Here is a 212088-nt window from a genome sequence, read left to right as displayed (position 1 = left end):
CATTTCACCTTAAAAATGATATCGTCATCATATGTAAATACGCGCTTTATAAAGTGGCCCAGGTTGTGAGATATTATAACTGTAGTGCAAGTTTACAGTGGGGTGATTGTACTTATAAGTACAAACAGTTCTACAAGGAGCAATTGATTGAGTGCATTTAAAGTTCTTGGGATTAAACTGTTTCTGAACCGCGAGGTCCGTACAGGAAAGGCTTTAAAACATTTTGCAGTGGCTGAGGTAGCGTGTCCTTAATGCTGTATACTGATAATTCTCTTTCCGATCAGCTGCTGCTGTGATTCACACTCAGATACAGTGATATAAATACTCCGAGTCGTGCAGTGAGAGTAATATGGAAAAAGATGATCCGCTGTGGCAACTCCTAACGGGAGGAGCTGAAAGAAGAAGAAGGTGCAGTTAGAGTAACAACGCTAAAGCAGTTACGGTATTTGGAATACTATGGCTGTTCCCTGGACCATTATATTGTTACAAGTTAATTACAATCAGATGCATTACACTAATAAATATGTGGTTAGTTTCTGTGTATTTATAAAGCCGCGTCATGAAAATAATGAGTAATCACACAAGAACAGTAGCACTGCTTTGACGCTGGGTGCCGCCAGTTTGCAAAACCGAGCGGAGAACTTGCGTACGACAAGGCATGAGGTACCGTGGAAAAGTGCGTGGCTTTACGCCAAGTGTAGGTTTTATACATCACGATTTGAACGTGGAAAAGTTCTTACGCAACATTTCTGTGCGTACGCACCGTTTATACATGAGGCCCCAGGACTGTAGGGGATGAGTGAATAGGAAAGACTCAAGCAGTTCCTTGTTCAGTTTAAGCAAATGAAGATTTAGAGGTTACCTGATCAACGTGTTTAGAGTTATGAAAGGAATTAGAACAGTGAATACAGGCTGTTACTTTAAAATCAGTTCAACAAGAACACAGGGACATGGTTGGAAACTTGTTAGAAAGTATTTCTTTACACACATGGCACATGGAATAAGTTTAGTGTGGTAGTGAGTAAGACTTTAGGGACCTTCAAAACTTGACTTGATGTTGTATGAGGAATTGAGTGGCTAGAACCAGCTAGCTTTGTGGGGCCGAATGTCCTGTTCTTGTCAAAAATCCGTCATGTTTTAATATAATTTAGCCAATCCACCTAACCTTAAATTGGTTTATTCTTTGAGCTTGGAGTCTCACCACAGAGCAACAAACCCAACTTTTGTCCTTGCTGGTACATTTACTTGGTGTGCATGGATGTCAACATCTCCCTTTAAGCATGTCTAACCGTTCGGTCATGTAAAGGTGTATGATGTTTCAACTTGTACAGTTTAATTTTAAGGCTATGAAAAGTAGCACAGTAGTTTAATGGTTCATGCTGTCACTTCATGTGCTTGAATCCTGTAGCCAGACATAATGCTTACGAACTTGATACTTCCTACATGGGCTATCCTTAAAGATGTTTAGCTCAGGGTAATTGGTGGTACAAATTGGCCCTGTGTGGATTTATGCTGGTGGGCCAGGACGGGACTCTGCACCCTCAGGCTCAGGTTTCCTCACGATCTTGATCTGGATTAAGCAAACTTCCATCTCTCCACCAAAGGCAGCTGTAACTACAAGTGTTGACGTCCCCAGACCGGAGATGGTATAGAAGAGTAAGTAAGTGGTATTTGAGTGGACCCATGACAGGATTGTTAGCATCTTGTTTCCTGCTTCTATTTCACCAAAGCAGTCACACCAGCTGACAAATGAAATTAGTAACATTCAGTAAATGAAAAAGGGGAAGAATGCACAGTATTGGGCAGTGGCATAATGTAGGGCATTATGAAAGGATTTATAGGGGGAGAGGCATCAAATAAAAATGATTCAAGAGTGACGGGACATCTGCACATAACTGGTTGCTTCGCACTTGTGTACTTCATGCCACGCTGCATTGTTTTCACGTGTGGGTGCTCACTAGGGGCAGAGGAGGCGACACAAGAAAGAGGATGAACAAGAGAGCCGTGGCTTCTACAATAACCATCCATCTAGGCAGTGTCACTACTCCATAGTAATTCCCCACATTCATCATTTGCTGCCTGAAAGACAACTACAGGTATTGAGAGTTTTTACTTAATCAATCCACTTTCAGAAACTGCAATGTACAATGCAGGATCAAACTCCAGACAGTGTGCCAGTACGTTACGAGGCCCGCTTATGCACGCACCTGTACAAACGTGGCCAATTTAAATTTGTTAATTATGCCAAACCAGTATGTATTTGGGATGCAGGAGGAAAACCAACGGACCCAGAGAAAGAAATGGATATCACACAAATCTTTCAAACTGCTACACGGATGAACGGTTTATTTTTTGAGGTAAGGTTCGATTTTCCAATTTAACCTAATATTAAAGACAGCCTTGTGCTCCACAATAGCTAGATTGGCTCTGGAAACTGCCTATTGAACAGTTCTTTGATTTATACAGCACCTTTTGAACTGAAGGCCAACTGCTGGAGTTACTCAGGGTTCCCATCACCAAAAACACAAACCATAACCGTTGGCCAATGAATTTGAACTTGCATGTGCTCACGAAAGGGAGGAGCTGTGAAGTGCAGCAATTGTAATTCAATTTGGAACTATTTTTTAATAATCTAGTTGTATGTAATGCACTAATTAAAAAGGTACATAGTCAAGCACACCATGCAATTTTTTTTTTTTTTTACTTTCAATCATTGCCAACATGCAGCATCTGTCCATCCTCCTGAATGAATACACTGTATATAAAAAAAAGAGCATTGAGTGAAGATACTTTCAAAAATGATTAAATGAAAAGCCTCTCAATGTCAAAAACTTAGTATAACAAGTTAACAAATGCTGTCATGGTGTAACATCCAGGTGCATTTGGGGACTTATTTATTGGATATGAAAGTTTGAGCATTTTCCATTTTTTTGTCAACTGTATCCTAGAGTCAGTTATCACATTTTTATCAAGTATTTTTGTAACAATGTCATATTCAAAATAACAGGCTTAATAGAAAAGCAATTACATACGATAGTAGACTACATTAAAAACTCCATTTCTTTTAAAGCACTTGTCATGCAGTTCAAGTTAATGCCTGTTCAATCTGTTATTTATTATACCACTAAGTGACTCTTCAGCACGTGTTAACTGGAATCCTGCTCATTCCTTGCTGTCTGTGGCACAATCAGCTTCTCCATTCATTGTATAAGCCAGCGCCGTCTTATTTGCATACCCAGTCTGATGCCCACATTATCAACCGCAGTGTCCTTTCCAGACTCTTCTGTTTAGATCACTTAGGGGAGCTGCAACGTTCTCATGTAATTAATTAGTTCCTTAACAATGATAATCTGTAGATATTAGTTCAGTCGATTCGGTCTTTCCTCTTCCAGAGAAGTGACTTTTTTTTTGTACTTCTATGGTAAACTTACATGAAGCAGCAGAAGAAGGGTGCTGCTGTAAGAGCTGCTTTCACATGTGCCATTTCCCTGGCACTGAACTGGGGATTAGAGTGGCTGTTGGAAGATAAAAAGGGGGGAAATATACAAAATACACAAGTCGTTATACCTGCTTATCAAGGTAAAGTTGAACCAGTAAACTAATCTGTAGTTGAAGTTGCACAAAAGGTTTCTTCTCTTCGTTAAGACAGACAAGTCTGCAGATTCGCCAGTGCTTTCCAATGGGATATTTGGAAATTCTAAAACTTTTAACAGTGTGATCTGCTCAAGATATCTCAACAAAAATGGAACTGTCTTGACAAAGAATAAGTAAGCCAAACTTCAGCAAAAGTGTTGCACAAACGGCTGCGTTATTTCATGCAGACATACAGACAGACATGGCTATCACAACAGTTGTTTCTCGCCTTGTATATGAATGCACCAAAAAGTAATAAATGGAGAGAAAACAACAATTTAAATCGGTACTTTGTGGGAGCAACGTTTGCCTTTAAAACTGCATTAAGATTTTTTTTGTCCCAAGCATCTTGGAGAATGTGCCCCAGTTCCAGCTCTTCTGTGGACTTTGGCTTTTTTACTTTGTTTGTGTCTCTCATGGTAGTCCAAGACAGAATGATTTTACTCCTTTTTTGTTTTTACTTCAATCTTAACAGCAGGACTAAACTGTGGTTTCACAAACTCCATTTTAAGTCTTCAGCAGAAGACAAACTCCTCAAAGTTTGAGTTATGAGTTCCTGATGGTTTCTCCTTACTTATAACCAGTGTTAACATATACACTGTAACTCTGAAGGTACTTACCTTGTATTTTATTCTATATACAGTACAAGAAAAATAGAACTAATTAACAGCAGAAATAAGTAGTAAGACAACTGACACTGTGACTATTTTCTGATTTCTTTATTTTTGAAGTACCTTTTAAAAGATTACTGTACAAGTCAGCACCCTAACATATTAGCTAGGTACTAAAATGATCAGTGGTGCTGCTGGTTGGAGACACGTGAAAATGTACATATTTACACACAATAAAAGGGCAAAAATCTGTGAAAGTCACTTAAGGATTAAAATTCCATAAATCACTAAGGTTGGCAAAGAAAAAAATAATGAAATGGCAGATATGAAAAGAAATTGAACTTTAAAGGCACTCTGTGATCTATTTACACATCATCTAAATTATGATGAAACTCAGTGAGGCATTTGCAGGTTTTCATTTAAAAACTGGAAAACAATCCAAAAAAAGCATAAAAAAATAATTTCTTGCTTTATAATTTAAAGCATCTTTAATGAAAGGAGTAAGGGGGAAAGTGTTTTAACAGATCTTGCAACTAAAACGTTATACAGTATGAAGACCGATACCATACCATACTGGTTTACAGAAGGTAAACCAGTTCTTATTTGAGCAACGTGGGCGTTCCCCTGACCACTCCCATCATTTTTAAACATCCTTTTCATAAGAATCTAGTTTATATAATTAGGTTAAAATATGCAACACAGGTTTTACAACAAATCCAAAACTATTTGCTCTTATGCTTATTACATTAGTTTGTGTAATATTGGTTTTTATTTTTAAAGAAAATCCAAAAGGAGAAAAAATACATCTGGCCAAATAAATAAGTAAGAAATGCAATTTATAAAATAAGGGTGTCATCATATATTCAAAAGGTTTATGAAATGTAATTTATACAGACTCACCAAACTCTCATTGTCATTCATACATCCAAATGAATTTTTCCCTTTAAAAAAGTCTACTTAGTTACAGTAGAAAACAAAATGATGATTGCTAGATATTCCCTGCAACATAAATGTATGTTTCATAAAGAGGTACAAAACACAGATAAGATCAGTTGAAAAGTTTAGACTATACTGTTTAGTGGTACAAGATGAAAAAGAACAGACACATCGAATGCAGTTAACATTACTTTCATCATGTATATGTTCTTTGGTTGTATAAAAATAATAATTAAAAATACTACACAGCCACCAACAGCAATTGAATGCTTTCCTAAAGTACCTCATACGACTTCTAATACTTAATGCATTAGGTTACATGTAAACATTATGTTGGATAATTTCTTTCATAGAGCATAATTATGTATTTGCTAAATAAGCACACTAAGTGCTTCTTATGCTCTTTTCATTTCAGGCTTGAGGAAACTTTGGAACCTGCCAATAGGGAAGTGTCTCTTTTTTCTTTCCCAAAGGGATTTTCTTTGACAGTGATGAGTTGAGGCAGGTGGCACTAAGCTGAACACTTTTTATTTAATCACTTTATTCTACCTTGGCTAGTACTCACGGAGATCTTGGAACTGCCAACATATAATTTTACATGAATTCATGATAACACATAAAACCAAACAATGTTTTGGACTTTTGGCATATAGTAGAATTAGGAAACAATAACTACTGTTACTTTATCACTGATTTTCTTAACAGTAATTAACAAATAATTATAAGTCAAAAAATATGCCAGTCAATAGTTTAGGTCTATAAGAACACATAAGAGATGCTTTGCTTTTAGAAACGAAGCAGCTTGTTTCTCATTACATGCGCAAGTATACCTGGATAATGTACCTTGAACAAGCATGTTAATGTGATAAACACCCGTTTCACAAAGAGCAGACGCGTATTTTAATGTGATGAAATCACTAAACAAACAATTTAGCAAAAATGACAATAATATTTACCTAATATTAAAACATAAGCATACCAAAGAAAACACGATTATATGGGAGTGGAAAAGTTCAAAGTCTAGTAATTGCTTACCTTGTTTTAAATTACGGAGAATGAAATTGTACTAGTACTGGCAATTATTTACATTAATACTCATTGACCAGTTTTGGTAAACTATGAGAGACGCCACTCAAGTTTTCACATGTAGCACATTCTACTAAAAATATCTACATTGTTGTCTCTGAGTGAAGTCCCATACGTAGTTACCAGAGTGAAATCAGTAATTCAGTATTAGATAGGCCAGAATTATTCAAGTTAGGGACAAGAAAAAAAAAAATCTAGTAACAGCAGGTAGTGTTTTCAGTTTATAATACAAAAATAAATAAATAAAAATCTGTGGCAATATTACTGCCATCATAGTTTAAACATACAAGATGTACTTCAAAACTAAATATAGAAAGTTCTGAAGTAGCAAATGTTATAAGTGGTAAAACAAAAATATGTTCAAAAGGGGAGAGAATGAGGGAGCCTGATAAGTGAAATACTACACTGTTAAAAGGATTCATCCTGCATCAGGACTTTTGTAATTTTGTTTTTAAAAAAACAATGAGGAAAAAAAAAAAACCACACGCACACCCACATACATGACCATCTATTGCATTAGTAGGAGAACAGCTTTTTTTTTTTTTTTTTTTACGATCTTCCCTACCCCAAACAGATGGAATTTGTGCATCTGGTAAGTTCTGAAGTACCTGTACATATCAAAATTAAAAGAGCATTGTTACATTACAAAAGGCTACTTCCTTCTATTCCTTTATATCAAAAATATGCAGTTTTAGTAAACAGATTCATAGTACAATTTCTAGTTCAACTTTACAATGCTACATTACACTTAAGAGTTAGAAATATACTGAAGAAAAGTAATGCTGCACCCTTTCATTTTTGTCTGCTGAAGCAAATTCTGCTGTTAAAGCACCATGTTATTCTTCCAATACTGAGCAGCCGGTGTGCATCTCTGTAGAAATGTGGAAGATTGTAAGTTAATATACTATATGTATTTCTCCACAGAGAATCCTGGACACCTTTATTTGTTGAATGCTCCTATAGACTGATAAAGCATCTCCGGTACCATGAAATGTCACTTTTCAGATACTTTCCCTTTTTGATATATAGTTTATATATATATAAAATTTTCTTTAAATAACTTCTTTTGTTCAACATTTGCCTTCTCCTTTGGCTCAGTCTATCTTTTCCACTTTTCCAATTATCTTCTCCTCAAAGATGGGTAAGACTGCTTCATCCTCTCGTACCTCTTCAAAGACGACACCACAGTCAAACTCGTCACTTACCTTCTTGAAGTAATACCTTTAAAAGGAAACAAGAACCATATATGAAAGGCTTGCAGCTGACTGTTTACTCTGGGCTTAGGGGGGAATCAAACTCTGAGCAACACACTTACCTGCTGTTTAAAAGTTATAATCAATCCAGAAATTGAGTTTTAAAGCATGTATTCCTAAACACATTCTTTAAAGTTTGCATCCATCTATTTAGCTTTCATTTTCCTTTAACTTCAAATAAAATATATTAACTCAGTTATTTTTAGCTATAATCTAGATGGTAATGACAGTAACAACATCACAAAAGCAGCCATCTGCAGTATTACAAGACGTTAAAAACCATTTAAACTATAAGCAGTAAAAAAAAAAAAAAAGTCAGGTCAGCTGGTTATAAGAGATTTATGCCAACCAGTAATAAAAGGCTAGACAATACGGTATTTTATACTAGGTTTACCATCAGAAATGTCACATTTGTTTTAAAAAAAAGGGTACTGGAGAAACAAATAGCGGCAAACAATTATTTCAAGCGTGTGATATTTGCATTCACACAGTGTATTTACATACCTATAAGCCCCTTTCTTGGTCAACAGTTCCTTGAACTGCCCCAGTGTAACCACACGTCCCTTGACAGATGTCCTGTAAGGGATTGGCTCACCACAAAAGTAATACGCCACAACAATGTTTTCACACGGCTGCTGCTGCTTCTTCTGTGTTTTATGCCTAAGAGAACAAAAAAACAATGAAATTATTAAACAGTAATTCTTAATCTCAGTAAGTCATTAGGTCCAGAAAGGCTGCAGTCAGAAAAGCAAGGTGGTATTTTTAATTACTGAAACTGAAATGCTCCTTTTTTAGGTGGTTTCTGTTAGGCATTTCACTGGTTCATTTACTTAAAAGTAAAACGTAATTATTACTCACAAAACCCTACACCTAGGAAACCAACTAAGCAAAACTGAAAAAATGGAAAACTACCGAAGATGAGCCCAGCTATAAAACTAAGCAAAAATCGTTTAAAAGATGAGTAATACAGAAAGTGAAGCGTTTTTTTTTTTACTTATAGATCTCACATACTACTTATGGAAATACAAATTCTGCGATCAGAACAGAGCTTTAAGACTCTGATAACCAAAGTAAACACATACTGCTTGTTTAAATATTATTACATCCCAAAATCTGTTAATTTTACAATTTAATAATATAAAGGTATGATTTTTGATTCATATATAAAAACTTAGAATTGGATGCCAATAGGTCATTATATAGTCGTGTTTAAGCTAAAATGTTTCTTATGCATTGTTGAGTTTAGTTTCTTGCTCATTATGTGACGCACTGGCCTGAATGTTCTTATGAAGACAAATTTCCCTCTTGTGATAGAAGGGTCTGAAATGAATCAAATTAGCCACTTAATACCACCTTATTTTTATATGTAATACATGAAAAACTAGAATACAAAAATTAAGCAGGCAGGATTATTAAGACAGATGAAGCGGAAAAAATTGTCAGCATTAACTTTTAATAGAAAATAAATTCACCAAAGCAATGACCTGCAAAAGCTTATTTCTACCAAATTACTTTTGATCCAGTATATTTTTTACGGTGGACATATGCTCTAGTCATAACTCAGTGTTATTACTCCTGTGCTTTAATTTTAAAAAGACATTAAATGCACACTTGCATAGCTTTTCTCCTTGTCAATGAAATCCAAGTCTCTGCCATCTTTGTACATTTTAACTTATTTTTTGGGAGTGAAGACAGAGCACAGCCAAATTTATTAAAACTTTGGAGCTCACTTGGATCTATTCCAAAACCAAAGGAAAACAAAATGTTCTAACTGCACTAGTAAACCTGCACAAGTTACAACATACAGATTCTCAGTAACAAACTAAGCCATATAATAAATTTACAACATTAGCTTTTACAAATATTTTGATTGCATTTGTTTTCATTCTGTGTTTGGAATGGTAAACCATCTGCACTGAATGTATAATACAACACTGAACGCTGTGGACTGCTTTGTTAGAGCACATGGGAAGGTAGTTTGGGTTAAAATAAATAAATAAATAAAAAAATCCGTTAATGTTTACATAGATTATTTTTAATAGTCTTCTCAGTTGTTATCCTATCCTTAAATAAATACATTATGAAACGTTCAAGCATTGCTCAGTGTTTAATACCTGTATGTAAACAATACTGAAAGGACAGATCATGTGATACAATGAATTTAACAAAAAAATTAGTAAATCAGATTGCATATCTTAATCATATTAAGTGGGCAACCACAGATAAGTTATTAGAAATGTCATACAAAGTATAAATGTATCTGTCATTTTTTGATCTGCAGCCTACCCTTGTGTATGGGAAAAGATTGTTTGATTCTAACTACATAACTCATCATTAATTAACCCAACTAAATGGCCAATACCACAGCAATTGGCAACTCTCCATCCAGGGAACAGTGGTTCTACTACAAGGCCTTACCATATTGCTGAGATTCTCACCCTAACATGGAGGGTGAGCCCAGCAACCCTGAACATGGAAACACAAAAAATTATAGTGCTTCAATTCTGACAAAACAAAAAAAAAATTCCTAATGCAATTACACATACAAATGTATAAGTACAAATAAATTCTAAATTTCTACAATATGAATGATTGGAAGGAAAACAAATATTGAAACATATGTGCATATAAGATGCCAGGAGTTGGTATACCTCACCGAATTTTATATATGTATAGGGTGGTCCAGATCTAATTATGCAATTTTCATTACGCTATTTCTTTAAGTTTATTACGTAGAAAAATCACCCGAAAAATCCCGGACCATCAAGAAGTGTGCGTACTGACGACATGAAGAATCGTCTTTTCGCCAAACAGGAATCGTCCCTGCATAAATCAAAGTCATCCAGACAATCTGGATCTGCATAATTAGATCTGGACCACCCTGTAGAGTGCCACTTTTGTATCATCAAAAAATAGTGCTAGAACATCGAAATAAGAAAATATACTTGAAATTTACCACTAGGATATAATTCTACTATCTACAGTATGAAAAATTTAGAAAATAAAAGCAACCACAAAACATGCATCCCTAATGAAGTGTGTCAGTATACAAAGGAAAAAGAGGACATGAATAGAAACCACATTCTACTATAAAAGTGTTCAAGGAAAAATAGTGTTAAAATTTAACAAATTTTCAAATGTTTACCATAAAATCATTTATGATATGAAAAACTAAAGGAAACTATCAAACTAACAATACTGACCTAACTAGTAATCAAGGAAATCAAATATACCGAATTAGAAAATTTTTTTACCGTACTGTGTTAGTTAAAGCATTGATTAAAATATTAGTACAGTATATATTTAAATATATGTACACACGTCATAAATGTATCAGTAAAAAAAGGCCACACACACACAAATTCAATTAAATTACATGAAGTTAAGCTATCATGGTAGTATACTATGCCTACTCATTCTGGAACTAAATTACGGGAAGAGCAGCTGCACATACTCAGACTCGGAGAGATCAATGTCGGAGACGGCTGGTACCACATTCGGCACTGGAATACAAGCTGGCCTGGCAGCAGTGCGACCTCGGTGGATCACCTCTTGAACATACCTAAAAATAATCCCCGGCATTAGGCTTAAGGAACAAATCTTCTGTTTTGATCACAGTGCTAGCATTCAGTGCATATTATCTTTAAAAGTTCTATCAAACTTTGATTTATGCATTTTTATTTTATGAACTGCCAAAAAGTGAAATTGCAGTGCATATAATTAACTATAAAATAATGCATCCATCCTCTTCTGAACCTGTTTTTTCCATAACAGGGTCACAGATAGTTACAACATATTTTTGCCACACTGGAAAGGAGCAAGGCACGAACCAGTGCTGGATGTGATGCACACATTGTTACTGTGAGTCAGGTTAGCATCGGCAAGTAACTAGTAACAGAATGAAAAATGTAGGTTTTAGCTAATTGCACTACAGACATAAAAAGATATAAAATGCAGAGAAAAACACCAAGAACAATGGTGATGCAGTTAGGGCTGCTGCCTCTTAGCTATATGGGTCTTGGTTAGATTTCTGTTCACAGGATGGAGTTTATAGTTTTTTCCCTTTGTAAATTGTGAGTACTAAATGTACTCCGGCTTCCTCCCACATCCAAAAGATGTGCATATTAAGTTAACTAAGAACTCTTCAGTGCTTGCTCTAAATAGGTGTTCTGCCTGGTCCAGTATTGCCAGGACAGACCACTTTCTCTGACCCAGTTTGATGGTGAATATTTTGAGAGTAGACTGTAAACATCACTCAGAATTATTACTGGGAAGTGGAAATCTAAATTCTAAGACACCAAACCCTTGCATACAATGGTAAAACAATGTATTCAGGCGATTATTATGAATTAATTAATTTTTTGTGACTGTATTCATACTTTTTAAGGTGCAGGTTGCTTAGATGTACACCAGAATGTAACTCTTCAACAGAATTTTGAGCACATTTTTTCAAAAAATGACCCAAATTAACAATCTTATCACTGAGTATTTAAATTTAAAAATGACTCACTTAACTCTAATGGCTACTGAAGTTGCATCATCATGATTCGGATACCTGAGTGTACAGGAAGCACTAATAATCACAAAACAACAATACTCACAACTCACCATTTAAAATACCATATTTATACTTTAAGGACAGACTGTATACTTTACAATAGCAGCTACTTCTTGGCATAGGTTCGCCATCAAATAACTAATGAATTAGCTACAGTAAATATTTACATTTCCCTTTAGCTTTCTTTACATTTCATATCTGGAATTGTAACACCAGTGCTCAAATTTGCACTAATTTCTACAATGGCATAACCATCCTACACTCGAACTCCTCTGTCCAAGAACACTGTTTAAGCCCTAAAAATAACATATGTTACACTTGTTAACAAAGTACTTTCTACTGTTTTAATTTGTTGCCCTATTGTTATGTGGGGAAAAAAAAACTTTACTGGTCAAATATTGCCTGAAATTAAGCAATTTTCACTTTTCCCATGATAATCTTAAAATATTAGCAGAAATGATGGAGCATAACAGAAGCTGTAGCTTGAAATGAACATGATCACAGACGATGGAGGTGGCTGACTAACTCTGCCAAAGTGGCACAGAGCAGCGAGAAGAAAATACACCACACACTTGTAAGGTTACAGCCAAGGGACAGTGTGGCAGAGGAGCTGGCCATTGGGTTGCAAGGTGCAAAAGGGAAATTCTTGTTAGAAGATGGCATTGGAAATGCAGAAGCAAAAATCATTGGCTATCAAAAAGAAATCTCAAATACTGTTTGTTTTAGAAAGGGTAAAATGGAGAAGCAGCTGGATTCAAATATTCAAATCTTCACTTGTGAATAGTACAAAAGTGGGTCGAAAGAAAGTATACCAACCAATACGAAAAACAATGCACGGAAACACAGATGCTGCAAAGTACAAAGAACTTGCAGCAAATAAAGGTAAATTACAATAATCCTTCCACAACAAAGCAAATAAATGGTAGTCTATCACAATCAGGAAGAAGCTATAAAGAAACATCACCACGTAAATGACGCAGCTGGTCTGGTTTGTCATTTTCAGACCTTAGCTCTTTAAAATGGCCCTAAATAAGAGACTGAGTTTTTGGATCCCTCCTTTGAGACTTCTGCTTAGCTAGCAAAAATGCACTTAAGCTCTAAATGGGAAAAATCACTATATTAATTCTATGAAAAATTATATTCCTTTAATTTTTGGACTAGTTTATTAACAAACATAAATCGATCATTCAGTAAATTCACTATGAGTTTAACTCGTATTGCACATTATTCCATGAATGTACTTTTTTAAAATCATTTTAAAAAAAAAAAAAAAACACTACATGTATGCCTTAGGAAAATGATATCCCATTAAACAGACACAATATAAGGATGCATATATATTTAATGAAGTGTAAATTAAGACTTTAATCATTCTAGGTAGCTAACCTAAGAGTATTTATTTTTCAAGATGAAAGTATCAATATAATTTGCCAGCTAAGTTAAAATTCTAAAAATTGTCTAACATTTCCACATAATATTCAGCACTGCAGAGGTCTAAATATTTCTCTTCACAGCAAAAAGGCGAGATCAAACTTACCTTTGCTTTGTCTGCATTGTCCCAGGTTTCTTTTTCTCCTCTTCAAGGCGACGCCGTGCTTCTTCCAGTTGTGTGAGTGGATTAGGAGCTGGGTTAGGGGGCATGGTGGGATCTTGAATAAATGGGTGGGATGGTTGAACATTGTTGCGAAGTTGAGCAGTTACCCATGGGTGCACTGATCCAAGACGCTCGATTGAACTTGGCCTTGTTGGCTCATGACTTGCCACCTTTTTATTTCCAGCAGCAGATCTATGCAGCATAGAATACAACAGAATACAAGTTAACAAAAACAGGCAAGTGCATTTTTTTTAATTAGAACTACTGAGATGTCAACTTCACGTACTCTCAAAATAAAAAATGTGTAGAACTGAGGCAGATGTAAAGAAAGAAAAAACACGCCACCAAGTAATCAGCACTATGTAACAAGCCTTAAACATAATGTAAGGTGATTACCAACATTCTTTAAAATTGAATACTTGCATATCTGGCTATTAACATTCTTCAAGTTTGGAAGAATGTTTACTTTTATTATATTAGCTCCTGTTTGGAATATAAACACCACAGGGTACACTGTAGCTTTGTTATCCAGTGTTAGAAGAATCTAACAGACTAAACACTTTATGTCGAACATTTATATAATTTATATCAATGTGAAATTTAATTTTAAACCAGGTAGTTTAAGGTGAAAGTTTTATTTATTAAGAGAGCAAGATTAAGTAAAGTGTCTGGTTTAGGACCTTAAAATGTACAACACACACTAAAAGATGTCTATATTACTTCAGCAAAGAAACCTACTATATCCTAATACTGCTCAAGTAACTATATGGTTAGGTTTTGTTTTAAAAAATATAAATACTGTATTAACAGGTTGCTTTTTGAAGTAGAGTTGATCCATTAAGAAGTCATAGCTTGGCTTACACCCACATTTTAAACATTTAAATGCCAATAGTGCTTCAGCCTTTTTTCTATATAACAAAAATGGCATTATGCCAGAGTATATAAAAAAAAACAAAAATACAACTATCACACAACATTTTCTCTTCCCTTGGGATAATTCAGCATTATGAACAGATTGTGCCCCAAGACAGTGTTTCTTAACATTTGCTACTTTAATTAAGGAGACTATGTACTCTTTAAATGCTATGTTTAAACTGAAGCAATTACAGCCTACAGTTCAAAAAGATCTTGCACAATCCATTTTTCTCCAAACAACTCATTCCTTTCAAACTGAGGGGAAAAAAGGGAGGATCATGGAAAATGGTATGCAAACATCCCAGCAATTATTATTTAGAGAAGTCTGCACTCACCCATAAGGATTTTTTTTATGTCGAACTTCTTTTTCTCCTTCCATCATCCACTGCATGATTTTCTGGTTCCTTTCCATGTCCTCTGTAGGCACTGGTAACTCAAAATTCCTGACATCTTCCCCTTTTCCAGGTTCTTGCTTTTTCGAATTCCTCTTGGATAATGTGTTTCCTTTGCTACTGTATTTTCAACATTAAAATATAATATTTAAGATTTTTTTTCAGAAGGGATTAACTATAAAAACATTTAGCATCCCCATATCAATGATTAATTTCAGTATTCAAGATTTTTTTCCCCAGTTAGACTTTCACTTCTGATAAGGGGTCGGGTCTATCTAGTTACAAAATCTGCTTAATCCAGTTTTACAGACATGAAGCATAATTCAGGAGCCAAACCTGCATGCAGAAACAAAGGCAGGGCTACTTTAGAGTTTCCATAAAACAAATATGTGATGAGGGAGGAAAATCAGAGTAGCCAGAGAGTAACCTAAGCAGACATGGGAAGTACAAGCTGCACAAATGTACTTGTCTGGAGTTGAAGCAGCTCTACCTAACACGCCATTGCGCTTTCTTGAAGATGCACATGTAGCTATAAATAATACAAAAGTAATACCATTTTACATACCCAAGAGCTGTGGTGTTATGAATGTTTATACATAATTTAAAACCTGAATTGGGGTAGGTACTTGTATCCATTTAACTGAAGTATCTCAAGTATTTTTCGTTAAGCAGGAACTGTGTCTCTGTTCATCAACTTGCTCTAAGCTCACTGTGTATACTGCCTATATCACTCATTAAAAATAAAGAATTCATTTTGTAACAATATAAAGTATAATATTACATTTTACTTTGACTGCTAGCGTCCTGATGTTTGCCACTTTTTTCCTGACAGAATTTATGGTACTACCTTGCACTGCTCCTTTCGTCAAAAAAACGTTTATTTCGTAATTATGTAAACAATCTAATACGTGATTTAATGATAAACCACAAACTAGCACAATCCAAGACATGCCTTTCAACAAAACACTAGGATTTCATAATCAGTCCTGAGATAATGGCTATGGAAGCAACTTTCAGATATTAGGCATCAAGTGTATAACAGTATTAAGACTAAGCTTTAAGTGGTTTTGTAGAATGTTTCTCCCATGTGTCATATGTTTAATAAAATTAATAATTTGGTATATTTTACCCAAAAAAATCTGATAAATTTACCATATTCACTAACCTTCAACTAGTATAGTACCACCCTCCTGGCTTACTACTATTACACTTCATGCTTGTATTTTAGTGCATTATTGATTTTAAACAACAATATGTATGGCAATAATCGGATATTGTGAGGTGGTCTGAACAAGGAGTAAGCAAGGCCATCACAACACACCCTGGAATTTCAACAAACAACATTGTGAAAGCATGCTTAGAAACACCAATGTGACAGCTTTACGTTCTTACAAATGTTGTGCATATAACATACTGTATAACCTAGATAAAAAAAAAAAATCACTGGAAAAGAAAAACCTTTAAATGTAAAAACTAATAGTGGAGCTCTCATTGTTTACTATAAAATCTCACTTGCTCTCCTTTTATTCAGTCACAGTTTTATCAGCCATCTTGTGACAGTTGCACTGAAAGATAAAACACTTTGGATCTTGCCTAGAGCAGCCCTAACAATGCCAAAGTAGCATACAGACAACTGTTTTTTAATTTTTTTTTTTTTTAAACATCATCTTCTGGAAAACAAAACAGAAGTAATAAGAACTGGAGTAAACAGTTAAGTATAGGAATTTAGACAAGTGCTCAGGAACAATACCAGCAGTGTAACTGTTCTCAGATACATACCCTTGCCCCACGGAATCAAGGGGGTTCGTTGTCATTCCCATGCTGTCTGCATAATTCCGAGACTTTGTTGCATAGTGATGTGAATCTACATTCCAGGTAAAGTTAGTCTGTACTCGTTGAGTGGCTTCCACTTCTAACTGCTCTTTTGGTTTCATTATGTTGTGGTGATGGATGTGATGGTACACATGTTTGTAGTGATGCATGTTGGAGCTCTCCAGTTTCATTCCTTGTTTGGCTTGGTGCTTTCCATGTCCAGAAGGCAATGCCCCTATTAACCCTGGCATCTTACTGGCATGCAGTCCATCTGGAGAGCGGGACTTTGGAGAGTGCCGTCCAGGACCGGGTGACTGGCACCCAGGGGTTTTCATGACTCGCTGAACATGTTCATCTAAGATAGATTCTGGGTTTTCCTCATGGGCATCACGAAGCTGCATGCCATTGTAAGCGGTTTCAGAGTATCGAGAGCCAAAGTGAGGCTGCTGGCCAAGAGGCAGTTTATGGCTAACCATTGAGGGTGCAGCAGAGATGTCTGCATCATCACCTTCTTCTTCCTGTAAAAATTAAGGAAAAAAGTAGTTTATCAAATTCAGATTTTCAGTGTAATTAAAAAAATTGTAATAAAATGTTGATAATTCTTTAATTTTTATGTTTTGGCATATGCTGACAAGGTAAAAATTGCATCTCCAGATGCAATAATATTGTGATGATGCCAACTTCTCAAGAATCCAGATTTTTAAAAATATCTCTTCTTTTGCTTTATTACACAATTGGGTTCAGTATAGCATTGTACCCATTCCATGCATGCTCTTAAGAAACACTTGATAAATATTTACAGCAAATATCCAATTAGGCCAATTTGTTGCATTTGAGAAGAATACTGAAAATGGAAAGTTATTTTGACAGCCTTTCATTAGATGTGCTTCAATTAATTACAGTGTCACATACGCCCCCTCTACACTATTCTCATAACCATTCCTGACAGCAGATGGCAACCATGTACATGTTTCTCAACAGTGGCTAGCCAAATTGCTCAGATTCCAAGGTTACTTAATTTTTACTGTCATGTCCTTAAAGCAAAATTGCATTCTAAACAAAAAACTGCACATCTGCAAAAGAAGAGACATTTTAGTGGTAAACTATTAAGCAAATAAGATGCAGTTACAACTGCACTTGCATGACCCAAAGCATATTATTCTAATCAGACTTTAAAATCATTTTCTATACTTATTGCTTTTGTTTACTTTTACTTGAGCTGCTAAAATACTTTGATAAAGTCATTTTTTTTGTTTTTATATTTAAAATGGTACACATGGAGACCATTCAAATGTCACTCATATGATGCCTGGTTAAACTACAGTATTTCCACTTTGCAATTATGAAATCACATTCAACAAGTATGTGAGTGTTTTACTATAAGTCAGTCATGACTATTTTGCCACTTACTTAGACTGCACAATATTCAAGACTGGGAATTTAATATATTTGCTAGTAAAGTATTAAAAACTATTCAGGGTCAGATTAGATATTCTTGCTGATAATCTCTAAAATAAAGACAACAGAGAGAACGCATGGGTTTGACTTAAATTCGTCAAAACACAATTTATATATCAACAAATATTTGATTTCTTGGCAGTAGAAAGGACTGAACTGTAGAGCAGTAGTTAGTCCAGCTTCTCCCCATATGTGCATTCTCCCAAACCAATCTGACCAAACAGAAGCTTTAATTGTATTTCAGTCATTTTCTGTACGAATTCTGTACATGTTTTTCCCCCTCAAAGTACCTCAGTTTTCACCCCAAAGCACAAACACATAAGACGTTTAGGCCCCATCCATGTATTTATGGTCACATGTGCTTTCCCAAGTACAGTGTTTTTATACAGTAGGTTTAATTAGGTTTTGACATTGACCATTAAAAAAAGAATTAAATGTCAAAGTGAAAGAAAATATATCTAGAAATTGATCTACTATTAAACACAAAATAACAGTTTGCCTAAACATTCCCTTAACTATGACAAGCTAAGTCATCACTAGTGCCTGTTATACGTTCATGCTTCATGCCTGCACATTTGAAGTATGAACATATGACTGTACGTTACATAAAGAACTAATAAAATAAAATCAAAGAAATATGATATAAAAATCTTACGTAAGAACTTTTTTTATATTGTTTCACTTTCTGTGTATTGCTTTTAATTTTACTAAAACCTTTCAAACAATGATTCTTAAACTGTCAAATGTTTTGCATATGTGTCAACGAGTCCCACTCATTGCCATGAGAAATTAGAAGCTGTGGAATTATTGGAAACCAGACAAACACAGTTATACTTTTAGATTTTAATTTAACTGATTATGTGAATGGAGGTCACCTGTGTGCAGTCAAGGAATGTAGTGTAAATATACCTGCAACTGGAAGGTTCAGCCTGTGGTTAGTCAGTATTGTGATCTAACATACACAAAGACAAAAGAACACTCCCAAGTACCAGTTGGGATAGATACAGAAAATTTTCCCAATTCATTGAATATCCCTTAGACTACAGTTATGTCCATCATTAAAAAATGTAAGAAGAGTATGACAGAGCTGTAAATCTCACAAGAGCAAATTGTCTTCAATAACTGAGTGACTGTGCAAGACAGGACAAGTGAAGGAGACTACCAAGAAACCTATGACAGCTCTGAGGGAGTTGCATGCTTCTCTGCCTCAAATGGGAGACATTGTGCCTACAATATCTGTTGCTTGGGTGCTTCACCATTCACAACCAGATTTTGCAAGAAGGTATATTGCAACAATTGGAATTGAGGAAACACACCAATCATCATAAATCACAAATGTTCACGTCGGTGTGGTCAGTGTAGTCAATTAATTACTTTCAGTTTTCTCTGTCCAGCAGCCTTTGTAACTGTTTCGCCATAGTTCCTATGACCATGGCTAAACAAAATGTGAAGAGAATTCTAAGCATGGTTTGGATATTGAGAGGGAAACTATACTATATATAAAATTTACTTGTAGTTTTAATTTCTGCATGCTTCTTAAAACCAGCCTGATCATAAAGTTAAGGAATCAGATTGTTCTTGCCAGAAATATAAATCGTACATATTTCTCTTACTGTGAAATAATTAATGGCAATTACTTAATTTTACATTTTTGGAAAAATTATCATATGATCTGATGCTCATCTGAGTAATAGGAAATTAAATACAAATAAATTGCACATCTATCCAAGTGATTTTTGAAGCAGAGTTTGAAATGAAAACATTAACCACTGACCATTCACTGCCATAATTATCTTTTTGATGACTGCATGTAGGACTGACTGCTCCTTACCACAGGGACGACGTAAGATAGAAAATCTCTTTTATATCTATTTTTCATTAGCTGTATTTAATACATATTGAAAACACTGACATGTGATGACACATTGTGTATGTATGAATATTGAAGTAGGAAAGATTTAAAATAAAAAAAAAACGACGGCAAAAAGTATAATTAGCATCACTATAGGTCCCTCCATATCTTGTTTGGGAACTGGTATGCAAATATTAGACATTAGCATTTGATGTCATTACAGCTCAAGTATCACTTTCTCCAGAGTTCTCCCAGGTAATGGTAAATACCTGTAGCCAGACAGTTGCTACCGTTCTGATGCCTTCTTGATGTCAGTAAAAAGAGGCATAAAACTAAGAATCATTTAATAAACATTTGTAAATTCAGAACATTTATGAAAACTTAGAGTAAGAACTAGCAGTTTAGGAAAATAAATATCTATAAATAATGGATTTACTCTATATTAACTCTTTGAGGGCTGAATATTTTTTCCAAGCAATGGCTTCACACAGAAATCAACATAAAACATGTGTTGCTGCATGCTGTGGTTGCCAGTTTGCCAAGAAGTTGCAGCAGGCTTGCCGCCAGGCTGTCTTTGTGTAGCTGGGACATGGTCGCAGTGCATTACAATCTGGTTTCTACCTCTTATCATTGTTAAGTGGCAATCCTCCCTGGCGAACATTGTCAGTACAACCATTAGCTGGAGGACCAATCAGCTGAAGCTGGAACCTCACATTTGTTTTCAGTCACTTGTTTCAAAATCTGACAAGACATAGTCCAGTTCGGAGATAATAAGAGACAAAACATCGTCCACAAAGTATTTTGCTTTATACATTCGCTTTGATCTCTCTCCAGATGTCAGTGCCATTTTTGCCATTGTTTGCGCCTTGCTACTCACGCGAGTGCAGGAAATCTCTGTCAAACCAATGAATCTAACTTTCCTTCTAGCATGCATAGACAGACAGACAGACAGACAGACAGACAGACAGACAGATAGATGAGAGTCCAACTAAAACATAACGGTGGGTTTTGTCACAGTTTACAGTCAATTATCATCGTCAACTCCTCTTTTGGACAAAGGTCGACATTAGCCCTGAAAGAGTTAAGCTGTTACTCATTCTTCGATGTTCCGTCTAATGATTTAAATTCAAAAACCAAGGTTAGAAATCCTACTTTACCTTAATTGGGTACAACTTCAGCCACACTACTAAAACTTGACTACATGTAAACTGTGTCATATTGCCATTAACCTGAAGCTGTAGGATTTGCTATGTTGGCTTTTGACCCCCGATTTGCATTAATTTACTTACCAATCTTACACGCTTTAATCGCTCTTCAAGCTTTTCTTGTGCTTCCCGCTCCCTTAGAACACCTTCTAGTCGACTGATCAGCTCTGCTGCAAATTTACCTGGATCAACATGGATATCCTTTGGCATCCGGTATGTGCGCTGAATAGAAAATGACAAAAAAACAGGAAACAAAATTATTAATTACTTAGAAAAATGGTGAATAAACTAAACATTTTTTTTTTAATTAGGCACTGTTTCAGATAAGTACATTACAGAATAAATTAAACAATATGACAGCCTGCAATTATGTGAAGAATTGTATTATCTTTTATGAATATGTATTACAGTATTTATAAATATTTTCTGTATGTATCTTAAAAAGTATATATTTCAGGGGAATTTTATTTGATTTTGTATTTTATGGTCACAAAACAATAAGCCTGCAGAATTTCATTTCATCAATTAAAAATGAACAGATAACTGATCTATACGTTATTAAAACACCAATGTTAACACTTACTACAGAAACATTAGACTTCTACCCATCTGGTTAATGTAAAAAGTTTTTTAAAGAAATAAATAAAAAAGGAAAATATGAATTGGAATCATCCAGTTCAGCAACATTAAATCAGTGACCAGTATTTACTCCAAAAAACCTAACTGCCGCAACCCTATAAGAAACACAGACACAAACACAGTTATTAATCAATTGCTGTTATTCCCAGCAAAGTTTGTGTTGGCACCGAGAGGCCAGAAAACATCATGCCTCTCATATCATCTCTCTCGAATAGACTGTGACACAAAGAATATACGTATTCCACAAATTAAACTGATTGTACTAAATTTTGCATTTTAATAACCCATTTCCTCCGTATTATAATTATTAATTTAGTATTCCTGTTTACGCATAGCAGTTTAGGAAAATCTTGTAAGAATTATTATCACATTAATTAACCAGTAAGTTACTAAAATAAATATCACAGAGTAAAACCTTAAAGCGCAATAGGCAATGATGATAAATTGGGGGTACATTTAGAGTAAAAAACTTAAAGCACAAGAAGCCTAGGCAGTAGCTCAGGTGTGCAGAACCTAACTTAATAATTTGTAAAATAGAATGCCAGTTGAATGCTGCAAAGTTACAGAAACACCACATAGCATAAAGCTTTTTTTCCCCCTTTTCCATTGCAAAAAGAAATCATATATATGTCATCTGTTTTACACGTCTATTTAAATTATACATCAATTTAAGCAATGTGTAAAGTGAGCAGCCAACTAATAAACAGACTACATGTGAAACATGTTCGCTGATGTAGATTATAAGCAAAATAAGCATTACTCATTTCAAAAGAGCCTGAAAAGTTATTATAATAAAAGGAAAATCAGAAATATAGTAGTTATTTACCATTGTTATTATTAACAAAGGAAATGAGCTTATGTGATGGATGCTTAACAACTCTAACATAAAACAAGAGTATGTTAACAAGGATCATCTTGTGATCTCTTTTCATGTCCCGAAGATTTGCATTTTTGAATATTAGCAAGTCTGTATTGGCCCCATTAAAATGACTGTGTTCATGAATGGGTCTAGAAAGAAACTGGAAATGTCCAGGTTTATTTCTTGTCTGGTGCCTAGCAAAGATAGAATAACACCTGAACCCTGTTAACATGGATTAAATTACGCAGGTATAAATATGAACTGATGGATCAGTTAGTTTAGAAATAACCAAATAACTACAGGTTAATCATCCATCACAGAGAGGGCATTTTATTGGAATTACGTTAAGAATGATGTCAGAAATGAAAAAGGTTCCCAATTAAGATGATTACCTACGTTTACATCAGTAAACTCAACTGTACACAGAAAATAAAACTTGCGTAATTTTTTTAAGCAAGAAGTTGCAAAACATTTTTCACTACAGAATAAATCCGTCTATGAGACAGTCAGGGCAGAATTCACTAAAGACTAGTTTTTCCATTTTTTGCCCCAAACTTCCTTCAAAATTAAAATAGAGTGCAACAAACAAACACTTTAGTCTGAAGTGTTTAAGCAGCACACTTTACCTATAATATGTAGAAACATCAGGTTTCAATTTCATGGTAACTGTTAAGGAATATTAATGAATGGAAAATGGAATGGTACCCTGAAGGACAATGTAGACATTCACTAAGAAACAATTCATGTTAAAAAAAAAACAAAAAAAAAAAAAACTAATTCAAGCAAGGAAGCAAAGCATCCCTAGTTTTAAAATACTATTCTCCAAAACAGGATTAAAGCACAGGCACTATTGGTCCACTTGCTTACTTTTGAAACTCTATTGTCCAAAATAGGATTAAACAACAGGTGCTATTGGTCTATATTTTAACAGTATTAAATACATTTACTTTCAAAGCATTGATAAAATGAACTGCCTTAACAGGATTACACAAATGTTGGATTTGATTGTGCTACACAGTTATGGGATAGCAAAGAAACAAGTTATGGTAAGGCTGACAAAGATAAAACAATTTTACACATTTCTTATACATATGCATTTCAATTAAAGCTCTCTGACAGAATCCCATTTAAACGTGTGTACCAGTAGTTTTGTTTTTGGTATGAACCAAACCCTTATCAATATACTTCCATTGCTTGTTCCAAAAATGTAATAAACTGATGTTCAAAGCAGATACGGCATTTAATCAGATGTACTCACAGGAATATGAGGTAGTGGCACTCGTCCGTTTGCTTTGGCACTTTCCTGCATCTCTCGTCGCTGATGTTTTCTAAATTTGTATGGTGGAATACCATCTCTGTATAAATGAAAAAATGAAATTTGTGTTTAGGTCAAAAAACAAAAACCAAAAAAAAAAACTATTCTGCCACTATTATCTGACACACAGTAATACTGGAAGATAAAACACTAATTCTTTTTCTTCTTTCAGCTACTCCAGTTAGGGGTCGCCACAGCGGATCATCTTCTTCCATATCTTTCTATTCTCTGTATCTTGTTCTGTTACACCCATCACCTGCATGTCCTCTCTCACCACATTCATAAACCTTCTCTTAGGCCATCCTCTTTTCCTCTTCCCTGGCAGCTCTATCCTTAGCATCCTTCTCCCAATATACCCAGCATCTCTCCTCTGCACATGTCCAAACCAACACAATCTCACCTCTCTGACTTTGTCTCCCAACATTCCAATTTGAGCTGGCCCTTTATGTACTCATTCTTAATCCTGTCCATCCTTGTCACGCCCAGTGCAAATCTTAGCATCTTAAACTCTGCTAACCTCCAGCTCTGTCTCCTGCTTTCTGGTCAGTGCCACCGTCCCCCAACCCATAACACATAGCTGGTCTCTCTACTGTCCTGTAGACCTTCCCTTTCACTCTTGTGGATACCAGTCTGTCACAAATTAATCCCGACACTCTTCTCCACCCATTCCACCCTGCCTGCACTCTTTTTCACCTCTCTTCCACAATGTCCATTACTTTGTACTGTTGATCCCAGGTATTTATACTCATCACCAACTGTACTCCTTGCATCCTAACCATTCCACTAACCTCCTTCTCATTTACACACATGTATTCTGTCTTGTTCCTACTGACCTTCATTCCTCTCCTCAACCTGCTCTCTACTCTCACTACAGATCACAATGTCATCAGCAAACATTGTAGCCCACGGGAACTCCTGTCTAATCTCATCTGTTAACCTGTCCATCACCATTGCAAATAAGAAAGGGCTTACAGCGGATCCCTGATGTAATCCCACCTCCACCTTGAATGCATCCGTCACTCCTACCGCAGACTTCACCACTGTCACACTTCCCTTGTACATATCCTGTACATCTCTTACGTACTTCTCTGCCATTCCCAACTTCTTCATACAATACCACAGCTCCTCTCAAGGCACCCTGTCATATGCTTTCTCCAGGTCCACAAAGATGCAATGCAACTCCTTCTGGCCTTCTCTAAACTTCTCCATCAACATCCTCAGAGCAAACATTGCATCTGTGGTGCTCTTTCTTGGCATGAAACCATACTGCTGCTCACTAATCATCACCTCACTTCTTAACCTAGCTTCCACTACTCTTGCCCATAACTTCATGCTGTGGCTCATCAATTTTATCCCCCTTATTCTTAAATATCGGCACCATTACTCTTCTCCACTCCTCAGGCATCCTCTCACTTTCCATGATTCTATTAAACAATCTGGTTAAAAACTCCACTGCCATCTCTCCTAAACACCTCCATGTATCCATAGGTATGTAATCTGGACCAATGGCCCTTACATTTTTCATCCTCTTCATAGCTGTCCTTACTTCCTCCTTGCTAATCTGTTGCACTTTCTGATTCACTATCTCCACATAATCCAACCTCTTATCTCTCTCATTCTCTTCCTTCATCAGCCTCTCAAAGTACTCTTTCCATCTGCTCAACATTCTCCTCGCTTGTATGTTTCCATCTTTATCCTTTATCACCCTAACCTGCTGCACATTTTTCCCAGCTTGGTCCCTCTGTCTAGCCAATCAGTACAAGTCCCTTTCTCCCTCCTTCGTGTCCAACCTTTAATACAACTCATCATATACCTTTTTTTTAGCTTTCACCATCTCTCTCTTCACCTTGCGCCTTATCTCCTTGTACTCGTCTACTTTCTGCATCTCTCGGACTATCCCACTTCTTTGCCATCTTTTTCCTCTATATTCTCTCCTGTACTTCCCCATTCCACCACCATGTTTCCTTTTCCTCCTTCCTCTGTCCAGATGTCACACCAAACACCCTTCTTGCTGTCAATCTTACTACATCTGCTGTAAATTCCCCAACTGTCTGGAAACTCTTCAATACCACCAAGTGCCTAACTCAACCTTGCAGTCTTCCTTTTTCAAATTCCACCATTTGATCCTTGGCTCTGCCCTCACCCTCTTCCTCTTCTTGATCTCCAACGTCATCCTACAGACCACCATCCTATGCTGCTTAACTGTACTTTCCCCTGCCACCACTTTGCAGTCTCCAATCTCCTTCAGATGGACTCTTCTGCATAGGATGTAATCCGCCATAAAATACTAATCTACAAAATAGAATTAACCCATAAATGGCTTAGGTCTTGTTCAAAATACCACATTCCATATTACAAGTTCAAAATACCACATTCCATATTACAAATATATTCTGACTAGCATTTCTGTGGAGTAATTCTGATTTTTCACACATATTCATTAATAAGATTTACATTCATTTCTAATTCTCTATCAACATGCCTGTATAAAACCAATTTTGTTTATTACACATGCCATTTCTGCAAGACATACTTGTGCAGTGTGTGTGACCAGTTTGTCAAAAAATCATAAGGACAAACACTATAAGGTAATATTGCTCACAAGAAATCTTGAATTAAATGAAGTCTATAGTCTAGCATGAAAACATGCAATTATCATTATTAAAACATTTGAAGATAAACACCAAAACCACTTCTCATACCTTTCAGTTACTAAAATGATGAAGACAATTTATTTCATTACTCAATGACAAAGAAAGGAAGAGATATTTCAATTTCAAGATGGCAGCCAATAACACTGTAGCATTATAAAGTTTTGCATAAACTCTTTGCCCCATTATGTGTGTATTTGTAAATATTTTGATATTTCAAAGATAGTGCAACATCATCAAAAAATATTAATTCCCAAACATGAAAGGAAGACCAAATATGGAAAAGTAAAAAATATTATTAAAAGTAAAATATTACCTTGGAATAAAAATAAGATTTAATTTTGCAACTTGCTTTTTAACACAAGTATTGTAGCTTACTTATTCAGTTTACAATTATCACTGAACAGGGAATAAGTGTACAGATTTATTGATCTTCTATTAAAATATGGCTGTCAGTTTGACATTTCTTAATTAGAAAAAGAAAAAAGGCTAAGCAAATGTTATAGCTAATAAAGTTATTACAAAAAAAAAAAAAACACAAAAAAACATTCTGTATTCAGAAATGCAGTAAACAAACAGGAAGGAAGGCTTCATGGAATTTAAAGAAGTGCCATATTACAAGCAGCTATCCATGTGTGTTATTCATAAGTCTTTAGTTTGGTTAGAACATCTAACACAAAACAGGAAAAAGTGATGTCAAAAAAGAAGGTCTTTGTGACTCAAATCCTCTGTTGGGCATACTTCAAATGCAACTTTCCTCACAGAGCTCAAATGATTTGTGGAGTCATAATTTTTTCCAGAGCTGTGAATTCATGGTGGTCTGAAGTTAGACAACATTCCACTGTGATCTTATCATGTCACATGTTGTACTGAGTGGACATTTTAAGGGCAGTGAGGCTAGGCAAAAGGGAAAGCCAGTAACACCACCACAGTACTTACCTGGAAGATCAGTGTTCTTCCTGGTTAATATCCTACTAAGAAATGTGCACATAAGGTCTGCACAGTTTAATGTTACTGCCAATTTCTAATTCAACTACTAAAAGATGTTCTCTATTGTTAAAATAATGTTCATTTATTGACTATCAAATCTTCATTCTAATGCAGCTTCACAAGAGATGTATACTTTCAAACAACAAGGACAAAATAAAAAACTGGTCAACCTTCTCCAGATTCTTCTGTACTAAGTTGGAGAGGCCAGTGCCTTTCCCAGCAGCACTGGGTTCAAGGACACCATTTTGATAGGACACACCCCGATATACCCACATATAGATGCAGAAAGAGCCACAAGTATACAGGAAATAAAAATCATAGTCAGGATAGGACACATCCACATTTCAGGAAGCACTAAGAATATTTACAAAAAAAGTGGTCCACTTGTTTGCATTTGGATATATTTTCCAAACTGTTAAACTAAAAAAAAAGTCATGTTGAATTTCTAAAAAAATAAATAAATAAAAAGGCCTTTACACCAATGGGCTAACTCTTCTTAAACTGTAATTGTGCTGGGTAAGGAAGAGTATGCCAACAGGGTGCCGAGAGTCTGCTTTATTCTTTGCAGCCTCAGTCCCAAAGGATAAACTTGCCTTTGTTGAAAACACTGCCGCAAATGGCTGATAATGGCCTCTAATCTATCCAGCTTCAAACACATGTTCTGTCCTGCTGCGCGGCCTTTGATGTTCCTTTAACTTAATTCCCTTGTGTCACCTCTAAACTTACAGCACTCTCTTTTTCTGAATTCTCTGTGCCAGCTCAACCAGTGTAAACAGTTTCAATGAATAAAGGGTGTAAGGAGACAAAAAGGATTTGTACAGCTACTGTCCACCTTTTTATTTAAATACAGAACCATGAGATTGGAATAAACATTTTCTCAAGACTATATGCAAAAGAATTGCATGCAGTCATAATTAGGAGACAATTTAAAAAAACATGACTTAATTAAAAATGAGATATTAAAAAAAAGACCAGACCAGATTGTTACACAAAAAATAAGGATGAGAATTTAAAGCTATTAATTAAAGTTTGCAATCATTTTACTACAACAGTTGAAAACTGCTTAGGAGGATATGCACTATTGTGCACAGGAACCAGTAATATGGTCTCCTACACTCAGTAGTGTATTTTTATCAATTTCACCAAGGCACTAATGTTCAAGGATTAATATAAATGTCTTTGTGTCGTATCTTATCAGACTGAAAACTTTAAAGGTCTACTTTATGAATGGAGTGGAAAGTGCTTCGACTCTAGTCATACTGAAACAGAAGGTCAAGGTTCAATTTTGCAAACAATCAAGCTCAAAGAAGATAAAATGAAAGAAGGAAACAGAATTACTCTTCAGATCTATTCTATCAAAAATTTAAAAAAACATACACAATTAATATGAAAAACACAGTCATTTTTGCTTATGGACTCCTTAAAATCAATCTTGTTGTAACAATGATAGATAATGAAGAAATGGAAAGCACCTTGTTTAAAAGGGCTAGGGACCTTATTGTAAAACAGAGCAGCATTTCAAAGAGCAATATTTCTATATTAAAAACTCCTACATCGTCTACGGTGGTGGAGGTTGCTGAAATGTAAAGTGGCTTACAGTGATAAACATCTGACCTTAAGGAGAGCTATAAAATACCCAAATCTAACCGTGATAACACTGCAGTCACAAATTGTACAAACCTTGTACTTGAAACTATTTGCAAGTGCCCCTACAGTATTAAACACTTCCTTCATCTGTGTGAATTTGTTCACAGGTTTACTATAAAACGGTGAAGGCAAGCCAATAATTTAGATACAGGGATTAGGGAATATCTATTACAGGAGTTTGGGTAAGCTAAGTTGTGAAACTTTGAGGAAATGAACACTGATGTCCTATTAAAAAAGAAAATATATTTGGTATATGGCAATGCCTGAGAGAGAGGCACTGCGCAAATGTTTTGTTTGAGTGCAAGCAAAGTTAATGCTGCTAATAGGCCTAACACACTACACAATTTACCTCTGTGATTACTTTATTTATATATTCTTTAAATATTCAAGCCAGGAGTAGTCACAGTGCATTCTCATGAATGCCAGTCATGTAGTTTGACCTTCCCATTAACTCAGTGAGACTGATAAGCTAAATCAAAAAGGTTGAATTTTGTCTTAAATCCCTGGAATGTGTACAAGAATTCATAGACGAGTGCTCACCCAGAAGTACAATGCACATAAGGCAGCTGTGAGAAATAGGGAACATGGGTATTTAGGACCTCAAAACACAAGAGATTTTCATCACAGAATAGAAAGGGTAAATAAATAAAAAAAAATAAAAAAGGGGGTGATAAGATGGGGCAGAACTTGCTATACTGGGAAAGCATTCATCCAGGCATTCGCACTAATTGTCAGCATGCTAATTTGCAGTTAACATGTGATAAGCAGGCAATACGATGGAAATTAGAAACTGCGCGGGAAAATCGTCAGGGAATTGTGTGATCTCATCCCCTGCGACAACTAGTCATGTAATTTGACATCCTTATACAAGACCCAGCAACTGTTTCATGTGCCTTCAGTTTAAGTAGCCCAAGTACACAAGACCAAGCCAGTATACTTGTGAGTCTAACAATGCATAATTCAACAATGGTTTTATAAGCCATTATACCTCAAATTGCCACTTCATAATTGAGGCAATCCATTGATGGATTCTACTGTTTTCTTAATTCTGTCAACATTTATTGTTATGTACACATTAGTTACGTTTGTTAAAATCATATTATGTACAGTTATTTTAAATATTATGAATATAACCTTTTTTAAATGTAAACAAGTCACTTTACTAGTGTAGTGCATTGGTCAGTCAGCACAAAGTACATTCTAGCAAACTCTTTATATGCAACTATTTAAAACATAGTTCTAATTTCCACAAAAAACATGTGTTAACCAAACTGTGTAACTACAACATTAATTCTGTTTTACTAAAGACAATGAGGAATTAAAAGAAGTATATCACAATAGCGTAACTGAAAACATTTGCACTTTACTGTTTTACTTCATTAAACATTTTCCACACATCTCATGCATTAATTTAATTCTTGTGGAAGTCTCCTGGCTCAGGTCCATTAACTTTGCTCTTGGATACTTCTGGTTAAATGTGGCTACAATGAAGTGCAACTCTGGAGTAATATTTCAAAATGCTTGGTTTTCAGTTGTTCTAAATGAGAAAGTGGTGGATTGCATACTACTGCTTTAAAATATTTTTATTTTTAAATTTATCAAAATTACCAAATATTTTTTGGCAGCTATCTTATATACATGAGGTCAAGCAAAAGCATAATACTATAAGTTTCAAGAAGGTAAAAGTGCAATTATTGCAAATTGTCAAATGTAATTGACACAAATTACGTGAAACCCATCCCCAAATGTGAATTTGAATCACAATACTGGAAATTTGGTGTGATGTGTGTCATAATTTAATAAAACTGTAGTACAAGAAAACAAAGAATTAGCATCTGCACTTTAACTTTAAATGTATCTAACATAGAGGCAGAATGAATCCTTGATGTGGAACCAGTATATACTGTAATTTTTATTTCCATGTAAGGTTATATGCACATGTACACCAAAAATTAAATAAACACATTTACTCTATAATTATGCTTGCAGCTGAAATGAAAAAACCAATGCACATTTCATCAACGTCCAGAGCCAAATAAAGTCTTAAGCTAAAGCAACACCTGCACACTACTAAATGAAATTCACTCATTTCAGTTCACCTAATTAATGACACTTATGACTGAAAATAAGTGCAAATGATTTCTAGTGCTTAAGTATTTCCATTCACATTTCAGTTTGTAAAAACACTAATTATAAAATGCAAGTGAAATTAAACCTTTCTTCTTATTTTGGCCTTTACTCCAGACGATTATAAAAATGCAGTATAGCAGTGCTAATTCTAAGTTCATTATACACTAAGTAAGTTCCAATATTCATACATGTGTTTGCAAGTTCAAAAATGAGGGAATGTTAGCATGGGTCTTAGTATTTAGAAAGCAAATCTAATGCTTGTCACATGAAATTACAGCACAAAAGAGTACTTAGTGGGGCTCTACTGTATTCTATTATGCTAATAGTAGTAACACTTTATATATGATCATAAGTACTATATTTGTCACATTCTAACTCCACGCCCTAAATATATAAAAATATTTTAAAAGGTGTGCAGAAAATAAAAACATGACATAGAAACTATTATTTAAAGCTTCTGCATGCTGTGAGAATTTTAGAACAACAGGGTATAGGACTTATAAAATATCCTTGCTTCATAGTTCTAGAAAGCAAATGCTCAGAAGACAGCTCTCTTGACAAATGAATGAAAGAGAGAGGCATATCCTCAATTCAAAATCGCATCATTATCGGACTGTCTTTCCTGTTTGTGTTGTACAGGGATTCTTCATAAAGTATGAATATTTTAACAATAAAATTCATGCATTTTGCTGATTTTGAGCATACGACTGTATAACGGGTATGCAAATTATGCAACATGAATAACTTTTTTCCAGTGGTCACCATTGGGTTCTATTATATCAAACATTTTATCTTCACTTTGCATGATTACATTAAAACTATTTTCTCGGTCAATCAGTACAGAGTACATGGGGTAAGTTAAATATCATTAGAATATTATATCATTATTGAAACTATAATTCCTGGTTTAATCTTTATTAGCCAACATTGAAATTAAAATTGATAACCTACAACAAATCTTCCATATAAATCAATTTAAAGGATTATCCCTTTAAAAAAAAAAAAAAAACGGGCACATTCTGAAGTAGGTTGTTCACCCTAGACATCCAGCAAATCTGGAGAAGGTGAAACACTTTGTAAAGAAAGAAAGAAAAAAAGTCCTCAAAGGCACTGCAAAACTGATTCGTAGCTCCATGAAATAAACACAGCTACAAAATCATGAGCCACTGGAATCTACATTAAAAGAATTACAAAGTGTTGAATGGACAGTCTAATTTCATAAATAATGAAACAGCGCATACATATTTATAGGCATGTCCACTAATGAAGTTATGGTTACATACAGACTTTCACATAAAGGATTTTCTTTTTCATTTGCCTTAGACCAAAACAATGTGGGTCATGCATAATTTCAAGCAGCATTTTGTTTATATGCATTATTGGCTTTAAAGTTGGTCTAAGGTCACAGCTTCAATTTCTACAGACCACATACACTGTGAACCTTAGCCAATTACTTCATCTGCCTTGCTCTGTTCATATGGAGTTGTTTTAAAGTATTTATAAAATTCTTCTAAGAAGCATTATAATTTCAAATAATAAAAAAACAGATTCAATATCTGGCAAAAATATAGTTTAACTTGATAACATTTGTTTTCAACGTGGCCAATGTATACTTAAGCAAATTTACAATCATTAAAGAAATACATACACACTGCTGTCCGTCAAGGAAATGGTGTCAGCATCACTAGACATACTCTGCTGCTCACTGTCATTGGCACTGGTAGCAGGGGCAAGGGCATATCCGGTGTTGACATAGTAAGGGTTGATTGGTTCCCTCCATGTTCCATGTCTGAAAAAGGAGAAAATAAAATATCAGTAAATTGGGTCCCCAAGGCCAAGAGAGGTGAGATGAAGTCCAAAACTAGCCTTTCATGCATCTCATCAAAAACAACGATGACAACAATTTAATCAGCAGATACACATTTTTCATCTTGCTTCTAAAGTACAAGCATGCATCCATTTCACAACTGGTTTATCAATTTAAAGGTAGCAGGAGTAAATAACTATGTCGACAGCATTAAAGTTTTGCAAATCACACTTCTACTTCTTACAAAAATGGTAAAATTTAAGAATTTAGATTTATATAGAACTGTAACCTAAAATGTTAAAGGAAAGGTGGTACTGCATTTATAGCCCTTCTCACCATTTAGTGTTAATGTTGGAATCCAATGCCCTGTTCTTTTGTGGCATTTTCGCAGATGTACATTTTATATAAGCTTGCAACTAAATTGTGTACTATGTGAGGAAGCACAACTGTGTACCTGTGTGTTTTGTGAAGGACTGGACCCCAGCATGGTTTCTCACTCTGCATGCAGTGCTGCAAGGTTAGGCACCTGTGACCTTAACATAGGTTTGATAATGTATATGTAATTTTTTTAAACATATTTTAGTTGTACTATGATACAAATTTGGTGAGATTAAAATATTAATGGAAAAGAAAGTAAGGACAAAATGTTTTATCAGAAGAAAATAATAAAATCATTTAAGATTATACTAGCAGGTATATTTTTCACTTAGGCTTTATAGTGGTCAGAACTGCTGCTTTCCAGCTCCAGTTTATGGCACTTGTACATTTTTCCAAATGTCTCATGAGTTTTTTTCTAAGAAGTCTGTTTTTTGTTCCTTTACACAAATAAACATGCATACATTCTAGTTAAACTAGCATCTCTAAAAGTGGCCAAATATGAGTGAGCACAAGAATATCCTGTGAAGGAGTTTTACAATGTTCAGGTTTGATTCCTGCTATGTGCACAATACTGCTATGATGCTGAAATGACTCACACATGTTTTAAAACAGTTAAAAGGATTTACATTTTCCATCACAAATTAAAAACCTTTAAGTAACATGTATTTAAATTCTCCAGAGTATTTATTGCCCACTGATGTCAGATTAATTATTAATCTATATTATCTGTTAAATGCTGTGTATTCCTTTAGTGTATTCATTGTACCTCCTCTAAAGATTGTGACTATTGGTTCATCTTTGATGAAACTAACAAAAGATATGAATAGACTATTTCCAAGTGCAGTAAAATATTGCATGTTTAAAAAAAAAAACAAAACAAATTGTGTAAAATATCTATTACTATACTCACTTTATAAAACAATACATGAATTTTAATCCAAACAAAATGACCCTCAGAAGAAATGCAAATTGTTGACAGAAAAAAAAATCTGATGCAGCACAACTTTCTCAATATTTACAACAAAAGTATAGTATACAATGTGAATTTGCCAAAATATATGCAAGATGCCACACTACTCGAGTGTACCTTTCACATTTGAATCTGAAAAAATGGATTCCTAATTTAATGTAATTAATAGGGATGCTTTAATGAGGTTTTTGCGATCACTGATTTCATGTTACTGGATTGGCCAATTTGGTTTTATTTTTTATTTTTTTTTACACTAAACTCCTGTATAACCAGATGCACAACAGGTTTGTGTTCTATAGTTAACTGTGGCATTTTTATAATTAAAATATGGAACATAGGTGTTTCATTAACAAAAGGCAACTATGTAGGCTTATTATTCAGGGGAAAAAAATGACTATGTTAAAAAAATCCTTAAAATACATACTTTATCCATAAGTACAGAAGATATTTATCCATAACACACACTGCATAACAGAAAAATAAATACTTATAATTAGTTATAAGTTGTTAGATTGTTTAATTTCTTTTGTATGGATTTACCCGAGACAAATGTTTAATTTAAAAAAGTAGTTTTCACCATTTATCTAACAAATCTATAAATTCATTCAATTGATACTGTCAGTTAAACAATGCTCAAAACGTAAAAATATATACTTAGAGGTTTTAATCATTTTTAGTCATTAACTGCACAACAGCTTTTACTTTTAAAATATACATTTACTAAACCTTTTTTTTTTTTTTTTTACTAACTAGGTATTCCTAATTCTACAAGTGTAATTATAAATATAATTTAATTTATAATAATTTTGCCATTTCTTTTGCTTTAACAAAACTACTGTTATGAAACACACAAATAACAAAGCTAACGTGCTTAACAAGTTTACAAGTAGAAGAGACAAATTTTGCTGTTTAAAACAGCAATCCTATTTTTAATAAGCATCAATTCCAAATCCTGCTCTCTGTTCACAGGAAGCTCACAGCAAACAAAAAAAAAAAAAAAAGATATGAGCTAGCTCAACACCACCTCACACAAAGCAGCACAAAAAATAAATTACCCTAAAAATTAATTAGCAGGGGCTGAAAAAAATTTTTTATGATCAGCCAATCAACAGAGTGCTTGATAGAGTCTTTTGCAGGAAAAACTGGCCAGTTTCGATCATTGGCCAATCAAAGAATCACTAGTGACTAAAACACATACAAAATAGAGACTTGGGTATAAATCCTAACAATTAATGAATCAAGGCAACTATAAATGTGAATTTTCACATGTTCCTATGACTACCAGCCATGTAGTCTGACATCCTGCATGACTTTTTGACCCTGACAAATGCAAACCTGCAAGATTTTGATAACAGTCATAGGGACAGGCTTGAGTGTATGTGAGAGTTGACAACCAATGATCATTCACCCTGAACCACAATACATATAATGCAGCTACAAACTTGGCACTAAAGAGACAGAAATACCTGAAAACCTAAAAAGCTATAATGCATGGTGTTTACAAAATCTCTTAAGAATCAGTCCACTCATTCTCTAATATTTATTTAGCCACAAAAACATTGACATGACCTTCGTAAAAATGTCTAAAACCACTCTAGGGGCATCAAAATGTCTACATAGCCCTGGAGAACTGAAACAAAAAATATGATACATTTAAAAGCAAACTATAATTAAGTAAAGCCTCTAGAATCAAAAAAAGCCTTCACCTTGATTCATCTATGGAAGGAGTTTTTCCCCAAAATTTCTTAAAGCATGTTGCAAAAAATGAAAGTAGAAAGAGCATAGTCAACAAGGTTGTTTCTTTACTGCCATTGAAGACATTCAGTAAGACAGGGTCTTTTATACTGTAAACCTGAAAGGTGAAACACTTCAATATTGCCCTGATTAAATGTTTTAATTCAAGAGTCAAGTATAGCGTAAAGAGATGGTAAACAATTATCCTTTTGCATAAAACTGTCAAAATTATTTGTTCTTTACTTTTTATTGAAAATCATACCTTACAACACAATTACAATTGTGTTAGATGAATGTAGTTCCATTTAATACAAGAATGGTGCGTTTTGGTGTTACAGAAGGAAGTCATGACCTTAATTTATAAAATGAAACTTACTGCCTATGCTTTAGACCCAGTTTGACCAAAACTGGTGAAAAAGCTCAATGGCTTTTCTGGCAGCACCCAAGCTTAATATTATCAATAGTTCACTAATAATTGACACAAGTTCACAACTGCAACAACTGTATTAGTTATCAGACCATTACAATGACAAAAAAAAGTGCTAGACCCAAATGTACTTATTCACCTTTTCCAATTTATGAATGATAATTTGAGAAATTCCAGTCTGGCACCTGCGCTGGTCACAGTACAGAAGACTTACTGCTTTATTTTAAAATATCTGGATTAGAATTTCCAAATAGTTGTGCATGTTGCACCTGTTCATTAGTCATTTACATAAAAACAGACTATACTGCTGAATGCACAGGAGGTTGCAGGGGGCAAGCTGACCAAGGTCTCCGGGACTGGGACTGTGTCAGAGGCCCTCTGATTTTTTTTTTTTTTCTGTAATAACTGACTCTATGATCCCACCGCACAGAGGTTTATTTTTGTAAAGGATGCTGATGACTGTAGTTTTTGCTTTCATCTCCTGCACTGTCAACTGGCCATAGTTCAACAATTAATTAATCGACAGATATTGCTGGGCTCCATGTATGTTAACCTGTTTCGAACCATTTTGTTTTCTTATCGGTTTAAACAAATCAATGTCTTTAAGTGAACTCTTTATGTAATTAATAATGTTTAAAGTTTGTATTTGTATCTATCTGTGAGTATGTCACAGCGCTCTACACCTGCACTTAGTGAAGGAACTACTTGTATTAAAAAAAAAATAAACTGAATTGAATACTGTGACAAACAAAATTACTTGACACAGGAGATTTTGCAAAATTCTGTCAAGTACCATTTATAAAATTGCAAGCTTTGGACAGCTTCAACGTAAAAAAAGCAGGAAAATTAGTTTTGGCATTGGGCAAATTTTAAAGAAAGCAAGCAAATGAAGGCATGTGTCTATTATCTGTAAACGGGCACATTCTGCAAAAGGCGTAAGGGCATTAATAAGGTGCCTCACTCCAAGTTAACTGAAGTTTGCAAATGCAATTACAAGACTATGGTACAAAACCATTGAGAAACCTCAAAAATATATTTTGGAAGAGTCAGAACAAGTCAAAACAGAAATGAAATATGTGCATGTAATTACCATATATCTAACCAAGCAAGTATTAGGCCTAAATTTTTCATAAAACAAAAACCCAGAAATGAATTTCCTAGCTGATACAGAATTAAGCACAGGGGGTGACACATTGAAACATACTGCTTTAAAAAATATTCACTTGCATTTAGTAGGTGAGAAGTCTAGAATATAATGGAGCCTAAATGGAGAAAAACTTCAGAAGGAAAAGTGATTGTAAGTATGAAGGTGGACATCACGATAGGGTGCATTTAGAGATTAGGCTTTCTGCCCCTTTAATATATATATAAGCTTATTATTTAATGCCATTGGGCTTTAAAAAGGAATGCCAGCAGTGATGCATTCTAAAAATAAGACAGCATGCTGTTTCAGGGAGGCAGAAAGTTTAATTACTGGGAAGTTGAAATCCCTGCATCTCTGGAAAATGTGTACCTATCAGGAATGTTGCTTAAAAACTTTGGGAACTCCTTTTCATTTCGTACCATTTATTAGAATATTCCAAAGAGACAAATCAAATTCCGTGAAGTCAGAGTTAAGAACTCAATAGTACCATTTCAATGTTTTTTGCTTTTCACAATACAGTACAATCCCTCTTATCTGGCCTCACATTAACTGGCAGACGGATTAACTGGCCTGTTAAAATAAAATAAAAAAAATAAAAAAGTTTTTAATCCTGAGTTCTTCTTTATATGTATGCACTTCCTTCTTTCCAGGAAGGTGAGAGGTATTTTAAAACCAGCAAACAACAAAACAGTGTTCAAATTAAATAAAGTGCAGTGTATCAAAAGTCTTCTTTAAATAAATAATCCATTAAAATGAGTGAATTAGTGGAGGTTAAAATCCATTAGTAAAAAAACAAGTCCTTTAAAAACAACGCAAATGAGGTTAAAACAATGGCTGGAAGTAGTCTCTTAAAATCCAAAGCATGGTGCCTTGTTCTTTCTACCTGTTGGCTCCCCTGCTTCTCCCATCGGGCTCCGCAACAGGGGAGTTGCCCTTCCTGCAGGTGCAGCTGCCTTCCACACTGGTCCGGTAGCCCATTGATCCCTGGCTACGTCTGGCTCCATCCAGACCGAGACTTGGGTTCTTTCCCCAGAAGCCAGTGCGCTCACGCTAGGTCTAAACCAGCCCAAAGCCTCCACGATCGCCGCTGCCTTTCGACAGCCAGTCGTCTTTAATACCAGTCACTCCAGCTCCATGATCGCTCAACTGGAGTGACTGCTTTTTTCAGCCCCACCAAGTGTCAACCAAACACTCCTCTGCAGGGGTTCACCTCCCAGCTTCTGCCTTTGCTCCATTGAATCTCCTCTCTCACGGGGACGTGGATCAGATGTGGCAATTAGCAGTTCCTGGGAACAATTACGGATGCGGATGACTCCTCACCTGTGCACTTAAGCTAGGATTGCCCACATCACGAATTCCCCGGGAACTGATCGGCCACACATACTTACACCCCCTCGCTATGCCACGAGTGCAGCGATTATTTAAAAAGTGGCCTTTTTGACTTGAGCTGTGGACCCGCTACACCACACTGTCCAGTCGTTGTAAGAGAAAAAAACTCGTGGATGAAGCCTTGTGGATAAGGTTTCTTCAGGAACATCAAATAGGTACAGTACATACCTTAGAAATATTTTTCTACATGAAAATAGGTATGCGTCGGATTAACTGGCCAAAATGGCAACCAGCTATGGGTCTAGTTCCGAGGTGGCCAGTGAAGAGGGATTGTATTGTAGTTTTATTCTGGTCAATTTTTTAAGATTTGGATTAATTTTGGTAAATTCATTTAAGCTCTACTTAAGAAGTACAACTGAAAATATTAAAGGAATGTGTGTATTATTGATAGTAAACCAAAGGACTCCTTAAATAGCATGGAACATCATTTAACTAAACTGTCATTATGTCATAAATCAACCAATTAAAAAGATGAAAATCAAACCAATCAAACATTTGGAAGAATGATCGTTTCCCCTAAAGAAACAGTTTCTGAATATAAAGTTAGTCACACCAAGTAGCGTTTTCTTTTCTTTACTCTTTTCAATATAGTTTTGCTCATATTTACATGTGAACGGAACAGGATATTGATGAAGCAAGTTAAAGGGCATGACTGCTGATAAATTATTTGATAATATCTGGGAGTTTAATATGGAATCAATTTTATCCAGAAATTTGAACTCTGTGAAATGACTCCTCTACTCTGTGCTTCCCCTTGATACTGCACGTCAGAACAACTCTACACTGCTGTTAAATTATGAAAGGTTTTTTTTAAAGGCAGTAACAACAAGCACATTAAACAAATCAAACCATAATAATAAAAAACAATTTAAATATTTTTAAAAATATTGGTTCAAAAAACATCCTCACTCTCTCTCCTTTTCTAATACTAACTACCAAAGAAGATAAACTATACATGTAAACTATGAAGACCACTTAAGTTATCACAAATGAGTAAGGACAGAAAGGCTGGATATCCAACATGAATTTTTGTTTTAATACAAATGGGACTGTCTGTAGAGGTGAAGGATTTCTATTTTTTTTTTCTTTCAACAGTTTGTATCAAAAAGGGATGACATCGGATATCACTTCAATAACATGCATTCAAAAATTAGCTGAGCAGAGGACAAAAGATGAAAATGTATATATAGTGAATTTTAATATATTTGTTGCATTTTTCTTTCTCCACAAAATGGGTAAAACTCCCTAAAAGTAATACATCATTAAATCTGACATGTGGCATCCCCATGTCATTTAACGTCAAAGATTCACATTTCTGCAGCTTGCTCTTAGAAAGAGCAACTGGAAAGGTATGTATTGGTATACAATAGTGATCTGCAAGCCATTAACTTTGGTTTCAGTTACTAGACTTAATATATACAATATATACTGCTCAAAAGAATTAAAGGAACATTTTTTAATCAGAGTATAGCATAAAGTCAATGAAACTTATGGGATATTAATCTGGTCAGTTAAGTAGCAGAGGGGGTTGTTAATCAGTTTCAGCTGCTGTGGTGTTAATGAAATTAACAACAGATGCACTAGAGGGGCAACAATGAGATGACCCCCAAAACAGGAATGGTTTAACAGGTGGAGGCCACTGACATTTTTCCCTCCTCATCTTTTCTGACTGTTTCTTCACTAGTTTTGCATTTGGCTACAGTCAGTGTCACTACTGGTAGCATGAGGCGATACCTGGACCCTACAGAGGTTGCACAGGTAGTCCAACTTCTCCAGGATGGCACATCAATACGTGTCATTGCCAGAAGGTTTGCTGTGTCTCCCTGCACAGTCTCAAGGGCATGGAGGAGATTCTAGGAGACAAGCAGGTACTCTAGGAGAGCTGGAGAGGGCCATAGAAGGTCCATAACCGATCAGCAGGACCTGTATCTGCTCCTTTGGGCAAGGAGGAACAGGATGAGCACTGCCAGAGCCCTACAAAATGACCTCCAGCAGGCCACTGGTGTGAATGTCTCTGACCAAACAACCAGAAAGACTTCATGAGGGTGACTCAAGGGCCCCATGTCCTCTAATGGGCCCTGAGCTCACTGCCCAGCAGCATGCAGCTCGATTGGCATTCGCCATAGAATACCAGAATTGGCAGATGCACCACTGGTGCCCTGTGCTTTTACAGATGAGAGCAGTTCACCCTGAGCATGTGACAGAAGTGAAAGGGTTCTGGAGCAGCCATGGAGAACATTATGCTGCCTGTAACATCATTCAGCATGAGCAGTTTGGTGGTGGGTTAATGATTGTCTGGGGAGGCACATCCATGGAGGGTCACACAGACCACTACAGGCTTGACAAAGGCACCTTGGCTGCCATTAGGTATCAGGATGAAATCCTTGGACCCATTGTCAGACCCTATGCTGGTACAGTGGCTCATGGTGCACGACAATTCCTGGCCTCATGTGGTGAGAGTATGCAGGCAGTTCCTGGAGGATGAAGGAATTGATACCATTGACTGGCCACCAAACTTTCCTGACCTAAATCCAATAGAACACCTCTGGGACATTATGTTTTGGTCCATCCAATGCCACCAGGTTGCACCTCAGACTGTCCAGGAGCTCAGTGATGCCCTGGTCCAGATCTGGGAGGAGATCCCCCACAACACCATCTGTCATCTCATTAGAAGCATGCACCGATGTTGTCAGGCATGTATACAAGAACACAGGGGCCATACAAAGTGCTGCGTACAATTTTGAGTTGCTGCAATTAAATTTTGGCAAAATGGACTAGCCTGCCACAATTTTTTCACTCTGATTTTTGGGGCGTCTTTGAATTCAGGGCTCTGTAGGTTGATCATTTTCATTTCCATCAAACGATGTGGCATCCTTTCGTTCCTAACACATTACCCAGTCTATATCAGTATAGATATCCAGGAGGATTTCTTTTTCCCATTGAGATCTGATGTGTTTTCAAAGTGTTCCTTTAATTTTTTTGAGCAGTTTATATTCTGCTGGATGAAAATGTGTGTTAAGAACACACAAACAAACACATACAGAGCAAACCTGAGTGTATGTCGACATCACAATTATTAGCAGACTCAAAGGCTCTCCTCTCTTAGAAAATGTAATATGTCTTTTTTTGTACAAGTTAATTTTTTTCATTTTGTGGTAAGTTAAATAATAATAATTCATTACATTTATGTAGCGCTTTTCACAGTACTCAAAGCGCTCTGTTTTATGCATTAAGACAGGGGTCTGAATTTTTTTTTCCTTTACCTGCAGGCCAGTTTTGTGCTGCGCTGTTCATTCAGGGGCAACTCTGTTCAGCACTACAGCTCCATCATTCCCTCAATTTTTGAACACTAGTTGCAAAGTGTGCTGCTGCAGTGTTTCGTTTATTTCATTACATGGGACTTTCATTTACCATATAATGCACAGTGCTACAATCTTTCGGCACTCAATTTTATAAACAGTGGTGCTGCTCAGTTTGCTCAAACACGGTTTATTATAGTAGAAATTAAACTGTGGGATAGTGACAAAAGCAAAATTTGATTTGATTTGGCTGGATTTGATGACCGCTTCACAGGCTGGATCTGCAGGCTGCTGCTTGGTGCATTTTGCTTTGTATAAAGAAAAGCACTTCTTAGTAAAGCAATGGTTGTGATTTGATGATTTGTTTAAATTTGATGATGGCTCAGTTTTATTGCTGTTTCATCATATTGCTGCAGAAACCAACTCAAAATTAAAATCTGCTCATACAAGACTATGGGTGGATGGGAACTGTAGTTTTTAGGATGGGCAGAAATGCACATTAAGGTCATTACCACAGCTATTAACTATGACTGTATTTATTTGTTTCAATGCTTTAATGACCAACATTTCTATTTTATTTCCTTACTGTAAAGATTTTAATGCGCACAGAATTATTTTAAGTACACTTGTTTATTGAGTTACATTATATAGTGTATTTGGTATCAAAAATGTTATTTCTTAGCATCATATCAAAGTTTGAAATTTTGGTATTGTGACAACCCTTCACTTATGTACTATTTTCATGTATTAAGCTTTAAAAGCTAAATTAATAGTAGGTGGATACAAAAAGGAGGTGGGTTGTGGGCAGTGGCTGGGGACTACAGGACCAGAACAAACTGCTTAAGTATTAATAAAAAAAAAAAAAAAATCTTGCTCTATTCAATGCTAAATGGTTATTATAGTCAAAAATAAGTGTGTTATTTGTGTAATTAATTCAGTCACTTGTAAATACACAGTCTTATATTGAGTGCACATATGGAGATTGCACAATATGCACCTACAATTTATGAAACATAAGAAACGTAAGTTAAAATAAACAACTCAAAATGTGCTTGGAAGAGGAATTAAAAATTCACACAGTATCCAATAGTGGATTTCTGAATGGACCACTACCACACATTTTATTCCATTATTGACATTGTAATTTTGCTAGTGATTTTCATAAAGTGACCTAATTTTGAAAGGCACTGGAAAGCTCTTAAGACTCTCTTATTCACAGCTGGAGACAAATCTAGGCAAGATCAATGAAAACCAGAAGAAAAGAATTTTGAAAAGGCAGCATGAAAAAAAAGGAGAATTTCACTGGAACATGCATAAAGCAAAACAGCAGTTACAAATGAACTAAATCAGCTCTCTTGTACTGTGGGGGATTCATGGCTTCAAACCAAAAGGGCATTTTTTTCCCAAACCATGTTTTTTAATCAGTTTGACAACTCTTTGGTTTCCATTTAAATTAAGCACATTTAAAAATACACATTTGTAACTGATAGAAAATAAGAATTATGTATTATGTGATTAACTGGATGAGGACAAAAATGTAAACACTTTACAAATAAGAGTTTTAGTAACTATTTTAGGAGATTGAAACATAGTTGAGCTGCATATAAAGAGGTTCCAGATTAAAGCATGTATGATGTACTATTATTAACACCATTCCCATGTGGAATTTTATGCCCAAATCCAAAAAGATGCTTTACTATTGTAACTTTTCAGGCCTGTAACAATATATACAGTACTTGTACTATATTCAAAAATTGTTTGGATGAGTCTGTGTTACACTTTCCTCCAGGTACTCCAGTTTCCCACCTTCCTAATTATGTAAATGTTAGAAGAAACGATTCTCAATCGTTGCCGCTGTGATGGAAGGGGAAGACAGAAGTTAAGGAAAATGGCAGTTTCGAAGTAATACTCGTGTATCATGGTGCAGCAAAGTGGTGATGTGTTGCATGTTGATTACCATGTGCAAGAAAGAATTTACCTATACACTTTAAAAGTGACAATATTGACGCTGTGAACCTATGGATTGCACCCTGTCCACTGACTTTGCTCCCACAGCTGTTCGAATAAGCACCACAGACAAAAACACATGCATGTACTGTATATATACTAAGTGTTATTTATACTTTGTGTATGTGCTGCTTGCACTGTAGTATTCACATTGTTCTAAGGAAATATAGGCAGTAATAACTTCACAGTACTATGTACACATGACAATAAACATGAACAAAATCAAATATTCTGTAATGTGGCAGCTCTCTAGGTAACATACTGAAATTTACAGTGAATATCATTTCTAAATGTTAAAATATGGAAAGCTTCCCCAGCACTCAAGCACATTTTAAATCTTGGGATAAGACTAGTGAAACTTGCCTATACATTGTTACACTCACAATTGAATATGATCTTTCAACCAAGTAAGAAGTTTTAATTAAGATAATTTCAATCCTATTCATTATTGTTAAAAAAAAGTCTCTAAGGGTTTAAAAATTAAACAAATAGAAAGAATGCAATAAAAAATTCAACATAAATAATACGCTCTTCAACTATGATTTCAATCCTTGCAATGGATTCACAGAAGTCAGGATGGAGTGGAGTCAGTAAACTACAGCAGCTGCAACCTATACATTTGGCCACTAGGACATTTGAAGCAGAGAAGAGGAACACAGCACCCTGCACTGAATTAGTTCCAAATATTTATCTCTGAGGCACCAAAAGGGAAGCAACAACCTTGTACCTGAACTTTTCACATTCCAAGAAGAGAGATGCCTAATTTTATGAGCCGGGCTGACTACAGAGCAGTGAATCAGCCTCAGGATTGCTGCAGCTTTTCTTGATTATTGGAAACTTTAAACCAGTGAGACTTGTATAATGACTTCAGCAGGGAGGCACACAGCAAGAAAGATTTTCAATCCAGACATAGTTGGACAAATTTAATGCAATCCAGGTTTAAAATAGCGAAAAGGCCTTTAAGTACCACATTAAACAATAGTCCCTTATCCAATAAGGACTTAACTTCGTGAATGGTCCAGGAACTTGAGTTTCTGGTGCCTTTCCTCTTATTAGGCTTAACTTCAGCCCTTCTATACTTATTTTTAAACTAGCAGTGCCACAGCTGTTCCCTTGTATTACATCATATATAATGTGACATTTTTCAGCTCTCCAGGATGAATTCCATTAGAAGCTTGATCACTGGTATGGGAAAAGATAATCTAAACATTTTTACATTTACTTTTATTGTATTGGTTATAATTTGAATAGAGAGACTTGCACTTCCACACTTTGTACTTTCACTCACTTCTAGGAATGTTTAGATGAACAAAGAAAAATGAATGAACACTAAGACGTGACTTGGGTTTTAAATTTTATGTGATTGTTCTAATACTAATAAGCATATAAATTTTTATGGATGTATGTCCTCTACTGAATTAACTCATGTTCCCTTTAGAAGTCTTTGCTCTGTTCTTACACCGATCACTCAGAACATTAAACCCACTGACAGATGAACTGTGAAACATTGATTACCTCATTAAAATGGCACTGTCAAGGGGTAGGATATATTAGGCAACAGGCAAACAGTCAGTTCTTGAAGGTAATGTGTTGGAAGCACAAAAAAAATAGGTAAGAGTAGGGATGTGAGCAACTTTGACAAGGGCAAATTGAGATGGCAAGACAACTGGATCAGAGCATCTCCAAAACACCAGGGGCCTCATGCATAACGCCGTGCGTAGAATTCGCACTATAACATGATGTAAGCACAAAAGCAGAAATGTGCTTACAGACAAAAAAAATCCACATGCATAAATCTGTGCGAATGCCAGCTTCCATGTTCTTCCGCTACATAAATCCCGGTCATTGTGAAAATTAACGCACGCACATGCGCCTGCTGCCCCACCCCAACTCCTCCCAGAATTATGCCTCTTTGAATATGCAAATCAATATAAACAGCCCATTACCTTCAGCGTTTCAGAAAGACAATGGTGAAAGCAAGGCCAAAAAAAAAAAAACATCAGCAAATGCGAAATGGAGGTCCTGCTGGCTGAAGTACAGGCCAGGAAAAATGTTTTATTTGGTAGCTTAGGAAGTGGCATTAGCAACAAAAGGAAACTGATGGAGTGGCATAGCATGACAGACGCAGTCAAGAGTGCTGGAGCAGAAAATCGCACTGTGGCCGAATTAAAAAAAGAAGTGGTCAGACATCAAAGTTGCCATGAAAAGGAGAGTCGCAGCTCATCATCTGCATGTTAACTCTACGGGAGGAGGTACTGAACTCCCAGAGCTCACGCCGTTTGAGCAGCGAGTTGCTGCATATATGGGCAACACATTTATTGTCGCCATTTTACCAGCAGGGGAGGGAGATTCTGACATCACCATAGGTTCTGGTGAGTTTTTATTTCTTTTTCGATTATCATTATCCGTACTCGTGTAAATAAATTGCATGTGTAATAAGACAAACAATCAGGCAGCAGATGCTGTATTAATTACTGTTTATTTACTTCCAGACAACAGTACAAAAGCTGACCCCAATGCTGAGGACATGGCTCTGGGCGATGGTGGTGCTGCTTCTATGCCAATCATATATCTTTGGGTGCTGATTGCTCACACACCCCTACCTCGGAAACTGCTGAGCGATCATCTGGCCGTGTGCTGACTGATGCAGTTCTGGAATCCCAAAATGCATTGATGGATGCGGTGAGAGATGTAGCCAATGCACAACGGAGTGTATCCAAAGAACTACGAAATATCAAGGCAGTATTGTGTGATATTAACCAAAAATTAAATGAATCTGTGAAAAAATAAAATGATGCATCTGCTTACCCGTTTTCACATTCTGTAAATTACATTCATTCGAAATTGTAATGCTGTCCGGTGTGGCTGATCATTTGGTGGTCCAGGGTCAGGTTCATCATGTCGCATCTCTTCAGGTACGGGCAAGTTACTAATGAGTGCCATATCATGTAGAATGCTACATACTTGCACGATGTGACACACATTCTGTGGACTATAGAGCAGAACTCCACCAGTCTTGTTCAGTCAGTGGGTTAGTGAGAGGGGTGAGGAGCCACATCTTCACCGGGTACCCACTGTCACCAAAGTAATCGTGTTATAAGGTTACATTGTACAGATAACGTACAACTGTGACCAAAAAGGTAAATGTCTTGTCTTATTGAGAAGCTAGCCATCACGCAAAGCACCATTTTCAAGTTTGTTCCCCACACTACTATTTCTCAGGATGAATGAATCAGGAGTTGAGCCAGGCCATCTCACAACAGTAGTGATGACTAAGAAATACCGGATCGGTCAGCCAGTTCATGCTGAAAAGCTCCTGTGGCTAAAAACCCAAGAGTGGACAAAACTTGCAAAGGAGCAGGTAGAGCACAATTCCTCAAAGTCTGCCTTTGTAAAGCCGGTGCCAGTTCAGCACACAGCCCCAAGAGGATCGCTCTTGGAAATCTAAACCGACTTAGAAGCCAGTCATCATCATGTGCCAAGAAATCAGTATAATCTCAGAATACGCGTTCTCTTCTAATCCTTCCATTTGCAATGTCCTCTAGCAACGTTAAAGCAGCCATGGCAGTGGAATAGTCTGGTCATTCTGTGCACCATTATATTGTTACAGGTTGATTACAATCAGGTGCTTTAAATTTATGAACGATATGCAGTTAATTTCAAGGTATTTGATAAAACCGCCATCGTGGATGTGGATCTAAGAAAGAAATGGTAGCCACACAGGAACAGTAGCACTGCTTTGACGCTGGGTGCCGCCAGTCTGCAAAACCGAGCACAGAACTTGCGTACGACAGGGTATGAGCTACCATGGAAATGTTTGTGGCTTTACGCCAAGTTAAGGTTTTATACATCGTGATCGGAGCATGGAAACGTTTGCACGTAACATTTTTGTGCATACACACCGTTTATACATGAGGCCCCAGGTCTGTGGCGTGATCCAGGTGTACAGTGGTTAGTACCTACCAAAAGTAGTCTAATTAAGGACAAGTGGCGAACCCATCATTGGCACCCAATGCTAAATGATGTGTGTGGGGAGCAAAGGATAACCCACCTGGTCAGATCTCAAATAAGAGCTACTGTAGCATGAACTGCTGAAAAACTTAATGCTGTGCACAAGAGATAGGTGTTAGAAAACTCAGTGCATTAAAGAATGCTGGATATAGGGCTGTGTAGGTGCAGACTGGTCAGATTACCCATGCTGACCCTTGTCCACAGCTGAAAGCGCCTACAATGAGAATGTGAGCATCAGAACTGATCAATTGGGAAATAGAAGGTAACTTGCTCTGATGAATTACATTTTGTTTTAGATCATGCTGACAGCCAGGTGCACGGGTGTCATTTACCTTGCAAAGAGATGGCAGCAGGATGCAGTATGGGAAGAAGGAAAGCCAATTGAGGCAATGTTATGCTCTGGGCAATATTCTGTTGGGAAACCTTTAGGTTATGGCAATCATGTGGATATTACTTTGACAAGTAAAACCTACCCTAAAGATTACTGCAGACCACATACACCAGTCTTTATGGCAGAGGTATTCCCTGATGGTAAGGAGTGTTTTCAGTAGGATAATATGTCCTGCAACATTGTAAAAATTAGCCAGGAATGGTTTGAGGAATTAAAATGAAAGGTGTTCGCTTAGCCTCCAAATTCCCCAAATTTCAATCTGAACGAAATTTAGAACAATCTAGACGAAAACAGGCCTTTTGGCCCAAAGCAGCTCACCAATCCTATCCACTTAATTCTTCAAAAAAACATCAAGATGAGTTTTGAAAGTCCCCAGACTGATTGTCTACAACTCTACTGAGTATCTTATTCCAAGTGTCTATGGTTCTCTGTGTAAAGAAAACTTCCTAATTTTTTTGTGAAATTTACCCTCAAGTTTCCACCTGTATCCCAGTGTTTTTGGTGATCTCATTTTAAAATAACAGTCTTGATCCACTGTACAAATTTCCTTAATTTTGAACACATCAATCATGCCACCTCTTAATCTTCTTCTGCTTCAATTGAAAAGGCTCAGTTCTTCTAATCTTTCCTCATAAATCATCCCCTGTAGCCCTGGAATGAGCCTAGTTACTCTTCTCTGGAACTTTTCTAGTGTTGCTATGTCAAGTGTTTAGCCTGGAGACCAAAACTGCACACAGTTCTCAGATGAGGATTCACCAGTGCATTATAAAGCTTGAGCATAACCTCCTTGGACTTATACTCAACACATTATGCTATATAACCTAACATTCTGTTTGCTTTCTTAATGGCTTCTGAACACTGCCTGGAAGTTGATAGCGTAGAGTCCATTACGACTCCTAAATCCTTCTAATAAGGTGTACTCTCAAGTTTCAGACCTCCTATTGTGTATTCAAACCTAACATTTTTACTTCTTATGTGTAATACTTTACATTTACTGACATTAAACTTCATCTGCCACAAATCTGCCCAAGCCTATATCCTGTCCAAGTCCTTCTGTAAAGACTTAACAGATTCCAAAATTATCTGCCAATCCACCTATCTTGGTAACATCTGCAAACTTAACCAGCAACAATTGTTATTTATATATTCCTATCTAAGTCATTTATTAAAATAACAGCAGCGGCCCCAGCACTGACACTTGAGGCACACCACTCATATCAGCCAATTCTGATAAGGTTCCTCGCACCATAACCTTCTGCTTCCTGTGTCTGAGTCTATTCTGCACCCATCCACAAACATCGCCCTGAACTCCCATTTCTTTTTAGTTTGATGCCCAATGTCTCATGTGGCACCTTATGAAATAACCTAACCACTTCCAAATTCTTGGTGTGCCCTTACTTTGGCTTTCTCTCTTCGTGACCAACTGAAAGATTTTCCTTCTAAGCTTCACTCACCATGTGCTCATTTTTGCACGCTACTTCCCTTCAAATTTAGAACTAAATAAAAATGAAGCAGACAGACATGTACATGCACCTCAGCTTAACTTGGAGAACTGAAAGCAATTTTCATTATTTGATTCTTTAACAAATTGCATCTATTTTCAAACTAATTATCATGCTTATAGTCTGGCATATTTCCACTTTTTAAAAGCCCATATTTGTACAAAACAGTTTACACTTTCAACATGAAGTTGAGTAAGAACTGTAAAATGACAGTTCTAAAATATGCTAGTGTTAGTGTAAAAAGGTGGCACATCAAGCAATATTTAAACTCTGATAAATATGGCATTTCTAAATAAATTGCATAACAACAAGTATAAAGGAATGATGATTAAATTGGTCTGGTTACCCTTAAAAGTGAGTAAGGATCACATAAAAATGTTTTGTTTGAATTTTGGCCTGCCACCATCTTTCCAATAATACTCATAACCCCACTAGGTCATGGACAATAGAAGCTAGAACTTCTACTGGCAACAACAATCCACTGCATCCACTGAACAGGATCATCTCCAGAGAGAAGAGCAGCTTCAGCAACAGACTGAGGAGATCGTTCCTCCCCCCTCCCCACACACTATGTGACTCTTCAATTCCACCCGGGGGGTAAACGTTAACATTATACAAAATTATTGTCTGTTATACCTGCATTTTTATCACTCTTTAATTTAATAATGTTCTTTAATTGTTCTGGGATTAATAAAGTATCTACCTATCAATTATAAGACAGAAATTCACCTTAAAACAAATGACAGCCTATCGCATCAGTATATCTAAGTTGCCACATCTTCCAGGAAAAACAAATTTCTAAATTTGAGAGGATAAATACAGACAACCATTTTCTTTATCACTGTGATTTTATATGTAGAAAAGCTTCATTTCTGATCATGGGGAGATCTATGTCACCATGTGTTACTTTGCTACAATCTGAGATACAGCAGATATTAAATAAATCTTTAATAATTATTTTAATGTACTGACACAAGTATATCCAGGACAAATAAACACATTATGAAATAAAATCAGTATTCATTACACACTCTTGAATTAAATTAAGTTTTTTTTTCTCTCCTACATGTGTGAATACTTAGACTTGTGTCCCATCATTTATGAAAATAAAAATTCATTGAATCTCTGCAGGACAGACAAAATATGTAAAATATCAATCAGCTTTAATCTATAAATAACGCATACAAAAGTAAAATATACAAAAATCTGGCAGCATATTACATGACTTACAAGGGGCAACAAATTACCTGACTCCATGTAGACTTAACAATACAGTTTTACATTTGCAAAGCATTGGGAGCTAACCGCATTCCGACAGTCAATAACATGATGCCCAACAATGCTAGTATCTGTATGAAGGTTTTCCAAGGTGGAAAGTTCATCTGCAATCGCAGCCCTTTGATTATGCTTTTCCAATTCTGTCATGACATAATGAACATGAGATCTGAGAAGGCTAGTGTCTTTATTTGTGTAGTTCAAAACACTGTCACCCATTCCTTTCACAAGACTAATCTAAAAACCAATCTAAGTAAAAAAAATCAAACTTGCTTAATTTTTGTCAGAGTGTGCCACAGTCTGGTCTGACCCAGGCTACGTTCACATTACCAAGCTGAAGTGACTCAAGTATGATATTATGCCTTAATGTGACACAAAACTGGTGTTTTCAGAGCTGTGTGGACATAGATATCCAATTTGAATCACCTTCTCATGTGGTCCTAGATCAGATATGTATCCAATCCATGGCCATGTAACAAGAATGAGAACAGTCAATTAGAAATTAATACGTTCTCTTGCCTATACGCATGGGCAGGGCACTGGCGTCATCAACCAGCACCAAGACTAAACAACTACATCTGTGATAACAATCACTGTTTCTTCACTGCTGAGTCCTTTTTTGTATTTACACATTTCTTGGTGCTGCTGTGCCAGCAAGAGCTACGAAAATGGCAAAAGCTAGCCTTCTGTCTTTTTTCACCTTCTCGACCTAATCATGTACAGCTAATAAATGGTTTCTGTCCTCCAGAGTAAAATGCATTGCATACACTAGTTACTACTACATTCATTTTGTTGATTTTATGAGTTGTGTCTCAAATATGACTTTTTTTGTTGTTGGTGATGCAGATGTGTGCTTTCATGCTGTTTCACCGGACAGATGCGTTCGCATTACAGTTAGATAGAAGTCACTTGTACTTATGAATGTGAAACATCAACATAGGCAAATCCAATTTCGGCAAAAAATCTAACCGCGCAATGAGGCATGTAATGTGAATGCAGCCCTAGTTGCTGGGGAACGTTAATCTACACAATTAGCAGTCATGAAAGCATGCCACAACTGCCACAACTCGCTATTCCAAATTTTGAATGTTGTTAGTTAGCGCTGACTTTGCTAGGGGATATGTTTTGAGAGTGTCCAAAATTAAAATCCATTTGGGCAAGGGATATTTTTGCAATATTAATTGCACTGTGGGATAAGTGTATTCTTATACTGTACCTACTATAGCCCACTAACTGTTTGTGTATATCTTCTTTTCTGACTATCCATATCACAATCTTTTCAGCACCTTATGAAACCCGGATCAGAATCATGAAACAAACTAAGCTGAACAAACCTTTATTTGACAAAGACGCACAAGATTTGCAAATAAAACAAAATACACTCTACTCCCTCACATCTATAAAGTCAAAGGCCGGTGTGGCTGGAGTACTTTCAGAATGCTGCAGTTCCCTTTTATACTACTGAATTGCAGTTTCTAAATTCTAACACAACTCTTCCGGCTTAAATTAATAATTTTCTCATATGTTTAATAAAAAAAAATGAAATTGTTTTATTCCTTTTGTAGCCCTCAAAACCAGGGTAGTGTTAAACAAAATTCATTAATGCCCAGGGAGCCATAATTACAATTTCTTTAGCTGGGGTCTGTAATTTACTTCAGCCACAGACCTTTTGCTTAACCTTAATACTGTCTCCACTCGCAATTAATAAAAAATGTTTTAATATTAAAATATGGCTGCAGGCATCTCTTGCACACTTTACACTTTTTTATTAAAAAAAAAGCTTCTGCTTAATTTCTTATGAATCCAATTATTTGTATACAAAGACACCCAGTAATAAGAGACCAGCTATACTAAGTATCTAATAAAAACTCCCCAATCTCCATACAATATCTCCTTCTCTCCTTGCAACATGTTAATTACAGAAGAGGCCTGCATTTATCATTCATCAGTTCAGTGTTTGCCTCTTGATGCCCAAATTTCATTTTTTGAGTCCATGTTTAAACTCAAAATCAGCAGGTGCTTATAATGCTTCAGATTGGAGCCAAACAGACAATCTTTATTTGTACAATAAAGTTAAATGAAATTTACACCATTCTTTTCCCTATGGTTCTTCTACCATGAAATTACCATAGTGAAAATGAAAATAACAGAACCAAGAACACTGTTACACTTTAACGTGAAACAGTTTGGCTCAATTTACTGAACAAAGAAAAAGAAAAATGGACACAATTGCAAAGAATGAACCTATAAAACAATATAAACAACAAGTATCCATCCAGAAAGATGCACACAAATACAATATTATATTAGAACACTTTAAATTGTACAGTAAATTGTACAGTTCTAACTGGTATGTGCTCTCAAATATCCTGGGTACTCTTAGCTTAAATGATTACACAAACATTCAGAAGAGAGAGATTGTTGTTGAATTAAAAGTCTTACTGGCTCCTCAGATTGGTACATGGTCAGCATTTTTAAAACAACTGTATAATTACTAAGCTGCTCTAAGAAAATGAATCCACATTTAACAGTGTTCATTTGACACTGCAAACTTACTTCAATCCACATCCAAAAAGAACACTGGTTGGAAAGAAAAAGGTTCCCTTTACTCTGGCAAATGTGAGTGTTTTACTTAGAATGGTCTGCACTGGAATGCATAGTAGCATACTCTGATAGACAGCACAAATACATTAGGCTATGGTTATACGCTGGTTAGATCAGTTTTAATTTGAAGGCACAAGATAAAATAAATATTTTACACTTGATGTAAAAACTAATAAATAGTGTATTACCTAAGAACTCAAAATCGTCGGTCAGTTATGGTATGGTAGCTTGTGGTTCTTCCCTTCAATATGCTCATTCTTGATTTAGCCACACTGTATAGGGTGGTCCAGGTCTAATTATGCAATTTTCATTACGCTGCAACTTACGTTTACTACACAGAAAATCACCCGAAAAATTCCGGACCTTCGAGAAGTGTGCAAACTGGTGACATGAAGAATCGTCTTTGCGCCGAACTGGAATCGTCCTTGCATAAATCAAAGTCATCCAGATGATCTGGACCTGCATAATTATATCTAGACAACCCTGTATTTATTGGTTATCTTAAACAAAATTTATTTTCACTGCAGTGTGTCAGCAATTCCCAGGTTGACAAAATGAATGAAAGATAAATAATCATATGTTTTACAAAACACAACTAAGAAATTCAAGTGGTCATGTTTCAGTGACGACTATGAAAACCTCTATCTACACTGTACTTTGAAGCAAAATACTGTAGACTTTAGTCTGTGAAGCATGAAGGGCTGCGATCCCTGTGGAGGTTGAAAGTTCTGTGGGCTACAAATATTCCACAACCAAGAATGAAACCTATTTCACTATAAACTGTCTTTTGAACTTCCTCACATTCAGGTCACAGAAATAATGTTAAACAATTAATTTCTCAGTTCTGCTGAAAAAAAAAAAGTTAATTATGCATAGGGCTGCACAATTAATTGCATATTAACTGTTATTCGTATATCAAGGCACCTGTAATCGCATTCACAAAAAATGGCAATTGCATAATATTTAGTACTTCCACCCTGCCAGAGATTTGTTTTCAAAAGAAATGATGTTGATCAAAAATACTTACTGTGGAAACTTTTCTTAGGCACTGCACACAAACATTTAAGCAACCATCTAAAATTCAATCTAATAGTCTGATTTGTGTGATTGAGTAGAACTATGGGATCATGCCTTAGTATGATAATTCATACCATTGATAAGGATTTTATGCTGAACAGCAGTTTGCAAAAAGCATACATTCCTTAAGAACAGAGATGCAACAGCTTAACAAAACTAACTGGCTGCATGAAGATTGCAGAAGAAGCAGCAAGTTTGCATGATTGAAGATAACACGCAGAATGTAGTAATGTTATTGCTATCAATGAATGACCCAGATTCCAATTGTTTTGGCCACAGACTATAGTTAAATTAGAGAGTATTTTTTGGTATATTAAAAGTATACACTGCACATACCATGGTGATTGTGCCTTGTGCTGTAGATTGAATCAGGTTATACTGTTGCATTTAATGCTTTTACATACATGCACAACAGAACTATCAGGCTGTGTTTACTGTTTCTTTATCTTCCATTACTGTCATTTAAGATATTATGTGCTTTGATTTTACACAAAAAGCAACTTTTGTTTTCTTAGTAAAAAAGGACCCAAATGCAACAGTACCATATTTAACATTTTCCCACATTTGAAATGTTTAAATGAGGAGTGGTGGTGATGAAAGGTTTTCCAAAAGTGATACATCTTTTTGGGGGAGGAGTAATGTTTATGTTGTTCTATAGTTGTTTTAGTATCAGTCAATTTTTGCATGTGCTCTATTACAAAAACAGTGACAAATATTTAGCAAGTGTACTGTAGCTTTATTGTAAACTTTAAAAAGAATTAAACAAATATAGCAATTAAAATTTTCACTTTTGAAGTAGTTCACTGCTAAGTTCTACTGTACTGTATCCATACAGAATATAGCATATGCAGTTGGCAACACAAAGCACTTATTTCATTGCACTGTTATTATTACTCAGAATAATCACAATTATACTATCAAGGGCAATCATTTTCAATTATGAATTCTGTGGTAATTGTGCACCCCTAATTATGCATTACAAAAACTAATACTCTGTATCTATCCATCCATCTAAAGCACTATTCCTGAACTTATAACTTGCACTGACCCCAACTACAAGCTATGACTGGTAGTTTTCATCTATCCTTGAGGTTAACTTAGCTATAGCTTATCTAGCTCTACTTTAAAATTTAGTAGTCTATCATTTGTTAAATTTGTATTTTGTGCTAATCACTCCAAAATTCAAATTTGACTTTTGTAAGCTGCTCCAAGAATATTTTCTATATAATAAGTATGTTACCAATCACTGATTTCATATTAGAACTGGCCAATTCTGATTTGTTTTCTTTACCCTTTAAAAATGTTTTGAAACCTTACATTCAATATTGAAATAGTGCTATTACAATTAGACTGCACACCATCAAGAAGATACAAGGTTAACATGCTTAACATGTTTAATGTAAACTTGACACATTTAGCTCTTAAACTGTGTGCTAATCAGCAAGGACAAACTGCTTGCTTTTTTCTAATTAAAAATGTGAGCTGTTTTACTAATAACGACTGCGCACTATTCACACTCTGACAAGGAATAAAATTGTTTTAAATAAAAGGACAAAATTAAAAAAAATCTAAAAGGAGCCACTTCTGTCTAAGACGTGTCTCTCTTTCCTTCCAGTCCAAGTTCATACAGACTGCATGTATGTTTGCTGTTCTTATTCAAGGAAAGGATCGCTCCTCAGATTCTCTTTTCTCAGTTTATTATTCCACTTTCTTTCATATAAAAGCCAATATTTTTATTTTCACTCTCTCGTAAAAGTTTTGAGTGTTTACAGGAGGTCCCTTCTGCAAAATGCCACATGTAATTCCTCAAGTATTATAATACTTTATATAAAGGAGCACTACAAAGTCTGGTTGGGAGGATACGCTCATACTGCTTTACCGCACCCACCAAACGACAAACCACCTGGACTGGGACTGTGACACCTCAGTACCACACTGGAACAGTGCAAGGTTTTGAAAAGCAAATTCTGAAGAAAAAAAAAAAAAAAAATTTGATTTTAGATTAGCTAATCCACACAGGTGGCACAGTGGTGCTGCTGCTGCTTTGCAGTAAGGAGATTGTTGGATCACTTCCCAGGTCCTTAGTGCTTGGACAGTGCTTTGAGTAGTGAGAAAAGTACATTTTACTGTTCCATTTATAAAACACAGATTCAAAACAGCAAAATTTAGAGAGAGAGAGAGAGAAAGAAAATGGGTTAAAAAATTAGATTCTACCCAGTTTCCGCACTCAGTTACAAATAGGGTTTCCTCTGTACAAAATACTCTGAACCAATATATGATTATGAATTGATACCACCAAATGAATATAACAGTAGAGACCTACTGAAAAGGGGTATCTTTCGTTGCTTTCATTTTGAGTACCTCAGTTTTTGCTAATGAAATGAGTTTGTTAGACTTCACTTGAGATTATTTTAACACTTACTCCGATTTGAGCTGCAATATTATATACATTTGAGATAAATAGGCAGCATTATAAGACATTTATTATCAAGGCTATAAATACACAATAGCATAACATTTTTTGCCTCCTCATTAAGTACCAAACTAACTGCACTCAGGGGTACAGATTACATAGCCATCATCTGATTGGATCATCTGGCTAGAAAAAAGAATCAAGCAAAGCCATTATTAAATTCCATAGAGTGCATTGCATTTGAAAAAGAAAAGGCTGTAAAAGTCATTGATGACAGCAGCTATACAAACACCAGTGTACTACTTTCACTATTAGTTTAATCCATTGCTATCCCTGTAGCATGTATATCTACAAATTTTTGTAATCATTAATTTAATACATGAAAATTTCCACATCAAAAATGCTTTAGACCTTCATACTTTTTCAAAAAAAATGTTTGAATACCAACACTGCAACTAATTAAGGCAGTGGTTCTAAAAATCACAACTGGGGAAACACCATCAGGCAGAAGGTTTTTGATTCAACCAACTTTGCTTTAATTGGTGAATGCAGAAATTACAAAATTAAGTCTTATGGATATTATTAGAAAGTGACAAGCATTTATGTATGTTACATAAGGAAAAAAACAGCTTTTTAATTTGGACTTTAATATACTCATCATCATCTTGATTTTCATTCTGTTTCTTAGAATTTTCTGGTTATTTAATCCATCATCTACAAATAATTACATTATTGGGTTTGATGCTCAAATATTTGCACCCTTTCAGCAATCAGTGGTGTTTGCCGAGGTATTTCCTTTGCTCATTTGTTGACATTATTAGGAGCAAACTAAACAGAAAAAGGCAAATTAATCTGAACAAAACAAAAGAGAGTAAAACATTTAAAGCTACAGCAAAATATAAATGTTTATAAATGGCAAAAAAGCATGATTTTCTGAATGCAGAATATGAGGAAAAAAGATGACCAGCTAATTAAATGAGATCAGCTTGAAGTAAAAAATAACTCATTGATAAACTGGCTAGAACAAAAACATGCAGCCACAAATAGTCCCACAAGACTGAGTTTAAGAACCACTTAACTAAGGGAGTAGACGGTAAACAAAATATTGGCAGGAGGTTTGTAAACCATGCGTTACTAGTGAACAGAGAAGTCACGGTAGCAGAATATTTTGTATCTGATGCCAATATCAGTGAAATTTCACACTAATCACTACCACATTGATACCATGGAGAAAACAGAAATCCAATTCAATAGTTTTTTTATTCAAATTACCTCCATTATTCAAGCAAACAATATTAGGCCTTTCTCTGTAAATATAAAATATTAATAGGAACAACAGCTTTAATATAGCAATATATCCATCATTACAAATACCAAAATACAATGCAGGGCTTAATTTTTAAAGTGTGATGGACATGGGGATTCCCCCAGTGCCACAGCAAATGGGAGGAATTTTATAACCTTACAGCACAGGGTTTAAAAAGAATGATATCATCATGGACTACCTGATTTATCTTACCATGTGCACATTCCAGATGTATTCTCTGACATGTTCACCCCAGTAACTGAAATATACTGCTTAAAAGTCAATACTAAAATAATAAAACATTGTATCTGTGCTGTTGAATTGTGAATTTCAAGATAATTCAGGATAGACTGGCTTTTTAAATTTGTTTTTATAACATACTTTTAAAACCTGGTTTGTCAAAGAAACCCCTGTTAAGACTGCAACATTTGCTATTTTAAGATTTAAGGTTTATATTTGCATTATTAGCTCTACTAAAGAATAATATTTAACGGATGAGTCAAATTGATTGAATTTTAATATTCAAAATCAGTCACTTTTTAAAAAAAAAACTAATTAAGCAAAATTCCTGCATTCATGCTCTGAAATTCTCCTGCCTCAAACACAAAGCATTTCCAAACACGACTTCTGTTTTTTCTCTGTTTGACTTGTATTGATACTATGCTGAAGCATCACTAGAGTCATTTTCACATGTACTTATTAGTGTATCAATGTGCCTTCCAGATTAATTTTTCTACTTGCAGCCAAACGAGTGGAGTACTGACTTTAATTCAATACTCCTGAAACTGTAAAAAAACAAAAAAAAAACAGAACTTCAGCAACGACTAGGTACCAATGTATCAGTTCTTACGACATTCCTGCTAGTGCATGCACTAAAAATGATAAGTCCTGAATGCAGAAAGAGAAACAAGATAAAAGGACACATTTATTAAATAATTAAAATAAAATGGTGGTCGCAAGAAGATGCTATAAAACATATCCTACTTTTTAAAATGATAGCCCATAACCCAGGAAGAGACTCCTGGCTTGAGCATAAAAGCCCCTCCCAGCCAAAGAGCTTGGAGTTGTGAGGTGATCTGAAGACAGACGTCAAACAGCAGGAGGTGGCAAGCCCTGAAGGGACGTTTGAGGTTAAGAGTTACAGAGAAAGAAATTGGAGTGTTTGCTTTGGTACAGAGATAGGTACTGAACAAGACATTGCACCAAACTGACAGAGAGAGGCAGTATTTTTGCATATTTTTTTTTTTTTTTTAAAAATACAGTAAAACCTTGATTATCTGTCAGTGATCAGGACCATGGCCGTGACAGATGAAAGACTGATAACAGAAAAGCTACTTTAAAAATGTACAGTAGATTAGTTTAGGAAACAAACAGTCTTATTTATTTCTAAAACAAAACTATTCTAAAATATATAGTGGCCTCTGAACAGCAGCAAATTTTGTTTTTTTCTCTCCAGACTCCAGAGTTTTTTTTGTTATCCTACTGACTATCAGACCTTACTTTATTCTTTGTTACTTAGTATTGCCTAATATTTTTCCATTTTTCTTTTTCTTTCTTCATCTTGTAAAGCACTTTGAGCTACATAATTTGTATGATAGTGTGCTATATAAATAAATGTTGTTGTAGTTGCTGTTGTTACATTAACAGAAAACATTACCGTCAGTGGTTTCCATTTTTGACACATTTTTCAGTTTTGTCAGCACCACGCAATACTTGAAACACTTTCACCATTTCATAAATGTTTAATAATTTCAATTTTTATGACAATTCCAAAACCACACACGTTTAATTGCCCATAACAAAGTAAGGTACATTAATTATAACAAAAGAGAAAATTTACTAAATGCTATTAAAACTGAAGGTACGTAACTGACACTGTGGTGTTATGGAAGAGAAAGTTGCTCCAATGTGCATAGTTTGCAGCATACTGCACGGTAGTAGTACTACAGTAATAGGTAGGTGCTGGTGCATGTTTTTTTTTTTGTTGGCCGCGACGGTTAATATAGATTGCTGATCAATTGAGCGATGGATAATCAAGATTTTACTGTATACATTATTGGGTTTAGGGGTGGGTTGGTTGTACTTGTACTGTTCTTTTACCTTGTGCGGTGTACTTCCAGGCAAGACATATATACAGCCATCCCTCACCTACCACAGGGGTTATGTTCCAGAACCCCCCTGTGAAAGGTGAAAATCCGCAAAGTAAAAACCATATGGTTATTTTTATAAATTAAGCCCTTATAAAATCTCCCACACTCTTATAAACATTTCCTGCAGTTATACAGCATAAACCCTTTGTATTCTCTTAGATATTGGGTAAGATTCATTGAAATTATGTATGTAAACACACTGTTTATATACAGTTAAACCTAAATATTATGTGGTGTAGCTGTTCCCTTCCTTCAACATATCCAAAACTTTTATCTTTTCGGCAATCGTTAGCATGTTCCATTGGCATTTGGGCACGGCCCCTGAAGCAGGAGCAGATTGTTTTGGAGCCATAACAAAGGGCTTGACTATGCACAAAGATAAACATAAAAGAGCACAAAAGTTAACTCTTTACACAGAGAAATACATTGATGCTGAATGAGCAACACGAGACTTTCTGGTTAACGCAGCAGAATCAAATTTGGCGCTCCGTCGCTGAGCCAATAAACACACAGGAACTTAACTGCGTGCTCTGATTGGGTAGCTTCTCAGCCATCTGCCAATAGCGTCCCTTGTATGAATTCAACTGGGCAAACAAACTGAGGAAGCATGTACCAGAAGTAAAAAGACCCATTGTACAAACAGAAACCTGCAAAGCAGCAAAAAAATCTGTTATATATTTAGATATGCTTACATTTAAAATCCGCGAAAGTCAAAGAGCGATATACCAAGGGATTACTATATATATATATATATATATATACACACACACACACACATAAGTCTTCTTTCATTGGGAACTTAAAGTGAAGAAAACAAAAATTTATAAGAGTTGACAGTGTAGGAACTGACTATGACAAACGCATTCACACGAATGTGAAGTGAGCGAACCGTAGGCGTGGTTGAAAAATGGTCGAGAGGAGGGCAGGACTTGAAAAAAATCTCTTGGCAAAAGTCTCATCTCAAAATTTTCTTTTATAAAAGAGAAACAACTTTAGACTCCTTGGCTTTCATTCCATGTTTAAGGGCAGCTCAAGAACACCTTACCCACTATAACAAAATGGATGACTAAACAAGCCTAAAACTGTACTTGTAAACTTACTGAAGATTTATATAAATGTAACTGTTAAAGGGGGAGGTGGGGGGGGGGTTACTGTAAATTACACAGGAATTCAATGAATGACTTTAATGTGTTTACTACAGTGGCTGGTATGTGATGCCGCACATGTTACCTACAGAATCAGACTCATTTGCAAGTAGAATGGTTTAACTAACCAAACTAATTAAAAGTAAAGACTAACATATTTTGCTAGACATATTTAAAAGACAAGGTATATAATTATGAATAAAACATTAAAAGGAAAGAAACTGCCATAAAAAGGTCAATAAAGGTAAGAAAGCAAATGAGTTGGTAACAAAAGTGGGAAGTATAGGAATATTCAGAGTGTCCCATTGTTACACTATACTACATTGTCAGTTTCTTTGCTGTTGAGATCTTTTGCCAAAAAAACAGTTAATTTACCACAGTCAAACCAACAATCACAAAATGCCTGCAGCTTTATTTCCTTGCTGAACTTAAGTGCCAAAACAGCAGTTCAAACTTCAGAAATGAACATAGTAACTAAACAGTAGTGCAGCTAGATTTTAAAACTGTACAGCTTATTAGCAAAATAACCCCTTAAAAAGAAACTTTAAAATATTATTCATTGCAGCTGTACATGTGGGTTAGTTTAACAATTTTTAATTAAGAAAAAATATTAAAGCAACAAGAAATGTTCATCAGTACGTTTGATGGCAATCAGTGTAACCTCAGTACTTTAACTACTTATCAAAGGTACTAAATAGGCTGTATGGACATGGTCTGAAATATTTTAAAATAGGCATGTTATTATGGACATATATGTACTAAATTATGTACCAAAAGACAAGCTGGTTAAACAATATAATGTATGCTGTGGTACTTAATACTTTCTAAAATGTTTTAATGAGCGTGATTTGAAAACTCGGATTCTGGGTCAGACTTGAATACTTTCAGGCACACCATAAGAGGACATGATTGTTAAACGATAATCTAAACTATTTGACAAAGACCATCATACCAGGTATTAATAAATGCAAAAATATTTCATATTTACCGTTTTAGACTAAAGCAGTGGACCCAAAACTCAACAATGACAATTTGCACAATGCCTGTAACCTCTGAAGATGGCAATACCTTCTGCAACTTTTTTTTTTCTCGGGGTTAGGTCAAAGGTCACATGCAGAACAAAGAACAAGTCAAAAGGGCCAAAGTTTTATTTCAATTATGTGCTGTAAAACAATTGCTAACCCTGCACAAATCCTCTTTTCCTAATACAATATGGGCATTTTCAACCACTCTTTAAAAAAAAAAAAAATTACTTGATTTATGCAATAATTGTGCCAATCTTCTATTACTTACTTCCTCGTGGGGGTGGATGGTATTGTCTGGAGCAGACATGACTGCTATTGCTAAAAACTGACACACAAGCATCATCTGCCATCAGGAAAAAGGAAATAATAAACCCATATTACGCGACAACTGAATTTACAGGTTATTTCTTCAAGCCAACATTTTAAAAGATCTTTGAAGTCCTACAAGCAGAAAATGTAATGTATATTCTCTGTAACAAAGCTAATTGTCAGTCTATCAAATTCACCAAATCAGCTGTTCTTTCTTCATATGCTCAAACAGTACATAAACAAAACTCTTAACAATTGATTTTGTCTGTAAATGTGCATTTTACTATTACCTCTGCGTTTAAACAGCTTTCAATTGAAAAGCTTCACCTCTTTAAAACAAAAGTATCGCTGTGTTCCAAATACCATAGCAACCTACAACCACAAGGATTCCACGGCAGGATTGAAAATATACAATATTTTTGTACTGAAAGCTACCTCCTTTTTTTCTTTTTCTCTCTTTTTCAGGACCTGACATTACCTAGTACTTAACCAGAATATTCTTAAAAGCATTGATTTTGGAATCTGGCCCTTACAGTACACAGCATTTAGTTACTGAACCATTTTTGACAAAGTTACTCAACTGGAAAGAAAAAAAATGTCTATGAAAAAAGGAGCAGTATGACAAGCTGGTGCCGAGTTGCTCAAAGCACATCTGAACATTAGCACACATGTTCAAGTAAGCCAGATTTTATGAGTATAAACTCCATTACTCATTTGGACAGCAGGACAGAGGACTCAAATTGCTTTAGAATACAAAACTCTCAAGCCTGCACAAGCCAGTTCACGTCTATGAGGAGGCAGACCTATGTTAACGCGACTGGGTGCCATGCAACCACCATCATAAGGAAGGTATTTGTAGAAAGTGCAGTGCTTTTATTGGGAACAGCCATAAATGTTTTAAAGATATTTTTGATCTCAAAATTGACAATGTTCACTTAGAAACTGAATTGTCCTGTTCAACATTAAAGACATTAGAAAGGATGGATAAAAACAAGCAAAAGCAGTTTTACTGTCTTAAAAAGACAGCTTGCATTGTGTTTCCATCCCCCTGTCAATGAGAGAACCTGCAAAGGAGTTTACATAATTTAAGAAACCTTCAATCCAAAGTACCTCTTCTACTTACTCTAATTAATCAAATACAAATCAAAAATAATCATAAAAATATAAGCAAACAAATAAATATAAATATTAGTGCTGGGCGGTATACCGGTTCATACCAAAAATCGTTTTTTATTTTTGTTATGATATGGATTTTTCTTATACCACTACACCGGTTTAAATAGCATAAAAACAATCAGAACGTGGCACAGCGGGAAACTGTTTAAGGGGGGACCTTTTTCACTGCTGCACCTCTAAATGCGCATGCAACGGAGTACATGCGTTAGTGGAGGTATTGAGCGGTGAAAAAAAGAGAACATTCCGAAACTGAAGATACTTTGGTTTTAAAAGGTCAGATGTGGACCATTATGTTCAAATGTCTGAATACTGTTTCTATACTACTGGATAATACTGCAAGCCAAGTTGTACTTGTTTTATTTTTTTCAATACTGCGTAATGTACCTGGGTATTGTGTAATTGTGTGACGACATGTTGAATTTATTCTCAATATTTCTACTTTATTCTCGCCGTTTATGTCGAGATTAAAGTCGAAATGTTAACATGATTCTCATAATTTGCCATTACAGTAATCCCTCCTCGATTGCATTCCAGAACCCCCCGCGATAGGTGAAAATCCGCGAAGTAGAAACCATATGTTTATATGGTTATTTTTATATATTTTAAGCCCTTACAAACTCTCTCACACTGTTAACATTATTAGAGCCCTCTAGACATGAAATAACACCCTTTAGTCAAAAGTTTAAACTGTGCTCCAAGACAAGACAGAGATGACAGTTCTTTCTCTCAATTAAAAGAATGCAAACATATCTTCTCTTCAAAGGAGCGCCGGCAGAGACACAGAGAGAGAGAGAGAGAGAGAGCGCACGTGTGACTGAAAAGCAAACAATCAAAAAATCAATACGTGCTGTTGGGCTTTTAAGTATGCGCACCTCGATAAAGCAGCTGCAAAGAAGGGAGCAATGTGAAGGTAGTCTTTCAGCATTTTTTAGAGTAGCGTCCGTATCTCCTAGGCAAACAGCCTCTGTGCAAACAGCCCCTCTGCTCACACTCCCTCCATCAGGCGCAGAGAAAGTCAGAGAGAGCGAGAGAGAACAAGAAAAGCAAACAATCGAGCACCACTCAGGAAGCACATCGTATATCATTGAGGAGTTTTATTTAATATGTAATACATGCTCCGATTGGGTAGCTTCTAAGCCATCCGCCAATAGCGTCCCTTGTATGAAATCAACCGGGTGGGCAAACAAACTGAGGAAGCATGTACTTTTAATTTTAACCATTGTCCGCAGAAATCCGCGAACCAGCGAAAAATCCGTGATATATATTTAGATATGCTTACATTTAAAATCCGCGATGGAGTGAAGCCGCGAAAGTCAAAGCGCGATATAGCGAGGGATCACTGTAATGTAGAACATCGTAAATAAAACTTCATCTTAAAATGAATATTTAATTTACTAGTTTTTCTCAAACCCCGTCATAAGTTAATGTAGCACATTAAATGCTTTGTATTAAGTGTTCCCCGACCCAGTTGTTAATTGCTACGCGCTTCTTAAACTGACTTCCTCTGCACTAAGAGGAGGTGCAGGCAGCGATCACTACACAGAATACATTCGCTTCATGATATTCCTGCTCTGAGTCATTAATAACTTGGTCAGGGAACACTTAACACAAAGCATTTAATGTGCTACATTAACTTATGACGGGGTTTGAGAAAATCTAGTAAATTAAACATTGATTTTAGGATGAAGTTTAGTTTACGACATTCTACTTTAATGACAAAATAAACTATGAGAATAAAGTGGAAATGTCGACTTTATTCTCTACAGTTTTTTTTTCTTTACCGTGGCCCTAATAAGTTTCCGTAGGGCTATATCACAAATAGCATTATAAATGCAAGTTGCAGCTTTATTATTTATGTATATACAGTGAACCCTCGTTTATCACGGTTAATCCGTTTCAGACTCTACCGTGATAAATGAATTTTCGCGAAGTAGGATTCTTTATTTGTAAATCGAATATTTTCGCAGTTAGAGTATAGAAAACCTGTTTACGACCTTCTAAATACGTTTTTTTAACATTAGAGCCCTCTAGACATGAAATAACACCCTTTAGTCACCATTACACTCATATTACCCAATATATTAAACAAAATACGAGAAAATAAGACATAGACGTTACAAATATCATATTACTATGCGCACTTGCCTTTTAAGGCGACCGATTTTATCCTCAATTTTTGTGCGCTCCATGTGTACATCAGGCATGTAATTATAGGGAATGAGAACATCAAAGTGCCCATTCATAACATCGCCCGAAAACCTAAGTTTTTTTTTTATCTCCTCAAGTGCCTGTCCAAAGTCGTACAATGTCAGCCCAAATCTGTGCCGCTAAAGACGGAGTTTCATGCACTAAATAAGCTATAGATGAGAATAAGCAAGCACCATCTCCCCTGATATTTAATACGCAGTGAGGCATTTGTACTCCATCAACATTAATTATTTCCAGAGACATAATTTTGTCTATTTTTCCAGCGCATCGCGCACAAAAGCAAGGGAACGATGAGAGCACCAGAACTCTGCTCACATCGCGTCGCTTCGTACCTCAAGCTGCAAGTAGTAAGTCTGTAATAAGCGGAATACCGCTACGCTTTGCACTCAAGGGACGGAAGGACAATCCCGAACGCTTTTATATAGTAGATTATTGTACTGTACATTTAATTGCACACAAACACACAAAGTTCTTACACACAACCACTAACCTATGAAGGCATGACCTCAGTAGGAGAGTCTTCAGAGGTTGGTGCAGTATCTTCAGCAGGTGAGTTGTAGTCTTCTTCCGCTGAAGGAGTACTAGAAGTAGGCAGTGGGTGTCTGGGTGCGCGGCTGAAGAACATCTTGATAGGCAGTTGCTGGCGCTGTCTTTTCATATGCGCGAGGAGGCTTTTGTAGGGTATTGCCATCTTTAATCATATCCAAGAGTTTCACCTTCTCCTGGATAGTAAGCATCTTCCTCCGGCGCTTAGTTTTATTGTCAGAAGGCTTACAAAAAGCAGCACGTTTAGGAGCCATCGTAGGGCTTAGATAAAAGTTCTCAGAAAGCGATTGCGTAGTGACGTAAGCGTGTATGAGAAAAAAATCGTGATAGAGTGAAGCTGCGAAAGTCGAAGCGTGATATAGTGAGGGATCACTGCATTAGCTTGAAGCAAGGTCCATATTAATGCAGTTTGCCTTAATGATGGTTCATTTGGTAAAGATGTCATCACCAAGTTGCACTGGTTTTGTACCTGGGCTTGAATTCTTGAAGTAATAGTATTATTACTGGAAGTTGCACTATTATTTATTTCATTGTTATTATTTATTAGTTTAAATATTATGCAGTTTAATGATGGTAAACTTGTTTAAAAAGTCACTTTTAACGTGTCAGTGGGCAAAGATTGTTAACATTAACAGAAAGTGTAGTTGGTTTTGAAAAAAACATTTACTATTTATTTCTTTTCTAAGACATGTTCAGTGCAATACAACTTTTGACAAGCACCTCTGGATATTTTACTAAGTCTAAATGCCTCTTCGGATGGTTGAAAATATGTTGTCAACATTTTAGTTTAAGTTGTTTGCAAAATTTGTTCAATAAAAAAAGCTCTATATTTTGATTGCATCTGTCATGCAATGCGATTCCTTCGCTTCATTAGTGCAACCCCCGTGAAAACTATCACTCTATGGGGCCATGCAAACCTGTATTAATACTTGTGTGCACATTAATATCTTTTTGTACAATTGTAATGACAGTGGAATAGGTTATTCTTAGCCACTCTACTGCAGTAACTGCAGTGGAAAATGTGGTTAACATCCACTCATTCATGGGATTGGTTGATTTGGATTGCATCCTTGATTATTAAAGGGTATGCACACAAATGTAACCAGGTTTATGTAGGATTTTTTCCTTTTTTTTACTAAACAGTTTGTTTTTACCTTCTTTGTATAGATTACAATTTTGCAATAAAGGTGGAACAATTTCTGACAAGATTTATCTGGGTTTAATTTTTTTATTAAACAAAACCTACGATTTTGGCAGGGATGTGTAGACTTTTCATATCCATTGTAAATCTTGACATTCAGGAAGCTAACCAATATGAGATGCAATTTCACAACACGAAAGGCAAGAATCATAAGGCCAGGTTTCTACTTCGCACGACACATGCTCCAGCGGACTCTACTGCTACGTAAGCGTTGAACTGTATATACTTGCGCACGTTCTTTACGTCAATCTCTAAGATTCCACCAGGTGGCAGTGTGAGATATCATCACTGTGAGAACTGGCTCCGATTTGCTGTGTTGTGAATTACCTAAAACATTCATTAAATTCCGAGGACACCTTGCCGCAGTATCTCTGAAAAGGATGTTTAATGATTAATTCCATCAGTCCAGGGATGCACCCATTCCTGCATACAAACATCAGGCTCGAGACCAAAACAATCCCTACACGGGGCATCAGCTCATCGCAAGGTAAACACAAGCACACACATACAATAGCGTCATTTTAGCATCACCAAATCCCCAAACCTTCAATGTCTTTGGAAGGAAACCGGAGCACAGAAACCCACCAGTAAAACATGCAAACTCCAGGCAGGCAACACAAGGGAAGCGACTCCCAGCCAGGCCGACCATAACACCACACCATGTGTAATTGTCAGTATTCATTATTTAAATTAACGACTTCTGTAAAATGTAATATACAAACTTTAATGCATTTCATCATGAAAATGATATCAAGTATAAATATAAGGATTCTAAATGTGCAGAGAGCTGGAATATCATAAATGTAATGTGTTCTATGTGGTGATTGCTGCTGTCAGGTCAGGAGGAAGCGCCAGAAGCGCGTAACAATTAACAACTGGGTCGCTTTGATGTTTACAACAGTCTACTTTAATGATAAAGTAAACTAAGTGGGTAAAGTGGGCATTTTGAGATTAAAGCCGAAATATTTACTTTAAATCACAAAAAACACCTTTTCACCACATCCTCAATTTTTTTCTCTGTGGCTCAAATACGCTGGCTAACATTCTGATGCTGTTGTAAATGTGGGAAAAAAAAAAAGACATCACAGAAAATGGTCTGCATCTTGCCATTACGATGGGGAATATGAAATGCTTCAATATAAAAATGCCACATATGCATTTGTATGTCTGCATTTAGCTTCACCAGATTGAACCATTCAAACACTGAAGCAACTGTCACATGTAAATAGTAAACAGATGATGACTTATCACCCTGCGCCCCCCGACTTTCTGCTGATACTGCAAGCCGCACATGTGTTGGGTTTATTTCCGAGGACATGCTCAGAGAATGCGTAAAATGATTTCTCTGGGATATCCCTAAGTAATTTGGAAAAGCTTTATCTTCGTCAAAATTTTTAGTTCAAAAAGCTTTGATGCTTATGCTTTACTCATACATAATTTTCAGATAATTTTCAATTTAATCTTTTATGCAACCAGATGATAAGGAATTGTAAACATGTGGACTTAAGCTCATTTCACACCAGCACTAAACCAAAAGTTCTAATATGCTTTTGTATCAATCCACATTAGTTTTAAGTTACACGCAACTTTACAAAAATCTAGTAAGAGTGTGTGTACAGGACATGAATGAAATACACAATGGAGGATAAAAATTAATCACCAATTATTACCAAATGTACTTATACTGTGGAAAACGGCATGGCAAGTTCATAATCAATGCCTTTCAACATACACTACATATTCAAACTACATTGTTCAAACTCGACCCTGGGTGCCCACTGCGACTGCAGGATTTTGTTCCAGCCAAATTCATAATCTGTGACAACTGATAACATTGATCACATTTAATTAGCTGATATATTTTTCCTCTTCTCTAATTCTATATTCAGAAAAGCACAGCAGCATGAATTTTATACGTACAAGACATTTAAAAAAATATTCCTATTTTTGCTATAGATTTAATTGCTTAACTCTCATCTGTTAATTTCATTATACAGTACTTTGCAGTTTCTCTTTGCATTTTGCTTACTTCATTGTAATTAAAAATGAACAGAGCAGACACTGAATCATGAAAAGCTGCAACTACTTTAGCATCAGACCCACTAATTAGTAAATAATGGATTAAGCAATTAGAAAACCTGAAAAGTAGAATGAAAATCAAGATGAAAATACTGTAGTTAAAAAGAAAAATATATATTATTCTCAGATAACTGCTTGGTATATTTTAATACACATACACACACATACATACACACACACATACTTTTTTTTTAACCAAACCTAGTTTTCTAATTTCTGTATTGTTCGTAAAACACAGAATCTGGGAAATAACAGTTCACTTAATTAACACTGGAGTCTAATTAAAAACAAAAGCTGGTTAGAACAAAAACCTGTAGCCACAGTTTGAAAACCGCTGCACTACAAGATTGGGCCTAGGTCTAAACACTTTTTCTATTGGGGTGGAGAATACTATCTAGACCGCCTGGAACCATGTATATAAAAGGACACAATGTGCAGGATGTGTTTAGTGATTTGTCTCCAAGTATGTCACTGGAATGAACAAACAAAAAATGAGAAATTTACATTTCGATTACCTTGATTCCCCCCCTTGATTTCAATATCAAAGTATGAGGAAATAGATGTCATGTCATATAAGACATTACCAGTAATAAGTCACAAGAAATCAATGCTACATGCCTCACATTCCCTGATCAATTTTGATCGTAGAGGGGGATTTTTTGCTTATTAATACGAACATACTTAGTTGTGCATATTACATAATGTCACGTCATCTAGTCACATGCTCACAATGTCCCGAACACATGTAATTTTACTAAAATATTGTTAAAACCACCACTTCCAGGAAATACTCGCACAAAAATTTAAAGTGCACAAGGAAAAATAAACATTTAAAGTGTAGATCCACCTCTCAGTTATATTCATTCTTAAATCCACAGCTAGAGTACCTTGGTGTTATTAAGCAGCAGTCTGTAAAACTGTAAAGCAGGTGAATTACCTTTCTGCTTGCTGAATCATTTTGGATATGCACAAGTACTAGTTACATTATCTTTCTGAAACCTTTTAATCTTAAGCTGTAATCAGCCTTCAGCACAATTTGCAATGTTGATACCATTATGTGAAGTGCAACCTTAGCCAAAAAATAAGCTGTTACTAGGCTAGATTCCTGTCCAGTGACGTTCAATTCCAGTGCAAGTCACAACTTAAAACATTCCATTTTTATTCACAAGATCGATTTCCAAGAGTGGTTTATTCTATCAGAACTTGTGCTATCTCCATTCTACTGTACATTAAAATATGAGATTAAAAATGTCTTGGGTATCATTACAAACTATACGGAGCTGCTGCTTCTTCCTCTTTCGACTGCTCAAAATACTTTGGTGCCGTATTCCTTTAAATTCTAAATTTTAAAATACTAAAAAGTTGCATAAAAAGTGTCTTTGGAAAAGTGTGGTGACTACATTTATCACCACATTTGTTAATGCTGTTTTAAAGGTACTACCCCAGAGCCTACTGCCTGCCATGCTCATTTTCAAAAGAAAATATTGGGAGATGGGACAGAGGGGAATTGCATGTTCATTATCGGATATGGAAAGGTGACACAATGTTACAGTGTTCAAAGTGTTTGTAGTTAGTAGAATTATACTGATTACTTAATCCCTACTTACTAGGACTCCACTTGTACAAACTTATTTCTTCCATGACTAGTCCTGGAGTAATTCCAGACTGTACACTGAAGTTTTCTTTCCCTGGACACATGTATTCTATGCGGTGGTGTGCTGGGGTGGCAGCATAAAAATGAAAGACGCCTCACGCCTGGACAAACTTGTTAAGAAGGCAGGCTCTATTGTAGGAGTAATGTTTGACAGATTAACATCTGTGGCAGAGCGACGGGCATTAAGCAAACTCCTGTCAATCATGAATAATCCACTGCATCCACTGAACAGTGTCATCTCCAGACAGAGGAGTAGCTTCAGTGACAGACTTTTGTCACTGTCTTGCTCCACTGACAGACTGAGGAGATCGTTCCTCCACCACACTATGAGACTCTTCAATACCACCCGGGGGAGTAAATGCTAACATTACTCAAAGTTATTGCCTGCTTTTTTTTTTTTTTATTTTTTACTCTTTAATTTAATATTGTTTCTTTGTATCAGTATACTGCTGCTGGATTATGTGAATTTCCCCTTGGGATTAGTAAACTATCTATATGTAGCACTTTAGGTGATTTTCAACCGACAGGAAGTTCAACCTCGCTGCTCTCCTCATCTGATGCATAAACACTGTCACATTCAAATGTCTTGACTGCGTTACAATTAACTTTTTAGTGGTCTTTTCATTTAAAATAACTGTCTCTATCAGTGTTCAAATGTAAATAAAAAACTTCAGCCATCCTTCATTTAAAATAATTTCTGCCTGTAATAATATTCACTAATTTGGATCTTCATTAGCAACTGTCATACTGTCAGTTCAATCCTATGTACACTATTTTTTCATTTACATATGACAATTTTTCTTAATAAATAAAAGCACGTGTTGAATATTTCTGAATGTTACCTGTTTAGTCTGAATTACACTCTATTTTGTGTTAATTGTCTTATTACAGTTTCAAAAAGTGCTTTATTGAGTTGACCGATTACTTGACTTTCTTTCATGTGACAAAAGAACAGTATAAAATGCCAGAACACTTAAAATCTGCATCGCAGTTTTTAGAACTAAACCAACTAGCTTGTAAACTTCATTTCATTGTAGCTGCCAGGGAAAGAGTAGGAAGTAGGAAAGGTCTGCCAAGTGTCATTTCATTTTTCATAATAAATTTTATAATAGCAAAAATGCAGTTTTTTTCCTGTTTTCCTCTTAAGGTTAAGGGATACATTTATATTCTAAACATGTTGTGCTTAAATCATTTATTTGAGCCCATGTATTTATTATTTGCACATTGTTCTATATGTGCATTTTTACATAACTATTTTCATAAATATTTTAAAATCAGTGGAATACTACGGCAATTTAAAAGGTAAGATAATGGAGGTTTTTTTTTTTTAAAAAACGATGAACTACCTCACAGAAAAAAACTTCTGCACCAAAAATACATAAATACCGTATATCTTCTAGTAGTGGCCGGCTTCTTATTGACACCCGTTTCCAATAAATGCCAGGTTTGAAGAGATGTCGCAACAAATAGACGCCGGTCTCTAATAGTAGTCTGTCTCCTTTAAGTGCCGGTCTGTAGTAAACGCCAATCTCCAATGACCCACCGCCTTTTTCGTATGCTAATCCTCTTTTCGTACCACCTGGGCTACCGCCCTCCTGCAGTGAATCATACGGTAAGTACCTTTTCGTGTCAAAAATGTTTTGTCGTCGGATGCTATCAAGGAAGCGAGAAAGTCAAAAAGAAATTTCTGTGTGTACATTTTGCCCTTTCGTCTCCACGTCAATCATAACCCCACAGGGAGGGCAGAGGTGGCGGGAAGAACATGAAAATGCCATCTTCGACACATTAATCCTGATAAAACTGATTACTGCACGACAACAAGTAATGGGAGTACCTGTATTGCCATCACATGAAAAGGAAGATGAAGAACTCTCAAATAACGAAGCAATCATTACCTATTCAGACGACGAGTAGATGGTAAGTAGTGTACTTTATTGTATCTTATCCAGTCTTATGTTGTAATGTATACGTATATGCGCGAGTTTGGAGCTTATTGCATTTCCTTATGTTCCGCAGGGGACTTGTCGGGCTGATGAGCGCTTTCGTGAGAAATTCAGACTGGTGCAGGCCAGTGCTGCTGGCATCATTGGCAAGAAAGTGGACGTCTACTGTACCTGTTTTTCATGCTTATGGTAGTACCGTACTGTATACTGCTTTATTAAGACCGTACTGCTGCACTGATAATTTCATTAAATCCTGAAATGTTCATCCGGTGTTGTTACCCACATTTTGTGACCGTAAATACGGTACCATACCATATTTTACTGCCAAATGAATCCCGTTTACCCATCACCATTCCGTCTGCAAGGCGAATAATAGCCAGTCTCCAACAACCGCCGGTCTCTTTTAAACGCCGTGCCGTCCGAATAATTTTTTGAATAAACGCCGGGGCTACTATTGGAAGATATACGGTATTACAATACAACTTGAAAGTGGTGCTGGGGTAACAACATGTTTTAAGCTGAAAGAAATCATATCACAAGGTAAGATACCTTTTAGACATTTCTTTTTGAACAAACTAATCCTGTTAATCTCCACATTCAAAAATATATCGTAGAATACTGGATCATAAGGCAAACATTCAATTCATTTAAATATACAAGAGAACCATGGAAGACTTTCTTTTCCCAGAGCACCTCCACTAATCCTAAAATGAACAATTGATTTCCAATAACTCTGTTGAAAACTGAAAGTCCTACACACTGCTGTTACAACAGCATCTTTGAACTTAAATGAATTCAGTGTCTGGGGACTAAACTTTTCTGTGCTATCCTTTGTTGTATTTTTTTTCTTTTTTTGCTTTATAAAGCCTTACACTTGAATTTTATCTGAAATGAAAAGTTGGCCAAATATGTCATCTGTGAATTTCTCTTTTCAGACAGGATAAATTTGTGTATTTCAAATCAAGTCACTATTATATCCTTAAGTTAAAGAAAGTACAACATGTCCATCATATTATATAGTACGGCAGCAACACACATAGGGGGTCGGGGATACTGGAACCTAGAAAGTGAATTGTTAAAACAGATTTTTATGTTACAAAGAAAGGACCTTGTAGTTAGACAATTTTATTTCAGCTGTAAATATGAAAAGGTACCTACTAAAATTGTGTATGTTAAAGTTCCTTTACAAGTAAGACTAAATAAAACTTTAGTCAAGGTAAATTGAGCTAAACCGACATTTTGCACTGAAGACACACTCATGCCCTCACATGGTAAATACTTGGTATAGACTAGTATCGACTAGTGGTAAGCAATGAAGTCAAATAATTGCTGATGAAGCTCTTTACTGCGCATTTAATCACACTTTGCATTGCAAGCAAAGGAGAACTTCTGTCAATGCATGATTTCCTGGTACACCGATTACATTGATGTACACATCAGAGCCACAAAAATGTAACAGTCGGAAGAAAGCGCGTTGCTACGACTGATTGGAGTTAAATTTCATTTCAAAAGACTACCCGACGGAAGCCTTGATAAAAGCGTGGTTTTGTGCACACATACTATATATATATACATATACATATATACATACATATATACATACATATACACATATACATACATACTATATATATATACATATACATATATACATACATATATACATACATATACATATATACATATATACATATATACATATATATATATATATATATATATACATATTGTCACAAGAACGAGACATTGACAGATAAAGAGTTGGGGCAGCCACCCGTATATTGTGGTATCCTGGCTGCCAAAGTCGTTTTCTTTAACAAAATACAGAGCACTGAAGTGCACACAACCGAGTCCAAAACAAGACTAAAGAAACAAAGGAAAAGGGGCAGGTTTTAAAGGGGAGACAGGAAGTGAGGTCGTATGGATCTGGCACGTGGTCTTCCACCATTGGCTCGTGCGGAGGTGACATCAGAGGGACTGGAGCTGGTGTGGCCGACTTCCATTGGCTCAGTCCCGGAAGTGATGTCAGGAGATCCAGGTGAAATCCCGGGGATGGTCTACAGGCAAGGGAGAAAAGAGTCAGTGCACTCTGCCACACCCCGGCATGCCTCCGAACTGCCTTCACTCAAGCCCTTTAGCTGCCTCCCATGCGCGTGTGTGACAATATATATATATACACATACATATATATACATATATATACACATACATATATATACATATATATACACATACATATATATACATATATATACACATACATATATATACATATATATACACATACATATATATACATATATATACACATACATATATATACATATATATACACATATATATACATACATATATATACATATATATACACATACATATATATACATATATATATACACATACATATATATACATATATATATACACATACATATATATACACATATATACACATACATATATATACACATACATACACATACATACACATATATATACACATACATACACATACATATATATACATATATATATACACATACATATATATACATATATATATATACATACATATATATACATATATATACATATATATACATATATATATACATACATATATATACATATATATATACATATATATATATATATATATATATATATACATATATATATATATATATATATACATATATATATACACATACATATATATATACATATATATATATATACACATATATATATATACATATATATATATATATACATATATACATACATATATACATACATATATACATATATATATATATACATATATATATACATATATATATATATATAGACACATACATATATATATACATATATACATATACATATATACATATATATATATATATATATATATATATATACATATATACATATATACATATATACATATATACATATATACATATACACATACACATATACACATATACATATATATACATATACATACTGACTCATCACTAATTCTCCAACTTCCCGTGTGGGTGGAAGGCTGTAATTTGGCAGGTTCATTCCTTACAGCTTCCTATCAAAAGTTGGGCAGGTTTTATATCGAAATTCTACGCGTAATGGTCATAACTGGAAGCAGTTTTTCCATTTACTGTAATGGAGATGAGCTTCAACGCCGTGGGGAGTTTCGTGTGACATCATCACGCCTCCCACGTAATCACGCAGTCCATAGAAAACCAGGAAGACCTAAAAAAAGCGCTGAAGAAAACATGCATTATATAATTGAGAAGGCAGCGAAACAATAAGAAGCGAGCGAGTGACATATACAACCATATTCATGAGTTCTGCTACTTCGGAAACAAAGCACGATGTAAACCTACACTTTAAATTAAGTTCATAGACAGGCTGCCACTGGCGCTTGTAATTTAGTGCCTGCCCATATAAGGCCGTCCGTCAGCGGCAATCCAATAGCAAACTGCCACGGGTAAATATTCACGGGTGAAGGACTGTGCTTATGGAGAGGAAGATGAGATGGTCAGGGTGGTGTTTGACACAAACTCAGCAAACTGCGAGAGAAAGTTTTAAGTGCCAGGACTAAGGTAACATTAAATAAAGCTATGGACATAGCACGAGATGGCACCAGCACAGCTGGGAACCTTCGATGCAAGTACACCGAGTGGCTCACGGAACTGACGCAGTGCACAGATAAAAAGCAACAGTTCCAAAGAGCTGAACAAAACCAATTACACAATTGAAAAGGCAGCAAAAATATGAAGAGTCTGATAAGCATATTCATAAATGCAGCTACTGTGGAAACAAAGCACACGGTGGAAAAAGTCAATGTCCCGCTAAAGGAAGACAGTGTAAAAACCTGTGCATGCAGTGTGTCAGGTCTCAGATAAAGAAGAAGACGAGCTGTTTATTGATGCAGTAAGAAACGAATCGATGAATGAAACCTGTCATCTTTACAACGATTGACAAACACGGAATGTAACTTGAACACAACACATCCTACAAATACGAACCTGATTGAAAGAAATAATGATAATCAAATCCTTGATGACAGCAACACTCAGTAACACTCACAAAACAAATACTGTATATTGACAGTCATGTTACGTTATTTTTAAAATGTTCCCTTTTCTTTTCTACCTTTTTAACACACTACTTCTCCGCTATGATACGCTGGTATATATATATGTATATATATATATCCCGCTCTACATACTCGAATAATGGATACTTTATTCGCCATCAATGATTGTTTTGGTAAAGCCATACTCAGTGTATTCATTAGATGAACGGTAAAAAAGTAAGAGCGAGGGGAGGATGACTCATTGAGGCATGCAGGCTGTAGTGCGTCAACTCTATCTGAATTGCGCGATCACATTTGAAAAATATATCTTTTCAAGTTCTATTTAGTCCATATGTGTCAAACTCAAGGGCGCGGGCCACATCCGCCCGGCGTAATTATATCCGGCCCGCGAGATCATTTTATATACTGTATTATTGTTATTAAAGCCCGGATATATGAAGCGCTGGTAACACAAACTACAGATCCCATAATGCAGCGCTTCAGCTGCCTTGCCGAACGCTTACCGCTTACTAGAGTTATTGCGCATTGAGTTTGCACGGCGCTTTGGTGACTTTGAAGAACAAAAAAAGTCCGTCTACATGCGGCTCGAACCTTGTGCATGTTTGGTAGCACATATCTGTGTGAGAAGCTCTTCTCAGTGATAAAGACTAACAAAACAGCACACAGGAGTCGCCTCACTGATGAGCACCTGCAATCCATCCTGAGAATCTCCACAACACAGAACCTCACACCAAACAGAAACGAACTTGTGGCCAAAAAGATGCCAGGCGTCCAGCTCTAAAATGACATATGAGCAAAGACAACTGAATGATTTGATTTGTTATTGCATGAAGAGTGGGAGTCAACCGTTTTAACAAACAGCGTATTGCACTGATACGAAATAGCTGTGTTTGTATATATGTGTGTGTATATATGTAGATATATACTGTATAGATATGTATATATGTTTATGTGTGTAAAAATATTATATATATATATATATATATATATCTCAACAACACTCATCACTCACAACAGTGACAAAACAATTACATTGACAATCAGGTTACGTTATTTTCAAAATGTTTCCTTTTCTTTTCATTGCTTCTTTAACACACTACTTCTCCGCTGCGAAGCGCGGGTATTTTGCTAGTGTACTAATAAAAGGCAAAGCCCTCACTCACTCATCACTAATTCTGCAACTTCCTGTGTAGGTAGAAGGCTGAAATTTGGCAGGCTCATTCCTTACAGCTTACTTACAAAAGTTGGGCAGGTTTCATTTCGAAATTCTACGCATAATGGTCCATATACTATAATAGACTTCTGCTCGATGCCCGTGGGAGGCGGAGTTACGCCTCCCACGTAATTTAGTGCCTGCCCATATAAGGCTGTCTGTCAGCGGCAATCCAATAGAAACACTGCCGCTAAATATTCACGGGTGAAGGACTGTGCTTATGCAGAGGAAGATGAGATGGTCAGGGTGGTGTTTGGCACAAACTCAGCGAAACTGCGAGAGAAACTTTTAAGTGCGGGTTTTAGCTAACATTAAATACAGCCGTGGACATCGCACGAGATGGCACCAGCACAGCTGGGAACCTTCGATGCATGTACACGAAGCGGCTCACGTGAGCTGACGCGTGCACAGACAAAAGCAACAGTTCCAAAGAGCGCTGAACAAAAAACCAATTACACAATTGAGAAGGCAGCAAAAAAATATGAAGCGTGTGATACATACAAGCATATTCATAAGTGCAGCTACTGCGGAAACAAAGCACACGGTGGAAAAAGTCAATGTCCCGCTAAAGGAAGACAGTGTGTAAAAAAAAAACAACACCTGTGCAGGCAGTGTGTCACGTCTCAGATAGAGGAAGACGAGCTGTTTATTGATGCAGCAAGAAACAAATCGATGAATGAAACCTGTTATCTTTACAACGATTGACAAACACAGAATGTAACTTGAACACAACACATCCTACAAATATGAACCTGATTGAAAGAAATAATGATAATCAAATCCTTGATGACAGCAACACTTATAACACTCACAAACCAATTACTGTATATTGACAATCATGTTACGTTATTTTTAAAATGTTCCCTTTTCTTTTTCATAACTTTTTTAACACACTACTTCTCCGCTGCGAAGCGCGGGTGTATTTATATACAGTGGTGTGAAAAACGATTTGCCCCCTTCCTGATTTCTTGTTCTTTTGCATGTTTGTCACACAAAATGTTTCTGATTATCAAACACATTTAACCATTAGTCAAATATAAACACAAGTAAACACAAAATGCAGTTTTTAAATGATGGTTTTTATTATTTAGGGAGAAAAAAATCCAAACCTACATGACCCTGTGTGAAAAAGTAATTGCCCCCTTGTTAAAAAATAACCTAACTGTGGTGTATCACATCCGAGTTCAATTTCCGTAGCCACCCCGAGGCCTGATTACTGCCACACCTGTTTCAATCAAGAAATCATTTAAATAGGAGCTGCCTAACAAAGAGAAGTAGACCAAAAGCACCTCAAAAGCTGGACATCATGCCAAGATCCAAAGAAATTCAGGAACAAATGAGAACAGAAGTAATTGAGATCTATCAGTCTGGTAAAGGTTATAAAGCCATTTCTAAAGCTTTAGGACTCCAGCGAACCACAGTGAGATCAATTATCCACAAATGGCAAAAACATGGAACAGTGGTGAACCATCCCAGGAGTGGCGGCCGACCAAAATTACCCCAAGAGCGCAGAGACGACTCATCCGAGAGGTCACAAAAGACCCCAGGACAACGTCTAAAGAACTGCAGGCCTCACTTGCCTCAATTAAGGTCAGTGTTCACGACTCCACCATAAGAAAGAGACTGGGCAAAAACGGCCTGCATGGCAGATTTCCAAGATGCAAACCACTGTTAAGCAAAAAGAACATTAGGGCTCGTCTCAATTTTACTAAGAAACATCTCAATGATTGCCAAGACTTTTGGGAAAATACCTTGTGGACTGATGAGACAAAAGTTGAACTTTTTGGAAGGCAAATGTCCCGTTACATCTGGCGTAAAAGGAACACAGCATCTCAGAAAAGAACATCATACCAACAGTAAAATATGGTGGTGGTAGTGTGATGGTCTGGGGTTGTTTTGCTGCTTCAGGACCTGGAAGGCTTGCTGTGATAGATGGAACCATGAATTCTACTGTCTACCAAAAAATCCTGAAGGAGAATGTCCGGCCATCTGTTCGTCAACTCAAGCTGAAGCGATCTTGGGTGCTGCAACAGGACAATGACCCAAAACACACCAGCAAATCCACCTCTGAATGGCTGAAGAAAAACAAAATGAAGACTTTGGAGTGGCCTAGTCAAAGTCCTGACCTGTATAATTATCTCCTGTACCGTCATCAGTCCACACCTTGAACCTGTCCCAGTCATTCAATACATAAGACACAATGTTCCTCCGGATATCAAGAGTGAGCCTGATATGGCCGTGCAATATGTAACAAAGAGAATGGAAAAGGTAGGTCCCATGTCCGGGCATGGAAACCACTCAGTAAGTGACAGTTCTTTGATCGATGGTGATCACCTCGATAGACATGTTAATGGGGGTACAGTTGGAATGATAAAGGAAATGGGTACCTGAACAATGTAAAGTAAGTCTAAAATACCTACACAGTAACTATAATCGTAATAAATGAACAATAAAACGGAGGAGAAGCTGTGGATTAAATAAAAAGGCTGTAGTTATCGGCAGGGAGACGTGAATCCCGTGGCGAAGCAAGGAAGAGAATGTAGAGACTGGAGCGACAGACGGCCTTATATAGGCAGGCAGCCAACAACGTGGGAGGCGTTGGGATGGAGGACCCAACGCCGCCGGACACGGTGACCGAGCTGCAGCCTATGAACGTATATATGTACGTAAGTAGGATTCAGTTAGCGTTGGGAACCCGCGTACCAAATTTCTTGAAGATGGGCCCATAAGTAACAAAGACCGTTGAAAAGTTTAATATGGCGGCCAACAGTTTCATCATACCACCGAAATAAGTACGTACATTGGTTTCGGTTAGCGCAGGGAAGCCGCCTACCAAATTTCGTGAAGATGGGGCTATAAATAAGAAAGTTCAACATGGCGGACGTTGTCGACCGTTACGTCTAGAATTTCAAAATGAAACCTGCCCAACTTTTGTAAGTAAGCTGTAAGGAATAAGCCTGCCAAATTTCAGCCTTCTACCTACACGGGAAGCTGGAGAATTAGTGATGAGTGAGTGAGTCAGTCAGTCAGTCAGTCAGGGCTTTGCCTTTTATTAGTATAGATGGCAGGACATGGATGTACTAGAGGCAATCAACAAATCCTTGCAACCTCTAGTTAATTTTACAGATGCACTGTCTGGCAAGAAGTACGTCAGCGTGTCATTTGTTAAGCCAGTTCTTCATCTTTTCAACGCATCATTCTTGAAAGTTAAGGATGATGATACTGACCTGTCAAGAGCAATCAAGTCTAAAATTTTGGAATACCTAAACGAAAAATACAGTGACCCAGACATCCAAGCTCTATTGGACATGGCATCTACGGTGGATCCATGATTTAAGATGAGATACATGGCTGAGCACAACAAAACAACAATTCAATCCAGACTCAAAGCTGAGATGCAGACTTTGGCAATGATGGTAATAAAAATGAGCTGCACTGATATGTATGTATATTAGTGTTTTGAGTCTCAATTAGTTAAATTTGTTCTAAATACCTTTTTGTGTTTAGGTGCCACCCCAAGAAACAGCACAAGAGACCAGCGAGGAGCATGCTGAAGCTGGATGTGCCCCAAAGAAAAAGATGACTTTAGGAAGCTACTTTAAAACTGCTGAACAAGCCTTGCCACCTAACAACCAGAAATCCAGTGTAGCCTGTGAGCTGGAATCATACTTGCAGTCAAGCTACCTGGATAGTGAGGGGGACCCATTAAAATGGCGAAAATAACATGAAAAGATCTACCCAAGGCTTTCAAAAGTGGCAAAAAAATACTTGTGCATACCAGCCACAAGCTCTTCTTCAGAGAGGGTTTTTAGTTCCTGTGGAAATGTAGTTACTTGCTTGCGGTCTTCCCTAAAGCCCGATCAAGTTAACAGGCTTGTGTTCTCAGCCAAAAATCTGTAACGTGTTGTAAAATTTTTTTATTCTTATTTGATTTTATTACAAGTTGATGTAAAAGAGGCAGTTTAATTTTATTTATTTACCACAGCTAAGAAAAAAACTCTCCATCCTAAACATGTTCGGTTTGTTTATTTTTCTTTATTTGTGGCTGTAAAGTGCAATAAGAATACACAAGTGAATAAAAGTTCATTACCAAAGGAATAATCGTCATTATTAATCGTGATAAAAATTATATATAGATTATATATAGACTCAAACCGATTATGACAGCAGCAATCCAAGCTGTGAGAAAACAGTAAAAAGGAGGCGTGTCAGACGTCGTGGTACATTTTCTGATGCAGCTAGACGAAAACAACTTTGTGACGCTGCCACCAAATACACAAAACATTTACTTTGACAATCATGTTACGTTATTTTTAAAATGTTTCCTTCTCTTTTTCATAACTTCTTTAACACACGACTTCGCTCCGAAGCGTGGGTATTTTGCTAGTAATTTTAATACTCCCAGAAAGCTGGGTTTCAGTAAAAAAAAAAAAAGCAAGCAATTTTCTTTTAAAACAGCAAACCCTTTAAGTATAATTTATTTCAGCAAGACCTATTGCAATGCTATGGTTTCTTTAATGTTATTTTACAGTTGATTCTACAAAAAACATCTCTATGCTTGATATTACGAAGGGATACAGAGAGGTACCGCTTGAAGCTTCCAGTTGCCAAAAAAAAAAAAAGAAGAGCATGTCACCCCTGACGGGTTATTCGAATTTACTAGACTCCTGTTTGGTTTGCATGGCACGCCTTTAACTTTCCAACATATGATAGATCACAATTTGCACCCCCATTCCTAATACTCCAGAGCTTATCTTGATGATGTTGTTTTCAGTATGATTGGCAGTCACATTTGGTGCGACTTCAGGCTGTACTTGACAGCTTGAGAAAGGCCACATTGACAGCTAACCCTAAGAAATGTAAACTGGGCATGTCAGTCTCATTACTTGGGTTATTCTATGGGAAAGGGTTTGGTTAGACCACAGTTGAAAAAGATGGGCAAGATGGTGGCTTAGCCTCATCCGGAAACACAGAGGCAGGTTCGTGCCTTCATTGAACTAGCTGGTTATTATAGGAGATTCATCCCTAATTTAGCTGCTCCTCATATTGATCTTACAAAGGGCAAAAAGATCCAGTGTGTTGTCTGGTCTGTTGATTGTGAATGCTCCTTCTGTGATTTAAAGAATCCTGACTTCTCTCAAGAGCTTGTCCTGCAGACAGACGCTAGTGCACTTGGTTTGGGGACTTCCATGTCTCAGGTTTCCAATGGTGTGGAGCATCCCATCACATATTTGTGAAGGAAATTGCTTACCAGGGAGCGTAATTACTCAGCCATTGAGAAAAAATGTTCGGCGATTAAATGGGCAGTGGAATCGCTTCATTATTATTATTTACCTTGGTGACTGATCACACCCCTACAGTGGCTCTACAGACAAAACAATATAAACTCCCAACTCACTAGGTGGTTCATTAGCTTGCAGCCATTTAATTTATTGTCCAAGCCCAGATTGGTAGATTGCTTAGTTCACGAAGGTGTGAACAATGCTGAGGGTGGGGATGTGACCGCGGCCACCCTTCAGAAACTCCCTCTTAAATAGTGTTTTAATGGGAAATAAACAAACTCTTGCACACTCTTCCCCCTCCTCTGTGCGGGATCAGCCGCAAGCTTGCAACACAATGTGCTCCACGCACAGGGCTTCAAACATTTAAAAGACTATGCCGCAGCCATCCTAATGTCTCAGTATACTGTCCTCTCTCTCTCTCTTAGACCCCCTCTGCTCCCGAACCTCTATTACCTGCTTGAAGAGGAAAATTTTGTATTCTTTTGACCAGGAGTCAGAGGGCCAAGCTGTCACATATGACAGCCGTTTCCTGTGAGACTAGATTGCTTCTGCAAGGGACTTGTATTTGTAACTGACAGTACAGCAATAAAGATTTTAGTCCGCAGAAAACCTTCTCTGCTCTCCTATGCAACTTTGTGACCCAAACTTGACAATATCTGGTGGCCATAGCCATTACATGGCTGGGACACCAACTGTAGGGAAGGACCAAGGTAGAGAGCATTGGCAAGGCAATACTTTCCCCAGGACGCAAGAGGGCAGCTCTCCTGGATGGTTGTGGCACCATGGATTCTAGCAGGGAATGCTGGGAGTTGGAGTTTGGCACAGCCGTTGGGTTCCATGGGGGCCGCCATTGGGAGGTTCAGAGCCCTTCATGGGCCTCTCCCCACACCTGGGAGTGATTCCAAGTCAGATTAATGAGCCACCTGGAACACTCCCAGGGCCATCATAATAATGCCTCACTCCATTCTGAGAGCCAGAGTCGGGAGGAATAAGGATTGAGCTTGCGAGGGAGGAGTGGAGGCGGAAGGACTGGGAATTAGCAGCTTAAGGAAAGACTGTGTTGTGGTGCTTTATGTACTATGCTGTTTGGAGCAGAGAAAAGCGCTCCATGTAAATAAAATGTGTGTGCTGGACTGGAACTTGTGTCTTACCTGTCTGTATCGGGTTAAGGTAGCTGTATGCACCCCGATGCGTACACATACACACAAATTAGCTGGTGATCACAATAAATTTGATTCTGCAAGGTAAAGAAATTTATGAGGACACCATCTGCTGTCTCGCTTAACACTACACACTATTTACCGCTCTTCCAAATCTCCGACAGATTTTACTGGCTTTTTATATAGTATATCACTTTTAAACAAAGCATAAATTGTATTACTTGGGTATAAATGTGGTAATTTTATTTGCACTAAAAAATGGAAAGACCAATCAATTTATCCCAGCAAACAAATCAAAACCTAACTTCCAGGAAAAAATCTTTCCAATTTCCTTCAGTAGTAATAGGGTGTTAGCCAATATAGATGCAATGAGAAGTAAAGCAAAATGACACCTTTTATTGGTTAAATAAAAAGATTACAACATGCAAGCTTTCAAGGCAGCCCAGGCCCTTTCTTAAGTCAAGAAGGGGCATGAGATGCCTTGAAAGATTGCATAGTGTAACCTTTTTATTTAGCCAATTAAATGTGTCATTTTGCTTGACTTCTTATAATTTCCTTCAGTTAATACACAATTTTATTTTCATTATAGGTTAATTGAGTCAATATTGTTATTATTGGCACATGTACAGAATAGTAGCAAGCACAGGATTTTAGATATGCAATATAGTAAAAATTAAAAGGCCAAAAAACAGATGTGGAGAGTGGTGCTTTTTCACCTAGATTATTGAAGGGCAGAGGATATTACCTTTATAGATGTTCTCCAAAAATGTTTTACTAATGCCACAGATTCTTCTAACTAAACAATGCTGCTTACCCTGTATGGAATGGCAAGCAGGTCAAAAGTAGCCTGTGTAACAACAGTTATACAGCCTCCTGTTCTAAACCATACATAAAAGTGCTAGAGTGTAAGTATCCGATGCTACTCACTGATATGGATACTTCAAGCAGAATAATGTGCCACATAACAAAGCATGTCTCAACTTAAAGGAATACTACACCCAAAAATGATATATATTTTTAATATGTTACTTACCCCATGTAGATGGCCAAGAAAAAAAAATCTCATCTTTTCATGCAGAATGAGAGGAAAAAAGTTTAATAGAATGGACCACATTGGTGACCCATAAGATACAATGGCAAACAATGTTTTAAAAAAAAACACATCTACGGGGGGAAAAAAAACTCGCATTATTCTTGATTTATAACGTACATATCCAAAATCCAGTCGTAAAGTCAAAATGCAGGCATTTTGTGCTAAAATATTAAGTTACTTCTGGAAAAAGCAGCATACATCGTAAACAAGAAAATGCATTCACATAATTCTATGCTTTTGAATTGAAGCCCACCTTGCCCTTCACACATTGGTCAAGAGACAGGACACATTATGAGCATAAAACTGGAAAACAGACTTGTGGATTATATAACACGAGTAATGAAAGAATTTTCTTTTTCCCATAGACACTTTCACATTGTTTACATTTGTAGATCACAGGTAGCTATTGGGGTCTATCAGACTTTTTTCTCCAATTCTGCATGAGATTAAACATTCATCTTGATCATTACTACAAGCTAAATTGAGTAAGATAAACAGTAACAAAATATGTTTGGGTGTAGCATTCTTTTAAACCGATTCCACAAATATTAAACCGCGTTCAGTTCATTCCAATGGCTTGCACTGTTCCACATCTAAATCTGGTATAGCACAGTAAGAGGAGGAACACTGCCAGGTTCAGAGTATGAATGAGTGGCTGGGGGAAAAAAAAAACAAAAAAACGTAAGTACATAAGGTACAGTATATCTAATATATGTAATCATTGTGTACAAACTTCAAGAATCTCTGAAAAGAAACCATGAAAGATTAAAGTACTCAGTGTGTTGTTCATAAACACATATTATACAAACACATTCAAGTGCAGCAAGCTTTCCATTCCTTCATTTTATACATTCACTTATTTCAGAATTACAGGAACCCACAAAGTAGTATCAAATTATCATCACAGAGACTATCAATAGACAAAGTCAGACTCACTCAAACAGAGTCAGTTTAGAGCTACCAACCAACTTATGTCCATCATTGCCATGCAGGAAGTATTTTGTATTTGATTAGAATCAATATTGTAAGTAAAACCAGTCAAAGTGTACTTTTTGTATTTTTCTTGACAGGCTTTTCAGATCAATATTATAATCAGTTTCCCCAGACAAGTTCTCACAGCAAAGTTTAAAAACAATCAATTGATTGCAGTAAAGGTGCAAACACTCTTATGTACTTAAGAAACAGGTTTTGAGTGAACAAGGACAGATGTGCATTACAGAAAAAGGTCTTACAGCACTATGAGGCAGGACCCGAGCCATTACTGTATGTTAGTGAATGGTTAGATTTAACACGAATAGTTTCGAAAATATTGTACATTTGACACCTCTTTATTATTCAGAGCGAAAAAAAAATCCCTGCAGTAAGTTTGTACTATTTCAATCACAAATCAAAACATCACAGTTTATTGTATATCTGATTTACCTTACAGCTGTACTTTTACAATCCCCCTTTTTGTATATGCTTACAAAATAAAGCCACAATGAAAAACTGTACATTGAGACCCACCATTTCAGGTTAATATTACAAAAGTATCTTTTAAAGCAATTTAAAACCTTAGCTAAGATGACAACAGAAATCTTACTAAAATTCAAAATAAGGTAAATTGGCATGCTCATACTTTACTCATTCTTTTTAATTTAATTCTGTTTTTTTCTGTTTTAACTTGGCTAGAACCTTAAACCAAGCAAAAAGTGTATTATCAACCATACAGTACATCAGACAGCAATGGAATTTAATAAGCTACAAAAAGCAGAAGAACAGTGAACTAGACCTGCAGTTTTCTTGCTGTTAGAAGTGGAGCACCTCTCCTACACCAATATAAAAATACAAACCGGATTCCAAAAAAGTTGGGACACTATACAAACCGTGAATAAAAACTGAATGCAATTATGTGGAGGTGCCAACTTCTAATATTTTATTCAGAATAGAACATAAATCACGGAACAAAAGTTTAAACTGAAAAAATTTATCATTTTAAGAGAAAAATACGTTGATTCAGAATTTCATGGTGTCAACAAATCCCAAAAAAGTTGGGACAAGGCCATTTTCACCACTGTGTGGCATCTCCCCTTCTTACAACACTCAGACGTCTGGGGACCGAGGAGACCAGTTTCTCAAGTTTAGAAATAGGAATGCTCTCCCATTTTTGTCTAATACAGGCCTCTAACTGTTCAATCGTCTTGGGCCTTCTTTGTCGCACCTTTCTCTTTATGATGCGCCAAATGTTCTCTATAGGTGAAAGATCTGGACTGCAGACTGGCCATTTCAGTACCCAGATCCTTCTCCTACGCAGCCATGATGTTGTGATTGATGCAGAATGTGGTCTGGCATTATCTTGTTGAAAAATGCAGGGTCTTCCCTGAAAGAGATGACGTCTGGATGGGAGCATATGTTGTTCTAGAACCTGAATATATTTTTCTGCATTGATGGTGCCTTTCCAGACATGCAAGCTGCCCATGCCACACGCACTCATGCAACCCCATACCATCAGAGATGCAGGCTTCTGAACTGAGCGTTGATAACAACTTGGGTTGTCCTTGTCCTCTTTGGTCCGGATGACATGGCGTCCCAGATTTCCAAAAGAACTTGAATCGTGACTCGTCTGACCACAGAACAGTCTTCCATTTTGCCACACTCCATTTTAAATGATCCCTGGCCCAGTGACAACGCCTGAGCTTGTGGATCTTGCTTAGAAATGGCTTCTTCTTTGCACTGTAGAGTTTCAGCTGGCAACGGCGGATGGCACGGTGGATTGTGTTCACTGACAATGGTTTCTGGAAGTATTCCTGAGCCCATTCTGTGATTTCCTTTACAGTAGCATTCCTGTTTGTGGTGCAGTGTCGTTTAAGGGCCCGGAGATCACGGGCATCCAGTATGGTTTTACGGCCTTGACCCTTACGCACAGAGATTGTTCCAGATACTCTGAATCTTGGGAGTATGCTATGCACAGTTGATGATGATAGATGCAAAGTCTTTGCAATTTTTTGCTGGGTAACACCTTTCTGATATTGCTCCACTATCTTTCTGCGCAACATTGTGGGAATTAGTGATCCTCTACCCATCTTGGCTTCTGAGAGACACTGCCACTCTGAGAAGCTCTTTTTATACCCAATCATGTTGCCAATTGACCTAATTAGTGTTAATTGGTCTTCCAGCTCTTCGTTATGCTCAAATTTACTTTTTCCAGCCTCTTATTGCTACTTGTCCCAACTTTTTTGGGATTTGTTGACACCGTGAAATTTTGAATCAACATATTTTTCCTTTAAAATGATACATTTACTCGGATTAAACGTTTGATCTGTCATCTACGTTCTATTACAAATAAAATATTGACATTTGCCATCTCCACATCATTGCATTCAGTTTTTATTCACAATTTATTTAGTGTCCCAACTTTTTTGGAATCCGGTTTGTAATTAAGGAAGACTGTGGCAACGTACATATTTGATTTTAACTAAAAATGTGCACTGATTTTGCAGAAAATCTTTCATTATTTAAGTAAAATCTTAAATAGCTATAGGAAGAAGCACATCATAACAAACTTTAAGGGTCCATAATTGGAACATCCCAACAATTCCTCTGACATGTTAGAAATTACAGTTGCAGCATATAAAGTACAACAGATTAAGGAATACAGAAAATCTCTGACACACAGTGATACATATCTATTAATCACATGGTGATAAATGATACATCATAAAATGATCCTAAAATACTATTTTCCTTAAATTCCTCCATTAAAAGCTTGGCCTTTTCCACCATGTAAACCAGTCATTCAGAAATATGTTCAGCATTTAACAAAGATCCTAGTTTTAAAAGGAAAAAAAAACACCACACACACAGCACTACTGTTGCTCTTAAATGATATTTTATCAGCCAGAGAGGAATAATAATTTGGAAATGGAGGAAAAAAGCATTTCTACCCCCACCACCATCATACATTTGCATATGCCTCCCACTCTTTATATCTGCTGTTGAAAGAGAGTAAAAATATTAAACTTCAAATTATATGCAGCATTCTGCTGAAGTTATTGTAAAACTGACATTAATTGGCATGAGAAATTATTTACAAAGCATGCCTGAAGTCTCCTAAAGGATGTGGCCTGCAATAGCTGCTATGCAAGATCACAAATTTCAGAATCAGCACATTCAGCTGATATAACCATGCAATTCTTTAGAAGGCTTAACTTAAAAATCCAACATCATAAACATGCATTACAAAAGTGGAAAAAAAAATCAACATCCAATTTAGTGTTCTGTGTTCATGATAAATACCATTGTTAATTAGAAAAATAAAGAAAAAATAAAAAAATAAAAACACACACAAATCAGCATTTCAAAGATTTACTTAAGCGACAATGTACAAAGTAAAGCTGCACCAGAAATCAAAATGATGATGTGGAAGAAACAAAGCAATACATGATGTAGTTTTGCAGTTAAACTATTTGCTATGGCAACAAGAAATGTTACTTTTGTTACTGAGGCACAAAGAATGCTGGGACTGACACTTGCCTACCCTTGAGTTGCCCAAATTGAATGAAGGTAACATTTCTAACAGAATGGAAGCCTATGGTGACCAAAGCTGAAAAACAGCGAGCAATATTAAAAACATCCTTGAGAAAAAAAATCTCATGTTACTAATGTCACATAATCTACATGTCAAGTCATCCAGGCAACATGTACTTTGTCTAAAATACTGTCAAATAGTGCCTCTGGAAAATGAAAGTTGTCCACAATTGGAAGTCCTTCATGAAGAATCATGCTTGTGAATTGAATGCAGGACGTTTGACCAATAAATGAGCGGGTGAGGTGGGTCTTCAGTTCAATTCTGGGCTTAAATGACAAAAGACTGGAGTGAGGCAGAGTTTTAAATCAGTGGTAATCAAACATACATACATTAAAAAAAAAAAAACTATGCAATGGTCTGATGCCTCAGTTAACTGTTGCAGTCAGCTGCCTCAATTAATGATATCATGGAATGCAAGGATATATTCAAGGCTTCTTTAAAGGAATACTCAACAACATATTTTTATGTTACTTCTTACCTCATGTACTTTGTAGTGGTGACAGAAAAATGTCAGTGTTATGTTTTAATGAAGAAAGTACACATGGATTCAAATTCAATGGGACGCAGCAATGACAAACTTGGTATTTTTCAAGTCAGTTAAAATTTTATACAATATATGATTGTAAACAAAATGACACATGTAGCAGTGTTCTAAAGTGAACATATATTTTATCTATAAAAAATACCAAGTCTTTCTTGCTTTATAAAAAGCAAGTCACAGGCCAGTGTTAAAATATGAAAACAAAAGCTGTAAAATTTATCAAATGTGTCCATTTATTTCCAAGCTACACTTGGGTGTGGTTTCACTTTGGAAGAAACAAATCTAAAAAGAGCTTTTAGTGACATTAAATGTAAATGCCCAGATATTAATGGCTGTCTCTGATCTGTATACAACTAGACAATCAGTGGAAAAAAGGCAACACTTACGATCATATACAGTCTTTCACTACTTGTGATAGAAATACTTCAAAGTTTACAAATTACTACTAATTAAGAGTACCTGTAGTCACTCAAACAAGTTTCTAGTCCTTTTCTTAACATATCCTAAAAAGCATGCGCTATAAATTTCTGATCAGTGTTGATTGTTGGCACTGTGAAGTACTGATGTATAGGTGGCCTTGGCTCTTTCAAAGATCTAAGCTTTTTATTAAAAAATTTAATTCTGTGTAATCACTTCAGCTTAGATATGTGTACAAAGTACAATGAAACTCTAATGTGCACTCTTCATCACCAAACTGCCAGTTTTGACTGCAAATCTCTTAAAATCAGAGGATTTCAAGGAATGCTGACAAGTCTGTTGCTATATCAGATACTCTGCACCACTTTTGTGAAGAACATTATTTGTTGGAAGCAGTGGCAAAATATATAACTTACTGAAGAAGCAGAATTGCACAGACAAAGTAAAATCTTCAGCCTGAAAATATTGAAATATACAGAATCTTACACACAGGATAAACGTCACAGAGAGCAGACAAGAAAACATGTATGTAGCATAATCTAACCTCAAGAAAATAGTACCCAAAAAAAAACCTTGTCTCAAGCATGCCTAAGAAACAAAGGGTAACTTTTCTTAAATTGAAACCTTTTTGCTTTCAAGTGTACATATTTTGAAGTACTCTACGTTAGTAGCCCTGCTAAGTGTAGATCTCTACAATTATGCACTATTAACTCACTACAAATTACTTCACTAATGCAATTATAAACCAACCCACCAGTTCTGAAACACTTCTTTATGGCATAGACATATGGAGCAGCTCATTTCATTCCCATTGCTGACAGGCACAGGTAGATAGCCACTTAGCTTGAATCTTGACACAATTTTTTAATTCCTATAACTACAGGGGTGGCGTGTTGCCTGTTTACCACAACTTTAAACTGGATAAGTCAGTTGGAGAACTTATTAAAATTGCTGGATAGACAACTTTATCCATATTCATTATTACATTTAGAGGATAGATTAAAATGTATTCACACTCGCCTCATTTAAATGCTTTACAAAACAAATGAAAATAATTGAAACCTACATCTGACTGAGTGTCAAAACCCACGTGGTCTCAAAGCATGCACAAATCACATGATGTATTTCTGAAGTAATTCTATAATGATAAAATTGGTGACAAGTTATTTTTGCCTTGAAAAATTTTATTACTTAAACCACTCAAAATAATAGGCACAATTCCCATAACCCTGTGCCAGAATTCAATTCCTGTTTAAGGTTCCATTAAGTAAATTCCAATTTGAATTTAAAGCAGATATCATAAAACAGTACACACTATCTTTAGTCAGGACCAATGCTCAAATGTGATCATATACTTGGTTGCATCTTAATATAAACCAAGCACAAGCCAGACACAATGCAAGATTATGCTCCAAAGAGGTGATTGCTCTTTTCACAGGCTACTGCTTGATATAATTTAACAAAACTTTTTACAAGGAAGGAGCATGCACACATCCCAACACAAAAATGAGACTTTACTGCTCAAACATGAATACACAACAATAAAGACTCTCAAACACAGACAGTAAACACATCAATAATCTATTAAGCATACAATTGATGAAAACTGCATTTAAAACATAGCTGAGGTACATGGAAAAATGAAGACTGAACTGCTTCATGATGGCATCACAGAAGTTACAACACAACTGTTAGCATAGGATGATAGAATTGGTGATTCAGTGACCAATCATGATAATTTCAACTTTCGATGGTGCCCAAAGATGAAGTGGAAATGCTAAACACAATGCACAACCTTGTGCTACAAAAAAATCAAAAATGACCAGTTTTCACCAATTACAAATTTATTGCGTCTTCACCATTCAGAAAATATCACTTCAGGCTGAAGTGGGCTGTCATTTGCTGACCAATGGTAGGTGGCATGTGATGACAATGAAAAGAAAGCATCAAGGCAACAGTGCCAAATAATACAGATAATGCATAAATAAGCCCTACATTAATGTTTAATGAATGCAAACTTTCATTGCAAAACATTTTGTGTGCATTCATGTTCAATACCCACTGACATATACTCAACGATATCAGCCCATTGATACACCAATAGTTAAACCACCTAATGTCACAAAATAGGTTTTTACTGTGGACAGAAATCAGTGCAAAGTTCAGAATATGCAACAGAACTTCAAAACCTGTGAAATATATTCCTGGAAGGTAAGTGTTCATATCTCTGATGACTCTTCCTATGAAGTCAGTAGACAGATTGGGAATGCGGTTCATGAGGTCACTGGAAAGAGGTGTGTGGTGCTCCCAATATCTATGCAAAAGGACGAAGGTCCAAGTCTTTACAGTCCTGTGGCCTCATGTATAAATGGTACATACGCACAAAAATGTTACGTACGAACATTTCCACGCTCAGATCGCGATGTATAAAACCTAAACTTGCCGTAAAGCCATGCACATTTCCACTGTAGCTCATACCCTGGCGTACACAAGTTCTGCACTCGGATTTGCAGAATGGTGGCACCCAGCGTCAAAGCAGTGCTACTGTTCCTCTGTGTGTGGTTACACTTTTTTTAGATGCACATCCCTGACACAGCTTTATCATATACACGGAAACTAACTGCATATTGTTTATTAGTTTAAAGCATCGGATTGCAATCAACCTGTAATATTATACAGTAGACACCCACAAAGTCACGGCTCAGGGTTCGCGGACTCAAGTCATTCACGGATTTTTCCTTAGAACCTAACTATTTGTTAGTGGAAAGCGCAAATATCCTCTGCAAATTTTTTTGGCTTTTTTCATGGCAATACGGTGTTGTAGAGAGAACAGGAAGCAACTGGTGAGGGAAACGCGGTTTGGGATGGTTAAAGTAGCCAATCTGAGAGTCTTATTCTGTTCTCCTTGCTGATGATTGGCTGCTGCACTGTGACGCATCTCCAGCTGAGTGTCCTCGTGTTTTCCATTTTATTATTGTATTCATTTTGTTATTCTTAAACGCACAAGATGTTGCCGAAACACCTTGCACCTTCTAAGGCTTCTGGTACTGAGCCTAAGCGCCAGATGCAGTTTAAAACACTCCAGGAGAAGGTTGAACTACTGGATTTGCTCCGGGAACTAAAAAGATATGCTGCATTAGCGCACCACTATGGCATTAATGAAAGCACTGTACGCTACATGAAGAAGAACGAAGCAGCAATCTGGAGTACCGTATCTGTAAGTTTCTGTGATAGTGCCAAAAAGGTAACGACCGTAAGGAATAAAAATATCATCAGGATGGAACTTGCCTTGGCATTGTGGATCACTGACTGCAGGAAGAACATCCCCTTGGACAATGACATTATCCATGACAAAGCATAAAAATTGTACCTGGAGTTCGCTACAGGAGACAATGTAGCAACTTCCCACCACAATGTTCCTGAAACCTATAAAGAAAAGCCAGCACGAAACCCCACCAGATGAAGACCCGTTCAAACATACGACTCCTCCTGAAGCACCTTAAGAGGAGGCTCCACCCAAGGTGTTTTAAATTCTCTGCATCATACTACACAGCTTCTCTCTCTTTATCATCAATAACATTCATCATTGGTGAGTACCCGTACATTTTCCTATATATTAAATGAAATTATTATGTATTTACTCTATTTATAACAAAGAAAAAGACAGCACATACCAAATAAAACGCGCTTGCATGAATTACAGTACGTATAGCGGTAACATCAGTATCAGTGTTCTCCCTAGCGTCTTTCAGCCGGGCGCTCCGCCCGACTTATTTAGTTAAGCGCCCAGCTGCCATTTCGCATGACATTGTGAGATGACAGCCGCAGATCTAATGATCTGCAGAGATGGCAAGGGATGAGTGGGCGGGTGGGCAAATATTTTAGAGGTAGGAACGCAGGTTGCGAGGTGCTAAAGCGAATAGTGGGGACGAGGCAGAGCGTAATTCACAAGCAAAGAGTATGGGAAGGTTGGCTTTCGAGAGGGGGGTGTACATGGTAATAGCAGGGGCGGAGCAGTTTAATTACAGTAGTAAGGAGTATGGAGAGGTTGGCAGGCGAGAGGAGGCTGTACATGCTAATAGCAGGAGCGGAGCAGCACTTCACAAGCAAAGACTGATAAAATAAAAAAAATACTCGTGGAACCAGCCTATCAGATATCAGAAAAAAGAGTGTTCCATTTTTTTTCGATTAGTCACGATTATTTCATGCCCGACTATTTTGATGCCTGCGACCTGTGGTTGCACATCCTGTTCTGGGCTGCAGTGCATGTCTTACCTCATCTGCTCACGTATGTCCACCTGTGAATGTCACCCTGATGTCTCTGCATTAACACGATTAAAATGAATAATAATCAAATTAAAATAACCAGTGAAACATGTATTTGAAAATAACCAATGGTTTATATTAGTGTGACCATCACAATAAAAAGAAATACATTAAACAATACAAATTAAAGTGCACAGTCTTTAATCAAAAAAAGTGCATTTAACTTAAACAAAAATGGCCACTGGTGTGTTTTAAAGTCCAAAAGTTCAAATAAAGCTTCAGTACAAATAAAATAAAACAATAATGTACAGTTTATAAAAGACTAGCAAAATATCCGCGCTTCGCAGCGGAGAAGTAGTGTGTTAAAGAAGCAATGAAAAAGAAAAGGAAACATTTTGAAAATAACGTAACATGATTGTCAATGTAATTGTTTTGTCACTGTTGTGAGTGATGAGTGTTGCTGTCACATATATATATATATATATACATATATATATATATATATATATACACATATATATATTGTGAACGCTGGCCCGGCACAGACAGGCGGACATCATATTTTGCTCCCAACACACTTTATTTAACACTCCAAACAGTCACGTGCACTCACAATAACCCCAGTGCCTTCTGCACCGATTCCCCCAAGTCCAGGGCCCACAGTCCTGTGCCTTGCTTCCTGGCCGTCCTGTCCACGCTCTCCAGCTCAGTCCTTCTTCCTCCCGACTTCCACCAATGACTGGAGGGAGGCGGCCTAAATAATGCCCCGGATGAGCCCCAGGTGCTTCCGCCATCCTTGGCCACGCCCAGCGTGGCGGAAGTGTCGGCTGCCTTCCTGGCAGCTCTCCGGCGCCACACAATGTCTTCCCCGGTACTTCCTGGTGTGGCGGAAGTGTCGGGTTCCCGGATAATCAGGCACCGGCGCGCGCGTGGCGGTGGCCACGGGTCCCTACAGGGCTGGGCTTCAAAGCCCTGTACCTGAGGCCCCGTGCCTAACCAGGACGGACGCCCCCACTCCGTCTGGAGGAGGCACTCGCCCTCCTCCGGTCCTCCAAGCGTCCGGCGGGCTCCAGCCCCAACCGGCAACCGCGGGGATAAACCGGCATCGGGCGCCGCCTGGCGGTGACCACGGGCCCCTACAGGAAGGGCTTCCATGCCCTCAACCCGTGGCCCCAACAGAACCAGGACGGGCGCCCCTCGCGGTCTGGAGGAGGCACAAGCCCTCCTCACGTCCTCCTGGCCGTCCCGGCCGGGCTCCAGCCCCGGCCGGGGCCACAGTGCCCCACCGCTAGCGAGGACACGTGGGTCCGAACGACACAACCCGAAAGGGCAGCACGTCCCCAGCGAGGGTCCTACTATGTCCCCAGGGTCCAACACGGCACCCTGGGACATCTGTCTTCGCACCCTCGCCGGGCGCAACGCCCCTGTGGTCTGCGCCGCTCGCCCCGCTGTTCCCCAGCGGGTCACGTAGTCCTCCCGGCGTGGAGCACTCCAGCGGGCGCCGCTCCAGGCGGGCAGGTCCCGCCGGCGCCGCCTCAGCGCTCGTCGGGCTTCGGGCCTGTAAAATAAAGAAAAAGAGGGCCAGAAGCACAGCGAGGACACTCATCCCGAGCGCCCCGTCGGTCTCCGTATCGACCGTGCTCCTGCCCCCCTCCGACAGCCCCCAACTTGCCTGCTGAAGTCCTCCGCCGCAGGTTCCATGCCCGTCCTCTCGTCCACGGCACCGCACTCGCAGGCGGCTCGCCTAGCCGCCCAGGGGATCTCCTCTGCCCACACAGAGGACGGCCCTTCTCCGGACGCGCGCACCCAGCGCCGCGCCCTCTCCTATCGGAGGAACCGGCATTCACCCTTCGGTTCCTCCTTCTTTTCTTGGACGCACTGACGGTCTGGGTCTGAGCACAGCAAAAGCTCAAATCCAGCCCCGTCTGCGTCCAGGCAGAGCGACAGGAGACAGTTGCAGGCTTGGAGCGCAGGGCGCTAGGACCCAGGGCACTCAGCAGCCCGATCCTACCCGCCTCTGCATATTCGAGCTCCTCGCCTCGCTAGCTGTCTGCACGCGGCGTCTGCTGTCGGGAGGTTGCTTACTTGAGCTGATCGTCCGTAACGGTCACAGCCATGTTCGCAAACCTCCCCGCTTGCTCTACGGAACGGCAACACTTACCACTCCCGCCGTGTTCTGCCTGCCTCCGGTTCCAGCGCCGCGCCGATCCTCCGTCTCACTCGGTGTCTTTCTCGACGCGACCGCCATTTCCATCAGCTGCTCGCACTGAGCGGCGAGAACACGTAGCAGCTCCTCTAAAGACGGCTTGGCGGGCGAAGGGACTCCTCCGACACACGCCGAGCCGCTGGTGGAGAGAGAGAGACAGACGTCGGTGAGCTTACCTGTTGATCGGCTCCACGCGTCGCCTGCCTCCTCTGGGCCACTCCCTCTGGCCCAATCGGGTCCTTCTCCAACACGAGACTGGCATTCCTTGGGCCCGCCTCTATCCAATCATCGGCGGGCACGCAAGACACACCGCCAATCCCGTGCCTGTCAGCGGGCGGGACCTCCGGCCCGCGGCCATCTTGCCTCCCTGCTCCGAGTGCGGAGACGTGCCTCCTCGCCGCGTTGTAACTGCGGCGATCCCTTGAGCCGCAGCGGCTCCGAATCCGCAGCCCTCTTCGCTGCCTCCGTCGCCGCGCTGCCGACAGCCCGTGGCCCGTGCCTCGCCACGGGCGCGATCCGTTCGTCCCTCCCTGCTGAAACAAAGGTAAGTCCGACCCCGAAGGGCCGATGATTGCAGGGCAGGGCACTCACCTCCCGAATCCCGTCATGCCGAGGCCCCGCCTCGTGTGGCCTTCAGTGAAGCAACGCCGCCTGGCTGTCCGTCCTGACAGCGCGAGTGGAGCCCGCTGCGCTCCGGCGATGACGACTTCTCCTCCGCACCCGGGGAAAGCAATCCCGCTGACCGGTGGCGGTTTCTGGGTCGAACGCGCCGCTGGTTGTGCACGGGCGCTCCGCGGCCAGTGTGTGGGGTCCGCTGCTGCGCCGGGCCGTTCACAGAATTATGTTGTTTTAACTCAGGTCCCCGCCTTGAACCAGGCGGAGTATCCTGCCGACTACGCCACTGTGAACGCTGGCCCCGGCACAGACAGACGGACATCATATTTTGCTCCCAACACACTTTATTTAACACTCCAAACAGTCACGTGCACTCACAATAACCCCAGTGCCTTCTGCACCGATTCCCCCAAGTCCAGGGCCCACAGTCCTGTGCCTTGCTTCCTGGCCGCCTCCTGTCCACGCTCTCCAGCTCAGTCCTTCTTCCTCCCGACTTCCACCAATGACTGGAGGGAGGCGGCCCCTTAAATAATGCCCCGGATGAGCCCCAGGTGCTTCCGCCATCCTTGCCACGCCCAGCGTGGCGGAAGTGTCGGCTGCCTTCCTGGCAGCTCTCCGGGCGCCACACAATGTCTTCCCCCCGGTACTTCCTGGTGTGGCGGAAGTGTCGGGTTCCCGGATAATCAGGCACCGGGGCGCCGCCTGGCGGTGGCCACGGGTCCCTACAGGGCTGGGCTTCAAAGCCCTGTACCTGAGGCCCCGTGCCTAACCAGGACGGACGCCCCCACTCCGTCTGGAGGAGGCACTCGCCCTCCTCCGGTCCTCCAAGCGCCCCGGCGGGCTCCAGCCCCAACCGGCAACCGCGACGGGATAAACCGGCATCGGGCGCCGCCTGGCGGTGACCACGGCCCCTACAGGAAGGGCTTCCATGCCCTCAACCCGTGGCCCCAACAGAACCAGGACGGACGCCTCGCGGTCTGGAGGAGGCACAAGCCCTCCTCACGTCCTCCTGCCCCGGCGGGGCCACAATATATATATACATATATATATATATATATACATATACATATATACATATATATATACATATATATACATACATATACATATATATATATATATATATATATATATATATATACACACATATATATATATATATACACATACATACATACATATATACATATACATACATATCTATATCTATATATATCTATATATATATCTATATATATCTATATATATATATATATATATATATATATATATATATATATATACACACAGCTATTTCAGATCAGTGCAATACGCTGCTTGTTAAAACGGATGACTCCGCTCTTACGTGCAAGTCTGTGGATATTATGAACTATCGTATTTGTTCAAGTTCTATTTAAATTTTAAATAGAAGGAATTTTTATTTAGTCGACAGAAATATCTTTGGTAGGAATGGTAAAAACAGACAGGAATATTATTCGTGAATAAATCAACTCAAACCTTAAACAACTTATAATATTTTGCTCTCCATAAAAATATATCCTGTCTAAATTATACAAGTTAGAAATAAAGTAAACGTTAAAAGAACAAACATTCAAATTTCTTTACTCTTATGTAATTTTATATAAAAAATAAACTTAGATTTTAAATATCCCAAAAGATTTTGCACTCCATAAAAATATATCCTGTCAAAATTATACAAATTCAAATATGAACATGCTGCATAACAAAACCTGGAAATATAAATAAAATGTGTTCCTTTCAGCAATAACAAATCAAATCATTCAGTTGTCTTTGCTCATATGTCATTTTAAAGCTGGACGCCTGGCATCTTTTTTTGGCAACAGGTTCGTTTCTGTTTGGTGTGAGGTTCTGTGTTGTGGAGATTCTCAGGATGGACTGCAGGTGCTCATCAGTGAGGCGACTCCTGTGTGCTGTTTTGTTAGTCTTTATCACTGAGAAGAGCTTCTCACACAGATATGTGGTACCAAACATGCACAAGGTTCGAGCTGCATGTAGACGGACTTTTTTTGTTCTTCAAAGTCACCAAAGCGCCGTGTAAACTCAGTGCGCTCAGTTTATCAGCAAAGTGCATATTTGGGAACACCGTAGTGACGACTTGGTTTAACATTACTTGGCAACAGGGAAAGTGGGGCAAGGTGAACTGGTGCATTTGTGTCTCCCATAAAAGCAGCTTCACTTGAAATCACTTTGTGATTGTGCACGGGTTAAAACGTCCGCTAAAGTGTCAGATTCTTATTTAATTCTTCTGCTTTCTGTATCTTCTGCATTGCATTCAGGTTACCCTGATGTTTTGTCTCATAGTGCCGTCTTAGATTAAATTTTGTAATTACAGCCACATTAGCTCCACAAATGAGACACACGGGTTCAGTAAACATATACTCCGCCTCCCATCGGTTTTTAAAGGCTCTATTTTCAGAATCAACTTTTCTCTTCAGCATCGTGTGAGCTAGCTTTGCAATAACTTGCAGTATCATAAGCTAGACTTGATTAACGCGGTAAGTGTTCGGCAAGGCAGTTGACGCGCTGCATTATGGGATCTGTAGTTTATTGTGTTACCAGCGCTTCATATACCCGGGCCATTAATAACAATAATACAGTATATAAAATGATCTCGCTGCCTTTTCAATTGTGTAATTCGGTTTTTGTTCAGCGCTCTTTGGAACTGTTGCTTTTTATCTGTGCACTCGCCAGTTCACGTGAGCGGTCGGTGTACATGCATCGAAGGTTCCCAGCTGTGCTGGTGCCATCTCGTGCTATGTCCATGGCTGTATTTAATGTTACCTTACTCCTGGCACTTAAAAGTTTCTCTCGCAGTTTCGCTGAGTTTGTGTCAAACACCACCCTGACCATCTCATCTTCCTCTCCATAAGCACAGTCCTTCACCCGTGAATATTTAGTGGGAGTTTGCTATTGGATTGCCGCTGACGGACGGCCTTCCACCCACACGGGAAGTTGGAGAATTAGTGATGAGTGAGTGAGTGAGTGAGTGAGTGAGTGAGGGCTTTGCCTTTTATCAGTATAGATTCACTTTATATATTCCTGATTGCAGTGCAGGAACGTGAGCATTTCAACATGCTCTGGTATGAGGCTGGCTCTCTTCTTTGAGACAATGTTCCCAGCTGCTGAGAAGAGACACTCAGAGGGAGTACAGGTAGCAGGAATACACAAGAATGATTTTGCAGACAGAGAAAGATGTTTTAATCATCAAAATCTGAAGGAAAAGTTTTGTAGATTATCACATCATGTACTAGATTATGCCAAAATAAAAAAACAATAGACTAAAATATGTAACAAGCTAATCTTTACTAATAAAAGGCAAAGCCCTCACTGACGGACTGATCACTCACTAATTCTCCAACTTCTCATTAGGTAGAAGGCTGAAATTTGGCAGGCTCATTCCTTACAGCTTACTTACAAAAGTTAGGCAGGTTTCATTTCGAAATTCAACGCGTAACGGTCATAACTGGAAACTACTTATGTACATATATACGACCATAGCCTGCAGCTCGGTCGACGTGTGATGCAGAGTTGCGTCCCTCATCGTCACGCCTCCCACGTAATTAAGTGTCTGCCCATATAAGGCCGTCTGTCGGCAGCAATGCAAAAGACACGTTGCCGCTAAATATTCGCGGGTGAAGGACTGTGCTTATGCAAACGAAGATGAGATAGTCAGGGATAGAATAGTGTTTGGCACAAACTCAGTGAAAGTGTGACAGAAACTTAAGTGCTGGGTCTTAGCTAACATTAATTAAAGCCGTGGACATCACAAGATCACGCAAGATAGCACAAGCTAGCTGAGAACCTTCGACGCATGTACTCCGAGCGGCTCATATGAACTGACTTTGCAAGACTGGGAAAGGTAAACCCGTGCATGCAGTGTGTGATGTCTCAGATAAAGAGGAAGACGAGCTGTTTATTGATGCAGTACGAAAGAAACAACCCTCTGAAGCTGAACAAGCCTTTGCAGACATATCAATAGGAAAGCAAGGTGTAAAGTTTAAATTAAGTTCATAGACACGCTGTCGCTAAATATTTGCAGGCAAATCCACAACTTAATACCGGGAATGCCTGTTAAACATCTTAGATTCATGAGTACTGATTTGGGTAGTGAACACTTCGATGAATGAAACCTGTTATCTGTACAACGGTTGACAAACACGGAATGTAACTTGAACACAACACATCCTCCAAATACGAACCTGATTGAAAGAAATAATGATAATCAAATCCTTGATGACAGCAACATTCATAACAGTGACAAAACAATTACATTGACAATCATGTTATGTTATTTTTAAAATGTTTCCTTTTCTTTTTCATAACTTCTTTAACACACTACTTCTCCGCTGCGAAGCGCGGGTATTTTGCTAGTTACTTATATACTTCAAAACACAAGTTAACTAACGTTAGTTTACTATTCATATGAACTCAAATATTATACGAAGTGTAAAAAAAAAAAAACTAGGATGGCTCAGCTACTCCTATTCACTATTTTACTATAGCTTCAAACATGTTGGCAATCATAACTGAAGTTATATGCACTTAACCCTTAAACCGCCGTAACCAGCTAGAGTCAGTTTCCTGTGCAATTTGGAAGCAAGCCAGAGTTGATCAGTCACTGCGTATATTCGTTGAGCAGCCAGCTCATGAGCATGCAGCCGCACTGTCTGGGATTCAGCTGCTGCACTAGACGAGCCTGCAATCATCAGTGTCTACCCCTGTGTGTTTGCATGAAACCAGTTCAAGCACAGTTGGTTCGGTGATTTACTTAATTTCATCAATGGCTTCAGTTGCACTCTGAACATAATAGATTGTTGCAGTAGTTTTTTTATATATAGTTTTTAGTTCATTTGCAGTGTGTAAAATGATCAGTGTTGCAGTAACTGTGATGCGCTTTGCATGGGAAAAAAAAAAGTGTTCCATTAAAATTTCACATTTTCTTTGCGAATTGTGATGTTTACTTACAAAGCGCAGCTAAAAAGTATTTGGCGTCCAGGGATGCACTATCATTGTCGAAACCTTGATACATACAGAAAAGAAAGCTCCACTTTGCATAATCTGCATTCAACTTTTTTTTTTTTCTTTTTCGGTGAAGTGCTCCAACACTTCAGAAAGTTTCTTTCTTTATTTTTTTTTTCCCCATCTCCTTACCCCTCCTCTATTCGACTTGCCATTGCAACCACGTTTATTTTCCTCTACATTCTTCTTCTCCTCAGACGTTCTTCGTTGGTAGGATTGTGTGCAGTCTTGACAAACAATAACAAACGATACTGCCCCCAGACATTCATGTAGTGCATTGCAGTTACAAAAACCAATGTGGTTCTTTGTGACTGGAGGTTCTATTGAAGGTTCTGTTAATGATGCGTCAACAATAAAAAATCCGCGTCTACGATTTTTTGTAGTCAATGTCGTCGATTACGTCGACTAATCGTTGCAGCCCTACTTGATTAGTAATGAAAAGTTATCAGTATTTGTAAGATGTGGAACAAAATCTCACTGATCGTTTTAAAAAAAAAAAAAAAAAACAAAACAAACACAACCCTTCACAGAACTGCACTCATTCAAAATTCACCATTGTTTAACTTATCGGCACATCAGATTCCACACATATTGTTGGGCTTGGTGCTACTTGTTTTAATATAAAAAAGATGCCATTGCAATGTAAGACATCTATATCATCTTAAGAATAATATAATTAAAAATTGCTTCTTTAATTAATTTAATTTGATTAATAAATGTTATTCAATAACCTGCGAGTGTGTTATGAACTTCCATTTAGACACTCTTTAATTAAACTGTTAGCCAAATTTATTCCCCTTGAACATTTATAATATTGAATTAGTCAAAATTAAAAAGACACAGTGGGAAGACTAGTGCCTTTCTATAATTCTACATGTTACACATATCTTCATTTGCTCATTTGTAGCAGTCAGATTAACCAGTTTCGAAAATGTGTCCTCATATGCCCCAGACAAAAAGGAAGCATTTTAAAACGAGGATCTAGAGCTGATGCTTGTTGACAGCGGCACTGAATGAATGGTACATAAGAAAAAGAACCAGCCATCGTGACTGATAACGCCGATATTATGTATTAATATTAATTCTGTTGCTTTTTTCACACGCTCACTTTTGTATCACAGGCTGCTCTGAAAATTCCAACAGTTGCCTGCTTATTTTGCTGGATGAGGCACGTTGCAAACTTTTTCCACTGTAGCCCTCGTTTTAAACTATGCCGTACAGTCTCTTTCTTTACAGATGAAATCTGCTATAGATTTTTATTTTTTGGGTATGAGGTGAATTACACAGAAGCTTGAAAACTGCCTGCCATCTCTAGTGCAGATTATTTAGACTGTACTTGTTTGGATGTCGCCTGAGATTACATTAATGGGCGACGTTGTGATAAATAACTTCTCATATTTGTTATGTTAAAACATTATTGCACAGCTGCCACATTTTTCGGGTTCTTCCTTACCGATGCACTGTTTGAATCCATAATAAGTCCACACACCTGATTGAAGTGTGGAAGACACCGATTTTAGTTAAAGAGAACACACCATTTTATGCAAGATAGTAGTAATACACACCCAGCCACAGGGGATGCACAAACCAGTGTGTTTCTTTGTGCCAGTCTCAAGCCCAGATAAATGGGGATGGTTGCATCAGGAAGGGCATCCAGTGTAAAATTTTGCCAAATCAATATGCGGACAACAATAGAAATTTTCATACCAGATCGGTCGAGCCCTGGGTTAACAACGACCGCCACCAGTACTGTTAGCCAACTGGGCTACTGTTGGCTGAAGAAGAAGAGGGGGGAGATGTGTCTGGAGGCAGGAGGACAGGAGGAAAGTAAAGAGAGTGGAACTGAGGGTAGGAACTTTGAATGTTGGCAGTATGACTGGTGAGGGGAGAGAGTTAGCAGATATGATGGAGAGAAGGAAGGTTGATACATTGTGCATGTAAGAGACTAAATGGAAGGGGAGTAAGGCCAGGTGGATTGGAGGTGGATTCAAATTGTTCTATCATGGTGTGGATGGGAGGAGAAATGGGGTAGGAGTTATTCTGAAGGAACAGTATGTCAAGAGTGTTTCGGAGGTGAAAAGAGTGTCAGGCAGAGTAATGATTATGAAGCTGGAAATTGGAGGTGTGATGATGAATGTTGTTAGTGCATATGCACAGCAAGTTGGGTATGCAATGGATGAGAAAGAAGAATTTTGGAGTGAGTTGGATGAAGTGATGAATAGTGTACCCAAGGGAAAGAAAGTGGTGATTGGAGCAGATTTCAATGGACAGGTTGGTGAATGGAACAGAGGAGACGAGGAGATGATGGATTTTGCCAAAAGTATGGACATGGCTGAGGTGAATACGTATTTTAAGAAGAGGGAGGAATATAGGGTTACGGACAAGAGTGGAGGAAGAAGCACACAAGTAGATTACATCCTATGCAGAAGAGTTCATCTGAAGGAGATTGAAGACTGCAAAGTGGTGGCAGGGGAAAGTGTAGTTAAGCAGCATAAGATCTGTAGGATGACGGAGATCAAGAAGAGGAAGAGAGTGAGGGCAGAGCCAAGGATAAAATGGTGGGAGTTGAAAAAGGAAGACTGAAAGGTTGAGTTTAGGGAGGAGGCAACACAGGCACTGGGTGGCAGTGAAGATCTACCAGACAGCTGGGAAACAACAGCAGATGTAGCAAGGGGTGACAGCAAGAAGAGTGCTTGGTGTGACATCTGGAAAAAGGAAGGAAGAAAAGGAAACCTGGTGGTGGAATGAGGAAATACAGGAGAGTACATAGAGGAAGAGGATGGCAAAGAAGAAGAGGGATAGTTAGAGAGATGCAGAAAGTAGACAAGAGTACAAGGAGATAAAGCACAAGGTGAAGAGAGAGGTGGCAAAGGCTAAAGAAAAAGCGTTTGATGAGTTGTGCGAGAGGTTGGACACTAAGGAGGGAGAAAAGGACCTGTACCGATTGGCTAGAAAGACAGATCGAGCTGGGAAAGCAGCAGCAGCAGCAGGTTAGGGTAATAAAGGATAAAGATCGAAACGTACTCACAAGCGAGGAGAGTGTGATGAGCAGATGGAAAGAGTACTTTGAGAGGCTGATGAATGAAGAGAACAAGACAGAGAAGAGGTTGGATATGTGGAGATAGTGAATCAGGAAGTGCAACGGATTAGCAAGGAGGAAGTAAGGACAGCTATGAAAAATGAAAAGGCCGTTGGTCCAGATGACATACCTATGGAAGCATGGAGGTGTCTAGGAGAAATGGCAGTGGAGTTTTTAAGCAGATTGTATAATGGAATCTTGGAAAGTGAGAGAATGCCCAAGGAGTGGAGAAGTGTACTGATGCCGATATTTAAGAATAAGGGGGATGTACAGGACTGCAGTAACTACAAGGGAATAAAATTGAGGCACCATAGCATGAAATTATGGGATTGAGTAGTGGAAGCTATGTTAAGAAGTGAGGTGAAGATTAGCGAGCAGCAGTATGGTTTCATGCCAAGAGCGAGCACCACAGATGCAATGTTTGCTCTGAGGATGATGATGAAGGCCAGAAGGAGTTGCATTGCGTTTTTGTGGACCTGGAGAAAGCATGACAGGGTGCCTCAAGAGGAGCTATAGTACTGTATGAGGAAGTCAGGAGTGGCAGAAGTAAGTAAGAGTTGTACAGGATATGTACGAAGGAAGTGTGACAGTGGTGAGGTCCGCGGTAGAAGTGACGGATGCATTCAAGTTGGAGGTGGGATAACATCATGGATTGGCTCGGAGGCCTTTCTTATTTGCAATGGTGATTGACAGGTTGACAGACAAGATTAGACAGGAGACCCATGGACTATGATGTTTGCTGATGTCATTGTGATCTGTAGCAATAGCAGGTGGAGAAGAGACCCTGGAGAGGTGGAGATATGCTCTAGAGAGGAGAGGAATGAAGGTCAGTAGGAACAAGACAGAATACATGTGTGTCAATGAGAGGGAGGTCAGTGGAATGGTGAGGATGCAAGGAGTAGAGTTGGCGAAGGTGGATGAGTTTAAATACCCGAGATCAACAGTACAGAGTAACAGACATTGTGGAAAAGAGGTGAAAAAGGAGTGCAGGCAGGGTGGAATGGGTGGAGAAGAGTGTCAGGACTAATTTGTGACAGACTGGTATCAGCAAGCGTGAAAGGGAAGGTCTACAGGATGGTAGTGAGACCAGCAGTATATGGGTTAGAGACAGTGGCACTGACCAGAAAGCAGGAGACAGAGCTGGAGGTGGCAGAGTTAAAAATGCTAAGATTTGCACTGGGTGTGATGAGGATGGATAGGATTAGAAATCAGTACATTAGAGAGTCAGCTCAAGTTGGACAGTTGGGAGACAAAGTCAAAGAGGCGAGATTGCGTTGGTTTGGACATGTGCAGAGTAGAGATGCTGGGTATACTGGGAGAAGGATGCTAAGGATAGAGCTGCCTGAGAAGAGGAAAAGAGGAAGGCCTAAGCGAAGGTTTATGGATGTGATGAGAGAGAACATGGAGGTGATGGGTGAAACAGAGCAAGATGCAGAGGACAGAAAGATATGGAACATGATCTGCTGTGGCAAACCCTAATGGGAGCAGCCAAAAGAAGAAGTAGAAAGCCATAACAACATGTTACTACTGGATCAGATGCCAAAAATGAAGATAAGCAAAAAATCTACTTATAGTAATTTAGCAGGATAGAGATTCACAAGATGTTGATCAATATTGAATCATTTAAATGAAAAATAACGATTAATTGGGGTAAATACAATCAATATTTTTTTTACCTAGGCCTACTAACGTCATTCAGGATAAAAACCTAACTAGCACCTGTGTAATCAACCAGAAAACCAGGATTGCCACAGTATCAAATTAGTGTCTGCATAATCTGTCTACATTTTTCTCTTTTACAATATTTTACTAAAGCAATACAGCAATATTTTACTAAAGGTGGCCTGAATGTTTTCAATTACACCTCATTGTTTTAGGTATTATGTGTCAAACCAGCAGCCACTTAAGACAGATATTAATTGTGGGACAAGGTGTGTTGGGTGACAAGGCCCTTTAAAGTTGAGAGTTTTAAAGCATTGTAAGAAAAAAAGAATAAAAAAAAAATCAAAAGTATAGCAGGCATTTGCCATTTGAGAAATTCTTATCATTAAACAGTCAGGGATTTTGGGTATAAGAGTAAATGGAACAGAATCAGATGCAAAACAATACTTTTTGGGCACAGGAGAAGTTATTAGAAAAACTACTGGGAGTATATCTGTGGATGGAAAGAGTATAGCAGTTGGACTGGCAAAAACAGTGTGAAGGGGTCTGACTAAGTTTTACAAATAAAGGATAAATTAACTTTTCAAAATTATGAAAAGGCTAATCGTGGAAGTGTAAAAACAGATCAGTAAAACACTGCAGATTTGCACAGTCAGTCTGGAATATCATGATGCCAAAATTAGAGTGCGTAAACAACCAATCATCAACAATCAAATGACAGCTTTCTGATTTCTAAGACCACCTTTTATTTAAATAAATGTAAATTATATTCGAACAGCGAAGTTTGCTCTGATGGCCCTAAAACACATGGATAATGTATCAGAAACCAAAAACCTACAATGTGATAAAGGTGTGTCTTGGTATTTCACTAAACGACTTGTTAATGCTTTCATTCTTCCAAGTTCCAGTCTGCTAGCCCTGGCTTCTACTTGCAAAAATAGTTCGAAAGAAAATCTGCAGCCACTGCTGTCCAACAATTACAGATTTGAGTACCCCTACCCTAGGAAAAGTTACATGGGTGAATATTGTTAAGCATTAACTGTTTAATACAAAAATATTTTCTCTATCAAATTTTCACCAGCTGCTACGTTATATTATCCTGTGGGAACATACAGGCATGATATACTGTTGCTAGAGTATGTTTAAAAAAAACTAAGAATTTTTTACATTTCTTAATGTTACTGTGGCACTGCTCAGTTTCCATCCTAACAGTAAAATACACAGCACAGGTAAAAAATTTAAAATCTTCTTTCATTACTGTGAAGTACCTAAACCTTTATTAGTATATGCAAATGCTTTCAAACTCGTTAGTCATTACAGAAACTTACAGAAATAACAGAATGACAAACATAGGCCTTGGAGGCAGAATATGCTACACTTAGTTAAAATATGTTAGAGAAGTTAACTGTGTCTACACATACATTTGAGGTGAGGAGAAACCCTGATGGAAAAATCTTCACATACTGTATGCACCATCAAGATATTCAAACAAACCTCAATTACATAATAAATACTGATAGAACTCCAAATCTTCTCAACCAGTAACAAACATTTAATATTGTACCAAAAAAATAAATGAATTTATGAAAACTGACATAAATCAAAGAGAGAGGCTACAAGAACTGTCAGGAAAGTAACCAGAATCTGCCAGTACTCAAGCAGATCATCTCCTGGGTTGTTCTGATTTTTCACTTATTAATATTCAGAAGCAAAGAAAGCTACTCTAGACCTCTTTGATAAACCAAACTATATTCACACTTATTTATGATATCACTTGTCAAAACAAAATTATATCCTAACAAGGTTTAATTAATAATAAAAGTAACAAATATTCCTCCTCTATAAACTCCATCCTTTAATAATGACAGTTGGCTGCTCTTTTCTCATCACACTGTTAGGGACTAACTAGTCTTTTTCCCCCCTCTTTCAAACCTGCTCTAATGGGAGTAGTGGGCTCTCCCTACCACAGGCAACAACGGTGCCACATGCAAGCAATATCAGAATATGTGGTCATCATTAACACAGATGCAGACCATATTGTGATATCACTCACTCTTTCAGGTAACTTCATATGTCCACATAAATGTTACCTATTAATTATATACACAGACATCCCATAGAGAACAGAATAATTTAAAAATGTGTAGCTAAGCAATTGCTAAACAAAATGCCATAATCCTTAAAAAGGAAACATGCTGGAAAGATTCATATTTATTTTCTTAAACATTGCAAATGTAATAAATAACTGGCTTCCATCACACATTGAAAGGTACCCACCAGAAAAAGGTTCATAAACATAACATTTGATAAGAGCATTAAAACAAACAATAAATATACACCTCATCAATGACTATGAATCAGTAATTAAATCAGTGATGCCCTGTTCAAATTCAATACATAAAATGAAAAAAGGCGATTACACCTAGTGTTGATGTCTTTGCGATTCCTACAAGGTCGTTTATTCCCTCCTTGCAACAGAATGGTCACATGGGACCCAGCTTGCCCAGTAAATTAAGAATAAAGAAGAAGTAGTAACTGCAATCAAACGTAGGAAAAACATGTTTAACAAGACTATAGTATGCATGGAGCAGATTGTAGCAAATCAAATTTTTGTAAGTAGTCAAAAACAATCACTACCTGCCTCCAGCATAAAGTTAAGAAAGTTGTTAGCTCACCATGCCATAAACTAATCAAACTACTGCAAACATATAATATGCAAAATATTTGAGTTGGGTTTAGTTGTAATAAAGACACAAGAAACTAAACAGCGGGCTGGACAGACAGCCAAATCACGAAATAAATATAAAAAAAAAACACACCACACACCACACACAGTTGTGGCTGAATATTTTTTATATATTACACATCAAAATTTGCTGGTCTAATTATTTAAAGAGAGTGGCAGCTACAGATATTCTTGCATTTCCCAAAAATAAGTTTATATAAAAACAAAACCACAAAATCAGTACATTTACATGCGCACACATAATCGGGTTAAGATGAATAACCTAGTTAAGGGAGAAAACTCGTTTCTCAATCATCTATATTTACATGTGCAAGTAATCTTCTGGAGTTCTCCTTAGTCAAATCGTTTCATCATTACAATGTGCAAAAAAAAGTTACACTTCATCAGCCTGGAAGAACTGACACTTTGCTTATAGGTTTCTGTTGCTTCTTGCCTTACACCTAGAGCTACTGAAATTACAACACAGGAATTTTTACTTCAATAAGATAAGTACTGCATCAGGGTACTAGTTACTTTAAAATGTAATCTGACTACAATAATGCACAACACTTTTAACATGTTACCCTACTGCTCTCAGCATGTACACACAGATCAACACTAATTTACCGATTTATGAAATAAGATTTACTATTTCATCTAGGACAAGGAATAATTGACTCTGTAAATTTAATTTGAAAGTGTGTGCGAAGCAAATACATTTGCAGTGTGAAAGAGTGCAATGGACATGTGGAGACTACAAAATCATTAATGGTACCCCGGTCAAGGGTTTAAGTGGTCACATAATCTGAATATTCAACGAGATACTGTATCTCCCTTTGTTAAATCAAGTTTTTTTTTTTTTAGATGCCAATAACCCGATTCCGCTAATTGGAATAAGGTTTTCTATGCCATTTTAGAAGTTTCTGTGAAATATTTGGGTTATTGACGCACAAGTAAACGTGCTAACTCTGCTTACTTTGTTTGTGTAGTTTTACGGCTTCATCGTGGTTCAGTAAAAATAGAAAAAAAAATTAAATAAAAAACAGTACAGTATACCTCTGTGAAGTCGCGGTTTAGGGTTTGCGGACTCAATCATTCATGGATTTTTCCTTAAAACCTAACTATTAATTGTGAGCGGAAAGAGCAAAGATCCTCCTCAATTTATGGCTTTTTTCGTGGCAATACAGTGCTATAGAGAGAGCAGTAAGCAACCTCTGAGGGAAACACGGTTTGGGATGGTGAAAGTAGCCAATCCAAGAGTGTTATTCATTTCTCCTTGCTGCTGATTGAGTGTTGCCCTGTGACGCGTCTCAAGCCGAGCGCCCTCGTGTTTTCCATTTTATTATTGTTTTCATTTTGTTATTCTTAAAAACGCACAAGATGTCGCTGAAACACCCTGCAACTTCTAAGGCTTCTGGCTCTGAGCCTAAGCCCCAGATGAAGTTTAAAACAAACCAGGAAAAGGCTGAACTACTAGATTTGCTCTGGGAACTAAAGTTATGCTGCAGTAGCGCACCACTATGGCATTAATGAAAGCACTGTACGCTAAATGAAGAAGAACGAAGCCAGTGATCTGGAGTATCGTATCTGTAAGTATCTGCGATAGTGCCAAAAAAGTTAAAAAATATATATATATTTATATATATTGTCAGTATGGAATCTGCCTTGGCATTGTGGATCACTGACTGCAGGAAGAAAAAAATCCCCTTGGACGGAAACATCATCTGTGAGAAAGCACAGAAATTGTACCAGCAGTTGGTACAGGAGACAATGTAGAAGGTACCGAAGAACTGCAACCAGAACCATCAAGAGCACGGCAGCCTGAAGATTTTCAAGCCAGTAAGGGATAGTTTGATCGTTTTCAGAAGTGATTTATAAGGGATGATTGAACCATGGGATCTCTATATGGCTTGGGCTCTCACAGTTAATAATGGCATCGATTCTGCAATTCAGACATATAAAACGCTCCTCGCTACCATGAAGAAACAACTACAGCAACTTCCCATCACTATGTTCCTGAAACCTATAAAGAAATGCCAGCACGAAACCCCACCAGAAGACCCGTCCAAAGATACAACTCCTCCTGAAGAGGCGCCACCCAAGCAGTTTTAAATCCTCTGCATCGTACTGCAAAGCTACTTCAGCTTCATCATCAATATCATTCATCATTGGTGAGTAACTGTACATTTTACTGTATTTTATTTAAATTAAATTATGTATTTACTCTACTTATAACAAAGAAAACGACAGCGCATACCAAAGAAAATGTGCTTTCATGAATTACAATACGTATAGCGGTAACATCAGTATTTTACATTCTAGCACCGCAGGAGACATAGCAGTACAGTACTGTACAGTATATGGGTTTACCTTTAAATTCTGTTTTTAGGTAATGTATCAAGGTCATTTTTTATGTATTAACTAAGCTGACCCACCTTTTAAGTTGACCACTTCTTAAGGCAATTCAATATGTAGATCAATTTGATATTTCATACAAACTCATTAATTTGGTTATATTGCATTTGAGCAGTATTACTTTAATACTTGTAGTTTCTGTTATTTTTGTGATGAAATTTAAACTTTTTTTCTATTTTGAGGTCGCCCTTTTGAACCCCCCTGATATTTACTACGCGGTGAGGCATTTGTACTCCATCAACATTAATTATTTCCAGAGACATAATTTTGTCTATTTTTCCAGCGCATCGCGCACAAAAGCAAGGGAACGATGGGAGCTCCAGAACTCTGCTCACATCATGTCGCTTCGTACCGCAAGCTGCAAGTAGCAAGTCTGTGATAAGAGGAATACCGCTACACTTTCCACTCACGGGACGGAAGGACAATCCCGACCGCTTTTATATAGTAAGAAAGAAGAAGAAGATATTGCACAGTCTGAAGTGGAAAATCATCTTTTACCTGGAAAAACGAAACTACAAATCCCATCGTGCATTGCAAAATGGACGGGGCGTGTGTGAAACTCCACGCCTGCGTAGCACTCACGGGACGGAACGACAATCCCGACCGCTTTTATATTGAAGGATGCATTAAGCTGAGTTTGCAATGAAATTAAAGTGCTTTGGGGGCATACTGTATTTAGGGTTTAAACTATAAAAATTTGCATTTAAAAGGCATTTTTAAACCACATCCAAAAGTCACGGTTTTTCACAATTCGTGGGTCTTCTAGGTACATAACCCCCGCATATTTTGGGGGTGTGCTGTATACCATAATGTGGACAACTGGTTGTAAAACATTTACATTTCAACATATGTATTAATACGGGTTCAAAGTGTTGTCTTAACATTACAAGGTTTTGGGACTCCCTGGTGCAAATGGATACTAAGTTTACATCATGTGTCCATATGTGGATAAACTTGATTATAATTATATACAGGGTGGTCCAGATCTAATTATGCAGATTCAGATCGTCTGGATGACTTTCATTTATGCGGGGACGATTCCAGTTAGGCGCAAAGACAATTCTTCATGTCATCAGTTTGCACACTTCTTGATGGTCCGGGATTTTTCGGGGGATTTTCTATGTAATAAACTTAATAAGCTATAGCGTAATGAAATTTGCTTAATTAGATCTGGACCACCCTATACACTGGGCATACAGCATTATTTCACTTCTACAAGTATTACTAAAAATGTAAAAACTATGTTGTTTTAAGAAAAAACTAAAGTAATTAATGTTAAAGTTTTTTTTACAATGTCCTGCTAAAAGTCATCATTAATGTCACAATTAACTGAATGATTTTAAATTCACAGTTGTCCATGTGAGGTAGGTTTGGTTGAATAATAATCTGAGAGACATAACAGATAACGAGAATATAAAGTTCAGACTGGCAGATGTATTAAAAATATAGACAAGGATAATTTAAAAGCGAGTATAGTACGCAGTATGAATTAACTAGAAATACCACTGCATTTGTGATTTTTTTAACTTTGAAACAGTAGGGTATTGTATCGTGTTAGCCATTATGGATGCAATGAGAAGTCAAGCAAAATTACATGGCTAACGAAAAACATTACAATATGCAAGATTTCGAGGCAATTCAGGCCCCTTCTTCAGGCAAGATGTACATATTGCACTCTTTTTAATTAGCCAATGAAACGCGTCATTTTGTTTGACATCTCATTTAACTTTGAAAGGAAGATGAATTTTGAATTTATTTGCAAAGAATTTCAAAACATGTTCTAGGGACAGCAAAACATCTTTTTGAATTGAAATCCAAAGGTAATTTTATTCCCAAGAAAACATTTATTTTGTGCATATCTTAAACATAGAGAAAGGAAAAAAAGTAACATTGGCATTTGGTTTATTCAGAAACATTTATAATAGATCTAACTTCATCTCAAAATTCTGACTGAAAGTGGCAAAGGAAAAATGACCTTTACTTCTAAGAAGCTGTTGAATATCACAGAACTGTATTTTTTAACTCTTCTATATACTGTACAGGATTAAGTCATCTGTTATATAGCTAAAATACACTCAGATAAATTGCAGATTATAATAATAAGATAAGAAGGGAAAGGTTAAAGTTAACATTTTCTTAACATCAGTGAAACAAGATCCCTAAACAAGCAAATGGTCAATGTGTAATGTAGTTAAGCAAAAAATAGGAAGAGACTTCTTGGGGTGCCTACATAAGAAACCAGTAATTCCTGAAGTGTCCTCTTGGCATGCTTTCTGGCCAATTCTATTCCATAACTACTTACAGGTTTCTTTGTTGAAAATCAACCTTGTCAGAGTAACTAGTAGAATTTAAAAAAAGGCATTCCGAGCAATTTTAGAGCTGTTCTACTACCCTAAAATTGCATCCCATAAGATCCACCCTCCAGTTATTTGCAGAACAAAGAGGTTTACTGTCCCCATCAACCACTTTTACATAAGATAAAGAGTAATAACAGTTGACATTAGATTCACACAAAAACGAAATTTCACACAGAGTTAATGCCAACCACTATAACAAGCAAAAAGTCAGATAGAAATTAACCATTTGCTCTGGATTCATATTTTTTTTTTAGAAATATATAAACACATGGCCACCAGCAAAAATGTAAAAGCCTTAAAATAATTTTGACTTCAGCACTAAAAACAAAATGCATCTAAATATCAAAACCATTAAAGCCACAGCTGTCATAATGTAATCAAAGTAATAGCCACATCTTTATTACCTGTACTCTCGGCTGTCTTGGTATCTCCTGTTTGTGACTGCTCGCTGGGAAGCCGTTTCCATTAGTAGTTTCTGAGTCAGTCTATTTGTCGGAGTAGGATCCCTTTCAGGCTGTTCTTCAGGCTCATGGTCGCATTTCCACTCCTCATCTTCATTTAGTGTTGGTAAATATCCAGGTAAAACCTTCCCCGTCCCAGAGCCTGAGCTCTGGTCACTGTACAACTTTGGACTCTCCCCTCCTGTCCTTGTGTATTCCAAATAAATATCAGATTTTAGAAACACTGGGTAGGTGTTCTCCTCCATCATGGCTTGAATTTCAGTCTGGGCCTGGTCAAACATTGCAGGGTCAATGTGCAGTTTTAACACAGAGTCCTTGATGAAGCTCTTAGTGGCTGGTTTGATTTGCCTTGAAACTATGCCATTATTATCCAAAATGTATTTTCTATAAATGGCTTTTGCTAGTTTAAGCTTTTTCTCCTCATTCCCTTCACTGTTTTCCAACTTTCGAAACCCACTGCAAGCAAACCAAAAGTCTAACAGATCTGCACAGTCCTCCTGTTTAAGGAAAGTTCTGAAAAGATGTATGCCATCCTGGTCATCCAATAGAGAGTGTAAGGATTCTGCCCACTTCAGGTAGGGGGGTGTTGGAGAAGCACTTCCCTCTGGTTCATAACCAAGGTCGAGGTCAGGCCTCCTCGGAGTTGCTGTGGATGGCTCACTTTTAAGAGACTCATTTTTTGAACAGTAAAAGTTGGAATTATATGGCCGGGAATCTGTGGATACAAATTCACCTTCCTCACCTGGCACCGGTGGCCTTGGGGCATCTTCAGTGAAGCTGGCCCCAAGATCCACTGGATACCCCTCTCTCACACTCATTTTTATAATTTTCACTTGTCCAAATCCAGTCCTGTCTAAAGTCCAGAATGCTTAAATCCAGAATACTGAAAGTAGTGCTTCTGAGCAATTCCTCCTGTTAAGTAAACAGAAAGAAAATTGTTTCAATAAAAAAAATTGTTAAACACAATACCTAAAACAACAAAAGGTCACTTAATTCTCTGCTAGTTTTCTAAAGAGTAATATTGGCATGAAGCAGATACCATTACAATCAATCAATTTACTCAAACAGCTATCTTATTACGTTTTATTTGAAAAGTAAATGCACTCAAACAAGATTTGTCAACAATATGCACTATAACATTATGCAATTTGTCAATTGGGCACATGGAGGGAGCTAAAATGTACACACACACACACATATGAGTGTGTAACAGATGACAGATTAAACTTCAAATGTAAAAATTAACCTACTGCTGCTTTCGGCAAAAAACTAAGGTATCTATTCCCACTTTTGATCCTAAACAGGCCAAGGAAAACATTCTACCCCTTAGAGGAGAAATGGTTAAGCAGTGGCTTAAGCACATCCTTGTGTAGGATTCAGTTCAACCTTCCAGAGCAGCCTGGTTCAGATGGTTAACAATACTGTAAGGTAGTGGGGTTTTTATATAGTTTTTTTATATAGCTGGGGGGAAAACAAACTCAACAATTGATTTCATGACTAACATACTTGAAAATATAATAACAGATAAAGCATGTTGTGATCTGTGAAAGAATAAAAAAAAAAAAAAAAAAAAGAGAAACACAAACAGCTGGGTGACGAGAGAAGCTTAAATTTTATATTAGCTGGGAATCATAGTCAAAAGTTAATACTGTCATTCTATTAGACCCTGTGAAAATCCATGTTAAATCTAAAACTAGAAAAGACTTTTTTTTTTTTTTAAATCCTCACTCCACAAGAGTTTTGTATTCAAGAGGAGTTTAAAAAAAAAAAAAAAGGTTCTGTTGCATTCTTTTAAAATGCTGAAATAGGTTAAGGACACACTGATGTGAAAGTGCCTGACCATTTCATAGCATAAAACTTTTCTTTTAAGCTAACTTGATGTTCATATCTATACATCTTGCCTTAAAAATCTTAAATATGTGCCCTTCTAATGAAAGACATAAAATATAAAGAAATAATGTTCCCCCATGCATAATCTTTAGTAGTACAGAACAGTGGTGAACAAAGGACACTTCTACATGCGAGTGTGCATACCAGAATACACAACTGCAGTTAATTCTTCTCATAAAAATAGTATGAAATGAAATTGTTCCCATATAGACCTCCAATGGAGAAACAGCATATTAGTCGCCTGCAACTAGCTAAAGAACAGCATTCCATAACCGTTCACAATTTTAAATGTTTCACCACAAATTTTTACAAATTGATGCCAAAGGGTACAGTGCATACCGAGCCAAGAATTTAGCATGCATGGCTAAATGCTACCTTTGCGCAATTGGTGGGATTTAATTAAGTGCTTAATTGATAGCTGCCCTCAATTGGTTGACACCAAGAAGTGTGTGCATGTGTATTAGTGTTATTTGTACATCATTAATATTTTATGCAGAAATTCATGATTAAAACTGGAGTTTGCCAACAATGACAAAACATGGGTAGTAAGGAAGAGAGTTCAGTGGTTCTTGGATTTTGAGTTGCTGTAATTTTGATTCATTCAAGGGCTCACAGAATCTGCTTTTTCCTCAGTGGCACACTAAACTCCTACCAAACTATTTGCTTATTCATGCTTCTCATTTTCTTACTTCTGTACTTGGTCTATGGTTTGAGAATTAACCTGAATTGAAAATTAACCCGGGGCTAAAAATGCAGGAGAGATGTCTTGATAATACAGATTTACTTCATATGAACATTCTCTTTTAATATCTACTATATTTCTTTTTAAGCCAATTGCTACTCCATGGCAGGGCTAACTATTTATAATGGCCTTAATGCACCGTTTTTCTGGCCTGCTTATTTCAAATTAGGGTTGCTCGGTGTTGATCAAAGAAGTACTAGGCATGACATAGAAACTTACCCTATACTGGGGTGGACAAAACAGTAGTCTGGACACCCATAACTGCAAGTTTTTATTTCCAGACAACCAAACAAACAAACAAATCAGATGCTTTGGATTGTTGGCCAATGCAATATTTTCTTACTGCTATGACACCTTACACTACTGTCTCGAAGGATGAAAGCCATTACCATAGGTGACTTGCTACATCTCTTCATTCAAAACCTACATGACTTCCAAATGGGAAGGATTGCTATAATTTGTATTTATTAAAGACACAGATCTTTTTAATGCACTGTTTATTAAAAAAAAATAGTTGTGGAAGTGAAGAACAGTGAATTCAGACATAAGGGGTTTTGCATTTCCATCATGGAAAGCTTCATTCAGTCATTAAAAGTGAAGAACAATGTCAGTGTAATTGAGAGCGGTAGGCTTCATGTGCGGCAGCCTGAGTTTTATACCATTAACCAGCATACTTGTGCGAACACCCTCTGTTACTTGTAACATGAAAGCCTAAGGCTTCTGCTTCTGTACGCAAAGCACTCTCCCAAACATTTCTGCCAAATTTGGACAATTCATTGAGTATACTGCATGCAGTGCAAAAATGGAAATCTGCAAAGTTGAAGACAGAGAGGGAAAGCTGTGACTCTGACAGGCTTGATCAGGTGTGCCAGTTGTCAGACACCCAGTAGAACTTTCCTCACAAAGCTAGCATGGTTAGGAAATGTGGAAAATCGACTCAGAAAGACTGCTGCCCCAGATGAAAGGCCCAGCAGTTTTCTTTTCATGCATTTATTAACAGAAAGATCAATGCTGGGAACAATGCAGCATGTCTTCAGATAAGCTTTGGAAGGAGGCATGCCCTGCTAAGCAATGGCATTACTTTGTACACCAGTTGGACCAAATGCTTAAAGCATTCTTTTAGGAAGGTCTTGTAGCATTTTCCAAGCATCAGTAGGAGCAAGTAAGGTGAAACACATAGAATGTACACTTAAAGTACAAAGATTTTGTCTATAACTAGAACTCACAGAATGCAAAATTATTTCTCCATGACCATAAAGCCAAACTGTATATTTTAGAACTTAATCTTGCATGTTGAAATTTCATTACTGGGGACTGCAATATGACTGACGGTTAAGCCAAAATAAAAATAATGATCTGAAGGAGAGGTGGTCTTTATATTAAACCATTTGAAAACTAATATTTCATACTAGAATTATGACACAAAGCTCCCAACACATAACGTTAAGCATACTCCATTTTCCTAGGCTGAAATGAAAATGTGACCTGACATGGACCATCTGTCAACTGCTTTATTCCTCAAGGTGTCATATCTGATGTTTTCACCATTTTAAGTCTGTAAATGACAATATGAATTATTTACAATTAAAAAAAAAAATTTAAAAATCACGGAAATCCTGTTTAACTAACCAGAGAACATCCATTTAATGGTTTAGCAAATCACTTTGAGAGGAAAAAAAAAAAAAAGTCTAGAAATATTCTGAAATTAATGTGACACATTTCAATTAAAAGAAATGTTAACATGCATTCCAAACATTTATTGTCAGTTTTTTAAAAACACCAAAATGTTAATTTTATACATTTAAAAATTATCCACCAAATGGATTAGTTTGAACTGTCAAACAAGCATGTGTGTTTTCTGCCTCTGTTGCACATCTGAAAGGGTATTTAAAGCACTACAGGACAATACAAAACAAGAACATGAGGCAGTGGCATGGAACGCTTCCCGGTCAGAATCACTGCCACAGCAAAACTGCACAATAGTTGTAGGTGTGCAAAGCTTTGGCAAGTTCAGTTTAGGAAAAGAAAAGCACTGTACATGTGAAACATCTTACTAAGTCATGAAGAATTTACCAGGCCATAAAAGAGTGTGCACATGGTACACATATGGAAAGCAGATAAAACAAGATACCAAGATGGTCTTATTGTTAATTACAATTTATGCCAAAATAAAAATCCTCCAGCTTTAATAAAACTATCATTTTTATGGTCCTTCATTTACTCATTTTCATCCCACGCGTTAAAACACACACACAAAAATGGCTCTTATTTGCATAAAGCAACATTTTTCCATAAAGAAAATGTAGCAAAAAATAAATAAATAAAACAATTACATTTTTCTCGATTTAATGCCTCAGGCAAAGAATCTTAAGTATCCAACCTACTTCCTAAAAACCATATTTTTTGACGATATCTATACCTGTCAGCTTTTGTGTAGTTATTCTCCTGTTAGAAAGATAGATGACTTCCTGCTGTTATTCATTAAAGGTGCACTGTGGCTGTAATATTAGAAATGTAGGGGAGATTTAAGCAAAACGACACCCACCCTCACAGCTTCAAGCTCAAAACGTCACTCAAAAACAGGCTCCAACATGGGAGCCCTGCATGCAATCTACTGCAGAAGACTATTAATTCTCTGCTCTGCAGTAAGGTATCATATGCTTAGGCTTGGTTTTGACAAAAAAGGCATGTAAATGAATGAAACTAATAAGCAAACTAAAAATGCCCAGGTTAGAAAAGCAGCAAACATAAAAAGGAGAGTGGATTCAGTTTTGTACATCATAAGCTGGTAAGCTAACCAATCACATTTTGATAGTCCACCATGGCTAAAATGTTTTTTACTCAACCAGCCAAGGATATTGGAAGATCTAATTTCATACAGGTCTACTGGTTGCTAAGCAACCTAAAACTGCAGCAGGCATCCACCCAGGAGTTGCTGTGTGGTTTATTATTATAATTAATATACACTAAGAAAAACAGATAAATCATGACTTCTGCCTAAAATTCATATAATGAGGAAAATCCCTTTTCTTCCTGACAGGAAGTTTAAAAAAAAGCAAGACAAGAAACAGTTAAAATTTGACAGACCTTAAATGTGTAAGAGGAGGGAAAAAATGTAGTTTCTAAAGAGATCAAAGGAATCACATGTTTCCTGTTCCAAGAGCAGGCTTTACTTTCTAGTGTATATAAGAGAAAAAAAAGATTTTTCCCCATTCCAGAGGCACTGGTGTAACAGACATGAACACATTATATCCCATTACAACAGTCTGCTGGGTATCAAATCAAAATATAGTTGCTGTGCAGAGTAACTCTGTATTGAATATTGTTGTATGGTTTCATTTCCAAAGGTAAAACAGATAAAACAATTGATTTAAAAATCACTGTAAATGAATAAACACTGGCTATTACAAAAAAACTCAGTATTTATAATAGACTGTCTAAAAATGACAACATATTCTGCAAGTAATTTATTGTCAAAGGAACAAAACTTCAGTGTAAACTCAACAAAACAAAACAAAAGCCTAAGAAACCACAAATGCATACCTACAACACTACAAATTAAAACATATTTCTTGAACCACCTATTCCAATTCAGGGTCATGATCTGATGTAGCCTACCTTGGCAAAACCAAGCACAAGGCAGCTGTGCATTTAAAACTGATGTCAAATGTAAATGACGAAGGCCGGCATATGCACTATTACATTTTTTTTGCTTTCTTTTGTAGTTAACCTCTTGTCACTGCATGCTTTAAATAGACAGCAGTGTTGTTGCATCAGTGAAAAAAGTAATTAAAAAAATTAAACATTCTTGTAAAACAGTAACATCAAAGCACCTTAACAAGGTGAATAAGACGTGCTTATATAAGAGCAACTAACAATAAAAAATACCCAGATCTGTGCAACCAACAGGGAGAGGAGTACACTACATGGCTACCACTACAACTGAAATAATTTGTTACTCTAGGTTATATGGAAACATTTCAGTTGCAGCGAACTTCAAACAAATAAATATGTTTATAGAGTTATTATTGTAAAATACAGACAGTACAGTAAAAGGTACTACTCCATGTGATCATCAAAATGTAACATGTTGCAAGCCTGCAGTGCCATGATTAAGCAGTATAACAACCTTAACTTGTAGATAAATATAAAACAATATCTTATTTAGGTAGCTGAAACACAAATCTAATCCACAAGCTTTCTCCAAACATCAGAAAACCAACCATAAAAAGAAAGGTAAGACAAATTGCTAGATCAGATGATTTCAAAAACATTAAGTGTGGCTGAGGTTTTTTTTTTTTGGTATTTTTTTCCCTATATGAAAGACAACCGACATAAAACAAAACACATAGTACTACATCACAACTTTGCTCAAAACAGTCTGCCTAATTTCACCGAACTGTGTTTTCGTGTAATTTATTGTCAAAAGGCCACAAAAATATTTGCACTGGACATTTGCTTAAATCTAAAAGCAATACTTGCAACTAAAGCTTAATATTCTTAGTTTTCCAAAGCATGATTAAAAAGTGTAATGCAACAATGTGTGATATTTTATCAAAAGCATTAAAACTGATATGCAATTATAGACAAAACATACAGCCGCAGTCAGCACTATTAATTCAGTGGAATGCCATACTAGTTTAAAAGTAAAAATTCTGAACAAGGAAAAAATGAAATCATTGTTCATTTTTATTAGGAATATCTCCTTTTCCCCAAAAATAATGTATCAAAGAAAAAACTTTCTGCAGAAAATTAAGACAACTGGGACCCAGGCGTGGATCAACATTCCTGTTTAAAAAGTCCAATGTGTTACATTATACTCAGCTTGATATGTGACCAAGAAAGAGTTCCTGCTGACTAAAAAAACACAACACTGTCTCTTTCAAGCTGATCCCAACACTCAGCAGATACTGTAAGCTCAGTGGCGATTCCACTGCTTAGATGTTGGGAACCACAGAAATAGAAAAAGAAAAAAAATAAATAAAAATAACCGCCAGCCAGCTTACATTTCAAGTGCTTTTTATTGGGTGCTTTCATCTTTATTTGCAATAATAAGGAGACTTAACCGAGGTTAAGTAATCAATTGTTAATAAATGCCACATACATACAAAACATGATGAAAAAAAGCAAACTAAATTATTTGTATACTTTGCACAATGAAAGACTGCAAATCAAATGGCTCTTCAAACATATATTGTATTTTTTTAGAGACAGATAACAAATCACAAACTAAAGCATAGAAATGTAATCTTAAACCCTTTTATCTGTCAGACAAAGTGAAAACAATGATGGTTTTTTGCAGAATATGAAAAATTACACATTATAAACGTAACCAATGGCTCAGGTGCAAATCTTTAAAAGAAACCACAAAAAATATGACTCAAATGTGAAATGCTATATACAAAGATGCAAAGAAAGATGGCAAACAGTATTTTGGCCATTACAAAAAATAACCAGCTAAAAAATTAAATGTTAAATGAACAGAGACACATAGTGACTTAAAAAAATATCTGAAGAGAAAACAAACACAAATCACCATTAAATCTACATGTCATAAAACAGCTACAACAACCAATACACTATAGAAAGAACAGAAAAAAAGAGAAAAATGTTGTGTGTTTTTTTGGGGGGTAAAAAGCAGTATGTTCTTACTTAGCAACACAGATAAAAAGGTACAAAATATTTCCGAGGGAACTGAAAATAAGAAGCATGATTCGAAACTGTAAAACGTGATTTAAACAAAGCTATAAATTGTTGTAAACTTAAAAAAAACGAAATGACTAGATACATTGGTCATCATATTAAGCTACAGGCATGCAGAAAGCACCCTCTTCCAAACATGAATACTAAAAGAGAATTAAATGTAGTAAGCAAAAGATATAAAAAAAACACAAGACAAAGTATCAGACAACCTTACAGAATAATGTCGGGAACAAAAGTGGGTTCTTTTAAAACATCGCACAAAAATGTAATCGGGAATTGAGTCCCCATCACTTTTCAGAAGAAGCTCCAAAATTTTGAATTTATCAACACAGCAGGAACTAGTGCATGTCTCAAATGTTAGGCCATGGAAGGATACCAAAATTTTAAAACCAACAATATCTGTAAATTACCCTTTGAGTTATACAAGTCATTTGGTTAACAGTGTTTTCCCCTTAAGAAATGATAACGACGACTCACTCGAAAATTAAACAGCCTTGCGTGAAACCCCACACATTTTCTGTCTGTAATAATGACATGCGTGTTGTTATACGAATGTAAAGATAATCATATAGGCATTACGTTATTGTAAACCCTATAGATTAAATAAATGTATAGTTGCCAAAAGACAAAACTAGGATTCAGTGGATAAAAAATAACTGTGCTTCGAAATCATAAATCTAACGGAAATAACGACAAAAACACGCACACGCAAAGGTTCTAATCTACAGGAAATAACCAGTTATCTAGACAAATGAAGGTACATTTAAATGTAAGCAAACTAAGACAGGAGGTTGCCGGAAAAACATGTTTAAGGCTGGTAAAAGGATCCGTTTTTATTTATTTATTTATTTTACACTGGGCAAGAGTAAGAGAAATAAAAAGATACGTGTAATGTAATCACTAATATAAAACATGCTAAACAACCACACGCAGAGTAAGACTTCAGCAGCCTTTCTGTTAAGATCACCAAAGATAAGGCGCTACATATAAAAAAGAATCAATGTCAAAGGCTTCAGAAATGCACAAATAGAAATAGTTAAAAAAAGAATCAGGTAACACGCCTGGATAAAAAGGCATCTTAAAAAAAGAAAGAAAGCGGGTATCAATGCACCCCGACACACGATATAAATCCGTTTTCTTTAAATAAAACACCTTTTTGTTTATGATTGGCACATTAAGGAGAAAGTTTAGGTTTGCCCATGTTAAAATGCGTTGAAATGCACGGCAAAGTGGCCGAGTTCCGGCACACACGCACACTTAAGTAGCTTGCTTAAAAGGCAAAAGAAACGCAATCAAACTTTCTTCCACAAAGAATGGAAGTGGAGGAAGAGAGGGAAGCAGAGAGAGAGAGAGAGAGAGGGGGGCGGGATATTCATCTGCAACTTATAAAATCGTCAGCCAACCAAAAGATCAAAAAAGCGAGCGCCTTCTCCCCAAAAAGAAAAGAAACCTCTCTAGATGCATGAAACGATCTGTGTATTTAATGCTATTTGTAACGGGGGGGGGGAGCTCACACCCAACACTTATTGTATAGTTTGGATTAAAACATGTCAACGTTTACCTACAGATTTCACCATCCATGCTTCAAAATAAAACATTTCAGGAATAAATAAGGGCTGGCCTCGTGCAGGCCGGGCCGTGCCGCGGGACGGGTGTGAAAGGTATGCCGCCGGGTTGGCACCGGCACGATGTTGTGACCCGCGCCCCCGCCTCGCGCTTTGAAGTGAGCCTCACAGCGCATTCATGTCTCGGCCTCTCGGAGACGCGTGTGGGGGAAGGGAAGAGGAGGGAGGCGAGGCAGAAACAAACTCTCGCTCTCCTCGCGGAGCCACAGGCCCTTCCTCAAGCCCGCCGACTAGGACACAACTTTAGGAGCGCCTCTACCGCAGCCGAACAACGCGTCGGGAGCAATTCAAAGCTGCTTGCCTCCGCTCTTCTTCCCCTGCAAGCCCCCGGCTCCGCCGATCGCGCTACACGAGAAACTGAACATATTTACATTCAAGAATATCTATTCAGCTATCGCTGTGCTCAGGGTGATTGACTCTGTTCTCAATTACAATCAAGCACTACCTCCTTCAAAAAGCGACGTTTTTTTCTCTCTCTCTCTCTAATCCTTAGCTACCGCAATCCCGTAAAAAGGGGAAGGGGGGTGTAGAGGAGGAAAAAAAAAAGTTTCGTACCGTACCTGCGAAAGCCTGCTCCCCGTTTTCCAGCACATCGGGAAACCCGGCGTTTACATTTCCTTACGAATCGTGTCATAGATACGGAGTTGTAAGAGTTTAAAAATAACAAAGAAAACAATCCGTCCTCCTCCCCATGGCTGTCTCTCACTCTCTCATTCTGACTCTGTGTGTGCGTGAGTGAGAGAGAGTGTGTCTGTAATGTTTGAGCCTGAAATTGCTCCTCAGCGCCACCCGCGTTTCAGCGCTGCAAGCACAGCACATGACTGGGAGAGGGACGCGACGGGGGCGGGGTTAGGATCGGCAAAAAGTGACACCTGAATGAAAGCTGACTTAAAACTGGAATCACTGCTCTGCTGCTGTATGATTCTTGCGCTGCTAAACGGTGTTAAGCCTCTTTGGAATCACACACTCTTCCCACACAATTGCTTTTAGGGTAATTATCACTTCATTGTGCTCTTCAAGATGTGTTTTTAATAGATAGTATTTTACATGCCCCGTGTTGCTGGTATAGACACCCGCTCTCCGCGAGCCTGAATTGGGTAAGTGTTTAAAATAATGTTACGTTTCAACGGATGTAGCATTTTATATGTTTAATCAGAAGAGTTCGCTATGATCATTGTACACAGATGGCCTAACTATGTTCCGGTAATGTCATTATTTTGGTGCTATTTACAGTTTATTCTTGTCTCTGTTTTCCTTTTATATAGTACACTAGTATGTAGGATGGCACAGCCGTCAAACCTGCAACCTTGCATTTTCATATGACTGGGTGTGTTCATGTGTGCACTTTCCAAACATATGCAACATTGATTAGTTGGCAACTCTGGATAAGGTAAGTGTAGGTGTGTGACTGAGTATCCGGTGTAAGGGTTGGTTTTCTGCTTTTTATGGGGCCCCCATAGCCCTCAACTGGATTAAATGAGTTTTAAAATATTATTTTATATTATATTCTGTGTGGTACTTTTAATGTCTTATAATCTGTTGTATTTTATATAAATATATAGTGTGTGTATATTCATATATGATGTAACATGTGCGAAAAAGTTCACCATAAAAATGACTGTACACACACGTGTATATATATATACAGACAGACTGTGTTTGTACACTTACTGGGCAAATTATTATTAATACCTGCACACTTGCTTATCTAACTTATCCATCTATTTACAGAATCAGCCAATCATGTTCCAGCAGCGCAATGCATATAATCATGCGGATACATGCCAGGAGCTTCAGTTAATCTTCACATCAAACACCACAAAAAGGAAAAATGTGATCATAGTGATTTTGACTGTGGCTTGATTGTTGGTGCCAGGTCTGAATATTTCTGTAACTACTGATCTACTGAGATTTTCACACACAGTAGTTTTTAGAATTTACTCAGAAAGGTCCAAAAACACCTAGTAAGCTTCAGTTGTGTATGGAAATGCTTTGCTGATGATGAGGTCAGAGGAGAATGGCCAGACTAGATCGAGCTGACTGAATGGTTACTGCAACTCAGATGACCACTCTGTACAACTCAGAATGCACAGCATATCAAACCCTGAGGTGGATGGGCTACAACAGCAGATGACCGTGATCACATCAGTTTGCAGTTTTGGTAGCCAAGAGCAGAATGTTAAGACTGCAGAGGGAACAGGCTCACCAAAACTGGACAGCTGAAGACTGGAAAAATATAGCATGGTCTGATGAATCTCAGTTTCTACTGAAACACACAGATGGCAGGGTCAGAATTTGGCTCCAACAGCATGAATCCTTGCACTCAGCCTACCTTGTGCCAACAGTCTAGGTTGGTGGTGTTGGTCTAATGGTGTGAGGAAAGTTGTCTTGGCACACTGTGAGCTCATTAATAACTGACTAATCACCACTTGAATAACACAATCTATTTGAGTATTGTTGTAGATCATGTGAATCTCTTCATGGCAACAATTTACTCATCTTCTAATGGCTACTTCCGGCATGATAACGTACCATGATGTCACAAAGCAAAAGTCATCTCAGACTGGTTTCATGAACATGACAATGAGTTCAGTGATCTACATTGACTTTCCAGGTCACCTGATCTGAGTCCAATAGAACACCTTTGGGATGTGGTAGAATGGGAGATTTGCAAAATGAATGTGCATCTGCCAGATCTACAGAAACTGGGTGATGCCACTATGTCAGCATGGACCAGAATCAGAAAGGACTATTTGCAAAATCTTTTGAAATCCATGCCATGAACAATTGAGACTGTTTTGAAAGCATATGGAGGCTCTATCCTGAAAAACTATGGTGTTTCTAACTATTTTCTCAGTGAGTTTATATATATAAACATATAGTGTATATATATATATATATATATATATATATATATATATATATATATATATATATATATATTCCTTTCTAAATCCTAATTTCTTAATTTAGGTATTATACATTTTTTAAACTGCCATTTATTGTGAACACTGTCATGTGAAAACGTATTTTACCAATTTTTAAAAAATGTTTAATATCCATTTTCACAGTAAACATTATCACAGATTGGTTTACAATAAAGCATCATGGTGAAAATGACCACAAAGTGGTTTGTAATTAGTCATTTTTACAACACATTTCAAATGCCGGGTCAGCTCATATTTGTGTGCAATTTAAGTGTCCTTCCTGTATCTCTGATGTTTTTGTCCTGGCATTCAAGTTTTCCTTCCACATTCCAAAATGAGCATGTGTGTGTGAGTGTGGAATTCACACTCAGTGCCATAGGACTGTAAGGCAGCGATACTAAACACTGCACCACTCTTGTCAGTTTATGTTTATTTTGTAGAAGTAGCTTCTGTGATGATTATTATTACACAGTTCTGTATCATCAAAGTATTTTTATTCTATATTTTTCATATTGTGCACAAATACAATGGTTTATGACTATTCATCTTCTTTGTTTTGTACAGTCCTGCTACAAAAGGTGTCAATAACATTTTTTAGTAAATATGTCACCTTAGAGCTCCAATTAGTTCTCTTTTATTGACATTACATTTTTTATAGTGAGTACAGCCACTAAGTAAGTAATATTTTTATTTTATGTAATTCCTTTTTTAATGAGTATTATTACAATGCACACTGCAATCAATTCACATTTTGTCTCACATTGTGCATTCTGCAGTGAGACCAGTCACTATCCACTTATGTGATGTTAAGCATTTTCATCAAGTCATATAAAAATTTATAAAGTCTCATCAGTATATTGACACATTGAATGTAACTAGAAGCACATTCAACAGTACACTAAGAATGAGTCTGCTATGTGTTGAATTTAATTCTTGGTGAATAGCTGCATTTTGGGCAATCATCTTTTCTATGTTTAGATTTTTGATCATAGCAGATCTGACTCATTTGAATGTGATTTATTATAACAATCTTCGATTAATGGCCAAACATGAACTAAGAAGGCCTTTTTTGTAGGAAATTCATGTTTGGAGTCGATGTCCACTTTTTTCTTTGTTTCTCTTTCTTTATGTTGAGACTTTATGTATGTCATTTTGCTCCCTTGTCTTCAGATATAGATAATTAGTGGCTTACCTTCTGTCAGTAGTGATACTTATTAAAGATACGGATACATGAAGCACAAAAAAGATTAATTTGAGAGCCTGGGAAGAAATGATAAAACGTGGGATGAAGGCATTTACTCAAAATCAATAAGAAGTGATTAGCATTGACCTTGTGTTCTACAGGAATGAGTGAATCTCAGCTAAGTCAGCTATATCCCATACTATTACTGCCATTTCGCTATTAGAACAAAGGTCTTAGGTTTTTGTTGTGTGCTACACATGGAATCATCTATTTGGTGTAATGGCAAAGATACTCAACATTAAACCAGATGGTTGCTACTTAAGTGTCTGCTAATGACTCACAGTGTGACCCAGACAAAGTCAAGTAACCCACATCAGCTCCAGTTTTACATATAAATTTATTTAGCATAACAGGGAGGTATATTCTTATACTTACCCTTTTAACCCAGAATGATACCAAGGAGTTAAATAAACAGTGTGTATATCTGATGCACCACACTAATGTGAGTTATACACAAAAATGAAAACACAAACTCATAAAACAAAAACAGATGAACTGAACCCTTGTACCTCCCTCAGCCTCCCTGAATGGGTGTTAACTCTGTCTACCTCCTGGAATGACAGGTCCGGCTGATAACCGCAAAAGTACTGCAAAGCACTCCATTCTCTAACCTCCCAACTTTATATCCCTACTGACTTTATATTCAAAGACATTTCAACTTGAGCAGGCTTTAATCCTCTTTTTGGGGTCACTTCCCACCCAAAGCCCAGAACTCTTCTTATGTTAGGTACTTTTTTCTACAAGGACACCAGACTAGAAATCTCTATAGTGTTTTTCAGTGTCCCTGTCCTCCTGAAACGTAAGTTTGTTAAAGAAACAGGACATTAAGAAAGCTGTCATGCACATTGCCTTAAAGCAGTGCTTCTCAATTATTTTCTTTCATGCCCCCCCCAGGAAGAAGAAAACATCTCGTGCGACTATAAATAGTATCATTTGTCTATAAAATTGTTATAAGTACACCTCTGCATAACACTGTATCCTTATTAACGTATAAGAGAATAAAAAAAGAAAGAAATATGGACCAATTTACAACAAAGAATAGCTATATTAAATGTAACAGAAAAGATTTAAAGTGCATTCTAAATTCAAAAAAAATTTAAAAGAAAAATAAAAAAGCATGTTCCCCGAGGTCAAACGCGCCCAGGGCACGCCCCACTATTTGAGAAACACTGCCTTAAAGGAATAACCCCATACCACTCATAAGCAAATGACCAAGTGTTCCCATCTGTTGGTTAGGAGGTCTTGCCAGCACTTAACTCCTTTCACTGCCTGTCTCTCTTTCATTCTTCTTCATTCATTCTCTCTCTCTCTCTGTCTCTCACTCACTCACTCTTTGTACAAGGAGGGTCAGACATCCCTGGACTCTACAACAACAACAACAACATTTATATAGCACATTTTCATACAAAAAATGTAGCTGAAAGTGCTTTACAAAATGAAGAATAGAAAAATAGAAGACACAATAAAAAATAAACATAAGTCAACATTAATTAACATAGAATAAGGTCAGATGGCCAGGGTGGACAGAAAAAACAAACAAAAAAAAACTCCAGAGGCTGATTGCTTGGTCTATAGATCTCTATCTCCTATACTTGTGTTCCTGCATATTGCAATTCCTGGACAGCTAGTACATGCAGTTTAGCATTCTTTGTCAGGGTTCAGAAAATGGTTACTCCACTGCCAGATAGCTGAAAACCAGCACCGACTGTGACAGCATTGAACACAAGGAATCAACCCTGTTTTGCTTTTCATGGAATGCCAGCCTATCAAAGAGTACACCAATCATATTAAAGGCAAAAAAATAATAATATTCATATTGTTGGGATGCCCTGCGGTGGGCTTGCGCCCTGCCCGGGGTTTGTTTCCTGCCTTGTGCCCTGTGTTGGCTAGGATTGGCTCCAGCAGACCCCCGTGGCCCTGTAGTTAGGATATAGCGGGTTGGATAATGGATGGATGGATGGATATTCTTGGGATATGGGAAGAAAGCAGATTACCCAGATAAAACTCTCTCAGGGAACATTTAAACTCCTAATAGACACTGGTCAGGTTAGCAATCCAAATCAAGTTAGGCATCATGCTAACACTGTTGTACCCACATCCATTTTTGCTAGTACAAAATCAAGATAAAAGCCTGAAGTAGTGTCAGTTCCCATCATTACTGGACAAAGTCATGTCCATTTTTCCTCTAAAATATAACACTCCAACCTGCCAAGAAGAATTCACAGTTGTGTTGGTGGAATGATGAGCAGGCATCAATTCTACTGCTAAACCCTTTACTGCAGTGAACATGTTTGGTTTGACTCATGAGTCTGGCAAAACATTTTATTCCTACTGCAGTATTTTAAAATGTCATACAGGAAAACCATTTAAAAGAGAATTATTTTAATGAAGGCATAATAGATAAGAACAAGTGAAATAAAGTGCTAGGACACTAGTGAGATGACATAATGCTGTTTTGAGAATGGAAGCAGATCCAGAATAACGGAAGCCACTTCAAAGATTTATTTGTCCTGTCCAGGTTATGTTCTTGACCACATTGCCATCAAAATGCTGAAAACCAATTCAGCACACGGTATGGGACATTTCCTGGATGGGATGCATATTTAAACGAGGACTGAAGGACTTGGCTAGAACAAAAACATATCCTTTAGATAAACAGATAGCAACAGTAAGGCTGATGCTGCCAGGTTTTTATCAACTGTGTGACTACCTCTGGTAGTTGTTCTTGCAAGCAATCCTACTGAAATGAGTCCGTTGAGCCTCTGGAGGGACTACCAAGAATTACTCCCCCATATTTTCCTGCTCCTTTGACTGACCCAGCAGTGCCTCTTGGAGATGTCAGTTTGACACCAAATGTATTCCTGGGTCAGACCTTGAGTGGGCATCAGTCTGAAGGAAACTAGAGCTGGGAATGAACCAAGGGCAAGGGTTCACCTGGCAGAGTGGAGAAAGAGAGAAGGCTAGAATTTAATAAGAGCCATGGAAGACAGGAAGGAATCAATAATGGGAATACCTGGTATGGCAGGCGGCTGGGGTCCATGCCCAGCCGGGACGACCCTGCAAACTATATTAAGGGGAAGCAGCCCTGGACACTGCAATACCTCCTCCTGGACACTAGATGGCCGCCCCCCTGGGTTGGAGCAGTGCCTCAGTTTCCCACAGGGGTCCATGGGAATTGGAGTTGGGTACAGCCCTGTTGGGTCCCACTGGCACCGCCAGGGGGCACTGCGTTTGGGACTCCTGAGCCTGTGTAGGCAGCAGGTTCATTGCACCTGGAAGTGCATCCGGAACTCAGTGATCAAGCACCTGGAGCACTTCCGGGTGAACTATAAGAGGAGCCAGCGACCACCACTCAGTGGCCAGAGTCGGATGGAAGGAGGACAAGGTTGCCTGGGAGAAGTGGTGGTGCCAGAGAGGAAGGAGAAGTGCTTTAGTGTTTCATTGTGTGCTGTTATTTGGGACTGTGTATTGCCTGTGGGACACAGGGAAGACGTGTGCCCACAGGGGAAGAAAATAAATAGTTTATTATTTTACACGTGCCTCCCGTGTCCAGTCTGTGTCGGGTCGGGCACTTTATAGTGCTTATCTTACACTGGTAAGAGCTTGATGGAATAAAGCACAGATTAGAGGGGCATACTGTTTGTTCTTTTCATTTATGCTCATTTTATGTTTAGATCCTTTCATTGCATCTGTTTTTGTATTTCTTATTTGTCTCAAAATAAACATTTTTGTTGAAGCCTTTTTTTGGTAATGTTTTGGGTTTTGGGCTGCTTGCGAGTACATCCTGAAGGTTTAAAACTATACCCAAAGCATTGTGGTGTATATACCCAAACTAGACACAGAAAGCTTTAGGATGATTAGGCAGGATTGAAGATTTAATGACAAAATAACAGATATCAGTACACCTTCTTTGTTAATGGTTATTTGAAAAATGAGGGGGGGGGGCATGCTTCCCCATTTCATATATATATATATACGCAAGTGATGAATGAAACATACTGATTCATTTTATAAATAAAATTCAAAGCACATTATGGGATGTAGAAGCATTATTACTCAGTAAAGATTTTAAAATTGTCCACAATAATTCATGAGTGACTATTCATCCACAAGAACATCTATGATTATATATTTTTAACAATCCAGTCATAAAAAGAAAATGCAATAAGCAATAGTACTCTTGTTACTCTTGCTGAGCTACAGGCAGTGCAAACTTCAAGTTTGATATTGACTCTTGCATGAGAAGACATCGTTTGATGTTCATGAGTGAAACCAAGGATGTCATCTTTTTTTCTTACTAATACATGCATCCACCCACCCATTCAGCCAGCATTCCATCCAGCCAGCCAGCTATTTACTAAATCTGCTTACTGTATACTTTGTTAGGGTAGTGGGCAGCCAAAGTCTTTTCCAAGAGCATTATGCATAAGGTAGAAATCTACCACAATCATGCACACCTGGGCAATGAAGACATAAAATGCATGCTTTTAGGAAACCTCAGTTTCTGGAGGAAACACAAACAGACACAGGAAAAATGCAGCTTCAAACTGATAGTGCCCAGCCTAAGATTTAAACCCTATCTTCTGAAGCAGTTAGGCAGCACTAACCACTCTGCACTGCGTTGCCCTTTCTTCATTGCCTTTTTACTTACTTCAGGAAGAAATTCACCTTATTCTGGGACAGCCATACTAGTAGTTTTGCCTATTGGCTAAAGCATTTTACTGTAAATACGGTCAGTTTAGTGCCCACCAATGACTCATTGTGTAATGTTGAACTAGTTGGTTTACTTGCAACCCATTTCTTTCTGATTTTCTTGCTGTCTCACCTGTGACACCAGAGTTTCACTGGTCCTCTCAGAGGGAAGGAGTAATAAATTGTCTGGTTCAATTAAAGAAAGACTCTTCTTTTTCAAAAGTATATTGTTCTTTTGAAGGTGAATGTGAAAAGACAATATGTAATCAACTGTAATTTAAAATTGTTATGTTTTTGGATTAAAATAATAATAATAACTAAATAAAGGAACGCTGGAACAATCTTTGTATCCTGAACATTGGACAGTCTTTCCCAGGTTTGAAAATAGGACCCTTAATATATTTCTGTTCTTTGCTAAAACTAGTACTTAGATTACAAAAAGTCTTAAGCTTTTTAGTGTGAAATGCACATAATTTACCAATGTACACATTCTACCTAACCTAATATTTCTATTTAATAGATTCCGTGTCCATATTTATTTCCATTATGTGCTATTCTGTTACTCTACAGTTAAGGTTAAAACAACATTCTGCTTTGAAGGAAGGGATTAATAAGTAGATTAAAATTTCTTATTTTATGTAAGAATCTGAGATAGGCAAGACCCTCCAAAATGAAGAAAAATTAGGCAAGTTATAAATCAAAATCTGATATGGCAAGCTTTAAACAGTGATTTCTATGGAAACAGATAGATCATTGGTTTGAATACATATTTGTCTCTGAATGGGTAGTGTGCAGGTAGTTTGGTCTTCAGGTGAACAACATGTAAGGCTTCATGTTTAGTGTACACTTCATTTAGTGTGACACTTTAATGCCTAGGCATACATCATATGGAGACTGATACTGAATAGCTACAAACACAATTATTCTGTTTGTTACAGAATGCTCAGTTTGGCAAGAAGTTGTCAGTGCAGATACCAGCAAGGTGTCGGATAGCCAAAAGTCCCAAAACAGACCTTCACAGAAGAGAGAGATAGAGAGAGGACAGAGTCACCCTGTCCATTTTAGTTTGGAAATGTAGGATCACAAGGGATGTAAGCTCTTTACATGCACTTGGTGCTCCGTAAGTTCAACAGGTAGGAGCTCTTGTACAAGAAGCAAGGACTCAGCAATTGCCAGAAACATATGCCTCTGTATTTACAGAGAGAGTGAAATCAAAGTGGGAGAGTAAGTGTTAAAAAACTTTCTGGCCAACAGGTGACAACATGCACTCTAACAGAGGCTAGGATGACATTCAAGATCAAGCTAAGGGTAAGACCTAATAGGTGATGGGAAATGTGCACCTGTGAAACTGTAAGAACAGCTGAAAACTCTGAGGAGCAGGGCCACTAGGGCCAACTAAAGGTTTGTTCTGACTTTGTTTCCCTCGAACAGAAGTAAGAGATGTTTAATAGAAGTGGTCAAAGTCAATTGTTTAAAGCTGTCTCACCATCAGAGACACATGAAGTGTAGTTTGGGAGGTAAGGTGAGAAAGGAAATGCTTACTGGTGTGTATGAGGTAGATTTGAGGGGGTTCAAAGAATTTGAAGGCAGGCCAAGTGTTTATACAGCCACATCTTTTTATTTGTTGGCCTCCTCGGGGTTATAATGAGTGAGGAGGAATGCCACAAGATACCGCTTTACATCACATGTAAACAAGTTTGGAAAGATTTCTTGACATGCTGTGCATATTCTAGCAAATTGAACTCACCACTAATTAACTGGAATGATGTCACTGGTGATCGGGAAGAAGTATATTTAGGTATGTACATTTGGGTACCACATGTCCTATTTTGCTTTAGATCAGGGAAAAATTGTAAATTCACTGCAGAATGAATTGTTCAAAGTTCTTTAGAATCTGGCAGACATTTACTAATGTTGTCCTTATTTAAGAAAACTTGCTGAACCATTGCTAACATTCCGGATATTTCAGTATAGTTGAGTGATTACTTCATATTAAAACATTTTCCTCTCTGCTCTCTGGATGGGTAGGGGTGGGGGCATCTGACTTATATCATAATCCTTTGTAATTTACTAATTAGGATGCAATGAGTAATATCAATAAAACATAACAAAACTTTCTGTAGTTTTAACTTGAGAAATAAACATTCATGTGTTATGAAATTGAAATGGATTAAACACAATTATTTTATGTAATAAATCATTATTGTCCCAGAAATTCAAAGTGTAACATAACATTTTCAGATGCCTTTAATCCAGTTCAGGTCCACAAGGGGATGGAGCCTAGTCCAGCAGGAAAAGGCAGCAGAAAAGAAGTTACACCCATTCATTCTAGTGCCCACTTACAGATACTGTACACTAGGTCCATTTACAGTAGAACTTCCAATTATCCATCCATCCATCCATTTTCTAACCCGCTGAATCCGAATAGGGTCACGGGGGTCTGCCGGAGCCAATCCCAGCCAACACAGGGCACAAGGCAGGAACCAATCCTGGGCAGGGTGCCAACCCACCGCAGAACTTCCAATTAGTCAAACACATCTTTAGGATTGTCAGAAAAAAAAAAACTGGAGTAGCCTGGAAAAAATCCCAGAAAGACAGGGAGAAGGTATAAACCATGAATGGGAGTGTATTGTGAGCCTAGGACACCTAAACTATAAGGTATCAGTGCCATCATTATTTGTATTTTTCAATGCACAATATCCTGCATGGAGGTATGGTGATACAGTTGGTAGAGCTTTTTTACATTTCCTCCTGAAGACCTGCTTTGAAACCTGTCTAGGGTTCTATGTTTGTGTCATTTGAATATTCTCCCCTTGCCCGTTTTTATTTTCTTTGTATTTTCTCCTACAACCCTAAGACATTCATGTCAGGCTGTTTCTCTAAATTTGTCCTGTGTGAGTGAAATTGATGTGTGTGCCATAGTGTGCCCTGCAGTGACCTAGTGCCTGATCCAGTGTTGGTTTCCTACACCATTTTGTGGCATATGGAAGGCTGGATATATGGATGAAAGAACTGAGCATATCCAATACATCTTCAAACATGTGTGCACTTAAAAAGAAACAACACAAATCCCTTTTTTGTTTAGACTACAAAAACATTGTGCCAGTGTAAAAGTATACCTTTAACATGAATTTGACCTTTAACTCACCATCGCTGCCATTAAATACATCTTTTTGACTACAAATCGTTTTCTTGTTTTTGTTCGAAGCAGATTAAATTAGTGAGGTTGCGGAAGCAGTAACATGTTGAAAATGCAGCTAGCCTATATAAACTCCACTGCATTGCAAACGTGTTGTCACATAGAAGGGGTGGATCACTATTCTGAAATGCTCATTGTGTCAGGATCTGTATAGGTTTGTACTGTTTTTGTATTATTATTATTATTATTATTATTAAGCTAAAATTTGCATTAGGGTGACGAAGATGGACAGGATTAGAAATGAATACATTAGAGGGTTAGCTCAAGTTGGACGGTTGGAAGACAAAGTCAGAGAGGCAAGATTGTGTTGGTTTGGACATGTGCAGAGGAGAGATGCTGGGTATATTGAGAGAAGGATGCTAAGGATAGAGCTGCTGAGGACGAGGAAAAGAGGAAGGCCTAAGCGAAGGTTTATGGATGTGATGAGAGAGGACGGACAAGTGATGGGTGTAACAGAACAAGATGCAGAGGACAGAAAGATAATGGAAGAAGATGATTTGCTGTGGCGAACCCTAACGGGACCAGCTGAAAGAAGAAGAAGATTATTATTAATTTGTGTGTATTCTTTAAAATATACTCATATACTGTAAGTTTCGTTTAGGTATTTCTTATCTATGTAAAGCAAAAAAAAAGTAAGTAATAGCTGTTAGTAGAAAAGCGATTTTCATCTAACACTGCAAGGTCTCATGCGCCAGCACTTTCAGAAAGCTCAGGTCCCACTCATTTTGGTTATTAGTCTTAATGAGATGCAAATGTCCTTCCCATGATGGTCTTCATTTCCTTTTACTCTGCATCAGGGCATGCCCTGTTGAAAGGTTCAGGGCAACTGAAGATTTTGTCTCTCATTTGCGTGAGAATGTATGCCTTGCAGTACTTTACATTGTAGTGTAAGTATTCACTAAAGGTGTGTATGAGGTTCAAGGTATTATCACTTGAAGAATTCATAGGAAACTCAGCAAAACCCTGAATACTGCACACAGCTGCTTTGACTAAGATTGTCCAAAATTTATTCAGGATAAGATTCAAATTGTAAACAATCTCATCAATTAACTGTCTTGCTCAGTTATATGTTTTAGGAACGCTTTCAATCAAATTATTTTGGGAAAAAATCTTTAGTTATTGGTTAGATTTGGTTAGTTTAGTCTCATAATGACTTCAAATTCTATAATGGTATTATTCTAGTTTCATTATTCAAAGATGCATCTGAAGGGACAACATTCTGTTACCAAAAAGTTATTATAATTTATTGTACTAAATTGTACATTTGTCTTATATTACTGAGCTGGAAGAATCAACTCAGCCTCCACAATGCAATTAAAAAACAATTGACCTAAATCTTCAAAATTTTACAATGACTTAGCAATACTGTTCTAAAATAAACAGCCTATTAATGTTTAGGAAGTTGTAGCATCTCCGAAGGATGACTTACTGTATACTGCAGCTCTCCAAACTGTGTAAGGGATGGGTGTTAAGACACATATGAGGTATCAATGCATGATATGTAGGATTGATTGCATCCTTTACTGATTTTATATCACTGTAAAGTCATGTACATGATCAATGGAATTAAAAAAAGAATAATCAAACTTAGACCAAACATTACAGTTTAATGCACACAAATTAATAGTAACAAACACTAAAATGTAGATATCCTGGGACATTATGCTTCATCCTGCATATACGTTTGACTGAATGGAGACATTATGACTCAAAATGCCACTGCATTAAAATAAATTCATTTCCAAATTCCTTGTACCATTCCAGGACTTTCCTGCCTTGTGGCACAGCATACTGTCCAGCAGAAAATGTCCAACAGATGGGGACATTAATGCCGTGAAGTAAAGTACATGATCTGAAAAATGATATGAGCTATCTTGACACATTGAAACATTTGTCTTCTTGAATCAGGGGGCCCAGTGTGTTTCATGAAAGACACCTCACATTTCAATATGCTCAGTCAGTCATTACCATTTCCTGACACTAGTCACTCCACCTTTTTCATAAATTGTATGTTCTTGACCACACGGTTGTTGGTTAGATATTTATTAGGTGGCAACCAACTTTTCCTACACGTATGACAATGACATGTGTGAAAATCCCAGCAATGCCATAATTATTGATACAGTCTTTCTGGTGCCTACTACCATTCCACATTCAAAGCCACCTAAATCTTTAGTCTTGCCTATTCCCTTTTGACCTGCACACATGGATAATCTGCTAATACTAGCTTAAATGCTTTACTGATTAAGTGGTCAGTTACTGGGGAAGAAGAGGTGAGTGTAATGAAGTAAATATTCAGTGAATGGGAAAACTATGGAAATTACAACAACAAAAATTTAACATGCAATATAAGCAAGATGCTTATTTAGTAATGAAAACCTGATCCAGTCTGTTTGGAAAATGAATTGTGATTGGGGGAAGCTCATATATATAAAACAATAGTAGAAACATACAACATGAGACAACATTAATAATCATATCCCAAAACCTACAATTAATTTAAACACATAAAGACCACACCGTGAGATTTGAGTGGATGTTAAAGTTTAGGCATCTTACAGTTTGTGATTAGGTACCTCTTTATGGTAGTACTGGGTGTTTGGGTGGAGTGTTATAGTTCAGAATACTCTGTAATGGATTTATGTTTCATTGAAAAAGACAGTTTTAAGGTGGCAACCAATGAATTTAGAAGCAGGGCACATCACTTTCTAGCTTTTCTCTGTTCATTCCAAGACCTATGGAATAGGGTCATTTCTTCTGGTGACAACTCAGACCTCTTTAACTGTCCCTGAAAGAAGAGACTCCTCTAAGTTTTGTTGATCAGGAACAGATGAGTGCATTAAATCAACTGCTCGAAGAGTGGTGTATCTCACGGCTACAATGGGCATCAAAGGCTCAGTCAGGCATAAATACATAGAATTTTTGCGACAATCACAGTTACAATATAAACTATACTTTATAAGGACTTCTGCATAAACTCGTCACACATATTACATTCTGCAATTGATATTATATTCAAACTATGTGATTGACTTTACTTCCATTTCTTGCTTCTTTATACACATTACCTTTGACTTACTCAACTAAAATTTGTATAACATTGTTCGATATTATCTTTTGCCAGTATTAGCTTTGTAAACATCTTGCTGATAGCTCACAATATGAATGCACTTTATAAAATACTGGCAGCCTTTTCACAAATGGAGGCATATCTCTTTCTTACTTTCACTTTGCTGTCCTTTTTGGTATCTTCACTTCATGACATATACAGTATAATAATATAAAGCAAGCCATATCAGACACATTATTGCTCAATTCATCTTGCAATATTTACTGACATTGTAAATAATTTTTTTTCCTGGTTCTGACTTTGATCAGGGCTGTGCTAAGCAAATATTGGCTCATTGATTAAATTTGAGTAGTATATTAAAAAACGTTTCCTTAACTGTGTTGGTCAGTTATTTGATAAGATCAAGATTGTCACTTTTATTCTACTTAACACATTCCTTTAGTCACTGTCCTGTTATGTGTTAGGTTTACTGTTATGCTTGCTCCTATCTGATTTTATTCACTAATTTTCAGTGTTATACACATTGCAATGCAGTTTTCATTGTAAGGCATTTTGACAGTGTTTTCTGCAAAAGGCCCTAAATAAAATAAATAGTAACCAGTGGTACCATCAGTCCTTCCTTCAGCTAGCCAGTTTAAGGAGCATATGAGCCTTTTCTAACAACAATAAGCACAATGTAGGAAGAAGCTTCAGGCTGAATGCTAATCAATAACAGGAAACAGACAGGTGGCAATTTAGTGTCCCTAACTGAACTAACAGCATTTCTTAAAAATGTGTCACTCTCATGAACACACCCACTCACTCTCTCCCCATTACTGGGTCTATTTACAGTTGACAATTAACTTAATCTACACGTCTTCGGGGTATGAAAGGAAAGCAGTAGGAGGAATCCATGTGCCACCAGGCCATCTTATACTGTATATACTGTATGATACATAAAATTTATAAGAACATTACTATGCCTGCAATTGTGCATTTTAATCCTGAATACAAATGGAAAAATGTACATTGTTATAAAACAACAAAAGTGTAAGCAGAGTAGTCAGATCAGACTGATTCATGGTGTCATTTGAATTCTTCTTTCTCTTTGTTGAAAGAGGTTTGAAAGACAAATCATATAATGGTTGGCAGTTTATCGGCAATCTATTTCATAAACCCTGTGCTCTGCTCATCTAAAAATTGACTAAAAAGCTAATGAGGGTTCTATTAATTTCTAATAGGCATGGCACCAAAATCAGGTACAGTATCCCACTCAGCAACACTTCTATTTCTTGTCTGAGTCAGCTGTTGCTTTCTATTGTTGCATTGTCTTATGTAATAAGAACAAAGTATTTTATGCACCCACATTCTGTTATTACTATTGACATACTTGTTTTTATTTGTTTTCAAGATTCTTAAGAAATATAAATATTGATCCATCTGTAACAAAAATTGAGTTAACCCCAGGGCTACTTTATTGGTCATAGACTCGCCACAGACTTGAACACTAATGACTGAGCTGAATGTGGTTAAAATGTCCTGTTGCCTATGTGCATGAGAGTGTGGAGTTTGGGCCTTTGGTGTTCTAATTGCACTTTAAAAGGCTTTCAAGTCAAATGTCGTTATGCCCTCTACTGTTTAAACATGCCACCCTCCATGAAGGGTATCCCACTTCTGAAACCAAGGTAACCGATAATGGGTTTGCTGTAGGAATGTTTACCTGTTCTGTTTGAACACTAGTCTACAGTGGACCCAACACACAAGTATTTGCTGGTATTATAAAACCTTCTCATCCGTGTGATGTGTATCCTACTTCCATAAGACTTGAGGTCAGGTTTGCTCTTAGCAAATGCTATACAATTGAATGCTGTCAGCCATGGACCTAACGGGCTAAATTATAGAAGGTGTTCTATTGTCCTTAAGGCTAGCAACTGTTATTTACAGTGGCATTGACGTCATTTCACTGTAGCGGGTCTGAATGTTCAAAAATATTACATATCTATTTTTTGTTCTTGCTGGCAAGGGTGGGGGGGGACAGAAAAACAATCAGGACAAAAAAAAAAACCTAATAATAATACTATAACATTATGCATTGCTGTATACTAAACAAACTTTAATTACAATTGTAAAGAGACCAGGTTTGACTGTACAGTTGTTGGATGAAGGCAGGGAGGCCAGCAGTGTGCTCATGCTGATAGGCAGCTTCACTTAGTGGCACAGGCTGATGACCATAGAAACACACAGCAGGGTCTCTTTGTGCTACAGTTTCCAAATAAAGCCAGCACAGCTGTTAGTGCTCTTCCTCTAATCAATGAAGGTCATCAGGAGACAAAGGGCAGAGTACAGTAATGGCAGGCAGTGCCAACAGATGTGCCACAACAGCCAGAGCTGCTAAGTGGACAACAACACTACACATACATAATACCTTCATTAAATAATATTCTATCCAGCCCGTCAAAAGATGCATTTTGTGCATATTAAGCCTTCTTAGAGATGGGGGAAAAAACAAGTCAGCAGCTTGTGACAAACAACACATCAAAAATCTCTAAACAATTACTGCAAATACAGAGTTGGCATGAAACTGCTTTGAAAGTACTTACTTCTTGCTTTCTTAATAGAGTGCTGACATATTCCCATTAATGTATAACCCATCTGGCTAAATGTTACAAATAAAAATGAAATAATTAGGGACACAAAACCTGAGATAGATTGACAAACCTTTTTATATACAGCTTCTGTGAATGCTGTGTGCGCACAACATCAATGCTACTACAGTCTTTAAGCTTTTAAACAAAAATAAATAAATAAATACAAATGCTGGGAAGAAGAAGAAGAAGAAAAACAAGAAGAAGAAGATTGAGAAATCTGTAAAAGATTCTATGAAAAGTCAGTACCCAAGCAGAATTAGTGCCTGTCGAGGTTATGCCACTTACAAGAATAGGGGGAAACACACATTTTCAAGCAGGATAGGAGTTTTAATTGCTGCTTCGTTTTTTTTTTTTAAATTGAATTTATTAGACAGAAAGTTGTTAGGCTTGAGAGAATAATAATATTAATGCAATATGTCCAACTTCTCGCTTAAAATAGACAGCATTTTTATGTTGCTGTTGTATGTAGAGCATGACAAGACTACCGGCATTCAGGACCCCTGACCTTGGGTCATTTGATTCCAAGAAATAAGCATGAAGGAACTGTGTTTTATTGAGAAGGGATGGCACATGGTGACCACCCACCTTTTAGGACTGCAAGCTGCCAGGTGGGCTCAAAGTCCCTGCAAAAGTATAATAGAAAAAACAGATTTACAAAATAAGGTGGATTGGGTGAAGTGGAACATGGAGACTTCACCATGAAGATCAGGCTACAACAAAAAAGACATTTGTGGTGTTTTTCGACAGAAGGAAATATATAATACCTTCACTTCATGCAGTTTATTATTTCCCTTTTTTTTTACAGGGAGACACCGAATGGTACAAAAAGCTGGCACAATACTGCCATGCAGTAAACAGTAAAAACACTGGAGTGAAGAGCTTATGAGTAAATCCAAGTATTTGTCTTATGCTTCATTCATTTTGTATTTTACATTGTGCCTTTGGGTATTTAAATAACTCCCAGGATATATTCTACCAATGGTGTTAGATTACGTCTCCCTATAGCACTCTATAGTTCTCTTGGATCAAATTCAGAGAATGGCAGTTCTTTAGAGAGAGTGTAATCATCGTCATACGGCCAAGGTCATAACACTATTGTGTATAACTAAGATATCTGAGTAGAAAAATTAATCAGAATTGAAAACCAGTAACAAAAGACATCATTTATGAGCATAATGATTGGATGCCATGTCAAAGCTCAACGTCTGAGTAACAATCTCTACTAACTCAGTTCCTTTTAAATAATAAGAGAGTCAGAAGTCACATGGGAGCCACTTGTTAGCACCAAATGGCTAGAGCACAGCACATGTGATCTGCCACAGATGTAATTTTCAGGAAAGAACCACAAGGGCAAATGGAAGTAAAAGACCAAGAGATAAAATCTTTAACCAAAGCATTAGCAGTGGTCAAAACAGGGAATCGAATGATTGTGTGACAAAGCCCAATACATAAATACATTTGGAAATTTTATATAACTTAAAAGATGGAAAGAAAAGTACTCACAAAAGATTTCAGATTGTGTTAAAAAAAACTTGGACTCTCATTGGCACTGTATGCACATGACGTTGTGCGATGCAAATTTTGGAAAGGGTGCCACTGGCAAAACACAACCTGTTATGATTGATGTTTTTATTTATTTTTTCTTGGGCCTTCCTTTTACACAAAAAATCAATTATGCATCGTTTCTGGAGTTTTCTTACTCTGAGAATCCATTTGTAATTTTATTTCTTTTAGTTTGGAGATTTTTGTTTAAAAGTTGTTTCTTTTTTCATATTCTCTTTGACACCATTTTGTTTTGCTGATGACAGCTGCCATTTTAAGAGTTTTGTGTTGCTAATTACCATCGTATTGCATCCCACAATACACCATGATTGTAGGACAGTGACATCATCTGCACAGCGATACAAAGATACCCTCATGCAGTCCCAGTTTATCTCAGATTGGATAGACAAACAAGATTACATGTTTCTTTCTTTGCTAATTCGACAGAGTTACAGGGTTCTGTTGATCGATAGTGTTGACTCCCGGGTTTTGACATAGACTGTTTTTGACTACATTTTTTCTCCCAATTATTCTCATAAATCTTTACTGCCTTTTCCTACAGTACAGAAACATGGGCCCTAAACTGAGTAACCCTGGGAGGAGACGAGTTTATAAGGACATAAGGGAATACCAAGGTAAGGTGAAAGTTACAGTAACAAAGGACTGTTGTAGATGTATGAGACAGATGATCGGAGTAAATTACTGCCATTGTCAGAATTTGCAGGAAATGTTCTTTATCACCCATCATTGAAGATGTTACTTTTCGAGTGCCCATATGTTTTTCATCTTTGGATCCTGGATTTTCCTTTGACCTATTGCTCAGTACTGGGTGTTACTGAGTATCTCAAATATTAAAAAAATACATGGCAGTGAGTTGGGGGAACCTAAAGATAGTAGGTGAGACTGTCAAACGATTTGTGGACTGATAAAAAAAAGACCTGATTCTGTCTATAAGGTAAGGCAGTATATACTATAGTGTGAAAAACTATTTGCCCCCTTCCTGATTTCTTATTCTTTTGCATGTTTGTCACACAAAATGTTTCTGATCATCAAACACATTTAACCATTAGTCAAATATAACACAAGTAAATACAAAATGCAGTTTTTAAATGATGGTTTTTATTATTTAGGGAGAAAGAAAATCCAAACCTACATGGCCCTGTGTGAAAAAGTATTTGCCCCCTGAACCTAATAACTGGTTGAGCCACCCTTAGCAGCAATAACTGCAATCAAGTGTTTGCGATAACTTGCAATGAGTCTTTTACAGCGCTCTGGAGGAATTTTGGCCCACTCATCTTTGCAGAATTGTTGTAATTCAGCTTTATTTGAGGGTTTTCTAGCATGAACCGCCTTTTTAAGGTCATGCCATAGCATCTCAATTGGATTCAGGTCAGGACTTTGACTAGGCCACTCCAAAGTCTTCATTTTGTTTTTCTTCAGCCATTCAGAGGTGGATTTGCTGGTGTGTTTTGGGTCATTGTCCTGTTGCAGCACCCAAGATCGCTTCAGCTTGAGTTGAGGAACAGATGGCCGGACATTCTCCTTCAGGATTTTTGGTAGACAGTAGAATTCATGGTTCCATCTATCACAGCAAGCCTTCCAGGTCCTGAAGCAGCAAAACAACCCCAGACCATCACACTACCACCACCATATTTTACTGTTGGTATGATGTTCTTTTTCTGAAATGCTGTGTTCCTTTTACGCCAGATGTAACGGGACATTTGCCTTCCAAAAGTTCAACTTTTGTCTCATCAGTCCACAAGGTATTTTCCCAAAAGTCTTGGCAATCATTGAGATGTTTCTTAGCAAAATTGAGACGAGCCCTAATGTTCTTTTTGCTTAACAGTGGTTTGCGTCTTGGAAATCTGCCATGCAGGCCGTTTTGCCCAGTCTCTTTCTTATGGTGGAGTCGTGAACACTGACCTTAATTGAGGCAAGTGAGGCCTGCAGTTCTTTAGACGTTGTCCTGGGGTCTTTGTGACCTCTCGGATGAGTTGTCTCTGCGCTCTTGGGGTAATTTTGGTCGGCCGGCCACTCCTGGGAAGGTTCACCACTGTTCCATGTTTTTGCCATTTGTGGATAATGGCTCTCACTGTGGTTCGCTGGAGTCCCAAAGCTTTAGAAATGGCTTTATAACCTTTACCAGACTGATAGATTTCAATTACTTCTGTTCTCATTTGTTCCAGAATTTCTTTGGATCTTGGCATGATGTCTAGCTTTTGAGGTGCTTTTGGTCTACTTCTCTGTGTCAGGCAGCTCCTATTTAAGTGATTTCTTGATTGAAACAGGTGTGGCAGTAATCAGGCCTGGGGGTGGCTACGGAAATTGAACTCAGGTGTGATACACCACAGTTAGGTTATTTTTAACAAGAGGGCAATTACTTTTTCACACAGGGCCATGTAGGTTTGGATTTTTTTTTCTCCCTAAATAATAAAAACCATCATTTAAAAACTGCATTTAGTGTTTACTTGTGTTATATTTGACTAATGGTTAAATGTGTTTGATGATCAGAAACATTTTGTGTGACAAACATGCAAAAGAATAAGAAATCAGGAAGGGGGCAAATAGTTTTTCACACTACTGTATGGCAAGCCACTTGAGATATCCACCAAAGGATTCTGTCCCGTAAAACAGGTACCGCATTTCATTGGTCTATACGTTATTAGGGGATGTGTGAGACCAGTATCTGAGTTTGGCTTTGCCAGTTCACTTTAATAGTCCCTCTACTTTTCATGTAAAATGGATTCTGTCCATTTTACACTTCCGGTGTCATGGCAGAGATGTAGAATACCTGCTGCATTGGAAGTGGCTTAGCCCATAGGATTGTTCTTGTGTACATTCAAATGACAGCTATACACCTGAGCCATTATGTAATTTCATATGTAGTTCCCTAACAAACCTGATGGGTGATGTGTTCTGAAGCCACATCCTACATGGGGTGCTCTGTTATGATTTATGTTTTTATTACATTTTTCTTAGGCCTTCCTTTTCCTCTGATGTTCTCTTTCTCTGAAATTCCATTTATAACATCCATCCATCCATCCATTATCCAACCCGCTATATCCTAACTACAGGGTCATGGGGGACTGCTGGAGCCAATCCCAGCCAACACAGGGCGCAAGGCAGGAAACAAACCCTGGGCAGGGCGCCAGCCCACAGCAGGGTGCACACACACACCCGCACACCAAGCACACACTAGGGACAATTTAGAACATTTATAAAATGAATTTTTTATTTTAATTGGAGACGTAGTTTGAAATTTGTTAATTTTTTTCACATCTGATTTGAAGCCACTTTGTTTTGCTGATTAGAGCCGCCATTTTGAAAGATTCACATCATCCATTACCTTGGAAATGCAAACCATGATGCACCAGGATTGTGTGATGATGACAACATCAGCACAACAGTTAAAAGGTCGCCTTGTGTAGCCCCAGATTATCTGAGATCGGATAAACAAACAAGATTATGTGATACTTTCTTTGCTGCCAATGGTATTGATTATTTTGCTGGAATTTAGGATGATTAGTTTCTTGTTGGCATAGAGGGTTTTGTCAATCGATATTCTTGACCTCTGGTTTGGACCCACACTCTGTTTTAAAAACTATGTCTTTTCTCCTGGTCATTCTCATAAATCTTTACTGGCTTTTCCTACAATCAGTACACAACCATGTCTTGGAAACAAACTACAAAACAGTGGTGTGCTAATATGAAAATATAATTATAAAATAAAATTACAAATCACGAAGCACAATAACAGCACAACAAATACAGATAAAAACTGCAACTGCTCTATCTGAGAAAGAGATAGTGGAATATTTTTATTAAAAGGAGCAGGAGATGAAATGTAATCAGAAAAACAAGCGGTAGTCAAAAAAATTAAACCGGTCTGTTTCTAAGCCAAGAACGTTATACAAAAAATACAATGAATAAAATGCCAAAAAGAATTTGGAAAATACAAAAGGTTTTATCTCAAAGAATCACTTACTAAATGCTATTTTTAATCCAAACTCAGATGAATTTGGAGTACACCTGTCGATTTTGTATGGTTGCAAAGATGACGTCACATGTTGCATATTCCCAGGTGGTTATGGGATAGATTGCTGTGACAATGGCTGATGCGACCACTACAAAAATAGCGGCCCCTTAAACAAACAAAATGGCGTCTCCAGAGAATGTTAAAAATATGCAAGCCTCTCAGGATGCCAGCTAGCTAAAAATAAACTTCAAAACTGTATTCCTTGGTTTAAAAAATAATAGCCATATCAACATCCCCAAAAGCCTCCAGAGAAGACACAAAAATTCTTAAAAAACATCAGAAACTGCATAATTCAGACCTTACAAAAAATGACGAGGTCCAGGGCAAAAGTTTGCAAAAAACTGTGTTCACGTTACAAAGTAATGTTTTAGTGTAGACTTCATGAAAAAGCTGCTCTTCACAACTCAGGTCAGAAGTATTAGTTGGAGTGGCTTTTGTCTCTACACTACTTATCCATGTATTATGCAATATAACTACACATCTGACGTTTTCGGTAGAAAATTTATTGAAAAATTCTCAGTACCAGCATACAATTTCAGTGTTTGGCCAACAATGGAGCAGTAACGGACGTACCTAAGCACCATGGGGTATTTAAGACATTTTTATTACCTATAAACAATCAGAACATTTATCACTGCTTCTCTCACAGCCTCATATCCAGTTAATCAAACAGCAGTTACAGACAGTACACGAATTAAAGACCTTTAGAAGTTATGTTGATGACAATCAGCAATTAACCTTAAAATCCACTTATTTACAAAGTGCAAATATTTGTATTGTTCTGCTCACACATTCAACCCATCCATCCTACTCACTGAACATTCTTCCTCCAGTGTTTAGCATTAGGAAGCTTGGGCAACTCCAGGCAGCTTTTAGTGTATGCAGGAACCAAACTTTAAATGCGCATCAGTTCATCACAGGTCTCATTTACAGATTTATTTGTCTTTTGACGCAAACCAGAGTACCATGAGGAAACTCATGTCAACACAGGGAGACCTAGGCCAACTCCACCCAGGCCATTATCAGGTTAAGAATCAAATAGCAGTCCCTGGAGTTGTGAGGCAGCACTATTATCTACTGTGCTGCCATGCTAACCCACAATTAACCTGCTTGTAGTGAGGAACTCAACATCTATCTGGGTTAATAGGTAAGGTAGAGTGCTTGTTAAAAAAGAGTTGGGTTTAGGAGCAAAGTATAAGTGTACATGAGTGAGAAAAACGCTCAATGAGTATAGACTGATACAATGTGATTTATTTATTATATCCAAGACTGCATAGTATGGCAATGAATGACTTGCCTGTCAAGTTAATGAAGTGATTCTAATATGCTGTTCAAAGCAAAGATTTCTGTCAGTATCAGTCATCTGTTCTATGGACAAATGTGTCAGCATCCTTATTTTGTTAAGTGTAGTTTGTTATTTTTGGGAGCAACTGTAAGCTTTACCTCAATTGCAAAAGGTAAATAAAGCAAATGGAGTTAAAAACATAATCTGATAAAAGCAGTTTAAAAAATAAAGCGTGTCAGCTTCACTAAGAGAGACAGTGATTAATTCAGTGAAATGCACATTGATCGGCAGAGGATTTTTTTTCTTTTCAGGGGTTAAGTAGAATGACAGTGCTCCGGTGCCATCTGCTATGAGGATTTCGCCACAGAAGTCAATAATTGGTTTCTCAAAGCATGCGATTTGTGGCAATACGCTGACAAGCATGTGCAGGTTGCTGTGATTGAGACAGCTTTTTGGGCAGAAGGAAAAAAGGAAAGAAATCAAATAAGGAAAGAAAAAAAAAGAAAACAGCTCACTTCATTCCTGACTGAAAACTGCGAACACAACCTCAAACTAAATCTGGTTTAATTAACCGGAACAGATATCAGTGGCAGCTTAACAAAATTAAGCTTAGTCTGTCAATCTTTCCTTGAGCACTTTTTTCATGGGTTTGAAATAAGAAATTTACAAAGCTGTATTATATCTTTTATTTATTACATACTGTTATTTTATTTAAGGTGACATGAAAAGTGTATACCGGATACCCCCCTTAGGAAATAGGATTGCTTTGACACATAATAGTCAGAGAGACTAAAGTCATACAGTAAATATGAGAATGCAAAGACATTGAGGGCTTGGTGGCTAGAAATTAGTAAAGAGCCAAATTAGTGACACCCAAAGAGAGTGGCAAGTCAACTGAAATGTACACTTACTCTATGCATTTCAATAAATACTGTATATTCTTGTTGAGGGCAGCGCATTGGTAGTGCTGCTACCTTGCAGTAAGTAGACCAGAGTTCTCATCCTGGGTGCCCCCTGCTTGGAGTTTGCATGTTCACTCCATGTTTGTATGGGTTTATTCTGGGCGCTCTGGTTTCTTCCCACAGTCCAAAGACATGTAAGTCAGGTGGACTGGTGATTCTAAATTGTCCTTGGTGTATGTGTGTGTGTGTGTGTGTTCTCCCTATGATGGACTAGCGTCCTTTACAGGGTTTTTTCTTGTCTTGTGCTAGAAGGGATAGGCTTCAACACCCCCCATAACTCTATACACGGTCATGACTGACTGACTGACTGATATTCTTGTTGGGTACAAAAAGCAGAGCATATATATAGAGAATGCCAGTGTCATATAATTTGAGCATGTTAATGTTTATTAGATCCATATTAGCCATAAAGCAAGTCACACATACTCCATCCATCCATCCATTATCCAACCCGCTCTATCCTAACTACAGGGTCACAGAGGTCTGCTGGAGCCAATCCCAGCCAACACAGGGCGCAAGGCAGGAAACAAACCCTGGGCAGGGCACCAGCCCACCGCAGGGCGCGCACATACACACACACATACCAAGCACACACTAGGGACAATTTAGGATCGCCAATGCACCTAACCTGCATATCTTTGGACTGTGGGAGGAAACCGGAGCACCCGGAGGAAACCCACATATACTTTCTATTATAAAATTTGTTACTGAAAAAATAAAAATATTCATATATAAGAGATGAAATTACAAAACCAAAGCAGGAATGGTTTATTTGATTGGAGTTGGGCTACACAAAGGTGTTTGAAATATCAGCTAATAAAGTCATTATGGCTGGTGATTATCAAGTGGTGTCCTGAATGGCCTGAAGAATGCATAGAGCAGACAGTGCTGGGATGATGACTAGTTGGAAAGAGTGCCAGCAGCACATAGCCATTCTTGAGAGACAGATGACGTGTGCCTTCAGGTATTGTTCTGTTGTCTATCAGGGCCCATGATATAATAGATTTTATATAGCCATTATTGTCACATTTACTGAGTACAGTGAAATTCTTACTTGCATGTGCTAATCATTAGATGATGGGATCTCCTCAGTATATTGATGTGTGGTCTAACTGGCCTTAAAAAGAAGCAAAAATGACTGGCTATTATAGCACAGGTGACCCACAACACAGCAGTGTCTGTTTTATGCAACATGCTGTTTGAAAAGGTTATTTGTGTCATTTTGATGTTTAAATCTGGTGGTCATCAGCTCCAAGTGTCAAATGTTACTCATCCCAGGTGGCAAGCATTGACTTAGAACAACAATGGCTTGTCAAATAAGCTGTCAATTCTCCTACACTGCTGCTCATCTGATTCTCTTAGAGTCTTCCCGATGGGTGTGACAGCCTTCCTACACAATCATTGCTAACATTGTCTCTGACACAGCAGGGCAGCTTGTTGTGTACTGCAGTATGCTGGGATGACCATCCGGACTTATTTGACCGCAATCAAACCAAATGTCGGGATGATTAATAAGCATGTAGTTGAGGGATTTTTAGTTTATTAATCTGAGTCTGTCCTGTCATTACCTGTTTATTTTGATCAAGAGTTATAAAAGGCCCTCTAGAGGAGGATGCAAGCATCATGGAGAAAAACACAGAGACACGCCGACACAGACACACACACCCAACTCTTTACATATCCTGGCCATAATGATCTCCCAAACCAGCTTTGATGCAAACTGCTGCGAAGTACAATATTTTGTGTTGCATGACCATTGTAAGGGTCTCTGTCTACAGATAGGGTCTCACCTTTATCTCAAATGAAATGCTGAAGTAGTATATATGATGAGCACTCTTGAAAAAATGATAGACTGTTAAGAGCTATTCTGGATATTGTAAGTCAAAAATTTGCTGCGCTTAAAAATTCAGACCACTTATCCATCTCCTGGCTGCAAATAACAGAGAAAGTCTCACTCTTGACACAAAATACCTTTCAGGGCTTTGACATCCAAGGTGAGCAAGCCAAAAGCAATTGTGAGGGCTTGAGCTGAACGAGTCAATGCCCAGGTTTTGTAGGAGGAAACAAAAATGTTCCCATACACTGTGGAGTGTTTGGAAGAAAAATCAGTGTTGAGTAGCTTCAGATAAAACTTTAAGGGCTTTGTGCAATCAAAATGAAGTCTCTCATCTGTGGTTCTATTGACATTTCTGTAGATTTATACTGAGCAGAAGTACAGTTGGATTATGTAACATAAAAGTAATCATACATGTGTAGTGTATACACAATCCTTAAAGAATATAAGAGTTACATTCAGAGAAATTCTATGTAAGACTATCAGTTCTCATTTATAATCACATTGTAGTCAGCACAATCAAACATTCTTAATTACATGTCTCTTACTGACTAGTGATAGTAATACAATACCAACAACAGACAAAAAACACAGTAAATTCAATATTATACAGTATATTGAATGAAATAAATATGTATATACTATAAATATCACTTTACAAATATAAAATCCAATGTCTGTCTTTCTGTCTGTATGTTTGTCCAGTATTCACGAGAGAACTACTTAAAGGGTTTAGATCGGGATTTTTTCCATAATTTACTTGAACATTCCGGATGATTTTGCGACTTCTCTCATCACACTAAGTATCATAGCTCACTTATGGTACTGATTTATTTGCACAAACCCAAGAGAGACGCAATGGGCCGAGGGTTCCTCCTCACTCACGTGCCAGCCTTGGGGTGTGTACCTTACCTCTGCTTAGCTTGCAAACAACAGAACTACTTAACGGATTTAAATTGTTTTTCTATAATTTGCTTGAATGTTCAGGTTGATTTTGTGACTTCCCTCATCACGCTAAGAATCATAGTTTGCTTGCAGGAGCGATATATTCCAGCTAATCTGAGACAGAGGCTGCGGGCCGAGGGAAGGGGGAAGTGTGACGTGAAGAGTGGGGAGGCGGGCAGGGCCCTCCTCACTCATGCACCAGCCTACGTTTGACTTGGTGTACTTCTGGGTTTTGGTGTGTACCTTGCCTCCGCTTAGCTAGTGATACCTTTTTGTTTATTGATTTTGGTTTCAATATTACGCGGGTGGAGCTGCAGAGGATGGCTAGCATATACATACATACATATATACTGTATATATATGAGGTGATACATAAAAATAACCAGACTGGGCTTGGGACTTTCCTGAAAAACCGTCTGGAGGTCAGCGGGACCTGAATCATAGAACAATATCCCCTCCGACACCCCCTCTCAAACCGCTGACCGGCTAGGTGAATAGCCCAGTCAGTATTCGCAAAACAATTGCTACATGAGTTGCCGTGATAATGTCGGGTGAAAAACTGGAACAGCAAATCAACATCAAATTTCTCATTCATTTTTCCCCAAAGCAGTTTTTGACTGACAAAAACATTCCTCTCCTTGATCATCTTCCCTATTCACCCAATTCAGCTCCCTGTGATTTTTACTTGTTCCTGAACATCAAAAGTGACCTGAAGGGAACACATTTTTCTTCAATGGATAAAGTGAAGACAGAAACGGCAAACCTGTCGAAGAGCCTCAAGCAAGAAAACCTCCAACACTGTTTCAATCAATGGAAGATACGTATGGAGCAGTGTAGAGATCGGGAGGAGTAGTATATAGAATAAATATATATTTTTTTACCAATCTGGTTATGTTTGTGTCTCACCTCGTATATATATGTTATATATATATATTGTGATGGACAGTGCACGTGGACAGTTACCTGGATGGGAGGCCAGCCCTTCCGAGGCACAAGAAAGAAGATAAGGATCATTCTCCTTAGAGAGACAGGAGATGGTAGTGTGAAAGCTGGTACACTGACATCCCAGCAAGGAAGCCATTGTGACGGAAGGATAGGGGGAGACAACCTTTTAGGGCTACATGCTCCTCTGACACATTAGGTGGTAGCATCGATGCTACCTGTACAGACACCCACAAGGCAGTCTGGAACTGTAGTCCCATGGGGTGGCCTCAGGTTCCATGCATGCCACTTGGGGTTGCCGCTGATATCGACAATCCCTAATTTGTGGGGCCTCCACCTGCCCTGGAAGTGCTTGCTAGATCTATGCCCTGGTTCTAGTACTGCCACATCTAAAACAAAACAAGCCACTCAGCTTCATCCTGGCTAGTTGGAGTTAGGTGGAAAAGCACAAAAATTCACCTGGAGGAGTGGGAGAAGGAAAATAGAGAAGAAAAGAGTTGTGCCTGTGTTTGTGATTACAAGGTATTTATACAAATAATCCTTTTATCAGAACCTGTGCTGTGGTGGTTGTGTCTGGAGTTTAGGGTGCTGGTCACAATACATGCACATCATATATCATATATTTTGTCTCCAAATGTGGTGTTGAGTAAGGTTATGACCTATGATCTTAGTCTATTAGGAGATAGCTAATGGTCCTGTATCTTTTACCAGAATGACACGGTGATTGTGCAGGATGGTTGAGGTTTTTAATGATGGAGGGTCTGCTTTATATCCTGGAATAATGATGAAATTTGAATTTACTGTCACATGTACAGAACATTGTGTTACACTTATCACATTCTGTAGTTCTTTGTAGCTCTGAGTTGAGCAAGGGCCATACCAGAATGTATTGCAGCCAGTGAGCACTTGCAGAAGCCAGTAAGACATTCAGGCTTTCCTTCCAATGGAAAGTAAGCATCTAAAAGCATTAGTGAACCTTCTCAACGATTGCCAGTAAGTTTCATGCTACTTTTGGATTGTTAGTTACAGTGACAGCTTCTGAAACTCTCGCCAGGCACGACTATGCAGCATGTAGACGGGAGCATGGTCTACTTCTTTCTTCCAGGAATCCGAGGCCAGCACCTTGGTTTTGTTGAATTTAAGAAAGAGATTGTTGTCCCAGCATCACTACATCAGAAGACAAATCTCTTCTCTGTAAGCTGTCTCATCATCGTCAATGAAGCCTGTCCTGTGCGGTGAATGTGCTGAAGATCAATGTGGATGAAATGAGGCTGCTAATCCGCACATGCTGGGGTCTGCCAGTCAGGAAGTCCAAAATCCATTTGAAAAGGGTACTACTAAATTCCAAGTCTAGAAGCGCGATGATCAGCTTTCATGGTTTAACAGTATTAAATGCTAAGCTGTAGGGTATAAACAGTACTCTGCCATAGCAATTTTTATTATGCATGTGTGCCAGAATGATATGAAATGCAAGGGATATGGCATCCTCAATGGACCAGTTGTGATGATATGCAAACTGTTAACAATTGTTAACTATATGAAATATTCAGATAAATTAATTCCAGCACCAATCTTACCAAGTGTGTCATCACAATGGCAGTGAGTACCACCAGTCTGTAGTCACTGAGACTTTTGTTTTTCTCTTTTGTGTTCTTTGGCACAGCAATAATTGCTGTCTGTTTGAAGCAAGTGGAGCTACGGACTCTATCAATGACATATTAAAGACGTGTGAAAATAAGATTTCTAAGTGAATACAATGTTCTTTTTATAATTTAAAACATCTGTGCAACACAAACAAATGGACCAAATACACTGTCCTCATTATATGATAAAATGCACAAAGAAAAAGGATAGTGTGTGCATTTCTCCTTTGTGGTCTCTTAATTTGTTTTTGTCATTTCTCTTCTTCTCCCATAGTGCAATATGTTCTGTACCTCAACATCCTCATGTATGATTATTAGTGGGTTAAGTGCCACTTTCAGCAATCCAGCGAGGAGTCTCTGTTTTAACATCTTCTAAGATCATTCCTAAAGACTGAGCAGGAGCTCTTCACATTGATGTGGGTACAGCGTTTGGGGCTTCTCTGAAGTCTGTCTTCACCTTTGAGATGTCCATGTGGAAGTCTCAAACCAGATCGAGCTAGTCTTGTGTTTTAGATATGTTTCATTGTTTTCTGCTTGCTGTTATTATAGAATAGTTTCATTCATCCCTGGCTCAAGTTTCTCTTCTTTTTATGTATTCTTTTTGTCTTCTAAGGATTAATTAGTAAATTCTCCATGTGTTTTTATGTTTTCTGCTTCTTTTTTGTTATTTCTTACTGAATATTATTTTGTTATTTAATTTCTGTATTTTGTATTATTTCATTATGTAAATTATTTATTTATTGGTTGTTTGTATTATGTTCCTCATGTTCCTCATCTTCTTTATGTTAAGCCAAAAAATTGTGGAACTAATATTTTCATTTTTATCATTCATCTTTCCTTGCTTTGTTTGAAGCATGATCTTTGGATTACATAATAGATGTTCAAAAATGACTACTGTCCATAAATGTCTTTCAAATAATTGTATTCATTGAGATGGACCGTCAGCACCCCTAACTGGCCAGGATGCCTTCATGATGGAAGGACTGGGGGAGACAGCATCCACAGGGCATTATCTCCCCTGGATCGCTAGATGGCAGCCCCCTCAGGTTGCCATACCACCCCAGCATCCCACAGAGCATGCTGCGAGTTGGAGTTTGTAGACTCAATCTTGTTGGGTTCTGGGTGTGCTTCAAGGACCAACCCACTACACCTGGAAATGCTTTTCGACAATGTTTACAGGACACTGGAAGTTCTCCCCAGTGCAGCATAAAAGAAACCCACTGTCTTCATTTCAGCAGCCAGAGTCGGGAGGAAGATGGATGAAGCAGGAGGAGTGAAGACAAAGAGAGAGAGAGAGAGAGAGAGAGAGAGAGATAGAAGAAGAAAAAAAAGGACAAAGTGATGTTTATGTGTGCTTTATGCTGTGCTTATGTGGGAAACAATATGGGAAGAATTTGTACCTGTTTGTGTCGGGTCTGGGGAGATGGAACGCCCTCTGCAAGCCACACCATTTATACATTAAGTCAGCATTTCTCAACCTTTAAGTATTTGCAACCCGAGTTTTCATAACAGTTTTAATCGCGCCCCCCTAATGTTTTTTTAAAGGTGCCCACTAATACCAATTTGTTCTTTTTTAATTAATGATATATAATAGATGCATAATTTATTATACCTACATAACTTTTATTGACATTTATCTAACTCTAGATTTATTTTTCTAGTATCAGAATTTAGTTTAAGTTAATTTGTTTAGGTTTCAATAGATGTATTTTTCATATTTTTGATTCTTGTTTTCTTTTTTTCACATCTTCGCACCCCCCTTTTTGTTACTTCGTGCCCCCTAGGGGGGCCCGCCCACAGTTTAAGAACCACTGCATTAAGTATTGAAGTCACTTAATACATTTTTGTTTCTTTAATGTCATGAATATCTCTGCAGCACTGGATTTTAAAGATGATAATCTGATAATAACGACAGATCTCAAAAGACGAAAAAAAAAAACCCAGAAAATAACAACAGCATCACCACCACTTAAAAATCTTTAGCAATCTTTTCCGAAATGTTCATACTCCCAAGATATCTGGTCTGCCGCCCAAAGTCACTTGTCTTGGTACATGGCCACAGTGAAGTCTCAGAAAAGATCCTGGTTTGGATCTACTGATGGCGTTAAGGAAAGTGATTGCAGATGTTTTTACCACTGACTCCAAGTGAGTAATGTGAGGTGGAGTTGGTAGCATAAATATGCAAGAAATGAACATGACAGAGAAGAAATTATTGGGGGTGCATGGAAGGAGTCATGAAAGTTTGGAGCAGCAGTGGTGATGGAGGAAGGAGATAAACTCCAGTACACATTGCATGAGGAAGTGAGGAAGAGACACTGCATTTCACAATGTTTTAAGCTAACAGAACCAGTGGTTATAAAATATCCAAACAACGCCATAAATATTCATGCAAAATGAGGATCTACCAAAAATTTTTTTGTCATACAGTACCATACAGTATTAGAAGATATCTCAACAACAATTAGTTAATGCAAGTAAGAATTTCACTCACTCTTTCCATATAACAATAATACCCTTATAACATTAAAAACCCAGCATGGGAAGATGGAATGCAAATGAATATTCATAAATTTTCAATTTTTGTTCAGTGAATGGACAAAGCGGCAAATCATATTTTAGATAAGTAATCGACATGATTCATGATAGTGATGGTGACTATTGCAACATAGCAAGTCCACATTATGTTTATTAACTAATGAGTCACTCAAATGGGCTCTAGTCCCCAAGTCCCAAGGTGGAACTGGAAAGTTCACGCTGTACATGGGCACACATTAGCTAAGGTATACCCAGAACAATGCAGAATAAAGGGTCTGCCCCAGCAACCCGTAAACCAGTATGGCAGGCACAAAGCAAATTTCACATACTGTACTCCAAAAAGAGTTATTTTTCTAAATAAGGAATTGTATTGAAAATATCATGGAAAACTGGAAAAAAAATGATTATGATGGCTAAGATAGGTTTGCTGTAACCAGTTTAATAATATTTTAAATCAGAGTAGGCAAAGTCATTCCTGGAGGGCTGTGGTGGCTGCAGGTCCTTGTTCCAACCTAATTTCCTGATAAGAAGTCAATTCTTGCTGATGAAGCACGTATTGCTCAAGCAACATTTTTATGCTTCATTTTAGTTGTCTCTCTTTTTAAGATTCCTTATTTTAGTCTTAAATGGCTCCTTATTAGCAGTAAGATACAATAAACAAACCAGAAGTCCTCCATATAACTTGTTACACTTATGTGTGTTCATTGTGACCTATCTGGTTTAATAAAATATTTGGAATGAAGCTGAAAAGAAAAAAGGGCTGAGCGTATCTGATCTGCTTCAGGCTAGAAATAATTTGGATGATATTACTGGAATAAAGAAATGTGCGATATAAGAATGACCTGATATGACAAAATGAAAACACTAACACGCCATACAATTAAATAAGATCTGTTATTGGCATGGATTGGTTTCTAATTAAGCAATCAGGTCGGAACAAAAACCTGTAGCCACTACAGCCCTTCAGGACTGGCTTTGCCAACCACTGCATTAAATTGCTAAGGTGACTTAACTACTTATTTACTATTTACTCAACAGCTCCATCTGCTGGCAGATAATGAATCAGTGCCCCACCTGCCCTTAATGCGGAAACATTAATGGCCACAAACACCCATTATGTAACTCGAGCAGAACGCTAGCACATGTGAGGTCATCACCAGTCATTAAATGTTAGACATCAGTTTCGCTTCATTTTTTTGGTGCCATGCTGAAGGCTTTTCCATAATAATGCAGAGGGCCTTTTGGGCTCAAGTAATGTTTCAAAACTCATTATCTTTTGACATTGCTAAGTACTCCATCCAACACAAAGCTACTATTATGTGTTTACCTTGTTATTTTTTTGTGAAGAAATTTTTAACTATTATGCAAAAGAAAATTTTCTTGCTCGGAATTTTTATAAACTGGGCCTTTCAGTAAATTCCCTCTCTGCCAAGTTTGCATAAAGCTTGACACTGGAAAACAGTTACATGCACACAACTTGTGGTGCATAATTAATGTAGACGATGCCCAAGTGTATTTGTGAAACACATGCTTGGTGTTAATAACAACATGTAATGAAGTCAAAAAAACTTACTTTAGGTTGGCAGCATCCCCTCATTAAAATATCTCCTCACATTTCTGCCAGTAGTCTTTCTTGGCAAGAAATTGTGCAGAACATTCTGGGATGGCAACTAGAGTCTGCTTCATTGCCTCTCTGGACTGACATCTGCAAAATGCTTTATTTGGTGGGCCACCATCTTGACTCTTTTTCTATTAAACAAAGCCACTTGTACTACCAGCCATGAACCCTTACCTTGATACTAATGACCCCATGTGTAGCCCTATTCTTGACCAATAAAGTAACTTTCCTTTGGTCTGGAAACATCTACTGCACTTTATGTTACTGTCTTTCATAGAGATTGGACATACCTGCCAATTTCTTAAATTTTCCTCAGGATAAATAAAGTATCTATCTATCTATCTATCTATCTATCTATCTATCTATCTATCTATTTTTGTCATTAAGTGTCATGCATCCTGGGAATCTGCAGAGTGTCCGTTTATTTTTAGCAAAGCTCTTGGATTTAGCCTATCTTGTATTTATTTGTGCTGCTTTGTATTACAGTTAATTTGCTTTGCAAAGTACCTTGTAAAAATGAAAGGTTGTAATATAAAATAAACACTGATTTATTGGAACACAACCTTAGCATTGTACTGCTTTACTGCTTATATTGACAGGTGATGCTGAAAAACTGGGCACAAAAGACTATTGGAAATCACTTTCAAGTAAGAGGCAGGCATTGCAAATGACTATGGTGGTGTTACAGGTCATTTCCATAATTTCTAATGCTGCCTACCTGTAAAATGTTCTGTAGGGGGCAGAAATAAACAAAGGCCATCAGTTTGAGACACAATTCAGTGATATCAGTCAAATGTGGTGCTATGCTCAGTATCATAGTTGGTGTCAAAGTGCAGTACTAATATCAGTTTGTACAATTTCTTAATTGTATAATTATATGGTTAATTAGTTATGAAAATAAATGATGAAAATGCATAAAATGAGGTGCAACAAGTTGGTGGGTACTGTAAGAAGTGAACTAATGCTTTGCTCCCTTGTGTTCTCACCACTGCAGTGGTAACAAGGATTTTTGCAGTGACTATTATGTTGAATTTGTAAGCCTCATTTTAAATTGTGTACAGTGAATTGACACTTTAGGGATTGTTATATGGAGAGCCTTAGGTGGATAGATTAGACACTTTGGAGATACAGAAGGGTGCATGGCAGCAAACTGGGACATCTTAGAAGTAAGTTGTTCAAGTATCTAGCTTTACCATGCCAGAACTTTGCATTTACAATGTGCTTTTGAGGTCACTGTTTCAAAGTTTAAATTAGATTACACTTTGCTAGTAATAAGATGCTACTTTACTTTAAGAAAAAAGACGATAAGGCCGAATAATCTGATAGCCAATGTCCAATTCTGCCTCCTTATCTCTATGTCTAAGCTGAAAACCAACCTTTTCTGTACCTGGTAGGGCCGTTCCTTCTGATATCTCCATTTGTTAAATGTGCAGAGATGCTGAGTTGGTTATTTGCCATGGATGCTATCTCATATTCTCTGTCTCCTCCTTAACTTCTACAGAAATGGCAGAAAATATTGGTATCCTTGCATTTTATTTTAAAAACGGACCATTCATCCACATACATATTTCTTTGGTTTGCAGTGGGACAAAATAAAAAGCCATGAAAACTCAGACATTCCAAAATGGCCTGGGCAAACTTATTTGTATCCTTTAGAAGTTATCAGAAATAATAAATTGACTTGTAATGATCCTTCAAGCAGAGTAAAGTCTTTTAAATATTATCACAGGTGTTTTCAATATTGTAATCACTCATTCAGCATGTTTAAATGGAAAAAAGAACACAATCAACTGTTTTTCACACTAAAAATATGAAAAAGAAGAAAAGGCAGAGTTGTGTCTGAGGAGGCAAGACACAGTTATAGCCATGCATGGTCAATGTAAAGGCAACAAGACAATCTCCAAAGAACTTGATGTCTATTACCATACTATCATACTATTACCAGTATTATCAAGAAGGTTAAGGTCCATATGATTATAACAGACATCACTGGACATGGTCACATGAGGAAAATTGACCCAAGACTGAATAGAAAGGCTGTTTGAAAGTATGAGAAGGAACCAAAGAAAACTTTAAAACAGTTCCAAGCTGCCCCTCAAGCTCCAGGTGCCAATAGTTTCAAGTTGCACCATCCACCACTATCTGGATGAAAATGGGCTCCGTGATAGAAGATTTAGAAGGACCCCAGTTTTAAGACAGTAACACAAACAAGTTCTGGAATTTACCAAAACACGTGATGACAAGCCAGAGTCCTACTGAGAGAATTTCCTTTGGACAGGCAAAACAAATTGAGAGATCTTCCTCAAATCATACCAACTCTGTGTTCACAGTAAAAGCTTTCAAAGAAAATAATGCCATCCATACTGTGAAACATGGAGGAGGCTCACTGATCTTTTGAGGATGCTTTGCTGCCTCTTTGCATCTGTGCAGGGCACAATTAAATCAGAAGCCCTCTAGGATATTTTAGGGCGAAACATATAACCCAGTGTCAGAAAGCTCAGTCACAGGTCATTGGTACTCCAGCTAAATAACGACCTAAAACATACCTTAAAAAGCACACCAAGAATGGAGGGGAAGAAAACATTGGACCATTCTGAAATGTCCTGATCTGAATCCCAGTGAACAAATCTGGAAAGAGCTGATAGTGACAGTTGAGAGAAGGCATCCATCAGACTTGAGAAAACTGAAGGAGAATGGGATAATGACTGTACGAGAAGTGATGAAATCTCACTCAAAGCTACAGAAAGCTCTTGATTGCAGTTATTGTTTACAAAGACTTGATATAAAATATTAGGTTAAGGCTGCCATTATCTTCGTCCATGCCATTTTCACTGAATTATTGAAAATCACATGGTCAGCTATACATCAAAAGGAACATTTCTGTTTGATCAAATGTGCTATAAGAAATTATAGATATATTTAGATATAGATATTTTTTTTAAGTGAAAATGTAGCAATACTTGATCCACCTCTCCAAGTGCTTTGTGAGGGCGCTAATTATGAAAGGTGCTATTAAAAGCAATAGCTGATTATTAGGGAAAGATATCTTCCACACTCATTTGTATTCCAAGTCTATCCATACATCTGTTATCAGAACACTAATTAATTAATTAATTCCAAATCAGGGTCACAGTGAGCTTAAGCTGAACATAGCAGCATCAAGCACAAATCTTAAATAAACCATAGGTTGAGTGGCGGGGCACACTAATTCATAGGCTCACATTCACTCAAACAGCTTATTCTAACAGATATGCATGGTGGATAAAGCTTACTCAAATTTAGGTCACCAGTCCACAACAGTGCACACTCACATATCTTACGTGAATTGTCATGAGTCGCTTCAAAGAGCTGCCAAATGTGGCCAAACTGTTTGTTTTTGTGTGCACTGGTATGGGAGCAAGTGGGACCTAGGAGTACTCTTGGGATGTGTATAGGGTTTTGAAATGCCAGCGCATCCATGATTGGAAAGGGGAGGACCATCATCCTGGCGTTTGTTGGCTGCCCGATGGAGGAGATTGTGTAGAGGAGATTGTATAATAGTGGAAATTAGTTGTGTTGCCTGATAGACTATATAGGTACATAATTATCAAATTCTTCAAGGTTACACAATCTGTACTAATCTACACTATTCTCTGCTGTGTTTTCCAGTTCTTCTGTGGATCACCACCATCTGATCAAGGCATCATGCAGCCGAAGGCAGGTGTCTCAGCTATCCACAGGACCAACATCATCAAATTTTATCATGTGAAGCAGGAAAACATATATGTTAGGTAGAATGCCTAGTGGGGGCTGGATGGTCTTTTTGGCCTTAGAACCCGTGCAGATTTTATTTTTTCCCAGCCTAACTGGATTTTTTTTTTCTTTTTTACTCCCTCTCTTGGTTATCCAACCTTACCTTTTTCCTTTGTTACTTATTCTTTAATATTAATGCCTAATCTTTTTTGTTTTTACATTTCATATAACTACACTGCTAGTATGAAAATGCGCTATATGAATAAATGATGTTGCTGTTGTTGTTGCTGACAGATTAAGGTTCACATGAGCACATTAGAGACACTGTGGTGGTAACTGATAACAGCAGAGCATGGATGAAATTCACGTGTAGGATAAATAGTCTTGGTCATCTAATTACAGGGTGGCTGTATGGATCTGAGATGTCTTTGGGAGCATATTTTAGTCCCAAGTATCTTACAGATGAGGGTAAGTAAGAGAGAAAAGGAGGAGAGACTGGTACATATTCTTACACATTTTAGATTGTTAGTGGACCTGCTTAGGAGATCCAGAGGGAGCAGGATAGCTTAAGGTGATAATCTGATTTCTGTGGCACTATCCAGATGGAATGGTGGGTGAAAGGATCTGTATGTCTGATTGCTAGTAGATCGGCTGAATAGATCAAAAGGGAGCAGGGAATCTTAGGAAGGCCATCAGGTTCCAGTAGTGCTGTGCAGAAGGGATGGGTTGATATCAGAATATCTGGGAAAGGGGGGATTGGATTAGAAGAGTCATGGCAGATAGGAAGGCAATGAGAAGTGCTCTTGATCTAGCCTATTATATTAATGAGCGTGTGGAGAAGCTGATCAGGGGGAAAGCACAGATAAGGATTCCTGCCATTGGTCAATGTTGAAGATTTGGATTTCGGATTTTTCTTGTGTTTTAAGAAGTTTGTATTTTCTCTTTATTGTACAATGTGTGAGCTGATTCATAAGTATGGGAAAGGCGCTATATAAATAAAATGTATCATTATTATTATTATTAAGCAATGTTTGTATAAAATGTGCACTTTGACATTGTCACACGTGTGTACATGGGAGTCAGCCAAAAGAACCAAAAGAAGGTATGTGCGTGATGCACTAAACCTTCCTCTTTTATCCCTGCAGACCAGACATGGAAGACGTCACTCCTGGTTCCGATCCAAAGACGTCACTTCCGGTTTCGTGCCTGACGATGTCACTTCCAGTTCTGGCCCTGACAACGTCACTTCCTCTGACCGGCCTTTAAAACCTGACATCTTCCCTCCATTGATCAGTTCTGTTTTGAACTCAACACTGCATTCATCCCTCTGGATCTCCTAACGGCTCAGCACCTTTTTCACCACAACAGACCAATGCAGAGCCCTCATCACTGCGGACGCCGCACCAATCTGCCTGTCGATCTCACGCTCCATTCTTCCCTCACTCGTGAACAAGACCCCGAGAATACTTAAACTCCTCTACTTGGGGCAGGATCTCGCTCCCAACCCTTAGAGGACACTCCACCCTTTTCTGGCCGAGGACTTTGCCATTTGCAGCCAGGTTCAAGTATAAGGGTGGATTCCTGAAACCTTTTTCATGTGTCGAGTCTATTTATTTCACAACATTTAAAGTAATGGACTGTACTTCTTTTAGTAAAACACAATTTTGCTTTGCATTATTAACTTATTTGTCTGTGTACATCATTATCTCACTGGCGCTCGCTCAATCATGAACTACAAGATCCCTGGGACTCCACACATGCTGGGTTGAGAGCACGTGAATTGCTGCCACATATTCTAATATGGGGTCACACAGGCCAAAGCCTATACCTGAATGGTTTACCTGTCCATTGCAGTGCACACTAATGCACATGTCTCACTCAGACAGTATCTCCTATTCCAATATGGGGTCATGAGGCCGAGAGTCTCTCTTGGGTCAGGCTGCCGGTCCACCATGATGCTAGCTTATTCATACATTTACTGTTTACCTAAACAGATTGGGCAGTGGGGGAGGAAACTAGAGGACCTGAAAAAGACTCGTTTTGATATATTTGCTGTTCTATGTGTGGCTCAAACCATGTTATGTGTTTTTAAAGTTGTGCTGTAAGAAATATGCTCCAGTACATCTGGTGGAGAACTGCACGGGTGTAGTTGGAATGAGGGGCTTAATTGGACAGGTTTTATCATTTTTGCTTTATCCCTTTAATTTATACTTTTAGATGTCTGAGAATAAATCTTTAGCAATTTCTTTTTTTTTCTTTTAAGTGAATGTCAGTACATCAATTTCCAAGGCAGCACACTTAATATGTCTATTGGAAAAGGTAAATTTGTTCATTTCTGCATAGGAATGGATTTATTAGTATTAATCCTACAAACTTTTTTTAAACAACAGAAATTGTAGACAAGAACCAAGTATAACAGAGCTTGTGAGGTAGGATACTAGCAGGCACACGTCATGAAAGACTAATTTATGACATTCACGCTGGCAACAAACCGAGAAGCACAAATGCAAACTGCCTGTCATGGACGACTGAAGTGCCAGCAGGCTGTGTGTGTTTGCTAACAGACAGGTCCTACTATGGCTACTTCTTTAGATGTGGCCTGTTGGAACAGTTTTTCCTCAATGACATATACCCTTGGGGATGCTATGACCAATTCGGCCCTCCTGATGGATTTCCAGCTTTCAACAATCAAAATTCTGAAAGGCTATACCACACCGCATTTTGTGTTCTTCCTTACTGATTGGCAGCAGCTCACCACAGATTTGGCCATTCCAATTGCTTTGCAATTCAAATGCGGCTTCTCCCTGACTGTTCAGCTTTTTTTTTTTCCTCATTGACTCTGATTACAAAGCCAGCGCCCTGCTCTTCCAAAGCACACTAGAATACTGCTTAGTCAGAGATGCAATCTTTTCCTGCCAAGCAGGATTTCACTTTCTCGCTCTCCTCCTAATCTTGAATACCCTGTGAATCAGACACACAGCAAGGAGGCACAGAAAATTATGCTGCAGTAAGAAGAAAAAGCAAGGCAAATCCAGAAATGGAGAAAATTGACCTAAAGCTGCACCAAATGCCTTGCAATGTGAGGCCTTCTAAGTCTTATTGCCTTCTACTCTCATCAAAAAATCACCTTATAAAAGGTGCTATATGAAATAAACATTAACTGAAAAATGCTTTTCATATTTTAAAAGTCATCACTGCTCATTGTATCATAATTAATATCTGTAATATATTGGTAAAATTGCACACGTTGCTTTATTAGCCAGTTTATCTAATAATAATCTCCGCCCCCACCCTATAAATAAGAACATATAAATAAATAAAATGTTGGGTATGTCCCTGTCATCACTAGACTGGGTCGAGCTGCCTTAATTGGAAATGCTAAACCTTGGTGTACATTGTTAATTTTAGAGCAAAAAAAATAAAATCAATCCAATAGTTTCAGTTATCATTTATTTTGTTATCATTTTCATATGAATCAATCCATTTTGTTCAGTATTATCTTTAAGGCTGTCAACCTAGATGACCTAGAAATGCTGCAAAATGTTCCGTGTACAGTTACAGTTTTTTCTCAGTTGACACGGGTACAAAGTGGCTGGTACTTTGGAGACCCAAGTTCAGAACCCAGGCGGGTCTTCGTCCAGTTGGGGTTCGCATATTCTGCCTGTGTTAGATGTGTTGCATCTCATGGGTAAACATGTTAGGTTTTTTGATGTTTGAACATTTGCATAGTACTTGTGAATGCCAGAGTGTCTCTGTGGTGAAGCAAATTCAAGGGGGTGTTTAAATGGATTAATTTTAATTGATTTTAGCACAATCCTCTGTTTTTAGCTTGTGCTGGTGTTAAACGCGCATCTGAAAGCGTGTGCAAGTGTTATTAGATGATTGTCGGTCGAGCTGTGAAGCAGTAATCGGCAGGCACCAGCTGAGCAGTAAGCAGAAATGAAGGGGAATAAAGGTTAGTGCTAGAAAAAAGCTGCTTTTTTTCTCTTTTTTTGTTTTTTTACAAGAGAGTGGTCATTGGGTTGTAGTGACTGGGGGGCAAGAGGATGGAGAGGGTAGTTTCAGGTGAGCTATTTGAACAGAGAGTCAGACTAAGTTCTGAGTGGAAGTTCTGAGGTATGGCCATTTGCTTATCTGCTGAGTAGTGGAGCAGGGAAGAGAGAGATAGAGAAGGACCACCGGAGCAAGGAGAAGGCAGGAGACACACGACGCAGTGGCATCTGTTAAAGGTGTGGTGACTGTGAGCAGTGCAAATTGGGTCTGTGTGAACAAATGGGGATGTGGCAAGCTACTTCATGGGTGAAGCAAGGTGCAGTGACATCAATAGGAGGCTCAGGTACCCTGGGTGCCCTGGTGGACCAAGGATGTGGAGAGCTAGGTTGTGGGTGATGCACCATTCATAAAAAGGCCAGGTGCCAAAGAAACTGTGGCAACTGTGAGCAGTGCAGTTTGGGTCTGCATGGTGGATCAGGAATGCTGTGGGCTGTGACAGTTAAGTCTACCAGAATGTTAATGACTGAAAGAGAGCCAGAACGAATGCAAAAGATCTTACCCCTCCACTTATATGATTGTACCTCGTTTTTGAAATTATTTGTTTATTTACACCCAAAAACACAGGTTTCTTCTAATGGCAGGGATTTTATGGATGGGATTTTTTATTGAACTATTTATAGATTCTTGGACATTCACCATTTCCCTCTTTTTGTACTTTTAATTCTCTGTTATTAATAAACTGCTTAACTTCTGATTTTAAGGTCTTGCTTGTCTGCTCATCCACCCTCATTTGTCCTCAGTTCATGAGGATCGATGTCCTGGATGAAGGACCATACCCATGGTTGTGGTTCTGGGGCAACACCATGCCCTGTAAAGCTGTGCAATTTTACCACGATTTTAAGTCTGATTTGCAGTTAACAACTGATTTTTTTGATTCAAGCTGAATTTCAGTGATGCCTGATTGGCACTTATAATTAGAATGTCGAACGATTGGAAGAATTTCAGTTGGCTGTCTTGTAGTGTGAACAGTCTCACAAACCAATTTTCTGGTGTTGCCATCAAATTTTCCGAAATTGAGTGTACAATGACTGTAGAGGGTATGTGCATAGCAACAATAATAATAACAGACATGGTGCAAAGAGAAAGCATTGTGTCGATGGAGAGCATGTAAACCAGGTTATGTTTACTGGAAGAACCTGAAATAAACACACAAAGACAAAAACATAGATTATGTATTTCCAGTTCTCTCTGTAAAAGAGACAGACCATCTTCCCAACCATCCATTTGTCCAGTTATTCCTTTTCTTTTGTATTTAGTTTCAGTGAACAGTACAGCAAGAGTCGTCAACGCAACTCATTTTTTTGTTGAGAAGCCTGTAGCTTATTGTTTTCTTGAATGGTAAAAGCTTTACTGCAAATTCTCAATGGGTAAAACTGTCTGCTGGGGCCATGTACAAATATTGTCAGAGCACCCACATCATGGCATTTCAGTTGGACCAAACATGCTCATATAGTTTGAGCACATATACGGCAGACAACTTTGACCACAATTTTAAATCACCACACAGGATATGGATGGCCTAATAAACTGATATCCTTCCAAGGGTTGGCTATAAACAGTTGAATATCTTAGAACAAGTCAGCCCAACAAAGTCACCAATCCTAATCACCTAATTACTACAAAATAATATCAAGTTGAATTTTAAAGTCCCCTAAACATCTACTGTCTACTATACTACTAGATTTTTTTTCAATGGGTCTGTGGTCTTCTACAGTATGTGCAGAAAACCTTCCTAATGAGTTAACTTCCATATCTGAGTCATCATTGACAATATATGTTTTAAAACAATGTAAATCATTAGTCACAGAAAAATTTGGGACTACAGCTGAGAGATCCATCTTAATTTGGTTTGCAACACAAAGAAAAGATCTTTTCTTTAACCAAATTAGCAAAATGTTGCCCACTGGTGGTGTAGGTAAAAATTGGTCGGAGATGTTGTGTCTCAGAACTCTTCTGGTTCAACCTGCGTTGATTCTTTTATTTCGGGTGGTTGGAAGGGGCAGAGCTGGAGGCGGTAGTGGAATTGGGGAGGAAGTGATGTCAACCTTTTTGTGGCTGTTATTTTATAAAGGGAAACAGATACTGTGAGAAAAACATTCCAAACACTTAGTACACCCCTTTATTCCCTTACAATCAGTTCAGGTAAACTCACTAGCTCTGTGTGTGCAACAATATATACTGTATATCCATCCATCCATTTTCTAACCCGCTGAATCCGAATACAGGGTCACGGGGGTCTGCTGGAGCCAATCCCAGCCAACACAGGGCACAAGGCAGGAACCAACCCTGGGCAGGGTGCCAACCCACCACAGTATACTGTATATATTTACTTTATATATACAATATACATACATATATATACAGTATATATATATATATACGAGGTGAGACACAAACATAACCTGACTGAGCTTGGGGCTTTCCTGGAAAACCATCAGGAGGTTGGTTGAATCATAGAACTATATCCTCTCCTACATGCCCTGTGAAACCGCCAACCGGCTAGGTATATCCTGTGAATAGCCCAGTCAGTATTTGCACAACAATCGCTACACGAATTGCTGCGTCAATGTTGAGTGAAAAAAGTGAACAGTGAGACAAGACAAGACAAAGCCCCCGCGAACAATGCTTTTTCCGTAAAGCAGCTTTTGACTAACAAAAACCTTCCTGTCCTCGATCATCCTCCCTATTTGCCCAATTTAGCTTACTGTGATTTTTGCTTGTTCCCGAAAATCAAAAGTGACCTGAAGGGAACACATTTATGGATGAAGTGAAGACAAAAACAGCAAGTCTGTTGAAGAGACTCAAGCAAGAAGACTTCTAGCACTGTTTCAATCAATGGAAGATACGTGTGGAGCAGTGTAGAGATCGGGAAGGAGGAGTATATAGAAGGCGACAATGTTTAGAGTGCTGTAATTCATCAATAAATATATATTTTTTACCAATCTGGTTATTTTTGTGTTTCACCTCGCATACAGTATTTTAATTTAGAACAGTTGGGTGGTAATTAAATTGTGTAGATTGTGCATCCTGTTCACTCCAAACACTCCAACACTCCAGTTCAGTAGGTGATGATAATGCACTTTTACAGCTGGTTTGCCAGCCGCCTATAAAATGAAGAAGTACAAGAAGAATTACACCGTCAAACATTTTGTTATCATTGGAGTTGTGAGCATTGTTATTTGTTGTTAGATTTTCGTTTTTTCTGATTTTCTTGCCCTGGCGTAAAGATTCTGTTTTGTGGACAAGAGTTACAGTTAACCTCCTACTGGTATGGGTTTTGACATATTTTTGTAATGTTTAAGTTTGTTTCAAGGCTAACATTCCTTATGGGCCTGCATAGCCTGAGGTAGGGTTAGGGTTGGGGTTAGGGTTAGAGATGGAGATGGGATTAAGCCCCATTGGGGTGATACCTTTCTTGGCAGGCACAGGAGGACAGGCCATACCAGTAAAGCCTTTTGTGGGTCATTTTAGGACTTCACACTCTTTTTGTTATATTTGGGAGTCCAAATCACAACACTAGTCAGTATTTTTGTAGAATGAAAATGAGAATATGCTGCAGGTGATACAAACATGATGAAAAGTGTGTGAGGCTTTCTAAAAGTCCCACAACACAAGCCAGGACCTTCACCAACTTTCCTAGATGTGGCCTGGCCCCTAGGCATCCCCATACTCAGCAGGCAGGCCGTGGCTTACAACGCCCAAAAATGGGGCAATTGCTTTAGAAATTCAAAAATATCTCAAATGTTCCAGAAATACACATGAATGGCCCTTCAAGAGAGAGGATCTAAAATCATCTGGTTTGCTAATACTAGGCCAACCACAAATCTTTAAAAATGAAGAATTTATTGTAAATAAATAAAAAAAGAACAATGTATTTGTCAACATATATCATCTCCTGGTCTATTCTGGCACTCACTATAATCCTCAGACACTTTTGTGTCTCGTAACACAAAAAAAAAGACATAGCAGTGCTAGAAAATGTATAGAGGAGAACAATTAGGCTGATTCCAGGCCTGAGAGGTATGAGCTAATTTATTTTTTAATTTAAACAAATGAAGATGAGCGACCATATATGAACTGCTTGAACTTATGAAGGGATTTAGTAGAGCTGATCCCTGCAGATACTTAAGAACAAACATTGCATAAACATTAGAAAGTTTTCTTCACACAAAGAACACATAGGATAAGTAATGTGGAAAAGAGTTTAGGGACTTAAGAGACCTTGAAATCTCAACTGAATGTTATTTTGATCTATGTGAATAAGATTGGCTGTGGTGGGCTGGCGTCCTGCCCAGGGATTTGTTCCTGCCTTGTACCCTGTGCTGGTTGGGGTTGGCTCCAGCAGATCCCCCAAGATCCTGTGTTAGGATACAGCAGGTAGGACAATGACTGACTGACTGACTGACTGAATAGGATTGGCAAGATTGTTGGGATGATTGGCTTGTAATTGATGAAATTGTTCTAATGTTCTAATATTGTAGTGTCATTTTTGTGAAAGATTTGAAGACTTGTATAATCAAAAAAGCAAAGTTATAAGTAAAAAATATGCAACATGAATTTTTCCAACCTGGAAAAAATGGAGGACCAATATGGAGAGATGACAGAGATGTTTACGTTCAAGATTAAATATTATAGGTTTTTACAAGTAGTAAGCATTACTAATACCAATAAGTTGAAGGTGAGAAAAGGGTAATTGTGAACAAAAACATAACATAATTAATTTTAATCAATTGAGTTCTCAGCTTGTGTCAGAACAGACTCTATCTAGCACAAGGTCTCCAACTCAGGTCCTGGAGTGCTACTGTGGCTGCTGGTTTACATTCTAACCCTTTTCTTAATTAGTGACCCATTTCTGCTGCTAATTAACTCTCTTGCCATAATTTTAATTGACTAGCCTATTAAGATTCAGAACCCTTAATTATTTCTGTTTTCTTTTATTAGCAACCAAACAGTAATGAGATTCAAAGGAGGCAAACATATGAGCAACAACCTGTGTCCATCATAACATATCTAAAAATAAAGAAAGGTGGATCTAAAAAAAAGCCAATTAAAATTAAGAGAAAATAAGTTAATTAGCAGCAAAAATGGCTAAGTGAGAAAACTAGAGTGAGAAACTGCAGCCACAGTATCATTCCAGGGCTGGAGTTTGGGACCTCATGCTCCAGGAGCTGACATGTTAGGAAAAGTCTAAAATGTGATTACAGCCTGTTGGAGGGTTAATGGTGGTCTTAAATTGACACAATCTCAGCTGCTTCTTATTACCTGCCATTTAACAGGTTGGAACTGAGGTGTTAAGCAGCAGGTCAGTGTATATGGCAAGGTTGGCCTAGTCCAGGGGTGGCGAACTCCAGGCCTGGAGGGCCGCAGTGGCCACAGGTTTTCATTCTAACCATTTTCTTAATCAGTGACCAGTTTTCACTGCTAATTAACTTTTTCCCCATCACTTTAATAACCCTGTTAGAAGAGTTCAGTTCTCTGAATTGATTTCTTTCTTCATTAAAAGACAGCCAAGCAGAAATGACATGTGAAATGAGCTTACAGATGACCAGCTAAACTGGGGCTTCAAACTCCAACCAATTTCACTCCAATCACTTTCTTAATGAGAAGCCAATTCTTGCTGTTAATTAAACCCGTTATTTAATTCCATGGCTTGTTGCTGCTCTCATTCAGCCACAGCACACATTTCGAAAACTGTTGTTTTTCTGTTCTTTCTAAGAGCACCTTCAAAGTGTTTTGGTGACCTGAGAGATCAACCTTACCAAGACCATCTCCTCTCTTTAATATCAGATATTGTGTAATGGGCACAGTGGAGCTGATCATGTGGTGGCTTATTTTGTGTCTCATTATTGTTTGACTGCTAATTAAAGAAAAAGAAACAACTATGAGGCCTGAGTCAAGTTAATTAATAGAAGTAAGAAGATGGTAAGAATGAAAACCTGCAGCCACTGTGGCACTCGAGGCCTGGAGTTCACCACCCCTGGCCTAGTCTGATCCTGGAGAGCCACAGTGGCTACAGGTTTTCATTCTATTTTTTTAATTAGTAACTAGTTTTTGCTACTAATTAATTTAATTTAGTTTATTTACTATTTAAGATTCAGACCAGGTGGCACGGTGGCACAGTAGGTAATGCTGCTGCCTCGCAGTAAGGAGACCTGGGTTTACTTCCCAGGTCCTCCCAGCGTGGAGTTTGCATGTTCTCCCCGTGTCTGCGTGGGTTTCCTCCCACAGTCCAAAGGCATGCAGGTTAGGTGCATTGGCGATTCTAAATTGTCCCCAGTGTGTGTGTGAATGCCTTGCGGTGTTTTGGCGCCTTGCCTGGGGTTTGTTTCCTGCCTTGCACCATGTGTTGGCTGGGATAAGCTCCAGCAGACCCCGTGACCCTGTAGTTAGGATATAATGGGTTGGATAATGGATGGATGGATGGATTCAGACCCTTTAAATCAGGGCTGAGCAGTGTCAGTCCTGGAAGCCTGCAGCAGCTTCAGATTTTTCTTCCAACCCAACTGCTTCTTGTGAAATCAATCTTTGCTGATGAAGCACTTATTGTTCATCTAATTTGTTTTAACTGCCTTACTTGTTAAGAATTTGAACTCTTAATTGCTTATTTTATTCTTAAACAGCTGTATTCATTGTTTTAACTGCCCATTATTAGTAATAAGTGGCAAATGGCAAAGGAAACAGCGGATCCACATCTAGTCTGTCTCCATGTCCACCTGTGTGTATTCATCATTCACAATTTGGTTTTAATGAAGTACTCAGAAAGAAACTGTAGAGAAAGTGAAGAACTGAAAATTAGTCACCCATTTTAGGCTTCAAATCACATAGCTGATACATGTATCATTAGAAAGGAAAAAAAATTCTATGATATAAGAAAGATCCGTTATTGGTGAACTTTGGCTTCTTATTAAGCCACTGGATCGCAACAAAAAGCTGCAGTCACTGTTGCTCTCCAGGATTGGAGTTAGCCACAACTGTATATATTGGCATAAATGTGTCCATTTGCATGTGTTTCTTATGTTCTTATGAGTTACCTTTATGCATAAAGTTATCGTCTAGCAATTTATGACTACCAGGCTGCATCTATTGCCTTACAGAGAGGCCAGCATGGCAGTGCACCAAGCTTCCACAGTATATATTGCTTCACTTGTCTGTGGCCAATCAGTCGATCAGTCTCTCCTTATTTCACACAATGTCTTTTGCAGTATCCACCATCTCTATTTGCTTTACTGAGCATGCAGAAACCCAGTGCAAAACACTAGTAAGAGTCGCAGTGACACTTCATAGAATGGTCTTCTTCTAGTTTCCAGTTAAGAGAAAAACTTTTTCACATAGCTTAGTAAGAAACACCTTTATCACGTCAAGCGAGTCTGTCACCGTGAGAAAAATATATATATATTTTTAGTATTTTAGATTTTAAATGAAAACTATGAGTTTTGCAGCATATCATTAAAGATTTATTGAAAACCACCCGTAAAAAAAAACTATAAAGTAATAAGCCCAAAGAATGGGAACAAGCTATGCTGTGCAAACCTATAACTTTTTTTCAGCTAGAGCATAAATAAGGCAGCAAAATCTGCAGGTGTTTGTTAAAAATGAATGATGTTTTGGCTATGTAAAACAACACTTCAGCAGGCTAGGCATTTAAATTACTGCTAAGGAGGAACGTGGAAAAAATGCTGGCGGCCCTGAGAATACAATAATGAAAGCACCAGCGTACAGAAATGTCTGTAAACTCTCTGTCAGTCAATTTAACTTTTTTCTATAGCACCTAGGTGGCACCTCACAGATCAAATGTTCTGGGGTTGAATTCAACATGTTCACATTGTGTCAGCATGGATTTTTTTCCATATCTTAAAAATGTTGGTATTAGATTCATTTGTAAGTGTGGGCATGTGAATTAGTGGGCTAGCTCTTGCCTTGGATAGATTTTGTCCTAGTTGTGATTCTGAATTGGATTAAGTGTGTCTGAACTCATTATGTTATATAGAGTGACTAGCTGAAGTACCTGGCACTGCCGGTATAAATGAATGGGGAGTAACTTTTATTTGAAAATTCAGCATGACTAAACACAACCCATGATGAGACAAAAAGACATACACTTTGACAAAAACTATAATTCAGCCCCAATAAAACTGTTTTCCATGTCAGTTGAGAAGAAAATGCCGTATGTACCTGTGGTATTTAAGATTGCCAGTAGAAACCTTATGCATGCCGATGATAATGGTTTCCATCATGTCTGGTATCTCTGCAGCCTGGAGCCTCCATAATGGAATGAGTTTTTACATGACATGTCATGACAGTCCTAGGCATTATTTGAGTCAGATAGCCCTCCCACAATGCTAATCTTTACCATAGTGTAACCATGTGTGGCTCTGGAGATCTACAGCTAGACTCAATGGATGCCTTTTGCAATCAACTCCTCCTCCTCCTGGAGGCCTCAGCTGCTGACACATATACTTGTCTCCATCTGCCATAGTGTACTCCTGTTGCATGATGGGAGTTGTAGTCCCTGCTTCAGCACTGATTTTGAGTTACCTTTCTCTGCAATAACTTCTCTCCTGATATGACATACAGCTTATAATTTAAGTCAGACGAAAGGCAAGACACATGCAAACTTTCCTGAAAATCTGTCCAGCCATCTATGTATGATTAGCGAACAAACAAACAAACAAAGACTTCCAAATGGCTAATGATTTTATTTTTATAGAAGTTTTTATTTGGATACAGTTTTGTGAAACTGACCCAACAATTTTGCAAATGTGAAATACAGACATCACTAAAAAGTGTTTTTGGACGGTTTTAATGTTTTTGGGAGTAAACAAAGAATATTGCTCCCTAAGGACATGTTTATACATCTCTGCCTGTTTTTATTCTGCAGAGCTACTCAGTTATTAATCTATGTATGCCTCTTGTTCATATCACAATGAATTTTTTTTAAAAAAAGTGACAAATTACTTAGTTTCCACACCAAAATGCACAGTTATTGTTCTTCCTCTGCAAAAAAACTCATTAGATTCCTGCTCTTGCCATCGTTACCTAGCAACCGCCCTTTCCTGTTTCTTGATTTCCATAGACGATGCTTTGCACACATAAAGTTCCATGGAGCTTTGAGTTTCATTTATGTCTCTGATGCATCTTTAGGATTGTGAGGTGTCAACGTTGTCCTCGCAATTGTCAAAGTGGCTGCAATCTTACCAGCACAAGCACAATGCACCTTTGATGACACAACAAAATATTTACATGTGATAGCAAATGAGTCCAGTGATTTTTTTTCTCTGATGATCTTTGTTTAAATACTGAATGACAGGATAAAGCACATGGAATTAAAGCATGGAAGTGTTTCCAAATAGGAAGTAAACACCTTTCTTCTTGTGGTAACGATACAAATTTCAGTAGATGTGAAATGCCATTTGTTTTGAAAACTTTTTTGCAAAGTAAAACATTGAGTTTTGCTGCAAATTCAATTTTTTGCCAAGTGTTTCGATCATCAGTTTTATAACATCCTTTGTAGTTAGCAACATCACATGGAATATTAGAAATCAAAATGAGGTATAGAAAACTTGAATCCAAGTTAAATAATATTGGACAGGCAGCACATACACAGACCAAAAAATGAATGAACACAGCACATGGGATTGATGGCATTAATTAACTGATACATTACTTTCATGTGACGCATAATCAGGTGAGAAAGGTGGTCACTTTGGAGTCGAGTGGGGCAAAGACAAAATGTTTCTTCTGACTCTAGATAATCTTCCTGATATGTGCCTTGTAGATGACAATATCAAATCAAACATTGGCTGACATTTACAAAGACACAGTATGAATGTTGGATTAATTACTGAGCCTGTGTAGGTGTGTGGGTGTGTGACATTGTCCCTGTGGTAGATCTGTAAATCCTTCAGAGTTTCTTTTTGCCTTACACCAGATCCTGTCTGGAGAGGCTCCGGACACTGTAATGGCCAATTCAGTTAAGCAGAGGTTATATTATTTTTCATAATGTCAGGAAAAAGAATTTTCCTTCTGCTGAATCCCTCTATTATTACAAATGTTTGACATTCAATGTTTTCAGCCCTCCAATCAAAATCTAATATTAAATAAAAAACACCTGAGTAGTGCTGACTGGCAAAATTTGCCAAAGCATTTTTTCACCTTGAATTTTACCTGGGTTTTCCAATGACCTTGTTCACCAAATTTTTCCCAGCTTAGACAAAGTTTCTTTTTTTCCCAGTGCCCCATGATGCTTTGAGGGGGCAACAGAAGATAACAGAGCTTATGATATGTGATATGTTTTAGATAATACATACAATGTCTTCATTGATCAGAGTGGCTTGGGGTCCCCCCTTGGAGGTTCAGGTGCTGATAGTTCGAAGCTCAAACAGGGAAGTGATGGTAAGAGTACCAGCGCAAATCAAGCATTGCCACTGAGTGTATAACTCTGATCCCTTTCATCACAGGCTCTGTGGATGTTGATTAGACATAGTAATAGGAGCTTGGCATATACAGAGAGCGAGATTAAGGGCTCTGAGTATTGTGCTGTGTTTTTGTGATTTAATTTCTCATAGTTGATCAGAGCTTCTGTCTGCATTTCACTGAGTTCTGAGTAGTTCCTGCACATTTCTGAGACTTTACTGCACTCAAGGTAAAGCAATTTAGTGGGGTTCACACATCAATACACCTGACTGAGCAAATAACATTTATTGTGAAACAAAGTTAACAAACACTAACTACTACTGTGTGAAAAACTAATTGCTGTAGCTTCAATGACTACAACCAAACGGTTCCTGTAATGCGGCATCAGTCTTTCACAAATTTTCACTAATCTTTCCATTATAGAACTGCATTAATTTAGAATCGATTGTACATGCATTAAATGGTTATCTTAGGATTTGCCTCAGCATCCATATTAGTTTAGGTCTTGACTTTGAGAAGGTAAGTCCATAACTTTAAGGTTGCTTATTTTCAGTCATTATGCTCTGGAATTGTTTTTGTGTTTTGGATCATTGTCTTGTTGCATGAACCCAGCTACACTTCTATTTGAGATGACTGAACAAGCACATTAGGAATTTTAGGTTATAAAACAATTCAATTACAGGAAGTAATCCAGGTCCAGAGGCAGTAAAGCACTCCACTTCATCATACCATCATGTTTGATTGTATTATGGAATTCTATATGTTCTTTATTCTAGATGTAATGAAACTCATGTCATCCAGAATGTTTCTCTTTTTATTCTCCTCATTTCATATAGCAGCTTCCCAAAAGGTCCTGGGGTCATTCAGGTGTTTTCTGGTAAATTAAAGATGAACATTTATTTTCTTCTTGTTAGCAGTGGCTTTCGTCTTGCTGTTCTACATTGATGCCCATTTTTGCCCAAAGCCTTTCTGATTGTAGAGTCATGAATGCTGATCTGTGCTGAGGCAAGAAAATTTTCTTGTATCTTATATGACTTCCTGGATAACCTTAAAATGCTCAATTGGAGTGGCTTTGGTAGGCCTGCCACCTCTGAGGAGATACATTTCTGTGTTTTCCATTTGGAAATTTGTCTCTCATTGTAGTTTGGTGGAGTCCCAGAACCTTAGAACTACAGTAGCTGATACATAACAGCTATTTTTCTAACGTCTTTCGGGTATTTCGTTTGATTGTAACATCATGCACTTGCGTTGGCGACTTGACTGTGATGGTAAGGGTCAAATAAGGGAGGTTTAGAATGAGCACGACTGGCTGCAGTCATGTCAATCTGTGTTCATTCAATTAATTGGACAGCCTTAACTTCTGAAACACTTGCTTTTCTATACAGTGCCACTTTGTTTTGCAGAACTTTGTTCATAAGATAAATTAAATAAATAGAATAATGTATTGATTTTGATTGATGAACTTGAAACATTGAGTGTCAAAATTTAGCAATAAAAAATCAAGAAGGGGAAAATGCTTTTTTCGTAATTTTTTGGACCCACCACCTGTGCACTGAAACCTACACTTTCACATCTTCTTCAGTCCATCTCTCCTTCCTTGATCCCCTGCATCTCTTCTCTTCCTAATGCTTCAGTGACCTACTAATTTCAAGAAGTCTCATCCCATCTTTCTTTGAGAATTACTGTCCTGACTCCCTTCTGCCATTCCTGTCCTAGACTCTAGTCCACAAATAATTCTCCTCTTATCTGTCTGACAACAATCTACTAGATCCTCTTCAATGTGGATTCCACAAGGGTAACTCTACAGTTGCTGCACTGCTTTCAGTCACAAATGCTCTTCAATCGGTTCAGGCTGCTTATCTCTCCTCTGTCCTAATTCTTCCTGACCTCTCCTCGGCTTTTGATACTGTTGACCACTCTTTGTTTATCTCTTCCCTCGATAAACTCCATGCTTTGGTTTAGACTGGTTCAAGTCCTACCTTTCTCACTGATCCTTTTGTGCCAGCTGGTCTAACTTCTTGTCTTTCCACATAAACTCTCCTCATGTGTACCTGAAGAATCGGTGTTGGGCCTTCTTCAATTTTCTATCCACTTTCATTCCTTATGGCTTCTCCTACAACCTCTGCGCTGATGATCCTCAGATCTTCTTCTTATTTCTCTCCTACAACCCACTGGTTTCAGCCCAGATCTCATCAAAGATCAATGCTCATTACCTTAAACTTAACCTTTCAAAGTCAGATATCATGTACCTAACTTCTGATTCTTCTTCCTTAGATTTTTCTCCAAGTATTACTCTTGAAGATATCACCTTTTCATGACCAGTCATGGTCAGGAATCTTGGTGTAAGTCTGGACTCCTCATATTTATTCATTGAATATGCAGTATTTCTTCAATGATCCAATCATCTTGCTTCTTTTCAAAAAATTGTTAAAAGGAATTGGCCCTTTCTCATTAATTATGCCACCCATCTCCTTGTTCAGGCACTTGTTCTCTCTAATCTTGCAATTCTATCCTGGTGGGGCTTCTTTTAACTGCTATCGGACCACTCCCACTCGTCCAGAATGCAGCTGCTTAACAGGTGTTCTCTGTTCCCCATTTCACTCTTACAACTCCACTGCTTCAGTCTCTTCACTGGCTTCATGTTGCTTCAAAAATCCAATTTGAAACTCATGCCTTGTTTTGTTTTGTTTTCTGAATGGTTCTACTCCTCAATATCTCCAGTTTTTGGTCTCTCCATATGTCCTTTCAAGAAGTCTGCTGCTGCCTGTCTGCCAACCATCCCTCCTGTTAAAACAGACTGAACAATGCTTTTCTGTTTTTGCCACAAAGCCGTGGAATGATCTCCACTTGTCATTTCAGCCTCCACCCAATTTACTCATGTTTAGGTGTATTTTGGAAACTCACCTTTTCATTAAATTATTTTGGTACTGCTTAGTGTCTCTTCTACAGGATAGCTGCTGTTGTGCTGAAAAAGATTTTAGGATACTAATGTTTGTCTTATTCTAGTTGAAGGTAGTAGTTCTACTCCCTCTTGCTCAGATTTTTTATCAGGTTCTCTGTTGCTTTTGATGCTTACTCTTTCTAATCATTTATGCCTGTATCAGAACTTGCTTTGTAAATCAACTTGGATAAAGGTGCTTGCTACATAAAAAAAGAATAATAATCAGCACTGTATATATTACATTATGAATAACAATGGATGAGTGGATGACTGAGCTGGTGTTGAAATTACATGACAATATCATGACTGCCTTCCTCTATTTTACTTAATAGGCGCCTCTTGCTGTGCCAGGAATAACACATGAAGAAAGCAGTTCTGAACAATATAAACGTACTCAGTTAATAGACATTCAAAAAGCGCCGCCTGGATAAGGCCAGTCCTACGTGACAAGAAGAATTAGTGCTAATCAGGTATGGATGACCTTCCTTCAAAATAAAGGAGAAGATACAGGAAGCCCAGATTATAGTCAGACCAGATCCATAATTTAATACCATTGAGGCTCTGTCCAGACTGCAAGTTGAACTGCATCACAGTTCGTTTGACAACTTCATGGCTAGGATGCTTTACTAACTCTTTTGCAGCATATAGGGAATCTAAACCACCAGATAACTGTTTAGTACCAAAATGTCCAAACCCAACTATCCTGACAAGCCAGGTCACTTTTCAGAAATATATTAATAGTACAATCCCCAGACATGACCAAGAAATGTATGGTATAAAAACAATAATATCTAGCCACTCAAATGCTCTTTGGGATATTTATGTGTGCTTTAGGCTTTAACCTACATGAAAAGATGCCTAATGAAAGTCAGACATTCATGTTTATCTCTTGACCGATAAGTGTATCCGTATGGAAATTTTATGCAGTGGCAATCACAAAGTCCAGAAATGCCATGTTTGCCCAAATGTGCTGGATGAAATTCTAGCAGATCCCCAATCACATTAAACATGTACTAGAAACAGACAGATGGAAACATTTCTATCTATCTATCTATCTATCTATCTGAAAGGCCAAAATATTTTTTTTTGCCTCTGAGATAGATAGATAGATAGATAGATAGATAGATAGATAGATAGATAGATAGATAGATAGATAGATAGGTCAGGAAGCATAAGGAGAGAGCAAATGTCTGTAGCCGCTGCCTGCAAAACAATTCCCTTTTTGTGGATTGTCTTGCTGTTGCCTCTCCAGTGCACTTGTTGTCACTTTCATTTGAACCAAAGCAGGTGAAGTTCATTCATAATCACTTATGCTTTCTAACTTGACAGACTGATATCCCTGAAGCTTAACTGACTTGGTGTTAGACTGTGATGCTTAAGTGTTCCCTTTATTTTATATATATATATATATATATATATATATATATATATATATACACACACACACACACACACACTATGGTCTGGACACACACCAGAATGAATAAATAGGAATAAAAATTAAAAGGAAACACAACATTTGACTTGGCATTGTTGTTAGCACCCAAATGAAAAACAATTCAATTCAGTTTATTTTTTTATATTGTTCTTTGCTCACTACTGTCACAAGTTCACAGATAAAATGCAATTACAAACTTTACAAATTACTAATTACATAATGAATAATCATACAGATGCAGATTTGTTTGAACACACAGTAAAACTAATAAGTTCCAAACTGAGTAACATGAATGGACTAACAATACCTGTCCATTAACATTCATGCAGTGTTGGCCAGTTCACAACAGAGGAGAGGAAAACAAAAACTCCAATGAGCAGCATCCCTGGAGAAAATAAACCTCAGGATTGTCCATGGTCTGTCAGACAGTCAGACAAAATTACATTTGCCAGAGACCTCAGCCACCTCATCACCCACCCCCTCTTAGGCTTTTTGCAGTAGAGACTGTGCTGGGATGACATACTTAGATAGCAGAATCTTTCCATCTGTGGATTCCATACTCCCAGTATCTCAGCTGTCTTTCCATGGTGTGATAGTGCACATCAGTTCCACACTCCAACTTCTGTTTTGGGAACTTCTTCAACCCGACACTATTGAAAACGTAACCAGATGAGCCAGGCAAATGAGGACATTCAGACACAACACATTGCAAGGGGTAGGGGCAAAGGAGCTCATTACTTTTATTTTAAAATCAAAGCAAATCCATAAAACATTGTCCATAGTTCAGTGCAAAATCCATAATAAATAAATAATCCAATAAAATGAAGTGTTCGTAGTGAAGGTTAAAACCAATAAATAGAAGATCCATAAAAACGAAGTAAAAAACACTTGCAAGAAACTGTCCTTAAAATGCAGAGCCCTAGTGCCCTTTTATAACCCACATGTTCTTGACTTGCAAATTTCAGAACTTGCAGTCCAAGGAGAAGCCCAGCAGCGGGTACAAACAACCTTTTCTCCTGGCCTGAGACCCACCTCTAAATCCCACAGTGCTCCGTGGGGAACTGCCAAGACCTATTCCACACTGCACCCACTGCTGCTGGTGAGAGCACACTCTTGAGTGTGATGCTCGCTCCATCTACTTGGCCGTTCAGCAGGTGCAACCCCTCAGCGCACTCCTGGCCATGTACACTCCTCTCTGTGGCTCCTTTCCCATCTGCCTGCTTCCTTTTAACATGCACCAGATCTCGATCTCTTTCTCTCTCACTCACTTGCTCCTGCCTGCCTGCCTGCCTGCTTGCTTGCTTGTTTGTTTGTTTGTTTGTTTGTTTGTTTGCTTCCATCCCTTTAGCCTCCATTTCTGCCTTAATTTTTTCCTTATTGTCCTCCTTCCCCTCTTTGTCTTTGGTCTCCTTTTATACACTGCGGAGGGCTGTAGATGCAATTGCCTGATTGCTGACCCGGGTTGATAACGAGATAATTAGACCCCCTGCACATGCCGACAAGGCAGCACATGGTTGGCTCACTGCCTTGTATCAACCCAGAGATGAGTCGCATTCTCAGTCAATCACTCACACCTGCTTCTCTCCCCAGCGTTAGCGCATTCATCATTTATTTATTTATTTAAAATACACTGGTGGGTTGCAGACCTCTTTTACCATACATGGTCAGGGAACAGCTTAGAAGCAGGGCAGTGACACCAAGTGTTTGGCAATGCAGCATTTTGAGATCTTTAATGCATGCTCTGGTTTGTAAGTAATTAAAAGTTCAGATAAATAAACAGGCATTTGGAAATTTACGGTTTAATATGTATATGGAGGATTTTGAAATCATCCCTAAATTTAACTGGAAGCCAGTGTAAAGACATAAGAGCAAGAGTTATGCGGTTGTACTTTTTAGTTCTTGTAATGATTCTTACAGCAGCATTTTGGATTGATTGAAAAAATTGCATAGAGAATGATTTTAAATGCCTTTCTTTTTCTAGTATTTATTACTATAAATAAATGCATAAAATAATTTATTTTTATCTTCTGAATTTAGAAACCATCTTACTTTTCCAAAATTTTTAAGCTGGGAGAATAGATTTTAGACAGCTTTGTAATGTGTGTTTTAAAGGACTTCCTGGTGTCAAAGATAATGCCTAAGTAGTGCTCTGACTCAGGAAAAGTAAAGATTACAAAATCTGAGTTAAAAAGAATATTGATGTGGTCTGTATCACTTCCCCAATAAATAACATTTCTGCTTTTCTGTATTAAGAGGCAAATAATTATTCACTATCTCCCTTAACTCAAAAACACAAATAATTAAGGGCATAATCCGAGCATTGTGATTTGGTCTTAAAGAAAGGTGTAGCTGGGTATTATCTGTATAAGAAATGAAAATTAATGTTATGTTTTTCTAATGATCACTCCCAATGGAAGTACTGTATGTAAAGGGAAAACAGTAAAGGTCCTAATAAACGCTTAAAAATGAAGGTGTCAAAGTGGTTCATCTGAGCAGTGTCATAGGGAAACCATTTTTGGTTTCTAAAAAAACTATCCACATGAAGGTTCCAGAAAGAAAATGTATTTAAATCAATAGCAGGTTCCATAAATAACCAATGTAAATGGTAACAGATTTGTGAAATAGCGATTTTCTCCTGATTTTAAAAGGACTGTTGTTGCATTAAAACATTTTTTTTTTGTTCTGCCGTGTCCTGCTAGGTATTTTACTATACATTCAAGACATCTGTTTTGTCCACATATTAGGATCATTTTCAAATCCAACAGAGTTAACTTGACATGCAAAGAGCACCTCTAAAAATTAACTTTTTTTTTGTCAAGCAATGGTTCAACGAGGAACCACAAAATCTTGTAAAGTGTCATTAAAGCAGAGGTCTCAATCTTTTTCAGACCAGGGATCCCATAGAAGGCAGAAAAAGTACAGGAAACCTGAAGCAAATCATTTATTATCACAAAATGCATAGAACTCTTGAAAGTAAAACACCTTTTCAGATTGTTTAGATTTAGAATTCCACTACACTACTTTTGTGCATATACTTTCATAGATCATCCATCCATCTATCCATCCATCCTCTTCCGCTTATCCGAGGTCGGGTCGCGGGGGCAGCAGCTTAAGCAGAGAAGCCCAGACTTCCCTCTCCCCGGCCACTTCTTCCAGCTCTTCCGGGAGAATCCCAAGGCGTTCCCAGGCCAGAAAGGAGACATAGTCCCTCCCGCATGTCCTGGGTCTTCCCCGGGGCCTCCTCCCGGTTGGACGTGCCCGGAACACCTCACCAGGGAGGCGTCCAGGAGGCATCCTGATCAGATGCCCGAGCCACCTCATCTGACTCCTCTCGATGCGGAGGAGCAGCGGCTCTACTCTGAGCCCCTCCCGGATGACTGAGCTTCTCACCCTATCTTTAAGGGAAAGCCCAGACACCCTGCGGAGGAAACTCATTTCAGCCGCTTGTATTCGCGATCTCGTTCTTTCGGTCACTACCCACAGCTCATGACCATAGGTGAGGGTAGGAGCGTAGATCGACTGGTAAATTGAGAGCTTTGCCTTACGGCTCAGCTCCTTTTTCACCACGACAGACCGATGCAGAGCCGCATCACTGCGGATGCCGCACCGATCCGCCTGTCAATCTCACGCTCCATTCTTCCCTCACTCGTGAACAAGACCCCGAGATACTTGAACTCCTCCACTTGGGGCAGGATCTCTCCCCCAACCCTGAGAGGGCACTCCACCCTTTTCCGGCCGAGGACCATGCTCTCGGATTTGGAGGTGCTGATTCTCATCCCAGCCGCTTCACACTCAGCTGCGAACCGATCCAGAGAGAGCTGAAGATCACGGCCTGATGAAGCAAACAGGACAACATCATCTGCAAAAAGCAGTAACCCAATCCTGAGTCCACCAAACCGGACCCCTTCAACACCCTGGCTGCGCCTAGAAATTCTGTCCATAAAAGTTATGAACAGAATCGGTGACAAAGGGCAGCCCTGGCGTAGTCCAACTCTCACTGGAAACGGGCTCGACTTACTGCCGGTAATGCGGACCAAGCTCTGACACCGGTTGTACAGAGAACGAACAGCTCTTATCATAGATCATGTACATGGTAAATTAGTGAGATGGGTGTGCATGTCTCTGACTACATGGTTTCTCTTTTCTGGGAATGGTGAATGATAGGGAGTCTATGATACTATCCTCCACATGCAAACATGCCATATATGTTTTCTTGATAGCAATCAGTGCTGAGAAAGAGGACTCATAAAGCCAAACTGCATAAGTGTCATCATGTTTTCCTTTTTAAGATGAAGCTGGCTTATTTTCACTTGACTTGACTTGACTTGATGTACACACTTTACCCAAGAATCTATTTGAGTTTTGTTTTTTTTTGTTTTTCCCTAAACTAGCTAACTAGCTTCAGTGTGACTGAGCAAAGCAGAGTAATGAGTGATTGACACTGATGTGATTGACAGCATTATATACTAAATGAGAGGCTCAGAATATTATGGGAATGGCGGGTGCAAATGTAATCTTGTATGCTTATACTCATACTTGGTGCAAGGGGTCTCCGCATGTGTTAAAAAGGTCAATCTTCTAGATTACTATATTCCCCTTTAAAAGCTGACACACAGGACAGAGCAGTGCAGGGTTACAGCTACTCAGGTTTTGATAGGCTGTTGGAATATGTGGAATATGTTGACACCACCACATGCACAAGCAACCACACAATCTGGAAGGTTTGTACCTTGTTTAACACTTCTTTGGTTTATTTAATAAATTACATTATATTTTACATTCTAATCAAAAGGCTTGTGGTGACTACTTAAAATAAAGGAAACATAGTTTAAAAGGAGGACTGAATAATCAGACTGTTGGTACACTAATAATATGTGATATTTATGAAATACCTACCAAATTTTACCAGTTATTTTGCTGACCCCTTTGCTATGTATTATGGACCCCCTACTTAACAAATTTTACCGGTTATTTTGCTGACCCCTTTGCTATGTATTATATGACCCCCAGGGGTTCACAGACTCCAATTTGAGAAACACTGCATTAAAAAAACATTATTTTAAAGAGTGTATTGAGCCCTGCGGGGTACCATGTTTAATTTCTGAATATAATGTCAGAGTACTGACAGCATATTCCTGCATGTACTAAATTTGATTTGATAAATATGTAAGGACAGTACCTCAGTTCTGGCCGCTGTGCAGGCAGCATCCTTTTACAGAAGCTCTGTAACCTGTTAGTTTTCCTTGTTTTTGAACTTATTTTACTAGTTACTTTTTTAATTTATTTCAGGTTTATAATTGACCTGGCTTCATGCTTGTTACTAATAGCAGCCACTAGGAAATTGAACACCAGCTTCTCTCAATGGACAAGCTGTGAACTTCGGAGAAGTCACAGAGAGAACAAAGAGGATCTGAAGGTTACCTTACCTCTGCAACACCTAGAAATGTAAGAGATACTGAGAAATTAAAAGTGGAGTGTATTAAATATTCCCATAATCAGCTGCTAGCACTAAAATCTTGAGTGCCTCAGCAATTCTGTTCCACTATACCTCAGGAGTTGTTCATCTGAAGACAGAGACGGCAAAGAGCTACAGCAACAATAACAGTAAGGCAGAAAGGATTCAGAACGATAGGTAATGCTCAATCACTTTCAGATTAGATGTTTGAATTGTCTGCTCTAATAGCAGGTAACACCGCACACAGGTACCATTGCATTTTCTGTATTATGGAGAGATGGCTGAAACCTGATATAACTGACACTATTTTAATGCTGAAAGGATTCATTCTTTTATGAACAGCCTAATGATGAATAATTTTGACCCTGCAGTTATAATATGTGATGACTTCAACTATGTCACTTTGGAAGGTACAATAACAAACCCTCACCAGCATGTGTCACGTTCTACTTGAGGAAACATCAAGCTGGGCCTGCTGTATTCAGATGCTAAACATACCTTTATAAATTAACCTGTGGCACTTTTGGACAGATCTGACCACAATCTGATCCATCTCATTCACAGCTTGTTGTTAGACCCCAACCTGTTACCACCAGGATAGTGAGGAAGTAGATCTGGGAGGCTGAAATGGCTGTAAATGACAACTTTGAAATGATACACTGGGACATGATGTGTGAGTCACATGGGAATGAGACTGAGGTAGACACTGTGTCACAGACTATACTTCTGTATCAACACTGTGCTACCCTCAAAAAGAGTGCACAGCTTTTCAAACAACAAACCCTGAATTACTAAGGAATTAAAAAGTCTCCTGAATGAGAAAAAGTAAATATTCAAATTTGGTGACAATGAGACTCTGAAGGACACACAGTGAGTGCCAAAGAAAAAGCTCAATGAAGGAAAGGAAGCTTGCAAAGTTAAAATAGAAAATAAACTCATTCATAATAATATGAAAACTCTTGTATTGGACTTGAAATAATTCCTGAACACAAGCAACTTAGGGCTCAAGTAATAGACATTAATGTGGAAAAATCTAATACCATGAATATATAGTGTCGGGTTATTTATACTTACTGAAATTCTCAGATGGTTCTGCATCAACGGGGTATATTGATAGGTTGGTGAGACAACATATAGCATTTAGGTGGAGAAATTTGTTTTCTTGGTGTAGAAACATTGTCTGCAGCTATTATAGCTGCTCAGTGGATCACATCAGTGACAGGCTGGACTGGTCTAGTAACACTGAGGAGATTTATAAGAAAGGGTAGAGCAGGCTCTTTTCTCATAGCATACTTTGCTCCTTTATTTTGGGAACTGACATCCTTTATATGTTCTACAATTTTGTTATGGCCAGTGTGATTTTCTATGCTGTGGTGTGCAGGGCTGGCAACATCACTTTAAGAGAGGCCCACCAAATCAACATCCTGATCAAAAAGGCAGGCTCAATGATGTGACACACTCTCGACCCCCTGGAGACAATAGTGGAGTTGAGAATGAAGACAAAAATGTCAGCTATTATAAACAATGTTGCAAATCCCCTCTCTGACACACTAGCGTTGAGTAATTTTCAGCCAACAAATATTTCAGTAGAAGTGTGTGAGGAAACGCTACTAGGGCTCCTTTATACTGTGACGGACAGCCGGGTCCCATGCCCGGCTGGGACGCCCCTGCTGTGTATATTCCGGGGGAGCCACTACGGACAGCTCAGTACCTCCCCCGGGGCGCTTGGTGGCAGCCTACATGGCGGACTGTGATTCCCCAACCACCCGCAGGGCTCCATTGGAGATGGAGTCCTCCACAGCCTGGTTGGGGGCTCGGGTGGCCGCCAGGGGGAGCTGTATGGACTCCACAGCCCAGCTGCTTGAATTCTCAGCCCCACCCGGAGGGGCAATTAGGACCAGGTGGTCAGCCACCTGGAACTCTTCCGGGTGGGGTATAAAACGGGCCAGCCACCTCCACTCGAGGCCAGAATCGGGAGGAAGAGGACGAGGTTGCCTGGGAGGAGTGGTGGTGCCAGGAAGCGGTTGGTTTGTGTGAGTTTTGGTGCTTGAACTCTGTTGGGCCTGTGGGACACGGGGAAGACGTGTGCCCACGGCTGAAGAAACAAAAATAAAGCCCTTTGCGTGTGAACACGTGCCTCTGCGTAGTCTGTGCCGGGTCGGGCGCTATATAGCGCTTGTTTATAATACTTAGGGCAATACAATTTTATAATGCCCCACTGTGACTGTGATTGCTCTGTCTATCTATCTATCTATCTATCTATCTATCTATCTATCTATCTATCTATCTATCTATCTATCTATCTATCTATCTATCTATCTATCTATCATATAGTGCCTTTCCTATCGGTCTATGAATGAATGAAGTGGTCATCAACAAGTATCCTTTTTGCACTCAAGCCATTTATTGAAGATGAGTTCCTCCATTTCAGACAAAGAGGCTGATCTCACTTACTGTATGTGACTTTCTTCTACAACAGACCTCAGGTTAGTTAAGTGAATTACAGACATAAACCTTAGGTAATTAGAAATCCTTAATCTAAGCTCAGGAACTTAGAATGGAGAAATAAATTCAAATAATTAGTTGAACCATAAACACAAATTAATTTCAGATAAAAATGGTGTCTGCGTGAATTACTCCAGTTTTTCTTCTTGATTCCAAAGATGTTTTGTTAGACTAAATGACAATCTAAGTTGCCCTTAGCTGTAAACTGTGAGTCAGCATTCTATGAAATGGCATATAGTTGTAGATGATCCTTTTCAGTGGATACCTGTGTGCTCTGCAAAAACATGAGATACTTTTTTACAAGCATAGACTGCTCTGTATAATTAAACTCCCCAATCCTCATTCACATAATTTTTTCATTAAGCTGTCTAGTTGATATATGAAGGTCCCCAAAGTTCTGCTGTCTACTGCACTGCCTGGTAACTTACCCCAATGTAGGCAGTATTAAAAGATTTATTTTGAAATAATAGTTTGTATCGACCCACCCCTCACAAGTTTTAAGAATTATGCCATGGCACATCTTAACAGTTTCTTGCTTAATTTGAAAAGATTCAGCTGTTTCAGTCTGTAGCAGTCATGGGATCATACTAGAGTCTATTGTCTGGACTGTTTCTAATGCCATTATGTTTCTTTGTAACTTGTACAGATTTATTTCAGATTTGCAGAAGTACCTGGCATTGGCCAAGTATATTTGTAAAATGGGGTAGGGTAAGAAACCTAATCATCACATGTGCTACCTCTTAGATACCTGTCAATCTCTCTGCTCTCACGTGTTTAGAATTTGTTCTTTTTGTGTATGATTGGATTCTGTAATTGCAGTAACTACCTGCTGAGATGAAACCATAAATGGTACTTCTTTGCACTTCTAGGTTTCACAAATTGTTTTTTAATCCCAAATGTATAAACTGGATGGTTTACTGAACAATTGAATTCTTGAGCTACGGAAAGCATGTACATTAGGCAGCCGGGGGGATTATGGTTCCCATAGATCTCTGCAGGTTGTCATATTTCAGCCAGGGTTCCTTACATGGCTGGGGTTCATATTCTTGTTTTATAATTTCTTTCTTCACTTTGGGGCCATTGTTTTATGTTAATGTTACTTCCATGTATTACAGTATGTGCTTTGTGTACTAGGACTTGGTATACAAGTTGCCTTTGTTATGTTTCATGTGTTTTGTGGGTGCCCTCTGCCCTATACATCAGGACGGTCCCCCATAATTCCTGGTGGTTCTTTGTGAATGTGCTCTGGAGTGGGTGAGTTACTGTGTTTTTTGCTGTACCTTTTTTGGGATTTTTCTGGATTTTTGAACATTTGCCCTTTTTGCTTTTTGGAACTTCAAAGTTTTGTTCAGAGCATTTTTGTTAAAATAAAGATTTTTCTAGGCCTTTTTTGTGTCTAGCCGGGTATTTTTGATGGTGTTTTCCCTCCTACTGGGCATTATTGAAATTGGTTCTGAAACTTTTGGGCCTTACATTCTTTGGAACTCTTAAGTTCACAACACAGGTCTCCATATTATTACAGGATGTAGCACCAGTGGTTGGTACTCAATAATATTATAAAGATAATTCAAAGTTGATTCATGCAACATTGATTTAAAATGGCCACAAATCATGATGCTGTATTGACATCAAACATTACATCTATAACTGACTCAGCATAAAATGGGCTTAAATATAAATCTGTCATCAAGACATAGTTAAAGTTATTGACTTTTTCAAAATTACACCAATTTCCTTTGATAAAAAAATGGAGAATTGTCAGTTCATTTTAGGTATTGTCACGTGTTGTGCAATGACATTCCTATTTAAATGTTTGACCAAGCATGGAGCAGACTGCCACTGTCCTTGTGTGGTGGTCTGAATCTCTTTCCATTGGTTATGTATTTTGTATCATCACAAAATAACATGTGGTGGTGAGGGAAACGGCCAAGATTCCTTTCACTTATAGGTTTGTAAAACTGATGCTAAAATTCATTTCACATTCAATTTTGCAACAACAAAACTCACTTGAAGGATTGCTGAATGGACCAAATGAAGATAATTCCACGCCAGGCCAGGGGGTAGCAGGGTGCACTAATCTTCCTCTGTTATTTCTGCAGACTAAATACTGCATGGGAAATTCTGCCTGAATTAGCCCTAATGACACCACTTCCGGTTCTGGCCCCAAGGATGGCATCACTTCTGGCTCCAAGAAGGATGTCACTTCTGGTTCTGTCTTCAAGAACATCACCTCTGGTTCCAGATCTTAATGACATCACTTCTGGTTCCCTGTCTTAAAAGACCAGTCAAATTCCATGTAACTGAGTTCAGTCTGGAACTCCAACCTATGCACATCAGTGGCAATTTTCATACCCTTTTGCAGCCAGGGACAATATACGGTGGCTGCCTCAAACCTTTTTGTGTGTGTCGAGGCTGGTTCTTTCACAGGGTGTATTGGAGTTCTAAACTTTATTTTTTTTTTTATTAAAGAAACAAACGTTACTCCAGAAGGATTTCGTAACACCACTTTTGGACCTGTTTATTTTCTCAGAAAAGGGTCAGATTAAAAATAAATAAAGAAAAACTGACTTTTTGAAATTCAACATGGCACACACAAGACACAATTGTCATGTTTTGGATGGGGTTCCTCCTCTGGCTGGGGTTCAGATCTTTGTCTTATGTCCATTTTGTTCATTATTGATTCTTTTTGATTTTGACTCCTTTTGATCCGTCTTTTGACTATTCTTTAACATCTGTATTGGGATCTTGTTTGCTTTGGCTTGCCTTACTGTTTTTGGGCAATTCCATTTTGCCTTTGTGCTCTAGGGGGGTTAATTGCTTTTGGAATAGGGAATTTGCCCAATTACTAGCAGGTTTTTGATGGTTTTCCAAGTTCATAACACTGAGCAGACAAAATGGTGTACTCTTAGACAATAAAATAGTGAAGTTGTTTTCCAGATTAGCCAAGAAAAAAATGCTGCACCTGTGTTCTTAGATGATCCTACTTAGGCCAGTACAGAAAATCAAACTTTTGGTGTCATCAGACCACAGAACCATTCCCAGCTGACTTCAGAGTCTCCCATTTCTCTTCTGGCAAACTCTAACTGAGATATGCTTTCCTTTATTATTTTTGCCTCTCTCCCTCTCTCTCACTCCTTTAGAATTCTCAAAGGTTATTTTGTGGTCTACCATAAGGGTGTTCTTCTTGCACAATCACTCAGTTTTTGTGGACTGCCTTTTCTAGGCAGATTTACATCTGTGACATACTCTTTCCATTTCTTCAAGGGATATTCAGTGCCTTCGATATTTTCTTGTCTCCATCCTCTGACTTGTGCTTTTCAATCACCACTTCAAGAAGTTGCTTGGAGTGTTCTTTTGTCTTCATTGTTTAGGTCAGGCCACCATACCACAAGTTGGACCTTCCAGTTCAGGTGCATTTATACTGCAGTCAACTTCAGCATTGTGATCTCTATTAAACTAATTATATGACTTTGAACACCAACTGGCATGACAGAAATGATTTAGGTGTGTCATATTAAAGGAGGTGAACACTTATGTGATCAGTTAGTTTGTGTTTTATACAGGGTGTCCCAAAAAATGTATACACACTTTGAATGGTTATGACAACACTGCAACTGGTGCCGTGTTAATTGAACTAGCTGCAGGAATCCACAATGCCATTCATTTTAGAGGAGTTTGGGAATGAGGACCAATTTTATTTCCAGCAGGATGGAGCAACTTCCCATCTACCACCATAATGTAAGGGTCAATCTTGATGAAAATCTGCCAAATAAATGGATTGGGCGAATAGGTAGCCATGTCAAAGATAAAGTTTATCACTTAAAATTACAACGACTGATAAATTGATCAGTCAATGAAAGAGAATACGCCCAAAACCCAAAAGAAAGGAACAGCCAGTAGTTGGAACACTTCTGATAACTGATTCTACATTTGTTTTCTTTAATTTGAATTATAAAGCTTAAATGTATCTTAATAAACCTTTTAATCATTCAAAGCCTGTATACATTTTTTGAGAGACCAGGGGCCTCATGCATAACACTGTGCGTAGAATTCGCAGTATAACATGATGTAAGCACAAAAGCCGAAATGTGCATACACACAAAAAATTCCAGATGCAGGAATCGGTGTGTTCGCTAACTTCCACGTTCTTCCGCTACATAAATCCCGGTCAGCATGAAAGTAATGCTCGTGCACGCGCCTGCTGTCCTGCCACAACTCCTCCAAGAATTATGCCTCTTTGAATATGCAAATCAATATAAATAGCCCTTAAGCTCAGCGTTCTGTGAAAAGACAATGGGAAAAGTATAAGGGAATATCTAAGAATTTCAGCAAATACCAAGTGGAGGCAAGGAAAAACGTACTATTTGTTGGTTTAAACAGTGATATAAAAAACAAAAGGAAGTCGAGTGACATAGCATGTCGGAGAAACTTGAAAGCTCAAGTTCACAAAGTCGCACGGTGTCTGAAATAAAAAAGAAGTTGTCACATCAAAGTCACCGTGAAAAGGCGAGTCGTAGCCCACTGGCTGAGTGTCATATGAAAGCTTATTAGGGTACAGAGAAAAAAAAAAGGCACACAGTGGGAAAAAAGCACAAAATGTCAACTTTAATCTCGAAATTTCCACTTTAATCATGTAGTTTATTTTGCCATTAAAGTAGAACATCATAAACTTCATCTTAAAATTGTTTAATTTATTAGTTTCTCAAATCCCATCGTAATTAAAGTAGCACGTTAAATGCTTTGTTTTGTATTCGATCTTCTATGTGCTCTATGTGTGTGAATCACTTCGTGCTCCTTAAACGGCCTTTCTCTTCCTCTGACAGGACACAGAATCCATTACATTCATGATATTACAACTCTCTGAATAATTAAAATACTGAGATGTATACCTGATATCATTTTCATGATGATAGGAGTTAAATCATGTTATTAAACATGGGAACACAGGGGCGCAGTGATTGTTCATGTCTCAGAAGCTTGCTGCACCATACGTGAGCTTCGATGAAATACTTCATTACAGAAGTTCTGTCTCTTCAAACGTACTAACCTCCAATTCATGTCCTTACTTTTCTTTCTCCAAATACCCAATCGCCACACAATCAGCTCTGTAATAGACGTTAAGCCTTCTGTAAGCTTAGAACGCCGATTCTTCAAAACTTTTATGGTACATTGAAATATCTTCGTAGTACGTGTTTAATTATTCTATCCATCTATCCTTCCCGTGTCTCGCCAGTCCCAGTAAGAATACAGCATGAGGCAGGAACAATCCATGAACAGAGCACAAGCTAATAGTTAGCAATGTGGCACCATGCCCTGGAACGATTAATTATTGACAATATAGATTGTTTAAATGAAGCTAAAGTTTTATCTGTATAATATAATAAACATATTTTGCTGCATTTCATCTTAAAAATGTTATCTTCATCATATGTAAATACGCACTTTATGAAGTGCCTCAGGTTGTGCAATATTGTAACTGTAGTGCAAGTTTACAGTGAGGTAATTCTACTTATAAGTACAGACAGTTCTACAAGGAGCACTTTATTGAGTGCGTTTATAGTTCTTGGAATGAAACTCTTTCTGAACCGCGAGGTCTATACAGGAAAAGGTTTGCAAAGTTTGCCATATGAAAGCAGTTCAATAGACAGCATGGCTAAAGCAGTGTGTGCTTGATGCTGTATACCGATAATTCTCTTTCTCAGCTTCTGTAGATCTGTGATTCCCCACTCAGATACAGTGATATAAATACTCTGAGTGGTGCAGTGAGAGTAATATGGAAAAAGATGATCCGCTGTGGCAACTCCTATCGGGAGCAGCTGAAAGAAGAAGAAGAAGGTGCAGTGAGAGTAACAACGCTAAAGCAGCTATTGTATTTAGAATAGTTTGACCATTCCGTGGACCATTATATTGTTACAGGTTAATTACAATCAGATGCATTAAACTAATAAACAATATGCAGTTAATTTCTGTGTATTTATAAAGCCGCATCAGGGATGTTGATCTAAAAAAGAAAGGATAACCACACAGGAACAGTAGCACTGCTTTGACGCTGGGTGCCGCCAGTCTGCAAAACCGAGCGGAGAACAGGGTATGAGGTACTGTGGAAAAGTGCGTGGCTTTACGCCAAGTTTATATTTTATACATCGCGATTTGAATGTGGAAACATTCTTACGCAACATTTCTGTGTGTACGCACCGTTTATACATGAGGCCCCAGGTGTTTGTAATTAATTTAAGCCACTTTACTTTGCAGAGATCTGTTTTCATTTTAAAAGTGTGCAGACTCCACATGAACAACAATAGGGTGCAGAATCTGTACCCCGGACAGTGGGCCTGTGATGAAACAATGCTAATCACTGGGCCATCTTTACATCTTCATTACAGCAAATACGAATACATTAAATTGAATTGAACTGAATTTAGTGCTAAATACTTCTAGTCTGTGTGCAGTCGTTAGAACTCACAGATCCGGCATTCTACATTTAAATTGCACACCCAGTTGCTATCCATGTGGAATTAGATTGTTCTTTGGGTACTCCTGATTTCCACTCGCAATCCAAAAGACATGTACATCAGGCTTATGACAAATCTAAATTGAGCACATGGCTTTTTCGCTTACCTAGAGCAATCTCGTGACGTACAAGATTTGTTACAAATATTAGTCCATTTCTATTATCTTTTGATGAGTTAACTGCTGACCAGCATTTCCAAAACATTTACCTTTTCCCAGGATGTGTGTGTGGATCTCTGCCTGAATGCGATCTTTTGGCAGTCTTAGTGAGTTAACCCTTTAAACTCATCAGGCTGTTTTTCAGGCCAGCTGCACAGTGGTATATAACCAAAAGGCCAGTATAACGACCCACCTATCTACCGTCATAGCCCTGCTGGCCTGATGCTACTGTTACACTGCACTACTCTGTAAATCTTGCTGTCCACTTCTGTAGTCACGTATTCCTGCAAGGCCGCTACACCAATATGCATACTGGCCTTCACTATATTAGACTACGCACATAATACGCCTCTGTCTAGTTTGTATGCTGTTACACTACTTACACGACTTATGCTACTGTGTTTTTTGTGGCTTTTCAGTTTTGGTTTTTCTAGTATGTTTTCAGAAGGAAGTGGAAAGGATTTCAATCGTATCTTAGTGTGGGATAACTAAAAACAACAGATATAGAGTGCACAGAGAAATACAATCAGGCAAAGAGTGCTTTTGCCTTTCTGCTCCACGGGAGGTTTCTGGCCTTCTTGAGCTCAACTTAGGACACCTGCATGAAAAACTGCCCATCTGTCACTGTCCCCAGTGCTCCTGAAGAGGTTTGTGTGCTTGACGTCAAAAGTGAGAGCCTCGTGGGAAAGGGAGAATGTGGGGTAATTGATCAGAAGGCATTGAAAATCATGTTATGTGTTCTTGTGCATCTTCTTCTGCCACTGACACCTGGTTTGAAGCATATCTCTGAAACGTGCAGTTTTGGTCCTTATAATGGATAGTAGAAAATGATGAAAACTGTGAGACGGTAAGTGATACAGCTTGTTATATAGTGTCAATCTGTTGTTATAAAATTGTAGATCATATAATAACATTTTCTTTTATAAATAAAAATTATAGGTTTTCAAAATTAAAAAATAACTGGTGTAACCACAAGGGGACACCACTGAGCACAATATCACCCAACACAATCATCAACACTTTTCCACACAAGCACCAGCCAAAATTCTCAAAAACAGATTCTTTTTCCTCCTTCCGCCTACTGCTTCCCGACTCAGACTCTCTGAGGTGAGGCTGTGGGTTTCTTTTGAACTAGACCCAGGAACCGCTTCCGGTGTCACGCAGGGGTCATCCAGTGCACTTTCAGGTTGTATGGAAACCAGGGCAGTCCTCCCCCGACAGCGCCCCCTGGCAGCACCCAAGAAACCCAACAGGGCTTCTTTTCCAGACTCCAATTCCCATGTCACCCTGTGGGTGTCTTAATTGGGATCAGCCCTGAGGAACACTGCCACCTTATATGTTGGAGAACAAACTGCTCCCAGCACCTGTATTCACCCAGGTCAGCCCTTATGTCTGTCATCCTGCATGCCATTTGCGCTATATAAATTAATTGATGATTCTAAATCGGTCCTTGTGACTGACTGATTGTCCTGCAATGCATTGACTTCTTACCCACGGTTGGTTCCTGCATTCCCCAAAAGCCAGATAGGCATTGATATCAATGAACTGGATCTTTTTGGGAAATGGTGATTAGAAATTGAATTGTAGGATGTGAAACATGGTAGCTTCATTCATTTTTTTTCATTTGGCCTTCCTTCAAAGAAGGATCACAAACAATGCCTGTGATATTCTTTATGTGATGCAAGAGGCCACCCACTGTGTCAGTTTACTATGAAAAAACAAAAATCAGCTCTCTGAAAGCATTAAAAATAAAAGTGTGCGTCTTTTGAATTTTTTTTTTTTTTTCCTTTTTGGGTGCAGTCGTTATCTATGGAAAGGAAAAACATGCAGTATCTTTTGGCCGGCTTGCACTGGGCTGAGAAAGAATGCAGTCATATCTGGAGGAAAATCAATGCGAGCTGCTGTTATCCAGAGGGGCTGAGATTTCTTTTGAAGCTACAGAGGCCTCAAACGTTTCCCCTCTCCAGATAGTTCCCTGCGAGATATGCATCATGTTTGGTAGGATGGTGTTTTATGTTTGACTAAAGCTAGGTTCTTGATAATGTCTGAAAAAGACAGGTGCTGTTCCTTTAATCTTTGAACCAGCAGAATGAATTCAGCATTCTGAAAATGCATTGCAGATGCTAAATGTGCACATTGATTGCTATTTATACATCTCATACCCCCGTGGAAAGAAAGCAATCAGATACTACTGAATTTTGCTCTTTACTGATTGCCACATCTCTTTCTCTTGAATAATGAAATGCTGAATCTGAGGGGAGCCGGGGTGAATGTTTCATACTAACATGGTATTTTCAATGATGCCCTCTTTTTAAACTTGGCTGCTCATGGCTGTATAATAACTTTGCCCCTCTGCCTTATTTTGAAGGCTGTCAGAGCAGTTGTGAAGGAGAAGACCTTTGAATTCATTCTAACTTGAATCACAGAATCAGTCAGGTTATTTCATGAAAGCAGCATCTGAAGCAAGTTATGCAATTGATGTGCTTTCCTAGTTTCTAGATGTGCCTTTCTGCTGCTGAAACCATTTCTTCCTGAGCTATATGGCGAGTCGATGCCCTTTTGTGGTGCAAACTCTCAACTGTGGTCTCTTCAGGCCTCTCTGATGTGAGCATTCCTACAGCCTGGGAGGCAGTGCTGGCACCACCATTAAGGCGAATTAGGCATTCTTCTAGGGCGCAGATAATAAGGGAGGGGGGGACCCAGTCGCATGGGTTAGCTACCGGACAGTCAGTTGGCACACTAATAAGCTTGGCTTAGGGCACTAAATAACCGAACACTGGCACTGCTGGGAGGCTTCATTCACTTTGCAATACAGGGGCCATACCTGCCCCATGCCACTTGTAGCAAACTAACTCATAATGCTGATAAATTGACCCCCAATTTAATTGCTCAACATACAAACAAATAACATATGGATTTTTGTGTGAGGATTTCTTTCTACCTCATGCAGTCAAAACCCTGGGCTCTGTGTGTCCACCTGCAAAATGCAAGAACCAGCCTGCTGAGAAAAAGGAACATTCAGTCAACATCCACTTTCAGCCATTCCTAGGGGCCAAACTAGGAAAAAGTAACTGATTTTATTTGAAGTTTGATTTTTCTGTTCGTATTCCAACCATTTTTTCCTGTATAGGGTCTTGAGGAACAAGGGACTTATTCAGACTGAATGGGTATAAGGAAGCAATCAGTCACTCAGACTTGGTTTTATAGAGTGCCATTAACAACATGTACTATCAAAACCAACTTTAAAGGTCCATACAAGTTCAGTAAGAGATGGACCAGCCATCCGAATAATGGAACAATTTCAAGTTGGGCCACTGTCTCTCTTGGCCATACAGTCAAGCCACAGACTATTAGACAGATCGAGCAAACAGCTAAGTGAATGAGACAAAGAGAAACAAAATGTGAGTGGTCCACTTGGCATCTTCAGTGATCCTGTCCAATCACATGCTACTAACTCCCAGGGCCGCCCACCACCACCCTAGCCTATGAGTAAGAGAGAGAAAGAATAAGGTAGGCCACAAGAGCTGGAAGCAAGGACCAGAATATGAAACGAGTGGAAAGGACAGACCAGAACTCAAAGCCAGCAAGAATGAAATTTCAGAATGTAAACTGTTGTCTATATTCATAATTAGATCAAGCCATAGACTGAACAAAATCTCAAAACACCAAACGTTGTTCTACCAAGAGATGCAAGGAATGTCATTCACTAGGTAGAAATGGTAGAAGTCCATAAGATAAATACATAATCAAATAAATAGGCAGGATCTAAACTCTAAATCATTCTTCTCCTTCTTTTGGCTGCTCCCGTTAGGGGTTGCCACAGCGGATCATTCAAAATTGTTGTCCGCATATTGATTTGGCAAAATTTTACACTGGATGCCCTTCCTGATGTAACCCTCCCCATTTATCCAGGCTTGGGACCGGCATGAAGAAACACACTGGTTTGGACATCCTCTGTGGCTGGGTTCATCCCAAATAAGCCCAATATGTTATTGAAATCCTAATCAAAGTTTAGGAAAGCTCTAGTTGGAACTGAAGGTCAAAAACAACAAAAATTTCACGCAAACTTTTTACTGACCATTCACAATTTTGGACACAGAACTCAAATACTGTCATACTAGTGATGTCATATGATGCGATCTCAAGAGACCAGAGTCTACCAGTGGTTTCTGCGTCTTACCAATTGCTATTAAAAATGACAGCCGCTATCGATAAAAAAACAACATTTAAATAGACGAACACTGCACAAAAAGAATATATTATAAAAATAACTTTTTTAATTTATAAAATAACAGCAAGGAATGTTGTAATTGTTAGACTGAAATTATCCACATTCTTGAACAAAGTGTAAAGTGTTGGTCTGTTCTAAAAATGAAAATAAAGAAAAAAGAGAGGCTACTTGGGCCTGTTTGTTCAAATAGACCAGTAAATAGATTGATTATCAAAAACATGCAGGTTCAAAAAGCCTCCAAAATTCATCATAACCAAAACATGTAAAACAAATCAAGAACCGAAAATCTTTGTAGAATAAAACTGCAAAAAGTCATAACCCTAATCAACCAAAAACAGAGGAAACACAAAATATTTTGTAAAAAGTCATTAACAATCGCGGAGGCTGGGAAGATTGTACTGTTGGCTTATAAACGGTCAAACCGATGACAGAACATCTTTGCTGTTATGTAACATGCAGGGTTTTTTTCTGGGCTTATATTTATTTCTTGTTTTATTGTCATTTTTAAATTATTATTATGCATGTTTTCTTGTAATTTCTGTTATGTTTATTTACGATTTAATAATTGTGTCCTGTAACTTTAATTCTGCACCCATTCCTTGTACTTAGTGGGTGGAGCCCCAGGAGGCGGAGCCACCCTGACATTACTGCTGCTCTGTTCTCCTTCTTGCTTTCCATTAATATCCATCCATTCATTATCCAACCCGCTATATCCTAACTTACAGGGTCATGGGGGTCTGCTGGAGCCAATCCCAGCTGGCACAGGGCGCAAGGCAGGAAACAAACCCCAGGCAGAGTGCCAGCCCACCACAGGGCGCACACACACAAACCAAGCACACACTAGGGATAATTTAGAATCGCCATGCACCTAACATCCATGTCTTTGGACTGTGGGAAGAAACCGGAGCACCCAGAGGAAACCCACGCTTGGAGGACCCAGGAAGGGAACCTGGGTCTCCTAACTGCAAGGAAGCAGCGCTACCCACTGCGCCAACATGCCGCTCGCTTTCTGTTAATGTATAACAATAAATTCAGTTTTCAGTATTCAATTTCTCGTTATTTTCCTCCTGATTTTGGGATTTCTTCTTCTGTTTTGTGGGACTTGTTTGCTGTGTATTGCCTTTTTACGTGAATCCTTTTGCCTGTTTTGCTGTGCTGAGCATTTTTGCTTTGTTTTCTATTCTTGTTAATAAATGTTTACTTATAAAGATTCTTGTGAAAGTTGTCTCTATACAAACCAGGGTTGATGTTTATTTTCTCTCTCTTGCTAAACTTTTTAATGTATTGGAGAACCTTTCTTATATTTTGATCTTTTAAAGCCAGCTCCTCATTTTTGGGGCCTGCTTTGGCTGAAGCCAGCAGGTGGTATTTGGGACCTCACTCACCTTTTTCCCTTTTAACCTTTTTTAATGTTTGTGACTCTATTATACAATAAGCGACTCCTAGAAGTGACTTGTTTCAATGGTGTCAATAAAAGTACTGTCCTTAAAAAACAAAATGGCATTGTGAGAACTCGCAAAGCAGATTGGTTAACATTAATGAAGTGTATATTGATATTACAAAATATAATAACTAAATATTTAAAATCCCAAGCTAAGACAGTTCATCAGAACACTAAGATTCATAGAAGGTTTAATACAGACAACAAAATAAACTGTGTGGAGTTAAGTTTAATTAGCATGCAGTGAATAGAAGTTTGGTTAGAATTAAAACCTAACTATGTCCATGTGTTAGGAATGTGACCTTCACACATTCCTAATTTTTGTCAAAGCTCAGTCAAGTGCAGCATCTGCAGAGCAGCATATCAGACCTTGTGAAAGGCAGGAGGACAAAGCAGCTGTAGTGACTCACAAGTGACAGTAAAGGAAAAATGAAAAAAAAGGGCAATAGCTGAAAGCCGGGAGTCCACACGACCAAGACTCAAAACCAAAACAAGAACCAAATATTTGAGTGAAAAAGCAAGAGCAGAGAATCAGTAACCGAGAAGAGCAGATTGATGTTTTTTAACACAGGGAAACAAGCGTTGATCCGTTAAACTTGGATATACTGGCACTACCGAGGAAAACTTTTAAACTGCTGCTCTGATGATGTCTCAAAAGAGTGTGTTGCAGTGTATTCTGGGAGATGTTACCAAGGAAATGGCAGATCTGAAAAACAATGGTACCAATAGGGAAAACAAAATGGATTGGCGGAGAAAATAAACAAAATATATGATTTAAAATAAGCCAGATACATCATATATGTCCAGAAATTAGACATCTCTGCATATACAAACCCCAGATTTCATATGTAGATTATCAGAAATATAAAAACATAATAGATTTATGAAAATTAAAGATCATAACAGGAGTTGATGGATTATCAGACAGACTCGGGGGCATTGTATATACAGCCATTGCTTTATGTCACTTTACAGCTTTACTTACACATCAAAAAAATGTTAAGTGCACAAGCAGTCAAGGTAGGGCGAGGATTTTTATGGTGGGTGGATTGTAGTGGGCTAATCTGAATGAAAGTCCATGGCCAGTTTTTGATCCCAGTCCATCACTGATTACAATCAAGTATCAAATTTAACCCACAATGGTGACAGATAGTTTACTCTAAAGATGTTGTTTCACCTAACTTGCATGTTTTAGGAAAGGGAACGGAATGAGAGTGCCCATATTGGCACGGAGTAGTATGTACAAACTACACGCAGTGACTGTGTCAAAACAGAAGCCAGATCTGTGGTATTGTGAGCTAGTGACACAAACCTCATTTCAATTTTCAATTACCTGTTCCTTTCCTAAGTTTGCTTTGTTAATTACAGGAATCATATCCTAACAAGAATGGGTAGAAGGCAGTAGCCAATGCTGTCATATCCCATGGCATGCTAACTTAAAGCAACTTAATGCTCCCAGGTACTACAGTGATGTGTGTCATTAAGATGTGGAAAAAAATAGAGAGAAACAGTCTGGTCACAGGGAGAATGTGCAAACTCATGGTGACTGCATAGTTCTTCTGCAAAGCTTTATTTATTAACATGACGGTTTAGTTGACATGAGACAGAAAAGGTCAATGGTGTTGTCATTCACACAGCTCCATAACACTTAATTATGACAATCTGTTGTGTTACAGCTAGGTTTTTTTCCCCCTGGCATGTACTTACTTTTCTGCTTTTATTGTGGTTTCAACTTTTCATTTTATTTTTCAGAGTATCATGTCATTTCTGTTATGTTAATTCATTTTTTAATATTTATGTACTGCCTCGTTAAATGTTAAATGTCCATTGCCTTACTCTGTGGGTGGAGCCCCAGGAGGCGGGGCCACCTTGACATCACTGCTGATAGGGACTTCCTCTGCCTTATATTCAGTCAAAGAGAGGAACCCAGCAGTAGATCATTGAGCAATGTTTTAGAGTTATTATGAATTGTGTTTTTATTTGGGTTCTTTTCTGTTTCAGAAATTTTTGATTCTGTTTTAGGATTTCTGAGTATTGAACCTGTTTGCCTTGAGCCATTTTTGTCATGTCATGTCATTTCCTAACCCACTGAAATCAGGCCAGGGGCATTGAGGTCGCACAGGGTGCAACACAGAAACAAAACCTGGACAGGATGCCAGTCCATGATATGCACCAAACACACACTAGGCCCAATTTAGAAACACCAATTCCCGTTAACCTGCTGTATTGTGTGGCCGGAGCACTTGCCTGACTGGAACGCCTCCTGACTGGGAGGGCCAGGTCAGAGTGTTACCTCCCCAGCGATACTAGAAGACAACCCATTTGGGTTGCAGCGGTGCCTCGGACTACCGCAGGGCTTCATGGGAGTTGGAGTTCGGTGCAGCCCAGTTGGGATCTGCAGGCGCCTCCAGGGGATGCTGCAGTTGGAGCTTCTGAGCTCTTATGGGCAGTTCTTCTGCCACACCTGGAAGAGCTGCCAGAAATGAGTAATCAAGCACCTAGAGCACTTCCAGGTGCCTTATAAAAGGGGCCAGCTGACACTACTCGAGGAACCGGAATCTAGAGGAGTAACAAAGCTTGACCCGAGAAGTGGAGGAGAAAGAAGGAAAAGAGTGCAGGAAGTCTTTTTGTATTGTGCTTGTGCTTGGTCTCCGTTGTGCATGTGGGAAACAGGGAAGGCATTTCCCATGAGGAAAACGAAAAAATAAACCGTGTGTGCCTTGAACTTGTGTCCCACACTTGTCTGTGGTGGGCCACACTGCATATTTTTGAACAGTGGAAGAAAATCTGAGCACCCAGAGGAAACCCATGCAAACATGAGGAGAACATGCAAACTCCACAAAGGAAGGATCTAGGATGCAAACCCTGGTCTCCTTACTGTGAGGCAGCAGCGTTACGACTGTGCCACCCTGGTATTTTTGTGTTTCTTTTCATTTATATAAAACACTAGCAAAATACCCACGCTTCGCAGCGGAGAAGTAATGTGTTAAAGAAGTTATGAAAAAGAAAATGAAACATTTTAAAAATAACGTAACATGATTGTTAATGTAATTGTTTTGTCACTGTTATAAGTGTTGCTGTCATCAAGGATTTGATTATCATTATTTCTTTCAATGAGGTTCGTATTTGGGGGATGTGTTGTGTTCAAGTTACATTCCGTGTTTGTCAACCATTGTAAAGATAACAGGTTTCATTCATCGAAGTGTTCACTACCCAAATTGCTACTTGTGAATATAAGATGTTTAACAGGCATTCCCGGTATTAACTTGTGGATTTGCCTGTGAATATTTAGTGGCAGCGTGTCAATGAACTTGTGGAATCGCCTGCGAGTAGTTAGCGACAGCGTCACTATGAAGTTTTGGATTTACCTGCGAGTATTTAGTGACAGCATGTCTATTAACTTGTGGATTTTTCTGAGAGTATTTAGAGACAGCGTGTCTATTAACTTGTGGATTTTTCTGCGAGTATTTGGCGGTAGCGTCACAAAGTTGTTTTCGTCTAGCTGCATCAGAAAATGTACCACGACGTCTGACACGCCTCCTTTTTACTGTTTTCTCACAGCTTGGATTGCTGCTGTCATAATCGGTTTGAGTTTCATGGTTTGTTTCAATTATGTTAGTATTTGCAGGACTTGTGTTGAAGTGACATTCGGCATCTGTCAAGCCTTGTAAGCATACAACCGGCTTCATCGATAACATCGCATCCAGCTTTTGAGAGTTGAAACATTCATAAACATCAAAGTGTCCACTACTCAAATCGTCACCTGTGAATCGAAGATGTTTAAGAGGCATTGGCGGTTGTCCAAAGGTTTAAAATATTTGGCCATTTCGGTACACTTGAAAGCGACAACTGAACAATTCAGCAGCAGCCATCAACTCACATGTAGAACCATAGGTGAAGGGCTTAAGCATTTCACTCTTATAGTGCTCCTGTGTAGTATAATTATCTCCTGTACCGTCATCAGTCCACACCTTGAACCTATCCCAGTCATTCAATGCATAAGACACAATGTTCCTGTAAATATCAAGAGTGAGCCTGATATGGCCGTGCAATATGTAACACAGAGAATGGAAAAGGCAGGCGGCATCTCTGGGCATGGAAACCACTCAGTAAGTGACAGTTCTTTGATCGATGGTGATCACCTCGATAGACATCTCACCACCCAAATCACTACTCGTGAATCTAACATGTTTAACAGGCATTCCCGGTATTAACTTGTGGATTTGCCTGCGAATATTTAGCGGCAGCGTGTCTATGAACTTGTGGAATTGCATGTGAGTATTTAGCGACAGAGTCTCTATGAACTTGTGGATTAGCCCGTGAGTATTTAGCGGCAGCATCTCTATGAACTTGTGAATTTGCCTGCGAGTATTTAGCGACAGCATGTCTATTAACTTGTGGGTTTTTCTGCAAGTATTTGGCGACAGCATTACGAAGTTGTTTCTGTTTAGCTGCATCAGAAAATGTACCACGACGTCTGACCCTCCTCCTTTTTACTGTTTTCTCACAGCTTGGATTGCTGCTGACGGATGGCCTTATATGGGCAGGCAGTCAATTACGTGGGTGGTGTGGGGATGGGGGACACAATATAGGCAGGCAGCCAACTACGTGGGAGGCGTGGTGATGGGGGACCCAACTCCGCCTCACATGGCGACCGAGCTACAGGCTATGAACGTATATATGTACATAAGTAGGATTCAGTTATGACCGTTACGCGTAGAATTTCGAAATGAAACCTGCTTAGCTTTTGTAAGTAAGCTGTAAGGAATGAGCTTGCCAAATTTCAGCCTTCTACCTACACGGGAAGTTGGAGAATTAGTGATGAGTCAGTGAGTCAGTGAGTGAGTCAGTCAGTCATGCAGTCAGTCAGTCAGTGAGGGTTTTGCCTTTTATTAGTATAGATTATTCATTTATAAAGATTCTTTGTTGCTCTTTTATATGTACAAGCCAGAGGTTTACAACTGTTCTTGCCTATTACGAACTATGAGACCGAAAAGACATATTCCCAGAAATACTTCTAAAAATGCCCATTAGAGTGGGATATCAGTTTTAAACTCCAGCTAGTAATATGGTCTTTATAAATAAATGATTCATTCTTCACAAAAAATGCTCTTTCACAAGAGTGAAAATCTGTAGGAGCACAAAAGGCAAAAAGGAGTTGCCTATAATACAAATGTCAATCCAAAGCAAACAAATCCCTATGCAGATATTTGAAGAATTGTCAAAAATAGAGTAATATGGTCAAAAATCCAAAGGATCAGAAACACACATAAATATACAAAGAAACACTTATCAAGCCCCAAAACAGAATTGAAACGAACTGCCAGAAACTGAGGAAGACCCTCTGGATTTATTCAACAGATGGTAGTTCCTGGCAGTGATTCGCAGGTCTCCCTGCCTCTTGGGGGACCACCCACAAAACACAAAGCAAATAACGATGGCAGGTTATACACTAAGAAACCAATAAGTAATAAGTAATAAGTAGCATCAAATCTCAAACAAAATACCACAATATTAACTTAAACAAAAGACCAAACATTAACAAAGAAGACATTAAACAAAGATCTGAACCCGAGAGAGGGGAAGTACCCTAGCCGGATATAAGGGTTTTTGGTATATAATGGGACTGGTATTACATTTTTGAACCTTTAAATCCAGCTCCCTATTTTTGTGCCTGAGCAGGCCAAAGCCTACAGGTAGTAGTTGGGGACTGGCTGATTCGGTGTGAGCTTCTTCTGGACAGGCGAGTGCTTTGTGGCTATCTTGGGAGGCCCCACACCCCTTTTCACCATGTTTCAGAATCCTTTACACAACATTATTGTGACTATATATTTAACGTAGCCAATTGACGATTGTCACGTTTTAATCAGATTTTATTTAATTTCATATGAGGAAGGGCCCTAATTTATTTTTTTAAATAGCGCCCATCAACTTCTAGTTAGGCTACTGTGCAGACTTAACATGGAGAGTTAAACAGCAGAGACTGTGACTCCGATTTCTAGACTTGATAGGTGGTAGAACTGCCAAATGATCACGCTCAATGGCTTCATTCAGATGTAATTAATCATATATTATTTAACCCTAACACTGTTAAACTTACACACTCAATATTGATTTTATTGAAAACTAGCAAAATACCCGCGCTTCGCAGCGGAGAAGTAGTGTGTTAAAGAAGCAATGAAAAGAAAAGGAAACATTTTGAAAATAACGTAACATGATTGTCAATGTAATTGTTTT

The 212088-nt window shown here is 38.0% G+C and overlaps 1 protein-coding gene across 4 annotated transcripts; it reads right to left on the bottom strand.

Annotated features, from left to right (window-relative positions):
* Positions 1 to 4337: 4337 nt before the first annotated feature.
* axin1 (axin 1) lies at positions 4338 to 128589 on the bottom strand. 4 transcript variants are annotated; one of them, XM_039776406.1, is made up of 11 exons: positions 128429 to 128589; positions 117857 to 118825; positions 33185 to 33325; positions 24062 to 24158; positions 21390 to 21527; positions 16758 to 17308; positions 14922 to 15098; positions 13615 to 13863; positions 10974 to 11081; positions 8024 to 8179; positions 4338 to 7487 (listed from the first exon to the last, which is right to left on the bottom strand). In XM_039776406.1, the coding sequence occupies exons 2-11, from the start codon at positions 118729 to 118731 to the stop codon at positions 7361 to 7363; spliced, it is 2619 nt and encodes an 872-aa protein (XP_039632340.1). In that variant the 5' UTR covers positions 118732 to 118825; positions 128429 to 128589; the 3' UTR covers positions 4338 to 7360. The 4 variants fall into 4 exon arrangements, with proteins under 4 accessions (XP_039632340.1, XP_039632339.1, XP_039632341.1 ...); XM_039776405.1 differs by having other exon boundaries at positions 128434 to 128589; XM_039776407.1 differs by having other exon boundaries at positions 14922 to 15095; positions 128434 to 128589.
* Between the last annotated feature and the right edge of the window lie 83499 nt (positions 128590 to 212088).

The sequence above is a fragment of the Polypterus senegalus genome, chromosome 13, assembly GCF_016835505.1.
Source record: "Polypterus senegalus isolate Bchr_013 chromosome 13, ASM1683550v1, whole genome shotgun sequence".
Taxonomy (NCBI): domain Eukaryota; kingdom Metazoa; phylum Chordata; class Cladistia; order Polypteriformes; family Polypteridae; genus Polypterus; species Polypterus senegalus.
This window is presented reverse-complemented; position numbering and strand designations above follow the sequence as displayed.

Excerpts from the sequence above, each read along its gene's own strand:
- axin1 (XM_039776406.1), bottom strand. The coding sequence starts at position 118,731 with ATGAGTGTGAGAGAGGGGTATCCAGTGGATCTTGGGGCCAGCTTCACT. Across the intron at positions 17,309-21,389 it reads GATTAAAGCGTGTAAGATTG|GAAGAAGAAGGTGATGATGC; the intron begins GTAAGTAAATTA and ends TAATTTTTACAG. Across the intron at positions 15,099-16,757 it reads CTTGATTCCGTGGGGCAAGG|TAGCAAAGGAAACACATTAT; the intron begins GTATGTATCTGA and ends TTGAAAATACAG.